Raw genomic sequence first — 288,358 nt, forward strand, 5'->3', positions numbered from 1 at the left:
CCACTGGAGCAATTTCTGCCATATTTTAGACCGGTCGGTGGCCGAGTTGACATTGCGTTTGGGTCCCACCCAGGCATAGTGTGTTCAATTCCTGGGCTGGCTAAGTCCCCCATCACAACACAAGCAACATTTTCAGCTGACTGTGGTGGTAGTAGGAGATTTTCAAATATTGCCAGGTTATTCTTAACCCGGGAATGTTTGTCTTTCTTTTCAAAAATTAGTTTATATTGTTTATGTTTTTATGTTTTCGGGGGATACCAGTACAATTGACCCAGTACTACAACTAAACGTCAGTTTTTTTTTTTAAGTTTCTGTGAATACAGCTCCCAAGTCTTGCTCAAGTGCATGTCCGTCCGTAACACTTAGTCAATGTACTTATTTGTTCGTTGTCCTCTCGTTCCTAATGTGAAGTTGCTATTTTAATTTTTAATTCATAAATGAGATCCCTGAGGCGTATGTGTGGTTAAACCATGTTTGATCGTGTGAGGAATGTGGAGATCAGCAAAGAGTGCAAGGCTGATGTAAGCGTAATGAGTAAGATTAAGAAAGGGACGCTTAGATGGTTTGGGCATGTAGAGCGAATGAGCGAAGATAGGAGTGTGTAAAGAGGATATATGATGCAAATGTGAATGGTAGCAGAAGTCGGGGAAGCCCGAGGAAGACATGGCACGATCAAGTGAATCAGATACTCGAGTCGGGTCATGTCAAGAGTCAGAATAATAGAAGAGTATTATGAGACGATGTATGAATGTGAATGAGGCAAGAAGTGTGTGCCAAGACCGAGTTGTTTGGCGGTCCGTCCTCTCTGTCTACCCCTGCGGGGAAACGGCGTGATCGTTAATTAGTTAGTTAGTTAAATATACACGTTGTTTGGGGGAAAGTTTTATCTCATTCATAAAAAAAAAACTTTTTTCCTTCTTTTTTATTGAGATTAAAGCAAACTATGATATAAACATAATTTTATTTTTTTATTTTATTACACTAAATAGTTACGGTTCGTGACTAGACTGATTTTCTTGATGCCAGATAGTGTATTACGTTAAACATAATTGAAATTTTGAAAAATTATTATTCAACTAATTAAAAAACTTCTTTTCCTCGTCGAAGTTATTAAAATTGGACAACTTTGGTTGAATTGGTTCAATTGGCCACATATAGAATTCATTTGGCCCACTGTAAAAAAAACTTCATATAAAATATAATCGAACAAATTGATTAAATATAATTGCATTTGTAACCACCTTGTAGCTGTTTTTTAGTTTATGATTTATTTATTTCAAAGAAAGATGCCGACTTCCGGTCATATTGTTGAATAATATTAAATATGAGATGTTTCTTTTAAGAGCATTTCATTTTATTTAGAGAACTTTAAAATATAAACATTTCCGGTAAGGGTTCCATGATAACTCAACACAGTGATAATTCAACAAACCTTTAAAAAGTGATATAAAGTCATTAGAAATGATGAATAAAAAATTTAAACCTAACCTAACCTAACCTACTTAACCCAGTTAATAATGTTTTTGTTTCATCACTTTCCATGACTTTATATAACTTTTTAAAGATGTGATGAATTATCATTTTGATGATTTATCCGGTCACCTCCGGTAAGATGTAACAATCGTTTGTACAGAATATTAAGATTTGAAGTTGAGTTGAGTTGTGCGATTATAAAGTTTAGGATTTTTTTTACGTAATAAAATGTGATAATCGATAAAAGATGGGTGGATTCATTGGTTATAATATAGATCATTTTGTATGTCTCTATATTCAAATTCGGAGATATGATTTTTTTATGTGACACCTCTCACAAGAGTGCCCCTGTCTTTACCTGTTAAATACATAGAAACTATGTCGCCACCCAGTTGGGCAGCGTTATGGGGCGGGTTAAGATAGGGTCTGTAGGAATGAATTTATTAATGCGGGTCTTAAAGAGGCCCGGATTATATTGAGGAAGAAAAACAGATGCCGATAGCTCGTTCCACATGCGAGCCGACTTACGATAAAACGAGTCGGAGAAACGACCCGTTCATATATGTATAGATAACATTAACTAAACTGTGAACGTGTATTCTGCTCATGTCCGTCGAGTATCAAGTACGTGCACGGTGCACCGGGGATCAATGCTGCTAGCTCCTTTTAACAGGCTCTAATAAAATATCTGTAGAATAGACACAGCATACGCACATTTCGTCATACATGATTTTACCGTACATATGCCTCAGGGATCTCATTTCTACAGTATTCAGTCTACTTTCAGCCTTCTTCTGCCAGTTCCATGCCTCACTTCCATATATTAGGGTAGGTACCAGCACTCCATTGTGGACTGCTAGCTTCGCTTCTTTGGACAGTTTTTTCTTAGCTCCAACCTCGTCCAATCATCCATTAATTACCCATTATAACCAAGAACCCGGCCACCCCTACTAAGTCACGAAGCGTAATCAGGAGAGATGGTAATAGATGCAAGTTCAATATTTCCCATATAACATTATGCCTTTTGCCGCCATTTTGGATTTTGATGGTCAAAAGGTATCCCTCAACCAGTCTCTTTCGATCCACGCAGTAGGTATTTTTTTAATGGATTTGATTTTTGCGAAAGTTTCGTTTCAATCTAAATACGCATACATTTCTTATAAACAATTCAAGCAACAAACAGTCGAATGAACACGTCATTTTGATTTGAAACGGTACCATCTCACAGTCATTTCATGCGATATCCGACTCTAGAGACTAATACTTTGAGTTCAATATCACAAAAGATTACGGAATCAGATAAAACCTTGTGATGAACAGTCCACCGATTGCTCTTGATTGGTTCATTTAGTAAAACCATATATAGGGACACAGATCAACTTTGTCCAATAACTTCTTACCTGGATCAACATACTACGGGAATAGATCAATATATATGAGATCAACATAAGTATGCCAATTTAGGTAGATCAACATAAATTATGCATCCGATTTCTATACAAATTTAGAAAATTTTATGAACAGTATATCAAATGGTTTTTCTGGCAAACTGGCAACATTGATAATTATTGTACCACTGTTGTCAATTCATTCAGATGTATTCCACAATAGCCAAGTTATATGGTGTTAAAGGTGGATCAACATAGTCTAACAACTTCTTACTGGATCAACATACTACGGGAAGAGGTCAATATATATATATATATATATATATATTTTTATCTATGACATCAGGATTTGGCTCCATCGCTTGTAAATAGGTCCCTGCCAGAAGTGCAGTGCTGCCATCACAAGACCGTTTTCGCTCGTGGCTAGTCGTGTTCGAAAGCTGGTGATCCGTTTTTTCATTAGTGCTCGGAATCCGGGAGCACGCCCTTCTACAAAAATCTCAGTAGCACTGCAGTACCAGCATAGCCCAAAAAGTATTCGGTTAGGAAATGTTGTGCTGTATTTCCATTCTTTTCGGAGATGCTTTGTTGAAGTTGGTCCACAGCTCCGATTATATAGGCTCGTGCAGTATGTGTTCAAAAGTTGCCTTTTTGCTTTTGGGCTACACTTGTTAAATCGTCGAGAAATCATATTTGCTCTGATGCACAGTGATCTTCTCTGTCGCTCAATATCCATATCATCATTGAGCTCCGCTGTTACAATGTGTCCTAAGTATTTGACCTCCGGTTTTTCACTTATATTATTTGATGCTGTGACTAAAATTTTCCTTATGTCTAGCCATACTGAGGTTTTTTTTACATTTGAAAACCGTAATGATTATTTGAACGTATTACATGCAAGGTTATGATTTTTTGCAAAATAATCACATATTTGGATCAGTGTTTTTAGTGCTCTAAGTAACGAAGCTAGAAAAACCATATCATCTGCGTCATTAATATTATTTACACATACTCCTTGAATATGGCAACGTATTTTTGTGTTAGAAATTGAAGATAACTGGAGACAGGCTTCCTCCTTGCCTTACGCCAATTTTCAAATAAAAAGGGTTAGAAACCTCACCAGTCCATTTCTCCAATTTTTCGTGCTGCGCGAGCCAAATTGAAAGAATCGCTATTATTTCTCTCGAAACTGCTCTTATCCTTAGTTTTTCCCAGAGTTTATTGTGACAAACACGATCATGATTATCTATTCCTCCATGGTATTCTATATCTGTACAGAGGTCTCGTCATTCGTAAGCTTTTTTACTTTCTTAATCTTAATAATGACAATGGAATGCAAGATATGACATTTATTGAACAGTCATTGAAAGTGTGCCGCTCACGTCATTTCCTGCACCTCTCAAAATGGTTTGTTGCCCTCACCGTAAGCTTCTTGTTTATGGTAAATGCATTAAACTTAGAGTTGACATAGTCTGCATTAGTTCTCTGCAGGGTGTAGAACCACAACTCCAAATACTAGGAGAGAAACTATCCCCGCAAGAAGTGGACCTTTTCCAGGTATCTATATTTAACAAGAAGTTCAGGCACTCCTGCGGAGGGGCTATAATTCGACCGAATTGGATAGCAACCGCTGCTTATTGCTTTTCAATGTGCGGAGAGTGACTCAAATGCTCAGTAAAATACGCAACTCAGAACAAACTGGATAAAGAACGTATCTCTCATATCAGAATATTCATCCCACATCCAAAATACAACGATGATCCATTGATGCTATATCAATGGATTCAATAGGCTCTAGCATGTATGATGCCGGGTTGTTGCAAGCTCCACTGATCTTGCACCAATTTGGGCAACCAATTCCAATCAGAGATGAAGACGTTCCGCTTTATAGAGTCATGCAAACTAACGAGTTTGGATGGAATAAAAATGCCACCTGCAAGAGAGATTTCAAAATTACGCAACCTTAGCGAGTGCAATGCTGATGCCCATATTTATTTGCATTTTGGAAGCAAAAGCAAATCCTTGCCACGGGGATTCAGGAGGTCCATCAACGGATAAAATTGGTAGGGGGGACCGATGAAAATATTTGAATGCGGGTTTATAAACACCGGTAAATTGTTTATCAGATGCGGTCGTGGATACATTTTTGCATTTTGATTCAATACGATTGCATTAGTGAAGAGATGCTTACATTTTACACAGTGTTTTTAATGTTGAAAGCGGGTAATCTTTTATACGTATAGTCACGTTTGAATTTAATTTATATTGTTTCAATAATGAAGTAAAAAAAATAATATTGGTCTTGGGTTCAAGCTAGGTTCGTGTTACAAAGTTACAAATTATGTATTATTGAATAGTACATCAGCGGCACCTTAGAGAGTGGAAGATAACATTGGTGGTATCAACCATCTGGAGCCAGTAGGTTTGTGGCATCCTCAATTGTGATATGTAGTGGCACTAAAGTCGTAGGGATGGGGAGGAGGTGGAAGAAAGGAAGGGAAGGGAGGTGATTTTTTGCAAAAACGGCGCTTTGTAAATAATCCAAATATCATTATTATTACTTGGCTATTCAGATCTGGTCACCAAATATGGCTAAAGCAATTTCAAACAATGTTTCGCTTCTGAATTCTGGTTTTTCACCAGCGTGTTACTGAGAGTATCTACCGCTCAATTCTACTCCAATTTTAATTTTGTTATTATCGTTTTCTTTGTTTTTTGTTAGAAAAAAAAGGTTGTTTTACTAGAATGTTTACCGAAATACTTACATTACGATACTAAACAGCTTAATTAGTTTGTTCACTTAATTTCAGAAGGAATTTACATCATTTTAAAGAAGGCTATCATTCACATTAAAAATGCCTTCCACGTAGCTAATGGATTGCTCGCCAAACGTTTAAATGAATTCTGTATTTATCTACATGAGTATTTAATTTATTTTATTCATTAGAAGATATTCATTTTTTTTTATTAAATTCATTGAAACAATAATAATAATTGCCATTAAATCGTCAATAAACACGTGCTACTTTGTTATGTGATAACGCATCGTGTATTGAATTTTTTTATTTAAAATTTTTAACCCCTCAAACATGAACGAGGTAAAAGTTAAAATTCAGTTTTCTTACAAATTTCCTAAAAAAAACGAACGTGTTTTTGAAATACCGAGTTCTCTAAATTTTTTTATAATTGGAGTAAAAAATAAAGTAAATATGTGGTAAGCGTTTTTGACATTTTTATTATTTCGAAATAGTAATGTTTATTTTGAATGCATACACCGGAAAAATATATTTATCTCGTTTCTAAAACCGTATTTGTTTTTTTGTAAAATTTAACAAAATATTTTGTGCATAGCGTATTTGAAATACAAAAAAAATATTGCAAACTGAACATATGTGATGATGTGTTGGATATCTAACTTACACTAACATTTTGAATCGAGCCGCTAACAATAACACCCCTTATTTAGATGTTGGTAAGGTTAAATTCCCGCTTAAAACCATCCGCCTGTTTTATTTTATGCAAAAAAAAAACATCGGCAAAAAGTTGACAAAAGTTTTATTTTGCCGACGTTCACCCCATAAAGGGTTAAAACGTGAAATACATTTTTTTGTGATAAAAAAAATTATATCGTTAACATGAAGATTGTAAAGTATGACCATACGAATTCACGCGGTTCCTAACTTGAATTTTGTAACTATGTATTCAATATGTTAATTCCAAAAGATACTACGAAAAGATATAATTCCAAAGTTGTTCTCCCGATTTAAAATTGACATACCGTACGGTAACACTATAAAAAACCAAACAAAAAAATATAACGTGAAATTATTTTGTTTCAGATAATGCGTCACTGTTGTGGGATTTTGCTGTTAGCTGAAGCAGCAGCATTAGTTTTGTGTGGGGTGTCCGCAATACTAGGAGGCAAACTAGCCCCGCAAAAAGTGAGCCTTTTCCAGGTGTCTTTATTTAACAAGAAGTTCAGGCACTCCTGCGGCGGGGCTATAATTCGACAAAACTGGATAGTTACCGCTGCTCATTGCCATTCAGTATGTCGCGAAGGGCTCAAATGTGCAGTGAGATACGCAACTGGAAACAGACTGGACCATGGACGTATTGCTCCTATCAGAATGTTTATCTCGCATCCAAAACATGATGACGCTCCATCGGCCAAAGATTCAAATTACGATGTTGCATTAGTTGAAGCTCCATTGATCTTCGACCAATTGGCGCAACCAATTCCAATCGGAGATGTAGACGTACCGCTTTATGGTGTCATGGAAACATACGGGTTTGGGTGGACAAAAAACCTTAAACACACCTGCACGAGAGATTTAAAAATTACGGAGCTTAACCGAGTGCAATGCCCGATGTCACTATCGCCTACATTTATTTGCACCCTGGGAGTAAATACGAATCCTTGCCACGGGGATTCAGGAGGTCCATTGACGTATAAAGGAAAATTGGTAGGGGTCACAGGATTTGGAGCTAAAATTCCATCTTGCCACGATCCGCAAGTGAGATCGCTTCAGAAAAAACCGATATTTTCTGAACGCTGTCATCCTGAAGTCATTGGTAACTTTGGCTATTTGTTTTATTTCAGAGATTGGATAAATAAGACTTTAAACACCCTGAAATATGATTTCGAGAATCTTCCTCAGCATCAAGAATGGGATGACGCGTACATGGACAGGGAATACGGTTTTAATAAATCGTCTCCAGTATATTGTTAATTATACTAAGCCGTGAAGCATTTCTTACGCCTTCTTAGGTCAAAGTTTCGGAGAACCTGACTACGTCAACCACCAAGGCAAATATACACTGTTCTATGGATAGTGCAAGGCTGTCTGAAACATCAAGCGGGTTTCGATGTTCTGTTGAACCCAAATCTTTTCTCTGTTTTTCTAATAAACAAATATTTAATATCATTAATATTGTTTGAATTTCATTCATATTGTTTCAATAGTGAATTTAAAAAAATGTAATATCAGCAGAGCATGAACGTACTCAAATGTAACCCTTGACAACTGATCTTAATCTTTTCGACTAACACTGCGAGTATTTATTGCTATATCTGTCTAACGAATACCTGATGCACGCTGATGATGCGGTGTTGATTTCTAACATAACTGAAAATATTGTGTCTAGGATGAACGAAAACTAATATTATGATGAATGATTTGAAGAATCATAAAGCAAGTCTAATGTTAAATGGCGTTAAAAAAAGGAAATACGAAAAAACCCGTCCTAAAATATATAAAGTATTTAATCATGAACAAAGCAGGTTGACGAATTTGTGTATTTGGGAGTTATATTTTCTAGAGATGGACAGTCTGGTAGATGTCAGGATATTCAAGAAGTTTAAATGCAGGAAATTCAGGATGAATGTGATTTCACTAAAAAATATCACAAGAAGGGAAGCTTACAGTCCACAATAGAGTGGTCATACCAACCCCGCAGGCAACAATTTTCTTCTAAAGATATTTAGGGTTATTTTCGACGGTGAAATAACATTTCATCAACATGTAAACAATACTTATGCAGCAGAACAAAAAAATTGATTTTTTTATGTGTATACCGAAGAGTATCTACCTATCGCTCCCAACCACCTGAAGCCAGTGAACTATGGCATCCCCAATAGTGGCATGTTTTGAGACTGAAGGCAGTGGGGAGAGTAAGGAGACAGGGAAGAAGAAGGTGGGTAAGGACCTGGTTATTCAGAACTGGTCTCTAAACAAGGCTAAAGCCATTTCATGTAACTTTTAGAATCTGAATAGAGTTCTTTCCCCAGGGCTATACTCAAAGTATATTCCACTCCTACATTTAAATTAAGAATTACAAAAATTTTCAGTAAATAAATAAAAATCAACAACAACTTCTAAAGTAATAAAAACAACTCAAATATTTAAACATGTCTTATCAAGCTTCAAGTATTTTTTTACCACCGCCAGTTTTGATCAAGGTCTGAAAGGGTTTTATGGACAACATTAATCTAGTCTCCTTGTAGTTGAAGCCAATTGCCATCAAATTGCCAATAAACACGTCCAAGATTGTTACGATAAAGCAGAGTCCACTGGGACAAAAAGGTTTGCAAAAAATGTTACAAAAATAATATGAAACCAATATTGGGGCGTGCTCATCTACATTTGTGTATGAATACAAGAATGTTTTTGTTTCCATCGGTCTCGGAAAGCAAATTGATTTGACTACATTCCAATGATTCATGTTTGCTCAAACATTTGTTTAAACTTTTTCAGGAGACTTTTCTTTACATTAGCACATTTAAATATTTCCATTTGGTATTTTCCATGAGCCTGAACTATTTGGTTGAGGGATTGTAAAATTTTTATCTTAAGTTTTATATTTGTCACTATCAATTTTTATACTCATATTAACGATACCGTGCGTGTATCTAAATAAAGTGTTCAAACCATTGGCTATATGAAATTTGCATAGTTTTTTTAGATTTACTTAACTCCTTTTAATTTCTACATCATAAGAATGAGTGCTACAACTACAAAGAATCTACTATGAGCTTTGAAGTATCTATAGGTCCCAATTGGTCGAGTGGTTTAAGACGCTTGTCCCGGTATGAAAAGAGATCTTTTGTCGGTTTCCTAGTTGTGGCCTTTATCTTTTTATTTTTTTGTGTCATGTTCTATTTTCATGATTGGTTTAGATTTATTAGTATTAACGTTTTTTAAATTATATTTCAACTATCTGCCTACAACCTATTTTGAGATACTTCGGACACGTTTCTCTCCAAACCGAGGACTCCAGTTCGGAGAAACTCATAGGCGCTGGCAAAGTGTTAAGTAGGATAAGCAAGAAGAGGTCGGTCACCAAAGCATTGGGGTGTCAAAATATCACTAGCGTTAGTTACGTCGGTTTATTTGGCTCTCACTGCAGCGCAGAACCGCGAGGAGTGAAGGAACCTCGTCGAACGAGAAAATTAGAGTAGTGAACCTACGAAGAAATAAAATAAAGCTTATACCAATGCATATGTAAGTAAACAGGATTAAAAATGGTTATTATAGGTATCATGAGCAGCCGAACAATATTACAAATTCAAAAGTGTTTATACATACATTCATGCATAGCTGAAAGTACATTAAAAAAGCAGTTCGTTTTATTAAAATTTATGATAAATACGAGAAAAAAACAGAACAAACAAATTCTAAATAAAAAAGTAAGAAACTAGTAGGAGGAAAGGTTATTAATGTTATTATTTTATTAAGTATTCGAGGAAACAAAAGTTTTGTTCAGACATAAGGCAGCTATATCACTAATTATTGTAATTTACAAAAAATAGACGAAAAAATGAAATAAAAAAGAGACCAACGCGAAAATGACACTATCAAACAATGAATTAATTAATTTCGGTTGTCTGTGTTATGAATATTATTTTATTCACTAGCGATTCAAATTCCTTTGAGATATTTAAAAATCGTAATCGAATCCATCATTATCATACAATATCTCATATTTTAAAAGGCAATTTGATCCCGAGATAAATATTTTACAAATAATTTCAGTTTCAAAACAATTAATTATAAAATCTTTTGATATGTCACGTGAAGTCCATGATACAAAATACACTGCTTATTACCCTATCTTTACACCCAAAGAGCCTATGAAGTTTGATAAATACCAATACGGGGAAAGAAAAAAAATAATAAAAAAGATAAATACCACTATACAACCCAAAGTTGGATATTAAATGAAAGATAAAATAAATAGAACTCCCGATTTAAAAGTTATAAAAAATATCAGGCTCCCTAAATAAAATGGAAATAGTAGACCAGAAATAAAGTGATTTATATTGGAGTGATTATACCGTCTTGCTTTACCTTATTTCTTTAGCCAACATTTCGGATACCTTTAGAGTGTCCATCATCAGGTCAAATGTGTTGATGTCCTGTTGATGGACACTGTAATGAAATCTGAAACGTAAAACTAAAGAGGGAGGTAGCGCAACACCGCAAAATAGCCCAAAAATAAATCGCTATAATACTTTAAGCCCTGAAAACCTTAAATCAGAACCATCAGACAACAGACCACACCCTAAACCCCTAAAAGTTTTACTTGACAAACCCGCCCAAGCCATTGGCATATTGAGATAAAAACAGCATAACTGAGTACCCTGGTATTAAAATTTATTCCGACTAAACTCCAGCCCAAAGAAACTATGTCGCAAACTTACGACTAACCCAAGACCAAAGAACCCAAGTCTTTGAAACAGGTCTCATAATTAAAAACAAAAACAATAAACCTATAATAGTAGGTACTAATCCAAAAAACTAAAACCTATTATGGGGTACTACCAAAATATTAGGGGCTGCCGCACCATACTTACTGAACTAAGATCATCGATTACAATCCATCCCTTCCACCTATACTTTCAGCCTGAAACTTGGTTGGACCCATCTATCGAGGAATTAGATTTCACTTCTCACAACACATAACGTTTCAATAGAAGTACCTCCACCAGCACCAAATCAAGAGTAGGGGGTGTAATAATATCTGTCACAGTATATAATTTCATCCAGATTAAAATGCAAACACAAAAATATAGAACAACTTTACGTATTACTCAAGACGAACCTAGGAAAATTATTCTTGTATGTGTTTACCTATATTCCACCCGGATCAATTACACAAATTTACCAAAACCACATTGAAGATGTAGAGGCCGTCAAACCCAAATATCCGGAAGCTAGAATGCTGCTAATCGGTGATTATAATATTCCAAATATAAACTGAATGTAATAATAATAATAATAATATTCCAAATATAAACTGAATGTAATAATAATAATAATAATATTCCAAATATAAACTGAATGTAATAACCAAAACCAACCTTTGTAATAACCAAACAGTCCTTTTAAATACAAATGCTCGTGAAATTATAAATATGTCAAATTTCCTCGGTCTTAACCAAATAAATAACGTATTTAATTCAAATCACCACCTGCTCGACCTCGCATTTAGTATAGATCCTTCAGTAAAATTAAGTAAATCAATAGACCTCCTTCTCCCCACAGTTTCCCACCATCCTTCAACAACTTTCTTAAAACTTACTGTAACACCGTTCCTGATTATTCATATCACTTTGAAAATGCAGATTTTCCACTGATAATAAAATACTTAGAAAATAAAATAAAGTGCAGACTGGTCTTTTTTAGACAATAACACAAATTTCAATCATAATCTAGAATGTTTTTCCTCCATCATCAACACGGCTATCAAAAAACCACGTACCGTCAACTCAAATAAAGGCATCTAAATTTCCTAAATGGTTTAATAATGACTTAAAACACTTTCAAAAAGAGCAACTCAATCTCTGACTACAAAATATTTCATAAATACAGAACTGACTGTAAAATACTCGCCAATAAATTATATCAAACATACAAACTTAATAAAGAAAAGTCTATTCCTTCAGATACCAAAAACTTTTTTAAACACATAAACTTACTAAGAAAAAACAAACCCAGTCTCCTACATACATGAATTTCGAGGGGAAAAGTAGAACTTTTTTTTTATTTTTTTTTTTTATTGTTGATACATTTTTTTTTACAATATTTCATATTTCAATTTAGTAATGTTGGCCTCACTGGGTTGTTTACCCGTGCTGAGGCCCCCATTTTATAATTTAAGAATTTATACATTTAAAAAAATAAAAGAAAAACAACATTAAAATAAAGATAAATTTAAAATAAAAAATAAAGATTAAAAATTAAAATATAATTATAACACTAAATGAAAAATATCAAAAGAGAATGTAAATCGGCATTTATAATGATATATGTGTTTGTGCGTGTTGCGTGTTTTTTTTATATTTTTTTTTGTGTTACGTGTATATGTTTTATTCTTTTATGTTATAGTATTTTGGTAATATTGTCTTTTTGTTCTTTAATCCATTTTTTATTTTGTGTTTGAATTTATTTTTATTTTCCTCAATTTTTGTTTCAAGTGGAAGACTGTTGAATGCTTTAATAGCGTGGTATTTATGGTGTCTTTGTCCAAAGGTAGTGTTTACCGTCGGAGTTTTTATGTTTTCTTTGTACGCTTGTCTGACCGGTCTATTAGTGATATACTACTGGTACTGACTAGATTTTTAATTTCTTTGCCAATTTTTTCAAAAGTGTATACAATACAGACATCCCAAATGATTAAATTCCACCCTTTCATCGAAATGTATCGATCCACATTTCCGCTTTAGATATTAATGTTCTTGAAGCTATACACAAAAAAAATCACTCGAAATAAAGAAAAAAGCTGATCCTGACAAAATAAATGAAGCTTTTCTAATTAATTGTGTATAAATTCTTGCCAAGCCACTATGTCAATTATTTAACCAATCACCATACTCTGGTTGCTTCCCTGATCTATAAAAAAAATGTTACCTAACACCTGTATTAAAAAAAGGAGATATCACCAATTATCGACTCATTAGCATGCTCTCAACTATCCCCATATTATTTGAAAAACTTATCCTTGATAAAATCTCCGTACGTATCAATAAAATCACTGTACAAAATCAACATGGCTTCATGCTGGGCAGATCCACTATATCAAATCTCTCTTTGTATGAACAATTGATAGATAGTTCGCTTGAAAATAAAACCCAAGTCGACTCAATATTTACAGACCTCGTAAAAGCTTTTGACAAAATTTTCCTCAATATAAGTTATTGATTAAAATGGATAAAGAGCTACTTAACTAATAGAATTCTACAAGTTTAAAACAACTCTAACTTATCACACAAATTCATGGCTACTAGTGGTGTACCCCAAGGGTCGCATTTAGGCCCAATACTTTTTTTAATTTTTAAAAACGATACTGTCACTATTTCCGATAATAATGTTGAAGTGTTGCTTTTTGCCGATAATTTAAAATTATTTAAAAATATAAAACAATAATTGACTGTATTCAAATTTAAACAAATTCCAAGATTGGTGCAAACTTTACAAACTCTATCTTAACATTAATAAATGCCACGTAATAAGATTTTCAGAATAACTCAACGTTTTTACTACCAATATAAAATTAATAATGTTCGCCTCACCTCTGTCAGTGATATTGGTGTGATTTTTTTATTCAAAATTTAACTTCCTTTCACACATAAATTCAGTTACCAACAAAGGATTGAAAATACTTGGTTTCATTTTTCGAAATGGCAGAGACCGTCGTAATATTTCAACATTAAAAATCTTATATTCTTCTTTAGTTCGTAGTCAAGTAGAATATAATTCTTCTATCTGGTCCCCTTAGTTCAAAATCCACTCTGACTCCTTTGAAAAAAATCAGCATAAATTTCTAAGATTCATTAACTATAAACTCAGTCTACCAATTGAAACAATAAACTACAATCACTTGATGAAATAACTAAACTTACTAAAATTCTCAGATAGTAGACTTGTTTCCGACTTGATTTTTATTTATAAAATTGTTAATTCTATTATAGATAGCCTTGATTTATTAAGTCTAATTACCTTTCATATACATATACGAACTAGTCAATCCAAACCTCTTTTTAATTGCAATAAAAATATCAGGACATTTAAATATGTGCCTATACCTAGATTGCATGCAGTTGGCAATGTTTTCTCAGAAGGATAGAATAAGAAGGCTATAAAAACATACTTCAAACGCAATAATCAATGTCAGGAATGACAATATTCTTACGCATGGCTTCTTGATATTGTTAGGTTCATGGATTTGAGGCCCACCAGCGAGGGGGGTGTAAAATGCCGGCGACTAGCTCTGTGGTCGGCAAGATGGACACCTCAACTTCAGGCGTGGGTCGTCAATGGGACTTATGTTTCTGAACCTACCTTACGCTGGATAGGGTTCACATCGCATCGCCTTCAGTTACCAAATGAAAGAAGTATTGTGATACAACGGGTAGCACATGGCGTCACAATATGAGACAGACAGTAATAGTATTAAACAACACAAAACATGGGTGATTAACATCTTAACATTATTCTATCTAAATTCTATCTGGGCTCCAGGGTATTAAAGCTAATATATGACACAGTAGGAAAAGAACAGGTTAATAACGACTCACGTGGATCTGGTTTATTCAAATAAGATGCCCCTCTTATTTGAATGGGCTGCCGCAAGGCGGGGGACCTCGGCACCGAGCGTTCGAGTCAGACTCGGGAACTTTCAGCACCACTATTGTCGTGGCCGAGCTCTAGGAGCGCTTGTTTTGTTCTGTCGCGGGTCACGGGTCATGCCGCGGCCTAGCTTTGTGCAGCGATCGAGCGCGACTGGCACCGTTTGCGGCACATGTTGGAACTAAAAACTAGTAGGGTTTTATCCGGCATTTTGGGAGTCAATAACTATTGCTTATTTGCGTTATGTAATAATATCTAACTGTGTTACCTAACAAATGTATTATTTTAGTAAAAAATATTATTTCTTATTCATAAGTATCATCGAATCGCTGACAGCCCTGAATTGTTAATGCCCTAAGTTGCGATGCCTACTCAGCTATTCAAAGTTCAATTAATTTTGTGGGTAACAATAAACTTACTATTTACTATTATCACAGTATATACTTCGACTTATGACAGGTCTTATACAAACCTAGTATAAAGTAGTTCAACTATTGTTACACTGGTATATATTTTTTTTGAACTATGCATTGTCTTACAACACTTATATTAATAACTATATCACTTGCATTTGCTTTGTTTACACATTAATTGTTTTTAATTTGTTACTATTATTATCCTGTTTATCACTGTACTCTTGTAACTCGATTATCACTGTATTGTAAAAGCCATTATATGGTGTTTGAATAAATAAATAAATAAGCATTAAAATGTTATTATTTTGTTTAAGAGGATGCGTCACTGTTGTAAGATCTTGCCGTTAGCAGCCCTTTCTGCAGTAGTTCTGTGTGGGGTGGTTGCCGTAGAACCACAGCTCAGAATACTCGGAGGTTAGCTAGCCCCGCCTTTTCCAGGTGTCTTTATTTAACAAGAAGTTAAAGCACTACTGCAGTGTGGTTATAATTATACCAAACTGGATAGCAACTGTTGCTAATTGCCTTTCAGTGTGTGGCGAGGGGCTAAAATGTGCACTGAGATATGCAACTGGAAACAGACTGGACCACCTACGTATCGCTCCTGTCAGAATGTTTATCCCGCATCCGAAACACGATGACGATCCATCGGGCACAGATTTCAATTATTATGGTGCTTTGGTTGAAGCTCCATTGATCTTGGACAAATTAACGCAACCGATTCCAATCGGAGATGTATACGTACCGCTTTATGAGGTCATATCTATTAGCGGTTTTGGATGGACCAAAACCGCAAATCATATCTGCACGAGAGATTTAACAATTACGGAGCCTTAGCGAGTACAATGCCCGATGTCACTAGCGGCCACATTTATTTGCACCCTGGAAGAAAATACGAATCCTTGCCACGGGGATTCTGGAGGTCTATTAAGGTATAAAAAAAATTGGTAGAGGTCACAGGATTTGGAGCAAAAGTTCCATCATATGCATGACCACAAATGAGATCTCTTCAGAAAAAAACGATAATTTCTCAGCGCTGTCATCCTGGCCATGTCAACTTTGGCCATGTGTTTTATTTCAGAGATTGGATAAATGAGACCATAAACAATTACACCCTGAAATATGATTTAGAGAATCTTCCTCAGCATCAAGAATGGGATGACGCATTTATGGACAGTTTGTACGGTTTTAATAAATGGTCACCAGTATATTGCTAAAAAATATACTTGCTATGCACTTATGGCTATTTAAAACATCGATCTTAGTTCGATTGTGAGTTGCACCCAATTTTCTTTAAATTTACTATAACTGTATTTTTAATTTAATTTAATTTTTGTTATTATATTGTTATTATTTTTATTTATTTATAGAATCATATTTCGATACCGAAGATAGAAAAAGTTCACGGAATTAGGGATTTGCCGGCCTGATGAAACACCGGGTCACTGGAGACAGGATGCGGCTAATGGCCTCCGCCAACACGTTGGTGACCGAAGCCTACCAGCACCAAGCGCCACTCCTGATTGAGCGCTGGGCCGAAACTCACTCAAGACCACGCCCTGCATAGTTGTACTTTGATGTTAATTTATTCTTTTTCATATAATTTTTCGTTTTTCACATATCCATTGTACAAAAACACGTACATCTATATTGGACGTGTGGGATTGCACTAACATCCCCACATCCTGGAATAAAATAATATAAGAATTTCAATCAATTATTTAAATTTATTGTTCGATTTTCATTAACGTTATTTTAATAATAAATTATTTTTTAACAATCAACAAGTAAACGTTTTTTTACTACTATAGATTTATTTTAAATTGTCTTACAAAACTGAAAAAAATAAAATGCAGTTTTTAGTGTCCCAGTGCCAACAGATCAATAACAGAAAAAATAAATTCACCTATATACACTACTTATCACTCTACCTACTTACGTCAGTGAAGTTAAACCAGTGGTTCTGAAACGGAGTTCAATTATTTATATAATAAAAAATAAAAATTATAATTATAATAATGGATGTCCAATCATATATCTCAAATGCAGAAAGGGTAGTCAACGCCTTAAACAAGGTGCTTCTTGACCCTGGAAATAAGTTCTACAAGGACCAAATCGCTAAAATTACGCCGATAGCATGCGAAATCTTAGCAGTAATTGGCAGCATGTCGACAGCGGTAGCTTTCAAAACTGGTGCCTTGGAAGGTGAACTGCGGGCATACAAAGATATTCAAAAAATTATTCCATCTTAAAACAACCTTAATATCTGTGAGGTCATCCACGAAATGAATGATATTACGGAGAGGTCGAAAAACATAATTTTGTGCAATGTAACTGAAAGTGCAAAGGTAACAGCTACTGACAAAATCTCGGATGACCAAACTGCAGTAACGGAAATAATTTCTAATATAGATATACCCACAATAAATAAAATTATAAAAGTTTACCGAATTGGTAAAAATAACAATAGCAAAAACTTGTTATTCTTGGAGACTACAAACTTCCAAATCTAAAATGGGAATCCAACAACAGCGGCTACATCACAAACAAAAGCGAAAATGACCAGGCACGAGTAATCTTGGACACTTTCAAAACTTTATATTAGAATCTTTTACGAAAAATAAACAAGTCGACTGCATATATACAGACTTTTCGAAAGTATCCCATAAACTACTAACCCGAAAACTATTTTCCCTAGGAGTAAGAGATAACATGCTTAAATGGTTTACTAGCTATTTATCAAATCGCAAACTATTTGTTAAAATAAAATTTTTGCCATCGAAAGCTTTCTGTTCGACCAGTGGCCTACCGCAAGGTAGGCACCTTGTAATGATCTACCCTTTCATCAAACTTTTCCTTCTCTTCTTTATTACACACCCCTTCAAGTGTGTACATCCTAGTTTGTCTACGTGACGTACGACCTTGAACGTACTCATTTCACGTGACGGTTCAGTATAAAAAGGCTTCACCGAACGTTGTGTTGGTTTTTTGTTTCTCGGTTTAGAAACCTAGTTATCTATGTATGTGTGGTATCCCTTGGTTCTTTTGAGATAGAGTGAGTTGAATCCATTACCGCTGTGTTTTAAAGCCATCTCATAAACCTGATTTTTCTGAGTCGCCTGCTCTTCAAACTAGCTACGTGAGTCTACCTGTCATAGGGTTATGTGAGTATAATAAAGTGTTAGATTTTGTATGTGTGATGAACATACGATAAATTTATGGTGTTAGTTGTCGGCGCCATCCATGTATATATTTTGGGAGGGGAAGGAGAGGAAGGAAATGAATTTTTTTCAAGTTAAGATTGGCTCCTCCTCTTTACCAAACAAAACCGATGGATGATAATTTGAGCAAGGCGATCGATATCTGCGTGTCTGGATATCACAACCGGCCGGGTCTCCCCTTGTTCCAAATCGGCAACCGTCACGCCAGAATAAAGAAAACCAGGTCTCATCACCAATTTCAGAATTGCCCCAACCTCCAACACCTCCAGGATAATCTACTTTACTGAGTGTAGAAGGGGGAAAACCATGACATCCCTTGTCACGAATCTAGTCGCGAAAATGTGACACGTAAGGTCCTAAGTTACGTGCCACCTCTAGAAAACGTTGTAACTCCCTCGTCGTCGGGGATTTACATCCCTTTCTAGGTCAATAACATAGATAACACACGACAATCTTGTCGACATTTAGCCTGCTTTTTAGCGATAGGTTGTGTGCCTACCCATTCAGCCAATTATCATGTGAGATATATGTAAGGTCTACTCGAAATGCCAAATTTAGGATGAGGACTGTCTGTATTTTAATATTTGGTTCCAGTATTTATTTTATGAGGTTACTAGCACCCTCGTGTATTAGGTATGGGTAACTTCTACTGAATACCTATCCTCTCAGGTAGGTATAAACGGATAATTGGTTTGATTTTTGCATTTAATTTAAAGAGGCTGCCTACCTCTCGAAAGGTACCTGTTGGGAAAAGTTGTTCGGTTGGTAGTTTTATTTCGGAGATTACCATCTCCCTCTTTTGCCTCTAGATTTGTTTTTGTGCATCCCAATTCGTAACTTAGAAAGTCAAACAAAAGATGAAAAGTATTAAATTAGAAAGTCAAATAACAGAAGAAAAGTTTTCATTTTGTTCCGTCTGGTTGCATCCGATCGCTTTCAATTCGGGAGGTCATACGCTAGCAAAACTTCCCCTTTGACTGACTGTACACCGCGCCTCTCGGCCTATATATGAAAAGGTCATTGGCCTGTCTCCCACTCACAGCTGATTGACAATGCGTCTAGCGTATTCCTTTTTATGGGAAGATTATTTGGGTTGCAGGCGTTGCAAACTCGGTTCCTGTATCTCGGTTGTATCCGTCTTTTAAAAGGGTCCTCTAAAATTTAATAAATAATATAAAAAAACTCACCCAGTTAGTCATCTCTCATTCTCAGCGTGAAGCTTACCTGGTTACACTATATAGCTAAATCACTTTAATTTTTGATCTCCTCCCTATCGGCTTCTTTCCTCATTTTAGCGAAATCCTTGCAATCTGTTCAATTTTTGTCCCCTCCCTACGCATATAAAAGGGTAATTAAATAATTCTGTAAATAAAATTGTACCTCCCTAATCTGTCAGGATTCGAACCCACAGTTAATAATTTATTTGATTCTCTGGTTTTCGGTCTCCGTGGATAGAATGCCATCTCGCCAAATCAATAACCTAGCCCGATTAAACACTTCCTGCCTTTATACGTTCACTCTGTTTTAAAAACGCAATCATTATTTTATCATTTCCATGTTTTTAAGACAAGTAACTTAGTTTGAACTACATATTTACGAAATCACGTTTAATCTAACACACTTTCACTTCACAAAAACACCGGATCAATAATATTTCTCTTTAATTCAATATTCCACAATATTCTCTAATACCATTTGAATTCAATAATTAACTGTAATTTCACATATCACTTCTGACTTGTATTGATTTCTCGGAGCTGTCAACGTACTCAAGTTCAAAGACCGACTGTCCGTATTTTATCCCTTTCTGTGGGAATGTGTTTACTCAAGGCCTATAATCTATCCCATGTTGCTAGTCTAGACAAAAAATTTTTAGAGCACGTTCGTTTATTATTTATCGTTTATTTATGTGGATATTCAAAACATCACAACCTTGGTCCGGTTTTGTTTCTCATTTTCATTAACGATATAACAAATTGCTTCAACGATGTCGAGGTATTGCTCTTTGCTGATGACATCAAACTATACAAAAAAAATAACTGATGTAAATCATAGCCAAATACTTAAATAAAATATTAATAAGTTTAAAGATTGGTGCGTACAATATAATCTGTTTTTAAATGTAGACAAATGCAAAACCTGGACTTTCTGCAGAAATAAATATCCTATTTTATTTGAATATTATAAGACTTTTGGTGGCTTAAAACACAGTTTATTGTTTAGGTTACACAGATTACAATAGCAAAATAGTCACAGTTTACAATTTACACGAATACACTTTGAAAATAACATTTATCGACTAGGCAAGGATTTATATAGGGTCCTTGCGGGATATTAATTGGGAACAACAAAATAGAATCGAGTCGCGGCACAACTGTTCGGGACTAGCCTAGGTTTGCTTGGGGCGGATTACTGTCTCTCAAGGGCTGCGCGCAGCACAGGTAGCCAAGAAGAGGAGCGCGCCTTTAGCGAGTCTAGTAGTCTTCAAGTCGGTTGCTTAGCAATGGTAGTAGATAGCTGTCCTCAGAGGGCCGTGCGGGGCACGGGTAGCCAGCTGAGGGAGGGTACTAGCCAAGGCGAGCAGACAGGAGAACTGTACTGTGCTTGGCAATGGTAGTAGATAGCTGCCCTCAGAGGGCCGTGCGGAGCACGGGTAGCCAGCTGAGGGAGGGTACTAGCCAAAGCGAGCAGACAGAAGAACTGTGCTGTGTAAGGGTGAGTTGCTGCTTTTAAGGGCTTCATTCTGTGTCAGCAGCGTAGGGGATGGTCGGCCGCGTGGGGGGAGGATGCGTAGAGAGCGTTCTGCGCATCTCGTCGCCTGCGTGCAGCAAGACAGGGACAATGCCATATGGGGAGAGAGAGATGGTGTATTGGCAGTAATATTCCGCGCGCTACATCCTCCCCCTCTGGATCGAGGAGCGTCTCGCTGAAGATCCAGATTTGTAGTAAGCGAGATTTCTTATTTATTCTTCTTAGGACGGCCCCGTTTGCGCAGGGGAATCACTGGAGCTGGTAGTGGTCTGACAAACCCTTGGTATGGAGTCAGCGCCGATGTATGGTAAGTGCCAAGCGAAACATCCGGGGCTGTCATGGCAGCTATTTCGTAGCTTGTTGGTCCATGTTTTTGTAGTACTAGGTATGGGCCATCTCGCCGTGGTCCTAATTTGGCACTAAACCCCCTTGCAGCCTTGCTAAGAGCGTGTGATTGGACAAGGACATGATCCCCGGGCTGGTACTGAGGATCCTCTCTTCTTTTATTATCCATGTATTCCTTTTGTTTATCTTGTTTGTGGTCATTGTGATTTCTGACCAGACGTAATGTGTCAGCAAGGTGTAGCAGGTGAGGTGTTATTTCCGGAATGAAGTTTTCTGATTGAATGATGCCTCTTAAGTCTCTACCCACATCATCGGCCGATCTAAGCTCACGTCCAAACGTTAGGTAGGAAGCGGAGTAACCGGTGCTTTGGCAGAAAGCGGTGTTCATGGCGAAACGTATCGAAGGCAGGCTTTCGGCCCAGGTTCTATGCTCTGTGCCTACCAAGATGGCCAGTTGTGGTTTTAGATCTCGGTTTTTTCTTTCGACAGGGTTTGCTTCTGGATGATATGATGGCGTGAAGGTGTGTTTGATGTCCAGGCAGTAAGTCAGCTGTTGCATCACTGCAGACACAAATTGTGTGCCGTTATCGCTGATAAGTCGGCGGGGAGTTCCATAACGCAGGCAAATTTCGTCAATCAGAATACGGGCGCAGGTTTCTGCAGTAGCTTCTTGAATAGGAAATAGCTCTACCCAGCGCGTGGCAACGTCTTCGATGATGAAAATCCAGTTTTTGCCGTCTTTGGATGTTGGGAGTGGTCCAAAAAGGTCAAAGGCTACTGTTTCAAATCGCTGGTTCATGACCGACGTCTGCAAAAGGCCAGCGGGTTTTAAATTTGATGGTTTGTACCTTTGGCACTCAATACAGTTTTTTATGTATTTTGTTATATAGGTTCGCATGTTCTTCCAGAAGTATCGCCTTGCGATCCTTCGAATCGTGCGTTCTACTCCATAATGTCCGGCAGTTGGGGCATCATGATAAGCCGCTAGTATTTTGTGTTGTTCTTGCTCGGGGACAACTAGTTGGGCATCTTCTTCTTCTATGTCTGGTGCGTAGCGATACAATACACCTTGTAGCATTAGGTATCCCTTAGTTGTCCAGTAACTAAGGTTCTCGTTCGGAGTCTGGTCTTCAAAACACTCAATGATTTTTTTTAAATCAGCATCTTTTAGTTGTTCTTCTCGGATGTCAACAGCGTTTCGTACGGGAACGTCGATGGTTACGGTGCAAAATGCACAAATGGATGGGAGCTCCTCAGGTAAAGGTGGGCGTGATAGTGTATCTGCCACGAGGTTTGTACGTCCTGGGGTATACTGGATATTCAAATTGTATGGTTGAAGCTGCAGAGCCCATCTCGCAAGGCGCCCTGTGGGAGATTTTAAGGACATTAACCACTTTAACGCTTGGTGGTCGGTGACAACCGTAACTTCTGTTCCTTCGATGTATCCTCTGAACTTTGTGACTGCCCATACCACTGCTAGGGCTTCTCTTTCTGTCGTGGAATAATTTCTTTCTGCGGGTAAGAGTAGGCGGCTTGCATACTCTACCGGATGCTCATCGAGGCCCTCCCCCTGGACCAGAACTGCTCCCAATGCGTAGTTACTTGCATCTGTTTTTATGGTAAATGCTTTAGTTCCGTCGGCTTGGCGTAAGATAGGGGCACTAGTAAGTAACCTTTTCAGGGTGTCGAAGGCGTTCTGCAGCGGGGGGTTCCATTCCCATCTGACATCTCTCTTTGTTAAGTCGCTTAGTGGTTTTGCAATCTTCGCAAACTCAGGTACAAATCGTCGATACCAGGAGCAGGTTTGAAGAAAGGTCTGTAGTTGCTTGACGTTCTTCGGTTCCTTCATTTGAGAAATGGCAGCAATTTTCTCCGGGTTGGTGCTGATCCCTCCTGGAGATATCAAATGTCCCAGGTAATTTATACTCGAGCAGCAGAAGTGACATTTATCTCGGTTGGCAGTGAGATTAAATTCACCTAGCTTATAGAACACCTGTCTCAAATCAGCAAGATGTGTTTCGAAGGAAGATGATAGAATAATTATGTCGTCTAGATATGCTAGGATGTTGATGTGGTCTAACTCGATCCTCAATCGGTTTATAAGGCGTTGGAAGGTTCCTGGGGCGTTTCGAAGACCGAATGGCATTTTCAGAAAGCGATATAAACCAAACGGTGTTACGAATGCCGTCTTATCGCGATCTTTCTCCAGCACTTTAATTTGCCAGTAGCCTGACCGAAGGTCTATGGTTGACATGTAGTTGGATTGCTTTGCCGAGTGTAGCAGGTCATCCATCCTCGGTAAGGGGTACGCGTCTGGTACTGTAATGGCGTTGAGCAATCGAAAATCGATGCATATTCGTCTACTTCCGTCTTTTTTGGGAACCATAACCACTGGTGCGGCCCAAGGGGAATCGGCTTCTTCTATAATGCCTTGCGCTAGCATATTGTCTACTTCTGAGCGTAGCTCCATTTGACGGGCTGGAGAGAGCCTGTAGGGTGCCACAGAAATATATGAGTGGTCGAGTGTCTCGATCCTATGCTCGATTTTCGTAGTGGATGAGAGGATCGCCGAGAAAATGGAGGCATTCTCATGCAGAAGAAGGTCTAGCTGGTCTCTCTCATCGTGTGTTATGTGGGTGGCTTCATCTGACCGGAGGCCCAGTACTTCGGCGTCCAGAGAGCAAATTTCCATCCAGGAGTCCGTCTTCTTTTTCGGAGAGTCGTCGAACAGCCTGTACGAATCTGTCATGACTTCCATAAGATCTCCCTCCTCCAGGGCGTCCTCGTGGAACAGCTCGTTAAGGGCTATCATTTTTGCCCAAAGATCAGCGCGGGGCGGTGTCCTTTTAAGGGGACTTAAAAGAGGCGGTGCGTAGATCTCATAGCCATGATCCTTTGGTGGTGAGGAGGGCGAAGGACATAAACGAAGAGGTTCATCTAGTTTAACCTCTCCTATCGCACAATTTTCTTGCAGTTGTATTAAAGTATCATCTTCCATGTTTAAGAGATAGTGTTTCTCAGGGCTGTCAGAAAATGCCCATGCACGTTGGGGAATATTTATTTCAATCCCCGCGTCTTCAATAAAGTCCACTCCCAAGAGGGTGCGATTTTCGTGGCACCCAGGGAGGACAATGAAACTAGAGGGTATTTTCCTTCCTCTGAGAGTCACGGTGGCGTTTATGATCTCCACCTCTTGACGTTTCGGAATTCCATCCGCTAGAACAATATCCATGGTCCTTTTAGATGGTTTAAATTTTTGGGTAATCAGGCGCCTGTGTAGCTCGGCCGATGCGACACTTAGCCTAGCCCCGGTGTCAATGTGAGCGGTTCCTATGTGTGACCCGACCTTAATTTGCAGAGTGGGCCTTGCTCTAGGGAGCCCTACTTCGCTTACTGAACAAAAGTCCGCTCTTGTGTAAGGCACGTTCACTTTTCCCCGGTTGCACTGCGGGCATTTGCTCCTAACAATACCAGGCTTGCCGCAACCATAACAGGCGAATTTGGCGTCGCTGGTCGTCTCCGGTGCACTTCTGCTCTGCCGTGGAATGGGTCTGGTAGGTGCCCCAACCTCTTGGCTCCGGCGGGTACGACACTCCTCAATAAGGTGGCCGAATCTGTGGCAGTGCGCGCAACGCAAACGGCCTTCGAACTTATTTTCCGCTGTACGTGCTGTGCCAGGTTTAGTAAGTTCGTGTAAGTTTTCTTCAATTAGTCTCGCTTTTACAAGCAGTTCAGCGAAAGAGCTAATTGATTCACGGGGAATTCTATCCCGAATGCGGATATTCAGCTGTCCGAATACAAGGTCGATCTGGACCTTTTCTAGGTGGATGGGCGGAGGCAATTCCGCAAGCAGCATCCGTTGTTTTGAGATAAAGACATCAGTTGATACGGAGGTGTCTTGTTTGAAACTAAATATTTCATTGTATACTTTGTACGCCGGTTTCTGAGGGGCGAAAGCATGTCTTAAGAGATTCATTGCATCTTCCCAAGTACGTACTTCCCCTTTTACTCCGAGCCACCAGGCAGCTGCATCTTTTGTTAATAGGAGAGGTAGTCCTACCAGTGCGCTCTCGTCTCCGATCTTTTCGGCACATTTGAATATGGTTGCCGCGGCTATGAAGCTCTCAACTGCGCTTCTTTCTCTCGTGCCATCGTACCGAGCCGTACAAGTGGTGAACATACCCGTACGCTGTGGCTCTGTTTGCGTTCGATTTATTGAATTCAGGAATTCTGCGAATTGCTCCTGAGTAAAGCTGATGATAGCGCCTTCCCCATTGGATTGCATCTTGAAGCGAGGGCTGCGGCGCGGACGCGAAATTTTCACTGATTTTAACACTTTTGCACAATGTATCTGGCCACTTAGTTGGGCGCCAGTTTATAAGACTTTTGGTGGCTTAAAACACAGTTTATTGTTTAGGTTACACAGATTACAATAGCAAAATAGTCACAGTTTACAATTTACACGAATACACTTTGAAAATAACATTTATCGACTAGGCAAGGATTTATATAGGGTCCTTGCGGGATATTAATTGGGAACAACAAAATAGAATCGAGTCGCGGCACAACTGTTCGGGACTAGCCTAGGTTTGCTTGGGGCGGATTACTGTCTCTCAAGGGCTGCGCGCAGCACAGGTAGCCAAGAAGAGGAGCGCGCCTTTAGCGAGTCTAGTAGTCTTCAAGTCGGTTGCTTAGCAATGGTAGTAGATAGCTGTCCTCAGAGGGCCGTGCGGGGCACGGGTAGCCAGCTGAGGGAGGGTACTAGCCAAGGCGAGCAGACAGGAGAACTGTACTGTGCTTGGCAATGGTAGTAGATAGCTGCCCTCAGAGGGCCGTGCGGAGCACGGGTAGCCAGCTGAGGGAGGGTACTAGCCAAAGCGAGCAGACAGAAGAACTGTGCTGTGTAAGGGTGAGTTGCTGCTTTTAAGGGCTTCATTCTGTGTCAGCAGCGTAGGGGATGGTCGGCCGCGTGGGGGGGGGATGCGTAGAGAGCGTTCTGCGCATCTCGTCGCCTGCGTGCAGCAAGACAGGGACAATGCCATATGGGGAGAGAGAGATGGTGTATTGGCAGTAATATTCCGCGCGCTACATCATTCCATTAACAATACAGCTCTAGAAAGAGTCACGGAAATGAGAGATCTCGGAATTAATTTGGATGAAAAACTATGTTTCGCCAATCATTTATTTATTTATTTATTGTTCGAAACATTTACAGAGTGTTAACAATTATTACATTTATATTATTTGAACGGTCGGTGGCCGAGTTGACATCGCGCTTGGGTCCCACTCAGGCATAGTGTGTTCAATTCCTCGGCTGGCTAAGTCCTCCATCACAACACAAGCAACATTTTCAGCGTACTGTGGTGGTAGTAGGAGATTTTCAAATATCGTCAGGTGATTCGTAACCCGGAAATATTTGTCTTTTTTTTTAAATTAAAAAAAAAATTTATTTGGGTGGGAATGTGCACAGATATTAACACCCCAATTAAAAATGTTCACAGCATGCGTAAACAAGGTTTGGTTGATATTAGGCGGAGATGCTAGTAGTGAAAGAAAAAAAACATATATAATAATAATTAAAAAGAAATATAAAACATGAATATTAAATATGAAATATAAAATATAGTAAATGTACAGAGAATGGATAAGTAAGAAAAGTAAAGAAAATAATAAAGCAATTATATCTCTTAACTGTTCTCCATATCATATCATGGTAGAAGATTGTTAATTGCGACGGCCGGCATAGTCCAGTGGTAACGCATTGGACTGCCATTCCGAAGGTCGCGGGTTCGAAACCGGCGCGTGCGCAAATAAATTTTATTTGATTAATTTGTGTTATTTCACAATTAATTAATTAAAATAATATATAGTATATTTGCGGCACGTTCCAGAGTGGAAGATACTACCAGTATCGCCCTGGTGTAAGACCACCATTCAGAATTGAAACGTTGCTCCAAATGGCTTTAGCCGTGTTTAGTGACTAGATCTGAATAGCCAGGTACTTCCCCACCTTCCTCTTTCCCTTCCCCACTTACCTTCAGCCTCACAACATCCCCCAATTGGGGATGCCATAGTCTCACTGGCTCCAGACGGGAGCAGTTGGGACTCTTGTGAGGTATTCACTATAAAAAAAATAAAAAAATTGTTTTTTAAAATATGCGAGACTGTTTGCGAATATATCTATAAGGTCGCATTCAACTGTATTGTACAGACGACACATTCTAGATAGTGGATTGAAATATTTTTTTTTTTTTTTTTTTTTTTTTTTAATTATTGTACGACAGACAGGTAAGTCCAATTATGGTACAATTTTATTAAAACTAACAATACATGTACATATATTTTTTAAAACATGGTATAGTGATATTAAACACATCTATATCCGCTGGTAGGGCATTTAGTAAGGTCATACCTCTTGTCATGCTATGTCGGGCAATGACATCTGTCCGACCCTGCGGTATACAGAATAGGTCGTGGCTACGATTTCGACAGTATTTATCAGGAACGAATAATCCACAGCATGACAGGAGATATGGGCAATCGATAAGGTTTTTTAGTAACTTTAATTCAAATACCATGAGTCCGGCATTACGCCTAGTCTCCAGGCTTTGGTAATTTGTCTCCTTTAGCAGTTCCACGTGATGCATGAATTTCGGATATATTCCGTATGATCGCATGTAAACATACCTTAGGAATTTTTTTTGAATTTGTTCAATCATATTTATGTATTTAAGTTGATAAGGTATCCAGACAGTACTGGCGTACTCCAGCTTGCTTCTGACCACTCCGTTGAACATGGAGGTCATTGCTTCTTTGTTATTGAATTGTTTGCAAGTTCTAATTACAAAACCAAGAGTTTTGGAGTTATTGTTATTAAATATTTCAATATGGAATATATTTTGGCTCCTTAAATTATGTCTATTAGGGACTTTAATATGAATATTACTCAGACAATTAGTGGTAAGAAGTTTATCATGAATAATTTTATATAAACATATTAAGTCCGCAAATTGTCTTCTTTTTTCCAATGTTGTAAATTTGAAGTTTAGTAGTGGTTCTTCATAAGATTTGAGTGAGGCATTTAATCCAAGTTTAAATGATAACAGTCTAAGGAATTTTTTTTGCACAAATTCAACACTTTTAGAATATTTTATATAATGTGGGTTCCAGATAACACTCCCATATTCCAATTTGCTTCTGACCAACGAGTTGTATAATTTATTATTATTACACGCCCTAATGGGCTTTTACACACCACAAAGTTTAATAGTAGAGTATCACAGTTATTATAGATTCTTCAAAATTAAAACAATAAAGGAAACATAATACAACGAAAAAAGAAAAAATATTAAATGTTACAACAAAAGCATATAATAAAATAAGATACATTAGTAAAAATGATAAGAAGTCTCACATAAATAGATATTCAAAATAAAAATAAAAATATATATATTGCGGAAATTATAGATGTCTATTTGTGTCTCGATCTATAGAAGAATTGAAATAAACAATATTTATATTGATTATTTTTAAGATGAAATATATCTCCCAGATCAGAGTATTTATTTCCGAGACTGTGAAGTCTTGGAATTGGGGAATTTTGATAAGACAGTGTCCTTGTGTTGTAAAAATAAAAGGGTAGTAAATTTCGGCAAGATCTTTTGGGTATGTGGATGCTGATTAATTGGAGTAACTCAGGACAGTCAATTTTGTAATGAAGTATTTTATGTAGTACTATTAAATCTGTGTTTATTCTTCTTTCAGAAAGTTTTAATAAGGACAATTTATCTAGTAAGTAGTTATAATCAATGTTTTTTACAGGAATATGCAATTTATAGTTTATATACTTCAAGAACTTATGTTGAATCTTTTCAATATTATCGGAATGAATATTGTAAAAGGGAGACCATAATGTAGAGTTATACTCTAGTTGGCATCTAACAAGGGTTTTTTACAACATGATAAATGTGCCTAAATTATTGAAGTCTTTTGAAATTCTCAAAACAAATCCAAGAGTCTTAAGAGCCTTATTGATAATGTTATTAATATGATACACAAAAGTTAGTTTGCTATCGAACAATATACCTAGGTCAATAATTTCACTGACGCAATTTAAGTTTTTATCATTTAATGTATATTGAAAAAATATTGGATTATTTATTCTGTAAAAATTAATGAACTGACATTTCTTTATGTTCAATGCAAGTTTGTTGATAGAGCACCATTCAAAAAGATTTCTCAAATTAGTTTGTAATATAATGCAATCATTTATGTTATTAATCTCTTTATAAAGTTTCAAATCATCAGCAAAAAGTAATACTTTTATGTTAGTAAATATATCAACAATGTCATTTATGAATATAATAAACAAAATGGGCCCTAAATGAGAGCCTTGTGGCACTCCACTTGTGGCTATAAATGTGTATGAATTTGTGCCATTTATTTTCACACTAAGACTTCTATTGGACAAATAACTAATAAACCAATTTAATAAACTACCATAAACTCCAAGTGTGGCTAGTTTATTAATTAATATTTTGTGACACACCTTAACAAAGGCCTTGCTAAAATCAGTGTATATTGAGTCAACCTGGCATCTGTTTGCTAAAGAATTGGATATGAAGTTTTCGTATATTAGTAAATTAGTTAAAGTAGATTTATTTGAACAAAAGCCATGTTGGTAGGAAGTTATAATTTTTTGTATGTTGGAAGTTACTTAGAGAGTACAATTTTTTCAAAAAGTTTGGGTATCGCTGATTGGATACATATCGGTCTATAATTTGTAATGTCCGTTTTGTCCCCTTTTTTAAAAATAGGGGTAAGAAAACTGTGTTTCCATGTATCAGGGAAACAACCTGTTTCTAGAGACTGATTAAAAATTAGGAAAAGAGGAACAGTTAGGCCGTTTAAACATTCCTTAATTAACACTGGTGGAATATTATCAGGTTCAGCATTTTTTCTAACATCTAACAGATTTACATGCTTTTTGATATCATTAATTTCTATGCGTATTTCAGATATATCCAGACTAAGATTTGATGAGAATTGGGGAATTTCGTTGCTAGGTATATCCTCTTCATATACAGACTTAACATAATCGGCGAATAAGTTTACAATGTTTTCATCATTACAACCAATTTTCCCATTGAAGTTCATACAAGGAGGAATACCCAAGTTATTATTTTTTTGAGAATTGGTGTAATTCCAAAAATGTTTTATGTTTACACGAATATCATTTTCAATTTTATCAATATAATTTTTATAGCACAATTTTGAGATATAATGTTATAATGGATTGGGGGTATTTAAATGGTTTCGATATTCTATGAATGAATCCAATCATTTTCATTGATTTACTTATAATATAATTTATGTGTAAATCAAACATAAACTTTGAATCAAGAGTGATTCCTAGATCTCTTATATTGGTGACTGCATTTAATCGTACATTATTAATGGAATATGCAAAATCCTTTAGTTTTCTGTTACGAGTAAAAGTAATAATATAACATTTTTCAATATTTAAAAACATATCGTTTTGAATGCACCAGCTATTTAGTGTGTAAAGGTCTTCTTGAAGCTTAACATGATCAGAATCAGTGGAAATTTTGCGGTAAATCTTGAGATTATCGGCAAATAGAACAAAATCACAGCGTAACATGAGGCCAAGATCGTTAATAAAAATTAAGAAAAGCATAGGTCCAAGATTGGACCCCTGGGGTACGCCTGATGTTACAATTATGGGAGGTGATTCGTACCCATTAATAAGTACTAATTGTGTTCTTTTTTCTAAGTAAGACTTAAGCCATCTAAAAAGATCACCGTGAATACCTATTCGAACAAGCTGCTGTAGTAGAATAGAATGGTTAACTTTATCAAACGCCTTTTGAAAATCTGTGTAAATGGCATCTACTTGAGTTCTTTCATTAAAAGCATTACAAAAATAATCACAAAAGTCAAGAAGATTTGAATTTGTAGATCTGTTGGGAACAAACCCATGTTGATAAATGCATAATTGGGGTTTAAAGTGTGAAAATACAGAAATATAAATTATAGATTCAAAGACTTTCGCAAAACAAGATAAAATGCTGATTGGTCGGTAATTTTTCACAAAAGATTTATCACCAGATTTATGTATTGGAATAATATGTGCATTTTTCCACAAGTCTGGGAAAGTTCCTGAAGATAATGATTCATTATATATTAAAAGAAGTGGGTTAATCAACGCGCTGGAACAACATCTTACAAACAAGGGAGGTATTTTATCAGGTCTTGGGCCTTTGGATGAATCGTTTTTTTCTAAACAAGATTTAATGGTTTCCTTGCTAACATTGATTTTTCCAAGATTAAATTGGTTGTTTTGTGAAACTTTTGGCATGGCAGTATATAACAAGGGATTAGATTAAGTATAAACGGATGCGAAATAATTAGAGAAAAGATTGGCAATGTGTTGTCCATTATCTGCAGATATAGAATCCAGGTGCATTAATTTAGGATTGCAATTGGTAGTACGCAACAATTTTGAGTATGCCCAGAAAGCTTTTACATTTACTTGTAAGCCTTGTTCAACAGAATTTATATACGATAAATAGCATTTTTTTTGCATTTTTTTTCATATCCACCAAATTGTAAACAAAGGCATGAAAACACCAGGCTTCGTATTAAGAACAACTAAAAACCTTAACTCCATACAAGCCATTAAGAGTTAGAAACATAATTGAAAATAACTCAGTAGTTTGGTCTCCCTCTTACGAAATTCACATTTATAACATTTATCGAATACAAAAAAAAAATCAACGTTTTATAAATTTTAAATTAAATATCCCACTAGAAGACCTACAGTATAATTACTCTACTCTAAAAATACATACATTGGAAGACAGGCGTAAAATAAACGACTTAAAATTTGACCGTTGCTAACTTCTGCAACTGATAAACTTACGAATACCTACAATAACAACACGACAAAATACACTTTTCCACTGCAACACACATAAGCACAATTACATTGCAAACTCCCCAATACAACGGTTTCACACTATAGGAAACCAAGACTTAGGTGATGTCGATTTATTTAATATTAACTTTGCGAATTTTGTGGATCACGTAAAAGATTTATTTCAACACTATTCCTAAACGGAAGTTGTATTTTTGTAAACTAATCAAATTGCTGTATTTTTTAAATTTATGTTATAGTTCTATTTATTTTTGTTTCTTGCATATATTATTTTTTAATAAATTTTTTATTTTTATTATTTCTTTCTCATGTTTCAAAATTGTCTGTCATCAAAAGTGTACCTACATGTATAAGCCCTAAGGGCGTTAAATAAATAAAATAAATAAATAAATTAGAAAATATTTAAAAAAAATATAAATTTGAAACAATATTAAAAATATTTAATTTTTCAATACTTTTACTAAATTGTTAACGAATTATTCTACATCACCTCTTGTTATAATATTTCTTAATCGAAAACATATTCAATCGATTTTCCAGTAGTTGAAATCAATTATTGCCATCCAATCGTCAATAAACACGTGCTACTTTGTTATATTATGATAAATTGCATTTTTTGTTTACTTTACCACAATTATAAATATTTGTGTTTAGTATTGTCAACGAGCCCGAGTGGTTCGGTTGGTGGAGGATAAAAAATTATCGTAAGTTTCTCATCATCAATTTATTTTTATCCATATTTTTAAGGACATCTGTCTGGTATGTGTGCATGTCCCAGTAATTACAAACCTACGGCATTTTCGATTTATAGTGTTAATTCTTAGATAACAACTGAAGTTTTTAACTCCTCCAACGTTTCAGGGTCATATAAGACCGGGCGTTCATATTTTATAAAAGTGTTTTTATCTTTTTTTCTTCAATTCTGAAAAAAATATTTTTGATGTTACTCGTAGAAGGAGAAATAATAATTCTTTCCATTGTGTCTCAAATATTAAATATCTGGATTACATTAATAAAATACTCACAATATCCAAAATAAATAATTCACATTTCGCGCCTCTATCGTAACAATCGGTTAAATTTGAAAAACTATTTCTTATTATTTATTAAATGAACGAGGCGAAAGTTAATATTCAGTTTTCTTACAAATTCCCTTAACAATACGAACGTGTTTTTAAAATATCGAGTTCTCTCAATTTTTCTATAATTGGAGTAAAAAATTAAGTAAATATGTGGTTAGCGTTTCTGACACATTTATTATTTAGAAATAGTAATGTTTATTTTGAAATAATGATAACATCGTCAAAAAGTGGCTATTCATTTTATTTTGCCGACGTTCATCCCATAAAGAGTTAAAACGTGAAATACGATTTTATATAATAAAAAAAATTATATCGTTAACATGAAGATTGTAAAGTATGACCATACGAATTCACGCAGTTCCTAACTTGAATTTTGTAACTATGTATTCAATATGTTAATTCCGAAATATACTACAAAAATATATAATTCCAAAGATGTTCTCCAGATTTAAAATTGTAATACCATACGCTAACACTATAAAAAATAACCAAAAAAAATATAAGGTGAAATTATTTTGTTTTAGAAAATGCAACACTGTTGTGGGATCTTGCTGTTAGCTGCAGCAGCAGTATTAGCTTTGTGTGGGGTGTCCGCCGAAGAACCACAACTCCGAATACTAGGAGGCAAACTAGCCCCGCAAAAAGTGGGCCTATTCCAGGTGTCTATATTTAATAAGAAGTTCAGGCACTCCTGCGGCGGGGCTATAATTCGACAAAACTGGATAGCGACCGCTGCTCATTGCTTCATGTTGTGCGGAGAGGGACTCGAATGTGCAGTGAAATACGCAACTCAGAACACACTGCATCAAGGACGTATCGCTCCTATCAGAATATTCATTGCACATCCAAAACACAAAGATGATCTATCGTTGGCAATAGGCTCTAACTATGATATTGGGTTGATCGAAGCTCCACTGATCTTGGACCAATTTGCGCAACCAATTCCAATCGGAGATGTGGACGTTCCGCTTTATGGTGTTATGGAAACAAGCGGGTTTGGATGGATCAAAAACCTTAATCACACCTGCACGAGAAATTTAAAAATTACGGAGCTTAAGCGAGTGCAATGCCCGATGTCACTGGCGCCCACATTTATTTGCACCCTGGGAGCAAATACGAATCCTTGCCACGGGGATTCAGGAGGACCATTGACATATAAAGGAAAATTGGTAGGGGTCACAGGATTTGGAGCTTCAGTTCCATCTTACGACGATCCACAAGTGAGATCGCTTCAGAAAAAACCGATCTTTTCTCAACGCTGTCATCCTGGAACTGTTGGTAACTTTGGATATGTGTATTATTTCAGAGATTGGATAAATGAGACCATAAATTAATATTCTTTGAAGTATGATTTAAAGAATCGTAGGCATCAAGAATGGGATGACGCGTACTTGGACAGGGAATACGGTTTTAATAGATCGTCTCCAGTATATTGTTAATTATATTAAACCGTGTAGCATTTTTTCCGCCTTCTCAGTTCAACGTTTCGGAGAACCCGACTACGTCAACCACCAGGGTAAATATACACTGTTCGATGGATACTGCAAGGATGTCTGAAATATCGACCAGGTTTCGATGTTTTGTTGAACCCAAATCTTTTATAAATTTTCTCTGTTTTTCTAATCCACAAATATGAAATTTCGATTAAATTGTTTGAATTTCATTCACATTGTTTCAATAATAAATTTAAAAAAAATAGTAATCTCTGGAAAGAATAAACGTACTCAAATGTAACCCTTGACAACTGATCTTAGTCTTTTCGACTAACACTGCGAGTATTTTATGATGTATCTGTCTAACGAATACCTGTTGCACGCTGATGATGCGGTGCTTATTTCTAACAGTACTGAAAATCTTTATGTGTCTAGGATGAACGAAACGTAATATTATGAAGAATGATTTGAAGATTAATATATAGTAAGTCTAAATAATTGTGTTTAAAAGAGAGAGTACGAAAACACGTTCTAATTTTTCTGTTCAATATTAAACACGTTATAAATATAAAGTGTTTAATATTGAACAGAGCAGGGTGATGAGTTTGTGTATTTGGGAGGTATATTTACGAGGGTGACCGGATAAATCATCACAATGACAATTCATCACATCTTTAAAAAGTTATATAAGTCATGGAAAGTAATGTAACAAAAACTTTCTTAACTGAGTTTAGTAGATTAGGTTAGGTTAAATATTTTTTTTCATCGTTTCTAATGACTTTATATCACTTTTTAAAAGTGTGTTGAATTGTCACTGTGTTGAATTGTCACTGTGTTGAGTTATCGTGGAACCGATGGCAGTGGGGAGAGTAAAGAGATGGGGAAGAGGAAGGTTGGAAAGTTGCTGGTAATTCAGATCTGGTCTCTAAACATGGCTAAACCCATTTCAAGTAACTTTTCGAATCTGAATGGTAGACTTTCCCCAGGGCTATAATCAAAGTATATTCCACTCCCACATTTAAATTAGGAATTAGAAAATTTTTCAGTAAATAAATGAAAATCAGCAATAACTTCTAAAGTAATAAAAACAACTCAAATATTTAAACATATCTTATCAAGTATTTTTTACCACTGCCAGTTTTGATCCAGGTCTGAAAGGGTTTTATCGACAGCATTAATCTACTCACTTGCAGTTGAAACCAATTGCCATCAAATTGCCAATAAACATGTGCAAGATTGTTATGATAAAGCCGAGTCTACTGCGAATAAAAGGTTTTCAATACATGCTACAAAAACAAAGATTCGGGCGTGTCCATCTTCATTTGTGTATGAAAACAGGAATGTTTTTGTTTCCATCGGTCTCGGAAAGCAAATTGGTTTGGCTACATTCCAATGATTCATGTTTGTTCAAACATTTGCTTAAACTTTTGAAAACATTTTTTTTCAGGAGACCCGGCTTCATGCAAATTGTAATGCAATTTTTGTTATTGTCTACTTTAGCATATATACAAATATTTTAATTTAGTATTGTCCACGAGCTTGAACTATTTGGTTGAGGGATTATAAAATTTTTATCGTAAGTTTTATATTTGTCTTCATCAATTTTTATACTCATATTAACGACACCTTCAGCGTATCTAAATAAAGTGTTCAAACCATTGGCTATATGAGATTTGCATAGCTTTTTTAGGTTTACTTAATTCGTTTTAATTTCTTCACCATGAGCATTTAAGTAGGCTAAAACGAATCCAATATAAACTTTGAACTATCTATAGGTCCCATTAGTCGAGTGGTTTAAGACGCCTGTCAGAGATTCTAGTTATCTTTTTAGCTGTGGCCGTTATCTTTTTATTTTTCTGTGTCTTGTTTTATTTTCATGATTGGTTTAGAATTATTAGTATTAACGTTTTTTCAATGATATTTCAACTATCTGCCTACAACCAATTTTGAGATACTTCGGACACGTTGCTCACCAAACCGAGGACTCCAGTTCGAATAAACTAATAGTCGCCGGCAGTAAATATAACACTGCCTACGACCCTATCTTTACACCCAAAAAGCGTATGGAGATAGATAAACACCAATACGGGGAAAGAAAAAAAATGATAGAAAAATATAAAAACCACTAAAAACCCAATGCTGAGATGCTTAAGCATTTTTATTCTAAATGAAATATTAAAAAAAATGATCTATCGATTTAGAAAGTTATAAAAAATATCAAGGTCCCTATATAAAATTGAAATAGCACAACAGAATAAAAGTGATTTATTTTGGAGTGATTATACCGTGTTGCGTTACCTTCTTTCTTTAGCCAACGTTTCGGAAAGCAATAGAGAGTCCATCATTAGGTTAGATGTGTTGATGTCCAGTTGATGGACACTGTAATGTAATCTGAAACAGAAAACTAAAGAAGGAAGTTTCACAGCACTGCAAATACCCGAAAAATAAATCACTATAATACCTGTATATACCTAATAGCCCTGAAAATCTGAAATCATAACTATCAGACCACACGATTAAAATGTAATTATTTTGTTTAAGATAATGCGTCACTGTTGTGAGATCTTGTCGTTAGCTGCCCTTTCTGCAGTAGTTCTGTGTGGGGTGGTCGCCGTAGAACCACAACTCAGAATACTCGGAGGTAAGCTAGCCTCTCAAGAAGTGGGCCTTTTCCAGGTGTCTATATTTAGCAAGAAGTTTAGGCACTACTGCGGCGGGGCTATTATTCGACCGAACTGGATAGCTACTGTTGCTCATTGCCTTTCAGTGTGTGGCGAGGGTCTAAAATGTGCAGTGAGATATGCAACTGGAAACAGACTGGACCAAGGACGTATCGCTCCTATCAGAATGTTTATCCCGCATCCAAAACACAATGAAGATCTATCTGCCACAGATTCCAATTATGATATTGCATTGGTTGAAGCTCCACTGATCTTGGACCAATTAGCGCAACCAATTCCAATCGGAGATGTAGAAGTACCGCTTTACGGGGTCATGTCTGTTAGCGGGTTTGGATGGACAAAAAACGCCAATCATACCTGCACGAGAGATTTAAAAATTACTGAGCTTAAGCGAGTACAATGCCCGATGTTACTAGCGCCCACATTTATTTGCACCCTGGGAACAAATACGAATCCTTGCCACGGAGATTCTGGAGGTCCTTTAACGTATAAAGGAAAATTAGTAGGGGTCACAGGATTTGGAGCTAAAGTTCCATCTTACGACGATCCACAAGTGAGATCTCTTCAGAGAAAACCGATTTTTTCTCAGCGTTGTCATCCTGGAGCTATTGGTAACTTTGGCCATGTGTTTTATTTCAGTGATTGGATAAATGAGACCATAAACAATTATACCCTGAAATATAATTTAGAGAATCTTCCCCAGCATCAAGAATGGGATGACGCATACATGGACAGGGAGTACGGTTTTAATAAATCGTCACCAGTATATTGCTAAAAATATACTTACTATGCACTTCTTCGTCTTTCTTTGGCCAAGTTTGTCTGTTTTAGTCCATTGCCAATGCAAATACATAGTTCGTGACTACAGCAGGGACTATTTAAAACATCGATTGTTGTTCGATTGTGTGTTGCTCCCAATTTTTTAAAATTTACTATAACTGTGTTTTTAAATATCATAAAATTTGAATTTAAATTAATTACTTAAATCTATTGTTTGCTTTTCATATATATATACATATATTTTCATATATATATACATATCCACAGTACAAAAAAAATGTAGATCTATATGGGACTTGTGGGATTGAACTAACATCCCCACATCCTGGAATAAAATAATATAAGAATTTCAATTAATTATGTAAATTTATTGTTTGATTTTCATTATTTAAATAATAAATTATTTTTGAAAAATCAACCCTTAAACGTTTTTTTACTACTATACATTTATTTTAAATTATCTTCCAAAACTAAAAAAAAAAACAATTTCTTGGTTTGACTGAGTGTTGACCTTTCTACCGAGAAACTGAATTTGACTGTTAACTCTACTAACCTCGCCAAATGTCGATCGGGTAGAACCAACACGTATTTCGTATAATATCCCTGTGTGTGTGTGTGCGTGATTGCCACCAACAGTTGATAGATTGGATTGTCATCGACAACTAGTTTATCTGCCGATCTATCTTAGTGGATTAATTTCCGTTTCCAAGAGTTGCATTAATTCATTAATTTATTCCCGAAAACAAAAGTGAAAGAAAGAAAAAAATTGCTTGTTTTTAAGCGTTTTACGTTGTTGTAAGAACATTTAATCATTCTTTTGTCTAAATATAAAATTAGAAATGAAACCATTTTCAATGTTTTTAACGATAATACAGCCCTCTGGAGTGAATTACGTATAAAGTAAATATTGAAGTTTTCCCACTTCTGTACTAAATGCATAATTATTATGTAAAATTTATGATGCCAAGTTTTCTTGTTGCGAAAAGTTACGGTACTTTCATGTGATGAACACTTAAGGCGACATAAGACTAATAACTAGGTTTTGCTCGACGCTCACCTTATAATACGACATAAGACTCTAATAACGGGGGGTTTGCTCGACGCTCACATTATAAAGCGACATAATACTAATAACGAGGTTTTGCTCGACGCTCACTTTTTAAGATGACATAAGACTCTAATAACGGGGGGTTTGCTCGACGCTCACATTATAAAGCGAAATAAGACTAATAACGAGGTTTTGCTCGACGCTCACTTTTTAAGACGACATAAGACTCTAATAACGGGGGGTTTGCTCGACACTCACAATATAAAGCGACATAAGACTAATAACGAGGTTTTGCTCGACGCTCACTTTTTGATACGATACAAGACTCTAATAAAGGTGGGTTTGCTTGACGCTCACATTATAAAGCGACATAAGACTAATAACGAGGTTTTGCTCCACGCTCACGTTATAAGACGATATAAGACTCTAATAACGGGGGGTTTGCTCAATGCTCACATTATAATGCGACATAAGACTAATAACGAGGTTTTGCTCGATATTAGTTTTAAGACGACATAAGACTCTAATAACGGGGGGTTTGCTCGACACTCACAATATAAAGCGACTTAAGACTAATAACGAGGTTTTGCTCGACGCTCACTTTTTTATACGATATAAGACTCTAATAAAGGTGGGTTTGCTCGACGCTCACATTATAAAGCGACATTAGACTAATAACGAGGTGTTGCTCGACGCTCACCTTATAATACGACATAAGACTCTAATAACGTGGAGTTTGCTCGACGCTTACATTATAAAGCGACATAAGACTAATAACGAGGTGTTGCTCGACGCTCACCTTATAATACGACATAAGACTCTAATAACGGGGGGTTTGCTCGATGCTCACATTATAATGCGACATAAGACTAATAACGAGGTTTTTCTCGACGCTCAAATTATAAAACTCTAATAACGGGGGGTTTGCTCGACGCTCACATTGCAAAACGACATAAGACTAATAACGAGGTTTTGCTCGACGCTCACCTTATACTCGTAAGACGACATAAGACTCTAATAACGGTGGGTTTGCTTGACGCTCATATTATAAAGCAACATAAGACTCTAATAAGGGGGGTTTGCTAGACGCTCATATTTTAATTATTTCTGTTGAAGGTATAACTAAAATCTCAAATGTTTTTAGAGGGATCCCTGTGGATGTAAGTCATTTATATTTAAGATTAGTACAAACAGGACCTTAATATTTTATGTAAAACGGCTTAGAAATTTTATATAACGTTTTATAAAACTATAAAATTAGCGGTAAGCTACAGATTTTACTTTTCTAGACGATAAATTAGTTACTCGCCGAAGCCTCCTTCTCGAAACATTTGAGATTTTGGTAATACGTTCATCAGAAGTAATGAAAATAAACCCCGCAGAAAGATTGATTTTCTAGGCCTGCCAGGGCAAACCCTACCGTAGGTCCTTCCATCAGGCCGGGCCGCGAACCTAATATTGTGTTTACACGACTTCATTACATATTTTGTTAAGATTGCCACTTTATGTTAGAGATTTGATAAAGCAAATTCAACCGCAGGTCTATCCATTTTACCAAGGACGCGCGTCTCATATTTTTGTGCACGGCTGCTTCACTTACGTCGTTAAGATTCTGGATTTATTTTAGGGTATTGTCTCGTCTTAACTTGCATTGTGTACAGGTGCACTTTGCTTGTGTGTGCGTGAAATTATTCCAATTGATAAATTAGTTACGGTGATAGTAACTTTGGTTATCATAATTGATAACACGTGCATTACTGAGTACATATAAACAAGTCTTTATTGTTGATTATGAGAATAACAACACTCTTTAGACCACTGCGTTGTTATAGTAATTTAATAAATCAAAACTCAGTTATCTGATTCAATTTTTTTTTTGAAAGATAAACAAACATTCCCGGATTCCGAATAACCTGAAAATATTTGAAATCTCCTACTACCACCACAGTAAGCTGAAATGTTGCTTGTGTTGTGATGGAGGACTTAGCCAGCCGAGGAATTGAACACACTACCCCCGAGTGGGACCCAAGCGTCAACTCGGCCACCAACCGGTCGTGAATTGATCGTGAAGCCGTCTTCCTCGGGCGTCCCCGACTTCTCACCATTCACTCCCACGTTATACATTCTCCTTAAGCCCCTTTTTTGTTCATCACGTACGCCTCATTTTATCGTACTTACGTATTTGATTCACTTGGTCGTGCCCTGTCTTCCTCTGGTGTCCCGACTTCTTCCGACCTCATTTAGTATCATTCTTTTACTCTTCTAAACACTCCTGACACAAATAAGAACAAATTATTAAATTTTCTGCGAAATCGGTCCTACAGCTTCTGTGTCTCTAGGGCACATACAAACGGACATTGGCTTTTATTTGGATATACATAATTTTTAAATATATTCAATTTCAATATAAACATATTATATTTGCCATTTGGTTGAGGTTAGACCACTGTGTCGGTTAACAATTTAACTCGAATAACAAATAATTTAATAGTCCAACCAGCATTTTCATTTCAATTTGAGAGGCGGGTTTGGGTACCGCCGGCCCGGTAACCATTTATTGGATCCACTATCACCACTACCATAGGCCATCCCAAGTGTTTCATTACGTTTTGTGACGCAGTGGGTGGGATATATTCATACATCCGTCACTCCTGACCTCTCCTGTTTGGGTTTTAAAAGTATTTATTTCAGGATTTTTCGGGTTGTTCATTAAAATAAAACAAAAATGAAGAGAAATTATGTTTATTGGAACAAATAATTTTTCAAGTGTGTGAAAGCGTGGCTTATAAACAGCGCATATTTACATACTAAACATAAATTAATATTGTACCTACACAAAATGATGGATTTCAATTAAAATATAATTTTCAAACACAATGAAGAACATGATTATTATACACGAAATGCATGGTAGGTAATATTAAAAGGTAAAAATGTAGCATATTTCCACGCATTTGCTGGCATACTTTTAGAATAAGAAATATACATAGTTTAGTTGATAACAATATTTTTGTGATTTCCATGATTTTAATCCAAAGATGACACTCTTCGTAGTATATTAGGTTACCCAAAGATGGCGTTTTATCTCGAGTATTGTAGAGACCGATGGTATAATGAGGGGGGATCTCAAGGTTGGGGAACATCAGATTATTCCAACCGCTTGCTAACTAAGAAATTAGAGCCCATTGTAAGTCTTCCAAATTAAAAGTCCAAGTGTTTCATTGAAGCCGGAGTTTTATTTAATCTGATAGTTTGTGAGAAAACCTCGGAGACAGAATAATTTTCAGATAAGATATTATCATAGAACAATGAAGAAGACTTCAAATACCTTCCATAAATTGTGTAATTGGATGGAAAACAATGTCGCCATTGACTTAAAACCCTTTGGTTATAGACTATTTAGCACGTTCTGCCTCCCTCACACTTGCCTGACATCGTTTCCCATTTGCTTTATATTCAATTCAAGAAGTTAACCACAGAAGAATTCCGACCATAATTTTATTAAAAAAAACGAATTGTTATTGTGTTTTTTATCAGTGTCACCTGAAAAAAATGAGGTGAGAGTATTGACAAGACATGAAAAAAATGAGGTGAGAGTATTGACGAGACATGAAAAAATGAGATTAAATTATTGACGAGACATGAAAAAAATGAGGTGATAGTATTGACGAGACATGAAAAAAATGTGGTGAGAGTATTGACGAGACATGAAAAAAATGAGGTGAGAGTATTGACGAGACATGAAAAAATGAGATTAAATTATTGACGAGACATGAATAAAATGAGTTGATAGTATTGACGTGACATGAAAATAATGAGGTGAATGAATTGTTTTTGTGTTTTTTTATTAATGTGATATGAAAAAAATGACGTGAGAGTATTGACGTGACATAAAAAAATGAGGTAAGGGGTATTGACGAGACATGAAAAAATTATATGAGAGTGTTGACAGTGATATTTATATTATATTTGTCTGATAAAATTTGTGTTTTTCGCTATCCGTAAGTTTAGTTCAGTGTTTGGATGAGCCAATTTTAATTTTTTTAATATTTGCAATAAAAATTTTAATATTTCAAAAACTATATACTTTTTTCTAATAATAAAATATGTAATCGTATTTTATCATATTTAAAAAATAATTTTTGTTTTAGAAAACATTGAAAATTATCTATTTGAATTTTAGTGCAACGCGGAAATACTCCGATCTTCTGTTAGAATATGCCAGAGGCCTAAGGAGTTAACTTGTATTTTTATGAAAACTGCTTTAAAGTTCAAAATCTCCTACTTACGAATCCATTTTCGGTTATGATTTTATTGTATATTGTGGCAAATTAAGTTATTCATAAAATTATAGAAAAAAAAAATTATATTAAAGCCTGAACATCAAAAAAATAAAATAAAAGTCACTTTTTGGCCATGTTTTTTTCCAGCATAAATCAAAACAGTGTTAAGCGGGAATTTAAACCTTATCGCCATCTACGTAAGGGGTGTTATTGATAGCGGCTCGATTTAAAATATTACACTACGTAGTGCATCGCCTTAATTTTAAATACCACCCACACACCATCCCAGAAGATCAAAGGGGCCGGAGGAAAAACTCAGGATATGTGAAATGAAGAAAAATATTTAAAAGCTACTATTGAAATTCATTCCGTTGAAACATGAATTTATTGGTAAGTGTAACATAAGTTAAAATCTACGCGTTCATTATGGCATTATTTTATTAAAATGCACTTTTTGCAAGTTGCTTTAAAATATGAATGCATAGTTTTGTTTATATATTAACTCAATTCCCTCAAGAAAGGCAAACAAATACAATATTGGATTGAATTGTGATTTTGCATTTTATGCCTTTGGAAAAATTGAGTTTTCATCAGAACAATCTATTTATTCATACATTTTCGTATGTGTTAATATTTTGAAGCATAACTTACAAAAAGGGAATTCTAATAAAATAATTACATTAACCAATTATTATAAGAAATAATTAGTCGCCTGAAATATCAATACAAATTGAAAACATCTCCCGAGTAAAAATAAATGCCGCCGACGGGAATTGAACCCGCGCTTTCTGATGTCCGGTCAAATGCTCTAGACCAGTGATACTCAACCTTTTTCTTCTGCGGGCCACATTCATATGTTTGTAAAGCTACGCGGGCCGCAACACTATACTGGTCAGTGTTGCCAACGGTGTGAGCTTGATTCCCCCTTTTACTATTCGAAATCCATGGGGGGGGGGGCTGTTAGAGAATTTCTGTAAAACATAATAATTCCCCAAAAACATCATATGTAATTCCCAACAACAATTTTTCGAAATCCATGGGGGGGGGGGGGGGTAGCTACGGAATTCCATTTTCGAAAATTTCCGGCCGCGAAAAATATTATATCATATTATATGCTTCGTTGGTAGTAACACTGGTAACCATTTAACTTTAGAACTGTCAAAATTTTATGTGTTGCCACGGGCAAAATTATTTGCGCGCATATTTGTCTGTCAATTTTTTGTTTTTTAGAGATAGATCTAGCGTGTGCAGTTATGGTGTGTAGTAGCAACACTCTTATAGAATATTATATTATATAGATAGTATATTATACTTATACTATCCTCTTCGAGTTTCAACGTCTGTACGTCAAAGTCGCAATTAATCTCAAATTAACGTGATATAGAATGCCAGATTTTGTAAATCATGTTCCTGATATTAAATGTATGGAGGGCCGCACAATATAGCTCGGCGGGCCGCATGCGGCCCGCGGGCCGCAGGTTGAGTGTCGTTGCGTCTAGACCACTGAGTCGGCTTATCTCCAGCACGCCAAATAATTAAATATGTACTAGTACTTCAATCAACAATTACTGCTTATTAAATTTTTTTCAGCTGTAAGCAACCACTTTTTTTTGTAGGAAAGGCTTTGTTAGTGCTGAATTTCCCACTAGATGGCGTTGAGACATATTATATCTACATTTTTTGGTGAAATATTTTGACTTGTCACATTACATTATCGCCATCTGTGAAGGCGTGCGTTACGTTTACCCTTAATATTATTTGAATCTGAAATCATTTTATATTACACAGTAATTATTTCAAATAGGTGTACATTCATACATATTTAAAATAATAACTTATAACTACATACATTAAATTGTTATTATTCAGATTTTTCTACAATAGTTTAATTCAAGGGTGCAGTTTAAAGCATTATTTCTTGTTGCATAAAACTACAAAGAGTATTTTTTAGAAACATTTATACAGAGTAGTTAATTATCGTTATTTAACAATATATAGGCTTACCGTAATAGTTTAAGATATCTATGATTGGTCTATAATAATGCAATGTAATTTTAACTTTATGTATTTTATTTTATTTGTAAAGTATTTTGCAATTATTCTTTTCATAACCTAGATATATTAATTAAAACTTCTTATATAAATAAACATAATGTTATAGACATAAAGCTATTTCAGGAAATGTGAAAGATTGCATTTGAAGGATTCTAAAATACACATATACAATTTTTGTTTCAAACAATATAAATATATACAACACATACCTACATAATACATTTACTTCATTGATCATTAAGGATATTTTTAGAGACATAAAGACTGTATTCAATTGAGGACATAAGCATGTATTTCTTTTAAAGACTGAATACATATATACATTTTGCTGAGGACATAAAAAATGCATTCCTTTAAGAATATTAAAAAAAAGTTATTTTGAGGTCATAGAAAGATTACGAAATTACTTTCAGGACAATAAAATTGTATTCTTTTAATAAATTAATATTGTAATCTAAGGCGGTCGTCCCATGGGAATGTCTTAAGGAATTGAGATAAATCGAGTCCTGTAAGACTCTAAGGCAGAAAATTAAAGTAAGGTAACGGTCTGGAGCGCTGTTCAAAGTCAGAATTATCTGCATAACTTTTTACAGCACTCCGTTTATGTCAATTTCTTACCGACTCATGGAAGGATGGAGGATCCTGCCAGGTAAGTATAAATAAAATATTATCTGCCTATACACATTCTATTCTTTACATAATTTAAATGATATATATCAACGTTTTAGCGAAGCATCACGTACGTTGGACAAATGGATTGAAAATATATATTTGTACTATTGATCGACCAACTGGTGATGCAACTTGTTAGAAAAAGTTGTTATTTTAGATAACATTTTAAGGTTAGTAATAATAAGTTTACAACACTAACAGGGTATTCTTTGAAGATATTAACGAGGGTTTTCCTTTGAGGACAAAAACACTATATTCATTTGGTAACAAGGTGCGGCTTTGACAAAAAATTGAAGGTTTTTCCTTTGAGGACTAAACGCAGTATTCATTTTGTAACATAAAAAAAATATTAATTTGGTAACAAGGTGTTCCTTTGAGATCAAATTAAAGGGTTTTCTTTTGATGACAAAAACACAGCATTAATTTGGTAATAAGGTGCTTCTTTGACATGAAATTGAAGGTTTTTCCTTTGAGGACAAAACGCAATATTCATTTGGTAACATAAATACAATATTCATTTGGTAACAAGGTGTTTCTTTGACAACAAATTAAAGGTTTTTCCTGTGAGTACAAAACACAGTATTTATTTGATAACATAAACACAGTATTCATTTAGTAACAAGGTATTAATTTGAGAATAAATGAAAGGTTTTTAAAAACACAACATTCATTCGGTAACATAAATTCAGTATTCATTTAGTAACAAGGTGTTCATTTGAGAATAGATCCGAGGGTTTTTCTTTGAGGAGAAAAACAAAGAATTCATTTTTGGTAAAATCAACAGGATGTTCCTTCGAGAACAAATAAAAGGTATTCCTTTGAGGATGTAAAAACTGCACCTATTCATCTCGGAACGTAAAGAAGGTATAAAAAAAAACAATTTTTTTACGACCTAAAAACTCTATTTTTTTGAGTATATAATAATTTATTACATATATTTCGAAAAAAACGAAAGAGAAAAATCGTTTGTTTTCTTTAATAAAAAACTTTTCTTTAGTGATATATTATATTTAATAGTAAACAAAAGTGCAATAAATGGCAATAGTAGAACGTCAATAACAAATGTTTAAAGATGTTTTTCACAAGGTAGAAAAATGATTATTTCTTACATAGGGAAAATTGGGTTTGATGTTTGAAGAAAAATATTTTATACTTATTTCGAATGTATCTTAGACTAGTCACAATGTACAGCAGTGAGGTGAAATATGCATTTATACATAGGTACACTTAACTTACAGCTTCTAAAAGTGATTTTAATTTAAAATTAATTACTTCGTGGATACATTGTACAATTAAAAAAAAAAACAAAAAAATACATTGTAAATCAGTTAATTTGCGATGGAGTAGTGAAAAAAAATTCTAAACACTCTGTCCAAATCATTTCGTTCTTATTTAATTGCAAACTGATTACACAACACTACGAATCACTTAAACCCAGGTTTACATTGGGACACGACACTTGAACCCCCCACAGTTGATCCTCTGACAGTTGGTCCCTCTGCCAGTTGATCCCTCTGACAATTGATCCCCGATTAAGTTTTTTCAATATTTATCGGCATTTATCATTATCCTAATGTTATAAATATATTATATTATATTTTAGATGTGTTGGGAGCAAATTTATAAGAAAATACTTTTTATTTTCCTAAAATATCAATTAAATTTTTTTATGTTGAAATTACATATTATTTCTTTTACAAGTTGCTATACGTAAATTATGTTTATTGTTGTTTTTAACATGTTAGTTTAATTTTAGATTAGGTTGGGTGGATGCTAGTACTAACGAATATAAATAATTAACTTCAAGACAAGAGGATTATTTTTAGAGGGATCAACTGAATGAGAGATCAAATGTTCGGGGGTTCAACTGTCCGAGGGATGAACAGTCAAGGGATCAACGGACGGGGTGATAACAAGCGCAGATAATAGTTTATTATTACTTAACAAAGGAACTGTCTTACTTCAACAGGTCGGCGTATTCATACAAACAAAAGAGCCCAAGTGATAGGTGAGGTATAACATTGGAAACTCTATATTCGACCCTAGAGACGTATGAAACGCACGAAAATGTCTACCAAATTCAAACAACATTTTTTGTATTTATTGTTATTAAGTTTATTTCATTCAAAAATATTATTATTCAATTTTCAATTATAAGAAAACACCTCCTAGATAAAAATCACTCACTCGATGATAATAATAAGCCAACTCCGTTACATATTTAAAATGAAGGCCGTAAACTCAATCTTTGAGAACAATTGGAAATAAATAAAAATAAAAATAAATTTAATAAATGAACAAAAATACAAGTTGGTAAAATAATATTGCATGAAAAGGAAACTCCTGAGTCATCCAAATTATTAATTAATTACTATTTATTAAATAATAAATATTCATTTATTAATCTTAACTTAACATCCCTTAGTCAAATTTAAGCAATGCAGTAATTGAGGAAAACTTTAAACCATTAATAATTTTTGATATTTCACTCGGAAATCAGTAATGGCATAGGTAATAAAAATAAAATCAATATGCTTTTAATCATAAGTCTGTATTTGCCCTCACCACCATTTGGTGATACCTTTAGAAGGCGAAATTGCTGTATAACGTAATAACAATATTACACAGCAGAACTTGGTCATAAATTAATAAAAATTATTTAAGTTGAACAATAATATTATTGAATATATAAAACAAAAAACTTAAAATTAAATATTAACAGATCAGTCAAATTATGGGACAAAAATTATGATGCATGTTTTAATTATAAGTTTTCATAGTTAGGTAAATAATATCCAGAACTTAATACAGTATTTGATAGTGCGGTTTGCTTAAAAGTTAGTTTACAACAAGTTTAGAATCTTGTCTACATATTTACAAATACTCTTTGATACATGATGAAGTGTTAATCAGTTCGGATGGAAATATAAAGAAATAGTGTTCTTTTTGATTCGAGTATGGATACAAAAAGTAAGAAATTCAATAAGCATATCGGATCATTGGTAATATATACAAGGGGAATGGGCCATGAACCATTATAAGAATGAAGTAGCGATAGGTCACAGCGAATAGCTTACAGTAGAATCAATTGAACGACGGCTCAATTGAATGACAGCTCAATTGAACGACGGCTCAATTAAACGAAGCCTCAATTGAACGAAGCCTCAATTGAACGAAGCCTCAATTGAACGAAGGCTCAATTGAACGACGGCTCAATTGAACGACGGCTCAATTGAATGACGACTCAATTGAACCATGGCTCATTGGCCCATGGCCCAGCGTAAGCGTATGAATGATTGTACGTTTCTTGGTACCGGCACGCACGCAGGAGAAAAATAAATTGCTAGGTAGTTAATAGTTGTAGGTACAAATGACCAAGTTCAACCGCCGTTTGCGACTCTGAAATGTAATAATTATTTGAATGGCGCTATAAAAGAGTAAACGTTTAATTGAGCCGTGGTACGGTTTGCCGGGAGTCATGCGAAAACGACTCAAATTAACGACTCGATATATTATGAATATGTTTCTCCTTTTTTCATTGGCTTCACCGCTTTGATAGACCTTACAGCTTGGACGTAGATCGAGAAATGAAATATCTCCCCTTGTTTTTAATATCTATGGGTTGGATGCACTAAGAACACCCGATACTTGAAGATTTAGTTACTTTCAAGTATTTTTGGTGTATCCTGTACATAATTGTTAAATGAACTTTTTCACAAATGCGTGATAAAATCATTTTATGAACAATCTCGTTAAACTGGTAAATAACTTTGGCTCATAAATTTGATCAAATCTTTCGTTAGAGATAATGTCACATAATATGAATGTGGCACAGTTTTACTAGAATGAGAGGGTTAGTCCAGGTTGTTTCATTTGTGAAATAGCTATGTAATAAACTCCCGGTTCAATATATAAGACTGTAAACTTTGACGGTTCCAAGTGTTTGATTCTTGAACGACCATAATATATGCTAAGGTTGGGTTGTTTGAGCCCCAATTTTAACGTCAAATTCTATTAGCGCCTTTCCGAATTTAAATGGTCCTCATTTACCCCTGATTCTCGGCCTTTTTTCGCTATTGATAAAATCAGCTCTCAAGCATTAGAACGTGACTGTTTTAAATTTGATCAAGCGTTGAAACGGACTCAATATCAGCGCTAATCAGAGATCGCCCAAATCTTGTAAAATTTAAATGGTTGCGAACGTTGAAACAACCAAACCTAAGGCTATGGTAACACTCGATCCTCAAAAACAAAGGATTTACTCACCGCTATAGCTGTAACATACATGAAACAATCGGGTCTTAGAAGTTCTAAAATAATTATGAATATTCAAGGCTTAACACAAACAAAATATTTTTTAATTTAAGTGTCTTCTAATATAGTTTATGTGGTGAAAAACACCAAGAAAGTGCTGCATATTGTAAATAACGCCTTTAAAATAGTGTCAAACAATTAAAGCTTTTTTTGTGAAACGATTAAGGTGTACATTTAAAACTAAGAATGTGATTAAAACATAGATGTAGGTGATCTAGTGATTTCTATTCTAGGACAGTGCCTACGCATCGTAACGGCTACAAATCCGTCTCGAGAAGTCCTGTGACTTTATTACGAGGAGCCCAACCAAATCCCTTTAATCTGTGTCGTAGCGGGTCCAAGTGTGACGTCGTTAAAGGCGAGGGTCTCGACGAAGGCTCTAATGGCGTCGGTCTTAAAGGAAGCCGTGATAACTGTGCCGATTTCAACGGGAAACGTGATAAATTAGAAGGAGATAAGATTGGAAACGCTCGGCCTATTGCCTTTTGAGCATGTATGTTTCCTTGATCAGTGATATTAGGTAGATTAAAAGGCGTGGAACCTTTTTGATATTGCAGAAATTGTGTCGGAGTGCTTAAAGCGTCGAAGTTTGTTGTTGGTTGCGTAGTTTCTTGTGGAGACGCCCTTAGCTGACCCGGTGGGCGTCGGTCTCACCGCTACTCTTTCGGTTGTCCTATCCCGTAGTCCTTTAAGGCTTGTATGATGTGATCCTCTTGCGATGCGTTGGGGTCTAATCCAGGATGGAGGTAGCGCTTCAAGAAATGGCAGGTTCCAGGGATGTCTTCAGGGAAAGAGTTGGGGAGACAAGAGCGATCTCGAGCCTCCATTTCGAAGCCTGGGGACTGGATTAACCACCTAAGGAAAATATGTTAAATGTTGTAACAAATGTAATAATCTTGTTGTTAACGAAGCACCTATCTTTCTAGTAAAATCTGCTGTGAAAAGGTTGAACGTTTTAGTTAATTCGTAACTACAGACTACGTCTGAAGAAAACACAAACTGGACAAATAATGCCCAGTTTAGACCGAGTTAAGTTTTGTCAAAGGCAATCAAAGTGTTTTAATAAGTTGTAACTGGTAAAAGTATTTCAAATTATACAAAACCAATAAACCATTTACAATATATAATAATGGTTGTTTATCAGTTGTGTAATTTTTTTTTATGAACCAAATGATTAGAATATCATTTAAATTTAAAAAGGAACTTTTAAAAATTACGTATGTAGTTTTTTGCTATTTTATTCACTTTTCCACAATTTTCTGTTCTGTTTGTCGTGGAAACATTTGTTAGGCATAATTATATGGAATAAGTCATATTATTATTACTTAAAAAAATGCAATTATTCACATTAACAGAGATAATATCATCAAAAACTTTGAAACCCACCTATCAAAAAGATATCAATACAACATCGAAATACCAAAATTCAATAAGCAACTAATTTAAAACAATTATATCTATTTAGGAATATAGTATTTCAACAACCTTCCGATTGAAATAAAGAAATTAAAAGATATCAACAAACTTAAAATCAAACTGAAGTTATACTTGTCAGAAATAATTAACTAAATAATTGCCTGTTTTTCCCTTTCTTTATATTTATTAACAGTCAATATTTATATCTACTTTTTCAGATGTTTCTGATTACTCTCTTAGTTGCTTAATATTTAGTATGTAACATAATCCTATGTATGTACATCACGTGTACAAGATTCAATTGTTTCTATTATACATACCTATTGCATAATGTTTTTCTATTTTCCTTATAATTAGTGTAACTCGCTCACCAAGAACAAGAAACAATTTCTTCTTTGGTGAGATTGCGATTATAAATATATTTTGTACCGATATGTAATTTATATAACACCACTGTACCCACTTATATCTATAATAAGTAACTGTCATTCTATTTGTGTTTGCACCGATTTGAAAATAAATTAATAAAAAATCATATTTTCGATCAATTGTAAATCATATATACAGGGAATCAACTTACTCGTATGTCGTAGGGCTAACGTTGATCTTTAGGGGTTCAGAGCCGGACTCGAACTTGTTGGCCAGGGTGCAATTGTGTCCAAAAAGGCAATATTTCAGCATCGTTTTTCCCACCACTCCAGCTAGAACTGTGCCGGTATGGAGGCCTATGCGCATCTGGGTAAAATTAATAATAAAACATCATTGTAATAATATTAACAACTCTCAGAGAAGGTATAATAATAGAATAAAACATTTTGCAACTGTTGCAACTGGAGCTCGAACACAGACTTAATTAATGAAGTCGGTCGTTTTTATCGATCTTATTTTACAAATAAGAATTTTTGACCCTACATATCATTATAAACTACTTTAAAACACATTTAAATCTTGAATTGTTTTTCCATATTTGTCCCAGTTGCGACCGTATTCCTTTAAATTGGTTATCCGGGGGTAAAGTGTGCTAACTTCAGGAGGCGATTCTACATGATTGTAGAAGTAAAAAAGATAAATAAATGACGTCACATGCCACGTCATTTTAAATGCACGTAACGTACCTTTATGGGGTCTCCTAAGTGGGTAAGATGGTCTGCGCACACTTCTACCATGCGCAGAGCCATCCAAGCAATCCTCTGCGCATGTGTATTGGTGGTGCCTTGGAGACCACTGGCCACGCAATACGCGTCTCCGATGGTTTCAACCTAAAACAATTCAAATCAAAATTATACCGAAATATTCTTAGAAATATCCTCATTGTGTTTTTCCTATGCGAAAACTATACATTTTGTTCTTGTTTTAAGTTTTTACTTCGTCCTGCGTAGGAATAATCTTTCATAAAAAGGCGGAAAGTTTTAACAAATTTACTGCTTTAAACAAAGAAGTGGTTCTGAAATGAAAATATATTATTTTTTAAATAAATTCTTGAGTAAAATCTCAAATTGTAATTTTAAATTATGGTAGACTAGCTGACATTTACTCGAAATTCCTGAGGATTATCCTTAGGGGATAGACATATACCATCGCGGACTTTTCTGTAGGCCTTTTAACCTTTCCTTATCTGTGGTGTGTATTTACTACACATTGCTTCTAAAAACTTTAATAACTCTATAAATATAATAAATTCAGGATTCAGATTTTAGGTATTCCTTCGTTATACATTTACGCACTGAATTAAAAAATAATATTTTACATAGTTTTCAAATTCAATTAAAAATCAGAGATTTTTGTTATAAATCGGGAACAAATACACCAATACAATCAACCGTGTGATACTAATACGCGAAGAGTGTGCGAGGAAATGACACGTTATTGATGTCCCGCTTTAATTCGCTATGCGGAAACATGAGACATCCACACGTTTGCAGTTGTATTTTGGTTTAGACCATCGATACCTACGACTTCATAGCTGTGTTTGTGCCAGCCGCCAGCCGCTAGCCAGTCGCCCGCGAACCATCGTTAGATGTGGACCCCTCGCACGTTTCTTTAGCATCTGCCTATGGTTTTTTTATGTTTTCAGCAATTTACAATTATTATCACTTTTGATATAAAATATAATAAACATAATCGATTAGCTATGAATATTCATATTTTTCCGATATTAAATCGCTTATTTTGAGATGTGTATTGACTACACAGCACAGGAACGCGTGGATTTTTTTAGCACAGTAAGGGAAAGGTTAAGATATACAATTTTATCGGACATTATTTTGATGGTTCAGCCATCATTAGAAATGTAAGCACCCGAAAATATTTTTTCCGACTTGATTACAAAACATCGATTTTTCTCTATTTTCTATTAATATAACGTGCACATATTGTATATTTAAAACTTTCGGGAGAATTTTCTAAATGATAGTAAAAACCATACCATAGTCCGTTGCTTAGTTTAGAAGAACTAAGCACACAAACAGACAGACGTGGAGAACGACTTGGTTTTATGCTATTAAGTGATAATTTTAGCAATTTTTTTGTAGAACAACGCTCCGGCAAAGCGAAGGTCCTGAGTTCAAGTCCTAGATGTAATTGTATCAATTTCTGATGCTTCTGTTTCAAATTTACGTCTAAAAAATTCGATAATATTATCTTAAATAATTAATTATTACATTTTGAGGTTTTACTCATAAAGATTTGCCAAAAATAAATAAAAATATTCATTCTAGATTTGCAGAAACGTCAATAAATGTCGCGTATTAAAATAAAAAATACGGTATTTTTATCCTAGACACTATCTAGATTGCATTTAGTTCGAGTGGAATCTTACGATCATAAATAAAGATAGCAGTCAATAAAGATGTGCGTTAAGAAAAATAAAATAATGCTGATTGTTCTTATTGGAAGTATTATGCAGGTAAAAAGACCGAAGAAAATAGGGTCCCATTAGCTCAGTTGGTAGAGAAACGCCCCGGCAAGGCGAAGGTCCTGGGTTCAAGTGCTAGATGCGACTGTATCTTTTACTGATTTTTCTGTTTTAAATTTTGGTCTAAAAAATCGATAATAAGGACTAGACATCATGACCTTTAGTTGCTTGGAAAACTTTCGAGCAAACGTCAGCGGTTTTCCTCACATAAAGGATCCTATTTCGAGTTCACATTCTGCTAGATTGCAATCCTTTCTCAACAGTTACTACTAATTAGTGTATCAGACGGGTGTCCTTTAAATTGACTGTAAATAGGAGCGCCGGGTTTTCAGTCGGCAAGCTGCTATATATTCAGAGCCTGGTTCGGTTGCAAGGAGATAGAAGGCTGTGGTCCAACAAAGGGCAAAGTCGAAAGTCAAAGGCGGTTATAGGGATTCAAATGAGAAGAAGTACAGGTGGAGCAAAGCAGTCTTGAGATTGATTTTCGCGAAATATTTATAAGACGGCGCCGGACCATGTGCAAATAAGAGTGCGCGCACCAGTGCCGCCCCTTGTTAACGAAGTGCATTTCTCAGTGCAGTCTCACTTGTTCTCTGTTAGTTTAATTGTCAATTCTTATCATCAAAACAATCTATCATTAAAACAATGAACGCAATATTGTTACGTCTACGTCTACTTATCTATAACTACAACAATAAAAGATTCTTAGACGTATTGTTATGATTAAATATTTGTTGTTCTAATATGATACAGGGTTTTCCAATAAGTGGTGTTATTTTGATATTCAATCGTTTAAAAATCAATTTTTTCGTTGCTTATGTGGCATGTAGCGCCGTCTTGTTGAAAGCAAACGTTGTCCAAATCAATACCATCCAATTCCGGCCATAAAAAATCATTAATCATCTTTCGATAGCGATCCATTCACCGTAACTGTTGCTCCAGCCTCATTTTCGAAAAAGTAAGGTCCAACGAATATTGAAATTGTATATTCAATTAATAAAAAACAAAAAAAAAAACAAAAATTAAAAACTTATAAAAATAAAAACTTTCTTCTACAACACATAAATACTTGTCACACCTATACATAATCACGTAAACACCTCAACACAGGTTCTCCTAGTGAGGTGTTCACGAAACATACAATATTACTCACATACAGTTTCACCTTCTGAAACCTACCTTACACACAACATATTATAGTTATAAGTTTGAAATATATCATGTACAAATATAAATAATTATGTGAACACTGTAAATATTATATAGAAATAAATGAAGAAAAAAAAATGACTCCGCCGGACCATAAACCGCACCAAACAGTTACACGTTGAGGATAAAGAGGCTTTTCAACAATAATTCTTGGGTTTTCCGAGCCCCAGATTCGACAATTTTGCTTGTTGACGAAGCTACCGAGGTAGAAATGGGCCTCATCACTCAAGATGATTTGCATTTGATTCACTCAAGTGAATTTTTATAATTTCAATGCGTTGTTGAAGCGTATATTGTTCCATTTTTATTAATGACGTAGTTTTTACTTGTCAACTGTCAAAAAATGACAGCTTCAAAAGTAACATCTACCGAAATAGCGAGCTATTCAAAATAACACCTTTTATTGGAAAACCCTGTATTAAAAAATATTCGCTTAAACTAAAAATCAAATCTTAAAGAAAATGGAAACATTTGTAGAAAAAATTAGTTCAATCGGTTTATATTTGATTATCGGTTTGTAGCGATCAAAATCGATTATAAACCGCGCTTCTCAACAATCACGATTTTGGAGATACAATAGTTTACGTAGAAAGAGTCAAATTGGACAATAAAATATTAATAAGTGTTGTGAAGTTGAGAAGTTATTAATTAAAGTGCCTCTTTTTGAGAATAAAAATATTCAAGTTCTTAAAAAGACAAATTAGTTGTCTGCAAAGAAACATTAATTAACGCCTGTAAAAGTAAACAAATTATGAATAATTGGTTTTGTTTCGTAGGTGAAATTATTATTCAAGGAAATTTATACATTTTGTTTGGAAAGTCTCATTAGTATAATGGCATTAATTTCCTCAAGTGTTTGTGACAAGGTCACGGAAATGTGAAGGTTTGTTTGACACGAAATTAACACGGTTATGAGAAGGATGTTTGGTAAATTGCTAGAAAACCAATTGGAGATAGATTAGTTGGTAGACATACCGAGCTAAATAACACCTGGAAAACACGAATCTTATTAGTACGTCGCGTCGTCTACAAATTAATTCTATTTCTAGTTGTTTATGTTTGTGTTATTTTTACCTTTACACGCAAGACACATTATAACTGGTATCCTATTATTATTTTTTATTTACATATTGGTACATTAGAGTAACTGAAATGGTGCCTATTTAAGAAATAATCTTCCTGAAAATTGTATTGTACCATTGAAAAAAAATGCGAATGAGATTGAGTACACCGTATTTTTATTAAAATATAATATCGTCTGTGCTAAGCACAATACGTTTTAAGACATTCGGCTATAGACAAGCCAATCAGTGGAAAGGGAACAAACCAGCTTCCACGGAGCTCAGCAAGCGGCGTGATCGTCTCAATTTCGGTGATCAATAAATGAATCTGACGGTAAAAAAAAATATATCCTCAAAAAAAAAACAAATTAATCGTAATTTTTTACGATGGAGCGGTGTCCGTTGTGGGACTTCTGCCCAGGATATGAATGTCCCGATAAAGTTTGCAGCGGTGTCCGTTGTGGGACTTTTCTGCCCAGGATATGAATGTCCCGCTAAGGTTTGCAGCGGTGTCCGTTATGGGACATTTCTGCCCAGGATATGAATGTTCTGCAAAGGTTTGCAGCGTTGTCCGTTGTGGGACTTTTCTGCACAGGATATGAATGTTCTGCGAAGTTTTGCAGCGGTGTCCGTTGTGGGACTTTTCTGCCCAGGATTTGAATGTTCTGCGAAGGTTTGCAGCGGTGTCCGTTGTGGGACTTTTCTGCCCAGGATATAAATGCTCTGCGAAGGTTTGCAGCGGTGTCCGTTGTGGGACTTTTCTGCCCAGGATATGAATGCTCTGCGAAGGTTTGCAACTGTGTCCGTTATGGAACTTTTCTGCCCAGGATATGAATGTTTGCAGCGGTGTCCGTTGTGGGATTTTTCTGCACAGGATATGAATGTTCTGTGAAAGTTTGCAGCGTTGTCCGTTGTGGGAATTTTCTGCCCAGGATATGAATGTTCTGTGAATGTTTGCAACGGTGTCCATTGTGGGTATTTTCTGCCTAGGATATGAATGTTTTGTGAATATTTTCAGCGGTGTCCGTTGTGGGACTTTTCTGCCCAGGATTTAATGTTCTGTGAATGTTTGCAGCGGTGTCCGTTGTGGGACTTTTCTGCCCAGGATATGAATGTTCTGTGAATGTTTGCAGCGGTGTCCGTTGTGGGACTTTTCTGCCCAGGATATGAATGTTCTGTGAATGTTTACAGCAGTGTCCGTTGTGGGAATTTTCTGCCCAGGATATGAATGTTCTGTGAATGTTTGCAGCGGTGTCCGTTGTGGGAATTTTCTGCCCAGGATATGAATGTTCAGTGAATGTTTGCAGCGGTGTCCGTTGTGGGAATTTTCTGCCCAGGATATGAATGTTCTATGAATTTTCGCAACGGCGTCCGTTGTGGGACTTTTCTGCCCAGGATATGAATGTTTTGTGAATATTTGCAGCGGTGTCCATTGTGGGACTTTTCTGCCCAGGATATAAATTTTCTGTGAATGTTTCCAGCGGTGTCCGTTGTGGGACTTTTCTGCCAAGGATATGAATGTTCTGTGAATGTTTGCAGCGGTGTCCGTTGTGGGATTTTTCTGCCCAGGATATGAATGTTCTGTGAATGTTTGCAGCGGTGTCCGTTGCGGGATTTTTCTGCCAAGGATATGAATGTTCTGCGAAGGTTTGCAGCGGTGTCCGTTGTGGGACTTTTCTGCCCAGGATATGAATGTTCTGCGAAGGTTTGCACCGGTGACCGTTGTGGGACTTTTCTGCCCAGGATATGAATGATCTGCGAAGGTTTACAGCGGTGTCCGTTATGGGAATTTTCTGCCCAGGATATAAATGTTCTCTGAATGTTTGCAACGGTGTCCGTTGTGGGACTTTTATGCCCAGGATATGAATGTTTTGTGAATGTTTGCAGCGGTGTCCATTGTGGGACTTTTCTGCCAAGGATATAAATGTTCTGTGAATGTTTGCAGCGGTGTCCGTTGTGGGACTTTTCTGCCCAGGATATGAATGTTCTGTGAATGTTTGCAGCGGTGTCCGTTGTCGGACTTTTCTGCCGAGGATATAAATGTTCTGTGAATGTTTGCAGCGGTGTCCGTTGTTGGACTTTTCTGCCCAGGATATGAATGTTCTGTGAATGTTTGCAGCGGTGTCCGTTGTGGGACTTTTCTGCCCAGGGTATAAATGTTCTGTGAATGTTTGCAGCGGTGTCCGTTGTGGGACTTTTCTGCCCAGGATATAAATGTTCTGTGAATGTTTGCAGCGGTGTCCGTTGTGGGACTTTTCTGCCCAGGATATGAATGTTCTGTGAATGTTTGCAGCGGTGTCCGTTGAGGGACTTTTCTGCCCAGGATATGAATGTTCTGTGAATGTTTGCAGCGGTGTCCGTTGTGGGACTTTTCTGCCCAGAAATGAATGTTCTGTGAATGTTTGCAACGGTGTCCATTGTGGGTATTTTCTGCCTAGGATATGAATGTTTTGTGAATATTTGCAGCGGTGTCCGTTTGAGGGAATTTTCTGCCCAGGATATGAATGTTCTGTGAATGTTTGCAAAGGTGTCCGTTGTGGAACTTTTCTGCCCAGGATATGAATGTTCTGTGAATGTTTGCAGCGGTGTCCGTTGTGGGACTTTTCTGCCCGGGATATGAATGTTCTGTGAAAGTTTGCAGCGGTGTCCGTTGTGGGAATTTTCTGCCCAGGATATTAATATTCTGTGAATGTTTGCAGCGGTGTCCGTTAGGGGACTTTTCTGCCCGGGATATGAATGTTCTGTGAAAGCTTGCAGCGGTGTCCGTTGTGGGAATTTTCTGCCCAGGATATTAATATTCTGTGAATGTTTGCAGCGGTGTCCGTTGTGGGACTTTTCTGCCCAGGATATGAATGTTCAGTGAATGTTAGCAGTGGTGTCCGTTGTGGGACTTTTCTGCCCAGAAATGAATGTTCTGTGAATGTTTGCAACGGTGTCCTTTGTGGGACTTTTCTGCCAAGGATATGAATGTTCTGTGAATGTTTGGAGTGGTGTCCGTTGTGGGACTTTTCTGCCCAGGATATGAATGTTCTGTGAATGTTTGCAGCGGTGTCCGTTGCGGGATTTTTCTGCCCAGGATATGAATGTTCTGTGAATGTCTGCAGCGGTGTCCGTTGTGGAACTTTTTTTGCCCCGGATATGAATGTTATGTGAATGTTTGCAGCGGTGTTCGTGGTGGGACTTTTCTGCCTAGGATATGAATGTTCAGTGAATGTTTGCAGCGGTGTCCATTGTGGGACTTTTCTGCCCAGAAATGAATGTTCTGTGAATGTTTGCAAAGGTGTCCGTTGTGGGACTTTTCTGCCCAGGTTATGAATGTTCTGTGAATGTTTGCAGCGGTGTCCGTTGTGGGACTTTTCTGCCCAGGATATGAATGTTCTGTGAATGTTTGCAGCGGTGTCCGTTGTGGGACTTTTCTGCCCAGGATATGAATGTTCTGTGAATGTTTGCAGCGGTGTCCGTTGTGGGACTTTTCTGCCCAGAAATGAATGTTCTGTAAATGTTTGCAGCGGTGTCCGTGGTGGGACTTTTCTGCCCAGGATATGAATGTTCAGTGAATGTTTGCAGCGGCGTCCATTGTGGGACTTTTCTGCCCAGAAATGAATGTTTTGTGAATGTTTGGGACTTTTCTGCCCAGGTTATGAATGTTCTGTGAATGTTTGCAGCGGTGTCCGTTGTGGGACTTTTCTGCCCAGGATATGAATGTTCAGTGAATGTTTGCAGTGGTGTCCGTTGTGGGACTTTTCTGCCCAGAAATGAATGTTCTGTGAATGTTTGCAACGGTGTCCTTTGTGGGACTTTTCTGCCAAGGATATGAATGTTCTGTGAATGTTTGGAGTGGTGTCCGTTGTGGGACTTTTCTGCCCAGGATATGAATGTTCTGTGAATGTTTGCAGCGGTGTCCGTTGCGGGATTTTTCTGCCCAGGATATGAATGTTCTGTGAATGTCTGCAGCGGTGTCCGTTGTGGGACTTTTTTTGCCCCGGATATGAATGTTATGTGAATGTTTGCAGCGGTGTCCGTGGTGGGACTTTTCTGCCCAGGATATGAATGTTGAGTGAATGTTTGCAGCGGTGTCCATTGTGGGACTTTTCTGCCCAGAAATGAATGTTCTGTGAATGTTTGCAAAGGTGTCCGTTGTGGGACTTTTCTGCCCAGGTTATGAATGTTCTGTGAATGTTTGCAGCGGTGTCCGTTGTGGGACTTTTCTGCCCAGGATATGAATGTTCTGTGAATGTTTGCAGTGGTGTCCTTTGTGGGACTTTTCTGCACGGGATATGAATGTTCTTCGAAGGTTTTCAGCCGTATCCGTTGTGGGACTTTTCTGCTCAGGATATGAATGTTCTGTGAATCTTTGTAGCGGTGTCTGTTGTAGGACTTTTCTGCCCAGGATATGAATGTTCTGTGAATGTTTGCAGCGGTGTCCATTGTGGGACTTTTTTTACCATGATATGAATGTTCTGTGAATGTTTGCAGCGGTGTCCGTTGCGGGATTTTTCTGCCCAGGATATGAATGTTCTGTGAATGTCTGCAGCGGTGTCCGTGGTGGGACTTTTCTGCCCAGGATATGAATGTTGAGTGAATGTTTGCAGCGGTGTCCATTGTGGGACTTTTCTGCCCAGAAATGAATGTTCTGTGAATGTTTGCAAAGGTGTCCGTTGTGGGACTTTTCTGCCCAGGTTATGAATGTTCTGTGAATGTTTGCAGCGGTGTCCGTTGTGGGACTTTTCTGCCCAGGATATGAATGTTCTGTGAATGTTTGCAGTGGTGTCCTTTGTGGGACTTTTCTGCACGGGATATGAATGTTCTTCGAAGGTTTTCAGCCGTATCCGTTGTGGGACTTTTCTGCTCAGGATATGAATGTTCTGTGAATCTTTGTAGCGGTGTCTGTTGTAGGACTTTTCTGCCCAGGATATGAATGTTCTGTGAATGTTTGCAGCGGTGTCCATTGTGGGACTTTTTTTACCATGATATGAATGTTCTGTGAATGTTTGGAGTGGTGTCCGTTGTGGGACTTTTCTGTCCAGGATATGAATGTTCTGTGAATGTTTGCAGCGGTGTCCGTTGCGGGATTTTTCTACCCAGGATATGAATGTTCTGTGAATGTTTGCAGCGGTGTCCGTTGTGGGACTTTTCTGCCCAGGATATGAATGTTCTGTGAATGTTTGCAGCGGTGTCCAATGTGGTACTTTTTTTACCATGATATGAATGTTCTGTGAATGTTTGGAGTGGTGTCCGTTGTGGGACTTTTCTGCCCAGGATATGAATGTTCTGTGAATGTTTGCAGCGGTGTCCGTTGCGGGATTTTTCTACCCAGGATATGAATGTTCTGTGAATGTTTGCAGCGGTGTCCGTTGTGGGACTTTTCTGCCCAGGATATGAATGTTCTGTGAATGTTTGCAGCGGTGTCCGTTGTGGGACTTTTCTGCCCAGGATATGAATGTTCTGTGAATGTTTGCAGCGGTGTCCGTTGTGGGACTTTTCTGCCCAGAAATGAATGTTCTGTAAATGTTTGCAGCGGTGTCCGTGGTGGGACTTTTCTGCCCAGGATATAAATGTTCAGTGAAAGTTTGCAGCCTAGTCCATTGTGGGACTTTTCTGCCCAGAAATGAATGTTCTGTGAATGTTTGCAAAGGTGTCCGTTGTGGGACTTTTCTGCCCAGGATATGAATGTTCTGTGAATGTTTGCAGCGGTGTCCGTTGTGGGACTTTTCTGCCCAGGATATAAATGTTCTGTGAATGTTTCCAGCGGTGTCCGTTGTGGAACTTTTCTGCCCAGGATATGAATGTTCTGTGAATGTTTGCAGCGGTGTCCGTTGTGGAACTTTTCTGCCCTGGATATGAATGTTCTGTGAATGTTTGCAGCGGTGTCCGTTGTGTGACTTTTCTGCCCAGGATATGAATGTTCTGTGAATGTTTGCAACGGTGTCCTTTGTGGGACTTTTCTGCCAAGGATATGAATGTTCTGTGAATGTTTGGAGTGGTGTCCGTTGTGGGACTTTTTTTGCCCCGGATATGAATGTTATGTGAATGTTTGCAGCGGTGTCCGTGGTGGGACTTTTCTGCCCAGGATATGAATTTTCAGTGAATGTTTGCAGCGGTGTCCATTGTGGGACTTTTCTGCCCAGAAATGAATGTTCTGTGAATGTTTGCAAAGGTGTCCGTTGTGGGACTTTTCTGCCCAGGTTATGAATGTTCTGTGAATGTTTGCAGCGGTGTCCGTTGTGGGACTTTTCTGCCCAGGATATGAATGTTCTGTGAATGTTTGCAGTGGTGTCCTTTGTGGGACTTTTCTGCACGGGATATGAATGTTCTGCGAAGGTTTTCAGCGGTATCCGTTGTGGGACTTTTCTGCTCAGGATATGAATGTTCTGTGAATCTTTGTAGCGGTGTCTGTTGTAGGACTTTTCTGCCCAGGATATGAATGTTCTGTGAATGTTTGCAGCGGTGTCCATTGTGGGACTTTTTTTAACATGATATGAATGTTCTGTGAATGTTTGTAGCGGTGTCCGTTGTGGGACTTTTCTGCCAAGGATATGAATGTTTTGTGAATGTTTGGAGTGGTGTCCGTTGTGGGACTTTTCTGCCCAGGATATGAATGTTCTGTGAATCTTTGTAGCGGTGCCTGTTATGGGACTTTTCTGCCCAGGATATGAATGTTCTGTGAATGTTTGCAACGGTGTCCGTTGTGGGACTTTTCTGCCCAGAAATGAATGTTCTGTGAATGTTTGCAGCGGTGTCCGTGGTGGGACTTTTCTGCCCAGGAATGAATGTTCTGTGAATGTTTGCAAAGGTGTCCGTTGTGGGACTTTTCTGCCCAGGATATGAATGTTTTGTGAATATTTGCAGCGGTGTCCGTTGTGGGACTTTTCTGCCCAGGATATAAATGTTCTGTGAATGTTTCCAGCGGTGTCCGTTGTGGAACTTTTCTGCCCAGGATATGAATGTTCTGTGAATGTTTGCAGCGGTGTCCGTTGTGTGACTTTTCTGCCCAGGATATGAATGTTCTGTGACTGTTTGCAGCGGTGTCCGTTGCGGGATTTTTCTGCCCATGATATGAATTTTCTGTGAATGTTTGCAGCGGTGTCCATTGTGGGACTTTTCTGCCAAGGATATAAATGTTCTGTGAATGTTTGCAGCGGTGTCCGTTGTGGGACTTTTCTGCCCAGGATATGAATGTTCTGTGAATGTTTGCAGCGGTGTCCGTTGTCGGACTTTTCTGCCGAGGATATAAATGTTCTGTGAATGTTTGCAGCGGTGTCCGTTGTTGGACTTTTCTGCCCAGGATATGAATGTTCTGTGAATGTTTGCAGCGGTGTCCGTTGTGGGACTTTTCTGCCCAGGGTATAAATGTTCTGTGAATGTTTGCAGCGGTGTCCGTTGTGGGACTTTTCTGCCCAGGATATGAATGTTCTGTGAATGTTTGCAGCGGTGTCCGTTGAGGGACTTTTCTGCCCAGGATATGAATGTTCTGTGAATGTTTGCAGCGGTGTCCGTTGTGGGACTTTTCTGCCCAGAAATGAATGTTCTGTGAATGTTTGCAACGGTGTCCATTTTGGGTATTTTCTGCCTAGGATATGAATGTTTTGTGAATATTTGCAGCGGTGTCCGTTTGAGGGAATTTTCTGCCCAGGATATGAATGTTCTGTGAATGTTTGCAAAGGTGTCCGTTGTGGAACTTTTCTGCCCAGGATATGAATGTTCTGTGAATGTTTGCAGCGGTGTCCGTTGTGGGACTTTTCTGCCCGGGATATGAATGTTCTGTGAAAGTTTGCAGCGGTGACCGTTGTGGGAATTTTCTGCCCAGGATATTAATATTCTGTGAATGTTTGCAGCGGTGTCCGTTGTGGGACTTTTCTGCCCGGGATATGAATGTTCTGTGAAAGCTTGCAGCGGTGTCCGTTGTGGGAATTTTCTGCCCAGGATATTAATATTCTGTGAATGTTTGCAGCGGTGTCCGTTGTGGGACTTTTCTGCCCAGGATATGAATGTTCAGTGAATGTTAGCAGTGGTGTCCGTTGTGGGACTTTTCTGCCCAGAAATGAATGTTCTGTGAATGTTTGCAACGGTGTCCTTTGTGGGACTTTTCTGCCAAGGATATGAATGTTCTGTGAATGTTTGGAGTGGTGTCCGTTGTGGGACTTTTCTGCCCAGGATATGAATGTTCTGTGAATGTTTGCAGCGGTGTCCGTTGCGGGATTTTTCTGCCCAGGATATGAATGTTCTGTGAATGTCTGCAGCGGTGTCCGTTGTGGAACTTTTTTTGCCCCGGATATGAATGTTATGTGAATGTTTGCAGCGGTGTTCGTGGTGGGACTTTTCTGCCCAGGATATGAATGTTCAGTGAATGTTTGCAGCGGTGTCCATTGTGGGACTTTTTTAACATGATATGAATGTTCTGTGAATGTTTGTAGCGGTGTCCGTTGTGGGACTTTTCTGCCAAGGATATGAATGTTCTGTGAATGTTTGGAGTGGTGTCCGTTGTGGGACTTTTCTGCCCAGGATATGAATGTTCTGTGAATCTTTGTAGCGGTGCCTGTTATGGGACTTTTCTGCCCAGGATATGAATGTTCTGTGAATGTTTGCAGCGGTGTCCGTTGTGGGACTTTTCTGCCCAGAAATGAATGTTCTGTGAATGTTTGCAGCGGTGTCCGTGGTGGGACTTTTCTGCCCAGGATATGAATGTTCAGGGAATGTTTGCAGCGGTGTCCATTGTGGGACTTTTCTGCCCAGAAATGAATGTTCTGTGAATGTTTGCAAAGTTGTCCGTTGTGGGACTTTTCTGCCCAGGATATGAATGTTTTGTGAATATTTTCCGCGGTGTCCGTTGTGGGACTTTTCTGCCCAGGATATAAATGTTCTGTGAATGTTTCCAGCGGTGTCCGTTGTGGAACTTTTCTGCCCAGGATATGAATGTTCTGTGAATGTTTGCAGCGGTGTCCGTTGTGTGACTTTTCTGCCCAGGATATGAATGTTCTGTGACTGTTTGCAGCGGTGTCCGTTGCGGGATTTTTCTGCCCATGATATGAATTTTCTGTGAATGTTTGCAGCGGTGTCCGTTGTGGGACTTTTTTTGCCCCGGATATGAATGTTCAGTGAATGTTTGCAGCGGTGTCTGTTGTGGGACTTTTCTGCCCAGAAATGAATGTTCTGTGAATGTTTGCAACGGTGTCCGTTGTGGGTATTTTCTGCCTAGTATATGAATATTATGTGAATATATGCAGCGGTGTCCGTTGTGGGACTTTTCTGCCCAGGATATAAATGTTCTGTGAATGTTTGCAGCGGTGTCCGTTGTGGGACTTTTCTGCCCAGGATATGAATGTTCTGTGAATGTTTGCAGCGGTGTCCGTTGTGGGACTTTTCTGCCCAGGATATGAATGTTCTGTGAATGTTTGCAGCGGTGTCCGTTGTCGGACTTTTCTGCCCAGGATATGAATGTTCTGTGAATTTTTGCAGCAATGTCCGTTGTTGGACTTTTCTGCCCAGGATATGAATGTTCTGTGAATGTTTGCAGCGGTGTCCGTTGTGGGACTTTTCTGCCCTGGGTATAAATGTTCTGTGAATGTTTGTAGCGGTGTCCGTTGTGGGACTTTTCTGCCCAGGATATGAATGTTCTGTGAATGTTTGCAGTGGTGTCCTTTGTGGGACTTTTCTGCACGGGATATGAATGTTCTGCGAAGGTTTTCAGCGGTATCCGTTGTGGGACTTTTCTGCTCAGGATATGAATGTTCTGTGAATCTTTGTAGCGGTGCCTGTTGTGGGACTTTTCTGCCCAGGATATGAATGTTCTGTGTATGTTTGCAGCGGTGTCCATTGTGGGACTTTTTTGACCATGATATGAATGTTCTGTGAATGTTTGTAGCGGTGTCCGTTGTGGGACTCTTCTGACCAGGATATGAATGTTCTGTGAATGTTTGCAGCGGTGTCCGTTGTGGGATTTTTTTGCCCAGGATATGAATGTTCGTTCTTAAACGAATCAACTGGTGTAGTGACGCTAAAATTCAGTAGCAAAATAATAAAACATTTATAAAACTATCTATAATGGTGTAAAGAAATGTAAAATTTTTTGTAACACGCCCGTTGGTCACACGGTCGTGGGTTTTAATCCCGGCGCGCTCAATTAAATTTTATTTAATTTTTATTTTTTAATTTCACGATTTAAACATTAAAACAATCTTAATATTTGCGCCTAGTTACAGAGTGAAAGATACATTCACTACTGGAGCGTTGCTTGAAATAGCTTTATGCATGTTTAGTGACCAGATTTGAATAGCCAGGTACTTCTTCATCTTCTTCCTTCCTATCTCCTTTTCCCCTCCACTATCTTCAGCCTCACAACATACCCCGATTGGGTCTCATTGACGCCAGACGGTCAGGAACAGTTGGGACTCTTTTGCGGTAAAACCATAATTTTTTTTAATATAATATAAGTAAAGTATTCACGTTTGTGTATCTATTTATATAAAGAAGTGTGTCTGTGGTTGGGTGGACGGCGTAGGAGCGTGGATTCTGATTCTGTTAATTTAAAGATTGATGAAATTTTGCACACTTGACATTCAAAACAAGAGAAAGGTAACAGTCTACGTGGGAATTTAAAAACCATCCCATCACTTTACCCACCTTTTAAAGCACAATTTCGATAGCCCTTGATGAAATTTTGCACACTTGACGTACAAAACAATAAGAAAATTATTGTCTACATCTGTTTGAAAAACTTTGTGTACAGCCGGGGCAACCTGTATTTGTTCCTGTAAAGTTCATTTACCTTATAAACATCGAGTTGTCCGCAAAACACGTCAAACACGCTGTACAAGTCCTCCAGCATGTTAATGACCATCATTGGCGTAGTTGTGGAACAGATTGAGGTGAATCCCACGATGTCACTGAACAGCATGGTCACCCTGTCATGTGTCTTGGCTTCGATTGTTTCACCTGTTAAAATATACAAATAAGAAATAAGTACATATACACTTTTAAAACGTTGATCATTAAAAAGTGTATTTTCGTCCTTAAATTTACAAACTGTACCTATTTTGTTACAATGTATATACGAAACCGAGAAGGCCTTCGTGGTCGAAGGATAAGGCTCTGGACTTGCAGACCAATGGGTTGATTTTTTAATATTCACAATTGAAATAATATAAGGTATATTTCCGGCACATTTCAGAGTGGAAGATACTCTAAGTATTGCCCTGGTGTAAGACCACCATTCAGAATTGAAACATTGCTTGGAATTGCTTTAGCCTTGTTGTGTGACCAGATCTGAATAGACATCTCCTTTCCCTCCCTACTACCTTCAGCCTCACAACATACCCTTATTGGGAATGCAATAGTCGTACTGGTTCTAAATGGTTATGAGAATTTGCGCTGTTGTTTATTTATTAGAAACAAACAGCTTTTATATAATATACAATGAAAGATACAAATATACAAGCTAACTGAAGTCAAGCCACAGAAGTTTCTTATTTTAAAGTGCATTAAAATTGAAGTTTTAGTATCTTAAAATTAATTTGGTGTTAAAGGAAGGGGAGAGGAAGAGGAAAATAGGAAGAGGATAGGAGATGCTGCCGATACATTCCACACTCTCATATTAATTATCGATCGTACGCATTACTTCATATCGACATTTCTTTAGGTTATTACCAAAAATGTCAATGCCGTAAAATTTTGTATTATATTGTGCACATATACGAGGAATTGGGGAATTTTTTCGAATGTTTGTTCTACACAAGGGTAGATAAAATAAATCAGATTGTCGGGTTGATCTAGACGGAATATGAAGATATATATATATATATTTTTTTTTTTACTTTATTTATTTTCATTTCTTTACACATATTATACATATTAATAGATAGTATAAAATAACATAATATATAATACCAAATAGTTTACAAAAGAAATGAAAACCCACTAAGGCACTGACTGCCTGAGTGTGGGTAATATAAAACGATTACTATATTTCAAGTACCTAAAGTATAATATACATTAGTAGAAAAAGTTTTTTTGTTTATAGTTATTATAAAAAGTAAAGAGAAAAACATTATGTACAATAATTTATAAAGTTTCAGCAAGTGAGTTGTAGAAAGGATAAATAAATTTATAGTAAAAGCGTTTCAATATCTGCGTCAATCAGCCATAATTTTACCTCTTTAATATATTCTATCTTTTTATTTATCATTTGAGTTTGTAGTGGTAGAAGGTTAAATGTACGAGGACCAATGAAACTGCTATGCGTCTGCATTAATTTAGTATTGGTTTGGGGGGTGTAAAATATATTATTTGTTCTTTTGCTCATTCTGTTTTCATTTATTTTGAAATTGTTTTTGTTTTTAAATAGATATTTCATAGTTTGTAATATAAATAATTTACGAATGTTAAATAATTTAGATTCCTTGTATAATAGGTCGGTCGAAAATGTTTTATTTTTGTTATATATGACTTTAATTATGTGCTTTTGAATTATTTGTAGAGGCTTAATAAATGTATCAGGTGCACCACCCCATCCTATTATGCCATAAGTGATTGCAGATTGCACCAGGGAGAAGTAGATCATTTTCAATTTTTCAGCGTTTAAAATTTCCTTGAGTCTATAAAATATGTAGGTTATATATCTTAGTTTTGAAGTGGTTTGATTAATATGAGATTTCCAATTAAGATTAATATCTATTGATACTCCTAAATATTTTATATTTTTGACATTAGCGAGTTCGTTGCACAGGAAGCACATTTCTTGATTGCAAGTTGTATTATGGATTCTAATTTTAAGGTTGTCTTTTGGTTTGTTTTTGATGTTTTTATAAAAAGGTAAGTAAAATGTTTTGCTGTAGTTTAAGACAAGTTTGTTGTATTTTAACCATTTTGAAACAAGTGAAATACATACAGTTGCATTCGAAAAAGTTTCTGTCCAATTATTACCATCCACTATTATTGCCGTGTCATCGGCGTAAGAAACAATTTTACCAGGGATTACAAAATTACATAAATCATTAATATAAATTAAGAATAAAATCGGGCCAAGAACAGTTCCCTGCGGAACTCCGTTTTTTATCTGTGTTTCTGAACTATAATTATTCCCAATTTTTGTTTTTTGTGTTCTGTCTTTAAGATAGTTTGATAGTAATTTTAGTGTGTGTTTTTTGAAGCCCAGTTGAGTTATTTTTTTAATGAGTAAATTATGATTAACGGTGTCGAAAACTTTTCTTAAATCTAGGAATATGGCAAGACATTTCTTTTTTTTATCGATAGATGTATAAATATTTTTTGTCAATTCATATATGGCATCCTCAGTGCTTAGATCTTTACGAAAGCCGTATTGGTTTTTCGATAGAATTTTATATTTTTCTAAGTGTTCAATGGCTCTAAATTTGATGCATTTTTCGAATATTTTTGATAGGTTTGAAACAAGGGATATTGGTCTGTAATTGTCTAATTTATGCGTATCCCCAGATTTATGAATAGGTATTATAGTGGAGATTTTAAACTGTTCTGGAAAATGACCATCTTTGAGGCATATATTAAAGATATGTTGTAATGGCGTTAATACATGTTGTTTTATTTTTTTTAATGTATCACATGATAGGCCATCATTTCCCTTAGAGTTGGATGGTTTTAGGTTATCAATATATTTTTCAATTTCATTAAATGTAATAGGAGAAAAATATTCTATTGAGTTAATTGAATCGTTATTAGAGTCTAATAGAGGAGATGTCTCCATATAATCATGATTAACATTAATGCCGGAAGATTGAAGTACCTCGTCTACTATATTTGTAAAGAAGTTATTAAAACATTCTGCAATGGTCGATTTGTTAGTTATTATTTCATTATTTATTTTAACCTCATTTACAATATTTGAAGACATAATTTTTTTGTTGGCAATTTCATTTATAATATTCCAAGTTTTTTTAGTATTATTTTTAGCATTTTCAATTTGTTCACAATAGTATTTCTTTTTGCAGTTTCGTATCAGTCTATTTAGTAAGTTTCGGTACATTAGATATTTTGTTTTCAGGTAAGGCATTGTTCTGAGATTATTATTTTGGCAATCCATTTGATATTTTATCATTTCTCTATATAATTTATCCCTTTGTTTAATTGATATAATTAATCCAACTGTAATCCAAGGTTTAATTTTTTTTTATATTTTCTGTTAGTGACAACTATTTTACTTTCACTTTTTAGAATATACTCTCTAAGAGTATTATAGAAATTCTCTAATGCTAAATGTGGATTTTCTATTGATATTACATTTTCCCAGTTTTCTGACTGAAGTAAAGAGTTTAGAGTTTTATAATCAATGTCTACTTTTTCTAGAGTTACAGAATTTTGGTTTAGAGGTGTATTTTTGAAATGGTGTCCATAAAAGGTCGGGTAATGATCTGTGATATTAGTTTCAAGAATTGAAGAGATAATATTGGTCGCCTTGTGCGACTTGACAAATATGTGGTCTAAACATGCAGAGTTACTTAAGGTTACTCTAGTTGGTGAGCTAATATATGACGTATATCCAGAGCTTGATAAACAATCTAGATACTCATTTTGACAATTTACATTTATATTGTTATCATTAATATTTATATTAATGTCACCTGTCAAAATGGAAAAAGTAAAATTGTTTCTGTCAAGATTTCTAACAAAAGATTTTAGTTCTTTTACAAATAAAAAATCATTTAATGATGGGGATCTGTATATGGCTAGTAAGTGATATTTATAGTTGTTTTGAAAAAAGGTTAATTTTACTGCATTGGCTGACTTAAATTCAATAAATTCAGTGGCAACATTTTTCAGAGTATTATGAAAGAAGACAGTGACTCCATCATGACCAGTATGCTTACAGGCAGAGGAAATTGTGGTATATTCTGATAAGTTATATGGAATAACATCTTTCATTTGTGTTTCAGTCAAAACAATTACGCTTGGAGAAAAATCTAGGTTATTAATAAGGATACAGAGCTCATCGAAGTGTTTCCTTAAACTTCTAATATTCATATTTAAAATAGAGAAATTAACATTTTCAAAAAGTAGATTTAGTTCATTTGGGTTTGTACATTTATAATTTTCATGTATATGGTTTTCTTCAGCCATGTTAAAGGTTGATTGGTGTTTGCTATGTGGTGTTATTATTATTTATTCGGAGGGGATGTCTTCTGTGCTGTTTATTTGTATGATGGGAGATTTTTCATTTTTTCTCATCCAAATTTTTCCGTTCTTTGCCCAAATAAATTTGTACCCAAGCCTTGAAGATTTAGCAAGGTAAAATAGATGTTTATTGTATTGGGTCAGTTGTTCGTTAATATGTATTGTGTTGTTTTCTTCAAAATTTATGTTTTTTGCACATAAAATACCATATTTCTTTTTATGTGTTATGATTACGTCTTTACTATCTTTGTTTTGTAGACAAACTACAATGGGAGGATTTTTGTTCGGGTTTTTATTTTTGCTTCTGAAAATATTTGCCACTTTAATAGTTTCTTTATCACATTTGAGTGTTTCCAATATATTATTAAATACTTTTGTGATATTTTCATTTTCCTTCAAAGGAACACCCTGTATTTCGACGTTATTTTGTTTTTCATTTTGCTCCATTTTATTAATATGTAGTTTTATTTCTTTATTTTCTGCTTGAAGTTGTTTAATCAATAATTCTTTGCTTTTGTTTTTTTCTTCATATTCGTCTAGTTTCTCACAACAAAATTCGACTAAATATTAAATTGGTAAGTTCTGGTGAGTCCAGACAATTATTTAAGATTTTAAATAATAAGATTTAATCAAAAATTAGACGTCGTGTTTGAAGATTGGAATTGTGAAATTTAATGGATTCGATATAATTTGAGAAGTGTAAGTTTAGTTTATAATTTATGTGTTTGAAAAATTTTTTTGAATTCATTCTATTCTTTAATAATAATAATAATAATATTGGACAATTTTTATAGCGCCGCTTTTGTGAGTTATCACCTCAGGGGCCATATGGGCTTAGTATAAAGGAGTCCAGATCGGTGTACAGTGTTCCAGGTGTGGGCGAATATATGAGGTGTAAAGGGAATATATAGTGTTTATGTTGTGGAAGGGTTTTGCTATGCGCATTATAAATCCCAGCATTTCATTGGCTTTGTTAATGATGTCATCAGTGGGTTGGATAAAGTTTAATTTAACATCCAGTGATACATCCATCTTGTGCGGTATTCATTTTTTTTTTAAATCTGATGATAACATTTTATATCAGAATAAATTACTATTCCTCCTAATTACTTAAAAACATTCAGTAACGTTCTAAAAGTAAAAAAAGGTAAATCTAAGAGAAAAAGAAGAGAAAAAGAGAAAAATCTAAACTGAGAGCCCATGTCAGAATTAATAAGAAGCAATACAGACTGAAATGACGAACTGAAAGATTAAGTCATAATTAATAATAAGCAATTCAGACTGAAATGACAAACTGAACGCCCACGTCAGAATTAATAACAAAGCAATACAGACTGTAATGACGAACTAAGAGCCCATGTCAGAATTAATAAGAAGCAATACAGATTGAAATGACGAACTGAAAGATTAAGTCATAATTTATAATAAGCAATTCAGACTGAAATGACGAACTGAACGCCCACGTCAGAATTAATAACAAAGCAATACAGACTGTAATGACGAACTGAGAGCCCAAGTCATAATTAATAATAAGCAATACAGACTGAAATGACGAACTGAAAACCCACGTCAGAATTTTTTTTCATAAGCTCTATTATCCAATATTATTTTTTATCAATTTTAAAACCTGCTATCAAACTTTTTTAGGCGAAGAATTCGATTTTTCTTGATTGTGGAGGTAAATTTGCCAATTTCATGCGTTTTAAAATTTAATTATTATGATATAATCTTACAGTTTATAAAAAGATAATATAAAAATTAACTTGATAGTATTTTTTAGTTTTTTGAACGAATATTTGTTCTAAAGATAATCTCTTGTTTTTAATTTTTGTTTAAGCCCAACAAAATGATTGTTTTTCATAAAACGTAGTGAAGCAGTACGTCTCAGTAAAAACGTAAGAATAACATATCGTGGCAACAGCAAATGTTTCTGTCCTCTGTCCGTGTGCCCAAATAAAATCGAATTTTTTCTTAAAAATTGGAAAAAAATTGAAATTCGTTCTTGAACAGGTGCATAATTTATTTTGCGTGTCTGAGATTATCGATCCTCGAATGTAAGTTGTTTACACTTTTCTTTCAAATCTCTTTGTAATTATAGGTACGCATACTTCTAAGAATTTTCTGATCAATGGACAAAACCTCTTTTTCTGAGAGCTAAAATCCCTTGTTATCTTTTACGCAATGATAATTAAAGAAGGGGTGATGGAATTGTGATGATATTAAAAAGCGTTATTTTAATTAACCAAACAGACAACACTTTTTGATTAAGCGGCATTTGTATGATAACTTCAAACACAAATTTTAATTGAAGTGCCTTACGGCACGCATCGGATATTTTGAGATAAGAATTTACTTACAATATAAACATAATACAACAACAACATCACTTGATGTTAGAATTTAGAACATGCAACATTTTTTAATTAACGTTTTAAGTGCATGCACTCAATTCGTTCATAGTTTATTAAATTTAGATATAATGTTTTCTTGAAATAAACACGAATAAGGATACGTAGTAAACTTGAAAAAATAAGAAGTTAGTTTGAAAGGGAAATATGTATCATAAAGGGAGATCATAACTAAGCGTAAATAGTGAAAATATTTAATAAAATATGACTCTTTTTTTGTTTTATTGGCATTTTTTTTATACCTACATAATTATACAAAATATAAGGTAGTAACAAAAAAAATCCAACAAACGCGAAGCCTGTGCGTGGGTATTATAAGTTATGTATTCAAAACAGTTGTGGTTACATTATCTATGGTTTAAATGAAAAAAGAAATATAAATAAAGAAAAATATATGAACAGTACATATAGTTAGTTTAGTATGATTTTACTGGAGTTTTTTCGTATTTAATAAAAAAACAATTGAAAAGATGTAAAAATAGAGCATTTTTTTTGACAAATACCTAAGTTACATTTAAAGATGTACTGTGATTTTTTGTATAGATTAGTGTGGATCCCCGTCGCAGTGGACGCGTTTTCATAAATTTAACATACATTTTTTAACTATCCCGCAGCCAAGTGGGGGAGTAGGTAGTACCCAAAATTACTATCCTCCTTATATTAGCTTAAATATTGACATATCATTTAAGTATTTTACGTATTTGTAAGCCCGTAAGACGCTGGGATCGTCGGAAGATCCACTTGGTTACAGACGTTTTGTTTTGCATCTTGGCCTGTCAAGAGTTAAATGAACTTAAAAACTTAAAGTGTTTAAGAAAATGTTATAAATCGGTAGAAATTCTAAAAGCGGCCTTAAATTAAAACGGTCATGACAAAGATACCAAAATAATATTGTTTTCAATAAAAATGAATAAATTAAAAAAATATGTATTTATTCGAACTTTTTCAGGGTTTTTAATTTAAGTTAAATTACCTGATAATTTTTGATTTCTTCCTACTTCCAATAAAATGTTCTTTATGCAATGACGTAGGATTAAGGTTCTTCTACCACAAGTATCTATATTCAAATATCCGATACTCGACGATGCAAGTATCTTGGTGACTATATTTGTACACAGGCAAATGTTGCCGATATTTTTTAAACTGGTCAGCGACGTCAGTCTTCCGCGACCAGCCAGGCAATGTTTTTCCTAATAATCCTACTTACGTCATCGAAACATTAAGGCGAAGCTTAGTGCCAAATTACTATTTTGATTAATCTTTATAACGAATTAGTATACATTATGAAAACCAAAAAAATATGCTTTACTTAAATTGAAGGTTTTCCTATCGCTTCCCTTGAGTAGAATAGAAATAAAAAATATAAATGCAAACTACTACCAAAAATATTTGTTCAATAGAAATGTATGAACGCGTAAAGGAAAAAATTTAAAAAATATATAGTTTTATAGCTAAGATTATCTGTGACAGTTTCACTTGATTAACTTTTTTGCTTTCTTATAAAATTATTTACAAATTAAGTAAAAACCAGTTTTTTGCTTGAAATCGAACGTTTCTAGACTCCATTTGTCAAGTTATTTTAATGCCTATTACCTACGATATAAGGTATACCAAGAATATACACATTTTTGGCTTGTAGCTTCCTCTTAAACATGTTTTCGACTTGTGTCAGACTTTTGTAAGAATGTGGGTGCTTGATATCAATGCCAATAATAAAGCAGCCAACAAAGACAGCTTCAGTCACTGTTTAGCTGTGAATGAGGTTATTTTTACGTTTCGAGAAATCAAAAATGATAAAAATAATAATAATAATAATAGGATAATTTTTAGAGCGCCGTTTTTGTGAAAAATCACCTCAAGGGCGCTGTACAATTTATTTCCTAGGATCTACATTTGTTATTTAGAAAAGATACCAAAACATACTTACCTGGCAAGTCACTTCCGAAAAACACACTTATATTAAAAAGTTTATGCTTATAAAAGATAGAACTGCACGCAGAGGACACTATATCAAAAAACACTGGTCGTCGCATGATCTTAAGTCTGCTATAGTTTTTATTTTAATTTAAATGTATTTTAACTGTCTTAAAAGCCTACAAATTGTTAGTTGTTATCATTTTTATTTATTTATTTTTAATTATTATTTTTATTTATTTTATTTTATTTTTAGTATTTTTTACATTTTGTTAATTTAAATTTAAATTGCCGTCAACTGTGAAAGTGGAGGTTTCTGAAATTATGGATACGACTGTCTGAAAAGGTGCGTTTTAAGTTTAGACCTAAATTCTGTCGAGTCTGCGATCATTCTCAAATCATGTGGCAGTCCATTCCAGGCTTTAGGTCCTGACACGGCAAAAGCACGCTCACCGAACTTAGTATCTGGTGTGCGCTTTGGTTCCTTCAACCTTCCGATAGCTGATGACGTTGCTGACCTAAGGGTTGACTGTCGGTAATTGGAATCTTCTGGAATACACAATTCTGATAAATAAGCCGGAGCCATTCCGTTAAGTGACTTAAATACCATCCAGCATACCTTGAACTGGATTCTTTCAGGAAATTTGAGCCAGTGCAGATTTTTGAGATGCTCTGAAATGTGGGAGTATTTAGATACTCCGGTGATAAACCTTGCCGCGGCGTTGAAAACGGATTGTAATTTGTTGATTTGACATTTAGGGAGACTTGCATATATTCCGTTGCAATAATCTAGACGTGAAACAACATAGGAATTGACTAGCAATTTAGTCGCCTCTGTTGGCAGGTTTCTCCGCACTGCTTTAATTTGCCTTAATTGAAAGAACCCCGTGCTTACAGTTCTGTTCACCTGAGTTTTAAGGGAAAAAATTAGCGTCCAGATTGACACCCAGTAATTTGATGCACGTTTTTGGAGTGATGTCACTTCCGGAAATGGTTATTGGGGAGTTTTCAATGTTATGCTGACGTCTGCTTGTAGCAGTCCACAGAAACTCAGTCTTTGTGGGATTCAGTTTCAATCTATTTGAGGTCATCCAGCGAGTAATTGCTTCTATACACTCAGTTATACGAATTTTTAGACTGTTTATTTCTTCTGGTAAGCAGTAAAAATAAACTTGCTGGTCATCAGCGTAGCAGTGAGATAGAAGGCCGAATGATTCTATTATTTTAGCGACATCATTTGTGAAGAGGATGAAGAGTAGTGGGCCCAGAACGGACCCTTGGGGTACTCCAGATGAAAGGGTTGCATAATTTTATTGGTTTTTTCCCACTTTTACGGCTTGTAAACGGTTGGCCAGGTACGATGTCAGCCAGGTCTTAACATCACAGTTTAAACCAAATGATTCATCTAATCGTTTAATTGATTCTCGATGATCTCGTTGATGAATGATGTCTCGTGATTTCAGTCGCGACGTGCACGGACTTTGCGTGATATGAGTACGCAATATGAGTTACGCATACTCGCGTATCCCTATGAAAGAAGGGCCTTAGCTATCAGAAGATTAATCACGAGATTCTTATGTGGGAAATCAATGCATTTTTTTCTACTCGACAACTTACCTCTCTAAACATATTGATATATTTTACGAAAAAAAGTAGTTACAACTATTATCAAGGATTAAAGTGACTGCTATACCTATGTACTACGCTGGCTCTTATTCAAGTTTTATATCGGTAGGATAATCATTTTTAACATAAAATAAGGTTAAGATTTTATTCCTTCTATCATAGTTTTTTCTTCGGAGAAAAATAAAAACTGGTATGTGTGCTCTTTTTCAAATTACTAAAATGGGTCTCAGTGAGGACGTAACTGAAAAGAAATTATGTTTTTTTATTCGAAGGCTTTGAGGGAAAGGCTTTCTTTTCCATTTGAATCACTTCGCTGAGCGTCCTCCGCCCTTATGTGCCAGCGAGGACGTCGTTATTCGTTTCTCGTAGAGGCCGTCGTTATTGTGTGTATTCTCTACGCTGCTACGGCGTTACGGCTGCTACGATGCTATGACATTATACCAAGAACATACACGCAAAACTGGAACGTGGATTGAAAGGTCGGTAAATAGGGTGAACGCAATATGTTTTTGGGAAAATTTTTTATCTCGTTATAAAAAAATCAAATAATCAACAACGGTTATTGTACGAAATTAACAGATAATATAAATCAAAAATATTATAAAAACTTTATTAAATCTTTTGCTTAAAGTATTTTTAAATAATCATACTTCAAATTTAGTTATAAAAAAAATTTCCACATAATATACAACACGCTATTCATACTAATAACACATTTTAAAAAGTATTCAATAAGTAAGAAGGCTGTGGATGATATTTTAAAGAAAAAGATAAAAGGCATGTAAATTAAATTGTAACAATAGGGAATTCTCGTGCATTTTGTAAATAATTTATTTCAATAAAGATAATTATTTTATTATGTGCCTCTTTTTTTCTTTTTTTTTAAATGCATTTTCAATTTTTTGTAGTTGTTTTAAGAATTGCGTGCTATTTCGGCTCTGAAAACGGTCATGAGCCATTTTGACCGCTACGTCACAAGTGCTACGTCACACCTTTGCCGCTGCCGCCGCCATCGGTTTGCAGGATCTACTCGGGCCGGTCAACAGTGACGTCATCGTTCGCCCTTGAACGCTTTATCAATCACCGGGCGTTTTAGCTGCATTGAAATATTTCGTTCGCGCCTGTTTTTAAAGTCATTATAACTTTAATAAATGATTTTTGAAAATTATAAAAACTATGTATTCTTGTGTTCTACATGTGAATAATTAATAATAAGTGATTTTTTGGTGTGAAGAGAATTCCCTATTGTAACTTTTTTTATACAGGTGAAAGACTTCTAGAAATTTTAATACTAAGAGTTAAAAAGCACCTAAGATGTTTGATTATTAATAATTATTTGAATTTTCTAATCACATTATTGAAACAAATAAATATTTTGATATTTATAAATAAAGTCGTGAAAAGTAATGAAACCAAAACATGATAAATTGGTTAAGCTGGGTTGGGTTGGGTTTTTAGGTTGGTTTTTCTTTAACGCTTTTAATGACTTTATTTCACTTTTTAAAGGTGTATTTAATAATCATTAGGTTGAGTGATCATGGAATCAAGTGCCTATACTTGAATGTCTATTCTTAAAATTTAATTAATAATTAATAAAGTCATGAAAAGTGATGAAACAAAAACTCATTAAAAATAGGTTACGTGAGTTGGGTTTTCAGGTTAGTTTTTCTTCAACGCTTTTAATGACTTTATATAATTTTTTAAAGGTGTATTGAATTATCATAGGGTTGAGTGATCCTGGAACCAAGTGCCTATAATTGATTGTCTTTTCCTACATTTTTAACTTTCATTATACCTAAGCAAACAAAAAAAACATCGGTTTCGACACATTTAGATTTTTTATATACCCTATCAATTAAGCAAGCAAATTTTTCGTCCTACAAAAAGTTTTAAAAATCGTTATCTACATTGTGATTTTCATACAAAAACTAATTGTATCACATTCAAAAACTGGATCGTTTTCCGATTATTAAATAATCAAAGTGTGAACACATCTACTATAACAGTGATTCTAAAAACAAAATCTTATTTGCGTGACAAGTGACATTTAAAGCCAAAGACATTAACCTAATGAAATATTGTTCTGGCTGTCACTGAAACCAGAGACAATATTTTGAATTTGAATTGAAGTGGGGGCATTTTTTAACCCAACTTTCCTGTAAACTGTGAACAAAATGTCTAATACCCAAACACGTAGCAATAAATCAAACCTTGATAAAGAGGACAAACAAACTATGGATAAAATTTTTGATTATATCGACAAAAAGTTTGATTCTTTAAAAAAGGATATAATTCAAAAAATTGAATGTCAGAATACGGAATCTATAAAAAGTATTGAGTACATAAGTGCTCAATATGACGAAATTATTAAAAAAATTGGATACAAATAATAACCAAAATAAATCAATCCAAAACGAACTTGAAAATATAAAAAAAGAGCAAGTGGGAAAAAACGCTACAATAAAAAAAAATGGAACTAAGACTAGATGAAATTGAATATACATCAAATCTGCACTACCTAGAAATTGCAGGAATTCCACAAAAAAATGGTGAACAACTGGAGGAAATTATAAAAAAAGTCGCATCTGCAGCTGGAGTTCAAATCAAACACGCTGATATAAACAATGTGACCAGAACTACAGACCGAAGACTTAATGCTCCGCCAAAAATTCTAGTAAAATTTACAGAAATTAAACTAAAAGAAATCCTTCTATCTAAAAAAAGAGAAATGGACCTTAATTTACTAAAGGATTTGACAAACGAAAAAGTGTACATAGGTGAAGTAATAAGTCCCTACAAAAAAGAGTTGCTTTGGAAAGCAAAGCAACTAGCCAATGAAAAAAATTATGAATTTGTTTGGATCAAAAATGGGAAAATAATGGTTCGTAAAGGTCATGATCAAAAAATTTTGTACGTAAATCATCTGGACGACCTCGATAAATTAATATAACAAATCACTTACTTGAACACACCAAACTGAAATACCTACTGAGAACATGGATAAGGAAACAATAACTACAAACAAACCAGATGAACTGCTAACTCTTAAAAACAATTTTAATATATTAAATAAAAATATACGAAGTATCAACAAAAACTTCGATGAACTTCAAATACTAATTAAGAATCTAAAAATGAATCTTGATATAATTATCCTCACTGAGTGCTGGATAAAGGATAAATATTCACCCTTACATATTAATAATTACACTTCATATGCAACCAATTTGAATTACACAAAAAATGATGGTGTGATAGTGTACATTAAAGATGACACTAAAACTGAAGTCAATGAAATAAAATTCCCAAATGCAAACTGTTTGAAAATCAAAGTGGGTGATGAAACCACTATATTAGCTCTGTATCGATCACCAGCTACAACTAATATTAATCAGTTTCTTGAAACGCTTTCTAATGAACTCAATCTTCTAAAAAACAAAAAAAATGTCTTCCTCATCGGAGATATAAATATTGACATACTAGAAAACGGTCATCCAAATAGAACTGATTATCTGCAAACACTGGCCGCCCACGGACTTGAAAGTTTGATAAATAAACCTACGCGTGTTACAAATGACAGCAAATCTTGCATCGACCACATATTCAGTAAGACTGTTAAACCAACCAACTCTATCATATTCACCTCTACTATAACCGACCACTATACAACAATTTTATCTATCACAAAAAAGAAAATACAAAGATCGCAGCCCTACCCAATTATCGTGCAGAAGACAGAAACCATATGGAATGAAGTAAAACAACAATTACTAAATACAAACTGGATAAACCTACTGGAGAACCTTGATACAAATAGTGCCTGGAGTAAATTCATTGAATATATAACTCATACCATCATGTCAAATACCAAATCAATAGAAAAAAAGATTTCACATAAAAATCAACATCTTAAACCATGGATAACCCAAAGCGTTATAAATTGCATTAGAAAAAGAGATGAACTACACAGGAAAGTAAGTTTAAATCCTTGTGATATTTTTATACAACGATATTATAAAAGATACAGAAATATTTGCAAAAATGTTGTACGCAATGTCAAAGAAAATTATTATAAGAAAAAAATAGACGAATGTAACAATGACCCACGCAAATTATGGAAGATCATTAATGAAATTACAAGTGCAAAATCATCCCATAACAAAAGCATAGATGAACTAACAATTGAAAATACCCAAATCTCTTTCGAAAAGCATCCGGACAAAATTCTCGAATACGTAAACGAATTTTTTACAAATATAGGGTCAAAATTGGCAAAGCAAATCAGACATCCAAAAACTAGCATTTTACCAGAAGAAAAGGAAAGTATGAACCAGGTAGATAAATTAAAGTTAACTAATGTAACCAATACTGAAATCAGAAACGCAACTGTATCCCTCAATGTTAATAAATCATCGGGAAATGATATAATCTCAAATAAAACAATAAAACAACTCCAAAATGAACTGACCTTCCCTTTGACATACTTGGTCAATCTGTCTATATCTACAAATGTATTCCCCTCATGCCTTAAAAAAGCAACAGTTATACCTATACATAAAAGTGGTAACGAAAAGGATATATATAACTACCGACCCATAAGTCTCTTAAGCTCCTTTTCAAAAATCTTTGTAACTGTAATGAAGAAGCAAATTGTTCATTTTCTTGAACAAAACAAATTATTATCACCATCCCAATATGGCTTTAGGGAAAATCTAAGCACCAATGATGCCATAGAAAATCTAACAAGCATAGCCATAAAAAAACATAGATGAAGGGAAAAAGTGTTTGGCTTTTTTCATAGATCTTCAAAAAGCTTTTGACACAATAGACCATAAAATATTACTAACTAAGCTAAAAAAAAATAGGAATGGCCGAAACAACAATGAACTTATTAGAGTCATATATAACAGGGCGAGAACAACAAGTACAAATTGGCAAACAAAAGAGCAAACTACTATCTTTAAACTATGGCGTCCCTCAAGGAAGTGTACTGGGACCGATCCTATTCATTATCTATATCAACGATTTAACTAACCTTACCATTAAAGGAAACATAATCAGTTTTGCTGATGATACTGTTTTATTATTTCAAGAAGAAAATTGGACGGATACATTTAATGAGGCTGAAAAGGGGCTTAGTGCACTTCAAAATTGGCTTAAAATCAACTCGCTTACCCTTAATATAAGCAAAACAAAATATATAACATTTTCAATAAACGCAAGGAGGCAACCAATAAAATCACTAGAACTAAAACTACACGAATGCCATGGAAATAATATACAATGTTACTGCCCTGAAAAAACACAAAACATAAAATATCTCGGAGTAATAATTGACGAAAATCTTAGATGGGACCTACACATCAAAGGTATTACGAAAAAACTCACAAGCTTTATATATTTCTTTAAAAATCTAAGAAACGTATTAAATAAAAAGGATATGAAAAAGGTCTACTACGCATTATGTCATTTTCGAATTGAATATGGAATCATAGGATGGGGATCTGCTACACATACGTACCTACACAACCTGAATACGATTCAAAAAGGAATCATAAAGACCATATTGAAAGTACCAATTAGAACGCCTTCAATTGAAATATTCAATTCCTTTGACGTACCAAATGTACAGCAAATATATGCCAAAAATATATTATTGAAACTCTTCAAAAATAACAAATCCTCTACTAGACTGTGTATGCATAACACTAGATCGAACAAAAATGATATAAAAAATATTCCAAGTTATAAAACCACATTCGGACAAAGAAACTATACATACTTTGCAACAAAACTCCATAACATCCTTCCCCAAGACATAAAACTAATAAAAAATCCTAATGAATACAAATCATTAATAAAAATATGGCTGAAAGAGGTCAATAAAAAAACCCTAATGAAAACACTAAAAACGATATAGAAGACACTAAAAACGACATAGAAGACACTAAAAACGACATAGAAGACAAATAAACCATATTTAAATAACTTTAGTCCGCCTCGGCACAGGACCCCCTAGTGAGGAGGACTAAGAAATACAATATTTTATACTTAATTTCACCATTATATTTTGTATGTAACAATTATTTTATATAGTCGCTAAAATAAAAAATAAAAAAAAGATATAGATAAGTGATATATATACAAAGTTATTTATTTTAATCAAATTAACATAATTGTTTTGAGTAATGCTGTTGAAAAAAGCCTTCTTTTTAACGGACGTGCTACTTTTTCTGTCGGAGAAAATAATTCCGGTCCACCGTTACAGCTTCACGGAATGTGACTCCAAGATCTCTAGAGGGGATAAAACACGTTAGTATGTTCATATACATTGAAGACACCAGTTAGAATAGTCTGAAAATGAGAGTCAGATTAATTAAATTCTTAGGAAGACTAGAAAACCATGACATTGGAAAGAGGATTTCCAGAGAGTAATTTTTATTTTATTACAATTCATTTTTACTGTATTGAACTTCTTGAAGCAGAATTAGTTCTTTCGTGACTAACAAAATTGAACTTCTTGAAGCACAATCAGTTTTTATGTGACTAATAACATTGAACTTCTTAGCGGCATCAGTTCTTATGTGACTAACAACATTGAACTTCTTGAAGCATAATCAGTTCTTATGTGACTAACAACATTGAACTTCTTGAAGCAGAATCAGTACTTATGTGACTAACAACATTGAACTTATAATTAAAAAATATTCTCAATCCATAAATATTGTTGTGTATTGATTCGTATTTTTTTCATATCTTTTTAGCGATTATATACAAAATATATTGGTGAATTCAATTATATTTTTTTATACATGAAATTTAAAACAAAACGATTACGCAACCAACAGATTTGGCTTGATTTCTGACGTCATCCCATCCTTGTTAGAGACGCCTTTGCAGAAAAATGCTGAGAGATTGACAACAATTATAGTGACGTCATTAACAATTATTGATAAACTAGTTAGATTAAATATATTCTCAAACCAATGGAATAAAAATAAAATATTTGAAAATTATTGTCAAAATTGGTAAAATCAAATATCTATGATATTTTAACATAAAAAATGGCCAAATAAAATTGAAAACTACTGAGAAGTTCAATAAAAGTATACAACAACGTCAAAAAGAGTCAAATCCAAGCTTCGTTATTACCGACAAAAGACAAATCCTCTGTAGCCAATCAGGACGCTTAAAAGATGTCGTCACATGGGTAAAGCATTTTTACCGTATTCCATGATAAATGTTGTCGTGGATATTAGTATGTAGCTTTGTTCCATAAGCGAAATAAACAATTGATGATATTGTAATTCTATAAACAAAAAATTAAAAAAAACTGTTATTTGAAGTCCTTCATTGAAAATGTTAATCAAAACCGCTTGCGTCAAGATTTGGGTAACAAAGGTTAATTTAAATGTACATTCAGGTACCGAATTGAATCAACTTAGAATAAAAGTCAAGATTTCTTCAAAAGCGTACATCTAGTTCATCTTGTACATAGATGTTCGTCCTCTGTGAATCAAATTGCCTTTCAATGCTTACATCAGTCTCATCATCGGGAATCTTCCGCATCAGCGACCTTTGAACCATAGAGCGTAGCATTGATGTAATATAAGCTTGCGACTTGCGACATCTTCAGATTTACTGCATCCAGTCTGTTGGAGATGTTATCCGTCTCTCTGGCAATCAAAGCTCGAAGCTGCGATAGCTCGAGTCTTCCGACCCAGTGCTTTTATTTCATTGAGTTTCCTTTAAAAAGCTACTCGCTGATCGAGAGGTGCTTTGGCTCGTAAATTTGCAAGAATGCAGATGTAGGATGAAATAAAATTGAAATCAAAATTAAATAATATCACACAGGAATTCCAACTGTCTTAAACAAATTGGGTGTATAAGATAAGTGCGGCGAAGGAGGTCAACGATATGTTTCTTTATCTCTTATTAGCAATTTGTTTTTTACTCCACTGCTCATCTCACAAGGAAATTCCTGTGTCGAGATGAGCAGCTTTACAATTATATTTAATCAAATAAGTACATCACATAACGCAAACACAGATGGATCATTTCGAATTCGGGCCTCCTAAGGTGATTCAAGACAGAAGCCACGACATGGGCCATCCAAAATCATATTTTTTGGATAGATCCAACGAACCTATAATTTTATATTTTCACCGAGTAACGGAGCAACGGAGCTTTATAAGAAAAACTCCTTTGTCTAAAGGATGTTCTGGTATTCACCGAATGATACGTTAAAGAAGAACCCAATCTAGTGTTGCCCACTTGTTGTGATCTTTTGGCAGTATCAATGTTGTTGAAAAATTTACAGAGATACAATACCCCAGCATACAACATTTGATGAAAGCATTTACTGAACCAGCGCATAGTATACAGTTTTTAATGTAACCATGTCCAATATATTTCTTAGAGTCTTGAAGATGTAGGCTAGCTTTCTTATTTTTTTTTAAATATAGTAACATGATTGTTCCATGTTATATTTCTATTAATTATTAAGCCAAGATATTTCATATTGTATTCTTTCCAAAGGTCGACAATTACACTCCTGCACACAAAAATATATTTTTGAGGAACAGTCCAAAGATGGCTGATTTACAGAGGAAATGCTGAAAGAGTATATTTTATTGTGGTCATGTTTGAGCTTAATAGGTTAAATCAGGCTAAATTTTGACTGCCTTTAATCCCGCCTCTTACTTATAGTTTATTTTTTAATATGTAATTATTAGTCCAAGCATTCACGTTTGTAAGTTATTAGTAGTCCGAGCATTCACCATTGTAAGTTTTTATTAGTCCGAACATTCACGTTTGTAAGTTTTTATTAGTTCGAGCATTCACGTTTATAAGTTTTTATTAGTTCGAGCATTCACGCTCGTAAGTTTTTATTAGTCCGAGTATTCACGTTTGTAAGTTTTTATTAGTCCGAACATTCACGTTTGTAAGTTTTTATTAGTCCGAGCATTCACGTTTGTAAGTTTTGGGCTGCATACACATTTTACATACTTAAATAAAATAAAATATCATCAGCCTTCCTAAAACGGCGGTGAAAATATTATCCAATTGATAAACGACCGTGTATGTGAAAACCTTACTAATATAAAAAAATAACATAATACAGTTCATGAAAAGATTTTATACATTGCTTATCCAATCTGAGAGGGATTTTTTATCTGTTGTATAAACTTACTAATAAGGAATAAAAATAATTGCTTACTGAATTTCGGAATTTTTCAGCGTAATTTAATTGTTCTATATATTTCTTCGTTTTGAAGATGTCGTAGAAACAAATACCAACTTAAAAACTAGAACATACACGAAAATAGTTGAAAAAAGCCAACAATATATAACTTAGTCAAAACCTCGAAAAATTTTCAGGTTTAAAAATAAAAAAAAAACTCGTCCTATTATTTAAGGAATTAAGGAAGAAATATATCACATGACTTTTTACCTAGTTCATACGATAAAAAAAATTTACTTGCTTTTAAATCCTATAAAACAACATGCAAAAAATATGAATTTTTTTACGCATTGCTTGCAAATTTTATACGTGTTTCATGTTACAAAAAAAAATGAATTTCTTATAAAATCAAGACTACAAAATGAAATTTTAATATTTAAACCCACTTTATGACATTAAACTAAAGTACATTTTACAATATGCAAATATTGTATAATTACTTGACAAAACTAACGAAAAATAACACAAATATAATAGTAAATTTACCATTTTATGAACAAATACCCGATTTATGAAGACATTGCAAGAAGAAATATAAATAGCTGTCATTATCGGTTTTGGCGGTAAAAGAATACCATAACGCACATGCTTGAATTCATTGATGCCAAAGAAAATTGTTGCCGGATTTGAAAAACAGAGTAATTTTTTTTTCTCATTAGTACCAACTCGAATCTAAGCTTTTACAGTCCATACAATGTGGAACAAAAACACTTTTAAAATATTATGTTTCAGAGTTGATGATACTCTCAGTATCGCCCTGTTGAAAAATTACCATTCATCTATAAAACGATCATCCCATAAGAATTGAAACGTGGCTTGAAATGGCTTTTGTCTGGTTTGTTTACCAGATCTGAATAGCCTGGTTTCTCTCCTTCATATCCTTCCCCTCTCCCAACTACCTAAAGCCTCACAACATAATCTGATCGGGGATACAATAGTCTCACTGGCTCTAAACTATTATGAGCAGTTGGGACTCAGATAAAATAATGAAAACTCGGTATATTCATTTGGGTGACCAGATAAATCATCAAAATGATAATTCATCATCTTTAAAAAGATATATAAAGTCATGGAAAGAGATGAAACAAAAACTTTATTAACTGGGTTAAGTAGGTTAGGTTAGGTTGGGTTTAAGTTTTTTTTTCATCGTTTCTAATGACTTTATATCACTTTTTAAAGGTGTGTTGAATTGTCACTGTGTTGAGTTATCATAGAACCCTTCATTTGACATCTTGAAAACATAATGGAATATGGTTAGTGAAAAAAAAATGAACAAGTTTTTTAATTCATTGTCAGTAATCTCTTTAGTTTTTCGTCAACGAGAGAATGGAGGTCGTCTCATTTCATTGCAACAATATTTCCTTTTATTTACAATTTATCAATTCACTATTGTTTTGTGATTTGTCTGGTTCGGTGCAAGTGCATTGACAAAATAATAATATTGTAAACGTAACATGTTTCAAAATGCAATTGATGCTTTTACCGCTTGAGATTGCAATTTTTATTTTATGCAGATGCCTTCAAATCTTTTTTATTTGAGAAGTTCTCCCCTTAACCACGCGACCGATTAGAGTCATATATGAACATTTACCATATTATTTAAATAATACCGTTCCTCAAAATATTAATAAGCTTTGTTGGGATTCTTTATCTGCTGTATAAACTTGAAAAAATAATAATTGCTCATTGAATTTCGGAATTTTTCAAAGTATTTTAATTGTTCTGTATTGATTTCTTCGCTTTGAAGATGTCGTAGAAACAAATACCATTTTAAAACTAGAACGTACATGAAATTAGTTGAAAAAAAGCTAACCAAAATATAACTTAGTCAAAACGTCGAAAAATTCACAGTTTACAAAATTTAAAAAACCCAGTTATGTTATTTAAGGATTTTGGAAACTGCTTAATGCGGTTTAAATCCAATTAATCCTCCTAGATCAGTATTTATCCCATAATTTTAGGATCCATGAATTTGGCACACTATGGCAAGCGATCGCTCAAAACGTTTTGCAAACTTGGCATACTATGCCAAAAATCATTATCTATTTACAAGTAAAACAAAGGAAATAATATGGAATATCTGGCTCAAAATATTATAATCTTAAACAATTTTTTTTTTAATGATAAACCAATGTTTATAAGACAAGGTTTCTATGCATAACACAAAGGATAAAAAATATTATAAGCATCAATCACTCGTCTGAAATATCCATACAAATTGAAAATATCTCCTGAGTAAAAATAAATGACGCCGACAGGAATTGAACCCGCACCTTCTGTCAGGTGCTTTGGATCACTGAGCTACGTCGGCTTATAATAAGCAGTAATTGTCGATTGAAGTACTTGTAAATATTGAATTATTTGGCAGGTTGGGAATATAAGATAATATTGGTAATTCTTAAAATTGAAATAAGAATTCGATACAGACGATCAAATATAGTAAAATTATATCTCGGTAGCTCAATTGGTAGTATTGGTCACGGTAAGACTAGAAGATCTGAGTTCAAGTCCCAGTTACAACTGTTATCTACTTAATTTTCTCTTTTTTTCTGTTTCATGTTTTATTGAGAGTTGTTAATATTACCTTGGTCATTGTTTATTTTAACTATAACTTAATGCATCCAATATAGTCAATTTAATAATGCTTCACTATTTATTTACGTAAAATAATTTGTAGTAAAATTCCGGACCCTCTGGGAAAAATGAATATATTATAATATTTTCATCCTGATAAATGTAATAATAAGAATCCTTATTTTATGATAAACTATCGACTGTGAGCTTATGCCCATATTTTACGTATAAAAATCAGTCAGAGAAATCCTTAAAGCGGCTTACGGTCCTTTGGAATCTTTTGGTATTATGCGGGTGTCCTTCGAGTCTTACATTATAATATTAAAATCTTTTTTCAGAAATGCCTCTGCGATCAAAACCCACAAATAATGGTTTATGAAATTCCATTTATTAACCCTATTGTGGGGAATCATAAAATGATAATACGTGCAGTGCCTTCGTAAGCACATTACTCTGTACCACCCTAAATATATTTGTATGTAATACTATACAGTGAGAAAAAAATTTTGATGTTTAATTTAGTTTAGTTAAGTTGGAATATTCTCAAATTTGCATAATATGTTAATGCAGTACAAGAGTCTTATAAAGTTCAGAGCTAGTTGAACTATGGCAATCCCAGTTTGAGTAGGTATGTTGTGAAGCTGAATATGAGTGGGAGAGGGGAGAGGAAGAAAGGCCGGGAAGTATCTGGCTATTCAGATATGATCACTAATACTGTTAAATCAACTATTTTTAGTCACTAATCATCTAAATGCATGTCGCTGCATGCAAAATTGGATCTTCTCCAAAATCAGTACTTCTAATAAAACTCTTATAATGTGATGTGATCTGCCAGGTAAGGATGTTTTCTGTGTTAGTTTGTAAATACTTTGAAAGAGCCTAAAAATTCACATTTGTACAGCGTTATTTAAGTGATTTTTCACAAAAAAAACTTTACCTAACGTAACCTAACTAAAATGATCTTATTTTTATCATCATATAAACCATTTTATTAAATGGTGATCTTTCTCCAGAGTAATTTGGGAGGTGGTATATAGGTGGTAAAAAAACCCTCCACAAGCGTTAATTATTTTTCTCAGAGCCTTATTTGTGAAAAGGGCGATACATAAGAATGTAAGTATCTAATGTTGTAATTTATTATATAAAGGTACTCTAAAACTACACACAGAAATCACCGAATTATTTTTCAGTGCCAATAACATCATTTGGAATGCTGTGCAAATGGTCTATTTTGAAAAGGAAAGGCAGGAGGTGCTCTAGTTGTTGGTGAGATCATAATGTAGGAATGAGAACATACAAAAGTGAGCCACTCATTCTATAGCCAACAACTTTATAACTATGATTTAAGATTTTCACGGCCAAAAGTATTTTTGTTATTTGTTTTTGGGGTGTTATGCCGTGTTGCGCTAACTCTTTCTTTAGCTAACGTTTCGGACAGCATTGCAGTGTCCATCATCAGGGCAGATGTGTTATTTATATAAATAGTCCGAAACGTTGGCTAAAGAAAGAGTTAGCGCAACACGACATAACACCCCAAAAACAAATAACAAAAAAAACTTTATAACTAGTTGTTAAAATAACGCGGCTGTTGTAGTCAACGTTATGCAAATGACAAAATGATAAAAACCTAGTTATTTAACTTAACAGCATTCCCATATAAGGAGAGGAGAGTAATTAATCGGAATTTTGAAAATGCGAAAACCGCATAAGAGTCTCAACTGTTCCCAACTATCTTGCGCCAGTGACACTATATCATTCCTGATTGGGGTATGTTGTGAGGCTGGAGGTAGTGGAGAGAGGAAAAAATGGGGAGGAGGATGGCAGAGAAGTACCCGGCTATTCAAAACTGGTCACCAAATACGGCCAAAGCTATTTCAAGAAACGTTTCAATTCTGAATGGTGGTCTTGCACCAAGGCGATACTTAGAGTATCTTCCACTCTGTAAGGTGACGCAAATAAACCTGTTATTATTTTAAATGATAAAATTGTGAGATAACTTTTGATATAATTTGTCATTCAAATAAAATGATTGATTGACTCCTTGACCACAGAGACCGTCAACCTACCTTTATTGCACCAATTCGGAAGTTTTTACTTGTCCTTTTCCCACCAAACTCAACAGTGGGAAAACTTGCAAGTCGCACAAGATAACCAGTTCTTACCTGTTTTATTATTTTTCGGTTCGGCTTAGGAAGTTTACTTTAAGCATCACCGCCTAAGAGCAATTTAAAATTTCACCCCCTCCCATCTAAGACTGTACTCTCCAAGTATTTACATCCCCATTTAATATATAAAATTATTGAATTGGATGATGATAATGCATTGATGTTTTAATTAATTGTTTAACATTTTAGAATGCCTTTATCTGCTTGGCTGGTTTTAAAGATGATGCGATTGAATCAGGGCTTTAATTATTTTTCGGTCCCAAGATTAAGCTCTGCCCAGTAAAGTGCAACACGAGCTCATCTTTTGCCAGCGAACTTTCAACCACCGAGTCACTGAACTGGGTAATATTCCGCAGTGAAGCCATTTTTGAGTTATAAATAATTTTCCAAAACGTTTCCGTTTATTATTATTTTCAGATGTTCCGAAGTCTATTTTGTTACGAGGTTTCAAAACAGAGTTGCAAAAGCATTTTCTATTTGAGATTAAAAGTAAGTTTGTTAATTTTTGACTTCTGCTACAATTTAAATTTCGAATTTTTAGTGCAAACTACTATTGATCCTTATTTAACAATGGTTAAAACATGATAAGGTATAACTGATAAAATCATTTAATAAATTGTTAATTCACTAAACTTTTATTATCTTATCGAAAATACTGACTGTCTGTGATTGTAACTCTGGTTCAAAGGAAGTCGGATTTGTTTTGAATTTAACTGTACCTATCTACAAGATGATATTTAAAGAGATTCTTATCGTAATTGTCATTTCCAAAATTGGACCTGACCTGTAAAAAAACTAGAGAAGCGATAAAGTACCCACCTACACCTAATAAAAAAAAATATTTAACCGATTTAATCTAATTAATCGTTCTATTTTAAGTAAAATATTGAATCTGTTTTTCTAAGACATAACATCAGACGTTGTACAGACTCCATCATTGAATTGCCTAAAGGTGCTGGTAAACAAGCAAGATAAATTGCCTATTGACAAACAATTATCTTGTCCGCCAATAGTCTTACCGGGAAAAGTGTTGAGGCAAATTATCTAAAGCACAAAAAACGATCTCCTGCGATAACTCCACCAAACTAATATAAACTTGGAAATATAATCGAAAAGTGTATTTTTAAGTAAATCGCAATTTTTTTCATAAATAATGATTAAATTAACGAAGACTTCCTCTTGTTTATCTTAGCAAGCCCTAGATTCAGAACGTGTGCGTTATATTATAAGATAGACCCCAAGGAGAAACCTTGTGGTATCCTAAAACTATGCTCCGTAAAAGCCAAGTTTTTTATAATTTTTGCGTCAAAACGTAAAGTATGAAGTACTTTGTAACCTCCTTGAAACAACCTCAATATTGTCGTATCAATGATCAGCTTCCGAGGTTCGAGTTTGTCCATTAAGAAGCGTTGATAAGGCAACTGCTGACTAAATCACGTATTGTTTGGACACGTGGCAAGCTGGCACTTTAGGCGTTTGGTTCAGTAAGTTAGGCTTAAATTACCGAGTCACGTAAATGATCAAGACAAGCAAATATCTATAGTAAGGTGCTAATGACCGTTCAGTGGGTGGGGATCCAATTTATTTTCAATCCAAAAAAGATCACATTTTTTTGAGGATACAATATTTGAATCACTGTTTGAATCAATATTGACTGAATTGAATTGACTGATTGAATACTATTTGAATCAATATTGTATCCTCAAAAAAATGTGATTTTTTTTGGATTGAAAATAAATTGGATCCCCACCCACTGAACGGTCATTAGCACCTTACTATAGAGATTTGCTTATCTTGATCATTTACGTGACTCGGTAATTTAAGCCTAACTTACTGAACCAAACGCCTAAAGTGGTTCAATATTTTTGAGGATACAATGTTTGGTAATGAATTTTGGTAGGTATCCCCCAGGGACCATCTTTTTAACACCGTTATTTTGAATTTTAAATATTTTAAAAAACAATCTTTGAAGCGTGCCATAAGAAAATACAACTTCATGTGGCTCGACATAACGAAAATTTACCTAAGTTTTTATCTATACTGTTAACAACTTAGGTAAATTACTAAAAAACACTAAAGATAGAAATTATATATTTAGCCACTCAGGCTTTTACCAATTATGTTGCGATGATTGTACATCGTTCTACGTAGGTAAGACAACTAGAAATATTAATATTAGAATCACGAAATACTTAAGATATTTAAATGACCATAATTTTCAAATTTTGCAAATTAGCTCGTTTCCACCGATCATACTTTTAATGAAGATACAGGGATTAAAATTCTTCACCGTCACAATAAAGTACAAGATTAGGCATCTTCGAAGCACTGGAATTCAGAAAGCCAATAAATAATAACTCGAGTTGGCTTAAATAATCAAATGAATTTTTCTTTTTGTTCTAATCTATACAGATTTCCAATAAATCGCTCTGTTCTTCCCAGAAATCCCTTAATTGCCCCATTCCCTTTGCTCACCTCATATCACCACATATATATATATATATATATATATATATACACACACACATATATATACATATATAATTATTTTTTTTATAAAACAGTATTTTATATCTTAGAAGTTCGTTTTAATTTTCTCCGGATGAAGGAAGGGTACTTCTGAAACCGGATGAGTGTAATTAAAAAATAAAGTTATATGTTTATTTTTTTACTTCAATTTTATTTGAAATAAATAAAATATGATAGGATTTTGGGCAATGGCTTGTATCGAAAAAATCTGACAACAATAATTAGAAATGCAAATCGTAACAAACATAACGATCTAATTTTATTAAAATGCCTACGTTCTGCGTAATCATTTCCATTGGTCGGAGTATGATACCAAATATAAATAACATTAGTAATTGGTCAATTTGTATGGTTATTTTTAATCATGTGGGGCGCTTTTTTAATAAGAAAATGTTGTGAGGAGAAATAATTGTGGAATTATAGGAAAAATATATGAATGACGTCTAGGGAATATAGACTAAAACGTGTTTAGAATTTGTTGAACTTGTGAAGCCCCTGGCCAGTAATTATATAATAATAATACTTGAAAAGAACCTTCACAGTACTTGAAAATCAACTTTGAAATTTGATGAATTGTCCAAATTCCGTGAAACGTTAACTTCTAGATTTGAATATAAAACTGAAGCTTTTAAATGTGTTTCTCTTTCCAACGCCGTTTAGTTCATATTTTTTACTAAGACTTTAAAGAAGATATGACGGTTTCTATGATAACATTAATGCGAGCTGTTCCGAAAAGCGAATAAATTGACTGTACTACCTGTCTGTTCCCAAAACCGAACAAATAAGCCCGATGAGTTAAGTAAAATCTAGAAATAAATACTTACATAGATTGTTAACAATGAAAATTAATTTACTAATGCTTGTTCGTTTTACACCCACTTTGGCACGTATCCGCTCAAACACAAGACACTAATTAAGATATCAGTTGCGAATATATTTGAATAATAATATGGATTTACAAATTCAAAATTAATTATTAATACATTAACCTAACGCAAGGTAAAATACCTTGCCTTATTCAGGCGTTTAAATTAGAGGTAAGGTAGATAATAATGTGAAATGTGGATAGTGATTTATGACAATCATCCTGCTCATCTAAATTTAGTTAAACAGTCTGCTAGCATATTTGAATATTAAATTAAACAAACGTACCTCAAAATTAATTCTGAAAATTTTAAACTAACGTCATATGTATCGCTCACATCATGTCAGAATAACATAAGATCGTGTATAATGACTCTGCTTCTCTGCCTACCCCTGTGGAGAAATTGTGTGATGGTTTGCGAACGGGCGGCGGGGATACCCTGTGAAAGAAACCGGGCGGGTGATGTGGATTTGATTTTCATACAAAACTACACTTTTATTCCGAGTTTGATAAAATATTTTGATATTCCATGAAGGTCACTGCATGAAATTTCGATAAAATCTGCGTAAAACCCGTGCAACGCGACCTCCTACATTTATATCGATTTATTTATAAAATACATGTTTTTATTTTAAATTTACAAGGCGTTGATATATTGAATCACAATCCTAGGCAACTGCCTGTTTCATTGTGACCAATGCATTATAATTATTTTGAATAAACAGCATAAAGTAAGGTTTGAGCCTTACTAATAAACGTGTTTCAAACCCTACGCATTAGGAATAGATGTAGTTTTTAATTAAGCTACAAGCTAAAAATGTGTATATTCTTGGTTTACCTTATATTGTACGTAATAAGCATTAAAATCTTTTGACAAACGGAGTCTAGAAACGTTCGATTTCAAGCACTGAATTGGTTTTTATTTATTTTGTAAATAATTTTATAAGAAAGCAAAAAATGTAATCAAGTGAAACTGTCACAGATAATCTTAGCTATAAAACTGTATTTTTACCGTTGTTTCCTTTACGCGTTCATACATTTGTATTGAAAAAAAAAAATTTAATAGTTTACATTTATATTATTCATTGAGTATTTTTTTTTATTTGTATCCTACTCAAGCAAAATGATAGGAAAACTTTTAATTTATCTAAAGCATATTTTCTGGTATTCATAATGTAGAAAAATTCGGTATAAAGGATTAATCAAAATAGTGATTTAGCATTAAGCTTCGCCTCAACGTTGTAATTTCTTCATAAAACCTCCTTTGTTCAAAACTAAAGGGGTGTATATATATAAATATATAGAAGATTGTCTAAGGGTATGTTTCATTTATTTGTTTTATACTACAGAAACAAATAGTAAATGAGTTCGAGTGATGAAACAATGAACAGAAATTAGATATTTTATGTTGGGTACCTATGATATGTTTCTTTGTAATGGGTCTCACCCGAGCGTCGCGTGTTCGATTCCTCGGCTGGCTAAGTCCTCCATCACAACACAAGCAACATTTTCGGCTTTATGTGGTGGTAGTAGGAGATTTTCAAACATTGTTGGGTTATTCGTAACCTGGGAATGTTTGTCTTTCTTTTAAAAAAAAAAAAAATGTATTGTAAGTGGTATGTTTATTCCTTAATTAACAGTGACGTGTGTAGTATATTTGTATATGTAATGTATGTGTGCATGAATATGGGTGTTTGTGTGTGTGTGTGCGCATTGAACAGTTTATATTATTGACATGATGCCAAGTTTGAATTTGGGCAGTGAATCCGAAAAAAATGTTTGAGTTTAGACAAATATCTTTAAGTGTATGAAGAGTTCGGTTATTCTTACACTTGACTTTCAAAACAAGAGAAAGGTGACAGTTTCCATGAGAGGTCGAATAACTACCCCCATCTCCTTTTTCCACCCCTCAGAAGAAGAGCAGAACAAAGTTCGGGAAACGCTGGGTACTTCAGCTAGTTAAGCAAATATTATATGGATACCAAATATACATGTAAGTTAATATATTATACAATATATACGACGTACAACGTATGTTGTACATAAACGTCAGGCTGTTTAGGGCAATGTATCCCAATTATCCATTTCTTCGTTAGCCTTTATTAATGAAAATTTGCCTAGTACCTGCAAACCATACAGCAAAAGTACCCCTAAAACCACAAGCATAATATTCAAAGGCTTCTAGTGCTTGGCGAATGAACCAACATATTAATTTCAGTGTTTCCCTTGATCAAGACAGAAATTTATTTATTATGGGTAATTAATCCAGGTTCTGCTACTATGGGTACCAATTAAGTAATGTTAGATGATTTTATTTGATAAGGCTTTCTAGCTGTTACTAATGATTGAAATAAAATTTCAGTATTTCATGGCTGAAGTTGCTTGTAATTGGTTGGAGATTGAATGTAGTACGTTTCATCAATCTCCAATTGGTTGTTTATTCTGTTACCAGTTTTCTCTTGCCTTTGCCGTTTTATAATATAAGATTTCATTTAAAACTTATACTAAATTATCGAAAAATGGTATTTAATGAATTTGTAGATTGTATGCAAGGCAATGGCGTGCATAGTGTTTTAATCAATTATCAAACTAATTAATTGATTTATTTATTTATTTATTTATTTATTGGATGATTTTTATAGCGCCGCTTTTGCGAAATATCACCTCAGGGGCGCTGTACAGTTAATGCAGATATTACAAAAAAAATATATAAATATTACAAATTGAAATTGAAATTAAGTTAAATAAAATGAAGTACAGAAACAGGTGACACGGAGATGGAGAATCTGCTGCAAGAATCCTATGTGGTGAGGAAACTGGACCAGCTGCTGCAGCGAGAGAGTCCACCGCGTCCACCAACAGTGCCAGCACGAGGTTCGTCATCCTTCCAGGTATGTGTCTGCTGCTAATAGAGCGCTGACACAATGTCCTCTCATGGATTCCAGACCTTGGCAGCACCGCTGTGACATTCGACGAAGGTAGAGGATGGAGACTCTGCAGCAAGAATCCTGGGTGGTGAGGTAAAAAAATATCCACAAAAGCGGTAAATTTTCACAACCAGTAATATCCATGATCTAGGAATAAGCCCGGCGTGCGTAAGTAAACGTTATTTGATTAAGTTGTTTTATTTCACAATTCACTTTTCAAAAATAATACATTGTATATTTTCGAAACCACCCAGAGTGGTAGATCCTATCAGTATCGCTCTTGTATAAGACCACAATTCAAAATTGAAACGTTGCTTGAAATGGCTTTAGCCGTGTTTGGTGAACCGATCAAAATAGCCAGTTACCCACCATTCTCTTCCTCATCTCCTTCCTCTCCCCACTACTTTCAGCCTGATTCGGGATGCCGTAGTCTCACTGGCTCCAGACGATTGTGAGCAGTTGGGACTCTTGTGCGGTTTAAATTTAAAAAAAATAATGATAATAATGGGCACCTAAGCTGCAAGCTGTGTTTTTCGACCGCACAATTGCGAAAAAAAAGCAAACATAATATGATTGTTATTTCATTACTAAAGTTATACGTGAATTAATAGAGGTACAAACAGATGGCACTGATTGCTACATTTTTAATTTGTGGCGAAATTGTCCTTTTTCGATACTAACACAAACTAGTATACAGTCAACATTTGAATATGAAATGTGCGGCATACTTAGTTCGTGCTTTTGACACGTTATAGTAGAGCGATGCTGCGATTCGTCTTTGGGCGTCCTTTTTATTTCTTCCATTTGTTTTTTTTTTCAAATATTAGCAATTTTTGAGGCCGCGTTTAGTTACTTATCAGGGGTGCTCGGGTTCACGGGGTGAGGAAGTCTTGGCGGTGGATGCATCTGCCCACCTACCGTGTGGCGGGCCGGATTTGGATATACTGATTGACGGAGATCTTGTTGCCTATGCAGCAGTCCTGGATTTGTCAATAGGCCTTATAGGCCGCGGCCTAGAGGCGGCAGAGTTCAGGGGGCGGCACTCGCTTGCTTTGGTAAGCCGTGTATGCGATTATAAACAAAAAAAGTCCCTGTGGATAGACAGAGTTTTATAACTATTAGGCGCTAATTCCTAGTACTTTAGTTAGATAGTTAGTTATATTGATGCTACTGCCTGGGCGGCAAGGGTGAAGGGGGGCGGGTAATGTGATGAACAGTCCGTACGAACACAAAATATACCGTATCACGCGCGCGCCGCACAGTGGCCAATTTTAATGATTTGGCGCGACATCGCTCTCGGCGTTCGACTATTTGGCACCATTGATGTTTTTTTAAGTATTAATAAGAAATACCACTTATTTTTTGTTAATTCTTATTAGTTGAAATTTTGATAATAATTTTAATGCTTTTATAAAAAAGGAGCGTGTAACTTGGGCGCTAAGTTTGTATTTTATGAAAATTAAGTACAATAATTTCTTAAAAATGCAATTACTGGAGTGGCTGGCTTAAGTTGGTGGTGATTTTTTTTCCGTGAACAAAAAAGACACAGCAATAATATCCTATCAAAATAAGCGTGAAGACTAGTGAAGATTTTTATTCTTCTCCATTAAAGGAAAAAAATGGAAAAAAAGCTAAACTTTGAACCAAGGCAACAGTTATAATTTATGAAAAAAAGTTTTTTTTCAGTTGCTTAAATAAAGCACGTATCTTAAAGAATATCTCAAGTGATTTTTAAAGGGACTTTTTTGTATAATAAGTTCACAAACAACCCGATTTCGAACGCCTTTAAACTCGCCTAGATACAGCAACATAGTTGCGCGCCCGAATATCAGTGTACCCCTGTTCTGCGACTAATTACATAATAATTGAGTTTCAAATGTTAATTTAAATTGACAATGAATAATTGGGAATAACTTTAATTTTATTCTAACGGTACGAAGAACTAAATATTACATACAGTTGATCTTTCTTTGACATATCGGAGTCAAATATAGGATTCTGAAAAAAATTGACGAAAATTAAGTACAATCATTTCTTAAAAATGCAATTACTAGTGTGGCTGGCTAAAATTGGTGGTGATTTTTTTTGTCCGTGTACAAAAAAGACACAGCAATAATATCCTATTAAAATTAGCGTGAAGACTTGTGAAGATTTTTATTCCTACTCCATTAAAGGCAAAACTTTGGTAAAAAAAATTGGAAAAAAAGGTAAACTTTGAACCAAGGCAACAGTTATAATTTATGAAAAAAATATATTTTTCAGTTATTTAAATAAAGCACGTATCTTAAAGAATATCTCGAGAATTTTTTTTAAATACTTTTTTTTAAAACAAGTACACAAACAACCTGATTTCGCACACCTTCTAACTCGCCTAGATACAGCAGCATAGTTGCGCGCCCGAATATCAGTGTATCCCTGTTCTGCGACTAATTACATAATAATTGAGTTTCAAATGTTAATTTAAATTGACAGTGAATAATTGGGAATAACTTTAATTTTATTCTAACGGTACGAAGAACTAAATATTACATACAGTTAATCTTTCTTTGACATATCGGAGTCAAATATAGGATTCTGAAAAAAATTGACGAAAATTAAGTACAATCATTTCTTAAAAATGCAATTGCTGGAGTGGCTGGCTAAAGTTGGTGGTGATTTTTTTTGTCCGTGTACAAAAAAGACACAGCAATAATATCCTATTAAAATTAGCGTGAAGACTTGTGAAGATTTTTATTCCTACTCCATTAAAGGCAAAACTTTGGTAAAAAAAATTGGAAAAAAAGGTAAACTTTGAACCAAGGCAACAGTTATAATTTATGAAAAAAAAAATTTTTTTCAGTTATTTAAATAAAGCACATATCTTAAAGAATATGTCAAGTAATTTTTAAAAATACTTTTTTTGTGAAACAAGTACACAAACAACCTGATTCCGCACGCCTTCAAACTCGCCTAGATACAGCAGCATAGTTGCGCGCCCGAACATCTCAGTTCTGTGCGTAATTACCGAGTAAGTAAGCTTCGGATGTTATTTTCAATGGTTTTTTTAATGTCAGTGATTAACTGAGAACACATTGGTAAAAAAAAATTCATTTCGGGAACATGCCGATCTGGGGTCAATGTCGCGCCAGCGCTCAAATTTAAGCCACTGTGCGCCGGGCCGGCCGGCAGTGCAAAGCGGCAGTCATATGATAATGCCTCGAACATGTCAGAAATTTATAATGGTTTACAAGCCAAAATTCAAGAACAAGCATCACTTGCCATGTTCGTCCCTTGTGCAGTTGTGCAGCTCATTCATTAAATTTGGTGGGAACCTCGGCCGCTGAGTCTTGTACAGAAGCCTGTCACTTCTTCATGCTGCTGGAAGAGGTATATACTTTCTTTGTGAAGTCAACCGATCGTTGGAAAAAAATGGCTAATGAAATAGGAAAACGAAAGACGCTCAAGAGAGTAAACCTCACACGTTGGTCAGCAAGAGCAGATGCCTGTCAAAGTGTAAGAGATTCCTGGGATGAAGTACTTACGGTTTTAAAAATGATTGAAAATGACGCTACACAGAAACCCATCCCACGAATTGAAGCAAAGGGAATTTGCCTTAAATTGGAAAAACTGGAAACGGCATTTATGATCGTATTTTGGAATGCTATTTTGGACAGATTAAATAAAGTGAGTGCTCGGATTCAGAACTCATCTCTTGATGTACTGACGGTATCTGATCTTTATGGATCTCTTCTTGAATTTACAATAGCAGAACGAGAAAACTTTGATTTTTTCGAAAAAATTGCAATTGAAATGAGCGCACTTAAGCAATATCAGGGCGACATTAAGAGTAAGAGGAAGCCTAAGAGAAAAAACTTCATAGACGAAGCATCAAATGAGGAAATTGAAACAACCTCCAGAGACTCTTTCAGAGTCAACACCTTTTTGGTAATTCTGGACAGACTGAGAGCTGAATTAGAGAGAAGACATGGTGCATATATAATCTTTAAAGAAAATTTTTCATTTTTAACAAGAATGAGTGATCTTTCAACACAAAGAGTCTCAGAAAAAGCTCAGTCTCTTGTGCAATATTACTGTAATGATTTAGAAGACGATTTAGTTCAGGAATGTGTACACTTTTGTAGTCACATTTCCTCTAATAAGACGGCAAAGAAACATGAATCGAAATCATTACTGAATTTTTTTAAGTTTTTGAGGAAACAATCTCTGTGTAATGTTTATCCAAACTTGAATATAGCTCTCCGCATTGCACTTGCACCCCGGCCACAAATTGTTCTGGAGAAAGGAGTTTTTCCTGTTTAAAGCGTGTGAAAAATTACCAAAGGTCTTCACTGTCGCAAGAAAAACTTAACTCTTTGGCTCTTCTGAGCATTGAAGCAGACTTAATGAATACTATAAGCTATAAAGATATTATAGATGATTTTGTCAATAAAAAAACCCGAAAAAAATTGTAATTCTTATTATTAAATTTTACTAATTAAATTAAATTGTACTAATTCGTTTGTTTATTTTATTTTTGAATACCTACTTCCTACATTTGAATATTTATTTTGAAAATTGTGTGTCACCTAATGGCAGCCTAAAAGTGAGTGAATATGTTTTTTTTAATTTTTTTTTATGATAGATATTATCGGTGGCAATTTCCAAGAAGGGGGTAGGGGGCGGCGCAAACGAAGTGGCCTATACCTCTGAAAAGTACAAATACGGCCCTGCTATGCAGTAGAACTCTCTAGACCTATCGCGGTGGGAGTGATGAATTCAAATGTACGTCACTCCTGGATTCATCGATCCCCAGATTCCTATACACCCTTCATACCTTTTTCCTTCCTAGTTTTTCCTTTCCTTCCTTTCATTCATTTCGTTCCTTTCATTAATAAAAATCTCCACACAGCATCCCCAAAGATGACATAGGCCCTGAGGGCAATTATTTTCCTCAGGACCTCGCGGTATGGTAAGAAGGGCTAATTTGCTTACATGAAATGCACGCCTCTGATGCAAGTTATGTTACATCTGCCATCAAATAATATCCCTTTAGATTATGCACCTTCACTATGCATATGGATAGCGAAGGGGAAAAAAGGGTTTTCGGATGTATAGTGAATTTCGAAATAGGTATTCATCATTTTTCCTTGTACTATCATTTAGAGTCACCTCCGAAGTTAACGCACTTTACCCCCGGACACATTGTTTATAAACGTGAACCAATATTAATTTAGATTAAAATTTTTGTGAAATGTGAAAAGTAATTTTTTAAGTAGATTTATTCTTACTTTGATATCTACCTATATCCCCCTACCACCCCACTTTTGGATCCTTTTGTCAACTGGAGAAGTGATAGTGCCAGTAATTAGTACAATTTAACTCCTCAGGAATTTTGACAGAAGGTCGGAGAGTGTCCGCTTTGTAATAAAATACAAATATCTGAACGTATCCAGAAACTAAAAACATTTTTGAACAGTAATACAATACGCTTGCAAATTTTTTTTTCAAAAATTAAGAATATAATTTGTCAAAATATATTAAAATTTTGAATACATAAAAAATGGCAGATCTTACGTTTTTTGTAACATAATTTTACTGATAACGAAAAGAAAAACACACCCATTTTTATGAGACAAATGTATTACAAGCATTATTGTCACCTCACATTTTTGTCGTTTCATATAAAAATAATTAATAAAAAAACTTGAAGTTCCGTATTTTTTTTCAAAATGCGTTCGGAACTTTTGGCTTCATAAAAGTGCACATTCAAATTTTTCTTTAGTTAATTTATAGATTTGAATTTGACAGTAAGGGAAACAAGAGGACTGCCATCACAAAGTGGGCCTATTTTAATAGTTTGGTGGCATCCTATCAGCTGTACCATTCTTTCTTTCCTTTCCTAAATATCCTTCTTCTGTCACTTGGCAACCAAAATAAAATTAACTTTGCGGCCTAGAATTCAGATTCCAAGAAGTGTGGAAAAAATATGATAATCTAGTTGTTAGGAGCTGTAAACAACAGAGTACAGATGCTGTGACAGATTAGCCGAATTCAAACAAAAATAAAGTTAATTTTTTTCACTTTTACTTGAACAAACACACACTACACCAATTTAAACATCTGCTTGATGATAGACATTGTAACGCTGTCCGAATCGTTGGCAAAGAAGGAGGAAGCGTCACATGGCATAATAACTCAAAAAATAAAACATGATAACTGCCCAGAAATTATGATTTGACAGTTTAGGATAATGTGATCTATGGTAATTAGGTTGAGTAGTTAATCAGTAGATGGCGGTAGACATTAAGCCTACGCCAGGGCCCGCCCGATGACGCTAGTGTATAGCAGGTACTAGCGATGGATATTATCGGAAAGGCAAGCATCTCCGCGATCAGAGATTTACCTACCATCGGGTAACGAACAGTTGTAGCTAGCGAGACAAGTTATTGTAACGTAAATAAACAGTATTATAATAAGAACCTTTTACTGACCATAAGAGTTCCTAACACCCGAATTCTGCTTAAGTAAAGGCAGATATAACAGATATTTAAATATGTAAGCATTAAAATGTTCGAGGTCAGCATTTTAGACTAAAGTAAAAATATTTTTATTTCTTATTTCAAGGTGCGTAGTTCCATTAGCCTTCAGTGATGTTTATGTACGCTTTTCCCTATGAATATATAATTCATACTTCCCGAGAGCTCCTAAGGGGTTCTTTCGCAATTTGTGAACCTTTCAGCAAAAAGATCGTGATTAGACGTAAATCTGCCGTATTATGCTAATACGTGGGTACTCGCTACTTGTCCACACTAATAGTTTTACAAAGTGTTACAAGGAGAGCATGTAACACGTTGCCAATATCAAGACAGCATACATTTATGTATTTACTAATAAATATCAATCCAGTCTAGGGATAAAGATTTTCGGGTATTCGGTTTTCAAATATTTTCAACTTGATATTTTCAAAAAATCGAATTATATTTTTGCAGAGATACAATTTTTATACTTTTAAGAATATTTTGAACGTTTAACCTTTACGAAATTCAAATTATTTCCGAAGTTATAGCAATAAGAAGTGAGCGCGGAAGAGTCAGTCCGAAACTCAGGTAATGATCGGTGGTATAGCCAACATGATTGCCTAACAGGAGATCAAAGAGGACAGGAAATTGAAAAAAGCTGCTCAAAAGGAATACCGCGGATTATAATATAAGGACACCGCGGCAATAATGGAAGACCTCATGTACGCTACAGGAATCGCAAAGGTAATTAAAAAATATATTAGTTTTAAGTCGCTGACGCCGTACTGCTTTTTCTTTAACGTTTTATTCGAAACAATTTTTTTCAAACTGGTGAACAAGATATTTCAAAATCTACTAAATCGATTTTATTAAAATTAACAATACAATTTTTTAATAATATTGTATAAAATTTAAGTTTTTGATTATATGCCACTTTCGTAAGTTATAAATTTTTTAAATCGAAATTTCGATTAATTTAATTTTAATTTTAAAGCAGCTGTCATTTCTACAAAAAAATGTTAAGTCATTTCATATGAAATGCCAACTTCTCGATTTGAAAATAAAACGTGGTGTTTTTCTTTCTAACACCGTTTAGATCACATTTCTAACAATGAGAGTGAGGAAGATACAACGATTTCTTTGAGACCATACGAGTTGTTTCCAAAACATTGTTTTTTTTTTATATTTCTGGCAATGTATTAAAATTTATTCCAAGATATTTATAGTTGAATTGCCTCATTGTTTTTGTTTTAACTTTTTGGAGTTTGGAAAAATTATGTTTGGCATTTTTCAATTTTTTTAATTATGTTTAAATGGTGTAGTTTTATTCATAATATTATCTTTATAAATATGTAATGTTGCATGGTAGTGGTATAATGCATTTAGTTTTCCAACTTTAAATTCTTTTAACAGAAGTTCTGATGATGACGGATATATCTTAAGTAGAATTAAGTTTAAAATAATTTTTGTGCTACGTAAAGCAGTTGTGTTTTTTATAAATAATCCCATACTATTATTGATTGAAATAAGGCAAAGTAAGTCATTCTAAGTAAATCTTTATTTGGGATACGTCTTAGACATCTAAAAAGACGGTTATTTTCCTCACTCTGTCTTTGAGTATATATAATTTTTTTTTCAGACGATCCTGACTGATACAATAAGTACACCATCAGCAAAGATTTTTAAAAGAGGGTTCTACTTGATGGTTTATATCTCCGATATTTTTTTAATTTTATTTATTCGTTATTTCTTAAATTATTCATTCACTACTTTGTATACTTGGAAAAATAAAAATTATTTTATACATTTAATCGGAACGACAAGGTGGTGTAACCTTTCATATCGTACCTCCAAATAATAATACTGAAACATATATACTTCTCAGTGCGGCTTTATGCTAATGAATATACAAATATTACAATATTCACCCCATATTTTTAGGTTTTTAAGTAAAAATTTTAAAAAAAATCATGTATGATTCATTCTAATTCATATAAATCACCTACGTAATTTTGGGTAGCTAACACTGAAGTTGTTGCTGTTATAATGAAACTCTAATATTTTATATTTATTTACGCCATTGAGGCTTTTAAATAAAATAAGTCTCAATTACTATTAGTGTTTTAAAATTTACAAAATAAAAATAAAGATAAAAATAGTTTTATACCGAGCCACATATGAATGGATTGATTAAATTAAATGTATCTTTATTGGAGCTATATCTAACAATAGAATATATAAAATAAGACATGAACAAAAATGAATCAAATTGATACTCTGTAATGTGTACATGAAAGGGAATGTGTGCAAGCGAGAGATAATACTGTTATGTAAAGATAGGAACACGTGACTCGTCCTCTCTGGTCGTAAGCTGTTCCCAAATACTCATCTATACAAACTTGTACAACATATAGAAATAATAAATAATTATGAACAATTCAAAAAGTTAATTAAGTCCCTAAAATTGGATAATGATATATTGTACCCCTAATTTTCTTACACTTACTCAATCTGTAAAAAATATATATTAATTTGATTGTCTTTAAAAAAAACTACTTTTCTAAATTTTTCTTGATATATTGTACCCTTAATTTCCTCACGCTTACTTAATCTGTAAAAAGATGAATTATTTTAATTATCTTTAAAAAAACAATTTTCTAATTTGTGTACCTATGTTAATATTATGTTTGTATTTATTTCAAAAGTTTTTGATTATTGTTAAATCATTAGAACTAAATGTAAAGACTCCTCCCATAAACACGAGCTCCTGGAGCTCAACTTATGGAGAAATAGAATAATAATGAACAAATTATTTATAAGTCTGCATATTGTTATCATTTATAATGTTAAATAATAAAAAAAAAAAAATAATAAAAAATAAAAAATGTATACATAGGTTACTTATCCACTTAAAATCAACATTAAATACAGCAAAAAAGGAGTAAAGAATTATTCTACTATATAAAAAACATTAGGAAAATTATGTTTTTAGAAATTTAAAATTTTAATTTTAATTGGGAATAAACGAAAAACTCAACGTAATAGAACATATTTCCAAGACTATGTGACATGTGTACTGTGGAATGAATTAAATAGTTTGTTTTCGATTAATTAAGACATCTAAAAAAAAACAACGAGTGGATAATAATAAAATCTACATATTTTTGTAAGTTTTATTTACACCTACAAATTTCCTATCTGCAATTCGAAATTTTCCGAACCGTTTAATGTTTGAGCGAAAATTTTCATGTTTTCAGTTTAGCGTAGGTATATTATGTATAGTGTTTTGTACAAAAAACCACATCTTGCCAAATAAAATCTAATAAAATTTAATTATTAAAGACAATATAAGCAATTTTTAAACGAAATTTTGAAACATAAACATCAGAAACAGATACGGTCGCATCAAGGACTTAACTCAGGACCCTCGCCTTGTCGGAGCGACGCTCTACCAACTGAGCTAATGAAACTAATGGGTTAGTGGTCATATGACCGAAGGAGATAGGGTCCCATTAGCTAGAATCTTTTTCTGATTTATCTTTATCAAATTTTTGTTTAAGAATCGCTAATATTGACTTAAATAATTAAATATTATAATTTGAGGCTTACGGCACTACGTTATTCCAAAAACTAAATATTTAATTTTTATTTATTTCGGTTTCAGTTTCAGTCGAATTTGAAAACGCTTTTTCTGTCGAACTTTACAAGACTAATGGACAAGCTTATTATATAAGTAACTGGAATATTTGATTGCCAATACAATATGCAAATTAGCAAAAGTTTGGATTTTATTTTACTGTTCATTAAGTACCTAGCAGTATTCCTGATAGCATCTTCCGATCTCCATATTTTTATAATTCTACCTCCGTCCCTTTTGCTTAAGGCTGGAGGACGTAATGATGTAATTCTTAGAATACTTGAGTCAACTTTTTAGTAGGATTATATGGTCGTTTCTCCCATTAGGGGCGCAGGACTCTGTCTGAATTGTAAACAGTCTTAAAGGCGGCAGCGGAAGCTATTTGGGAATTTCCTGTCGGGTCAAGGACTTCCTTTGAAGGAGGAGATGATAGATAAGGCTCTATGGCGTGATCGGATATAGATTCGTGTTAACTATCTGAATTGTATTGGACCATAGGTACGTCCTAGATGTTTTGAAGCGGGTAGATTTGAAACATCAATGGATTGAATGATCTGCTATTTTTAGTATTGTATAAAGCCAGCTAAAAAATCAATACCTAATACGGAAATATATTTAAGTAAAAATTAATAAATATTTTTTTCTCTTTCTGTTTAGTTTTGTAGAATTTTGCATCAGTTTGTGTCTACGAGAGCAGAAATGGCATTTGCAGCTTGAAAAAAAAATTTAGCCCAATATCCCAGCGCTCCTTCTCCCTTACACTCGCCTGATATCGTGGATCTCCATCCCATTTGAGTTTTGTAAAATCAATTTTGTATTGAAAGCGTTGTATTTGCCTACATTAGGCAAATATTTAGATACCAAAACTAATATTTAACAGTACTTTTGAGGCACGCAAACGCCTTAAAAGAAGAAAACTTTAAATAACTGAGTAATTTTTCTGTGTTCGTCAATCCTGAGCATAGCAAAGTTTTGTTTTGGCTCGACCACTTTGCATTTCGTCTGTATGTAAATTTATTTATGGGTTCCGTGTTCGTTAAATCCTTTTAAGATGGTAGCCGTTTTTGATTATACCTTTTTATTCCGCCAGGGGGCATAAGCGTTTCGACTGTTACGAGCTGTTAAGTCGAAGTAATCAACATTACGTGAAGACTACTGTTCACAGAACTACTAACAACAATACTAACAATAGGTTGTTGTAATTTTAATTCGCTTATAGGTGCCATTTAAGAAATGTATAATGCACACATTATTACTTAGGTGTAGATAGTGCAAACTTTGACAGTTAGTAGCATTTTTTTTGTTTGAGAGTCATAATTTTAATAATTATAAGTAATTAATTATTTTCTCAATATATCGAAAACATTCAACTTCTTATCTCAAACATTTATGCAATATATTATGTATATCTTAGCATAAAGCATTGGAATAGCGTAGATTTAATTAGTCAGTTTATGAATAATTTTAGGGATAGATAAAGAAAGATTCTTACCAAGCCACAGTCGTTTTGCGATATCTGGCGGGAAAATTAGGTGAAGCAGACTGACGTTCTTTTCTCTCTCCTTGTCTACCGCATGGTTCGCCTCCTCTATTGAGTTTTTCAATTTATCCATTCTTCTTCTTAATCCATCCTAAAGAAAAAAAAAATATTTTTAAATACGCAAATCACGCTTAAGACAAAGAAACAAAAAATTTACGACTAGTGAATGAAAAGTTTGAAATCTTTAGAACGTTGACGTCAGGTACGTAACGTGACGTCATGCTGTAAGATGTTGCGCTGTTACTACCACTAAATAAATGAAAAGGGCTCCAAAGCACTGGATTCATCAGTGATCTTTTCGCCATCAAGTAGAGCTAAGAGACAGGCCAAATAATGGGTCAATATTTTTCACTGTTAACATTTACCACAAAAGCTCCACTGCGGACTGTTGAATGACTTGATGGATTTGTAGTTTCAGTCAATTGATACATGGTTCGCTGCAAAATAAAATTCAGCCCATCTTTCCTTTAAATACCCTCCACATGACATCACCTTAGAAATTTTTATTTTAGCCTACTGCGAGATCAACTTAAAGGAAGAAATTGGAGAGTCCCCAAGTGAAACCCCTGAGGGAAACCTCAGAGCAATCGATATATATAATAATAAAAGATTAGCCCTCTCATACTTTCAATCTAAAAATAACACCACCTAAGAGTAATTTCACAGTAAAACTTCCCATCTAAGATTAGATATAAGTGCAAGTTTGCTACAATTTTTATTTATTTATATATAATTAACGCCTTTCGGCTTTTATATAATGATACTTATTGTATAAAAAACATTGTAAATAACATGGCAAATTAAGATCCATTTATGTAATACAATATTGGAAAGAAAAATAATGGTTAAAAAACTATATATATCTTAAGTAACTGACGATGAGGTTCACAGGTACAGGAAGAATTTTAAGAATATGACCACTGATACTAAATTACCGTTTTAAGTTTGTTATAGTAAATCGCACTTGAAGCGAAATGACAATAATCTGCAATATATAAATGCAACGTTATTATTATTATTATTTTTAAACAGTAAATATTTTTAGGTAGGTGTATAGTAAGTAACGTATATTTCATGTTGAAAAGTTCTAGATAAGAATTGTGTAAATAATAAACAGCTCTTATGAGGGTGTATAACATCACCTTAATACAACATAGAAAGTTAGAATATAGTAAATGTAAATATGAAATCCAAAAGTAATAATTTAAAACAAAGCACAAAGCTATCGCTTATATCCAATATTGTAATTTGTTAATTTTATCGGCCAATAGCGAGCCTGAAAGGCATCGCGTCACTAAATAAAGAGATGAACTTAACAATACAACTGGATCTAAACGTGCAAACAAAAACGTACGTGAAACCGGCCACGATAGTTCATTTTGTGGCAAAAGTGTTGTCGCAATTTGTTGCGGACTTAGTAGTTTTGCTAGAAATAAATGCAATATTTTGATCGATTGTTACTTTAATCGATATGTAGCCCCAAGGGAATATATATTGCTTTTTTATTTTCATATAGGTGGTTAAAATGTTAATTATACAGTTTGAGAGAGCCCTTACCTAAAGTATTGCTTACTGCCTAAAATAAATGTTTGAAAAATGATCTTTACAAAGCTAGTCCATTGAGTGTTGGGACAAACTTGCTGGAAGACAAATTTTCTCCGTGCAGACCAAAGAAAGGTAAAAAACAGTTCTTTTTCAAACAGTTCCGATCTTTCGACTGTGAGACAATGCATTTTCTTTTGATAAATGTTTTTAAACCAATATTTTTGCTTTCGGTGTTGATTTTAAGGTTAACACGCCCTGTTTGATACTACGTGGTTGATGTTCAGAGCCTTCTACGTTGAGTTGACGTATTAAAAAGTAACTTTGCTAGTTACCTAACAACGTAACTAAGCTGACTACTCCAATAATTAACCATCAAGAGAGTTTCATATTATGACCTCGGTGTGAGTTTACATAACTGGCCTATTACTGTGAACTATGTACATAATTATGAAATTTGTATTCAAGTTTCGTTGTGCTTAACATACAAAACGTTTTCGTTTTTCATTTGATAGACACTCGTCTCCTGTAATTAGAATTTGGTAAACGCTACACGAATAATTTCTAAGCAGCAATGAAAATGATTGCGTTTCGAATTAACTTTTTTTTAATATCTGTGAGTGCTTATTCAACGGGAATAATTTGTCTCAACTTGTGCTGGCGTGAATTTAGTTAATAAATAAACTCATTTTAAGGGTTTTGACAGTTAATACAAATGGTGTGTCATTCTAAGTGACAGTTGGTGTGGCACGTGACGAAAATATTGTCACGCCTTGATACAAATTATTTACGTTGGCCGAATTTATAATTTATTTTAAATGGAATATTTGGTGAACGTGCGGAAGGTTGAATCAAAATGTATGCTCTCGTAAATTTGCGGGAGAAATTTTGAATAATTTTTCATATTATATATTTAGAATTTTGTTGTTAGTTGTTCATAGAGGAAACGAAACGTAGATTTAAAATATAGCACATTTTGGATTCAAATGTCTCGATTCTAAGTTTTAACGTAAATTGAATAAGTCAAAAAAGTAATCTAAGCTGTATTTTTCATGCCAAAAAAAGATAATATAACTAAACCCTATTGTGAAAAGCTACTTACATGATTCTGATGCAACTCACTCTAAAAAATCACTATAAACGAAAGCATTTTGAAAAACAGGTAAAGCTGATTGCTACAATCATGAATGCCTTCAAATTAAGGGTTAGTAGCGAAATTACGTAACCACAATGATAAATATTAAAAAAAACGATTATTATTAATAGGCCTAAGCGACTTGTGAAAATTTTTGATAAAGCACGACTTATAACAGAGAAAAATTTCTCGACATCTCAGAAGTATCATTTAAAGTTAGTTTGTAATTTTTTTTCATATCTACAGCAAGTCAAAACAACAGAACCAGGTTTATTTTTTAAATTATTTTTTATTAAATGTAAACTTATATTTAAGTGACAAGGTTTTTACGTAAATCACAAAAAATAACAAATTATTTACAAGCAATAAATATTTGCCCGAAACACAAATATAAAAAATCTTCTGATAAAAAAAAGCCGCCGACGGGAATTGAACCCGCACTATCTGATTGCCGGTCAGATGCACTTGGAACAAATTTCTCGGATGATTTATTCAATTTATATTTGTATTGTAAATGCTGGCGTCCCACAGGGATCGGTTCTGTCTCCGACTTTGTTTTTGTTGCACATCAATGACCTTTTGACATGTGCACCGATTCATTGTTACGCGGATGACAGTACAGTTCATGATAGCTTTTTGTTTGACAAGCCCCCAAAGGGCACACAAACTCCAACGGCTCGGAGGGCTTTGAAGCAGAGAATGGACGGTTATCTCGAGAGTATTTCCTCCTGGGGTAAAAATAATCTCGTCGAATTTAATGTTTCAAAGACCCAATCCTGTCTGATTACGTCTAAAAGGGATCCAAATGATAATCTAGTCTCCTTCAACGGAAGCAATCTTCCGAACAGGCCTTCCATTGATATGCTTGGTGTAACTATAAGTGACCAGCTCAGGTACGGGGGCTCCATCGAAGCTAGAGTAAAGTTGGCCTCTCAGAAGCTGGGCGTACTGTACAGGGCCCGCAGATACTTTAATAGTACACAACTGCTCACCCTGTACAAATCGCAAGTGCGCCCTACTGTCGAATTTGGCAGCCATCTCTGGTCAGGAGCCCCAAAATACCTGAAAAAAACCCTTGACTCTGTGCAGAAACGGGCGGTCCGTTTGATAGATTCCCCAATCTTAACAAACGGACTGCAATCTTTAGAGCACAGGCGTCAGGTAGGTATGCTGTCCTTGTTCTATCGGTATTACAATGGAAGATGCTCTGAGGAACTAGCGTCATTGATCCCTTCGGCACCGGTGCGTAGTCGGGATACACGCCAAACGCGCGCCCAACATTTGTACACAGTTGACACTTGTCACATGAGAACGGGTCGCTTCTATGATTCGTTCTTAAGTTCAACAGCTCGGCTGTGGAACGAACTGCCGGCCTCTGTGTTTCCTCCCTCCTACAACATGGGACTCTTCAAGACCCATGTTCACTCCTTCCTCTCCACAAAAAGACCCTCCACACAGCATCCCCAAAGATGACATAGGCCCTGAGGGAAATTATTTTCTTCAGGGCCTCCTGTGTGGAGTAAATATAAAAAAAAAAAAAAAAAAAAAAATTCTGTCTAATATTTATTGCTTATAATAATTTGTATTTTTTATAATGTTTCGGAGCATGCTTTACGATATTTTCTTTCGAGGAAGTTTAATGTAATTACATTTTCAACCCGGCATCTGATTAGAGATTATCTTCGAGAACATACATATTTTTAGAGCTTTTTTAAAGTGTTCAAGGAAGAACGTTATATAAGTCGGAAGAAATTCGGAATGCAATCACATTTGATAGTTTCGCCTACTTTTAATTTATTAAATTCACAAAGCACAAAAAATAAGAACACATAATAAAAAGAATTTGACAGCGAACAAAACCAACAAGATGGCGTCGTTGTAGTACTGTAATCTGATGATGAATTCTTTACGTCTACAACTTTTAGTAATTGACCGGTCAGTGATTGAGTTCCCACTCAGGCGCCGTGAGTTCAATTCCTCGGATGTATAAGTCCTCCATCACAACAAAAACCTGAATTCCGCTCATTCTGATGATTGTAAGAGATTTTATAATATTGTAAGGTTATTTATTACCCGGGAATTTTAGTCTTCCTTTAAAATTTATTTACGCTCAAGTTGGCCTATGGTAGGTAGGTACTAAGCACGACATTGCGACCAACTGCTACAGCAAACTTTATACTGTTTCGTAGTTATGAATTCGCTGTTGTGTAATTAAGGTTAAGTGCGACGGAGCAAACGGGTCCCGTTGCACATGCACATATTGCACATGCTATTTTGTTGTTTTAACAATTTCACAATTGTCGCTATATCATTTGTGATAGAACTAAATACACCATAAAATCGTCGAAAAACTTGTTTAATTTAAAATATTACCATTCTGCATATTGTCTCACAAAAAACGTAATTTAAAAACGTTTCTTTATTTTTTTAAAGGAAATGTGTTTTAAATACTTTTTTTGTAATTTGTCGAATTTAACATGTTACGCAATTTTCGAAACTATTTTGTCGAAGTTCTAATCTTTCAATTTTTGTAACCAAACAATATATACAAAGCAGACATTTTATAGCACTCCTTGAAAAAAATGTTTTTTGTCCTTAATTATTTATTTCATTGTAATGTTACTTTTTCATAAAAAAATTGAAAATGAAATGGATTGAGACTTACCATTTTTTCTCCTGTCACCTGATCATGCCCATTTTATTTTTTATTATATTTTAATTTGAATAACGCACCAGGGTTCCAACTGCTCCCAAAATTCTAGAGCCAGTGAGACTATGGCATCCCATATGCTATGTTATGGGGCTGAAGATAGTGGGTACAGGAAAAAGGCGGCAAAGAGAAAGGTGGAGAAGTACCTGGCTATTTAGATCTGGTCACCAAAATGGTAAAGCCATTTCAAACAACGTTACAATTCCGAATGGTGGTCTTAAAATAGTCACTCAGAAATAATAAAGTTCAAACCTAAAAAGTCAATGCGTTTAAGGGATATCGTTGTATCTAGTAATAGAAAACCATGTTTAGTATCGATGGTGACAGACTTCCATTGGGATAGAAACGTTGCTTCAAATGGCTTTAACCATATTTGTTAACCAAATCTGAATAGCCCGGCACTTCATAATTTTTCTCTTCTCCGTATCCATCTCTTTTTCACTTTCTTCGGCTTCAAAACATACTCAGAATGAGGATCCCATCGATGCCCGGAGTAATTGTGTCTACGCGACAATCACATAAAGAAACATGATTTGCAGACTATCGAACATACTATACGATCAATGAACTCAAAATTGGAACTGATTGTGTGACGAATTCAGCCCGACAAAGGCAAGATAAAGTGTGTACCTACAAATAATATAACATTTTAACAGAAAAAAAAAAATTCGTCCAATTCTCAGTTCAATGAACGCTGAATAATTCTGCAGTCAGGTCAAATCTCAAAACTATTAATTTATTATAAATTTTAATTGTGATGATATCCTACAATAATAGTTGAAGAAGTTATTCATATATGGCACTGGTAACAGTAGTGCTGTCGATAATATTGAAATGGAGACGCAGATAAATATGATTAGAAGCCCACGTCGTGATCCAGAATCTTTCCTACCGACTGCAAAGAAAGCCAATCAAGATTATTGTATTTTAATCTGTAACTGTGTACCCACGCTCAATATGTTCAATATTTTTTGAGCATGATTTCAAGTCAACACGTTCGATCGAGCCAAACCGTCGAGCATGAATAATCGTACACGTCTGTACACAGCTATCACTAAATGAAAGTCCAAAGTGTTTAAATTTTTTTGACTTCCGAGTTAATTTTTAAAAGATATGAGACACAAAGTCACAGCGTTAATAAACAAAGCATAAATAAAAATTATGCTTATTGTAAAACTAGCTTTGTGGATCCTTTTTTATTTATCTTTTTTTATAGTTTAGGGTACCTACATCTAAGGATAAAACCGATTAGATTGAAAAAAAAGCTAACTAAGTTTATTAGTTATTTTTTGTGATTATATTACAGTGGATTTCACTGAATGCAACAGTTTTAAAAAAACTTTTTAATTATTTTATTATTATTATTTTTTTAAGGAATGACAAACAATCCCGGGTTACGAATAATCTGAACAACCTTAATTGATAAACGGACTACGTCATAATTAAGCGAGCTTAAAAAACAACCATAATACCGACCCTTAGATGAACTTACGCGCGGTAAGACCATATTTAATTATAAATGATATCCAACAATATCAATAAAGGGATATTTCAGACATTATTTAGAGTAACACAAAGATTCGGAATAACAGATGTTAAAGCTCGAAAACACCTTTGAATTTGCACCTAGTAAGAAAATTTCATTACACATGAAGATGTGATAATTTTCTGATAATCCCGAAGCAAAATAGCGTAGGTACCTAATCACACATCAAACTATTTATCCAAAAAGCTCTTGATAGACATATTAGGACTATAAAATTATCCTACTGTGGAGTTAACATCTATAAAACAAGATATTATTGCGTTAATGAAACGCAATGAACGATCATTATAAAACTGGTGGAGAGTTGGTTAAAACTTATAATTTATTTTTTGGTTCTCACCTGAGCTCTGGCCTGCTCACCCACCAGTATGACGTCCCTGGTGGCATCGTGCAGGGGAATGTCTGATATGAAGAGTCCCCTGCCCGTCAAACCTTCCAGACCGTCCAGGAAGGGGGAACCGATGAAGAGAAGGGAGTCTGACTCCGGGCAGTAGACCATCTGGCCCTTGAGCTCTAGACCCTGAATAAATTGAAAACCATGTAATACCTATCACCAAAACGTATGATGATTTAATTGAAAATTATCTGTCCATGTTTATTGATTTATTTATTTAACGCCCAGAGGGCTTTTTACATGTAAGTAGTACAATTTTAATGACAGATAATTTTGAAACATAAGAATGAAATAGTGAAAATAAAATTACATTAAAAAATACATGCTGTTTCTAGCGAAAATAAAAAAAAAAGACCCAGAACATAAATTTAAAAATACAGCGATTTGACTGGTTTACAAAAATACAACTTGTATTTTGGAAAAGTGTTGGAATAAATCTTTTACGTGTCCATAAAATTCGCAAAGTTAATATTAAATACATCAACATCATCCAAATATTGGTTTCTCAAAATGTCAAACCGTTGTATTGGGGAATTCGCAATGTAATTTCGCTTATGTGTGCTACAGTAGAAAAGTGTATTTTGTCCTGTTGTTATTGTAAGTATTCGTAAGTTTGTGAGTTGCAGAAGTTTGCAACAGTCGAATTTAGAGTTTAGAATTTAGAATAAAACATTTTAGTCTTTTATTTTACGCCTATCTTCCAATGTGTGCAGAAGCAAATTGAAGCTGTATTAAAAATGAATTGATGTCGTAAATACTAGCAATTTAGTTTCTATCAGAATTTGATGAAGTTTTAGCATTTCATTTTGCATTAGCAAAATATGTAGTTGTGGCAATTGATGTTGCTTTAGCGATTGGTACTTATCTATTGTAATAGCAATTACGGACGCTGTATTAGAAAAATATTGTTGTCGCAATTGAAGTAATGTAAGTAATTGAAGTTGTATTAGCAATTGATATTGTCTTTGTAATTGATTTGAATTTCCGGTTGAAGTTGTATAAACAAATTGTTGATGCTTAAATTGCAAATTATGTTGATGTCTTAATTGTTGTTTGTTTTAGCAAAACATGTTGTATTGACTATGGAAGTTGGTCTTGCGATTCATGGTGTATTAAAAATCGACCATGGTGCCGTTATTTATGATGCGTTAGCAATTTATGTCGTTTTGGTTAACGACGTCATATTAGCAAAGGATATTGATGTTGCTATTTGTTTTGTGGTTGTAACAATTATCCATGTTGTCTCATGTTGTTGTCGAAATAGCTGTTTTATTAGAGATTTTTGGTGTTGCTATCGACATTGAGCACTGAGCATGAGCTAGATAATATGAATTACAAATGAATGGATGTTGTATTAGTGTAGTATTATTTAATGATGTTATATTAATAAATTGTTTTTGTTGCAAATGGTCACAAAGTAGTTTTACCCCTGGTAAATCTAAAACCAAATTCTTTGTCGAGGTCAAAGGGTGGACGTGGTAATAGTTTTAATAATTTTGACCAATAAGATTTCAATACTCACATTGGCCGCACACTGCGCTTTTTCATTCGGGATCTTTACCACGAACACAAAGGGCGTGTTGGCCCTCTGTAAGATATCCCTGAAGGTCAGGGAAATCCCCCTGGGCCGCTGCAGGGTGAAGTAGGTGGGGAGGGTGGTTCCACAGAGGGGTAGAGCCGCCCCAAACAGCCGCATGAAGCCGGACCCTGAAAAAGTGACATGGTTACTATATGGCCATGTTTCTGGGTAATTGGCAAAAAACAAGCACGGTATTGGAGCCACTGAAGAGATAAAACGAAATGTGTGGTGTTGGCGTATTCGTGTGCTCGAAACATTCACAATTTACTTATTTCTGATAAAAGTACCCTTTTTTATCAATGAAAACAAACAATTTTTGAATCAAATCTTTCTTATTATCTTCTGGGTATATCATTATTTCTGTTTCTTACAAATAAAGATTTATAAGAAATAGAGATAATGATATTCCCACTGGGATCTACATTCTCTTAATCTGGGAATTTACATTTTAATATTTAGTAGTACGAATGATATGAACAAATTATAATAATAATATCATGTACGCAGTACGAGTAAGTAGTATTTTTTTTAAGAATTATAAATATGTTTTGTACTTTTTAAGTAGAGTTTTAGTAATTTTGGTTTCGTTTTCAGTCTATAGATATTTGATGTCAGTGTATTTTCTATTTCTGACCTCCCAATATTTAGTATCACGTTGTTTTCTTATTTGAGATTTAAATATTATAATGTTATTATTTTTCATTTGGTTATTTTTTCTATTTATATTTATACATGTAAATGAGTATTGTTTTAAAATGGAGTTGTTTAATTGACATGCTGTTCAGAGATTCATGAGATTCTGTCAGCGCTATTTCTTACAGAGACTTTCACCATAATTTTGATTATGGACTTATGGGTTTCAGTTAGTGGATTCAAAATATTGTCATTTGAACCGCCCGGGCCCTTTCCGATAATACTATATTTTAACAGTGATTGGTAGAGAGACATAATTAAGTTGTTTTAGAAAGTTTTTATTCTACTATTGGAATAACCTGATGAGTAAAACCTGAAATTTAATATTTAATTACTGTAGATAAAACAGGATGGGGTAAAAGTAATCCTCCGATGTTCTTTTACTGTAATTTTTTTTTATTATAAATTTTGGTATAACTTGTGAAATTTGTTTTTTTTTTTGGTAAACCGATACATGTCTTGTTGATTTGTATTCTGCGTTTGTTTGATTCACAAATATTAAAACTGAATTGACATTTGGCGTCATTTGTAAAAGTTATAGCGTTTTCCAAAAGGGTGATTACTTTTGCTCCACTCTGTAATAGCGATTCTCAAACGAAAATTTAAAACATAAAAATCAAAAAGATACGGTCTCATCTAGGACTTGAACTCAAGACCTTCACCTTGCCAGGCGCTGCTCTACCAACTGAGCTAACCCAAGCCTATTATCTTTGGCCATATTTTAACTGTATCACACTTTGAATAAGAACTGTCAACAATACATATTTTTTTTTATTGACCTGTCTTTGGTACAGAGAATAGAGAAGCCTCGGAATATTTAATTTGGCAAAGTACGTTTTTTCCTTCGTATTACACTTCTATGGAATATGTGTTCGGTGATTGGAGCACTAGAATATGGTTGGGTTTGTTTGATGGATGATGATAATGAGTTTCTGAGAAATAATATTTGTTTCGTGGCATTATTCATTTCGTTGAAATTTTGTAACACAATTAGTTTATAAGGGATTACGTAGGTACATTTTTTAATGAAATAATGACAACGTTATACGCATGACTGAACGCCATAATGTGGCTTATATTTTTCGATTTTCATTTATTTGCGTGAAGCAAAATGTGGATGACGGTAAATATCAGAAAGATTTCAAATATTGTTAAAGAAAGTTAATGTTGTAAAAAATTGTATTTAATTTTAAAAATGGTAGAAACGAAATAAGAATTTTCAAAATTTGTAACTATTGGTCGAAATTTTGTCTACTTGGATCTCGTCCATTTAGACATTTGGGCTATTGTTGTATTTTGTAAATATCCATTTTCATGGACCATTTGTGCGAATGCAACCATTTTGCAAGATTTTGAATTATGTGTTTGTCCATTCCAGCAAACCTTTATTCAATTGGAAATTCATTTTGTCTTTTTGGATAATAGCCCAGTTAAAAATGTATCCTTTTGGGTTTTGTCTGATCGGACGAATGGTCCATTTGGACTATGTCCAAACGGTCAAGTATATTTTCTGAAAACAGAAATTTAAGATATTTTGTCCAGTTCCACAAGAAATCGTCGACGTGGACATTCATTTTATCCATTTGAATGTTTATCCAACGAACCAGACAGCGATATTTTGTAATATTTTGAAAACAAATCTATTTTACAAAATTTTTGTAAAGGTATTCATTCATTTTGTCCAGATATTTAATCGTTTCGACTTAATTTTTGAACAGCACGATATTGAAGAATTTCGTAAATTTGGAAAAGCTTTGTTTAATTGGACAATCAGTTATTGGGAGGCTCTACCCGTGTTTGATGACCAGATTTGAATAGCCAGGTACTTCCCCAACTTCTTATGTCTGTATCCCCTCCTCTACCTTCAGCCACACAACATTGATTAGGGAAGCAATAGTCTCGCTGGCTACAGATGGTTGGGAACAACTGCAACTCTTGTGAGGTGTTCATATAAAAAGTTTTTTATTTATTTAAAATAAAAATAATTTTTCCCGGGTTACGATTAAAATATTTAAAAAAACTTTCACAAATTGGAGACTAATTTTATTCCGAGTAAAAAAAATCGTATTGACTGATTTGTCAGATTTCTGATTCCTGTTGGATTTAATTAAACATTTTCCTTGACAAGATATTTATGCATTTTGTTTTTCCTAGCTCACACGTATCGTTAGCTTATCTTTCATAATACGCCTCTGCAAGAGTGTTTTAGGTAGATTCAAAGTGCGGTAACAATACAAGTTTGTCAATACCTATCAAAACTTGCTCTGACCATATTTTCAATAATTTAGACACATTTCACTTAAAAGAACTCTATGTTGAACCCACAAAAGTAAGCCGCTTGATCTTATGACGAACTTACTTAACAAATCACTAGATCCTTCGATCAAAAATACATCCAACAAGCAAAAACGAAAACAACATTTGGACAGAGAATTTTCATTTACTACGGCATAAAACTTAACAACAAATTACCACTCTCCTACAAAAACTAACAGATGTCGATATAATCAAAGCAATCATACAACTATGGATCTGGGACAGAGGGAGACACGAAATTGATAGAATATAGCAACCAAACAATCATACAACTATGGATCTGGGACAGAGGGAGACACGAAATTGATAGAATATAGCAACCAAACAATCATACAACTATGGATCTGGGACAGAGGGAGACACGAAATTGATAGAATATAGCAACCAAACAATCATACAACTATGGATCTGGGACAGAGGGAGACACGAAATTGATAGAATATAGCAACCAAACAATCATACAACTATGGATCTGGGACAGAGGGAGACACGAAATTGATAGAATATAGCAACCAAACAATCATACAACTATGGATCTGGGACAGAGGGAGACACGAAATTGATAGAATATAGCAACCAAACAATCATACAACTATGGATCTGGGACAGAGGGAGACACGAAATTGATAGAATATAGCAACCAAACACAGACTGATTAAAGGGAGACAACCTGTGTAATATCGAAGTGGTACAAGTATAATTAAAACCATCTATTTAAGCTTTAGATTTACACTGTAAGCTGTAAACTTTTAAGAAATACAAAAAATTGTAGTACACATTCTAACTAGTTTAAAAGAATGTAAAATGTCTTCCCCAGCACGGGAAATCTCAGTGGGGAAAACAATATGAAATAAATTGTGTCATGTTATAAGTAAATTAAATGAATTCATAATTGAATTAATTTAATATGTGTGCAATAATCGTCGTCTTCTTTAGTTGTTGCATAATTGCTGAGGATCGTGACAGCCACAAGACTCCTCCACTAAATAGAGCCGCGAGCACGGATTTTCCAAACGCCTGTGATATTTGAACAGCTACAACGCATCGGTTATTCTCTTACTCCGTTTCTCGTGCGCATATGTCCATGTACGAGTATATTGAAATAAGAAAAAAATCAGCACCAAACGAATCTCATCTTGGTGATCTTTTTTATACCTCTGTCACTCCATTTTATATAAAATAATTGTAGACAAATTTCCTTTTTTCTCCTCAGTAGGGGATCCTGGAGGAACTAGGTTTTGAATTTTGAGGATCGACTTCTTTGGTACAACTTCATAGTTTGGGTAGAGTTTTTTCAGTAATATCCAAGATGATGTTTTTAAAATACAAGTCAGTTCTTCTTTTTCCGTTAATTCCTTAAGCTAAGATTTAATAAACTTAATGTAGTTATGTTTTCTTTTATTTTTTAAACTGTATGGGAGTTTGTTAAATAACTATACAGCTAAAACTATTTCGTTGTCTCAAAGTAGTATTATACTTCTCAGGGCCGGTAGATTGGTGAATTCTGCAATTCAATTCAATCTTAAAGTGCGCTAGGAATTATCACGAAAACGTCTGCAAACAAATTGTCATTGTAAATATAATATATCATTGTTATTGTGTAATTAACTTAGTGTAATTCCCATTGCACAGTGGACACTACTGCAAGTGAATATTGCAGTTCGCAGATTGCAGTTTCCCGGACAAAGCTTTTAATGCACGAATAACTCCCCCTCTCAAACGGAACGGTCACTACGTTTGGAATACGAAATGAAACGGATTCAAACCCAAACGTGTTTGCCAGAAATTTCCTCCCGGAGCTGCTGAATATTTATTTCCTGTTCGTGTGGCTAATTGATTTTTTGCAAATGGTATCACTTTACAATTCAAAACATGTATTTTTTTTAGAAAAATTGGATTGCGACAATTTACAAATATTTAGGTTGTATTGATGCGATTTTAATATCTCTCACATATGTTTCTGTATTCTCCCACCCAATCAGTTACCTGTCCCTGTCTGACAGTATAGATTACCTACATTAGTGACATTTCGTTGCTCTAGTTCGTTTTTGTCCAACAGACTATTTTTGGCGAAATTGAGTTAAGGCTGCAGTTTTTCTGAGAAAACATTTATTTATAAGATGCAAGTGAAAAAAAAAATAATGTGCTTTCAAGACGTAGTTTGTCTTTAGTCCACCAAAATTAAAAAAAAAAAACATTCCGAGCGTGTTTATCCAACACTCTGTCCTACATCCAAATTAAAAAAAGTGTTCTCTGTGTAATTTTAAACTATTAGAACAAATTTTAATTAAAAATAATAATTTCTATCACTGTATATCATTTTAGTAAGCTTAGAATGAGCTTATTTAGTGGTATATGCGATTATCGTAAAAAAAAACTTTGAAGCGCTATTTCTCCCGATTTACGTTTTAGTCTGTTGGACAAAAACGAACTAGAGCGACGATTTGTAAAAAAATATTTTTACATCGTCACTTTATTAACTCTTTACAGGCCAAGATGCCAAACAGATCGTCTGTAACCAAGTGGGTCTTCCGACGACCCCATGCATTTTTCTGTCTTATGGGCTTTTAAAATATAGAAATCCGAATTATTAATGGTAACTTAAATAATGTTTAACTTAAGTAATTTGCGCAGAAATACGTAAGATACAAAAATGATATGTCAAGTATTTAAGCTTATAAAAGGAGAAAAGTAATTTTGGGTATTACCTGCTCCCCCACTTGGCTGCGGAATAGTTAAGAAAACCAATGCAGTGTACTCGTTAAGTGACCCTCAGTATGTATAGTATCGAGTCTTAAAAAATAATAAAACTGAATATCGATTAGCAAGTGCTTCATAAGATCAGGGGTAATTCAGACTCACTTCCCAATTCTAAATGATTGATTACCAGCTATCCCAAGTCGTTTTGTCAATTTAAAATTTAAATATATTTATTACAGTCATAGAGCTACAATTAGAGGCGCTACTGCGTACTAAATTCTCGTCGAAACTTGTTCCACTATTAGAACATCATAAGCAGCGTGTAGCGTACACGGATTTGGTAGTTTAAGTAAGAGCATTGGGAGAGTTGGAGGTAAAAAAGCAGAACTTATTTTTTTGCTTCACATCTCATCTACATATTATAATGCATCAATGATTACAGTCCACCACAAACTGATTTAAAACAATTTGCGACCACATACAACTTTTCTGCATTATTATTATTTCATTTAAAATAATTAATCATTATTGTTTTTTGCAGATTTTTCATGTTGTGGGGTTAAAAATATTTAAAAAATTTAATATCATAACTTTATTTGCCTACACTTGTAATGATCTACCCTTTCTACTTCAAACCTTTTCTTCTCTTCTTTCTACGATAAATTTTCCTTAAGTCCCGTAGGTAACTTTTCCATAAGGCTTTGGTTATGTATATATCCGGGGTAGGAATGTCTTCCCTTCCGTCTTTCAAGCCTTTGTCCCTCTCCTTATTACACACCCCTTCAAGTGTGTACATCCTAGTTTGTCTACGTGACGTACGACCTTGAACGTACTCATTTCACGTGACGGTTCAGTATAAAAAAGTTTCACCGAACGTTGTGTTGGTTTTTTGTTTCTCGGTTTAGAAACCTAGTTATCTATGTATGTGTGGTATCCCTTGGTTTTTTTGAGATAGAGTGAGTTGAATCCATTACCGCTGTGTTTTAAAGCCATTTTATAAACCTTATCTTCTAAGTCGCCTGCTCCCCCCCCACTAGCTACGCGATTCTATCTATCGTAGGGTAATGTGAATATAATAAAGTGTTAGATTTTATATATGTGATATACATACGATAAATTTATGGTGTTAGTTGTCGGCGCCATCCATGTATATATTTTGGGAGGGGAAGGAGAGGAAAGGAAATGAATTTTTTTCAAGTTAAGATTGGCTCCTCCTCTTTACCAAACAAAACCGATGGATGATAATTTGAGCAAGGCGATCGATATTTGCGTGTCTGGATATCACAACCGGCCGGGTCTCCCCTTGTTCCAAATCGGCAACCGTCACGCCAGAATAAAGAAAACCAGGTCTCATCACCAATTTCAGAATTGCCCCAACCTCAAACACCTCCAGGAAATCTACTTTACTGAGTGTAGAAGGGGAAAGCCATGACTTCCCTTGTCACGAATCTAGTCGCGAAAATGTGACACGTAAGGTCCTAAGTTACGTGCCACCTCTAGAAAACGTTGTAACTCCCTCGTCGTCGGGGATTTACATCCCTTTCTAGGTCAATAACATAGATAACACACGACAATCTTGTCGACATTTAGCCTGCTTTTTAGCGATAGGTTGTGTGCCTACCCATTCAGCCAATTATCATGTGAGATATATGTAAGGTCTACTCGAGATGCCAAATTTAGGATGAGGACTGTCTGTATTTTAATATTTGGTTCTAGTAATTATTTTATGAGGTTACTAGCATCTTCGTGTATTAGGTATGGGTAACTTCTACTGAATACCTATCCTCTCAGGTAGGTATAAACGGATAATTGGTGTGATTTTTGCATTTAATTTAAAGAGACTGCCTACCTCTCGAAAGGTACCTGTTGAGAAAAGTTGTTCGGTTGGTAGTTTTATTTCGGAGATTACCACCTCCCTCTTTTGACTCTAGATTTGTTTTTGTGCATTCCAATTCGTAACTTAGAAAGTCAAACAATAGATGAAAAGTATTAAATTAGAAAGTCAAATAACAGAAGAAAAGTATTCATTTTGTTCTATCTGGTTGCATCCGATCGCTTTCTATTCGGGCGATCATACGCTAGCAAAACTTCCCCTTTGACTGACTGTACACCGCGCCTCTCGGCCTCATAGTGTTCGCTGTTTCAATTGTACGCCAGTGTTGTGGTAGGTACCCTGTAGATAAGTATTTTTATACTGCAAATTTATATTGGTTGGCCTAATTTGTAATAGGTATTTTATGTTTCGTCGGCGATTCAATACCTACCGCAGGGACAACGTCATGATTTGATTCGCAATGTTTTAAAAGAATAACAGATTGGGAGGTAGGTAAATTTTCGATATGACCCTCGGTCCAAGGCGTTCCCCTAAAACAAAAGTTATCGGCCTACATATGAAAGGTCGTTGACTCGTCTCTCGCTCACAGCTGATTGACAGTTCGCCTAGCACATCCCTTTTAATGATAACATTATTTGGGCGGCAGGTGTCGTAAACTTAGTTCCTGTACCTCGGTTGTATCCGTCTTTTAAAAGGGTCGTCTGAAATTTAATAAATAATATAAAAAAACTCACCCAGTTAGTCATCTCTCATTCTCAGCGTGAAGCTTACCTGGTTACACTATATAGCTAAATCACTTTAATTTTTGATCTCCCCCCTATCGGCTTCTTTCCTCATTTTAGCGAAATCCTTGCAATCTGTTCAATTTTGGTCCCCTCCCTACGCTTATAAAAGGGTAATTAAATAATTCTGTAAATACAATTGTACCTCCCTAATCTCTGTTGGGATTCGAACCCGAGTTTATGATTTGTTTGATCCTCTGGTTTTCGGTCTCCGTGGATAGATCTCGCCAAATCAATTCCTCCCTAGACCGATTAAAAACTTGCTGCTTTTATATACGTCCACTCTGATTTAAAACGCAATCATTATTATTATTTTTTTCATGTTTTAAGACAAGTAATTTAGTTTGAACTACACATTTACGAAATCACGTTTAATTTAACACATTTTATATTATAATCGCGATCGCCCAACCCTTAGCGCCCCTGGGGTTATTTTTCACAAAACGGCGCTCTACAAATTATCCAATTATTATTATTGTCATTATTATTAATTGTATTCTCACTGAGTCGAACCACTTTCACTTCACACAAACACCGGTTCAATAATCTTTCACTTTAATTCAAAACCAACAAAGCTTTCTAACACCATCTGAATTCACTAATTCACTGTAATCTCACACCACACTGGAGCTGTCACCGTATCCACGTTCAAGAACTGACTGCCCGTATTTTATCCCTTTCTGTGGGAATGTGTTTACTTAAGGCCTATAATCTATCCCATGTTGCTAGTCTAGACAAAAAAATTTTAGAGCACGTTCGTTTATTATTTATCGTTTATTTATGTGGATATTCAAAACATCACACACTTTAGCTGGTTATAAAATTATTGATGTTGGGTTACATTGCACGTGCGTGAAGCACACGAGATGAACACCCGATCACAGTTGACGTTGAATTCACGAGAACGGGCCGTTCCTTCTTATTCGAACATTTTGCTAAACACTATTATTTATTTATAGAGTGGAGACGGTTTAAATATGGCTCCGGTGAGCACTTAAGCCATAGGCCCATCGTGCTATCTCCCATTTTACCTCATTCCTTTAACAGTCACCCGGCTCCTTTTATAAAGTTCACCAGGGTTGTCATTGAATATGTAGCTATGTCTTTTGGTTCCACAATGTGTCTTCCCAGGTCTAATATTCCAGGTCTTGGTTCCCTTAAAGCCCCACATGAGAAGAGAGCCTCATCTCTTATCTCCATTCCCCTTTGGTTTCGTGAAGGCCCCACAAGGGAAGAGTTCATGAAGGTGGCCTCATCTCTCCTCTTTAAATATAGCTAAACACTAACTCGACTTGAATTATTTTCTAAATGCGCTTTTGTTAAACGTTAACCAACGCAACCGGGTGGCGACAAAGCTCCCCTGACCTTATACAGTACAGACAGAGGAGCTTTTGTGAGGTGTCACATAAAAATGGTTAAGATGCCTAATTATTGACTTGTTTTGGTGAAATTTATTCTAGGCTTGCAGTATTTGCTTGTGGGGTGACAATAATCTTAAAATAATCTTAAATTTTAGTACAGATTTTACGTGAACAGAGGTCCCATGGAACGTAGGTAAAATTTCCCTAAAATTAACGAACCCGACAGAGGTAGAAGCTTATATCCGTAAACTGAAGATTGACAAGGCTACAGGGCCGGATGGAATCCCGTCCAGTACTATCATTAGCATAGCGCCAATGATAAGTGAAGCTCTTTGTCATATATTTAATACCAGTATTTTGACTTCTACTTTCCCCCAGATATGGAAACTGACCCGAGTCAGTCCTATTTTCAAGGCTGGTGACAAGACAGACGTCAAAAACTACAGACCGGTAGCCGTATTATCAGTGCTACCAAAACTAATTGAAAAAATGATTTTGTGACTAATTAAGTCTTCAGATTATGCCATTCATTGGAGAAAATCAACACGGTTTCCTTCCAAAGAAATCAACAGTCACAAATCTGCTTACTTTCTCAAGATTGGTAGCCACCGGTTTAGATGCAACGCACCAAACAGATGTAGTTTACACCGACTTTGCCAAAGCATTTGACCGTGTTAACCATGATATCTTAATGAGGAAAATGTTTAAACTAGGCTTCGACCTACCAACACTAAACTTTTTCTCATCATATTTAAAATCCAGAAACCAATTTGTTTCGGTAAATAGACATAATTTGAAAAAATTCTCAGCGAAATCTGGAACTACTCAAGGGTCTAACCTCGGACCACTGTTGTTTCTAATACTAATAAATGACATCCAAAACTATGTTAAGAATAGTAAATGTCTACTGTTTGCAGATGACCTTAAAATTCTAATGGAAATAAGCTCCCAACAAGACTGTCTTAAAATGCAAGCTGATCTGGATGCACTATCTGAATGGTCGTTGATAAACAAATTAGATTTCAATACCAAAAAAATGTGTCATTATGTCTTAGACTCGTTCTCTAATGACTGTTCTATAAATGACCTAAAACAATTATTCAAGAGTCACTTACCCAAATGCTGATATGATGTAAAATTGTACTGTATGTAAAATTGTACTGTAACCGGAATGAATGTTCTGTTGTACAATAAAAAAAATAATAATAATGATTGTTCTGATGATAGTTCTGTTGCTAACCGATTGACATGATACGCTACCAGAAAAAAGGCTCTTCAAAATAATAATTATAAAATATTTTATTTATGAAGAAGAGGATAATACTATTAAATTTAAACGAAAGTTGAAACATGACAGGAAACAGAAAAAATAATAAGGTAACGGTCAAACCTGGCAATCGAACCCTACAATTCTGTCTTACCGGGACAACGCCTCTAACCACTTGGCCACTGCGACCTAATTATTATACGTGATTTTTGTCGATCTCACGTTTTAAATTCAGAACTAACAATATTATCTTGCAACTATTTTTTTTTCTGCGTGGTAGGACAAATAAGTACCTACCTATAGAAAAAAAAACTGTCTAATTATTCTATTAAAATATAAAAAAGTTTGACAAATTTAAACAAATATTTAGAAATTATTTAATTTTCGTATAATTCAGTGAAAAGGGGATTATTAAAGAAAAAATGTATAAACTGAAGTTCGTCAATCAATCCATCAATCACAAGGGGTAGCATTTCAGAAAATTAATATATTTATTACAGAATTTTTTGGTCTTAGTAACTGCGATGTTCATGCCAGCACTTTTAATGGTTATAATATTTAAACTAGATTAAAACCATCTTCTTTTAAAGATACCATTTTATATCTAACTGTTTTATTAAAGTTTCTTTATCCAAAGGAGAATGTAAATAAACAAAACTTTTAACTTTCGCTACAATAGAATGGGTAAAACAGGTGTGAGTCAACAGACCCCACGCTGATACTAAAGTAATAATACAAAAAAAAGACAAATTTAAATTCTGCAAAAAATTCCATTCCCTCCTTCTGAAAAATAGTCTAATCGTTGAATTTGTGAAAAGTTTAAAGCTATGTTGTCATCAAATAGGTTAAAAGTCAAAGTTAAAACTTTGAAAGCTTTCTCTGGAGACGTTTGCTTTGAAACTCAGAGGAACTTTGAACAAATAACTGCTCTCCTTGTCTTATCATTGTTATTGGAAAAAACACTCTACAAAGTTTTCAGAATCCAAATACTCGGCGGAATAGAGTTAGGAGTCATTTCAACTTCCAGTTTCAAGTCTCTTTTCAATTAAATTAAACAAATACAATATTTCAATCACTTAATTTATTACGATTGTTTACAAGTTTTGGAATATCTCTTTCTTGGTCTTGACGAAAGTAAAACTAAAAACAAATACAGAAAGGAAAATTAAATATGAGTCTTATTAATTAAAATAATTAAAGTCAGAAAGGACATAAGACTAAAGTTATTTAAAAGGTAAGAACTTCCATTCCTAATGGAACTTTATATTTTTTAAGATAATTATAAGACACGCAGAAAAACATTGTTAAGGCGAAGCTTAATGCCAAATCACTATTTTGATTAATATTTATAACGAATTTGTGTACATTATGAATACCAAAAAATATGCTTTAGATAAATTGAAGGTTTTCCTATCGTTTCGCTTGAGTAGAATACAAATAAAACATAAATTATTTAATGAAAAATATAAATGTTAACTACTACAAAATAATTTTTTTCAATAGAAATGTATGAACGCATAACGGAAAAAACGTTCAAAAATACAATATTAAAGCTAAGATTATCAGTTTCACTTGATAAACTTTTTTTATTTCTCATAAAATTATTTACAAAATAAATAAAATCCAGTTTTTTGCTTGAAATCAAACGTTTTCAGACTGCATATGTCAAGCGATTTTAATGCCTATTACCTACACTATAAGGCATACCAAGAATATACACATTTTTGGCTTGTAGTTTCGTCTTAATGTTGATATTCATTTTGCCTTATTACTGGTGTTAATAAAGCAACTAGGCTTAAAATGTGACTACTACTGCCCTCTATGATGTAAATCTTTAGTTATTAAGTTTGAAACTTGACTGAAACCAGCTGTCATATTTCACAGGTTGTATGATAAAGCAGTTTTTCTATTGTTTATATGATAAGGTAGGGTACTGCTTCAGGGCTCGACTGTAAACACATGTCCTATCAGTTCTTGTTATTGTATTGGTTTGATTTCTATTTTATAAATACAATAAGCGCCCGGTTCCTTGAGTGATTAAAAAAGTGCAAGTCATCAAGTAAATTGTTTCCATTGTAAATACACGTAACGAATATTTTTTAACCGGTGTGTGTTTTTCTTTACAGAAGACACCTGAAATCTTAACAACGGGCCAAACGGTGACTATGACATGTACCTTTAGCAATCAGCAACAGAAGCTATCAGTTTTGTTTAGGAGTGGGTACGGTAACGAAAGTTGCTGACTGGGACCATAATATGTGATGACTTGAGGACATCCTTGAAGGGCATCGATGATTTTTTTTATGAATACCGCACAAGAGTCCCAACTGCTCCCAACCATCTGAAGCCAGTGAGACAATGGGATCCCCAATTGGGGTATGTTGTGAGGCTGAAAGTAGTGGTTAGTGGAAGGAGATGGGGGAGAGGAAGGTGGTTAAGCACCTGGCTATTCAAATCTGGTCGCCAAACACGGCTAAAGCTATTTCAAGCAAGTTGTAACAACGTAACAAGCAATTCTGAATGGTGGTCTTACACCAGGGCTCTCACTTCTGAGAGTGTCTTCCACTCTGGAATAAATTGTAAAATAACACAAATAATATTTATTAATGATTTGAACCAGCCACCTTCGGCTTGTTGTTTACGTCAAACCTGTGGGTAGATTACACTGCATCCCAATGGCGTAAGCTAAAAGTCAGCTACAATAATGCACAGCACCTACTATTCCGCCTACCGATAAACTGCAGTCCAAGGAAATGTTCCTGAAGGGACGAGTGCACTCTTTCAGAGCACTTTTCCAGAATTCAAACAAGAATGTGTACAAAAATTGCGGAGGAATAAAACCTATTCAACTGTAACTTCAAATTTTATTTTTTCTTATTTACATTTAAAATTTTTTTTTTTTTCACGCTTGATATATTATTTTAATATACTTTGTAGGATTGTATTTATCGCCAATTTAAATAGGTTGTTGGCTGAATAATTCTGTGGTTCTCCAATCCGCAGAATCCAAAGTTGCGTGATTACTCTCGGTGTTTAAAAATGATAATTTGAATAATTTCAATTTAGTTTTGGCAGTTTAGCGGGTATAAATAATAAAAAAAAAATAATAATATTTTTAACAAAACTCACGTTACAATATTTTTATGAACAAAACAGATCGCGTACGTTAGAGGAGATTTAGGGCTAAACTGGAGGCTAGACCACTGGAGAGAGAATGAAATATTTGTTGTGTGAGGTATCGCGCGCAGGTTCACAGTGATACCAGTCACATATAATTGTGGGTAAAAGTAATGTTGTTATTATTTTCGGGAGATGCAAACTCCCTATAATTTACCCTACAATACAAAACGCCAACTCACAAACATTAAATTTCACCGGCTTATGGTCTTATATTCTTTTAGAATCCATACTCCTTTTTTTCTTTCATATTTTATTCTTCTTTAATTCATACTTATTATTTTATTACTTGCAGTATTTCTTTTTGATTTTTCTAAATTATGTAGGTACTTCTAATATTTTTTAAATTCTGTACTCCTTATTTTTTTATTTTCTATATTTGTTTTTTTTTTTAAATTATCTTGTATATTATGCTTAAAATATATTTATACATATATATATGAATGAACTATATTTTTAAATAAAAAAAATTGTGAGACAACAAGAATTCATCACTTAAAATTTGAACTTGCGCAAGCCAGAATTTGAACCCGCGACCTTTGGAGTGCTAGTAGAGAGCCTTACTCCTCAACCATGCAGAATAAAATAAAAAATATCACAGCAAAAATTTTTTGAAAGATCAAACAATGTTAATTCCAGCCAAAATTTTTTCGCTTTAAACTTTAAACAAATAATAACATTAAATTGGTTAACTTTTTAATGTGCTTGAATATTTCACATAATATTTGGCATATTTACCCATCCTGAAAACTTTTCCTTCTTCACGATGCCGCAAAAAATAATAAAATGTAAAATCAACTAGACCTCAAAAGGACACAGAAAAATGCTTTGAAGTTTTTTGACGCCTCACGAATTCCCAAAAAACGGAGTTAAAAAGTTTCTACGTGCGAAAGAGGATTATTTGAATACCATTTATTGAATCTGGTTTCACGAGAATAGGGAAATATTGAAAGCAGAAGGGTTTTCGAAAGGTGTTTTTTGAGATTATTATTCTCGTATATATACTCCGTTTTACTCATAATAGATGAAAAATGAGGGGGTAAAAGCGGGTTAGTAGGAAACGTTACCAATAATCACGTGAATGCGTACTTCGTATACCAGCCTTAATACGACGGTATTTGAGGTTGACAGATTTTTAAACCGTCCAATTCCAAGGTCTATAAATATGTTAAGATCTTATTAGGATGGAGATCGCGGACTTTGTTAACAATCTGGTTGATTTGAGAAATATCGATTGGTCAAGCAATGAAAATGAAAAATAGCAGTAATACCCATTTGCAGCACCATCCTACGAATACTTTAAATCGAAATATCGATTTAAAAAATCAAATACGGAACACATAATCGAAGCAATTCAAAACAGACCAGGTCAATGACATCGCAAATGTCATTTGTAGAAAAGTGAAGTTAGCAACTAAACGCGAAATGTGAAAATTACCGTGTTTTTTAGGATCGGAACAAAGTGGTGTCAGTCTTAAAAAATCAAGCATGAATTTTACTATGAGTAAAGATTTTAACCCGAGCAGTATACCGCCCTTTTTACCATATACCTGTACCAACGCTTTAGCGGCGTATTAGGGAATCATTATAAAAAAGACTGATTGTAAATAAAAAAAATTTACACAAAGTATATTATGAAATTTTTTACCCCCACTAATATGTAATAAATACAAACTAATTAACTAACCATCACTCCGTCTCCCCGCAGGGGTTGGCAGAGAGGACGGACAGCCAAAACACTCGGCCTTGGAACACACTCTTTGCCTCATTTATATTCATACATCGAATCGAACATAATCTATTATTCTGACTCTTGACATGGCCCGACTCAAGTATCTGATTCACTTGATCGTGCCATTTCTTCCTCCGGCGTCCCAGACTTATTTTACTATTCACATATGCGTAATATATTTTTTCTATACTTTCTTTCTTCGTAGCGTACTTTTACACACATATGCCTAAGGGATCTCATTTCAACAGCATTCAGTTTACAATATGTAATACAAAATGTATAAATATTTTATGTTACAACGTTTTAAATTTTTTTAAATTTTTGTCAGCAAAACTTTTAACATTATTGTCATTAAAATTTTTAATTTTAATTTTTATAAAAATATAAAAGTGTCTCAACTGCTTTTAACTATCTGAGCCAGTGAGCCCATGGCATCCTTATCTTAAACTCATCTTAAACTCTGTAACGTGCTATCAATATATTTTATATGATTTTAACTGAATACATTGTTCAAAAACACACCTTAACCGTTTTAAATTTAAAAGAACCCGCGAGCTCCAAATTGCTAGTCGAGAGCCTTACCCCTCAACTACGGAGGCCTACATACTTGTGATATTATTCCAATTAGATAATTATTTTACTATAGAGTGTGTTTACACTATGCGGAAAGAAACTGCCATAATACGACAAAACTCATCTGAACATAAGTGTTAAAAAATAAATATAAACGATAACTCTGCAAAACAACTTACTTGAAGACTTCTTTACTTTGTACGAATTTTTTGCTTTGTTGTTAAGTCACTGTTAACCTATGAGTATTTCTACCTGTAAAAAAATGTATGGTACGGACACGTGTCAAATTTCCTGAGCCAATTTAGGGCCCCAGGTGTCGCCTAGTGGACTTAACTAGTTCCGCTGCAGAAAGCGTGAAGAGACAATTCGTCGCAGTAATTTGTATCGAGCTGAAATCATGTATCACTAGTCTTTCAGCAGCCAGCTGTGTATCAAATAGACAAATTGACTAAATCAAGTCCCGGAAAGACAAGGTTCCTGGGTTTGAGTCCTAGATGTGACCGTATCCTTTTCTGATTTTTCTGTTTCATATTTTCGTTTAGAAATCGCTAATATTGTCTTCAATAATTAAATATTACAATTTGAGGTTTTACTCAATAAAGTTATTCCGAAAAATGAAGAATCTTATTCCATTCACGGAGCACCAGTATTTTATAATAATATCCCACAGAACCATCCGTCGTCTCTCAGGATGCTGTGTGGAGGTTTTTTTGAGGAAAGAAGGTATGAGAATGACTAGAAATCTGGGGTCAGTGTGTTATTCAGTAATATAAGTATGAATCCATCCCTCCCCCTGCGGTGCAAGTTATTGGGTCGAGGGTCCAGTTGAAGAGGTCTCTCAAACGGGATCTCCTCTTACGGCTCACCACGCAATTGGAGTAAAGTAGTGTACTAGGTTTAAATGGAGTTTTATCGGTTAAGAAGGTAGGAATACAGTGATTGTTCATACGACGCATGTATACTTATTTGTAAATTGTTTTCTATAACAACACGCATTTGAATATTATGGACGTGGGCGCTTGACCGTTCTTGTCCGTTGCATCAATTGGTCAACCTTCCCATAAGTCGTCAGATTACGGAAAAAATCAAAAGGAAATGCATTGATAATCACATTATTGGCTTGTTCCATTACCGGCCAACCTTTTACTCCAGCTAATGTGATAAATTGTCGGTCAATTAACAAACAAACAAAAAACTGTGTTTAAAAATATTTTACAAATTAAACCGACAACAAATAAGAAGTAGGTATACTTTATATTTATATTGTCTTTATATTATATAAAATCATTGTTTATGTACCTGGACATTTTCTTCTAAGCAAGGTGTAATAAATTTTTACAACTGATAATTAATCGTTAATATAGGGTACATTGTTGTTGTTCATTTGCATTTAATACACGTTTATTTGTAAAGGAATAAATAAGCGAATCATAAATAACCAGACTTTAAAACTACAAAAATGTGCAAATGAATTTAGTTTCGTTCTCAGTAAAATATAAACATGATTTATGGCTCGTTACGATGACGAATTTTACGGGATGAAAATATTAAATCTCATGTCTTTGTAAAAACTTTGCAAAGATGCTTAAAGAAAATTTATTTTCACAAGGATAACCTTAAACGTGATTTATTTATTTAGACGGAAAAAGAGACAAAAAGGTGCTTGAAAATTTAACATTCTGGTTTTAAAAAAAATTGCAATTTTCCAAATATGTAAGATTCTAAATCAAATAATAATAATATAAACTAAGTGTATTTGAAATTTTTTTGCAGTATCTGAATGTATGCATCCCGCAGGGTAAAAATTTCTCTGCTGATAGATAAATATAAAAAAAGAACACGAGAAGAAGAAAAAATTGAAACATTTGTGTATGTGCGAGAAACAAAGTGTACAAAATACCACGAAAGATTTCTGTCTTCCTAACCATTGTAAACACAGTGGAATAATTTAATTTACATACAAATTTTGCAGCGAAAACAGTTTTATAATTATTATAACGAACCTCGTTTGTTGTACTCTAAAGAAGCCTACATTTTTAATACGATTCCCACTGTCTCAACGTCGAAAACAATTTTTACTCTTTGAGCTTAATTAGGTACGGAGCTTAGACTCCTCGTGAAAAAAAGATTGGTTAAAACTTGAGAAACTCAAACCTGGAAAGGCTTTCAAGGTGCTAATTAAAACTCATTGGTCTTTTCTCTAGTGGCCTCGAAAAGTACTTAAGGTAGGAAATATTTCCTGTGCAGTAATTTGCAATTAGTATCCTCCTGGCATATTATCAGTCTTCTAAAAATAAGTTTTTCTCGAATTTACTTGAGACACCTAACATTTTATTTATTAGTTAGACTCATGCAACATTTTGGTTGTTTACAGGTGAACAAATGTAATAATCAGTAATTGTTGATTGAGGTACTAGTACATATTGAATCATTTGGCGGGTTGGAAATAAGCCGACATAGCTCAGTGGATACAGAGCACCTGACCGGACATCAGAAGGCACGGGTTCAATTCCTGTTGGCGGCATTTATTTTTAATCGGGAGATATTTTCAATTTGTATTAGTATTTCGGATGACTAATTATTGCTCATAATTATTTGTAATGCAACATTCACTAATTCAACTCTCTACTAGATTTTTTCTTACGGCAGAAGCCACAGAAGGAATATATAGATGTTGAATTTTTCTGCTTTTATGTTTTCATTGAATTCTTGTTTCCCAGTATTTGAAAATTACACTACAACAACTGTATAGTATTATGTCATATTCACAAATTTAAAAAATAAAGGCAATTTAATAATCTGCATCTGTGTTGGGCGTGCGTAGAATTCTACTTGTGATGCATACGAATTTGTGATGTATCGCAATTGTAATCTGCATCTGAGTCATTTCCCACTAGCAATATGAGATCGTCAGCATAGAATATACACGAGCTATGCACTATATGATCCTGAGCGATATCTATCAAAATAAGGAATAATACGGGACCGAGAACTGTTCCTTGTGGAACTCCTGACATGTCGATGCTTACGCGATTCTATGTTTTAGGTGTCGACCGCGAATCATCAATATCTCCCATCTTCATAAATGTAAATTTCCATGGGGAAGAAAAACCAATTACCTACTTATACAGCACCGGTTGCAACACGCTTCCCTCACAAAATCAACAGTCAAACTGAGATTAGGAGTTATCCCTAATTTTTTCTATGGTATTATAAAGGTAGATTTTTCAACAAACAATAAAAAAATTAGGCAGTTATTTGTATATTTATTGCAAGTGAATGATAATGCAATAGAAAAAATATGGTATTAACTTACCAAGTTGTACTATCTCCATCTTCCTGTCGATAACAAAGTGCCAGGGGAATGCTTTACAAAAACTGCCTACTCCCATCTTCAAATCAGCAGCTTCCGTTGACAGTTCTCCCGGTTCTCTGAACCCTCCACTTCCGGGAATAGTCTGGTTCTCTTCATCATTATCATCATCATCAGATTGTTCAGATTCTGTGGTGATGATGGTGGGTGGGGGGCGGCCTTTGGATGTGGCGGGGGCAGCGTGGGGAATGGCAGTGATTTCATATCTGCAAAATAAATAACAATACCTAATGATATTTTTCAGATATTTTATTACAAAAAATAAAATAAATTATATTATAACGTAACGACCGTGCTACCTATATATAGTATGAAAGAGATGGCATAAGCGAGAGGACAAATTACTATATACTGTGAACGTATGTCCACGTCCATTCGTCCAATCTCTATGCTTCATCATTATTTGTCAGTCGAGATAACACATTGTGTACAGTTATTTGACTATTATTTCGCCCTACCAATTATCACAGGTATTAACGTAAGAACAAATACATTTATCAGTAACATGTAGGAATAAAAATACCTTTAGGTGGTTTGACATAAAATATGAATGATATAATCTGGTATGCTAGTGACCAAGAAATTTGGACTTTATTTCTGTGATAAAAAATATCACACTTGAACCACAAGATAAAAAGGAGTAATTTTGTTTTAACGCAAGCATTTACGAACATTTTTGACAGAAGAAATAAATCAGGCGCTTGTATCACATAATTTGAATCAGTATTTTTTGTAATGGTATCACTCAATTGCCAGGGCTACTACCAGGGAGCAACTTGACAAATGTAAATCATCTCTCATAGCGAGGTTAAGGACCGACTGATATTTGGGGCTTATGAAAAAAAGACGAGTGAAGAAAGTAGGAAGAATGTTGCAAAAATGCATTTAAAATGGAAAATGCATTGAGAAAAGCATTTAAAATGCAAAATGCAAAATGGTTTTTAGAAAAGCATTTAAAATTCAAAATGGAAAATACCCATTTTGCATTTTGCATTTCCATTTGAAATGGATTTATTTGAAATAAAGCACATCTCTGCTAGCCACATACATCATATTCCATTAGAGGCTCTGAAAGACAGATCTGACCGGGCGTCCATACATTATAAAAGTACTTTTTATCTTTTTTTCCATAATGCGTAGATTTTTGGAAAGATAAATAATTATTCTTCTCAGTTAGTCTCAAATATTTATACATGATTGATTACATGGATAAAAAAAGTTTATGATTAAAAATTGGCGAGATTCTTTCATTGATAGTTGAGCGTTAAAAAAACCATTTATAGTTTTTTTATTGTATAAAATGCATAAAAAGTGAAGCAGTTTTCTTACTAATAACAAATACAAAAAGAATGTGTTTCATTAAAATCAAATTCTCATGTTGAATCAAAACCATGGACGTTTCGATTCAAAATGTCCAGGTAAGTTTTTTGGTTAATATTTTCATGATTGATTTAAAAAATATTTTTTCTAAATATTTTTTTTAATTCAAATACAACATTTCAAAGATTTTTAATTTAGTTTAGTTATATGATATTCCTTTTCACGGCAGCTTTAAAAATAAGCAATATTTAGCACATTTTATATACCTCGAGAGCATCCTGAAATTCCATGAAATTTCTCTATGTTGTTGGGACTTGTTAACCTGAAGGGTGAAGTTGTGTTTAGAACCTTCGTTCTAGCCCTAAACCTACCTCTTCAACCATAGAATATATATTATTAAGTATTCAGTAGATTCATTTCAAAATTATTATTTCCAATTAATTATGTGCAAAATTTCTATTGCTCCATTATTCTGCACAATTCTAATGGTTAGTAGACCGGAATATCAGAACATTCCAAGAAAATCCACCAAGACGAAAAATGCCCGCTTTTATCGCCGCGTTCTTCAGATTTAAGGTCGAGTGCCCTATTATCTGTGGAATTCTTTACCGGTAGCTATCGGTGGAACTAAAAATAGATCGTTTGTACAAAAGGAAACTCAATTTTCTGGGACATTGAACAATTGAGAGTGCAATGCAATAAATAATTTCTTTTGGATGCAATAAAAAGTTATTTCCATGTTATTTAATTGAGCAAATGATGTCCAAGATATTTGTGGCAGAGTAGGTATCAGTTTCCGTTCATAGTTGGATGAAGTACTTATTACATCTAGTACCTATTGAAAATATAAATAACCTTTTTGATTTCATTACCTTTACCGTCCATCATTAGAAAGAAAAACCAGACTGAAAGGTATCCTAAAGCTAGAACCAATAAATAGCGCCGCAGAGCTTATCATTCTGCAATCGAGAGATATTTATATATTTGGCCTTTAGATGTTGACCATTTTTTCATACTCTACAGACAAGTGAACATTTTAAAAAACTGTGTACGAAGTTCTATGTCGTCAGCAGAGGAAACATCCGTAGGTGTATTTATACGTTGTATAGGTAGGTATATAATATTATAATCTAACCATTAGACCTATACGAATATAGAAATAATCTTTTAAAGTGCTTGGCTACTTGCTGTATTTATATCTCTCAACTTAAGTGTCTTATAGTATTGTATTGCTGTATCTGTGAAACTGTATTACTCCGATGTTGATGTGATAAGTCTCTCACCTCAAATGTCTCAAACATTGCTATATCCGTGGAACTCCATTACTACGACGTTGATGTAGCATAAGTTTCACACCTTTGGAACTCTAGGACTACGATTTAATCTAATATAAGTCTCTAACTTAAAATATTTTGAATATTGCTATATTTGTGGAAGTCCATGACTTCCTGACGATATTTATGTAGGATAAGTCTCTCGAAATATGCTATAACTGTGGAACTCTATGACTATGGTGTTGATGTTTCGTATGCCTTCTGCATAAAGTGATTTGTAACATTTCTGTATATGTAGTAAAATGGAATTGGATGACGTCTCTCACCACAGCATGACTACATCTGGAGATCTTAATACCTTTCTATAGTTTTCTAGTATCTATGGAATGAGTACGGTGATGAGGAAACTTGTATCTCTCACCTAAAGTGTCTCGGGTCATTGCTGTATCTGTGGAACTCAATAACGGCGGTGGTGTTGTAATAGATCTGCGCAATGGCCTTGAGGCTGCCCACAAGCAAGAAGGCCACAGGTTCCCGCTCAGTGGTGAAGTGTAGTTCTAGCTGGCCATGGCGCGTGGGACTGCACACAAAGGCCGCCTCGTGGTCCTGACCGGGGTTCTGTGATGGGTCGTCCTGAGAACAATGTGATAAGATTGGTTAGCGAGTTGAAGTCTAATAATATCTTGGAGGATTTTAAAGCAGAAAATGGATTAAATTTGTTCATTATTGAGGTAATTTTTACTAAGCTTTGGGAATGATGTTTGGAGGGTCTTTTTGAGGAGAGGTGAGAGTAAACATGGAGTCTTGAAGAGACCCACGTCATTGGTAAGAGAAAATACGTAACCGAGCCGTTGAACTCAAAAACGAGTCGTGCAAACGACCCTTTTTCACGTAAAAAATATCAAATGTGTACAAATGTTGGGCGTGTTTAGTAACTAGTTTCCAGTTGCAAAGGGATCTATGATGCTAATTTCTTGGAGCATCTTCCATCAAAATACCAATAAAATAAGGAAAGCATCCCCATCTAACGCCTGTTCTATCGTATATATAGATATTGCAATCCGTTTCTCGAGATAAGAAATCCATCAAAGGGACCGCCCGTTTCTGCACAGTCAAGGGTTTTTTGCTCAGATTAGAAGGGTCAGGTAGTTTAGGGCTTCAGACTTGAGGTGGCTGCCAAATTCAACAATAAATAAGCCGTTGCGCTTTTTCTGTCTTTAGTCTATGTTTTGGATGTCCTTGTAGGATGCACCAACAAGGCAAACTTGTGTGGAATTGAAAACACGTAAACTTTTTAGTACAATCTAATAACAGACGAAATATTGCCAACAGAAAATAAGTGCATCACGGCAAGCCAAAAATCAATCATTGTTATTCTTTTGGAAGTGAAAAACTTAAATTAATGGTTAGCCTGAAAGAGTTTCCTATCAGAGTAAAGATAACCATTTGTATTTTAATTTTGCAAAGATCCAATCATGTCGAATCACCATAAGAGCCTCAAACGATCCTTTTCTTACTCAATTTACCGTTACACTTTGCTCAGAAACTTGGGCTAAATCAAAAATAGAATTTTGTTTGCCTCTCAGAAGTTGGGAGAACTTTAGTAATGATATTGTAATGGTACACAACTGCAAACATTGTTCAATTTACAAACCACAAGTGCACTCTTTTAGTTGAGTTTGGTAACCATCTCTGGACCTCGATTCTCGACGAAGTCATTCCACTCGAACAACGAATGGTTCGACCCACTCGTTTTTTGAGTAGAATGACTTTTGACGTTTGGCGTATGTAAGTATGTACCTTCGACGAAGCTCAAGAGTAAGAATGTCGACCAATACATGTACTTTCGACGGCGATCGCAAGCGGCCTGGATTGGAGAATCGTTACCCTGATCTGAAACAAGCAATTCGTTCGAAAGAATCACTCATACAATTCCCTACCTAAATCTCAAATACAATTACCTACAATCATTAGAAAAATGATGTCGAAAGGTGTATGTCTATGTATGTAAACTTTCGGAACTTCTGAGATGTTTAATTAGTAATGCTTTATACTTCACTAGAGGCATATTTAAAACATCAGCTAACATAGCACGAGGGTAACCAGTGATGTGTAATCTATTTATGTACCTACTAGGGAACCTTTATCTAATGGTATGAACATGAAAGTGAATCAACATTAATTTATCAGGGCTATCCAACTGATAATTAACAAATTGTATAAAAACCTAAGATTAATATTTTCATTTTGTTACTTAACTTCAACATTATCAATGAATGTAACAAAAAAATCATAATCTATTGATTCTAAAAGGATTCCGAGTCCAAAATTAAAACAAATCAAAAATTTGTGTGTCCTTCTTCCTAAAACATCAATTCGAGACGTCAGTTTAATACTAACATTATATTAAAAAACTCCTTACAAAATGACAAAAGGTGACAAAGCCTACAAAGTTAATTAAAAAATGTTATTCACATTTAAGACCAGATTTATAAATGAGAAAAAATTTGGCCAGCGAAAAATTTTAGCTCCACTATGATGAAGTTTGCAACAAAACTTCCACTTGAAAAGTTATATTAAATAATAGAACACCACTCAAAAACCTAGCAGAGTTATCATCTCTCAAAATAAATTCAGGTTGTTCTACAAAAAGCCAGTAATTTTCAAGTATCACAATTATTTTTCATTGCAGTATACGAGAGTCGCCTAGTTGAGAGTCTTGCGGGATGAAGTCTTACTTTTTTTAACATTTTTTTAATGGTAGATTTTTACCATTTAAATCATAAAAAATTGCAATTTTTCGCCATACATCAACATATACAGCGGAATATGAGAAAAAAAAATTTTTTGGAGTTAGTTCATAGAAATATATAGTGCTGCTTTGTATTTTTAATATTGAAACCTCAGAAGTCCCATCTGCCAGAGACACCAGGATTATTATATCCATTATAGACGAAATGTAACATTATTCTGAAATACATACACAGCCAACAATCAGACACACTCACTGACTTATAGGATGCATGATCTGAGCAAAAAATTTGGGGGTACTATTGAGATACTTACTTAGTCCATTTATAGAATTCAGAGTAATATATACCAAATGGTCGGTGGCCGAGTTGACATCGCGTTTGGGTCCCACCCAGGCGTAGTGTGTTCAATTCCTAGGCTGGCTAAGTCCTCCATCACAACACAAGCAACATTTTCAGCTTACTGTAGAAGATTTTCAAATATTGTCAGGTTATATATATTATATATATATATAGTGGTATGGTAGCGTTGGTAATGCAGTTTTAGTGATTTGTCGTAAATATAGTATTGTTTTAGTTTCTACATTATTTTATGTTACTGTTACATGTTTTACTAACATTGTTTCCTATTCGGTTATAAGTTTTTTCATGCTTTAAAACTGCACTTTTTGTACAATATTCGATAAATCACTAGGTCTATTCTGTTCGTAAAATCAATGTAAAAGCCAGGCTGGGCTTAAAACCAAATAAAATAAAATAGTGGGGAATTTGTTGTGCGGGTGAAGGAAATAGGCAAGGGAAAGAGATGGGGAAACCAAAGGTAGGGAAGTACCGACCTGTATATTTAGAGATGGTCACCAAGAACAGCAAAAGCCATTCGTTTTTTATCTTAATGGTGATTTTTTACTAGAGCGACAGTGAGAGTATCTTCCACTCTGAAAGTTATTTTATTGGAATTACATAATTTATAATTACTTCAAGTCAATGAAGAAACAATATTGCAAAACAAGAGCAGCCAAAAAAACCCTCGTCTCTTAGAACTTTTAATTGACAGAAGTTGAAGTTTATGGAATCCATAAGTTCTCAAAGCTTTAAGCCCCTTGAATTCAAATAATTGAATTGTATTTTAGTTATTTTAATTATGACAACTTAATACAATCAATGTCTTTGAAATTTTTGGATATTGTCGAGATAAAGCCTGACATTTGCCTGCCTTTATAAAAACTTCTCGAAAGAGAAATTAGATTAAGATCTGACGTTTTTCCTTTGAGGATCAAAAAATAGATTGGTTGCTGTAAGGCTTCCTAAAAATTTGACTCAAGTTGGAGTAGGAAGTAAAAAACATATTTTCACAACAAATATCTTTAAATTAGTAAAAAAATCTAAAAAAATTACATGCAAATTCCAATTAAAGACAAAGTTTAAATTTAATTAATTATTGAAGACAGTATTAGCGATTCCTAAACTAAACTTTGAAACAGAAAAAGATACCTTCACATCTAAGACTCGAACCCAAGACCTTTGCCTTGCCGGGACACAACTCTACCAACTGAGCTAAAGGGACCCTTTCTCCTCCTATCATATTTAACTGTTTCAGTAAAAAGTAAGTTTTCATAAATACTACTAACATTGTCTCACCGCACATTTTTACTGGCAGCTATTATTGTATATATTCGCAGAACTCAACTCGAACTAAATGCAATCTAGACAGTGTCTTAGATAAATATATCTTATTTTTATAGTGATTTGTTTTTGGGGTATTATGCCGTGTTGCGCTACCTCCTTCTTTAGCCAACGTTTCGGACAGCATTGCAGTGTATATATCATAATTTCAACATTTTATAAAAAAAATTACATTTTCTGCCCTGATGATAGACACTGCAATGCTGTACGAAACGTTGGCTAAAGAAGGAGGTAGCGCAACACGGCATAATACCCCAAAAACAAATCACTACAATACTTTTGGCCGTGAAAATCTAAAATCATACCTATCTTATTTTTATTTTTATGTGCGACATCTATCGACTTTATCTGCAGGTCTCGGATCAGTATTTTATTTTTTGGAAAAACTTAACGAGTCGAACCTCAAATTGTAATATTTAATTATTGAAGACAATACAAGCAATTCCTAAACGAATATTTGAAACAGAAAAATCAGAAAAATATACGGTCACATCTAGGATTCGAACCCAGGACCCTTGCCTTAAATTTTTATTTTAATATGCGACATCTATTGACTCTTTTTGCAAGTCTAGGATGAATATTTAATTTTTTCGAATAACTTACAATTTGAAGTTTTACTCATTAAGTTATTCCAAAAAATAAAGTTTAAAGTGTTTGATGCTTTAGTTTTTTTTTATCCTAATGATGTTGAGTAGATTTCATTGAAAACACTGTTCACAAAAGCCTATATTATGTGTTTGAGCTTTTGTGGCATAACTTCATTCCGTGAAGCTCATTTTAGTTCAAAGCACTATTTGAAATTCAAGCACCGAAGCGAACCATTTTAATCATTCGTATTATGGCGCTGACATCGGCATTGTATGCTTTTCTTCAGCATACACTTTAGCACCACTTTGGGATCCCATTACCGCTGATTCAAATCCACTGGAATTCCTGTCTCTCTTGTCGATCTAATCTAAAATGGTTATGACTTATAACAATGGACTGCTTTCTTTGAACTAAGAACTCTGGGAGAATGTTAACCATTTCGCTCAAACTCTTTCGAGAAAATCAAGACAATAGATACACATGTGACTCTTAGTATTAAGAATGAGAGAATGGTGAGACAATAGATATAATTCTACAGTTTTAGATTAATGGCATTGATACCTGTCCGCATGGGTTAATTAATTCAGACAGATTGTATTATTATTGCGCAGACTACGCCATGGCTTCCATCGCTGCCATGCATGCCTGGATGTAATCCCCCCTGATGACATTACAAGAGACGAAAGATGTTTAATATCCTCCATAAACGAATATTGAATATTTAAAAAAAAATGTTTTCACTCTTCCTCTGTTTTTTTAGGTTTATGAAACTAACTAACTAACCATCATGCCGTTTCCTCACAGGGGTAGGCAGAGAGGACGGATCGCCAAACAACTTGGTATCGGCACACACTCCTTGCCTCATTCTCATCCATACATCGTTTCATACGTACTCTTCTATTATTCTGACTCTTGACTTGGCCCGACTCAAGTATCTGATTCACTTGATCGTGCCATGTCTTCCTCGGGCTTTCCCGACTTCTGCTCCCATTCACATTTGCGTCATATATTTTTTATATATCTTGATAAAAATACTGTAAATTCTTCTACTTCAGTTAAAAACGGGATTGCAGACTCTAAACAATTGAATTGATAGGTTTCCTGATAAACTTTTAGTAAAATTCTAATATTTTTTCACGATTTTGGAAAACGTTTTCATAAAAATTGTAACATTTTCGCATTTTGTCATAATATATTATAAAGCAGGTGCATGAACACGTGTTCCGATATTATTACGAATTTACTAAAATTTTATAAGAAAACGGTCTGCAATCCCGTTTTTAACCTTACTAGCAATAATTTTAAGAGGTTCTCAATAAATTGTCAATTCTCATTTTCTCCGTGTACTACGAATTACGGTATTAATTGTATTGCATTATCGCTGCATACCTTTAGTAATAAATAACGATTATTAATGTCCCCTTATATGTTCTAGCTAATTCCCCCATCATTGCACAAGCAACTTAGAAGTAAAAAAAATTCACATATTGTTAGAGAATGTTTGTCTCTTTGTTTAAAAACTAGAATGTTGTGAACCGGGATGTTTTAAAAAAAATCTTTTTTAAAACATCATTTTAATTTTAATCACGTATATTCTCTATGAATTCTACATCTCTAATCCGAAAGTATCTGATTATTTACTGGGCGATGATGGAGGTCTCAGCTTGCAGAGGATAAAACTCACAGTCAAGGGTATGAACCAGACGCTTTGAACCACTCGTCTACATACCATTAGTTTTTCACAATTTAGCTAAAGGCCAGAATTTGAATAATTCATTAAATTTCGAAGGTTTTTTTCAAGTTCCGTGAAAGTTCTTTTCTACTTCTGTTATTATGAGTCAGTTATGTCACAGCACTAAAATAATAACAGAACTTGAATATAACTTTCACAGAACTTGTAAATGACCTTTGAAATTTGATGAATAATTGTAAATTCTGTGAAACAAATGGCCCTTACCATTACGTTTTTTCTGGGTTATGCAGAGAGGATAGACAGCATTCTTACATTCTTCAAATTGTAGTTTTATTTTAGATTTTTATCAGTTTTAAATAACAAAACTATTGAATTTACAGCTCTGTTTTTGATTTATATCAGGCTTAAACACAAATATTATCAATTTTTTCATATCTGTCTTTGATTTATATCAGTTTTACTTATCAACATTAGAAAAAATATACAGTTTATCTTTGATTTATATCAGTTTTACACATCAAAATTTTTAAATTTTCAGCTCTATCTTTAATTGATATCAGATTAACATCCCTTTTATCTTTGATTTATATCACTTTAACATATCGAGATTATTGATTTTTTAGCTCTGTCTTTGATTTATATCAGATTTTCATCTCGTCTATCTATGATTTATATCACTTTAACATATCAAAATTATTTATTTTTTAGCTCTGCCTTTGATTTATATCAGATTTCCATCTCTTCTTTCTTTGATTTATATCACTTTTACATATCTAAATTATTTTATTTTTATCTCTCTATTTGATTTATGTTAGTTTTACATATCAAAATTATTTAAACACTTCTCAATAAAATATTTGTACACCGTAAAATATATATATATCCATCGTAAATTTTTTATGAAGATAGGTAAATTTCCTTTAGAACAAAATAATGTGCTGTTCTGTTTATTTCCCCATTTTACTGTGCTACTTATAGTATTGGACACAAATTGCCTTTGTGAACAGAGAAACCAAAAATACACAAAGAAAATATTCCATGGCAAAGGAAGGAAAAAATTTTCATGGGGCTTTTTGCATATTTATGTGAGCTAGTCGGATGATTCTGTGCTATGGGCTAAGAACCTATTTTCCTACAATATTCTCTAGCAGCAATATTTCTCCAAATGTAACGCTTGTACGAAAGAACGAAACTTCGATATATATTTGGACAAGGTCAATCAGCCCGCAATTAACAAAGTTTATGCACTATGATATTAAATTTGGTAAGGCTGAGTATTGAATCTCTTGGGTAGCACTGACATTTATTTCGTATATTAACTGGTATAAAGTCATCCGTTATGAGAGAAATGCTCATTTATTTATTTATTAATTTTGACGCACTGGTGTGCTTTAACATGATACACATTTTACATGATTTATTGCATAATACAGTGCCAACAGAAGTTTTTTTTTTAAAACAATATATTAATCAAGTATGTCCGTACATGCACACAGTCATTAATGTGTGTGTTGTGTTTAAAAAGTGACATAAAGTCGTAAACATGATGAAATAAAAAAAAAATTAATAGGTTACGTAGGTTAGGTTTGAATGCTAGTTTTTCATCGCTTTTAATGACTTTTATCACTTTTTAAACGTGTGTTGAGTTATGGTGAAACCGTGGATAACGTAGGATTTAAAAAATCTAAAATAGTAGCCCTGCAACGCTGTCAAATGATGTCTAGTTACCTGATTGTACAGGACATCATGAACACTGTCTAGTGTTGCGAGGAAGTCCTGAAGATCTCCTCCCAGACACCTCAAGGCCCTCTCTAGTCTTCCTGAGCAGCAACGGGCCACCAGCTCTGACCCTAGCATCTCCAGGAACTGGGGGGCGTCCAAAGCTATAAAAAAGAAGACTGTCAATAAAACAGCTGCAGAGAAGCATGTGTAGATGTTCTGCAGTAATGAAGAAGAGGACGTTCTGGAAAGGAAAAGATATTATAGGTGGGAAAGTTAATTTTGGGGTCAGTGTGTCCAGGAGTGACACATGTATGAATTCCTCCAACTGCGGTGCAAGGCTTTAGGTGGAGAGAGTCCGGCTGAAGAGGTCAAAGGGTGGCAGATGCATCCGCCAACAACATCACGCCATGAGCCTGGGCACCCCTGCCAAATGAAACACAAAGCAAACCACTTATGGTAACCTATGGCGTTGGTTACACAATGAATGGTTCCGGGAGCGGCGGTACCCATACAGCCTCCAAAAATGAAAAAGGGGCAAAAAGCAAATCACGCTCTTTTTGGATGAATAATTTAGTGATCTTTGTTTATTAGCCCTCAAATTAGTACGAAAAACGCAATACAACGATGATTATATATAATTAACCTTGCTGATGAACGGTTTTTGTTTTATAAATGTTTGCTATCATAGAGAAATAATCTATCCAATCCCCTCATTAGAGTTTGGAGTTAACTATACAGCATAAAAACATATTATTTTTATATAGTGATGCATGGATGCCGGGATGCCGGGATGCCAGGATGCAGGGATTCAGGTATGCAGGGATGCAGGGATGCAGGTATGCAGGGATTTAGGAATGTAGGGATATAGGGATGTAGGAATGTAGGGATGTAGGGACGCAGGGATGTATGGATGTAGGGATGAAGGGTTGTAGGGATTTAGGGATGTAGGTATTTAGGGATGTAGGGATTTAGGGATGAAGGTATTTAGGAATGTAGGGATGTGGAGATATAGGGATGTAGGCATGTAGGGATCTAGGGACGTAGAGATGTAGTGATGTAGGGATGAAGGGTTGTAGGGATTTAGGGATGTAGGTATTCAGGGACGTAGGGATTTAAAGATGAAGGTATTTAGGAATGTAGGGATGTGGGGATATGGGGATGAAGGCATGTAGGGATGTAGGGACGTAAAGATGTAGTGATGAAGCGATGAAGGGTTGTAGGGACTTAGGGATGTAGGTATTTAGGGATGTAGGGATTTAGAGATGAAGGTATTTAGGAATGTAGGGATGTAGGGACGTAGAGATGAAGTTATGTAGGGATGAAGGGTTGTAGGGATTTAGGGATGTAGGTATTTAGGGATTTAGGGATTTAGGGATGTAGGCTTGTAGGGATGAAGGGATGTAGGGATGAAGGGTTGTAGGGATTTAGGGATGTAGGTATTTAGGGATTTAGGGATGTAGGGATGAAGGAATGTAGGGATTTAGGGATGTAGGGATGTAGGGATTTAGGGATGTAGGCATGTAGGGATGAAGGGATGTAGGGATGAAGGGTTGTAGGGATTTAGGGATGTAGGTATTTAGGGATGTAGGGATTTAGGGATTAAGGTATTTAGGAATGTAGGGATGTGGGGATATAGGGATGTAGGCATGTAGGGATGTAGGGACGTAGAGATGTAGTGATGTAGGGATGAAGGGTTGTAGGGATTTAGGGATGTAGGTATTTAGAGATTTAGGGATGTAGGGATGAAAGGATGTAGGGATTTAGGGATTTAGGGATATGGGGATGTAGATGTGTAGGGAAGCTCTTTTGTTATGGAGGGTGAAGTTTACAGATTGAAGATTTTCATAATTTGCATAATAATAGTTCGCAAATTATACAATTTCAATTTAATTAATGTTTTACGTTACAAATAATAAGTTAATAATTAATTAAACACGTATATAATATTTTATATGGGTATATTGTGTGCCCGGAACATTTGTATTACTACTTGAAAGGTTAAAATAAAAATGCAAATAATATTAAAATATTTTAAATTCTAGATCTCTTTGTCAGTAGTCGAGGAGCTTACCGCTCAGACATATAGATCATCATTTAATATTTCGAGAGATAAGCTATTATAAAAGATTCCTTATATCTGCTCGAATGAACGGAAACTCCGATTTCTTTAAATTATTCTTCGTGGAAATATCAAAGGTCGCCTTTGAATAAAGGTATTGTTTGAAAAAGTTTAACGCGAGAAAAATACTGCTCAAAGAAGATTTATTAACCTCAAAATATTTGTTCCGGTCTGACGAATTCTAAGTCTTTAGTTGGTCTAGATAAGGACTTAAAAGGTCGGCAAATATTTTAAAGGGAGATGAAAGACAATGGGTTCTTAGAAACAAGATTTTTTTGTACGATATCAGCATTTTTTGTTTGAAATTTGCATTGAAAGTATCTAAATACATTCAAGACATTTAAAACTTACATATATACACACTGCACACTGCAGAGTCTATCAAGGTAGTATTTTCACTGGAATGAAAATGTATCCAGCCCCGCTATAGGGGTTAAGGATGGACGTTTACTGGCCATCAAAATTGATTGAAATTGGTAATTTTAAATGTTTTAAACTTGATCGGGAGGTTTGTTTCTAACCGTTAAGGCCCAGCATACCGTCTTTCGGATTGTGAATGGGTAACGCCCACCTCTATTAGTTTTCACAAGTTCGTATAGGGTTATCATAGCCAATACAAAACGAACTTACTCGGTTTTTAATATACGAGTACCATTTTTTATTCAAAAGCCCCTTTCACACGTTTTCAGAAATTTGATTTTCAAGTGGATATTTCAGTAAAAATTAATTCCTTCGATTAAAAACTCCAGGTAATATTAAAGTATTAGCATTGGGATAGCGGCAGATAATATTTATCGAAACTTCACATAAAAAATTATTTTCGTTGGAAAAAAACTTCAATCGTGAAGTAAAATATACTAATCGAAAGATTGGAGCTAGCATTTTGGAGAGACCGTTTTTGTGGTACTCTTTCAGGATAACGAACGGTAGAAAATCCCATGTTATGTAGTGAAATTTACACCAAAGCAGGCCATTCCGTATCATGGAGTATGCTAGATACCGAAAGTTTGCAAGTAAAACTTTCGTGTACAATTATAAAATGTATTTATTTGGAGTAAAAAACGTATAATAACAATATAAAAGAATATTTATTTTATGTAATTAATAATTTTAATATATTTATAAATATAAGCGGAATATGTATAACGTGCTTGCACGACCTCGGTAGCAAAAAGTTATGTTCCAGATCGCAACTTGTGTGACTTTTGGAGATTTAATATTTTTTTTTTTATTTGTTTCCTATTTTTGAAAAACAATATTATTTAACCGATAAAATGCTATATACACGCAAAATAAATTATTCAAATATTTGAAATAAAATATTATTTACGTTAAGTCAGGTAATTTTAGGTGCCGAAAGCAGAAGCATAGGTCTATTAAGTTAGCTGTTCGGCCGGCAAATGACGATTGTTTGAAAGGGACTAGTTAATCCTAATGTTATAGAGAGCGCGCTAATATTGAAAACGATTGGAATGAACTTACGTGAGCAACTGCTGTGAAATTATTTAATTAAACACGACATATTTAAAATAGAAATCAAATCTCTCGACAATGTCTCGAGAAGCATTTAAAGAATGTGAATTGTGAATTATAATATGACACTGTGAATTTTTATTCACACCCTAATATGTTAAATAACAGAAAAACCTGTTATTTTAATTATTGAGAGAATTTCAGGAATTTATTTTTTTAGAACAAATGTTAAACAAACGTTATTATTCGGTAGAAAATCGGATTGCCGGGTCTTAAATGTTTGCTTAATTTTTTTTTGTGAAACCGTATAATAGTCTCAACTGCCCCTAACCGTCTGGATTAAGTGAGACTATGGCATCCTCGATTGGAGTATGATGTAAGGCTGAATGTATTGGGGAGGGGAAAGAGATGGGGAAGTACTTGGCGACACAACATGATCAAAGTCATTTCAAGCAACGTTTTAGTTCTGAATGGTGGTCTTACACCAGGGTGATACTGAGAGTATCTTTCACTTTTGAACGTGCGGCAAGTATATTAGTTTAAATGAGTAAATTGTGAAATATCACAAATGAATCAAATAAAATTTACTTGCGCGCGCCGGGATTCGAACCCGCGACCTCTGGCTTGCTAGTCGAGAGCTTCCCCCCGTGACAACGGAGGACCGAATGTTTGCTACATGGAGAAAACTGTAAAAAACTGTAATTTATTTTTTTTCATATGAAGCGGTTACTTTGTGATGTGACATTATAATTTAAAATTAAACTGTAATATATTGTTAATTAATTAAAATCTATTCAAATTATTTGCTTTCCTGTTAAAAACGGGACTGGAAGCCTACAACGAATTAATTGACGAATTTCATAAAAAACAATCAGTATAGCATGAATGTGTTATGAGGAAGTCGGAACACTTGTTCTTAAGAATAATGATATTATCGCATCTCGTCCTGAACATATTCGGAATGAGTAATATTTTATTTGGAAATGGTCATGCATTCACATTTTTAACAGTATCTCAATTTTCTCGAGTATAAAGCACCTCACTAGGCATAGCCTGTTCCGACTTACTTACATTTTAATTTTTTTGAGGCAAAATGTAGTTATGTTTTGTTATTTGCCTACACCCCTATTTCAATTAAAAATAATTATAAAAGCAACATTGAAAAGTTCTGGCTATTAGCACGATATATCGATATAACTCTATTATATCGATATAACTCTATATAACTCTATAACTCTATATAACTCTATATATATAACTCTATATATATAGCACGATATATCGATATAACTCTATATCAATACGATATTCACAAATTCCGTAATTTATGGTCAGTTAGCTATATTTCATTAGAAACAAAGTTTCTAATGAAATTGGTTTTTAACATAGATAGTGTCTCAGATAAACATATCCGATTTTTATCATCTTAAACATTTTTTTTTAAATATACATTTACAAAATATACATTTACAAATATACACGTCTTTGTTATTATATACTTACATACGTACGAATATAATAACAAAGACATCCCACATATATAATGCTGGTGTGTGAAGATATTTAAAAATCATTTTAAAAATTTCTTAATTTAAAAAAAATGTAAGTTCAATGGAAGAATGTTCATGGGTTTCAGTAAGGCATTTTATGGATGGTAAGTACGTTTTTGTTACCTACGAATCGATTAGTATTAAACAGCAGCTAAGCATATATTTAAAAATTATTTCTCGAAACAACTCAAATAAGTTTTTTTCAATATCATAAATTGAGGCCTGTGATATGAGCATATTTTATGCCAGATTTTTTTTTATTCATTCGGATTTTAGTTGTCGATAAAATTTTGCGGTATCAACAACTTTAGGTTACAAGAGAAATTCGTGACTCGATACATTTATTGTTGAATAATATAGTATTCAGCCACATTCAATCAAGTGTGAAAAAGCACTCACGAGTATTTTTCAAGCCCATGAGAGTCGTTTAAAGGGTCTTCTTTGTTGCCATGGCTAGTGCTTACCAACGACTCAGATTGCTGGACTCTGACGGAGAGTAGTAAAAAGGTGTTTGATAGGAGGAAGGTAATGTAAGAAAGGTAAAACATGTTTTGTGGTAGAGAAGTTACAACTACCAGCTAAACCAATCGTCTGAAGAGCAATCTATACCAAGATTTATAAGACTTCTCTACTGGGCAGGGCACGTAGCTAGGATAGTGGACCACTAAACAGGTTTCTTTATAATATAAGTTCGCCGGGCTAAGAAGTGTTGGGAGACCTAAAACATTTAGATGTCTGAACTGTGAGAGGGCAAATATCACTTTTTTTGCAAAGTGAATGGGAGGCTTGCAGGAGACTAGTAAAATTAAAAAAAACGTACCCGACTTTTTTTATTAAATGATTCATTACTTTATTTAAAGCGAAGTCATTGACATTTTTTATTGTTTTTTGTACATTTTGTCACTGGTCAATCAGCCCAATAACCGCTCAACCCTAACTCTCCAATACTTACTGATTTCGTAAGTTTTTTGAAGAAAAAATATCACCGGAGACCAACATGCCATCTATTTGTTTTACTCCAAATAAGGTTAGGAATTACTAGTTAAAGTAAGTCATTTACTTGTGAACACCCTGTACTTATATGTAATAAAATAAATTAGTAAAGGTTATAACTTATAGTTTTTAAATAATTATAACAATGTAATAATAATAAGTGTTTTATCATCTTCCTTTTTTGTAACAAGTAGGGATAACGATATCCTCATTGGGATCTCCCGTGCTGAGAATTTTATCAACATATTATTAAAACTGAGTAGTACGGATAATATGAAGTAATTTCAAATATATTAAGTTGTGTTTTTTCTGAAATAAGTATAAATGTATTTCTTGGTGTTTTTTGTTAAGTTTCAGTTTCAGTCTGTGTTCAGTCAATATTTGAACTTTTTTTTTTTTTATTATTTTTTTTTTTTATTTTTTTTTTATTTTTTATATATACAATAATATTATTATTGGGTTTATAAAAACAGTTTATTTTTAAACAAGTTCTGCTGTGTAATTATTATTACGCGTGACAGCTGTTTCGCCCTCTGAAGGCATTATCAAACTGTGGGTAGCCCACTTACAGACGATACATTTATATTATTTCTAGGTAGGTATTTTAATTTCATTTACTGATTTCTTAATTGATTTCTAAGTAAAATATTAAAAATTATTAATGGTTATTACCCCAGCAAAGTTTCCCCAATTAGTGTAATGTTTAAATTTGACTGAATGTCTTTATGTTAGTTATTCCCAAACGATGACTCATAGGGTTATTTTAATAGCATAATTAAGTACTTCATAGTGCACTCATATTTGCATTAGGTTTGAAGATATCTAGTAGGGGTGAACGAATTATATTTGTTTGTTCATTAATTAGAATAGCTTTCGGATTATTAGAGTTTTTGTTAATTTCTAACTGCTCTAAAAGATTCAGTTTACGGCCTTTATTTTGTACGTGTAACGGAGTTGGTTTATTATTATCATTAAGTGAGTGATTTTCATCTAGGAGATGTTTGGCGAATTGAGATTGTATTTTATTATTATTTTTAAAAGATCTTATATGTTCTTTAAACCTAGTGTTAAAGGACCGGCCCGTTTGTCCAACATAAACAGCGTTGCATTCGTCACACTGGAGTTTATAAATGCCACTATTTTGTAATTTGAGTACCTTACTTTTTGAGTTTTTAAGAGATGATCCTAAGTTGTTATTTGTGCGGAAGGCAATATCTAAACCACACTTTTTGAGGACTTTGGCAATTTTATTAGATGTCTGTCCGATGAATTCTAAACACCCGAATTTATTATTCGTCTTATTATTGAAGAAGCTAGGCTAGAAGAAGTGCAATGGTGATGAATCCAAGGGCTCCTGCATTATACGGACAACCTAAAATTCACAAGGATAATATCCCCATACGTCCCGTTGTTTCTTTTATAAACGCCCCAACGACAATACTTGCCAAAAAACTTAACTTTCTTTTTAAACAACATACTAAATTCTACCCAAAACATAGCGTTAAAAATTCTCTCGAACTTGTAAATAAAATAAAAAACATTAATCTACCGCACAATTGCCAGTTCATATCTCTAGACGTGGTCAGTCTCTTTAGCAATATCCCTATTCAAGAATGCCTTAAAATCATTGAAGATATTTTAGACGAATCTAATATAAACCCAGTTACTAAAAAAGACTTATTCGATCTATTTAAAATTTGTGTTGAAACTAACTACTTTGAGTTTAATGATAAATTCTATCAAAAAAACGACGGATTACCAATGGGATCGCCCCTCAGTCCACTTCTTGCAGAAATATTCATGGATTACATTGAAAAACAAATTTTAAATTCAATCTTTAGCAAACACATAATATACTATGTTCGTTATGTTGACGACATTTTGGTCTGTTGGAAAGGTACCAACAGACAATTAGATCTTTTTGTCACATTTGCTAACTCCATCAACCGTAAAATCTGCTTTACGGTTGAAAGAGAGTGTAATAATAAAATTAATTTTTTAGACCTAACTATCGGTAGAGAAAATAATAAACATACGTTTGAAATTTTCCGTAAGCCTACGTTTACAGATACGACCATTAATTATAAATCTTTACACCCATGGTCACATAAATTATCTGCCTACCACTCAATGGTACATAGGCTTACTAATATCCCACTCGACAAGAAAGCATACGAGAAGGAAAAAAAAATACAATCCTAACTATTGCTAAAAATAATGGCTTCAAGGGTAGAGACATTGAAAAAATAATTAATAATAACAAACACAAAAATAACCTTAAATTAATTTACCCAACGACTAATAATAAGACGAATAATAAATTCGGGTGTTTAGAATTCATCGGACAGACATCTAATAAAATTGCCAAAGTCCTCAAAAAGTGTGGTTTAGATATTGCCTTCCGCACAAATAACAACTTAGGATCATCTCTTAAAAACTCAAAAAGTAAGGTACTCAAATTACAAAATAGTGGCATTTATAAACTCCAGTGTGACGAATGCAACGCTGTTTATGTTGGACAAACGGGCCGGTCCTTTAACACTAGGTTTAAAGAACATATAAGATCTTTTAAAAATAATAATAAAATACAATCTCAATTCGCCAAACATCTCCTAGATGAAAATCACTCACTTAATGATAATAATAAACCAACTCCGTTACACGTACAAAATAAAGGCCGTAAACTGAATCTTTTAGAGCAGTTAGAAATTAACAAAAACTCTAATAATCCGAAAGCTATTCTAATTAATGAACAAACAAATATAATTCGTTCACCCCTACTAGATATCTTCAAACCTAATGCAAATATGAGTGCACTATGAAGTACTTAATTATGCTATTAAAATAACCCTATGAGTCATCGTTTGGGAATAACTAACATAAAGACATTCAGTCAAATTTAAACATTACACTAATTGGGGAAACTTTGCTGGGGTAATAACCATTAATAATTTTTAATATTTTACTTAGAAATCAATTAAGAAATCAGTAAATGAAATTAAAATACCTACCTAGAAATAATATAAATGTATCGTCTGTAAGTGGGCTACCCACAGTTTGATAATGCCTTCAGAGGGCGAAACAGCTGTCACGCGTAATAATAATTACACAGCAGAACTTGTTTAAAAATAAACTGTTTTTATAAACCCAATAATAATATTATTGTATATATAAAAAATAAAAAAATAAAATGGAGTTCTACAAATTAAACTTAATAACAATAAATAAATAATATTTGAACTATTTCTGGTCTCTTTATGTTTTGTATTCAGCTTTTTATACAGGTTGTATCGGCACGTACCCGACAAACTTTAACCAGCTATTCCTTAGCACATTTGGAGTAAAAAATGTTATGGGCACTTTGCTGTCCGGTAACATTTATTTAAAATAAAAATAATATTATTCATATTTTCACCACACGTCACCAATGTTTTATCCTTTGTCAAAGTTTGAAAACCCGTCTGGCAGTATTTTGTTCGAGTTTCGTTGAATAATGTACGTACGTACCTACGTTGGCGCGCTTTTACAATCACAACGAAATGGCACGGCACCATTCGTCTCATTTTTAACTATTATTATTTAGTGTGTACGAAAGAGCGAGGACACTTTTTGACACACTTGCTAATAACAGATGTTGAACACGAGAAACAATGCAAATAATAGTGACGGAGTGTGGATTTTTTTATTTATTTTTTGTTTTTAATGGAAAAAAATGTTACCGGACTGCAAAACGCCCATAACATTTTTACTCCAAATGTGCTGAGGAATAGCTGGTTAAAGTTTGTCGGGTACTTGCCGATACATCCTGTATAGCGCATTCAGTGTCATTTTACTTCAAGTGCGCTTTACTATAACAAACTTAAAAACGGTCATTTAGTATTAGTAGTCACGTGCTTAAAATTATTCCTACGGTATGCCTTATCCAATACATTTATAATATTATTACACTAAATATATTGTTTATACAAAGTGATGACAAAACTTAGAATAACAATAACAGCAGGACAGGACAAAATAAGAATATTAAAACTAAAACATAATATAAAACAGGAAGCAGTTTCTGCTCAGAAATGAGAATCTTCTTAGCAGGAATTTTAAATAGGTACAATAAGGAGGCAACCAAAACCAAACAATAACCGGAAGTTTTAGAATATGGCTTATCATAAAATATTGAAAAGAAGTTAAGATTTATGAATACTAAGATTTTTTAAATAATTTTGTTTTAAAGCCCGTTTAAATTCAGCCAAATTCTGGAGATTAGTAAGAGCTGAGGGAAGACTATTCCAGATGAGCGGGCCTGTTACGGGAAAAGAGCGATCATAGTAAACGGCTCGATTTGACCTAGAAAATTCGATTAGACGATTGCGATCTGCTGACCTTTGAGTAAGCTGTCTATTGTTTAAGTTTTGTCGGACACATAGTTTTGATTAATCCCTAAATAGTATAAAACAAAGTCGCTATCCGCGTTTGTCCGTTTGTTCGGTAAGTTATACACCTAAACTATACAACGGGATTTGATAGGGTTTAGTTATTTATTTAGAGAATTTCTTTCGGAAGGTTTTTACATATACAATAATTAGCTGAAGTGTACCCGGAGTTGCTGGGAGTTATACTTAGGAAATATAGGAGACATATACTAAATTATTTTGATTTATATCTGAAGGTTTAGCCAGCGTTAGCAATGTAAACGCCAGAAAAAATATATTTTTACGACTTTACTACAAAACATCGATTTTTCTATGCTTTACATAAATATTTTGGGATCTGGTGAGGAGGCACGGAATGAAAGATGTTGTGAAGGTCACAGTGTTTATTGATGAGTCAGGTAGCCGTGATGAGAGTGGACGTAGGATAGATGTAGTATTCTCCGGATGCAGGCGGTGATGGCAGGTCAAGCGCGGGTCTGTGAGTCGACGCCGAGCGCTGGTGACCGGACTAGTTGTCTGTCAGGCACTGGCGATTTTGGCAATCAGTACTCCAGTGCTGACGGGAAGGCCGAAGGTGCGGTGGACCTTGTAGGCGGTTGAGCGGGAGATGGTAGACCAGTGAGGATGCTGCATGTCCTCGTGGTGGTCATGGTGGGTGGATGAAGCGCTGGTCAGAGACGCTGGAACCAGGGCGCTGTAATGATATTCCGATGGAGTCCATGAGCAGAGCCGGGAAGAATGTCCTTCGCGCAAGTGAAGTGCGCAGATTATCACTCGTTGAGCACCTTGTTAACTGATGGCGGATTGATGACTGACTGACTAACTAGATTCTTCATGCTGTCGCTTTTAAAAGGTGAAGAAGCTTCTGGAACAATTTGGTTGCTATGTAGAATTTTCCAAACAAATAAATAAAATAACATCCAAGAAGCTTGTTTGGAACAATCGAGACTTGTAGAATTCCGTTCGAATGAAGTAGTGGCGTACCAATACAAATATAATATGCATGTGATATATATGTTAACCTTCCGGAACAAATTTTCTAAATGATAGTGAAAATCGTATCAAAATCCGTTGCGTAGTTTATTTATTTAATATCAACGGTATAAATATACCATAAACAATGATAACATGTCACAGTTAAAATCGCAGAAATATTTTAAAAAAAGAATTACAAATATATGTGGCATTTGATTGTGAAATGACATTAGAGAGTAAGTAAGTAAGTAAACAAGAGATACAAGTACATAAGTTTCTATAGTGCAAATAAGGTAGAGTTAGATTAAATTAATATTGATTGAAAAGATTTGATAGCATAGCCCTCTTGTACCTACCTTGGTTTAGTTTAGAAGAACTAAGCGTACAAACAGACAGACGCGGATATCGAATTTATTTTATACTATTTAAAGATAACACGTCAGCTAATTGAGATATAAATGTTAAAATATTTTTTGTGAGTTTTTAATGAGAGTGGGATTCTGCTGTAGAGTTTAGTACTAAAGTATAGGAAGGTTTTTTCCCAAATTTTGTATTTGTTCTTGCTTGTTGGATATGTTTATGACCCCGAAGTCTAGTATTTGTTGTTATTTCTTGTGTCTTGTATTTATTAATGAAAAGAAATATTGTTTTAGAATAGAGTTATTATTTTTAAAAGATGTTAAATTTACGAGAGAAAGGTGCTTATTTACACATACATGTGTCCATAATCTGTACTGTGCATATTAACTTATAAACGGACGATTGCATACGACTTTCCATATTTTGTCGTAACCTCAATATTTACAACTTATTGCTTATTAAAAATGCCCCGGAGTGAACAGAAACGTGCGTAGTTTTATACAAATATGATGAAGGGATAGCATTTTTAGTGGCAGTCAATGGCTAGAAAATAATCCAGATTGCTTTTATACCCACGTTGAATTGAAGAGCTACAAATACTTCATTTGCAATAAATAACTCAACGGAAACATCTTATAATATTCAAAAGACTATTCAAATCATATTCATTTCTCTTCTGATAAGATTCAGGATCGTTGCCAAAAGACGAGCTCTTTGAATTCTTTTCTAAATATCTTAAATTCATGCGAAATTCTCATTTCCTTATTGATAGGCCCTCGATCATTTTCAATAAACCACCCTTTGAAAAATAAACCAAACTCGGGGAAGTAAACCTCCATTGGGTTATTCCTCATTTTATCTGGGTCCATCCCGAATACCGTGGTCGAAATAATAAATATTTGAATGGACTCGAACGATCGGCAGACTACTTGTTATTTGAATAGATTCGGAAAAGGAATTTAACCTATTAAAAAATTGACGGAACCGAATTATATCCAGCCGATAAAACATCTGACGAGGTCTAAAATAAAAGCCTTTAAAATTATCTGAAAGCAGCTAGAAGAATTTGTCCTTGAATATAAATTTCGTGAGTTTTTTAGAGAAAAAATAACAAAATTTTGAGAACACAATGTTCCTGAAAACGTATTTACTTGATCGTTTAGGGTATGTATTTTGCAATGTCAGGCAAGAACTGCGATTATGACGATTAATATAATAAAATAAGTAACATAACATAAAATTAATACTTTCATCGGCCATACAGAAAACACATGGACGAAAAAATCACTAAAATTTTAAACACGATAAACAATAATATTATTTTCGGTAAATTGTTTTCGAAATCTTTTGTTGGTGTGGAAACAATTACAACATTTGAAAGCTGAAAAAATTATTCTTACTTCTTTACTTTATTTAAATTGGACTGGCTATTTTCAGCAGAACGCATTTATGCCTAAATACATCGAGAAAAATAAGTATGGTTGAGTTAATATAATTTTGTTAAATGATCTATGTTAAAAACTCTCTGTAAAATTAGAATATATATATATAATAGTTTTTTTTATAATCTAAAACTATAATTTTAAAACAAAGGCGTAATTGCGTTTCTCTGTAAAAACAAAAGATTTATTAACAATACGTATTTACAACTCTTAACCATCACATTATCTGTTAACAAAAGATTCACTCACCTGTAAAAACAAAAGAAACAACATTTAAAGCCCCTATTTCAGGTTTCTTAATAATGTGAGATATTATATTCAGGTGTATTCGGTGTATTTAATGAAATAATGATGACCCTTTTACTTTTATATCTCGCTTTAATTCCCTAATGTCAAAGCTGTCAGCAGTGACATCTAGTGGGCCACCAACTAACTTGTCGGTAACGCGGCAAATTCAAACTTAAGGAAAGCACTCCTATGTGGTTTTCTTTACATATATAAGCCCGTTTTGACACAGCTGAACTATCCCTAATAAACATAAAGACGAAAAAATATTCGTGTTTTACCGACAGTTTGTTAGGAAACCTGTAAATTCATTCGTTAAAAGCCTAAAGTTGTGTTTTTAACAGGTATACGAACGATATAACCAGGTTGTGCAATTTGCATAAAAACGGAAAGAAGCCAGTCCGTAAAGTAATTAGTTAATGATAAATTTAGTATGGAATCACCTTAAAGATTTAATACAATATAGATCTATGGTAACATTACAATAATAACATTCAATGGTGAGTTTGGATATGTAGATACAAACAATCCCCCTTATCAAAAACGTGATTATTTCTTTGAATGTGGTTGGTTTAGACTGGCTGCTCTCTGCAGAACTAAGCTCAAATAATACTAAGTATGGCTTTGCCAGAAATTTCAAAGAATTTTTATTTTTCATGCATATTTTTAATGGACCATTTTTAAATATGTATCAAATACAAAAATAGCAAGCAGAACATCAAATCTAATCAAACAAACTGCCTAACGCTGCTTCGACCTATTTTATTTATTTATTGTCTGACTGATACCTGTTAAAATTATGCACATACCTGAAGTGACAAAAATATAAAAGTGTGACATGTGCGGATTTGACCTTACCTCTTGCAAACCAGCAAAACATTTCTATTGGTTAATGCCTTCAATGTTGTATCCAGCAGTTTTTTAGAATCTAGTAAAATAGGACTTTAATTTTCAATTTGAATAGGACTTTCATAGTAATTGGATATTAACTTTGAAATTTGATAAATTGTTAATAATTTTTGAAACAACCTGTCCTTAAATGATATTTGTCTTTAAAAAAATAAACACGTCAAGCCTTGCAGGAGTTGCAGTTTATGTCCACAAAATTTGCCATGTGCAAGGTTTTGCTTCTATGTATAAACAAACAAAAATGTATTGCCTTATATTTAAGATATTGAAAAAGCAATAAAAGTGTGAATTAGAGCAAATAATTCTATGTAATCTCTTACAATTTTAAGTTGAGTTGCTTACATAGCTCAGAAAAAAAATAAATAAAAACGTCCATACAAATTAAATAAATTGTGAAAGTGACAATTCCGGTCAAAGAGTTCCAACGTTTATTGGATCGGAAATGGTGTTTGATCTTGTACAAAGGCTTCGAGTAAAGCCTTTCCTAGAGCTTTGATGGAAAAGTGGAAAGTAGGTAACAGTTTTTCAATTCAAAAGTTCCTATTTTGTTGTTGTTTTATTTTAGTTTATTAGGGAAACACGCAAATATTACACAATATTTTATACTGTAGTTGGTTTGTAGTTTGGTTGACAGTAATGTATGGTGGAAGTCGGGCACGCCCCAGTAAGGCATGGCATGATCAAGTGAAACAAAAACTTATGAAAATTAAACTTATCAATTCCTAAAAATAATTTAAAAATATTAAGGTACACTAGAATTAACAACTTCAAAACTTTATTACAAACCATTAATAACCCCGAGCAACGCCAAGTTAAAGTCAGCTAGTACATAATAAAATAACGTGATAAATGCAAAATCTTACAAAATATAGGAAGAAAAAGTAAATTGAAATGAGAAAAAATATTTTAAGATCTTTTCCACAGCAGCGATAGAGGGTTCGTAATTTACATTTTTATTTACTTTTCCTTAGATGCCACCGATTCTTTTTCTGATTTTCCTTTCTCACATCTTTCGTTTGAGAGTCGCTAATAGTGTCTTCAATGAATAATTATTACATTTTGAGGTTTTACTCATTTAGTTATAAATAAAATATTCATCAGATAGATGTCGCACATTAACATAAAAATGTGAATATTTATACAAGACAATTTATGAAGGCTGACAGAGATATTGAAAAAAGGGTAAATGCAGATAATTCCGTTAATGGAGGACTGAACGCCGTTGGCGCTAACAAAAATTTGTCCAAAGAAGCGAAGTTAGCAGTCCACAACGGAGTGCTGGTACCTACCTTGATGTATGGAAGTGAGGCATGGAACTGGCAAAGAAAGGATTAAAGTAGATTAAATGCTGTTGAAATGAGATCCCTGAGGCGTATGTGTGGTAAAACCATGTTTGATCGTGTGAGGAATGTGGAGATCCGCAAAGAGTGCAAGGCTGATGTAAGCGTAATGAGTAAGATTAAGAAAGGGACGCTTAGATGGTTTGGGCATGTAGAGCGAATGAGCGAAGATAGGAGTGTAAGGAGGATATATGATGCAAATGCGAATGGTAGCAGAATTCGGTGACGCCCGAGGAAGACATGGCACGATCAAGTGAATCAGATACTCGAGTCGGGCCATGTCAAGAGTCAGAATAATAGAAGAGTATGTATGAGACGATGTATGAATGTGAATGAGGCAAGAAGTGTGTGCCAAGACCGAGTTGTTTGGCGGTCCGTCCTCTCTGCCTACCCCTGCGGGGAAACGTGATGTGATGGTTAGTTAGTTAGTTAAAATTGCGTTAAAAAATATAGATAATGTTGGTAGCGCTTAGTCGAAGTATGATACAGTTTAATATGACCGAAGTGGATAGGGTCTTATTAGCTCAGTGGTGGAGGAAAGCCCCTGGAGGGCCGAAGTCCTGTGTTCATTTCCTAGATGCGACCAATTCATTTACTGATTTTCGTGTTGCACATTTTTCGTTTGAGTCGTTGATAATGTCTTCAATATATATTTTTTTCTAATATGCATTTAGTAAATTGACCTGAGGAGAAATATCAGCGTATAAAATGATTTTGATTGCATTTTGTTAACGTCCTTCTGAAAAATAAATATCAGTTAGTTAGTTGGTTAATGTACTTTAGTTACTCAGTTTAATGCACAGAATTAGGATCTGCTTAAATTTTAGTCGTGAATGTAACACCTGTTCTGGTTACTACGTGATTATAATAGATTGTTTTAATATTTTCAGGGGGTAGTGGTTTAATTTAATTTCCTTTAGAAAGTACAGTGAACAATAAATACGTTTTTTTAACTTTCTGGATATCCTAATCTCTGCCTTTAGTCGACAATAATTAATTTGTATGCGATACAGTAATTGTAAACGTGCACACGTATTAACCCCAATGAACGTATGTCTTAATGCATGAAAGAGACCGCATGATTAGGCCGAGTAGTGTAAATGGGTAGGTCTTCTTTTGTTTCATGTATTTTTTACGAGTAGCTTCTTACGAATGTAGGTCTTCTTTTGTTTCTTATATTTTCACTCTTTTCTTTCTGCATTTTATTAATGTATTTTTTTGAGTAGCTTCCTTAGAAGTAACATGTACCAGTAGGTACATGTTCTATTTTTTCATGTATTTTTAGGAGTAGCTTCCTTCTAAGTAATATGTATCAGTAGGTACATGTTATTTTGTTTCTGTATTTTTACGAGTATCTTCCTTCTAGGTACCAGTAGGTACATGTTCTTTTGCTTCATGTACTTTTACGAGTGGCTTCCTTCTAGGTAACATGTACCAGTAGGTATATGTTATTTTGCTTCATGTATTTTTAAGAGTAGTTTTCTTAATACTAATAATAATATTTGGCTGATTTGCATAGCGCCATTTTTGTGCCAAATCACAAAAGGGCGCTAATTAAAGTGGTCGACAATAAATATGTAAATAGTGTACCTACCAACCCTCCAGTATTATTATTGTAAAGCGACTCATCATTATTGTACGAGATAATCCACTGATCTCTATCAGAATACTGAAAGCATTATACAAAGAGGAACCAGTCCATTACAAAGTAATACAGTCAAGTCACCACGAATTTGTGTAGTTGATAGATCACTAAATTAATAAATGGCCCTTTAGTGACAGCATGATCAATCTTGTTAGGTACAGACTATTCCCAGATATTTGGTACATGCATGGGCTTGATTAAAAAATATATGTTAAAAATATATAAAATTTTAAAACTGGTTGGAGTTTTGAAACTAGAAATAAACGAAATAATGTAAAAAATTCTATATTATCCTATGTTTATGCTAAAAATGTTTCTAATATAAAGAAAAAGTAGACCACACAACACAAAATTTATTTAAACTGAAAGTATGTCCATTCCAAAAATCTATAAAAATAAAATTGTAAATGTTCGTTTGTTCAAAATCTTAAATCTCCGAATGTTGTTCAGGGATTGCTTTGAAATTTTGACACAGCGTGACATTATATAGAAGTCACATGTGATTATGAACGCGCATTTTTAAAACAGCACCATCTGTTGGACGTTAAAGTAACACGTGCCATTGTTTCTATATCTGCACAGACAGATTGAGCCACAGCAACGCAGGTCGGGGTACTGATAGTTACTCATAAATACGGCCAACGAACATTCGCTTATCTTGAACCTTCTGAATTTAATAAGATGCCAATGGACCTTTGGGGATCTGGTAAGGAGACAATGAAAGAAGCAAAGCTTGTTGTGTGTGTCACAGCCTTTATTGCGAGTCAGTGGTATTGCGCAGTTGCGAGACGACTGGGACCGATGAGGATGATAACACCAGGTGTAGACGGCGGAGCGGTCGAGGCGCGGGTCAGTGAGTCGACGCCGCGTTGATGGAGACCAGACTCGTGGATGTGTTCAGCACTGGTGAAGACGTGGAGTCTTCCGGGTGTGATACACCTGGTTGGCAGTTGTGCAGGAGATGCAGGGTGCCGACGATACCGCGGGGCCAAGGCGCAGACTGGCGAAGTGGTCGCAGGGTCTAGACGCGTGAGGTCAGCGCTGGCCAGGAACGATGGCCGGGCCAGGACGCTGAGGTGATCCCGAGGAGTCCATAATCAATTGTATACCGTGCAGAGCCGGCTGTAGGCGAGTAGGTCCTATAGCGGTGTGGTGAGGAAAAAGCGGGAAGCAACGCGCGGGAAACGGCGGTCGGTGTCAGCCGCTTCAGTACGCAGCAAGCAATCGCAGCGTTCGCTAGTTAGTCACTCGTAAAACTGCGAATTAATGACTGGCTAAGTACTTCTCAGCGCGCCTCATTATATAGCCGCCCGGGTGCATTCAAGAATATTTCATAACTGTAGGTAGGAACGCCGAACACTCGCATTGCGCCTAGAGTGTTCCCGTTACAATGCATTTTATATTGGCGAGCGTTCTAGAAAATTCTCGTAGCATCGCTACAGACCTTAATAGTGAATATAGTATCCATTGATTGTAGGCATGCAATTATATAAATATGCCTATGCCTAGCGTGTTGTGTGTATGTTGACTGTGTTATATCTATCTGCCTATGTATTTTATGTCTTTGTATTGTGGTCATTGGAAATGTTTTTCTTCCTTATCAATTTGTGTTACTAGTGTGTGTATGTTGACTGTGTCTTTTTTCTTATTATATATTTTTTCTGTTAACATCACAGACATAGGAATTAATAGACGAGAAGATAAAGGCGAGGGGTAAAATCAACTGTTGAAGAACGAAGGGAGTGAAGATGACTGTGATTCGTCAATAAATCAATCTGACAGTAAATAGGCATCTCGCATTATAATATCACCATTTACTTCTTAAAAGTAAAATCTGCTTTGAATGAATAGACATTTTTACATGGGAGCGCAAATTACTCGCCACGTTATGAACAAATTTGCGAAGTCCAAATTCGGCAAAGAAAGGCAGCTTCTATATTCAGAGTCGTAGTTAGTTTCAGAGTATTTAGTTAAGACACTTTTATAAATGTTCATAATTTACTTCCCAGCAACCAACCAGCTTTGTGTTTCGCGTCCAGACGTTTCTCGATGTATAGTAACAACTGATTCATATTATACGATGTGAATATGCTTAAAATAAAATAAAATAATGCTTATATATGGAATGTAATACGACAATTGGGTTTATTCTCTTTTTTCGCATCTATTTTTACCAGTTTTCATAGTACAAGTAAACATTTTGCCGTGTTATTTCGTAAAATGAACCGATGATGCCTCGACCATAGTTCGCACAAGAATGATGACGTCACGTTTTCAAATATCACTTGAGGCCGTACGCGAGCCCAGCCGGCTCAATGGAATCGGTATGGGGAGTGGGGATAATACGCTTTTAATCACTTAGGGCAGGTCTACTAATATTCATATGTCTATGGTTAACATTAATAATTTTTTGTTTTTTTTTTTCATCTTTTCTCAGACCGGCTCTGAACCAAACACGCCTTGCGCTAATAAAAACCTCAAGGGCGCTGTATTAGGTATCATCAGTGCCTCGGCTCGTTGGCGCCTTGGCAAGTCGGCGCCCGGAGCCAATTTCTCCAATTTCATCAAGTAAGGAACAGGGTACGTGGGGTGAGTAGGAATCTGGGAGTCAGTGAGTCCAGTACTCCCACTACGGTGCAAAGCGATGGGTCGAGAGAGACCAAATGGAGAGGTAAAGGGTCTCCCTCAACCAGCACCACCCTGCTAAGTCAGCACACGTTGCGAACTACTTGGGGAGATTTACGGCAGAGGTATCAGTTATCCAATGGGTGGTTCCTGGGTTAAATATTCATGACTTCGAATACCGAATATTGAACTCAGATATAAAATAAATAAACAAATCGAAAATGTACGATATCCTACTAAAAGGCGAAATACCGCCTTAGTAAAATAAGGTAGCTAGGTTGAAGTCATATATTATATTCGCATTCAACACTCACTCATATCAAAGTCAAATCTAAGATTACGCCTTTCAAGAACGGAGTAAACAACTTGGCAGCTTTATCCAGCTACACGTACCTACACATAGGCCTGCACAATCTGACTTTTACTAGTTTTTATCGCGTAACAGAACACTAAAACATATGTATAGGTAGTGGTTATTTACAAAAATAACATCTAAAAACACAAATGGATTGTATCCACAACTCCTCCTTTACCTTAAAAGCTTTTTTCAATCTTATAAGACCAAAAGCAGTCTAATCCTTTTGGGATCACTGACAAAATACATACAAACTTACGCAACTTAGATCCTGCGGAAATTATTGGGGTGGTTCTACAGGATGTAAACAACTCGCACGTATTATTTTTATTGTTCTCTGAAAACATCGTTCCAACTCGATCTCTGGAGAGCTATGATGTGGGTAGGGTAAGGCTTTTGTTTACATGCGAGACTAAGTAAAACTAAGTAAAGGTGCTTGGAAAGTATTGGAAATTCAATCATAACGAGACGTCTTTTAGTACAACTAATATAACCAGTGGAGTCCGGTGGTCAAAAAATGTCAGAAAATAAATTAAATATTAGGTACATACATATACATATACATATACGTATAAATAAGTTTTGTTGAACGTTGCGTGAAAAGGAGCAGATGTTAAATTGGAGACACATTATGGACAAAAATACCATACAAACGCGTTCCCGTTTAACATACCATTAAACAAACCATCACTTCAAGTATGGCGGTAAAAGTCTTTTAAATAAAATTTGCAAAACATTTATTGTACCTACGCTTACGAATGTTCACAGAATACGCAAACATTCTAGTAAAATTCTGTGGCGATATTCAAAACGAACTACAATGAATAAAGGTACAAATCGCTATGCATTTTTTACGCACGCGTAAGATTATTTTACCGTTATAATAATAATAATAATATTTTATTCCAGAATGTGGGGAGGTTAGTGCAATACCACACGTCCCATATAGATATACATTTTTTTTTGTAATAGATTTAATAAATTAACAAATAAGGACGACTATGCAGGGTATGGTCTTGAGTGCACTCGGTGCTGGTAGGCTGCGGTCACCAACGTATTGGCGGAGGCCATTAGCCGCATCCTGGCTCCAGTGACCCGGTGTCTCATCAGGCCGGCAAATCCATTCAGTCCTAGTTCCGTGAACATTGTCGACGCGCTGCTGTATCTTCGGTATTCAAATATAATTCTACAGGCGTCATTATATTGAATTCGGAGTCGTTCCATCGAGCAACTTCGGTAGAGACACCATGACACGTATACAGGGCAATACAAAAGGCGTTGAACAGTATTTTTTGACGGCATTGCTACATCTGCAAAATCTGCGGGCAATTATATTAGACACTATGCTTAGGCTTCTCCTTTGTCGTTTGATATCGCCATCGTCCGATAGGACTTCATAATTTGTATTTATTTTTGCCTCGTTAAGGTATACGGGGAGCATCTTACTTGTATCTTGACTTTTTCCGTGGTGGAACGCAATCAATTCTGTCTTCTTCTGTTAGTCTCTACGAAGCTTTACTTTAATAGCACATTACAGGGACTGCAGCTACTTTAATAGCACACAACTGATGATCCTTTACAAATTAAAAGTTCGCACCACTGATGAAGATGGTAGCCATCTCTGTTCTGAAGCCCCGAAATACTTGAAAATGACTATGACTTTACGCAGAAATGGCTGGTACATTTGATATATTCTCTTATTATAACAGCCGGATTGCAATCTTTAAAGTTCAGACATACGGGAATGTTGTCCTTATTCTACTGAAATTTAAGTGGAAGATGCTCCGTTGAACTAGCATCATTGATCCCAGGTGCATAGTCAGAAAAGACGCCAAACCCACGCCCAATATTTGTACATAGTTGAAATTTGTCACATTAGAACTGGTTGTTTGCACTACTCATTCTTGATTTCAACAGCTTGGCTGTAGAACAATTTGCCGGCCTTTATGTTTCCTCCCTCCTACAACATGGATATCTTCAAGACCCGTATTGAGAAGGCTCGTAGCTTGTAGCACTTCATTAAGAATGTTGGGAGTTATTCTACGCACCGAAAATAATTTTAAAAATGCCCCTGTTTTCATAAGTCTAAAAAACCTCTTAAATAATGTCACCTAAAATTATACATTGTATTAATACCTATTTTCATAGTTAATTACGAGTAGCATTTTGACTAATATTTGATACCTCAGAACAGGCTATCTGGCTAGATAGAGACTAATATCGATCATATCATCAGTACCTACATACATTGGTTGACGTTCTTATTTTTAAGTCATTACACTCGATTGGAATGACTTAGTCGTGAATCAAAGCCCTGACAAAACGTAATAACACTTGTACACATTTAATTAAAAAAATATATTATAAGCTTCAGATTGATTTGTGAAAAGTTTGATGACATGGAGATTCCCTTCAAAATCCAAAAAATTGATCCAAGTATTAATTGTTGAAAAAAAATCCTTAAATTTTTATCAAATATTTGTAACAGCTTGCTAAAAGACTTTGACTGTCACAGAGACAAGTGAAGTAGTAATGCAAATAAAATATGATGTTCCATTTTGCTTATCTTTGAATACTCCCAAAAGCAGGCGCACACTATAATCCATTTCCATGTATCTAAGTCATTTCTGTGTGAAGGATTTGGGAAACGTGGAAAGTGAAGAGGCTTTAAGGCTTAAAGCCTGAATTTTTTAGTTATATGAAAGCCGGATTAAAGGATAGAGGAAGCACATTATGTGCGATTGAATAATATTATGAAGAGGCGCTTCTTGTTGAATATAATAATGTATTTAAATGTTATTACGCTTCTAAATATTGCATGTGATACAAAGATATTGGTGATACAAAGATATTTTTGATACAAAGATATTGGTGATACAAAAATACCGAGGTTTGCTAATATAAACACACGGAGAAAATATGTATTGCAGATTTATTATGAATCTCTTCAAATTATTACTAATCCGGTTTAAAAAGGGATTGCAGGCCTTACGAATGAATTATCAGAAATGCGAAAATATTCGGATTTTCAAGAACACGTGTTACAACTTCTTGATAATATATTTATAATTTACCAAAAGTTTATCAGGAAACCAGTAATTTTATTCACAAAGACTGCAATCTCGTTCTTAACCAGAATAACGAATGATTTGAAAATATATTTAATAATTTAACAATACTCAATTTTCTCCGTGCATTGTCAGAGAATGTACAGATATTACAGGAAAGACTCCCTAGGATTCTTGCTGCAGAGTCTCCATCTTCTATCTTCGTGTCACCTGTTCCTGTACAACATCGCTTGTTCATGTACTTCATTTTATTTAACTTAATTTCACTTATTTTTGTAATATTTATATTTTTGTAATACCTGGATCAACTGTAAAGCGCCCCGGAGGTGATATCTCACAAAAGCGGCGCTATATAAATTGTCCAATAAATAAATAAATAAAAATACTGAATTGTAGCCATTGGGACAAATGCGTCAGATTCCCACCAAGGGATCATGTCGTGGGTTCAACCTTTGCTAGCTGAGTCCTCCAGCATTGCTCGAGAAACATTATTTTTTGCTTATAATTATGGTATATTAAAAAAAATAATAATTTAATACGAATCAAATTTAATAATATAATTTTTAAGTTCTGCAAGTATTTTTTGGTTTTTGTTATTGTTACAGCTGTTACATAATATGAAATCTATTGTCACAATTATTTTATTGGTTTAACCAGTAATAAATCATTTTTAATCGGGATGGAGTAAAATAGAATAATATTAATAAGTCGCCTAAAACCACGGATAAAATAGAATCATATTAATAAGTTGTCTAAGTTGGCTAAAACCACATTTTGAAAATGGCATTCTACGAATTAATCACAATAAAAAATATATACTAATTACGGTAGTAGGAGATGTTCAAATATGTTCAGATAATTCTTAACTTATAATAATTATTATTTAATAACTTTTTTTTCTCAATTTTGTGACTGCTCCCAACCGTCTGGAGCCAGTGAGACTATGGCATTTCCAACTGGTGTATGTTTCGAATCTGAAGGTAATGGAGAGGGGAAGTAGATGGGAAGAGGAACCTTGGGAAATAGATACAAGCTATTTGTATTTACTGGAAACATAAAGAGTGTTGCTTACTTACCACATTTTATCTTGAGTTTGTGAGATAAAAGCAAGTCTAGATATATTGTAATGCCATTGCACATTGGTATTCACCAAGAAAGCACCTGGGTATCAAATTTTCCTAACCACATGTCGCTATAAATTTAAAAGTAATTCAATTTTCTTTTGAACGAAGTTTTTGACACAAAATAAAATTTGATTATTCATCTACGAGTTACAAGAAAGGATTTAGATTTTTGTCGCCAAAAAACATTTGGTGAAAAATAAATATATATTTTGAGAAAATCATAATTTTTTGTGTTGGTATCGTGTTCAGAAAAGCAGCTTAGACACCATAATATAACACATAGCATATATGGGGATAAGAAGTTAATTTTCTTACGCAACCAGAGATTCGCAGGCAATTTTAATAATAAGTAGCAGATTTTAATTTCAAGGACCTAATAGTGATATTACAATGCAAGTAGCCTGTGTACTATCAGATTCATTTATCTCCATCCAAGTTGGTTTTTCCCCCTTTCCCTGATTGGATCGTCCATTAAGGCGATGCCATGCGTAGTAATGCAAAATCATGTGTTTTTGGTTTGAAATTTTGGTCGCCTAGAAATGTTTCAGATGCTTTTATTAAATACTGCGAGTAGAATACATCTTGGTCTTTGAAATAATCGAGTATTTTTTAGATAAATTTTTTTATAAGCCCAGAAAAAAATAATGCATAAAACCTATGAAAACGGCTTTAAAGTTCAAAATCTCCTTCTCACGAACCTGTGTTTGGTGATAATTTTATTGTATAATGTGGCAAATTAAGTTATTTATAAAATGATCGGAAAAAATTTAAATATTTATGCCTGAACATCCACAAAATAAAATAAAAGGCACCTTTTGGCCAAGTTTTTTTCATGCATAAATCAAAACAGGCGGATGGTGTTAAGCGGGAATTTAAACCTTATTGCCAACTATGTAAGGGTTGTTATTGATAGCGGCTCAATTTAAAATATTACACGACGTAGTGCATCGCCTTAACTTGAACCTCTATGATATAATACGATTTATTAATCCAAATTGGCTCACCATTCTCCCACGTCGTGCAATTACTTTTGTTTACCGATATATATATCGGTAAACAAAATATGTATTGATGTATTCTGTCAATGAGTGTCGGGAATGATAAAGTTCCTACGTATCGTAATACTATTTAGGCGGAATACTAATTTTGTGAATAAATATTCCGGTTAGCTACAGGGGTAGAACGCACCCCCGTATTTAGGAAGATAGGGATATATGGGCGGGTGAATTCGAGAGGCTAGTAGCATAGTAATGAAGGGAGTGTATACTTACATTCATTAGCTAACACTGTTTCGTAGATATCTTCTAGGTAGGCGTAGTTGCTACACGTACTGACGTCGTTTGGTAATTTGTCTCTGAAAAAGAAGTAAAAATATTTATATTAATTATTGCCACCAAACCAATTTTGTACAGATTCATCAGAAACCACTTTTTAAGAACTAACATCCCGCACGCACGCTATAAATGCACACCAGTATGTTTTCATATATGTTTGGAAACGTTTCCGATACTTCTAGGAAATTCATTCAGGACATTATGCTGGTAAAGTTCAAGCTGGTAAAGCGCTTAGAGGTAAGTAACTTATAATCCTTTTATAACTTTTAATAGAATACTTATGTAAGTTTTTAGTTTCAATGGCTATATACTTGAAAATTCGCAGTTATTTAAACTACATAAAAAATACAAATCTTTTTTTTTTCAGAATATTTTAATTTTTTAATGTAATATCCATCAATTCAATAATTGAAGAAGAAGATGATACGCAAAAATCAAAACGAAACATGAAACAGAACAAGATACAGAAAAATAAATAAAAATATATCGAACCTAGGATCTCCTGTCCCGTAGTACAAGTGATCCTGGGTTCGATTCTGATTCATGTTTGTTTAGATTTATTAGTATTATCTTCTTCTTAAGTTTTTAACGTATGTTCTGAAAAATGTGTCGATAGTTTCGGAATATATGTATTTTCTAATAAGGTGGTTTTAACTACAGTAGATAGTCCAAATAAAAATATCCCATTTCCTATGAAATTTTAAAATGAGTATACAAAAATGCTGTCTCAACGTTAGAAGAGGCATTTAAAACGTTGTTCGAGTGGATAAACTTAAAAAAATATAACGCGCAAGTAAATGGTAGAATAAATAAGGCACGAGGACATACGTAATCAAAATGCCGACTAAGCCTAGTTAGAGGCAAACCACCATCTAATTGCGTGGCAATTCATTTTGGGTATAGATATATATTTTTTTTATTGGCAATTTTTTTGATACATATAGGTAGGTACATATATAAATATACAAAACACATGACAGTAACAAAAAAATCCCACAAAGGCGAAGCCTGTGCGTAGGCATTATAAGTTATGTATTCAAAACAGTTACATTATCTATGGCTTAAATGAAAAAAGATATATGAATAAAGAAAATATAAATATATAATAGTACATATAGTTTGATTAATACGATTTTACTGAAGTTTTTGCGTATTTAATAAAAAACAGTTTAGAGGAAGTAAACTTTTTTTTAAATGTAGATGGTAATGGCATATTTTAAGGTATCATATTCGTAGTATAAATTATAGAAAAAAAATCTCTCACTTCCAGATACTTTTTTACCCAGCTTTTGACATTTATTTTATACGAATTTAGGTTTTGGCACATCTTGGTGGAACACGGCAAGGAATTAAACAATATTGGGCCAATATAATTAATGTGTCTTTGGGCTAGCCTAGTTTTACAGTGAGGCACTGTGTTCACGCATATGTTTGGCTAGATCGATTAGGATTTTTACAGAAATTATAAGGACGAGTGTATATAAAGTTAAGACATTGGACACAGTAGATCCGCCTTAGTTCCATAATGTCAGTTTCCTGAAACAATTGATCGTTTGGATATGTCTTGGTCTTCTGGTGCATTATCTTAATGATAGACTTGATAATTTCTAGAGGTTTCACATGGTTATTGTATATCCTCACCAGGCGATTATTCCATAGAAAATGGATGAAAGTACCAATGCATCATAAACAAGCCTCATGGTTCTTATGTTAACGATATTGCTCATGCGTTTGAATTTGTAAATTAGTTGCCTCAGTTTAGTGACTGTTTTTTTTACGTGATAAGTCCATTTGAGTTGACAGTCAATAGTTACACCTAGGTATTTGATACAATTTCCTAATTTTAAATCTTTGCAGATGGTATGTTATCTCTCTTAATAACTTCAACATCAAACTCATGCTTCTCTGTGACGAGCAAAACATTGCATAAACCTGCATTTTATTCAACATCTTATATCTAGAGTTTTGTGTAGACGAGACGTCTCAGTACATTTCACTAAGCGATGAAAATAATATGTGCCGGAGAATGTGAGTACTAATATCCCCTGTTGCCTTATGGACCAGCCGTTAAAGCGCTCGCTACGTAGGAACTGGTAATGGGTTCAACTCTGCGAACATTCAAATTTATATTGCGGAATGCTCCGGGTTTTAAATTCTTAATTCTCATTCCTTGCGAGAGCTGTTAAACTGTTTTGTAAGGCAAATAATAAAATAAATAGGTTTCACAACATTTAAACAGAGCCGGATCTACAATTTTTTAAGTGGAAATGGCGTCAAACTCTAAATCAATAGAAAATTGATCAATAACGGTATAATATACTTAAAAACAGATTAAGCTATCAAATAATTAAAATCACAATACATATAATCAAAACATAAGGATACGAGCTGAAGACGAGAAGGAACTCGAGTGAAAAATATTTTGGCTTAAGGCGATGCCATACGTAGTAATGCAAAATCATGTGTTTTTGGTTTGGAAATTTGGTCGCCTAGAAATGTTTCAGATGCTTTAATTAAATACTACGAGTAGAATACATCTTGGCCTTTGAAATAATCGAGCATTTTTTAGATAAGTCTTTTTATAAGCCCAGAAAAATATAATGTATAAGGCCTATGAAAACTGCTTTAAAGTTCAAAATCTCCTACTTACAAACCCATTTTCGGTTATGATTTTATTGTATAATGTGGAAAATTAAGTTATTTATAAAATGCCTATTTATGCCTGAACATCCACAAAATAAAATAAAAGGCACTTTTTGGCCATGTTTTTTTCTTGCATAAATCAAAACAGGCGGATGGTGTTAAGAGGAAATTAAAAATTTATCGCCATCTACGTGGGGTTGTTATTGATAGTGGCTCAATTTAAAATATTACACGACGTAGTGCATCGCCTTAAAAAATATATATGCATATCGCATTGATCAACAAACGCTGATTCTGAATACAAAAGTTTTATTGTATATAATTACTAGTTGTAACCCGCCACGCGTTTCTATGGCTCAGTCAGTCTGGGCAGATAGAGAAACAATAGCGTGAGTTACTTTTACGTTACCTTACCTTTTACGGTACCTGTCACAGGAGACATCCATATAATATAGGTATATAAAAACACATGTGTATTCGAATGCAAAGTTGTGTCAATATTTCAAAGCAATTGATGAAGAACTTCCGGAGATTTAAGATTTGAACAAACCAACATTTACATTTCTATTTTCATAGATACGTAAATTTAATAAATCGTCATTTAAATGCCCTGTGATTGGTCATTATTGGTTAACTTGCTTTACCTCACGGGTCGAGAATAAGAATGCGGACAATTTTATGCCAAATTGCGCTGCAACTTGCACACGGGTCACTAATGCGGCTTGCAAATTGTTTTAAAAGAATTCATGTTTTTTTTTCGTATCGACCCGAGTAGGATTGACATTACTATATAACCGAGGTACAAATGACGTCACGCGTACCCCGTCAGATTTCGAACGTTTTGGATGGCTATAACTATTAAATATATATTATTTAAATACGAAATTGACATTTGTAAAAAATACTGTTATTTAAGTAAGAAATTGAACGTTTATATTAAAAAAATGACCGTGATTTCTTATTATTTTCTTTATAACATTTACGCAATAGTGTAAAGAGCTTTTAAACACTACACATGATAAAATAAAACACAATTAATTAAAATTATTTTATGTAAAACCAAATATGAATATGTTATTATTATTGAGGTTAAGTGATGATTATTCATTTTGATAGGTAGGGAATTTAACCGCCAAATAAACTATCTCTACTTGCAGAAAATAACTTAAATAAGGCTAACTCTATATGCATTGATGAATAAAAAAATCAGATACAATCAACCAGTCTCTTCAAGATCTAGAAAATCCTCACCCCGTGAACACGAGCACCCCTGCGTGACCAAAACGTAACCGAACCACTTGTGGTGACCATCTGGCTGAGATGTTGGTAAATAAATTAATTGTTCCCGGGGCGGCGGTACCCACATCCTCCTCCCGAATCGTATCGTTCGTTACGCATTTTTTAGATATCATTAATAAATACATTCATATTATAAAATTAAATTAAAGCGCAAAATTTTGATCTGCATTTAAAGCAGATCCGGCACTGCGTTCAAGTTACACTCAGACCAATATCGCCCATAAAATTCTTTAAGAGTAAGGTAAAATGTTTCGTGTGTAAAATGTGTTCAGGGCATCGATTTTGTAATTGGCGTGAATGCTTTTCAAGTTAATCGTCTGACGATATATTTGAAAACATGAACACAAATTTGAGTAATGAAAAAAATAACGAACACAATTTCTTCAGCACTGTTTGTAATAGCAATGTATTTATTGTTTGAAACATTTACAGAGTGTTAACAAGAATTACATTAATGAAGTTGCCATTGGGATATGGATATATATTAACACTCCAATTTAAAATGTTCTCAGAATGTGTAATGTGAACACTTAAATCAAGGTTAAGTTGTTACTAGGTGGAGATGCTAGTGGTAAATTATCACAAATAATAATAAGCAAAATAAAATATAAATAGAGAAAGAGAAGAAAGAAAGATACCAACAATGAAATGAAATAAGACTAGCACGGCCCAAATATATTTAAACGTCTAGATCGGGAGTTCACCGCATTGAACGGTTCAACGTCAACTTAATGTCAGTAGAAACTTAATTTTTTGAATTTGAAAGCCTACACAAATTGGAGGTTGTGATGTCTGTATGAATGTGTGTAAGTGCAAGCGAGATAGCATGCTTGCGAGATGCTATAAAAGGCGATGCATACTAGTATTGTTAAAAGCTTTATGCATCGACTTTTGTTAAAAGCAGCTCCCAAATAAATACCAGTACATAGATCACCTAAGAGTATTATTATTCTACGACCTTCACCCACCATAATACTCCATACATCACATAGGTTTTAAAGGTTTTTGAATTAATAACAATAGCCAACCGGGTTTCGCTTGTCCCAAGCTTCATCAGGACTAAATATCAACTAAAGCAAATTAGATACAGGCACATATAAATATAGGTAAATGAAAACAATGAGTGAAAGAGATACAAAACAGATAGAAAGAGATGCAAATAGAAAATGTGGAGACAAATTATTAAGGATGATGAGGAGGGTGGGGGGGAAGGAAATAACAGTTTCAGCGGCGGAATAAATTTAATATGGGACTATCAGATAAATTAATTTGGTTATTTATTATATTTAAATTATTATTAACTGCTTTTTTATTTCAAGGGCTTCTAAGTTGTTTAATCTAATTCCAGATCCATTTTTATGCAATATTTTAGTTCCCGAGATTTTATCGAATGAATGATTAGATTCTATTAAATGATTCGCGAATTCTGAAAAGGCATTATTGTTTAAACATCGTAAATGTTCTTTTACTCTTAAGTTGACATTCCGGGCCGTTTTTCCGATATAAAAAGCAGAACAATCATTACAATTAAGTTTATATATGCCCGAGTGGCTTAGTTTGTCGTCTTTATCTTTAGTATTAATTAAGTATTTACCTAAATTATTATTAGTGTAAAAAGCGGGTTTTATTTCAGATGGGAATTTTTTAACGCTTAAAGAAGAAAAGTTATTTGTATACAGAACTCTACGCCATTGGAATGTTTTATCTCTATATTAGCTAATGATTTATCTCGTCTTTTTACACTAATAATAATTTAGGTAAATACTTAATTAATACTACCAAAAGGCTTTCGATAGTGTCCCGCACTCGTGGCTGATCAAAGTATTAAAAATATATAAAATTAACCCCATTATTATTAGCTTTTTGAAAAACATTATGTCCTTTTGGAATACCAATTTACTTATCAATTTAAAAGGTAAGAAAATAGTAATACCGGGCATTTCAATTAAAAGAGGGATTTTTCAAGGAGACTCATTGAGTCCTCTTTGGTTTTGCTTAGCATTGAATCCTCTATCTAAAATGTTAATTAAAAGCAAGTTTGGAATAAAAGTTAAGGGTAATACAAGGGAGAGTAGTACAATTTCGCATTTATTATTTATGGATGATATAAAATTATTTTCGAATTCTGAACAAAATTTAGAGAAAATGATCGAGGTAGTTAAAAACTTTTCAGATGATATCAAAATGACATTTGGTTTAGATAAATGTAGAACGATCCATATAGAGAAAGGCAAAATTGTAGATGGGGACGAGAGTATATTTAGAAATTTCCAAATTACTAGTATGAAAAGGGATGAGGTTTATAAGTATTTAGGATACCCACAATCAAATAGATTAGACCATAGTAGTATTAAAAATGATATTAGGATTAAATTTCAAACTAGGATAAGGAAAATTTTAAAATGCAATCTATCTGCTAAAAATTTAGTAAAAGCAATAAATACTTGGGCAATACCTCTATTAACGTACTCATTTGGCATAATTAAATGGTCTAATACAGATTTAGATAACTTAGAAAGATTAATTAGAACTACGCTAACAAAGTTTAATTGCCATCATCCAAATTCAGCTATAGAACGAGTTAATTTACCTAGAAATTTAGGAGGTAGAGGTATAGTCAAAATAACTTTTTTGAAACATAATCAGGTAGAAATGCTAAGAACTTTTTTCCATAGGAAAGCTCATAGCTCAGAAATGCACAAAATAATTTGCAAGGCAGATAGAAATATTACACCTTTAAATTTATACGGTGAGAATGCCAACATTTTTATAAATCCCAACCAGGAATTATTAGATTCCTGGTCAAATAAAATTTTACACGCAAAACACTTCAATTATCTCAACCAAACGTATGTTGACAAAATTAAGTCAAACAAATGGTTGAGTATTGGAGAGTTGAGCGCAGAAATAGAAGGATTTATGCTTGCAATTCAGGATAGAGTCATTAATACTAAAAATTATAGAAAGCATATAATCAAAGATACAAATCAAATTGATGATTTGTGTAGAAAATGTTTGGCTTTTCCAGAAACTATAGAACATATTATATCGGGATGTTCTATATTAGCACCGTCCGAGTATACATTTAGGCACAATCAAGTTTTAAAAATAATTCACCAAAATTTGGTAATTAAACATAACTTGATTGACTGCCGTAATGTAGTACCATATTATGAATACGAACCAAATTCATTTTTAGAAAACGAATTTTATAAAATATATTATGATAAAACTATACTAACAGACCGAGCGATTAGTCATAATAGACCCGATATAGTTTTACATGACAAAATTAAAAAAATAACTTATATCATTGATGTTGCTATTCCAAATTCCTGTAATATTCAAAAATCTGTTAGTGAAAAAATAAGAAAATACACAGATTTGGGAAATGAAATAAAAAGAATTTGGCATTCTCAGACTATAAAAATATTACCATTCGTTATTTCGGCTACTGGCATTATACCTAGCTCTCTAATTAAAAATTTAGGCGTATTAGATCTATCAAAAAATTTATATATAAAGATGCAAAAGTCGGTCATTTTGAATACATGTAGGATAACAAAAGATTTTTTAAATATTTATGTTGAGGGATCAGTAGGATTTATAGGCCCTGTTAGAAGTTCTACCGAGCCGAACCCTCTGATATGAAAATATCTGGAGACGGTGAATTTTTTTTTCCCATTTGATATCTGGTGATTTGACGTGTTGTTGTTCTTGTATTGTTTTGTATTTATTTTACTTATATAATGCACTTACATAGTGTTGATTGACTAGCTGATCATTTGTGGAAAAGTGAGTGGAAGGGTTAAGTTTTTCCTTTGGGGAAGACTTAACCCGGACAACTAAATCGGAAGTTTTTAAAAAAAAAAAGATAAAGACGACAAACTAAGCCACTCGGGCATATATAAACTTAATTGTAATGATTGTTCTGCTTTTTATATCGGAAAAACGGCCCGGAATGTCAACTTAAGAGTAAAAGAACATTTACGATGTTTAAACAATAATGCCTTTTCAGAATTCGCGAATCATTTAATAGAATCTAATCATTCATTCGATAAAATCTCGGGAACTAAAATATTGCATAAAAATGGATCTGGAATTAGATTAAACAACTTAGAAGCCCTTGAAATAAAAAAAGCAGTTAATAATAATTTAAATATAATAAATAACCAAATTAATTTATCTGATAGTCCCATATTAAATTTATTCCGCCGCTGAAACTGTTATTTCCTTCCCCCCCACCCTCCTCATCATCCTTAATAATTTGTCTCCACATTTTCTATTTGCATCTCTTTCTATCTGTTTTGTATCTCTTTCACTCATTGTTTTCATTTACCTATATTTATATGTGCCTGTATCTAATTTGCTTTAGTTGATATTTAGTCCTGATGAAGCTTGGGACAAGCGAAACCCGGTTGGCTATTGTTATTAATTCAAAAATAAAGTGGTGTCTTACTAAGTGTATGTTTTTTTCATTCAATATGTCACACCCCAAAGTATTTGCTTCCTTCGAAAATATTTAAAGGTTTTAATTTTTATTTTTGGTATCTTCCTTTTAAATATGAAATTTTGATTCTTAAAAAGAGGGAGATTTATATTTTCGATGGTTTTTGACGAACATTTTTTCTAATGACAGCTGTTAAACGTTACTTATCTTAAACCTTAATTTTGTACGTGCGTTAGTTTTCTTGGTTTAAATATTATACCATTTTGTGATTTTTACATTCTTGTCTCTTAAATACAATTTTTTACAACAAAGTGCATACCAGTCAGGACGTAAAGTCTGGAATGAACTGTAATTCGATTTATGAATAATCAATGCAAAGACTCGTCAGAATTTAGAGCTTAACTTAAATCTCACCTTTTCTGACATATTTATAAAGTCACAAAGCTTCACCTTCACATTCCGCGACTAAGCGTGTAAAAAATGTAAACAGCTAAGAATTTCTAAGCTTTTTAAGTTCATATGAAGAAAAATCAAATACAATAGAGTCCCAACTTAATTCCCAAGTTCCAGTCATTTTAAGTAAATATTAACTCTACTTTTGTTGTCGTAGAGGGTAAAATAGCAAGATTTTAAATATCCAATGACCATTGTTTTTAACACAGTTTCCTCTGCGCGTTAAGTCGTATCTTCTCCAAGCTGAAACTTTATAATGAAAGTGTGTTTAAATAAAGTGACCCGACGTGTTTTATATCCGATTGTAAATAATAAAATTAGATAGAGCCTAGGAAATCCCAAAACCGGTGCTATATAAATTATCCAATTATTATTATAAACGTATCGGCAATGTCCTTATAGGAAGACTACAAAACAAATTTTCATACCAATAACATTGAGAAAAATTTCAGCTCCGAGTAAGCCTGGATTATAAATGAGTTTTCTTGCTGTACCGAGGAGTGAATGTCGTGCTGCGCTTACCAAAATTTTTCTATAAAAATGATGCATTATTCTTCACAGCTGCCATTCTGGGAATATTATTCTTAACTTATTTTCAGATCTTGTCGTCAAATACCTTAGGATTCATAATTTATTTAGAAATATTCTCGGCTGACATTAAATTTTCAAATAAATTCGCTGATCCTTTCAGATTATAATTTTAAGTATATTTATATAAAAATTTCAGAAAAGGAGATATATTTTTTTAAATTTATATTTTGCTTTTCGATTGTTTTTTTTGTAAAACCTAAAAATTCCACATTACTCTATACTAAAAAAATCACACACTAATTATAAAGATAATTGTCATGATAGATTTTTCGTTTTGTGAAAATATAATTTTAAAAATTTACAAGTTTTTACAAATCCTTCGCAAATTTGCTAGTCGTGACGGTCAATGACTTTGGTAAATGTCTATGTTAAACTTTCAGATGCAAATACAAAGTGTGGTGTTGCTACTTTCAAATACTGCTTAAATCATATATCGCACCGTAATAGTGTATTTCTTTTCCGTCTCAGTCTCCATTTTCCGTTTCAGTTTGTGCCGTAAAGGAGACAAAAAACTACTACACTGCTATCGATGCACTGTTTATTAAAAGGCACAAAAATATCCGAGGCGTTAAGCTTTATGCTTGGAGAGAAAAGGCTGTGCGAAATTACGCTAGCGAAAAAATGGTCGGATAATTCTTTGTTTAACGAAAAATATGTGTATTATTATCTTAAGGTAATGTAATAAAGTTATTTTTTTATTTTTTATATATACAATAATATTATTATTGGGTTTATAAAAACAGTTTATTTTTAAACAAGTTCTGCTGTGTAATTATTATTACGCGTGACAGCTGTTTCGCCCTCTGAAGGCATTATCAAACTGTCCGAAAGAGTGCGAAACAGAGGGCGAAACAGCTGTCACGCGTAATAATAATTACACAGCAGAACTTGTTTAAAAATAAACTGTTTTTATAAACCCAATAATAATATTATTGTATATATAAAAAATAAAAAAATAAAATGGAGTTCTACAAATTAAACTTAATAACAATAAATAATAAAGTTATATTAAGATAATGGTAATGTAACATGTTACAATGGGTAGAAAAAGACTTTCAGGTACCATTTTATTTATGTCTATAGTTGGTTAATAAGATAATTGTGTCTTTTTGATAGATGGATTATTGTTAGGAAAATTTAGTTTGGATAGGAATATTATCAAATATTTGGAGAAGGATTTGATATTAGTTGAAGATTAGAACCGAATATGTTCTGGTAATGATAATATAAAATATTAAGTGAAATTGAGTACAATGAAGAGATTAGGTGGATAAATAATACATTGACTGATTCACAATCATATACTATAATTCTATCAAGAGCACACAGCATACGAGGAATACTTAAGCAAAAAATGTGTATATTCTTAATGTGCCTTGTATCACCACGAGTATAAGTAATATGCATAAAAATCGCTTGGCAAACGTGGTCAAATAATAATAATCGAAAAAATCATGTATTCGTAATAAAATCATCGTATACCATCCCTGTGAACCTACACCTCTCACATATGTTATTTGTATAAACCATAATTAAAGGAATAATTGTACCAGTCTGAAGATGGCTATAAAAGGCTGAAATTGTAATGGAAAAAAGGTTGAAACTGTTTCATTATCATTATTGTTTGTCTTAGGTTCAAATTTAACACTTTCTTAAACAATTATGAGAAGGGGTGAGTTTTTTTGTTGTTGTTGTAAGTAATCTTGTTAATTGATTTGGTGTAGTAAACGTTTGACATTCGACCTTCTACTTTTTCAATTGTGCCATTTTGAAATCATCTCTTATATTTTACTTCCAATTTAAACTGTATTAACTGTCGATTCCGTAAAAATTTCCAATCTTCGAAACCTTTTGTGCTTGGCATTCAGAGAGATGATATCAGAATGCAGTTCGGATGAACAGAAATTGCAGAGAGAGGTACATATTATTTTTCCGATCGAAAGCTACACATGTACATAAATACACATGAATTTCTACAGTAACTATATTTGTTCTACAACGATAATCAAAAATATTATTAACGGAAACGGAATAGGCTTAACTTTTTCAAGCGTATATAATAATATACTATTATATTTCACTAGCATTCTACAGAAATTATTGTGTTTAATATTTATTATTACTTTACTTTATTAACGCCATTTTAAGGGCTTTTACATATAAATAGTAATAATTATAATTATTAAAGTACATATTTATCATACATAACTAAACTGTCTCAGTAACAATCTTTTGAATATGTTAAGTGATAGATTAAAGATGTCCACTGACTCGGTATAATTATTTCCCTCCATAGGTATTCTGGGCAATGAGGAATACATATGGTAGTTAATACAAGAATTTCTGTCCGAAATTCCGGTATTATGTAATGGAATCCGAAAGCTTATCAATTCAAGCAATTCTGAACTAGCAAATGCATCATTAAGATTTTTTTATTGAAATTTCAAGTCAGCAAAAATATTGAAACAGTATTATGATTTTTCCAAATTCCAGTTCCTACTCAAATTGCCTTTCCCTTTTTTATTGTTCCTTTCCTAAAGGTCTTACCTTATAAGAAAGACTATTTGAAAATAGAAGACCGACTAAAGTGTAATTTTGTTTAATGTTTGAATTTTGGTTATCGTTGAAACTGTATGTTACTTTCGCTTCGAGTAACAATTTTTCTGATAAAAAGGCCGTTAAATGTGCAAATTATCATCCCCAGGCTGAATATATTAAACAGTTTCGTGTGGTGATTGCAAAATAGTTAGTATTGTGGAAATCTCTAACATTAACGTTGCTTATAAGATGTACATTTATGAACTACACTGCTAACGGAATCTTCCAGAAACCATCAGAACAAACATCATTCACAAGGTAAACGAATATTTTTCCTCACTCCTAATATTCCTTTTGAGGAATACACACGATAGTTTGATCTTTTCTTTTCGTTAAAATATAGTCCATTCCAAGTACCAAATCGTCAGTACGAAACACATTGCCTTCAATAAATTTGTCTGTCACGAGTATTTCATATCAATTTCATAATATTTATATAATGTACCTACGTGTATTTGACTGACCGTAGCGTACAGTTTTTACTCGACTGTTTTACATTTCCACTTTTTGTAATTTTTTTGTGCGGGTGTTTTCTGTTTCACTGTGCTGGCCGTTTTCCGTTTTAGTGATTAAAATTGGAAATCTTTGTGTTTATTCGGACTTAATTATTCCCATTATTTCAAATTACCTGAAGAAAATTGGAAAAAATTGTCATTGGGATTGTGATTTTTTTATACAAATTGTATAATTCCTTATTTGAAATAAAAAAAAAGAAATGTTACATTATGAGTAACTAACATTTACAAATCATGTGACTTCCGCGGAAATTTTGGTTTTGATTTATTAATTAATTAATTAAGAGAAACATTAGAAACAAATTTTATTTGATGCGAAGTCTACAAACTACTTATACGACATATTAATGTATGATTATAATACTAATTTAATGGCTGAATTACTAACAGTACATATGAATCGTCAACTTGTAAACCCGCTCTTGAAATTTAACATTAAAAACGTCAGCGGTTCCTTTTTCAAATAACAGAGGGCGCCACTTCCGTTTACAATAATCCTAATCTGTACAGTCATTATGACAATAATCAGATTATGTTATGCATAAAAAAGCATATTCAAATTTTTTTTCATGACATCTACCGAATTCCAAAAAAACTCCAGAGTGGGTTTTGCAAGTCGACGACTGAATTTGGTATGCTTTTTTGTCCAAATTAATTTAAGCTAGTTCACAATTTCTTTCAAACGTTTATGTTTTTAAATAGTAATAACTTACGTGCATAAAAAAAGTAAAGTGATTAGATTTAAAGCAAATTTTTAATATTTGATATTATCAGGATTTATAGCTGATTCCCATTTGGTATCATTTTGTCGACCGGCATAATGTATTCAATTAAATGCCTCCCTTTGAATCCTTCTCAAGTTCAATGTAACTCGTAAGTTACATATATTTATTCCTTTTACATGTGTGTTTTAAACATTTCGTATAAATTCTCAGCTTAATCAAATTTAATATAATATAATATATAATACATTTGACATTCAGTTGGACAACTCGGCAGGTATTCCAGAAAATTAATTTACTACAAGGCACAGTTCAGTAAATGCCAGTGAACATAACATATTCAATATACTGTATCTTGTTAATTGTATTTATTTGACCTCCATAAAGTGAATAAATATTATTTTTTCGATTCTCTTGTTAACTATTTGGCGTCACTCAATTTCAGCGTTAAATTTGGAGCATTAAAAAATATGGAACAAACAATACCTTGTAATTACGGGACCGGTAAATTGATATTTCAAAGCTTCATAGCTACTGAAGAAAACAGCGTGAAGAGCAGAAAAAAATTGCGTTGACATTTCACACAGTAAATGGTGTGTAATTTTGATGACGCCAGAGCTTACCGATTTTATGTTTTAGCGGCTTTAGACATACTGATTTACTAGCTGGAGTTCCCAACGTTGTATTTGCATTACAAAGAGTTTTTCAAGATCAAACTTTAACCATAACCTTCTTCTTGTTTTGAAGGTCGAGATTGCAAAATTTCATCAATCTCGGAATGAAACTGTAGATTTGTTTAAAAATAAATAAACGCCTGGCGCCGGTGTCGGCCCGTCCGCCACAGACAATCTACTTCATATTTCTAAATCATTTACAAAATGGAAATACTGGATGGGGTTCTGGCTCAAACGACCACATGAAGCAGCTCGTAAAAAAGACAAGAAGTAGTAAAAAAAAATTTCCTGAAAGTACCCATGGGAACTCCATCAAAAGATTTTTTTTTAAATATTTATGTTTTCAGTATTATAAAACTTTACTAAAAAAAGTGCTCTACTCAAATTTAAAGGAAACAATGCGTTACCTTCTCACCAACACCTACACAACAAGGACGAAAACCTCAAATGCACTGAACGATTGAACATCCCTAATTTAAATACGTCTTTTGGCCATAAAAACCATAGTTTCCATGTCACAAACCTATATGATACCCTTCCAAATGAAATTAAAAACATCATGGAAATAAAAATAGTTATAAAACGATATTAAAATATGGCGAACTAAATATGAAGATGAGGAAATCATTAAAATTATGAAGTAACATCAACACAACTTACAGACAGCAAACATGAAGTTGATGGAATCATTGAAATTATTAAGTCACATCAACACAACTTACAGACAAAAAATATGAAGTTGATGGAATCATTAAAATTATTAAGTCACATCAACACAACTTACAGACAACAAACATGAAGTTGATGAAATCATTGAAATTATTAAGTCACATCAACACAACTTACAGACAACAAACATGAAGTTGATGGAATCATTGAAATTATTAAGTCACATCAACACAACTTACAGACAACAAATATGAAGTTGATGGAATCATTAAAATTATTAAGTCACATCAACACAACTTACAGACAACAAACATGAAGTTGATGGAATCATTGAAATTATTAAGTCACATCAACACAACTTACAGACAACAAATATGAAGATTTAAAAAAATATTTTTAATTTGGAATCAACACACCTAATTATTACAAAATCATGATGTATGTCCTTCCCATGACAGGAATACCTAGTGAGAACGACTGTGAATAAACTGCTTTACTTTGTATTCGAAAAATATTTTCTAAAAAAAAAATAAAAGTTACTTGGACCAGAAAGACTACTAGAATATTACTCTGACAAAAATATATTAATTACACTCAGTAGCATTGGTGACATCGATATTAAGCAAATAAGAAACATTTGAACTTATAATATCCTCGATTTGACTGCTGAAAGTTTTTGAAACTTGTATTTCTTTTTCAAATTTTTAAATTAATCTTTTGACGGAAAACTTTTCCCGATATTTTCAACGATACGAGCATATTTTAAATAATTAAGGTTTCGTATATGGCGAGCTGCTTTGAAGATGGTGGGACAAAGGAATTTTTATTAAAATTCTGCTGAATAAATTTTGTCCTACTTAACGCACACTAGGAAGGCGAACGATTCATGATGTCACATCCGAAGTAAGCAATATAGGTCTTGTAATCGATGATAGCCATTGATTGAGACATCAATAGGTAGGTTTTGGGATGAGATAAATTAGGTTTTTATATCTGTTGGATGTTTTTATGCCCAAGAGAAGAATAATTTTTGTAGTAACTAGTATCAGACAGAAGTCTAATCGTTTAGCCCCGTTACTGTAAGTAAGCCCTTGTAGATATTAAAATATTTCGATAAAATATTTTTATGTATCACGAAAGTGACACGGACACTACGTATATTTTTATAGTGATTTGTTTTTGGGGTATTATACCGTGTTGTATCTCTTTCTTTAGCCAACGTTTCGGACAGCATTGCAGTGTCCAACATCAGTGCAGATGTGTAATCTAAGGTTGTGGTGAAATGTGTGTTTCTGTATGAAGATGCGATACTGTGTTGCCAGCTCCAACCCTCTAAAAGCTGACATTAACGTATAATTTAAAAGTAGTTTTCTAAGTTTATTTCTGGTGTAGCCGTCAATTACCGGATACCAAGAACTATTGAGCTTAGCTCCATCGTCTCTATTAATATTAACGGGATTTTTGTGTATTTCGATTGCCTCCGTAATCAGCCATTCTCTATGAGATTTGGGTCTACCCAGGAACAAATCCAAAGTAATGCCCAGTTTCAATTAAATGCTCGGCAATTGCCGATTTGTCAGGGTGACCGAGTTTACAAGCTCCGCAGTGTTCAGATATCTTTTTGGAGATTGTCCGTTCTGTCTGACCTACATAAACCTTGTCACATCCGGAACAGCTGAGTTTGTAAACTCCATCTTTTTCCAGAGGAAACTTAGTTTTTGCAGGCTTTAGTAAGACCTGTATTTTAGTTGTGGTTCCGAAGACACTTTTGATGCTTTTTTCCTTAGCATCCTAGCAATTCTGTCTGTCACATTGTGAACATGAAGTAAGAAAACGTTTACGTTAAGTATATTTTGCTTAAAAGTCTCATAAATTTTAATTTTTTGGTCAGAAAAACTTATCGCAAATTTACTTAATAAATGAAAAAATCTTATTTATTTTTATGCGGCTTTTTTTATGTACACCTGACAAGAGCACCCTGACAGTGAAGTGTAAAGGCAGGGAGACTATGTCACCATCCGTTTGGGCAGCGTTACGAGGCTTGTTAAGGCAGGAACTGTACGAATCTTGAAGATACAAGGATCATATATGAAGTCAACATCAACTATCAAACGGGTGTTCTGTTCGTGTACGGCGAGTTTCATGCACGTGCACAGGTGGACCGGGGATCAGCTGCCAGCTCCTTAGAGCAGGATTAAAATACCTTTTGAACAGACTCAGCAAGCTCACATTTCTTTCTTTCTTTCTTTTAACAATGGCTTGTCAATAAGTCGGATCGCCCTCGTTCGCACTGAATCAAGAAGATTTATTTAGTATTGTGGGGCTCCGGCGCAAAGGTGGCTCCCAAATTCAATTGTTGGGCATATTTTAAATTTATAAACGACCGCTTTTAGAATCTGCTAGTCATATACAAGACTTCTTGAGTAGGGTAGCAGATTGCTTAACAGCAATTGGTAGTGCCGGCTGGTTGAAATTGTATTCCATTTTCGTAGCGAAAGGGCAAACCTAGTGTAATTTACAGCTGAATGGCTTAGCTAAGCCAGGCTTAGCCGCCAACGATATTGCGGTAATCTGTCGACACTTTTTCAGGCTAATGTCCCATGAAATTTCTCTCCACTGTCGCCGACTGCGAAAATTGGATAAAAAAAATTAGACGGGGAGTCGATTTATTAAGACTCCTGTGGCGACAGAACGTAGGCTATATGGACACGACTAAACCACTGGCAATTTGCTGTAATTAGATCATTCCCATCTGATTCAATTGCCACTAAAGGCTTTGATAATAAATACACAGATTATTTTGAATTAACGAAGAGGTTTAAATTTAACGAGAAAGTCAGATAACGGTTCGTTACTTTGGCTTAAACGAAATCTCCCAATTATCGGTTTCAGGTTAGTTACATAAGGTACTTTCCATTTTAAGCAATTTGTAATTTGACTCTTTTACTTGACTTTTAATTTTCTATTAAGGCTCCGTAGTAAGCGTTCAAAAAGAAAAAGAAGATGGTTTGAAAAGGGGATTTGTAAATATGAATGTTAGAGGGAACACGTTAATATTAAAAAAAACGACAGTAAATATGCGCAAATTGTGCAAAGTATTTACTAAAACACGATTCGTTTAAAATAGAACAAAAATCTCTCGATAAATGCTTTAGTAGCTCTCAAAGATTATTATCCGTATAGACAATTTTTCGCTGTTCGGAGCTGCTTATATGGTCTCATGTAAATGGTCGTGTCTCCTTAACTGTGATATTGAGAAATATGAACGTAATGGTGTTAGAAAAAGAAAACACAACAATTTACATTAAAATCTAGAAATTATCAACAGAATATACCCTTCAGTACTTTTATCACATTTTTTCAGCTTGCAATGTTTTCTGTGTACTTCAAATGCGCTATATACATCTTAATTTTTAATTTTCCATAAAAAAATACCGTTTTAGAAACTAAATAAAATTATCTTTCCAGTGTATGCATTTAAACTAAACATTGCCATTTCTAAATAATAAAATTTTAATATCAAACGTGAAAATTTTTGTCAAAAACGTGAACTCCATTGTAACTTAATTTTTTGCTCCAGTCATAGAAAAATTGAGAGAAATCGATATTTCGAAAACATATTCGTTTTGTTTGGAGAATTTGTTAGTAAACTGTACCTTCACTTTTATCTCGTTCATATAATAAAAAATATAAAAATTACAGTTAAGACGATTGTTACGATAGCGGCGCGAATTATGAATTATTCATTTTGGCTATTTTTAGGATGTTAATAATGGATTCCAGTATAAATATTTGACGCAAACTAAAAATATTAATTATTTTTCTTTCTAACATAAAAAACTATGTGTTTCCGTATGATAAATTTTTTTTTTTTTTTTATAAATTATTGACGCGTGGTCATATATGACCCTCAAACGCTGGAGGGGTTAAACTGTGTCATCTTTGTAACCAAAGATTCCTTCCGACCGCAATTTGAGAAAATTTATAACGTGCATTTTTGATTAACTGTTTTTTATATAAAACGAAAAAAAAGAGGTGAAGAAAATGTTTTTAGCTTAGTCTAATAAATGTGTGGTTTTTTCATTACCAGTAATTTTAGTTCTGTGTTGTAATGGTTCCATCCTTCTACATTTATACCTACATTGAAATAATGGTTATTTCTCCTGTCTGATCTGCAAAATGTTGTAGCATCCTGGTCATTGCCCTTCGATTTTCCTAAGCTGTTGGTGGCGCCCTTAGAGGACTACCTTAAGAAGAAACCCTAGCTTTCGACCCCCGTATGGAACATACGGCAGAAGATCTTAAGATTTAATTCGCAATAATGCCCCTTTTTCAGCGTTGTGTATTTTTTGGTTTTGAAATTCATATGAGATATGAACGGGCTATTAATGCATATATTTGTGGTAATCCTGGTTCGTTTAAATTAGAGTGAATGATCCCTTTACTATTGAAATTTTTAAAACTTTCTTACAAGACCGCGTGTTTAGCCTACTCCTGTCACCTGCAGTACGCCCAACTCTTATACAGTGGTAATCGCTTGTAAACCTTTCCTTTTAAGCTCTTTCCTACCTTTAATAAATCCGAGGACATGAAATAGTTTCGTTATTGCATAAATTAGTATAGTATGGTGTTGACATGCATAGTGCGACGGTTTTCGTCATCTCAGCTCCGGGGTCGCCTTCATTCTGTTTTACATATTTTAATTTTGTTATTCGACACTTAATCTTTTATAGGGAAGGGATGAGAGGGGGGGGGGGAAGAGGAAGGGTAAACTATGTGATCGAAATGTTTTTTTTTTGCAAATTACGTTGGCTCCTCCGCTGACCAAATACGAGAACGGTGGATGGTGATCAGAAATCAAACGCTGACTCCGACGTGGCTAGACTATACCCCACAGCTGGCGACACATTTCATAAAGGTACCCTGACCTGTCGGATCCATTCACGTCCAAGAGAAAGCGAATTAAGTCATCACGCCACTTCCGAAATCGCTCCAACGCCCATTCCTCCGGACGAGCTACTTTACTGAGTCTAGATGGGGAAGGTAATTGCATCCCATATCATGATACTAACGCGATAAGTGTGTCGTGTAGGTTTTGCCTGATGAAGCTCAAACTCCCACGTGCCGTCAGACCTACAGTTCACCTCAAAGAAGCTGCTGTAATTCCGCCAAGGGAGCGTTCCAGTTGGCTTACATCAGCCTCTCGGTCGACATTTTTTTTTTTTTTTTTTTTTTTTTTACAGTATTACCGCACAAGAGTCCCAACTGCTCCCGTCTGGAGCCAGTGAGACTATGGCATCCCCAATTGGGGTATGTTGTGAGGCTGAGGGTATTGGGGAGGGGAGGGAGATGGGGAAGAGGAAGGTGGGGAAGTACCTGGCTATTCAGATCTGGTCACCAAACACGGCTAAAGCCATTTCAAGCAACGTTTCAATTCTGAATGGTGGTCTTACACCAGGGCGATACTGGTAGTATCTTCCACTCTGGAACGTGCCGCAAATATACTATATATTATTTTAATTAATTAATTGTGAAATAACACAAATCAATCAAATAAAATTTATTTGCGCACGCCGGGTTCGAACCCGCGACCTTCGGATCTGTAGTCAAAAGCGTATACCACTAGACCACGCCGGCCGTCAAATCACGCAGCACTATCACATTGGATAATGTGATAGTGCTGCGGACTTATCCCCACGTCATCTCACGCCGCCGCCCTCCACGTGGATTTTCACAGACGTCCAAAGTGCCTTCATCCTAAACGCCCCAACTGCAGGCCGTGTTCTCGTTCATTACCAGTTGGCTTCATAATTTTCATTCCACTTTCGCGCCCTTGACTCTACACGGCCCCGTTAGAGGGAGTAGTTCTCCAGCGCTTCGTTGGCCTGATTCGTCCACGTTGGCAACCCCTCTCACGTGATAGCGTGAGAAAAAAATCCTTCTGTCTAGTCCGTATTTGTGTGATACGGATTTGCAGCGACGCTATCAGACATTACCCAACTATGAAGTTTACTCGAGGGGTAAATTTGGGAATGGGGTAAGGCTTGAGGGTAATTATATTGATATTGTCGGGGAATCCTGAAAGTTGACATGTTGGTTTTATGTACATATTAAAGTGGATTAGTAGTAACTGTCAGTCGGCAAATATCAGCTTCACGCGTTCCAAGTCCATCTGGGAATTTGGTTGAATTGAATTGGAAATAAAAACACTTACCCAGTCCCTATCCGCTAAATAACAACATCCGGGTTGGGTTTTACACAACCGTTGCCATTTTGGGCGGGGTGTTTGCGAATATCACTAGATTTACCCTAAGCTTATACATAATATCTTTACCTCCACCTTTTTTTTTTTTTTTTTTTTTTTTTTTATATTTACTCCACACAGGAGGCCCTGAAGAAAATAATTTCCCTCAGGGCCTATGTCATCTTTGGGGATGCTGTGTGGAGGGTCTTTTTGTGGAGAGGAAGGAGTGAACATGGGTCTTGAAGAGTCCCATGTTGTAGGAGGGAGGAAACACAGAGGCCGGCAGTTCGTTCCACAGCCGAGCTGTTGAACTTAACACATTGTTTGCGGGAGACGCTTAAAAGCGTCTTTTGCGTACTGTTGGTAGAGAGCGGGAGACGCTTAAAAGCGTTTTTCGTATTTGTACACTATTGGTAAAGCGCGGGAGACGCCAAAATGCGTTGTAGGCACACTTAGAGTAACAATATATTACGAGTAACGTATGATGTTGGTTACTCTGTGAAGTAAAAATTATGCGTCAGCTCTCGTGACACGTGTACTAGGTACCTGGCAATTCGTGGAATTGGGTCGGGTAGCCGGCCGACTGTGGTCATAAAACATGCACTTGAAATAAAATAACTGTAAGATAAATGTTTCGTTTTTTTTTAAATCTTTATATTTCTTCAGTTTTAAAGCGATATTGTTTCGTTCAAGACGTTCTCAATTTTCTTTTCTGTCTACATTCCGCTTTCAAAATTTCGTACAAAGTATTTGTGTGCTGTGCTTGAAAATTTATTTGTTACATAATAAAGGGATATTTTTTCATAAAAAATACCCTATAAAATGGACTACGGTAATGATAATCGATTACAGTAAATATAAGAAAGGCATTGACCTAGCAGACCAATATCTTTCGTATTATTCTATTTTACGAAAAACTACCAAATGGACAAAAAGGCTAGCGATGTATATAATAAATTGTGCATTATTCAACTCATTTGTTGTGTACAACTCCGTAAAAGAAAGGAAAATAAAATATAAACAATTTTTTAAGGAAATCGCAGAGCACTGGGTGGCCGATCAGATTTCGTCAGATAATAGTCAAGACCCGGAACCAACACCATCAACATCTGGTATCCGAAAAAAATCTTCAAAATCTGATCCTCCAGGAAGACTATCGATGGATATGCGAAAACATATATTGGAAAAGATTGAAGGCCCTGGTAAAAATAAGAATCTGCGAAAGCGATGTCGTGTGTGCGCGGTACACAAAATACTTAGCGAAACCCGGTACATGTGTAAAGTCTATGATGTACCTTTACATGAAGGGAATTGTTTCCAACGATTTCATACTTTCAAACAATATTAGTGTTTAGTGGTGTGTATTTAAAAATATATATATGCTATGTTGAATGTGCATAAAATGACTAAATAGACAATACGACAAAAGTGCAGTTTTTTTTAAATTTAAACTTATATATCGTAATTGTTTCTTCAAAAATATAAAAATTTGTGACCAGATCATAATAAAAAAATTTGAATAAGGTAAAATACTGAAAATTTTATTTAAATGTGATCAATAGTTCAGAAGTTATAGCTATTTTACATGAAACGGAATTTTGCGCGCGAACATGATAAAAATTGCCCGCTTTACGGCGTAGATTGATTAAAAAACCCCCCGCAAACATTGTGTTAAGAACGAATCATAGAAGCGACCCGTTCTCATGTGACAAGTGTCAACTGTGTACAAATGTTGGGCGCGCGTTTGGCGTGTATCCCGACTACGCACCGGTGCCGAAGGGATCAATGACGCTAGTTCCTCAGAGCATCTTCCATTGTAATACCGATAGAACAAGGACAGCATACCTACCTGACGCCTGTGCTCTAAAGATTGCAGTCCGTTTGTTAAGATTGGGGAATCTATCAAACGGACCGCCCGTTTCTGCACAGAGTCAAGGGTTTTTTTCAGGTATTTTGGGGCTCCAGACCAGAGATGGCTGCCAAATTCGACAGTAGGGCGCACTTGCGATTTGTACAGAGTGAGCAGTTGTGTACTATTAAAGTATCTGCGGGCCCTGTACAGTACGCCCAGCTTCTGAGAGGCCAACTTTACTCTAGCTTCGATGGAGCCCCCGTACCTGAGCTGGTCACTTATAGTTACACCAAGCATATCAATGGAAGGCCTGTTCGGAAGATTGCTTCCGTTGAAGGAGACTAGATTATCATTTGGATCTCTTTTAGACGTAATCAGACAGGATTGGGTCTTTGAAACATTAAATTCGACGAGATTATTTTTACCCCAGGAGGAAATACTCTCGAGATAACCGTCCATTCTCTGCTTCAAAGCCCTCCGAGCCGTTGGAGTTTGTGTGCCCTTTGGGGGCTTGTCAAACAAAAAGCTATCATGAACTGTACTGTCATCCGCGTAACAATGAATCGGTGCACATGTCAAAAGGTCATTGATGTGCAACAAAAACAAAGTCGGAGACAGAACCGATCCCTGTGGGACGCCAGCATTTATGGAGTGCGAGGAAGAGGTGAAACCGTCAGCAACCGCCTGAATCGACCTATCCCTTAAAAAGTCAGCAATCCACGTACACAGGGATGCGGGAAGTCCGTAAGAATGCAATTTGTTGACAAGTCCTCGGTGCCAGACCCGGTCAAAGGCCTTGGATATGTCTAGTGCGACCGTTTGGGTCTCACCGTGACGTTCCAGGCACCGCCCCCAAACATGCGTCACATACGCGAGAAGATCACCGCACGAGCGGTTCCGCCGGAATCCGTATTGACGGTCGTTGATAATTTTGTTCTTCTCGAGGTATGTGAGCAGTTTGTCGTTGATCACACGTTCCATCACTTTGGACAGAACTGATGTGATCGCTATGGGGCGGTAGTTGGCCGGGTTGGAGCGGTCACCTTTCTTGGGAATAGGGTGAATTACCGCTTTTTTCCAACCAGAGGGCACAGTGCCACACTTCAGGGACATTTTGAAGAGCTTTATCAAAACTGGAACTATTTCCGCAGCACACCTCTGCAATACCAGGGCAGGTATTCCATCAGGTCCACTAGCTTTGTTAACATCGAGCCCCCGTATGACGTGGAGTATATCCCGATGCCGGATCCTCAGCTTTTTCATATAGAAGCCGCAGTGAGGAACCGACGGCGGAACAGCACCCCCGTCGTCGAGGGTCGAGTTTTCCGCAAACATTTTCCCTAAAAGGTTTGCCTTTTCGGTGGCGGTGTTTGCTAGTGAGCCGTCAGGTTTGGTAAGAAGTGGCAAACTGGGTTTGCAAAAATTTCGACCTATTGAGCCCGCAAGCGACCAGAATGCTCTGCTGCCACCTGATACATCCTCAACCTTATTTTCCTAATTTTTTATTGTGTTACCCTCTCTACCGGCCGTAACGAATGTGCTTCGATATCTCCTCCCTAACCTGGTAGTTATTGAAAAATTTCGTTGTAACACGGCTTCGATCGAGCCCAAAGCGCGGTAGCAAGATACTTAGGTATATAGATTTCAGTTATAATTTGACTTTAATCCGAGGCTCCATTGAAGCCCCCAATTAAAAGTTTTATCACTTTCGTTTAATTTTTTTCGAGAAGAACATTTTTGGTTTATTATCTTTTGACTACAATCTTTTGTTTATGATCCGTGACTTTATTTGAATCCATAACAATCGCGCTCAACTTTATTCGAGAAGAAATTTTAACGTTTATTAATTTTAATACAATTCGTTTATAATCCGTGACTTTATTTGAATCCATAACAATCGCGTTCAACTTTATTCGAGAAGGAATTTTAACTTTTATTAATTTTTAATACAATTCGTTTATAATCCGTGACTTTATTTGAATCCATAACAATCGCGTTCAACTTTATTCGAGAAGGAATTTTAACGTTTATTAATTTTAATTACAATTCATTTATAATCCGTGACTTTATTTGAATCCATAACAATCGCGTTCAACTTTATTCGAGAAGGAATTTTAACGTTTATTAATTTTAATTACAATTCATTTATAATCCGTGACTTTATTTGAATCCATAACAATCGCGTTCAACTTTATTCGAGAAGGAATTTTAACGTTTATTTATTTTTAATTACAATTCATTTATAATCCGTGACTTTATTTGAATCCATAACAATCGCGTTCAACTTTATTCGAGAAGGAATTTTTTGCGTTTATTAATTTTTACAACTCGTTTATAATCCGTGACTTTATTTAAAACATAAAATCGCGTTCAACCTTTCAACCTGAATTTTGTTATAACGTCAAGGACACTGAGTCTAATTTCTTCAAACACTGAATTTAACTGTATGTTTTTGACCAGAAAATCTCTAATTCCAGGATAATGACCAAAGTGATGATTTCTCCTAGCGTGGCGCGTATACTCCCTTAAAAGGTCCTCGGCGACTTGTGACGAACTATCCCGATTTGTGCCCGCGCATGATGTTTTATAGCAGTAATTAACTACGCTTGTCATTGCGATCCAACCTTTATTGAAGCGTTACGGTCTTATCTTCCTTGCCCAATATCCCCTGTGTGACTTAAAACTTATCAGACCTACCCTTCTGCGTTTCTCAGAAAAAATGGGCATCTGCTGTCTCACAACACAGGCCCGTACTGGTGAAATTCTGAAGTTTGCCCCTTCCTGCAGGTGCCTTATAATCCGTCAAAATTGACCTGTTTTTCTAATTTAAATTTTTCGCGTTCCTATTTGGTCCGTGATGTGTGTTCTGATGACCTTTCCTTTAGTGCGCTAAGACGTCCTCTTACGCGTAACTAATCAAAATTTTCCTCTTAACTTCCCGTTTTCGTGGATATATCCTACAGCCTACCTTCAATCTTCTTTCTTCCGTGTGAAAATAGAACTCGCAACTCGCCTTTTGTCGAATTGAATGCTGTACACGTCCGTTCCTCCCTTTACCTCCCGAATCGATCACTTCTGACCACCATTCCCCTTCCTCCGTATGATAAGTCCCTTGCGTAAGGTCGCCTCTTACATTGCACATTTATTCACCTTCCCCTTTCGTAGTTTAGTATAATAATCACACTTTTCACTGATTATTCCAAGTTCCTAAGGCCTTTTCGGTACTTGTTCTAGTTGAAATGTCCCAGTACACATCATGTCGCTCACCCTTTGCCTTTCGTCCGAGATCGCATCGGTTTGATAACCTGTTTATTTCTTTGGCCAGTTTCATTTTAAGAACTATTACTGAATTTTCACGATTCCTCCCTGCAATTATGGGTGTTGGCCTTAATGATTCAGTCACACGCCTATCTTCTCTCTTCGTCCCTCAACTCGTTTCACATCAATCAGAGGTCTCAAGTCCCCTTCATAACAAACCCGTATGTACTCGGTCATAATTCCTCTGCCAAACGTTTATACATTAATTTTAATGTATTTTCGTCTTCCATAAGCCACGTATAAAATTAAGTACTTTCGATAATGGTTATTACCGACTAAATAACGCAGAACCATGTTCGAAAATTTCCCAAAATCAACACTCTCAAGTGTCTGAAATTGGCAACCCTCTTACTTCTTTTAACCTCGAGTAACAGGCCTGTTGCCACCAAATCTCGCTCCGTCCGAGTGAAGCTTGTGATGAAAGGCTTTAAATCACAGTGAAAAAAAACAGATAAACCATAGCTGCAAAAAAATATGCAAATTATTTATGAAAACGGACATGCTAACACATCTGGCGGAGAAAGAATTGATCCAGCTTGCTTGCAGTAGACACCTGTAATAGTTGAAATTAAATCAAGGTTCCGGGATTTAAGCAGAGAGGTCGTAAAATCGTCTAGGACGACTGGTACTTCCCCTTTCAAGGCCTATAAATAAATATTGAATTTTGTCAACCAATAGATCTGAACAAAGAGCTATAAAATTTTGAGTAACCAATCAGTGAACGGAGAGGCGTACACCAAATACAGACAAAGGAATAAACTTTGGATCGGGCAATAAAAAAGATAATTAACGACATTTCGATTCTCACAGAAATTAGAGGTGAACGCACTTTAGGGTCAACATCGACTTTCAAGGTGACAAACTCCTGGGAATATTTACAATAACTGAGACGTTTATGGGGTATCGAACCATTGAAATCGGGTGCTTGGAAGTTTTACAAGTTGTAAAGCGCACACACAAAAATGCAATGAAAAAAATTATAAACGTGATAGTATAAAAAAGGACGGGAAAAGCGAAGGAAAATCACTGGCAGAATTTTCAACTGTAGTACAATTATTTATGATAGAAGGAGGGTGTCATGTTCGATAAAAATCGTACTAAAGAGAGGTGAGAGTTTTGGAAACAATGGAAATTAATCGTTATCAATTTAAGATGAAACGGACATATTGGTAAATCAATCTTGAATGAAAATCTCGCAAAAAAAATAGACATTTTAGAAAAGTGCGGCGACCGAATGGAAGGATAATACAGAGATTTTAGCTGCTACGAAGGTCCTAGGGACGTGAAAATCGAGTATCAGAAGAATACAGTAAAACTAAACATATAGCGATAGATTAGATTCAGGAAAAGTAGACATTTTCATGATTATTAGGTTAGATATATATTAGAGTTACCCAATATTACGGAGGGATCGAAACAAGATAAAAGGTTGGCGGTCTCATGTATATTTTGAAGGATAAACAATCAAAATCCGAACATGATTTTTATTTACGTTAAGGTAATAAACGATTAGAAAAGCGATTAACTTTAACGTGGACCTTATGAAGTATTAAGATTAAGCAAAAGAGATTAAAATTAATAGGTTTGAAATTAAATTAAATTTACGAGTCTAGTACCAAAATTTTAAACGTAAACAGGTGTCCAGACATATAATTTATGTGAAATCTTGTAAGTGAGGGATGGAGGATGGGGCGGAGATTGGATCAGGCAATAAAAGTGACAGATATCCCAGAGTCAAATTAGGTATATCTCCCATAGAAGTGTGGAAAACTATATATTAATTAATAATAGATGAAGTATGAAATTTTCCTGGAGACCACACACATCGGGAAAAGTGGAGAAAAGATAAAAGGAAGGGTAAAGAACGGAGATAAAGAATAATCCAAGTGGAGAAAAGCGATACAATTCGAATTTATCCGTGAAATTAATAAATACGACTTGGAAAATGAGTAATTATAAGAGTTATGAGAAATGACATAAGAATCAAGAAGAAATTGTGCAAGAAAACGTCGCGGATAAAAATAAAATTCAAAGATAAAGGAAAAACTCAAATCTGCGACAGGGAGATAGAAAGTACGGGTGGAAATGGAAAAGCTCACATAAGTAACAATAAAATTAAGTAGAATTTAAACAAATCGAAATTCAAAAATGCGTAGTAAAGATTTCGACATGGATTTAAACAATTTTCGCACGAGATGCATAAAATTGAGATCTGTATATATGTTATTGAGGACGGACCTATCGCGGATTGAGAAAAAAAAGGAACGCAAAATCATGAGATTTTAACTACATTTTTGTATGAACAGAGGACAAAGGGAGCTTGGGCGATTAACGCAGACTTACCCGATTCGGACCCTATCGATTTAGATTTGTGAGATGGAAACTGACCACCGCCTTGAGCCGGAAAGCAGAACATCTTATGGAAGCACAATCGATATTGATGGAAGGGGTGTTTGGATTTACGAGTTGATAGGAGATAGAATTAAGCATCAAGAGAAATTCAGATACGTCTTTTGGAACCTGAGAGGGGTATAAAAGATGGAACACATCAGTCAGGAGACAGTCGCGCCGAGGATTCGAAAAGTTGTTACGTGGCAGTACTACGTCTTTGGTAGGATTAACAGTGAAAAATCTTTAAGTGTTAAATTTTAAATAAGCCCTGGACTTAGGAAAATTTTGTGAAAAATACAAGTGCTAGAGTCAGTGAAATTTAATAAGTCAGTTAAATTAAATCAAACAGTGAAAATAAATACAGTTTAAACTCAGTGCTTTAAAAGTAAAGTGAGAAGTGCTAAAAAGTGAATTGTGAATTAATTAAAAATTTAAAAATAATTATTTCATTCAAAGTGAAAACATTCAAATTAAATTTAAGAGTTTGTTATCGTTAATCTAAAGTGAACGTGATCGCGTATTGATATTTAAAAATAGATTATAATTTAACGTCAATTTGGTTAAAAAATAATAATAATAGTAATAAATACTTCATCTTAGGTTAAAAGAAACACAAAAACAAAAAAAAAGGATTCGATAATAATAAACGTTTAAATCTTTATTCTAAAATTAACAGTTAGAAAAAATTTAATTTATTAATAGTCGAGTAAATTAAAAGTTTGCACAATTTGGAATAAATTTTCTTATCAATTATATAAAAAGAAATTTAGAATTAATAAATTGTTCAATTAAAATCCATCGTGCGTATAGCGACAGTGTTAAAAGTGTTTGTCGTTTTAACCGGAATTTTAATCATCAGTCTATCATTTCGAAAAAGAATTTGAAACAGCTATCATTCAAAAGCCTAAACTAGAAAGGTGTTATTAAATCAACGGGTTTTCTGGATTAGGATTTCGTTCGGAAGAAAAATTAAATATCAGCTAATTTATACGATTCAAGCGAGAATAAAATATTAAATAGGAATAAATAGTCGAAAAGATTTATTTTGAAATTAGTTGAAAAATACAATTAATTAGGTAGGATTTCTTCATCAAGGTTGTTGTGTACTACCCGACCGGAAATACCTTGACGTGGGTGAGTTTTCCTTTTATAAATAATTTTCAGGTCCCAGGAGACACAGAAGGGCTGTGAAGTGGAAGTATATCAATTGAATATTAAATTAAAACAACAAAACAAAGAATTACACATTAATATATGTATATTGTATATTTGTATATATATTTATCTATATAAAAGTAAAGTAAAATATTGTATATAAAGAATATATATATGAGTAATGTAATTATATATATTTTTTTTATTTATTAATCGAAGCATCGAAATGGTAGCGATTTTAATACCTACCCGAGGACATATCTATATTATTGAAAAAAAAATGTATTTATTAATATTCAAGACTATGTAGAATCATATATTTTATATTTATTTATTAATATATGTACTCTTATTTAACATATTTTGACAATAGAGATATGTGTACTTATATATGTATATTTATTCTTCAATTAAACCTAGTAAATTTACTAAATTCGGGAAATGAAATAAATAGTTTAACTTCAATAAAGGATTTAAAAATATTTTAATTAATAGTGCACAATAAAAGTAAAGAGGCACAAATGACTTCTAAGGAATTTTAAAATAAACAAATCTCACATTTAGGTTAGTGTGTCAGGAGATGTTTATATTATTTGTTTACAAATAAAGAGCTCACTGGAGAATTGGGTCAACCGCATAGTTTGGAAACGACCTTGGCCATAATTAGTTAGTCACAAAGGATTTTATTAATAACCCAAAACAGCTGGAAGATGCGTGTTCTCAAATACTTATCAATCACAAACGACAATTGAAAAATCACGGGTTAGCCAGATTTATATCAAAAAATTACATGAAACATTTGAATATCATTGATTAGATAGTCGCATAGATTTTTATTAGTTACTTGAAACAGCTGGAAGATGCGTGTTTACAAATACTTATCATTCACAATCAACAATTGGAAAATCACGGGTTAGTAGGAAGATTTATATCGAATAATTATACGAAACATTTGAATATTATTGATTGGGTGCTCATACAAAACCCCATCAGTTGCCTGAGATATTTGAGGGTCGAGTACTCTCTAATGTGGCAATCAACCACTTGAAACAATTGGAAAATCACGGGATAGGATGAACAAAAATTAATGTTGAACCCTGGAGGTAAAATTTAAAACAAATACAGTTCATCAATAGGAGGCAGTGGTCGCTCCTATAACAAGACCATTAACCAAATCAAATAGAGATGGCGATTCTCTTAAATAAAAACGTCAAAACCAAACAAACAAAAGCCTGGAGTTCGATAGCTCTCCAAAACAAACTATCAAATATGACCTTATTCTACTAGTATTTATTAGTATCACCTTATTAGTACGTATATATTCGGTTACCAGACCTAGAGCTTCGCAGAGTTCTTGGCGCGAGATCCGAGCTCGGGATGCGAGGTAGATAGCCTCGTATTGCGAGTTATAAACCTTTCCCAAACTCTATGTATACATATATTTATTCGTATGTACTGTTTACTGGAGAATGCGGACCTGCATACAGCTTGCATTTTAGGTCTTATAGACCACTCTCGCATTTTCTTTTAAACGTGGAATGAGGATTCACGACCCGTAAGTCCACACCAACCGTGAGTATATGATTGTATATAGGACGAAACCGGTTTGCCCTAAGTAAATTGTAGTCCAAGGAGGGGTCGGAATTTGGGGGTATCGGGACTCGAGGGGAAACTTGAAGGCAGTACATGATGACGTGGAAGGCTCTTCGGGACGCGATAACTTAGGTATCAATCAAAGAGCCGTGTCAAAGGATTGTGCGAATTTCTTGTTGACTCAAGATCATCTCGTTTACTTGCAGGAGGATTTGGAGCCAAATTATGCCAGCAAATGGGCTATTCCGAGTTCGTCAAATATGCAATTAACTAATTACATTAACCTACTAAATCAATCTTTACATGTACCTTATAGCAGCAGAATCATAAAGGAGTGGCGCCAAACTGACACAAGAGTTTACCAAAATCAAATTTACTAACAATTAACCATTTGAGTTATATTTAATTACTTGTCCAAATAAACATGTATAATATCTTTTATCAGCGTTTAACTACGACTTTGTTAGGGTGCAGGGAATCAGAATAATTACAATAGGAAAGTTAGCTCATCCAGAGAATTCATTTAAGTCTAGGTTTGCAATGGAAAGACCAATTAAATTGTGAAACTCAACACCTCGATCAGAACCAAGGGGGTTACAACAAAAATGAAGGTAATTAAAATCCTATATCATAAATCAAAAAAAATTACACAACGTTTGATGGAATTTAATTACAATATAAATACGGAAATATTTGCGTTCAAGTTCGTAAATAACGTATTAATTAGTTAAGTACATATGTCTATAAAGATATATAGTACAAGAGAGCTTTTAGTAGCTTTCTGTAGATATCAAAGAAAAGGGTCCAATTTTTATGGAGGCTTATGTGTTGTAGGGGAGGAATTTTCCATCCCTGCGAACACATATACAAAGCCTTAGAGAAAAATTAAATATCGGTCATAGCCAAGAGAGAAGAAAATTTTATATTGTTTTAAAAAAATAAAAGAAAATGGTGAAAAGGCGAAAACATTACAACTGCATAGCCGTGATCAGGAGGTTCAGGTTTTATAAGTCTTTGAGAGAAAAAAAACAAAGTTATTGGTCAACCTATTGCAAAAACGGAGAAAATAATAATAATAAATAGGACGAAATTAATTAAGGAGTTAACAAAAAAAAAAAAATTTATCAGAAAAGTGCGACATTACATAAATATACAGTAAAATTTAAAAATAATAATAGATTAACGTAAACAAACAATAATCCAAAAAGAAAGTGTTAACGAATAAATCTTATAATACAAAAAGTGTCCTTATAAATAAAAATGTGTTAATTCAAATGACCGTGAACTTTAGAGTCAATAAAAATACCTTTCATACGATAATATAAACAATAAGAAATGATATGTAGGTTAATGATGTCATTCACTCGAGAGGAATGCGTTCCGTAAACAAAAACATTGTTTATGTTTTGGGTTCACCGAACGAATTGGAATGTTGATATGAAGCAAGTTTAATAAACAGACAAACCCGAAAAACATCGAACTTATTGGGACAACAAAGAACATCTAAAAATTGATAAGATAAACATCGAGATTTTAAAAGTCGGAAACATCGTTGAATAATACGTATCACTCCGAGGAACAAAAAATTAAATAACAAACGTCGAGATTAAATAAACAATGACACAAAACGAGATAGCTGGAACAAATATAACATAAACATTGCGTTCGGATATCGTGGAGTATTGACGTAAACAATTATTTTTTATCTTATATCTGAAAATACAGACCAGCGGCGGTCTGTGGTAATTTAACGAATTATTCACAAAGTCAGGAAAAGAAATTATTATTTTTATCGCTAGACATTCGACAGAATTATTAGAAGGATAGAAAGGTTTAGAGAAATTAAATTGATTAATGTTTTACAACACCCAATGTACCTTACTAGATATCATTGGTTTTGCAAAAATAATAATTACGAAAAATATAAAATTGATTAATATCAATTGATTAACAAAAAAAAAAATTTTTTTTTTTGATTAACATCAATATCATTATAAAACAAAAGAAAAACAATTATTTTGAGATGTTGGGTTGTAATCTATTATGATCATGTTGTAACATAATAAATAGCGGAAATATTACACCCATATCATGTGATAGATAGATCTATAATAACAATAATCAAAATAGAAAAGTGTAATTGTATTACATCATAGTTAATCATTAGGACCACGTGTTAGATTCAAATGGTCGCGCTACGTGCCGCCAATGTAGATACTTGTTGTCAGGATCACAAATCTCGATAATCGACAGAGACATTAATGAGGGTGAAACATTTGATGTTTTGTGAGGTAAGATTAATCTTACATAATATAATTTACCATATAAACGGGTAAGTTGAAATAACGTAAGATTTACTCATGATAATTTTGTTGACATTCGGATCAGGTTGTTGACTATTAAGACATATTTTAAGACACGGAGAACCCAGTCAATGGATTCGATAAAGAATTCAAGTATAGGCCAAACAAATAAACGTTGTTTTGAAAAGACAAAGTGTTAGTTGAGAATTCGAGTTTCAACTTCAAAGAAAAAAAAAACAATTCAGAGTTGGCTCGAGATTTTTAATGTCGTTGACGAATGTTTATGATGGGATATATATATATGTGTATATATATACCTATTGAAAAGAAATTCATGTTAGGCATTGAAAAAAAAAAAAAAAATCATAATAGATTTTGCAAATTTTGCAAATTGAATATAGATTTGAACTTAAACAAAAATCAATATGGCGGAGAAAAGAAAAATCGATGACGCGAAGGTAAGCACCGAAACAGTTCCTATAGTTGATGAACTAAGAGAGATATTCAAACGATCGCGAAAAAGTTCGTTACAAGTCGAGAATTTGAAGGCACCTGAAAATATGGGTCAGTCAGAGGGGGAGGCTAGAACATATTCGTATATCAAACAAGACGAGGGTATACAAGAGAGTGATGTGAAAATCATAAACGAACTTGAAATTTTACAGGAACAGCCAGGTGACAAAACACAGAAAAAATCTAGAAAAACAAAAAAAAAAAACAAAAAAAATAAGAAAAACGAGAAAATTGAAAAAAAAAAAATAGAATAAGAAAGGCAACATATATATAAATAATTAAGGAAGTTAAAATAGGAATATTAAGGTTGTCGCTAAGTAAGAAAAAAATATAGATACATAAGCCGGTAACACTCGGAAGAGCTAAGAAAATGGTGGGAAAACGTGGAATGGGGAGGCAAACAGAAGCTTTAGTGACGGCAATCGAGGAAAATGCTACAGCTGGGACGTCAGCAGTGAACATCGGAGATATTACTACAATAATTCAAGCAGCTTTAGCACCGCTTGTTGATTAAATGCAGGAACTTGAGAAACAATTAGGAAGACCAACAACAGTGGCGGTGACAAGAGAGGATAGTGCGCCGAAAAACGTTCTCCAAGTAGTGGAAATGCTACCGCAGCAAGAACGACCTTCATTTTCCGGTGGAAATCAAAACCCCATAAGTTTCTTAGAAGATATAAAAGAATACACTAGAAAAGTGAAACGTACAGATCCATTAATTGTCGTGCGGGAGAATTTGAAAGGGGAAGCAAAAACGTGGGCCAAACTATACAACAAGCGATGGGAAACAATGTTGGATTTCGAAAGAGATTTTTTAGCTACCTATTGGGGAGATATAAAGAAGAATGAGGTTCGCCGTCGTCTTGCAGAAGGGGTATATGATGCCAAGAGAGATATATCCATGCTCACTCATTTCGCGAATTATTGGGATTTAGCGAAAGCATTAAAAATCACAGAAGCACCGTTAAGCGTAGTTGACGAAATTATGAGACATTACCCTAAAGAAGTTCAATCGCTATGGTTTTCAGGGCAGTCAGGAGATGAGATTGTCGCTGCTGAGTTTCTTCGAAAACTAGATACAATGGTTTGCACACCGGAAGAACGGAATACAAAGAAAAGGAGTGGGGAGGAGTTCGCCAAGAAGGACAAATACCGTGACCGTTACCACGCTATAAAGAAGAGAATTCACGCAATAGAGAGTGTGGAAGGAGGCGCTAGCTGCAGCAAGTGTGCCGAAACTACGACATCTTCAAAAGGAGGTTCTACAATAACTACAAGCGGCAAGGAGCTAGTCATCGCGAACAATTCGGGAAACGGCCGAGGGTTGATTCATTAGCCCTCATGAATACGACTCACACAGGGAGAGGGACGCCGGCACCAAAACACAACACTGCATTGAAGATTATGATGAAATGGGGGTGGAATCCAATGAAAGGACTGGGAAAAAATGAACAAGGTATGATTGCCCCAATAAAAGCAGAAAGGAATGTGAGAAGACGAAAGGATGGAGCGGAAGAAACGAGAACGGAAGCGGAAATAGATGTGGAAGTATGTGTCAATTCTTTACAACAAATAACGGATGAATGGAATCAATTGAAAGTGAACGAAGAGAAAACAAGCAGGGAAATTAGGGAGTTCAACAACATTTTCGAAGACAGAGATTATGAGGAAGTAGAAAAGGGTAGCACTTTACCGTTATTACCGGAAGCCAAAGCACAGATAGATAACACGGAAGTTCACTGTTTAATAGATACCGGAAGTCAAATCACGTGCGTTTCTCAAGAGTTTTATGAAAATTATTTAAATGATCAAACAATTTATCCTATTATGCCTGTAACGACTATACAGATTAAAGTAGCGATAGGACACAAAAGTCAGAGAATATCTAGGTTGGTTCTAGTACCGTTGCGATTTGGAGATGTTATAATAAATACGCCGTGTTTAATAATACCAAAGTTAATTAGGCCAATTATATTGGGTATCAACTGGTTAGACGAATATACAGCTGAATTTAAATGTGGAGAAAACAGAAAGTTAAAAATAAAAACAGGAAATGGGAAGAAGGAAATAGAGTTAGTAAATTCAACCGTAATTCATAGGAAACCTAAACAGGAGGTTAGAAATCAAAATTTCACAAGTGGAAAAATAATTAGTATTGAAGTAAACCCTGAAATAAATAATACGGCGTGCCTCGAGCGTAGAATAACGACCTTTGTGTCTGAGTTAAATTTAGATTCAAAAGGAAAAGAAGGGTTAGAAAAGATTTTAATTAAACATAAGAATGTATTTATAGACAAACCGGGTCTAACTACTTTGTACACTCACGAAATAAGAATGACGGACGAGACGCTTTTCGTTAAGCGATCCTACCCAGTACCTTTTGCTTACAGGGATAAAATTGATGAAAAAATTAGAGAATTGGAGTCATTAGAAATCATCAGTAGAGAGGCCACGCAGTTTTCTAGTCCTCTAACATTTACCTTGAAAAAAGATGGGACAGTTAGGATACTCTTAGATGCTAGATTCTTAAACACCAGAATGCAGGCGGAAGTAGAAAAACCACCATTAACTTCAGAAATTATACAGCGTTTTCATGGTGTAAAATTCATAACCACAATAGATCTAAATTCAGCTTACTTTCAAATACCTATCAGTCCAGAAAGTCGCAAGTATACTGGGTTTGTATACAATGAAAAATCTTACGTATACAAGGTATTACCGCAGGGGTTAAAAACATCAGTAGGGAGTTTTTCAAGAGGAATGGACAAAATTCTAGGACCAGGGGTGAGGGAATTCTGCGCTAATTACTTAGATGATTTAATAATATATACGTGTGGTAGTCAAGAAGATCATTTTGAACATGTAAACGCAGTGCTTGAGAGGTTAAAGGAAGCAAATATGACTTGTAAACTCGAAAAATGTCAATTTTTATTCACAGAAGTACGTATGTTAGGACATATTATAACGCATTTGGGAGTTCAAATGGATCCGGAAAAGATTGACGCCATAAAAAATTTTCCGGTACCTAAGAAAATAAAACAAGTTAGAGCCTTTCTTGGACTTTGTAATTATTACCGTAGATTCGCGAATAAATATGGGGAAACAACACGGGTTTTGTGCGATTTACTTCAGAAAAATAGAACCTGGCGATGGGGTGACTCAGAACAGCGCGCATTCGAGAGGGTGAAAACATTATTTTTAGAGACAGTTATATTACATCATCATGACCCAAATAGTACTTATTATTTACAGACAGATAGTTCGGGGTTCGCCATAGGAGGAGAATTATATCAGTTGGATGAGGAAGGGAATCACCACGTTATTGGATTTATTAGCAAAGCTTTAAGAGGACCGGAGTTGAAATGGACCACGTCAGAGCAAGAGTTATGGGCGATAATATATGCTTTACATAAATTTGAGACATATTTAAGAGGAGTACACTTAATAATTAGAACGGATCATCAAGCATTGACATTTTTAAAGAGCTGGAAGATGTACAGTGGCCGCCTAACACGGTGGATTTTGTATTTAAATCAATTTAACTTCACTGTAGAGTTCGTCAAAGGGAAGGAAAATATAGGGCCTGATATTTTATCTCGTTATTCTTGTGATGCAAGAAATGTACAGGAGGAGAAAAACACGTGCCCAGAGATAGCAGCTTTTGCAGTGAAAGGTAGACAACAGATTCGAAAACACTTAGAAAATATAACTGAACTACAAAAACAAGACACATTTTTGGGAGAAATTTCCGGATATTTGCGCAAGGGAAAATTTGGGCCGCCGACAAAAGATGTTAATAGGTATTTGAAAAATTACAAAAAAATAGGCAAGAATTTATATTACACAACAGGACTAAACAAAACGGTGTTAGCAGTACCACAAGAGTTGACTGAAGAACTAATAAAAATGATACATTTAGAAATTGGACACGGAGGAGTTTTTAAAACAGGGACAGCTTTGGGAGATAGGTATTATTGGCCAGGCATGCACCGAGATATAAAACGCATAGTGAGAGGGTGTCACCTATGTCAGCTGGCGAAGCGCGAAATTCGACCAACTGTAGGGCCGAGTAAATCCATAATTACCAAAGAAGTAGGACAATTAGCTATGGCAGATTTATACGGACCTTTACCGAGAGGAATAGGGGGGGTTAAATTCATTTTCGTGATCCAAGATTCATTCAGTAGATTTGTAAAATTATATAAATTGAGGATAGCAAGTACTAAGACCGTGTTAAATTGTGTAGAGGATTTTAATAAAACAATACAAATAGATGCTTTGTTAACTGACAACGGATCTCAATTTACATCGAAGAAATGGGAAAACAACTTAAATAGGATGGGCATACGAATCGTACATACTTCAATACGAAATCCCGGACCGAACATAACAGAGCGCGTGAATAAAGAACTAGGTAGAATTTTCCGTATTTATTGTCACGAAAAACATACCAAGTGGGCGGCTTTCCTTAAAGAAATAGAACAAACCTACAATAATTCGATACACTGTTCAACAGGATTCTCACCTAATGAAATAGCTTTTGGGAAATCACCAACTTATAGTTTAGACAGGTATACTCAAGGCTGCGGAAAATCTACGAAAACAATAAATGAAATAAGATTAGCAGCACGGAAAAATTTAGAGAAAAGCGCTGCAAATCGACAGAAATACTATAATCTCAACAAAAGATTAATAACTTATGAGGTTGGGACTCTGGTCAAGTTGAATTTAAGGAGGGAGGGAGAAAGAAAAAATTACTGAAATATTAGACTATCAGTTTGTTTGCGAGGGGCGGGTCGTCCTTAAGTCTTTAAGGTTGAGTGAACAAATTTCTTAATAAGCGACAATCATATTCTAATTTACTAATAGAGTAAGAGAAATTTTTTTTCGATAATATTGATTTTCTAGTTAAGAAAAAAAATTGTGTGTTAGTGTGTAGGAAAATTTTGTTAGATAAGTAAGAACACAGAAGGAAAGCGTATGGGAGTTATATACCAACAAAAGGAACAAAAAAAAAAATACATATATTATAAATTGGATAGGGTACGTTTTATAAAACAAGATTTTAAATTGACAATGCATAGAGTTAGAATTTTTTTTTGGAAACTTGAAATAAGGTTATCTATAGATTTAGAGTAGACATTAGGTAAAGATAAAAAGGGAACATTAGAAATGACGATATCGATAGGTTAAATTTTCAAAAAAAAAAAAATTAGGATGGACAACACCTAGGCTAGGACAACTTGTTTGAATGATCTATGAAAAGACAATAAGAAATTACACAAAAAGATTTTTTTTAGCGAATAAGAGAAAAAAAAAACAAAATGCTGGAAAAAATTAAATGAAACATGTATACCACTGATTGTCGGATTGGGTGAGGTCGTGCAAAGATATACATTTCACAAAAATATAATACTTACAAAACCAAAACAAACAATTATTTGCACACCAAGAGACCACCCGCCCTTCAGTTGGTCAATAGACCGCGAGATTGCAAACAATCTTTACCTGAATCATTGTAAGGGAGGTCTTAGTCCAACCAGGTTGTGGACCACCTAAACACGCGAGTCGAGGGGCGTGTTTTTCCCAGAAAAAAAAAAGAGATTAATTTTGAGTTTATCAAAATTAGAGAAAATTCCATAAAATAAAATCTACGCGAAAAGAAAATAGAAAACACAATGTGATTCAAAGTCAAGGTTGTTAACAATCCAAACAGAATGGAAAGAGAGATAGGGAATAGAGGAATGAGGGGGGGGAGAAAGGAAATAACAGGATGGAAAGAGAGATAGGGAATAGCAGAATGAGGGGGGGGGAGAAAGGAAATAACAGAATGGAAAGAGAGATAGGGAATAGCAGAATGAGGGGGGGGAGAAAGGGAATAACAGAATGGAAAGAGAGATAAGGAATAACAGAATGAGGGGGGGGGAGAAAGGAAATAACAGAATGGAGAGAGAGATAGGGAATGATAGAGTGAGGTAGAGAAAGGAAATAACAGGAAGTGATGTAGGAAAAGGAATAACAGAACGAGGGGGGGAGAAAAGCTAGACTACATTTTGAACACAATTTCGATGTCTAAAGTAGTATACAACGTTAGCCACAGCAAATTGAGTTCAGAGGGGGGAACTGTGATGAAAGGCTTTAAATCACAGTGAAAAAAAACAGATAAACCATAGCTGCAAAAAAATATGCAAATTATTTATGAAAACGGACATGCTAACGACATCTGGCGGAGAAAGAATTGATCCAGCTTGCTTGCAGTAGACACCTGTAATAGTTGAAATTAAATCAAGGTTCCGGGATTTAAGCAGAGAGGTCGTAAAATCGTCTAGGACGACTGGTACTTCCCCTTTCAAGGCCTATAAATAAATATTGAATTTTGTCAACCAATAGATCTGAACAAAGAGCTATAAAATTTTGAGTAACCAATCAGTGAACGGAGAGGCGTACACCAAATACAGACAAAGGAATAAACTTTGGATCGGGCAATAAAAAAGATAATTAACGACATTTCGATTCTCACAGAAATTAGAGGTGAACGCACTTTAGGGTCAACATCGACTTTCAAGGTGACAAACTCCTGGGAATATTTACAATAACTGAGACGTTTATGGGGTATCGAACCATTGAAATCGGGTGCTTGGAAGTTTTACAAGTTGTAAAGCGCACACACAAAAATGCAATGAAAAAAATTATAAACGTGATAGTATAAAAAAGGACGGGAAAAGCGAAGGAAAATCACTGGCAGAATTTTCAACTGTAGTACAATTATTTATGATAGAAGGAGGGTGTCATGTTCGATAAAAATCGTACTAAAGAGAGGTGAGAGTTTTGGAAACAATGGAAATTAATCGTTATCAATTTAAGATGAAACGGACATATTGGTAAATCAATCTTGAATGAAAATCTCGCAAAAAAAATAGACATTTTAGAAAAGTGCGGCGACCGAATGGAAGGATAATACAGAGATTTTAGCTGCTACGAAGGTCCTAGGGACGTGAAAATCGAGTATCAGAAGAAGACAGTAAAACTAAACATATAGCGATAGATTAGATTCAGGAAAAGTAGACATTTTCATGATTATTAGGTTAGATATATATTAGAGTTACCCAATATTACGGAGGGATCGAAACAAGATAAAAGGTTGGCGGTCTCATGTATATTTTGAAGGATAAACAATCAAAATCCGAACATGATTTTTATTTACGTTAAGGTAATAAACGATTAGAAAAGCGATTAACTTTAACGTGGACCTTATGAAGTATTTAGATTAAGCAAAAGAGATTAAAATTAATAGGTTTGAAATTAAATTAAATTTACGAGTCTAGTACCAAAATTTTAAACGTAAACAGGTGTCCAGACATATAATTTATGTGAAATCTTGTAAGTGAGGGATGGAGGATGGGGCGGAGATTGGATCAGGCAATAAAAGTGACAGATATCCCAGAGTCAAATTAGGTATATCTCCCATAGAAGTGTGGAAAACTATATATTAATTAATAATAGATGAAGTATGAAATTTTCCTGGAGACCACACACATCGGGAAAAGTGGAGAAAAGATAAAAGGAAGGGTAAAGAACGGAGATAAAGAATAATCCAAGTGGAGAAAAGCGATACAATTCGAATTTATCCGTGAAATTAATAAATACGACTTGGAAAATGAGTAATTATAAGAGTTATGAGAAATGACATAAGAATCAAGAAGAAATTGTGCAAGAAAACGTCGCGGATAAAAATAAAATTCAAAGATAAAGGAAAAACTCAAATCTGCGACAGGGAGATAGAAAGTACGGGTGGAAATGGAAAAGCTCACATAAGTAACAATAAAATTAAGTAGAATTTAAACAAATCGAAATTCAAAAATGCGTAGTAAAGATTTCGACATGGATTTAAACAATTTTCGCACGAGATGCATAAAATTGAGATCTGTATATATGTTATTGAGGACGGACCTATCGCGGATTGAGAAAAAAGAGGAACGCAAAATCATGAGATTTTAACTACATTTTTGTATGAACAGAGGACAAAGGGAGCTTGGGCGATTAACGCAGACTTACCCGATTCGGACCCTATCGATTTAGATTTGTGAGATGGAAACTGACCACCGCCTTGAGCCGGAAGGCAGAACATCTTATGGAAGCACAATCGATATTGATGGAAGGGGTGTTTGGATTTACGAGTTGATAGGAGATAGAATTAAGCATCAAGAGAAATTCAGATACGTCTTTTGGAACCTGAGAGGGGTATAAAAGATGGAACACATCAGTCAGGAGACAGTCGCGCCGAGGATTCGAAAAGTTGTTACGTGGCAGTACTACGTCTTTGGTAGGATTAACAGTGAAAAATCTTTAAGTGTTAAATTTTAAATAAGCCCTGGACTTAGGAAAATTTTGTGAAAAATACAAGTGCTAGAGTCAGTGAAATTTAATAAGTCAGTTAAATTAAATCAAACAGTGAAAATAAATACAGTTTAAACTCAGTGCTTTAAAAGTAAAGTGAGAAGTGCTAAAAAGTGAATTGTGAATTAATTAAAAATTTAAAAATAATTATTTCATTCAAAGTGAAAACATTCAAATTAAATTTAAGAGTTTGTTATCGTTAATCTAAAGTGAACGTGATCGCGTATTGATATTTAAAAATAGATTATAATTTAACGTCAATTTGGTTAAAAAATAATAATAATAGTAATAAATACTTCATCTTAGGTTAAAAGAAACACAAAAACAAAAAAAAAGGATTCGATAATAATAAACGTTTAAATCTTTATTCTAAAATTAACAGTTAGAAAAAATTTAATTTATTAATAGTCGAGTAAATTAAAAGTTTGCACAATTTGGAATAAATTTTCTTATCAATTATATAAAAAGAAATTTAGAATTAATAAATTGTTCAATTAAAATCCATCGTGCGTATAGCGACAGTGTTAAAAGTGTTTGTCGTTTTAACCGGAATTTTAATCATCAGTCTATCATTTCGAAAAAGAATTTGAAACAGCTATCATTCAAAAGCCTAAACTAGAAAGGTGTTATTAAATCAACGGGTTTTCTGGATTAGGATTTCGTTCGGAAGAAAAATTAAATATCAGCTAATTTATACGATTCAAGCGAGAATAAAATATTAAATAGGAATAAATAGTCGAAAAGATTTATTTTGAAATTAGTTGAAAAATACAATTAATTAGGTAGGATTTCTTCATCAAGGTTGTTGTGTACTACCCGACCGGAAATACCTTGACGTGGGTGAGTTTTCCTTTTATAAATAATTTTCAGGTCCCAGGAGACACAGAAGGGCTGTGAAGTGGAAGTATATCAATTGAATATTAAATTAAAACAACAAAACAAAGAATTACACATTAATATATGTATATTGTATATTTGTATATATATTTATCTATATAAAAGTAAAGTAAAATATTGTATATAAAGAATATATATATGAGTAATGTAATTATATATATTTTTTTTATTTATTAATCGAAGCATCGAAATGGTAGCGATTTTAATACCTACCCGAGGACATATCTATATTATTGAAAAAAAAATGTATTTATTAATATTCAAGACTATGTAGAATCATATATTTTATATTTATTTATTAATATATGTACTCTTATTTAACATATTTTGACAATAGAGATATGTGTACTTATATATGTATATTTATTCTTCAATTAAACCTAGTAAATTTACTAAATTCGGGAAATGAAATAAATAGTTTAACTTCAATAAAGGATTTAAAAATATTTTAATTAATAGTGCACAATAAAAGTAAAGAGGCACAAATGACTTCTAAGGAATTTTAAAATAAACAAATCTCACATTTAGGTTAGTGTGTCAGGAGATGTTTATATTATTTGTTTACAAATAAAGAGCTCACTGGAGAATTGGGTCAACCGCATAGTTTGGAAACGACCTTGGCCATAATTAGTTAGTCACAAAGGATTTTATTAATTACCCGAAACAGCTGGAAGATGCGTGTTCTCAAATACTTATCAATCACAAACGACAATTGAAAAATCACGGGTTAGCCAGATTTATATCAAAAAATTACATGAAACATTTGAATATCATTGATTAGATAGTCGCATAGATTTTTATTAGTTACTTGAAACAGCTGGAAGATGCGTGTTTACAAATACTTATCATTCACAATCAACAATTGGAAAATCACGGGTTAGTAGGAAGATTTATATCGAATAATTATACGAAACATTTGAATATTATTGATTGGGTGCTCATACAAAACCCCATCAGTTGCCTGAGATATTTGAGGGTCGAGTACTCTCTAATGTGGCAATCAACCACTTGAAACAATTGGAAAATCACGGGATAGGATGAACAAAAATTAATGTTGAACCCTGGAGGTAAAATTTAAAACAAATACAGTTCATCAATAGGAGGCAGTGGTCGCTCCTATAACAAGACCATTAACCAAATCAAATAGAGATGGCGATTCTCTTAAATAAAAACGTCAAAACCAAACAAACAAAAGCCTGGAGTTCGATAGCTCTCCAAAACAAACTATCAAATATGACCTTATTCTACTAGTATTTATTAGTATCACCTTATTAGTACGTATATATTCGGTTACCAGACCTAGAGCTTCGCAGAGTTCTTGGCGCGAGATCCGAGCTCGGGATGCGAGGTAGATAGCCTCGTATTGCGAGTTATAAACCTTTCCCAAACTCTATGTATACATATATTTATTCGTATGTACTGTTTACTGGAGAATGCGGACCTGCATACAGCTTGCATTTTAGGTCTTATAGACCACTCTCGCATTTTCTTTTAAACGTGGAATGAGGATTCACGACCCGTAAGTTCACACCAACCGTGAGTATATGATTGTATATAGGACGAAACCGGTTTGCCCTAAGTAAATTGTAGTCCAAGGAGGGGTCGGAATTTGGGGGTATCGGGACTCGAGGGGAAACTTGAAGGCAGTACATGATGACGTGGAAGGCTCTTCGGGACGCGATAACTTAGGTATCAATCAAAGAGCCGTGTCAAAGGATTGTGCGAATTTCTTGTTGACTCAAGATCATCTCGTTTACTTGCAGGAGGATTTGGAGCCAAATTATGCCAGCAAATGGGCTATTCCGAGTTCGTCAAATATGCAATTAACTAATTACATTAACCTACTAAATCAATCTTTACATGTACCTTATAGCAGCAGAATCATAAAGGAGTGGCGCCAAACTGACACAAGAGTTTACCAAAATCAAATTTACTAACAATTAACCATTTGAGTTATATTTAATTACTTGTCCAAATAAACATGTATAATATCTTTTATCAGCGTTTAACTACGACTTTGTTAGGGTGCAGGGAATCAGAATAATTACAATAGGAAAGTTAGCTCATCCAGAGAATTCATTTAAGTCTAGGTTTGCAATGGAAAGACCAATTAAATTGTGAAACTCAACACCTCGATCAGAACCAAGGGGGTTACAACAAAAATGAAGGTAATTAAAATCCTATATCATAAATCAAAAAAAATTACACAACGTTTGATGGAATTTAATTACAATATAAATACGGAAATATTTGCGTTCAAGTTCGTAAATAACGTATTAATTAGTTAACTACATATGTCTATAAAGATATATAGTACAAGAGAGCTTTTAGTAGCTTTCTGTAGATATCAAAGAAAAGGGTCCAATTTTTATGGAGGCTTATGTGTTGTAGGGGAGGAATTTTCCATCCCTGCGAACACATATACAAAGCCTTAGAGAAAAATTAAATATCGGTCATAGCCAAGAGAGAAGAAAATTTTATATTGTTTTAAAAAAATAAAAGAAAATGGTGAAAAGGCGAAAACATTACAACTGCATAGCCGTGATCAGGAGGTTCAGGTTTTATAAGTCTTTGAGAGAAAAAAAAACAAAGTTATTGGTCAACCTATTGCAAAAACGGAGAAAATAATAATAATAAATAGGACGAAATTAATTAAGGAGTTAACAAAAAAAAAAAAATTTATCAGAAAAGTGCGACATTACATAAATATACAGTAAAATTTAAAAATAATAATAGATTAACGTAAACAAACAATAATCCAAAAAGAAAGTGTTAACGAATAAATCTTATAATACAAAAAGTGTCCTTATAAATAAAAATGTGTTAATTCAAATGACCGTGAACTTTAGAGTCAATAAAAATACCTTTCATACGATAATATAAACAATAAGAAATGATATGTAGGTTAATGATGTCATTCACTCGAGAGGAATGCGTTCCGTAAACAAAAACATTGTTTATGTTTTGGGTTCACCGAACGAATTGGAATGTTGATATGAAGCAAGTTTAATAAACAGACAAACCCGAAAAACATCGAACTTATTGGGACAACAAAGAACATCTAAAAATTGATAAGATAAACATCGAGATTTTAAAAGTCGGAAACATCGTTGAATAATACGTATCACTCCGAGGAACAAAAAATTAAATAACAAACGTCGAGATTAAATAAACAATGACACAAAACGAGATAGCTGGAACAAATATAACATAAACATTGCGTTCGGATATCGTGGAGTATTGACGTAAACAATTATTTTTTATCTTATATCTGAAAATACAGACCAGCGGCGGTCTGTGGTAATTTAACGAATTATTCACAAAGTCAGGAAAAGAAATTATTATTTTTATCGCTAGACATTCGACAGAATTATTAGAAGGATAGAAAGGTTTAGAGAAATTAAATTGATTAATGTTTTACAACACCCAATGTACCTTACTAGATATCATTGGTTTTGCAAAAATAATAATTACGAAAAATATAAAATTGATTAATATCAATTGATTAACAAAAAAAAAAATTTTTTTTTTTGATTAACATCAATATCATTATAAAACAAAAGAAAAACAATTATTTTGAGATGTTGGGTTGTAATCTATTATGATCATGTTGTAACATAATAAATAGCGGAAATATTACACCCATATCATGTGATAGATAGATCTATAATAACAATAATCAAAATAGAAAAGTGTAATTGTATTACATCATAGTTAATCATTAGGACCACGTGTTAGATTCAAATGGTCGCGCTACGTGCCGCCAATGTAGATACTTGTTGTCAGGATCACAAATCTCGATAATCGACAGAGACATTAATGAGGGTGAAACATTTGATGTTTTGTGAGGTAAGATTAATCTTACATAATATAATTTACCATATAAACGGGTAAGTTGAAATAACGTAAGATTTACTCATGATAATTTTGTTGACATTCGGATCAGGTTGTTGACTATTAAGACATATTTTAAGACACGGAGAACCCAGTCAATGGATTCGATAAAGAATTCAAGTATAGGCCAAACAAATAAACGTTGTTTTGAAAAGACAAAGTGTTAGTTGAGAATTCGAGTTTCAACTTCAAAGAAAAAAAAAACAATTCAGAGTTGGCTCGAGATTTTTAATATCGTTGACGAATGTTTATGATGGGATATATATATATGTGTATATATATACCTATTGAAAAGAAATTCATGTTAGGCATTGAAAAAAAAAAAAAAAAATCATAATAGATTTTGCAAATTTTGCAAATTGAATATAGATTTGAACTTAAACAAAAATCAATATGGCGGAGAAAAGAAAAATCGATGACGCGAAGGTAAGCACCGAAACAGTTCCTATAGTTGATGAACTAAGAGAGATATTCAAACGATCGCGAAAAAGTTCGTTACAAGTCGAGAATTTGAAGGCACCTGAAAATATGGGTCAGTCAGAGGGGGAGGCTAGAACATATTCGTATATCAAACAAGACGAGGGTATACAAGAGAGTGATGTGAAAATCATAAACGAACTTGAAATTTTACAGGAACAGCCAGGTGACAAAACACAGAAAAAATCTAGAAAAACAAAAAAAAAAAACAAAAAAAATAAGAAAAACGAGAAAATTGAAAAAAAAAAAATAGAATAAGAAAGGCAACATATATATAAATAATTAAGGAAGTTAAAATAGGAATATTAAGGTTGTCGCTAAGTAAGAAAAAAATATAGATACATAAGCCGGTAACACTCGGAAGAGCTAAGAAAATGGTGGGAAAACGTGGAATGGGGAGGCAAACAGAAGCTTTAGTGACGGCAATCGAGGAAAATGCTACAGCTGGGACGTCAGCAGTGAACATCGGAGATATTACTACAATAATTCAAGCAGCTTTAGCACCGCTTGTTGATTAAATGCAGGAACTTGAGAAACAATTAGGAAGACCAACAACAGTGGCGGTGACAAGAGAGGATAGTGCGCCGAAAAACGTTCTCCAAGTAGTGGAAATGCTACCGCAGCAAGAACGACCTTCATTTTCCGGTGGAAATCAAAACCCCATAAGTTTCTTAGAAGATATAAAAGAATACACTAGAAAAGTGAAACGTACAGATCCATTAATTGTCGTGCGGGAGAATTTGAAAGGGGAAGCAAAAACGTGGGCCAAACTATACAACAAGCGATGGGAAACAATGTTGGATTTCGAAAGAGATTTTTTAGCTACCTATTGGGGAGATATAAAGAAGAATGAGGTTCGCCGTCGTCTTGCAGAAGGGGTATATGATGCCAAGAGAGATATATCCATGCTCACTCATTTCGCGAATTATTGGGATTTAGCGAAAGCATTAAAAATCACAGAAGCACCGTTAAGCGTAGTTGACGAAATTATGAGACATTACCCTAAAGAAGTTCAATCGCTATGGTTTTCAGGGCAGTCAGGAGATGAGATTGTCGCTGCTGAGTTTCTTCGAAAACTAGATACAATGGTTTGCACACCGGAAGAACGGAATACAAAGAAAAGGAGTGGGGAGGAGTTCGCCAAGAAGGACAAATACCGTGACCGTTACCACGCTATAAAGAAGAGAATTCACGCAATAGAGAGTGTGGAAGGAGGCGCTAGCTGCAGCAAGTGTGCCGAAACTACGACATCTTCAAAAGGAGGTTCTACAATAACTACAAGCGGCAAGGAGCTAGTCATCGCGAACAATTCGGGAAACGGCCGAGGGTTGATTCATTAGCCCTCATGAATACGACTCACACAGGGAGAGGGACGCCGGCACCAAAACACAACACTGCATTGAAGATTATGATGAAATGGGGGTGGAATCCAATGAAAGGACTGGGAAAAAATGAACAAGGTATGATTGCCCCAATAAAAGCAGAAAGGAATGTGAGAAGACGAAAGAATGGAGCGGAAGAAACGAGAACGGAAGCGGAAATAGATGTGGAAGTATGTGTCAATTCTTTACAACAAATAACGGATGAATGGAATCAATTGAAAGTGAACGAAGAGAAAACAAGCAGGGAAATTAGGGAGTTCAACAACATTTTCGAAGACAGAGATTATGAGGAAGTAGAAAAGGGTAGCACTTTACCGTTATTACCGGAAGCCAAAGCACAGATAGATAACACGGAAGTTCACTGTTTAATAGATACCGGAAGTCAAATCACGTGCGTTTCTCAAGAGTTTTATGAAAATTATTTAAATGATCAAACAATTTATCCTATTATGCCTGTAACGACTATACAGATTAAAGTAGCGATAGGACACAAAAGTCAGAGAATATCTAGGTTGGTTCTAGTACCGTTGCGATTTGGAGATGTTATAATAAATACGCCGTGTTTAATAATACCAAAGTTAATTAGGCCAATTATATTGGGTATCAACTGGTTAGACGAATATACAGCTGAATTTAAATGTGGAGAAAACAGAAAGTTAAAAATAAAAACAGGAAATGGGAAGAAGGAAATAGAGTTAGTAAATTCAACCGTAATTCATAGGAAACCTAAACAGGAGGTTAGAAATCAAAATTTCACAAGTGGAAAAATAATTAGTATTGAAGTAAACCCTGAAATAAATAATACGGCGTGCCTCGAGCGTAGAATAACGACCTTTGTGTCTGAGTTAAATTTAGATTCAAAAGGAAAAGAAGGGTTAGAAAAGATTTTAATTAAACATAAGAATGTATTTATAGACAAACCGGGTCTAACTACTTTGTACACTCACGAAATAAGAATGACGGACGAGACGCCTTTCGTTAAGCGATCCTACCCAGTACCTTTTGCTTACAGGGATAAAATTGATGAAAAAATTAGAGAATTGGAGTCATTAGAAATCATCAGTAGAGAGGCCACGCAGTTTTCTAGTCCTCTAACATTTACCTTGAAAAAAGATGGGACAGTTAGGATACTCTTAGATGCTAGATTCTTAAACACCAGAATGCAGGCGGAAGTAGAAAAACCACCATTAACTTCAGAAATTATACAGCGTTTTCATGGTGTAAAATTCATAACCACAATAGATCTAAATTCAGCTTACTTTCAAATACCTATCAGTCCAGAAAGTCGCAAGTATACTGGGTTTGTATACAATGAAAAATCTTACGTATACAAGGTATTACCGCAGGGGTTAAAAACATCAGTAGGGAGTTTTTCAAGAGGAATGGACAAAATTCTAGGACCAGGGGTGAGGGAATTCTGCGCTAATTACTTAGATGATTTAATAATATATACGTGTGGTAGTCAAGAAGATCATTTTGAACATGTAAACGCAGTGCTTGAGAGGTTAAAGGAAGCAAATATGACTTGTAAACTCGAAAAATGTCAATTTTTATTCACAGAAGTACGTATGTTAGGACATATTATAACGCATTTGGGAGTTCAAATGGATCCGGAAAAGATTGACGCCATAAAAAATTTTCCGGTACCCAAGAAAATAAAACAAGTTAGAGCCTTTCTTGGACTTTGTAATTATTACCGTAGATTCGCGAATAAATATGGGGAAACAACACGGGTTTTGTGCGATTTACTTCAGAAAAATAGAACCTGGCGATGGGGTGACTCAGAACAGCGCGCATTCGAGAGGGTGAAAACATTATTTTTAGAGACAGTTATATTACATCATCATGACCCAAATAGTACTTATTATTTACAGACAGATAGTTCGGGGTTCGCCATAGGAGGAGAATTATATCAGTTGGATGAGGAAGGGAATCACCACGTTATTGGATTTATTAGCAAAGCTTTAAGAGGACCGGAGTTGAAATGGACCACGTCAGAGCAAGAGTTATGGGCGATAATATATGCTTTACATAAATTTGAGACATATTTAAGAGGAGTACACTTAATAATTAGAACGGATCATCAAGCATTGACATTTTTAAAGAGCTGGAAGATGTACAGTGGCCGCCTAACACGGTGGATTTTGTATTTAAATCAATTTAACTTCACTGTAGAGTTCGTCAAAGGGAAGGAAAATATAGGGCCTGATATTTTATCTCGTTATTCTTGTGATGCAAGAAATGTACAGGAGGAGAAAAACACGTGCCCAGAGATAGCAGCTTTTGCAGTGAAAGGTAGACAACAGATTCGAAAACACTTAGAAAATATAACTGAACTACAAAAACAAGACACATTTTTGGGAGAAATTTCCGGATATTTGCGCAAGGGAAAATTTGGGCCGCCGACAAAAGATGTTAATAGGTATTTGAAAAATTACAAAAAAATAGGCAAGAATTTATATTACACAACAGGACTAAACAAAACGGTGTTAGCAGTACCACAAGAGTTGACTGAAGAACTAATAAAAATGATACATTTAGAAATTGGACACGGAGGAGTTTTTAAAACAGGGACAGCTTTGGGAGATAGGTATTATTGGCCAGGCATGCACCGAGATATAAAACGCATAGTGAGAGGGTGTCACCTATGTCAGCTGGCGAAGCGCGAAATTCGACCAACTGTAGGGCCGAGTAAATCCATAATTACCAAAGAAGTAGGACAATTAGCTATGGCAGATTTATACGGACCTTTACCGAGAGGAATAGGGGGGGTTAAATTCATTTTCGTGATCCAAGATTCATTCAGTAGATTTGTAAAATTATATAAATTGAGGATAGCAAGTACTAAGACCGTGTTAAATTGTGTAGAGGATTTTAATAAAACAATACAAATAGATGCTTTGTTAACTGACAACGGATCTCAATTTACATCGAAGAAATGGGAAAACAACTTAAATAGGATGGGCATACGAATCGTACATACTTCAATACGAAATCCCGGACCGAACATAACAGAGCGCGTGAATAAAGAACTAGGTAGAATTTTCCGTATTTATTGTCACGAAAAACATACCAAGTGGGCGGCTTTCCTTAAAGAAATAGAACAAACCTACAATAATTCGATACACTGTTCAACAGGATTCTCACCTAATGAAATAGCTTTTGGGAAATCACCAACTTATAGTTTAGACAGGTATACTCAAGGCTGCGGAAAATCTACGAAAACAATAAATGAAATAAGATTAGCAGCACGGAAAAATTTAGAGAAAAGCGCTGCAAATCGACAGAAATACTATAATCTCAACAAAAGATTAATAACTTATGAGGTTGGGACTCTGGTCAAGTTGAATTTAAGGAGGGAGGGAGAAAGAAAAAATTACTGAAATATTAGACTATCAGTTTGTTTGCGAGGGGCGGGTCGTCCTTAAGTCTTTAAGGTTGAGTGAACAAATTTCTTAATAAGCGACAATCATATTCTAATTTACTAATAGAGTAAGAGAAAATTTTTTTCGATAATATTGATTTTCTAGTTAAGAAAAAAAATTGTGTGTTAGTGTGTAGGAAAATTTTGTTAGATAAGTAAGAACACAGAAGGAAAGCGTATGGGAGTTATATACCCACAAAAGGAACAAAAAAAAAATACATATATTATAAATAGGATAGGGTACGTTTTATAAAACAAGATTTTAAATTGACAATGCATAGAGTTAGAATTTTTTTTTGGAAACTTGAAATAAGGTTATCTATAGATTTAGAGTAGACATTAGGTAAAGATAAAAAGGGAACATTAGAAATGACGATATCGATAGGTTAAATTTTCAAAAAAAAAAAAATTAGGATGGACAACACCTAGGCTAGGACAACTTGTTTGAATGATCTATGAAAAGACAATAAGAAATTACACAAAAAGATTTTTTTTAGCGAATAAGAGAAAAAAAAAACAAAATGCTGGAAAAAATTAAATGAAACATGTATACCACTGATTGTCGGATTGGGTGAGGTCGTGCAAAGATATACATTTCACAAAAATATAATACTTACAAAACCAAAACAAACAATTATTTGCACACCAAGAGACCACCCGCCCTTCAGTTGGTCAATAGACCGCGAGATTGCAAACAATCTTTACCTGAATCATTGTAAGGGAGGTCTTAGTCCAACCAGGTTGTGGACCACCTAAACACGCGAGTCGAGGGGCGTGTTTTTCCCAGAAAAAAAAAAGAGATTAATTTTGAGTTTATCAAAATTAGAGAAAATTCCATAAAATAAAATCTACGCGAAAAGAAAATAGAAAACACAATGTGATTCAAAGTCAAGGTTGTTAACAATCCAAACAGAATGGAAAGAGAGATAGGGAATAGAGGAATGAGGGGGGGGAGAAAGGAAATAACAGGATGGAAAGAGAGATAGGGAATAGCAGAATGAGGGGGGGGGAGAAAGGAAATAACAGAATGGAAAGAGAGATAGGGAATAGCAGAATGAGGGGGGGGAGAAAGGAAATAACAGAATGGAAAGAGAGATAAGGAATAACAGAATGAGGGGGGGGGAGAAAGGAAATAACAGAATGGAGAGAGAGATAGGGAATGATAGAGTGAGGTAGAGAAAGGAAATAACAGGAAGTGATGTAGGAAAAGGAATAACAGAACGAGGGGGGGAGAAAAGCTAGACTACATTTTGAACACAATTTCGATGTCTAAAGTAGTATACAACGTTAGCCACAGCAAATTGAGTTCAGAGGGGGGAACTGTGATGAAAGGCTTTAAATCACAGTGAAAAAAAACAGATAAACCATAGCTGCAAAAAAATATGCAAATTATTTATGAAAACGGACATGCTAACGACATCTGGCGGAGAAAGAATTGATCCAGCTTGCTTGCAGTAGACACCTGTAATAGTTGAAATTAAATCAAGGTTCCGGGATTTAAGCAGAGAGGTCGTAAAATCGTCTAGGACGACTGGTACTTCCCCTTTCAAGGCCTATAAATAAATATTGAATTTTGTCAACCAATAGATCTGAACAAAGAGCTATAAAATTTTGAGTAACCAATCAGTGAACGGAGAGGCGTACACCAAATACAGACAAAGGAATAAACTTTGGATCGGGCAATAAAAAAGATAATTAACGACATTTCGATTCTCACAGAAATTAGAGGTGAACGCACTTTAGGGTCAACATCGACTTTCAAGGTGACAAACTCCTGGGAATATTTACAATAACTGAGACGTTTATGGGGTATCGAACCATTGAAATCGGGTGCTTGGAAGTTTTACAAGTTGTAAAGCGCACACACAAAAATGCAATGAAAAAAATTATAAACGTGATAGTATAAAAAAGGACGGGAAAAGCGAAGGAAAATCACTGGCAGAATTTTCAACTGTAGTACAATTATTTATGATAGAAGGAGGGTGTCATGTTCGATAAAAATCGTACTAAAGAGAGGTGAGAGTTTTGGAAACAATGGAAATTAATCGTTATCAATTTAAGATGAAACGGACATATTGGTAAATCAATCTTGAATGAAAATCTCGCAAAAAAAATAGACATTTTAGAAAAGTGCGGCGACCGAATGGAAGGATAATACAGAGATTTTAGCTGCTACGAAGGTCCTAGGGACGTGAAAATCGAGTATCAGAAGAAGACAGTAAAACTAAACATATAGCGATAGATTAGATTCAGGAAAAGTAGACATTTTCATGATTATTAGGTTAGATATATATTAGAGTTACCCAATATTACGGAGGGATCGAAACAAGATAAAAGGTTGGCGGTCTCATGTATATTTTGAAGGATAAACAATCAAAATCCGAACATGATTTTTATTTACGTTAAGGTAATAAACGATTAGAAAAGCGATTAACTTTAACGTGGACCTTATGAAGTATTTAGATTAAGCAAAAGAGATTAAAATTAATAGGTTTGAAATTAAATTAAATTTACGAGTCTAGTACCAAAATTTTAAACGTAAACAGGTGTCCAGACATATAATTTATGTGAAATCTTGTAAGTGAGGGATGGAGGATGGGGCGGAGATTGGATCAGGCAATAAAAGTGACAGATATCCCAGAGTCAAATTAGGTATATCTCCCATAGAAGTGTGGAAAACTATATATTAATTAATAATAGATGAAGTATGAAATTTTCCTGGAGACCACACACATCGGGAAAAGTGGAGAAAAGATAAAAGGAAGGGTAAAGAACGGAGATAAAGAATAATCCAAGTGGAGAAAAGCGATACAATTCGAATTTATCCGTGAAATTAATAAATACGACTTGGAAAATGAGTAATTATAAGAGTTATGAGAAATGACATAAGAATCAAGAAGAAATTGTGCAAGAAAACGTCGCGGATAAAAATAAAATTCAAAGATAAAGGAAAAACTCAAATCTGCGACAGGGAGATAGAAAGTACGGGTGGAAATGGAAAAGCTCACATAAGTAACAATAAAATTAAGTAGAATTTAAACAAATCGAAATTCAAAAATGCGTAGTAAAGATTTCGACATGGATTTAAACAATTTTCGCACGAGATGCATAAAATTGAGATCTGTATATATGTTATTGAGGACGGACCTATCGCGGATTGAGAAAAAAAAGGAACGCAAAATCATGAGATTTTAACTACATTTTTGTATGAACAGAGGACAAAGGGAGCTTGGGCGATTAACGCAGACTTACCCGATTCGGACCCTATCGATTTAGATTTGTGAGATGGAAACTGACCACCGCCTTGAGCCGGAAAGCAGAACATCTTATGGAAGCACAATCGATATTGATGGAAGGGGTGTTTGGATTTACGAGTTGATAGGAGATAGAATTAAGCATCAAGAGAAATTCAGATACGTCTTTTGGAACCTGAGAGGGGTATAAAAGATGGAACACATCAGTCAGGAGACAGTCGCGCCGAGGATTCGAAAAGTTGTTACGTGGCAGTACTACGTCTTTGGTAGGATTAACAGTGAAAAATCTTTAAGTGTTAAATTTTAAATAAGCCCTGGACTTAGGAAAATTTTGTGAAAAATACAAGTGCTAGAGTCAGTGAAATTTAATAAGTCAGTTAAATTAAATCAAAAAGTGAAAATAAATACAGTTTAAACTCAGTGCTTTAAAAGTAAAGTGAGAAGTGCTAAAAAGTGAATTGTGAATTAATTAAAAATTTAAAAATAATTATTTCATTCAAAGTGAAAACATTCAAATTAAATTTAAGAGTTTGTTATCGTTAATCTAAAGTGAACGTGATCGCGTATTGATATTTAAAAATAGATTATAATTTAACGTCAATTTGGTTAAAAAATAATAATAATAGTAATAAATACTTCATCTTAGGTTAAAAGAAACACAAAAACAAAAAAAAAGGATTCGATAATAATAAACGTTTAAATCTTTATTCTAAAATTAACAGTTAGAAAAAATTTAATTTATTAATAGTCGAGTAAATTAAAAGTTTGCACAATTTGGAATAAATTTTCTTATCAATTATATAAAAAGAAATTTAGAATTAATAAATTGTTCAATTAAAATCCATCGTGCGTATAGCGACAGTGTTAAAAGTGTTTGTCGTTTTAACCGGAATTTTAATCATCAGTCTATCATTTCGAAAAAGAATTTGAAACAGCTATCATTCAAAAGCCTAAACTAGAAAGGTGTTATTAAATCAACGGGTTTTCTGGATTAGGATTTCGTTCGGAAGAAAAATTAAATATCAGCTAATTTATACGATTCAAGCGAGAATAAAATATTAAATAGGAATAAATAGTCGAAAAGATTTATTTTGAAATTAGTTGAAAAATACAATTAATTAGGTAGGATTTCTTCATCAAGGTTGTTGTGTACTACCCGACCGGAAATACCTTGACGTGGGTGAGTTTTCCTTTTATAAATAATTTTCAGGTCCCAGGAGACACAGAAGGGCTGTGAAGTGGAAGTATATCAATTGAATATTAAATTAAAACAACAAAACAAAGAATTACACATTAATATATGTATATTGTATATTTGTATATATATTTATCTATATAAAAGTAAAGTAAAATATTGTATATAAAGAATATATATATGAGTAATGTAATTATATATATTTTTTTTATTTATTAATCGAAGCATCGAAATGGTAGCGATTTTAATACCTACCCGAGGACATATCTATATTATTGAAAAAAAAAATGTATTTATTAATATTCAAGACTATGTAGAATCATATATTTTATATTTATTTATTAATATATGTACTCTTATTTAACATATTTTGACAATAGAGATATGTGTACTTATATATGTATATTTATTCTTCAATTAAACCTAGTAAATTTACTAAATTCGGGAAATGAAATAAATAGTTTAACTTCAATAAAGGATTTAAAAATATTTTAATTAATAGTGCACAATAAAAGTAAAGAGGCACAAATGACTTCTAAGGAATTTTAAAATAAACAAATCTCACATTTAGGTTAGTGTGTCAGGAGATGTTTATATTATTTGTTTACAAATAAAGAGCTCACTGGAGAATTGGGTCAACCGCATAGTTTGGAAACGACCTTGGCCATAATTAGTTAGTCACAAAGGATTTTATTAATAACCCAAAACAGCTGGAAGATGCGTGTTCTCAAATACTTATCAATCACAAACGACAATTGAAAAATCACGGGTTAGCCAGATTTATATCAAAAAATTACATGAAACATTTGAATATCATTGATTAGATAGTCGCATAGATTTTTATTAGTTACTTGAAACAGCTGGAAGATGCGTGTTTACAAATACTTATCATTCACAATCAACAATTGGAAAATCACGGGTTAGTAGGAAGATTTATATCGAATAATTATACGAAACATTTGAATATTATTGATTGGGTGCTCATACAAAACCCCATCAGTTGCCTGAGATATTTGAGGGTCGAGTACTCTCTAATGTGGCAATCAACCACTTGAAACAATTGGAAAATCACGGGATAGGATGAACAAAAATTAATGTTGAACCCTGGAGGTAAAATTTAAAACAAATACAGTTCATCAATAGGAGGCAGTGGTCGCTCCTATAACAAGACCATTAACCAAATCAAATAGAGATGGCGATTCTCTTAAATAAAAACGTCAAAACCAAACAAACAAAAGCCTGGAGTTCGATAGCTCTCCAAAACAAACTATCAAATATGACCTTATTCTACTAGTATTTATTAGTATCACCTTATTAGTACGTATATATTCGGTTACCAGACCTAGAGCTTCGCAGAGTTCTTGGCGCGAGATCCGAGCTCGGGATGCGAGGTAGATAGCCTCGTATTGCGAGTTTTAAACCTTTCCCAAACTCTATGTATACATATATTTATTCGTATGTACTGTTTACTGGAGAATGCGGACCTGCATACAGCTTGCATTTTAGGTCTTATAGACCACTCTCGCATTTTCTTTTAAACGTGGAATGAGGATTCACGACCCGTAAGTCCACACCAACCGTGAGTATATGATTGTATATAGGACGAAACCGTTTCGCCCTAAGTAAATTGTAGTCCAAGGAGGGGTCGGAATTTGGGGGTATCGGGACTCGAGGGGAAACTTGAAGGCAGTACATGATGACGTGGAAGGCTCTTCGGGACGCGATAACTTAGGTATCAATCAAAGAGCCGTGTCAAAGGATTGTGCGAATTTCTTGTTGACTCAAGATCATCTCGTTTACTTGCAGGAGGATTTGGAGCCAAATTATGCCAGCAAATGGGCTATTCCGAGTTCGTCAAATATGCAATTAACTAATTACATTAACCTACTAAATCAATCTTAACATGTACCTTATAGCAGCAGAATCATAAAGGAGTGGCGCCAAACTGACACAAGAGTTTACCAAAATCAAATTTACTAACAATTAACCATTTGAGTTATATTTAATTACTTGTCCAAATAAACATGTATAATATCTTTTATCAGCGTTTAACTACGACTTTGTTAGGGTGCAGGGAATCAGAATAATTACAATAGGAAAGTTAGCTCATCCAGAGAATTCATTTAAGTCTAGGTTTGCAATAGAAAGACCAATTAAATTGTGAAACTCAACACCTCGATCAGAACCAAGGGGGTTACCACAAAAATGAAGGTAATTAAAATCCTATATCATAAATCAAAAAAAATTACACAACGTTTGATGGAATTTAATTACAATATAAATACGGAAATATTTGCGTTCAAGTTCGTAAATAACGTATTAATTAGTTAAGTACATATGTCTATAAAGATATATAGTACAAGAGAGCTTTAAGTAGCTTTCTGTAGATATCAAAGAAAAGGGTCCAATTTTCATGGAGGCTTATGTGTTGTAGGGGAGGAATTTTCCATCCCTGCGAACACATATACAAAGCCTTAGAGAAAAATTAAATATCGGTCATAGCCAAGAGAGAAGAAAATTTTATATTGTTTTAAACAAATAAAAGAAAATGGTGAAAAGGCGAAAACATTACAAGCTATGCGTTCAAAAAAAGGTTGTGAACCCCTAGAATGTCAAGTGATTTAACCTTGATCCTAGCCCCGTTCGTTCACCTATTCATTTTGTGGGAATATTTCCAAGGTCGATGCTATATAAATCAAAACCTAAACACGACCCCTATCTGTAATTCCCTTTGTCCTGTCAGAAAGTCACGCCTACCCCTTTCGTCGCAACCCTAAAGGAAACTCCCCCACCTTTGTATGCAGTTCCCTGTAATTCATATGCGACTGTGCCGACAGATAGCGCTACTATGACGGATTATATCATCTACCTCGGGAGAGACCTTGATTCATCACAGTGTTCATATTTATTTATTTATTTACGCCCTAATGGGCTTTTACAAAAGAAGTTAACAAGTAATACAGTTGTGTTACATAGTTTACAATAAATTATGATTTTTGATTAAATTAAGGTAAATTCAAATTAATAGTGTGGATTACGGAAAGCTAAATATGTATTAAGAAACATATACATATAAAAACAAAAGTGTATTCACTACAGAATTGTGAATTCATACATCTCAGTAAAATGATTAAAAAGATTTCGTTTTATAACTAATACGGAATCTTTAAGCATGTCTACAATATTCCCAAATTTATTGCCAAAATGATGTAATCTATTTATAGGTGTATGAGCTTCATAGTTGGTTTTAAAATTGTCACAGAAAAATGTAGCACTTTGCCTCGTATTTCTAATCGGTACGTAAAATTTTATTTTGGCGAGAATTTCAGGGTTGTCAATGGAATTATTAATAATTTTATTTAAAAGTACAAGGTCAGAGATGATCCGCCTATCTGATAGCGTTATTAAGTTAAGTTGTTTCATCAAAAGAAAATAGTTAATAGTTTGAATTGAAATATTCAGTTTAAAGTTAATAAATCTTAGAAATTTGTGCTGTACCCTTTCAATATTGTCAGAGTGCGTTTTATACAATGATGACCAAATAGGCGAATTATACTCTACCTGGCTTCTTACTAAAGAAGTGTTATATGAAAATATAAGGTTGTTAAACCTTTTTAAGTTAGCGCATTAAATTTAAAAATTACAACAACATATTTTTATTTCTAATAATAAAGCGTTTTTTAAAAAAATATAGTTTAGTTTTCGGATGGGTTCAGAATTATTCCCTCTATTTGGATTTTATTGCAAAGCGGAAATACTCCGACTTTCTGAGAAAATATGCCAAAGGCCTTAAGGGCAAAAAATATTTTTTAATGTGGCCATAAATATCATAAACGTACATTTTTGTGAGGTAATAGTACTTTTAGTCTGTTTTAAATAGTCGCAAAAAAGTGGAATGGAGAGATTTATTGCATTAATTACACAGAAATTGGTGACTAAATTTTCAACCCTATCGATTCAATTTGCTGCACTCTTCAGCGTCAAATGTACCAACTATTCCTAATATATAAAACCAACCGGTTTCGGTTCATCCTGAACCTTCATCGGGGGTTATATAAAAACATATTAAATCAATAACAGAGTTACAGTGTACTTATAGGTAAGATAGAAGAGGGAGAGAGAACATAAACTTTCTTATAACATAGTATGCTGGGGATCATGTCTAAAGTCCAATGTTGAACCACTAAATATTACTCAAAAATTGATCCTTAAAGTAATGTACAAAAAAAATTCTGTTATCCATCCAACCTACTTTACAAGGAATGTAATGTTATCTGTATAAAACAACTATATATCACTCAAATACTTTGTCGATTTTTTATCAATATTAAATTTGCTGAAAGAACACAACAAATGCGGACAACTAGAATTAGCTCTACATTGAACTTTGTGGCTGTACATACTAAAACTTCTTTTGGTCAAAGAAATTATTTATATCAGTCACCACTTATGTTTAATATTCTTCCAAATCATATTAAGTCTACCAATTCCTTAGTTAAATTAAAAAATTTAATTAAAATTTTTGTATTGACAGACAATTGTCTTAATATTTATTCATCCTTGTCCTTTCTTAAATAATAAGATTTTTTATATAAGTCCCATTTACTAAAAACTGAATGTCACCCTATCTGTCTTTATTATCTACTTTGCTTCTTCTTTTGAATAATGATTAATGATTAGTTATGGTTCAAATATTGTTACAATATACTGTCAAATTACTCATCCGGTAACACATCTAATATTTATTTTTTTCTTTAATTTTGAAATATTTTGTGTTTGTATGTAGAATTAATTTATGTTTGTAATTACTCTTATGTTTTCTTCACTATAAAGTAAATTGTTAACATCGATACAGGCTCAGTCCTAGTGAGGTTGATTTTTATGTGAAAAAAAAGTGTTTTATGTATAGTGAGATGCAATAAATAAATTAACTTAGGCGTGGAGGGGGGCGAAGGGGAGGTAGGGATGAAAGTTGGGTGGGGGGGGGAATGTTTGTAATGGGGGCAATTTGAAAAGTATAATTGTTTATTGAGTAAATTTATTTTTTGGGATTTTTATATAGATTAATATTTGATATACTTGAATTATTATACAGTTTTATGCAGCTCGTTCCATTGTAGAAAATACTCTCAGTTTCGCCCTGGTGAGAAACAAGGTTCAGAATTGAAACGTCGCTTAAAATAGCTTTAGCCTTCTTTTGTAACCAGATCTGAATAGCCAGGTACATTCTCTCCTTCCTCGTTGAGAGCAGTTGGTACGCTTGAATGATATTCACATAATACAAAAATTACTAAAAAAGAACTAAATCGTTAAAAAATGGCAACTCAATTTTAAGTTACTTTAAATGATATTGTAAAACTATTTTTGTCTGAGAATTTTTTTTATTCTATATTTAAATGTACTTGTACCATAAATAAATTGTCTTAATCCAAACATAAATTAAATTAGCCTTTGTTTCGCAGCGACAGCTTAGCTGCAGACTAACAAGACTGGTTATGTTGCTATATCGGGGGTAGTTCGCTATATCAGGGGCTGTCAGGCGGAGGGCTACCTCGTTAGCACAAATCCCGCTGCCAAACAGACATCCCCCGGCACAATCTGCAACCCGGATTACCCGAGTTGTGTACTGACTGTCACATGTCATACACCAAGTTCTACAATAATATCGTATGGGTTCTAAGCGTTGAAGGAATACATCAGGGAGTTAACTTGTATGTGGCGCTTAGGTCACTAGTGTACGGGACGTGTTTGCCTGCACAAGAAAAGACTGTAAATAATAAGCACCGGCACAAATCAGTCCTCAACCTGGGTAATGATTTAAGTAAAACACCGTGAGGTGTTTTATGACCTATTTATAATGTCTCGAACCGGCGTTTGTGTGACGTCAGCTTGCAAAAACATGTCTACGTTTTTCCAAAGGCAGGTATTTTTACTGCCAATAATAATTTCGCCCAGCGACTGTTTTGTCAATATTTTGATTTCGTTTTAGAAAATAGGGTTATCGAACTGTTTCAGATAAGATCCAGTCTTTTTGCTGCCTGGTAACAAGATTTTTAGATTTTTCAACTGGCAAATATTTTGAATTGGAAAAGGGGTCATCAAACTTGCAGGTGTTCACTTTAGTCGCAATCAAAATTAAATGCAATAAAATCATGTTTTCATGTTCGATACAACTAGTTACTACAAATAAGTCAATAATATCAAATTACTAATGACTACCCTAGTCTTAAAGGGCTATAATGCATCCTACTCACACTTTTCTTATTAGAAGCCTGCTCCTTAATATGTCACATACCGATGGACGAATCACATTCAGGAAGACAAATTCTAATCACCCCTATATGCTGGTACAAGAACACATAAAACCCAATATAAAATTGACTTTTTTCCCCTAAACACGCTCATTGACGAACATTAATTTTTATTATTAGCTCATCAGCTGTAGGCAGACTGATTTAACCTAAGCGCAAGCCAAATACTAAGTGTGGTGATCGCGCTTTCGGAGTATCTGTTCCGAAGTCTTGGAATAAACTCCCTCCGGAACAAAGATCCATAACAAGTCCAACAGAATTCAGGTCTAAACTAAAAACTTGCATTTTTAAGCTGTCATACCCTTAAATTAAATATACCATTCCTGAGAGAAAGTCCAGTTATATTTAATTTTCCAATTATGTCCTAAATTCTGTTTCTAAATTTCGCTAATAAACAATTAGATAATATTCATTAAGTATTAATCTCAAGTGACTTACCAGGTGAGTATTGTACTGTATATTATCTCCATAAATAGTTAGTAATAACATAGATCACTGTATTATAAATTTGTACAGCGCCCTTGAGGTGATTTTGCACAAAAACGGTGCTATACAAGTCATCCAATTATTATTATTATTAAAATGAATACCAGTTGGTAATGGCATTTCCTTGTAAGCAATAATTAGTCGCCTGAAACAAATTAAATTCTTACACAAATAAATTTGGTTGTTTAGAAGTGAAAAAATATAAGAAGCCCTAATTTTTATTGAAGTACTAGTACATATTGAATTTTTTGGCATGTTGGAAATAAGCCGACGTAGCTCAGTGGTCCAGAGCAACTGATCGGACGTCAGAAGGTGTGGGTTCAATTCCCGTCGGTGGTATTTATTTTTACTCGGGAGATATTTTCAATTTGTATTGATATTTCAGGCAACTAATTATTGCTTATAATAATTTGTTATCCTTTGTGCTATGCATAAAAAACCTTGTCTTATAAACATCAGTTTGTCATTAAAAAAACTTGTAAGTTAAGTACGTACTCGTAGATGTTAATCTCTCCATGTGTAATTCCGTCCGTGTATAATATTGGAACGTGAATTTCACGCGTGCATAATTTCGACACCACACCGTTAACCGCAAACAGCCTACAGTAAATTATTATATAATATTTATGTTTTACTAGCTGGGGTGTACCTGGCGTTGCCTGGGGGCTAAAAGATTAAAAAAATCACCTTCAGGATATAATAAAATATTACTTGCAGTGCTTTGTTTCATTATTTAACTGGCAGGTCACTTCAGATAAACACACTTTTATTAGGTCATTAATGTTATCTTAGAAAGGTTTCAACTTTGCATGCAGAGGACACTATATTAAATCTGTAGCAGCCGCGTCACCGCTGCTAGCATCATCATATCAACAATCAGACTACAATGCATTACGAAACATCAATTGAAATATCGACCTGTGATACCGCAATACTGCTGATAATACGAATTTGAAGGAATGCTGGGTGATGCAAACATTCATACAATGAACCGAGTCAGCGATCCTGCAGGTTCGATGTACAGACGCTGCTCCAACCCATGGAAGATGAGAACAAAGGAATCAGCACCTATATAAGCGGAGGAGGACCTAAGTACATTATCATTCCATTGAACAAGTCTGATTCATCATAACGTTATTCTGCGCCTTGGCCCCGCGGAATCTTCGCCGGCCAGCATCTCCCGCTCATCTGCCGACCAGGTCCATCGCATATTCGGCTACCTGGTTCACCCTGAAGTACCCGGAAGACCCCACGTCTTCATCAGTGCTGAACGCATCCACGAGTTCGGTCACCACGATGTCGACTCATTGACTCCGCTTCGACCACTCCAATGCAGTCATCGCCGCGTACACCTGGCATTATCATCATCATCGTCCGTAGTCAACTGCGCAACTCTACTGACTCAAAATAAACGCTGTAACAAAAGATCATCTTTCATTGTTTCACTACCAAGATCCCATAAATCCATTAAAGACCTTCCTGATAAATGTAGTTTTATACAATTGATATACAACAATTATGTATGGATGCTTGGATGTATAAAATGTATAACACGTTCAATAATAATAGGAGTACTCGTATGTGGTGACGTCAATGGTTTCTGTTTGTTGGCAGATTTTACTGCCAGGAAATGAGCATATGCTTTGTAATAATTATATTTATGAATTTACAAAAATTTAATGAAATCGGATTTTCGAACCTATATTTCTTTAAAAAAAAAATAAATTTTGAAACATTTGAATTCAAACCTGAAAACAACACGGAAACATAACTTTGTACATTCCTTTGACAATCTTGAAAATCAAGGCTTGAAAATTAGTATTACAATATATATATTTATATGCATAACCCATAACTAATTTTCAAGAATTGTGAAAGTTTTATTGAAATTTTGTTACAATACAAGTTCTATTAAATATCCGGCCGATGGTGATATAATAACAGAACTTGAATAGAACTTTAAAATGTGATGAATTGTTCAAATTTCAACGTTAAAGTCCAATTCAAGTTCTGTTATCATCAGTATGTATCAGTACAGTAAAACAACTGGCCCGTGATGAAATAGTAACAGAACTTAAATAGAATTTCCACAGAACTCAAATTTGATCGTTGAAATATGATGAATTAGTGACATATGTGAAGTAATCCGTCCTTTTTTCATTAATGTTAGTTGATAAATTCCATACCAGAAAGCACAGTATTATTAATATTCTACTTCTGTGAATGTTCTATTCAAGTTCTGTTATTAATCAAGAACTTTGAGACAACCGTCCCATAATAAAACAATAACAGAACTTAACATTTTAAATTTTAACTTTAAAATTTGATGAATTGTTCAAATCTACGAAACAAGTTCGTTCAAAAGTTGAAGATCTCTATTTCAGAAAACAGAATGTTATACTCGGACCTACTTAGTAGATTGACATTGAATTATATTCCAGTAATATAATATGTATTAACTGAAAATTTAATAGGCTAACTCCTTACATACGATATGTGTATGTTTATAACTTCTTAGTAAAGAATCTGGTTTAATATCGATTTTACCGCAATGCAACACTCGATCCAATGACAAAGGGAAATAGTTTTTCATTAGCATTATAGTATTAAGTAACGAGCAGGCTATTAAATAATCATAATAATATGTCATTTTTTTCTTGGTATTTCTCTGTTTTTCCATATTGTATTTCTAGATCAATGACATTTTCCATATAATAGGATACAATAGATTGACTATGAAAACGCAAAAAGAAATGTTCCAACTTGGCAACATTTTACCGGAAATGTTTTTTGCCTCTTTAACGAGAGGTTTTGTAATTATTCTATTATGCCATTTTCTTATTGGGAATGATTTATTACAATATTTTTTCCGAGGACAATTTTGGCCATGGCAACAAATATGTCCTTTGAAATAGTACTCTTTTAAAAAGACACCAGAAGCTTAATTCCTTTGCATTAAAGTAAGGATATTTAAAAGAAACTCTCTTGTCACACAGCTATAAATATGTATTTTTTAATTTTCAATTTATATGTGTAAAGTAAATACATCGGTGATAAAAAAATCTAAAATAATGTAATATTTCAAAGGCTTTGTGAAATATTACATCAAGGACGTCTAATGAAAATAACTTACCATGGGAACCATTTTTCAAAATTTAAAATCGTCTTTTATTATTCTTAGTTTTAACTTACTAACTAACTAACCATCACACTGTTTCCCCGCAGGGGTAGGCAGAGAGGACAGACCACTAAACAAGTCGGTCTTTATTATTTTTTAATTTTATTTATTTAAGGAGAAAACACAGATACAAACCGTAATTAAAAGATAATTTTGTAAAACAATAACTTGAGAATTCGCCTGTATCCTAACTATTTCTCACAGATTGACTTGGTAGATAACAATTTTAAATATTTTTTTACATGTAAATAAGGAAAAAGTATGAAAGAAAATTATTTTGTATATAGATAATGCTCAGTTTCAAATAAAAGTGTACAAATATTTTTTATACAAGTTTAAAGATAAATCGTAAAAAAGTACTTAAAGAATGAAGTGTACGTGAATGAAGTAAGTACACTTTTTGTTTTTTATAAAATAGCAGACTTCAGTTTCCTACCAAAAGTACTATATTTATCGAAAAATATGTCGGAATCTTTCAGGTTTTGGTTTTTATTATACAATTCGCACATTCTTCTGATTGGATTCCAGACACCAGCATTTGTGCGCGTCCGGCTAATCTCGTCGTTCTGGGTGGTATTTTAAAGTTTATTAGATTGAGTAAGCCAGGACAGTCGATAAAGTTGTTACAGATTTTGTACAAGGTCATTAGGTCAAGGTAAGTTCGCCGGTTAGTAAGAGTGGAGACGTTATATTTCAAGAGGATATTTGTGTATCCCCGTTTAGGTGGGATCATTCTGTGGTTGAGGTAACGCAGAAATTTCTTCTGGATACTTTCAATATTTTCTTTATAGATATCGTAAAGTGGAGTTTTTGGTCTTGGCACACACTTATTGGTCGTAGCACACACTTCTGGCCTCATTCACATTCATACATCGCCTCATACATACTCTTCTATTATTCCGACTCTTGACATGGCGCGACTCAAGTATCTGATTCACTTGATCGTACCACGTCTTCCTCGGGCGTCCCCGACTTCTGCTACCATTCGCATTTGCATCAGTTAAGCGCATTTGAAGTGAAATAACACTAAACTGCGCTATATAAATGCCATGTTATTATTATTTATTATTATATATCCTCCTTTCACTCCTATCTTCGCTCATTCGCTCTACATGCCCAAACCATCTAAGCGTCCTTTTCTTAATCTTACTCATTACGCTTACATCAGCCTTGCACTCTTTGCGGATCTCCACATTCCTTACAAGATCAAACATGGTTTTACCATACGTACGCCTCAGGGATCTCATTTCAACAGCATTAAATCTACTTTCATCCTTTTTTGGTATTAAAATGGGCTTCATGGAATAGAGAATATACACATGTCGTGGACTGTGAAAATGTTTAATTTCTGATAAACTACAATCTGGCTCTGAAATAAGTTTCTTTTGAAATAACTTAATTATTTATTTAAAGCGAGAATCTTTTTGCAGCGGTAACCCCCGAGCCTCATTCAGTCTTGGATTATGTCACAGTTCCTGTAAAGCATTACTTATTCTAACCTAGTTTATATTTCCTCTCGGCAAAGCAAATTTGGAAGTAACGCACGAGATATTTTCACGTTTTTGGCGCGTTTGACTGCCAAGAAAATTCTCGTAAGCCAACACATTTCTTTCTTATCATATCGCAGAAGCTGCGGATATTTTATCTCACAAACGCTTTAAATCACCTTGGCGGGGAGTACCTACGTATAAGTTCACGCAAAAGTGAGGGCAAACAGGAGAGGAAAAATGGTGGAGTGAGTAAAAAGAGTGGAAAATACTTACAAACATCTGTATTTCTCCGAGGAGAAGTTCTCTTGACATTCTTTGGATTTCAAAGACATGAGCGCCGTGTGCAAGGATTCGTTCTGTAACAAAAAATATAATAAAAAGTCAAACCTTGCATTGCGGGAACAGTAAATAAATATTCTGAAAGGGTATTGCTGGGATAAAAACTCTCAGAAAAAAACTGGATGATTTCTTTGTTAAATAAAATATATTTTATTTTATAGACCGTGTGATATACACGGTGTCCGGAAACTCGTAGTACAAGCGGGGAACTGGAGAATCTACACCACATGGGGAACCCAAAAAAACATAAAGTTTTTTTTTTGAGCATTTTCAAAAAAAAAAAAAAAAAACTAAAAAAAAATATTTTTCGGCTATTTTAGGGTTAAAGTTTTTTCTGGTGTTTAGGGTTGAATAACAGATGTTTTAACCCTGCAGAGCAGAAATATTTTATGATTACACCGGGTTAAATGAAGGGTGATTTCAAAATAATGCTTCAAATCCGAGTTTCTTCATTTGTTTTACTTTCAAATAGTTTTAATTAGTTGGGTACTTTGATCTTCAGTAATAATTTATAAGAATTTGATTAAAAAAAAAAAAAAAAAAAAAAAAAAAAATCAACTTCAAACTCGATTTACTCGATAACGAAAGCTCAAATAAAAAAAAATTATACTACAAAATCGACTCCAAATGTGATGTAGATTCACCAGTTTCCCGCTTGTACTACGAGTTTCCGGACACCCTGTATATAGGGCTTGGAAAATGGTTTACTTGTTCTTATCAAAAATTCAAGAAATTTGTAACAAGATGAAGCCAACTCCACTCTAACATTGTCTGAAAAGTTATATTTGCGATTAAATGTGATGAGGTGTGACTCGAGGTCCCTTGTGGATTTCACTTAAGACAATATTTCATCATTCAGCTTATAATCGAATTTACTTTGGTTTTCTGCACGTGTATACGTCAAAGTGTGACATTTTATCATCAAAGATAAGTTTATTCTCATCGGCCCAAGCGTCAAGTTATAATTTAATACAATCTTGAATGTCACGTATCATCGTCAGCAATTTGATATTGTCATTGAAAAGCCAGCAATAGTTCCTTGGATGCATTCTTGAATATCATCAATCAATATCAAGTATAGTAGAGATCCCAAGTGTGATCCCTGGGGTATTCCTGAAAATGCAAGGAAGTCCCTCATGCGGGACTCGTATATCTACAGACACAACATAATTATATAAGTCAGTATTATTGTCGGTGACCACCATTTGGTATATGTATCTATTTACTAACGGACCAAGTTCAATTACAACACATTACGTATTAAACAAAGCGAATAAAAAGATAAATGTTACAATACAGTGTTAAAAAAATACAGCTACGAAAAAAATAGTGCACAAAAACAATAAAAATAATGTCTTCTCAAGACAGAAATAAGGTTTTGATGGAGTTCACATCATCAGCCACATCAGTTCAAAATATAAATAGCGTAATGACAGACAAAATGCATTAAAAAAATACATCAAAAAATTTAAGGTCCTGACTCCTGACTTGAGTTGACAAGTCTTACCACTGTGGACTTGTGGTGAATGGTATCCATAATTTGTGGAGTGTTGATTGAGGAAAAGAATATCATTATTTAAGAAAGGGAAGAGATATTGCAAGGATTGAGTTGCAACAAAGAATGTGAGTTAGCCCTAACCTCCAACCCTATACTCGTAGAATTGCAATATACCCTTCTAAACAAAATAATATTTAAAAAAAAATAACAACAATTTAGTAAGATAATATCCAGTACGACGACAAAAGCTGTTTTTTCAGTTGCATAGCGAAATTTACTTCCCAAAGATATTACCTAATGCGAATCTTATTGTTTGATAACGAAAAACAATGTAAAACCATTCGGTAGGAATATTATTATACAGAATATTTGGTTTCCATTATAAAAACCATACAAATCATACATTATGTTGTTGTTGCTTTAACAGAGGAGAAAAACTATTTTGAGGGTTCCTCTCACTTTAAAGCTGTAAAGCATGCGGTTTCCAGACCACAGCCTGTTTGTCTTCAACATTATTGACACTTAGCTACACGCGGTGCAACCGATCAAAAGAACCGCAGTTTAGCCACAAAATAAATACACCCGCAGTGTAATCAGCACAAATCTTAACCAATGTTTTTGGTGCTTACTTGGAGTAAAAAATGTCAGCGAAATTTTGCTCTCATCTATTTTTATTATTATAATTAATTCGCCAACTGTTTTAGTTAATGTTTTTAGGCGAAAAAATGTCACCGGAGACCGAAAAATGGAACCTCTTTTAATAGAATGTCTAATAAAACTGCAATTTTCCAGAGTAAAATTTCGCAAACGGAATTAGGTTTCATTTATTGAATTGGCAATTGAGAAAATTGAAGAAGGTCAGGAAGATTGGGTTAGTACGTGCAAAGTAGCGAATTTTAAAAATATACATTCGAGCAACTTTCCATCCTTCGTCCATCTGTGTACATAAAAAAACGAATGTTTGTCTCGAATGCATTCACCGTTCATTCGATTTAGATGAAAATTTTAAAATTTGTTCTTATAAGTGCCAGGGGTGTTTAAAGAGTGGTTTCAATGGTATAAATATGGTAATACTAACTTATTGAAAGAAATAATTATACTAAGTCAGTGGACATCTTTAATTTGTCACTTAACAAATGCAAAAGATTGTTACTGAGGCAGTTTAGTTATGAATAATTAAAACGTACTGTGTTAATACGTTATATTTTATTTTTTCTATGTAAAAGCCTCTAAAATGGGTGATAATAAAGTAATAAAGAAGTCGGGGACGTCCAAGTAAGACTTATCTTTCTGCCGGAATGAGATAGGTAGTTGAATTAAATTTTCGGGGCTTTTACACATGAATATAAAGTAATATACATTATATCATTATTTAATTATTATTTTAATTATTATTTATTATTTATTATTTATTATTTATTATTTATTATTTATAATTTATAATTTATTATTTATAATTTATAATTTATAATTTATAATTTATTATTTATTATTTATTATTTATTATTTATTATTTATTATTTATTATTTATTATTTATTATTTATTATTTATTATTTATTATTTGTTATTTGTTATTTATTATTTATTATTTATTATTTATTATTTATTATTTATTATTTATTATTTATTATTTATTATTTATTATTTATTATTTATTATTTATTATTTATTATTTATTATTTATTATTTATTATTTATTATTTATTATTTATTATTTATTATTTATTATTTATTATTTATTATTTATTATTTATTATTTATTATTTATTATTTATTATTTATTATTTATTATTTATTATTTATTATTTATTATTTATTATTTATTATTTATTATTTATTATTTATTATTTATTATTTATTATTTATTATTTATTATTTATTATTTATTATTTATTATTTATTATTTATTATTTATTATTTATTATTTATTATTTATTATTTATTATTTATTATTTATTATTTATTATTTATTATTTTTTATTTATTATTTATTATTTATTATTTATTATTTATTATTTATATTTTAGTGTTGTAGTTCAACATAGCTGCTGGAATACCCATTTTAAAATTTATAAAGCGTAAGAATTAGTGTTGTTACACAAATGAAAGAATATCTTTGTTTTAAACCACTTTCTTACATCTATATACGTCGACCGGTTTCGGTTGAACTCAACCTTCATCAGGACAGTACAAATATAAACTTTCAGTTTGACAGTACAAATATAAACTTTCAGTTTATATTTATTATTTACCCTGATGAAGGTTGAGTTCAACTGAAACCGGTCGACGTATGTAAATGTAATAAAGTGGTTTAAAACAAAGATATTCTTTCATTTGTGTAATAATTAATGTCAAGCCACAAAGTGTTTGCTTCCTTCGATAAATTAGTTTTGTATTATTTCAACAACTTGTTCATGTATATTATAATGTGAGTTCCAGACAGGTGAATTGTACTCAAGTTGACTTCTTACATAAGCAAAATATAACAATTTAATACACTTTCTGGTTATGTAGGGAATGGTAGAAAAAGTCGGGGACTTCCGAGGAATGCTTAACGCATTATTTCTGCACTGGAATGAGATATGGAGTCGAGTTAAAGTCAGCATAATGTGATTTTATAACAGTAACAATGTGGATTTCATGCAACTACTTTAAGGTGATGCACTACGTCGTGTAATATTTTAAATTGAGCCGCTATCAATAACAACCCTTACATAGATGGCGATAAGGTTTAAATTCCCGCTTATCACCATCCGCCTGTTTTGATTTATGCAAGAAAAAAACATGGCCAAAAAGTGCCTTTTATTTTATTTTGTGGATGTTCAGGCATAAATATTTAAATTTTTTTTCGATCATTTTATAAATAACTTAATTTACCACACTATACAATAAAATCATAACCGAAAATAGGTTCGTAAGTAGGAGATTTTGAACTTTAAAGCAGTTTTCATAGGCCTTTACATTATTTTTTTCTGGGCTTATAAAAATACTTACCTAAAAAATACTAGATTATTTCAAAGGTCGAGATATATTTTAACTCGGAGTATTTAATTGAAGCATCTGAAACATTTTTAGGCGACCAAATTTTCAAACCAAAAACACATGATTTTGCATTACTACGTATGGCATCGCCTTAACTGAAAGGTATAAAAATCTATCGGTATGCAAGGAGGTTCTGCCCCGGATTTTGATGGAATAACAGTTAATATTTTAAAAAATATTAAAAATCAAATTTCTAAACCGTTAAAACACATAATAAATGTAAGTTTCCAAAGCAGAGTGTTTCCATCAATCTACAAACAAACTACCATTACTCCAATATTCAAATCTTGTAACTCAGAAGAAGTTAGCAATTACCGACCCATATCAGTAATCTCGAACATAGCGAAAATTTTTGAAAAGATAGTTAAAAAAGGGAAAACCAATTTGTAAAATGTAATAAATTAATTAATGAAAATCAGTTCGGTTTTATGGAAGGTAGAAGCACTCAGGATGCAATTGCAAAATTAACTAGTCTTGTTCATAATTCATAAGATAAATCATTAAAATGCATTGGAATTTTCATAGATCTTAAAAAAGCTTTTGATAGCATATCACACGACAAACTTATAAGTAAATTAAGAAACATTGGATTAAGTGGTACAGCTATAGAATGGATAAAAAGCTACCTTTTCAAACGCCCTCAAGTCGTAAAAATCAACGATGTACTTAGTCAACAAAAAACAAGTCACTTCGGCATACCTCAAGGTACAGTCCTGGGACCATTACTGTTTATCATTTATGTAAATGACATATTCAATCAAAGATTAAATGGAAAAATAATATATTATGCTGATGACACTGTCATAATAATTGAAGGTACTGATTGGAATAATGTTAATAACTTAGCAAATACTGATATTAATATACTGAAAAATTGGTTCGATAAAAACCTCCTCTCATTAAATACTGAAAAAACAAAATGTATCCCATTCTCCATCAACAAATTTAAATCAATACCAGAATTAAAAATTATAATACATCAACTTAAATGTAACAGAACTAATTGCAATCAAGAATGTTCTATACTTAGTCTAACTTCTGAAATTAAATATCTTGGTATATATATAGATCAACATTTTAAATGGAAAAAACTAATTTGTGAACTTGTCAAAAGAATTAGAAAATGTATTTATATATTTATAAGACTAAGAAATATTCTTAGACTAGAAAACCTAAAAAGAGTGTACTATGCAATTGTACAATCTATATTACAATATGGTATTATTGGCTGGGGAGGAACTTATAACAATATATTAAATCCACTTAAAATAGTTCAAAGATTGATAATTAAAGTAATATTGAAAAAACCATCCAAATTTTCTACTGAGATTCTGTTTTCAACATTCAATGTACCCACAATAGACAATATATATAAAAATATTCAATTCTACAAATTTATAATGAAATACAGTTAAATAACTTACAATTCAATTCATCAGCAAGATATCAAAAAACTATCAAAATCCCAAAACTTAATACAAAGCACACACAAAATACCTATCTCTATCTAGGTATAACATATTTTAACATCCTTCCATTATATCTAAAAAATATTGAAGATATTCAGGAATTTAAAATAAAATTAAAAAATTACCTAAAACTACTATAAAAGTCCATATCTTACTCTTATTATTATTTCCTTCAAATCTTGAAACTGTATTATTGATAAATCTTGCCTATTTCTTACTTATCCCTTTGGTTTTGCAAATATATTATTTACTTACTTACATGATTTCATATAATTGAGCTAGGATTTACTCACCAAACACAAGAGCCTCGTCTCTTTATCGTGAGGAAAAGCTATTATTATTTACCTTCATAACACTGTATAATATGTAAAATTGTATATTTATTGTAAAAAACATACAAATATTAAATAAAAAAAAAATAAAAATCTCTAATGCCCGCAGATAACATGGATCACATAATTATTTGTTTTAAAATGAGATAAAATTATGAATGAAGAAAGATTTGTAAGGAGAATGTATGACCTGGAAGTGAACGGTTAAAGAAGTTGAGGACATCTGTGGAAGGCATGGCACGATCAAGTGAAAAAAATACTTATTACAAAACATTAATATTATTTTCACTTTAAAAATACACCCATTTGTCAGGTAAACAACTAAAATTTACAACATCAAAACTTTACCCCAAACCATTCATAAGTCCCCGAGCAACGCCGGGTAACGTCAACTAATGCCATTATATTATTTGCTTACCCACTTTTGTTCACCCTACCCAAGAGAAACTGTAGATCTTTCGTACTTAGTCCACATGCAAGGTTAAGCGTTTATGAAATAGAGAGATATTTATTTATTCCCTGAAAAAGGCGCTATTCAGCTGCGATTCTGCCCTAAGCGGGAGAAAGGTGCACGCCATTGTGTGCACAATGCACCGTTAGCATAATAGCGAGAATCGCTTTCCGCCAGCAAACTATCACGCGCCAGTTATCCTACTAATGGCCTAACCCACATTTTTCTCTTCCCGGAAAACGGAGGCGAAATGAAAACGCCGGAAATGAGCGTGGAATAAATTTAAATAGTACTTATTTTTGCTGAAATTCATACATATTTATGTAAGTGTTAAGAAATAGGTGTTTATGTATCGCAGATTAACAAAATAAGCAGTAACAAATGTCAAATATGATGTTTACGTAAGTAATTACTCCAATATCAGCGTGGACTGTTGTATTCATCGAACGATAGGAGATGTTGATGTTGTTAATTGAAAATCAATCTGAAATAGAAAATTAGTTGAGTAAGGTATTATTTTTCATAATCAAGACAGTGTTTTCAGCGGTTTGTTTGTAATAATTTCATGAATTCATTGACTACTACAGCAAAACAAATATTATTTTTAAAATAGTATCTTCGCGTATAGCATCATGTTGATTGAAAAGTGGGGAACTTTATGAAAAACCAACTCGTAAATTAGCCCGCCTAAAACATTTGTCGTTTTGAAAGGTCTCGGTCTCCTGATGACGTAGAAGCGTAGATATACCACTCACGCAGCATATAAAGTTAAGTACTTTGCTCTAATAAAATCATAGACAATACGTGTAATATTGCTGATATCTAGGCTTCTGGCCTATATACGGTCATTGAAGTGACCCACCGCTGTCCCACCCCGGTATAGGTGACTTATGGTCACCCCTTCGGAGTTCTCGCAAGAATCTAATTTTTTTTAATAAACGGCTCTACAATATATAAAAGAGAAGTTAGACCTTCAATGTCCCCGCATACAGTGTTAGGAAGCGGTATGCAAGCGCTTACAGATAAGTAACTACAGTAGGTGTTATGATCAAATAATACTTCTGAACTAAGAACAAATAACTAATAAGGCATAGAAAAAAAACAGGACATTATTTCAAAACATGGAATTTGCAATCATTTGACGGGACTAGAAAAGAAAGAAGAGAGCATAAATTACAGATATGTTAGCAACCTAAAAAATAAAAAAAGGAGAAGAGAAGTATATAATAGTAGAAAACAAAGAAAGTATCGTGTGGTCGCTGAATTCAGAAGAGCTGCAAGCATAAAGAGAAAACAAAAGGAAGGTGGTTCAAAGCCTCGCAACTGGCTGTCCTGAGGATGGATTGGTGGTGGTTGGGAAGACAAATGCAGGTCTAAATACCGCGCCCCTAAGCCAACCTCGTGGTGGTGCCCAGAAGAGAGTAAATGGGATGATAGGGATTAACCCTAAAGACCCTAGGGGAGAAAAGCGTCAGGAGGTCGGAGGCAGGGCGGAAGGTGCTCAGGTCTACACAGACTTCCCTCTGACCCACAACCACCCTCAGAGGTGGCACAGATGTCTGGCAGAGTCCCAAAATTATTGGAGCTTCAGTGAGCGTATGCGGGGACTAGGTCCGTGATCCAACCCCTTATGGGGACAAACAAAAAGAAATCAAAAAAAATATAAACAACACAAAATAAACAAACAACGGAGTTCAGTTCAAGCCTGAAATACATTAATGAAATTAAAAGGAAAGACTAAAGTCAAAAACACGTATGTGGTTATTATAAGAATAATAAATTAATAATCATAGTAAACAATATGAAGTCAGTAGGATTACGGTCAAACAAACTAGTTCAGTTTACTAAATGCATATTGGAAAATCCCCCTGCTGTGTGATAGATATCTAATGCTACCTATACATAAACGATCCGAACTGCCGAACTGAACCTTAAGTTATCGGAAAGAAACTAAGAAACCGCAAATGGCGCGAAACGCCGCTTGGAGTTTCTTCATTCCTTTCCCGCATGTTTTTTTACTGGCAATTTTTTTGATACAAACAGGTACATATATAAATAATACAAAACATAAGGCAGTAACAAAAAATCCCACAAAGGCGAAGCCTGTGCGTGGGCATTATAAGGTATGTATTCAAAACGGTGACCGGATAACTCATCAAAATGAAAAGTTATAAGTCATGGAAAGTGATGAAAAAAAACTTTATTAACTGGGTTAAGCAGGTTAGGTTAGGTATAAAAAGATTTTTTTTTATCGTTTCTAATGATTTTATATTACTTTTTAAAAGTGTGTTGAATTGTCATTGTGTTGATTTATCATGAAACTTATCATGAAAAAAGAAATGGAACTTCTCATGAAATTATCCTCAGTTATTTTCATTTAGGTGGTTTTTTTTATTTTTTTCTGTATGTAACATGAATTTAACATGGAAACTTTACTGGTTAATGCGACATGTAAAATTTTATTATTTATATAAAATTCTAAAACTAGTGTCACATAATTTTAGAACTTATCATTTACACGACAAAAGTGACAAAACCAATTTTTTGAACCACTGTTGCCTTGTTTAGACCACTGGGTTTCTATGATCCAAAAAAAGCATTTTTGAAGCATGTCTAATCATGGCAGCTTCTAAAAATATAATTTTAGTAAATATCAAGGTTTAAAAAAATTATAATACAAAACATTATGCCGTAATCAAATTTATGAAACAAACCTAACGATAACAACTTGAATTAAATACTTTTTAGCTCAATCTTCGGTTATTGGTTTCAGGTATTTTTCCTTTTTGACAAGAATCAAAATCTACATTAATAGCACCTTTGAAAAAAATTTCCTATAAAAACGGGGCCCGAAAGTCAATATATTTTTATTATTGTGAAGTAAAGAAATACAATTAACATATAAAACATTGAAACACTACGAATTGCAACAATGACACTAAATTCGTAGGTAGCCTAAAATTAAATTCGACCAAATTTGAATTTATAAATAATTTATTTAAAATCTCCTCTGTTATAATTTTCGGTTACTGACCTCTTATAATGCTTACAGGTAATTATGATGTGTGTGTTAAAATAGAAAAATGGAAAAAAGCATCTTATCTAATATTAAAACTAGAAAGAAATTTTGAAATTGGATGTAGAAACAAACAAAACACTTTTTATGAATTTCAGTTCTTGCGCACTATTTGTGATCCCAGGCATTGCATATTTATTAAACGAGAACATTATATATTTTTAAGGGAACACTGGAAAAATAACTGCAAGTTCAATTAGTTTCCGCTCCTCTTTTGCATTTTGGTTTAACCCGTCGAGTCTTCATTTTAGTGTTACCATCGGTACTCCAAACATTTTTTTAAGTTTCTTGAATTGTTTGTTATATGCATTGAGAATTTTTTTACATGAAGCATTCAGACAGACTTCGTTATAAAACTTGCAATGTCAGTTGCTTGCTGATTTCTTTCTTCTTGTGATAGTGCTCTCTTTTCCATCGTAAAAATCAAAAATATTGAATACGCGAAAAAATCGTTGCCACATTAGGCCGGTTCAATAGTGGAGCCCGTGTGACGGTCCATTCATCGCAGCTTGGCGTTCTTTCAAAAAATAATGTTTACTAAAAAAATAAATTACTTTTCGAAAACATTTTGCAATAAATGACAACAATAATAAACGCATAATTCTTACAAAATAATGAATAGTTACAAGTAACATCCAAAGCGTAAATTTGTATCTTTATATAGAAGTGGCGCGAAGACACTGAGAATAAAGAATATACCTAGTTGGGATGGGGTATTGCTTGCTTTTCGGTGTGACCTTGGATTTAAAAAAAGGTTAATTTCTGAAGTAATGGAGTGGTCCAATCATTGCGTACTAAAAATAGTAGTAAATGTTACATTTCACTTTGAATGATACTCCATCCCAAGTACACTTTATTTTTATAGCTTAATCTATAAATTATAATTTACTCGTATTTTATTTAATTAAGTCATTTGTTTAGGAATGCTATCATAAAACGACTCCCACAGTGGTCTTAAAATAAAATAGAAAATCTATATTTAAATGAACATCAATCAATCAGAGTAATAAGTCTTTGACGAATAAGGTATTGTCAGACTCATTAGTCAAGACTCATTTCTAAAATAAATGTCGACAGGAGTTCCACAGGGATCAATTATGGGGCCTACCCTGTATATTGTTTATGTATTATGTTGCATCGTGAATAAGTTATTTTCCATGCAGCATCCAACCATCAAGCCTCAAATTAATACAAACAAAAATAGCTAAAAATTAGCACATAAAATTTCCATCTCACATCTTCGACTAAATAAATTTTCACTAATACAATGGATTTGTTTAGTGTAAAATATGGGAAATTTCGTATGCACAACTCTATCGTTAAATAAGAGAGAGAAAACTATCTTAAAATGTTGTAATATGGCAATGAAATAACATTCAGTTGGTAACACTACATGTACAGGAAGTAAGTGTCAAAAGTATAAGTCTCTGTAATGGCTGTAATGTGTGTGCTCTGCTACAATAAAAGTTATTTTGGTTAAAAGATCACCATCTATTATTTATCAAGACTACAAAAACATCACAAATTAAGTACTGGCATTTAAAAACTGAATGAAATCTACGAACTTATCGAATCTCGCAATAACTTATAAACTCTGTGGCGTAACTTTCCAATGTTTAAATTAGTTACCCTTGAACCGTTCGTTACGTAAACCGAGCAAACTTTACGCTTCCGCTCAACTTTGAAATAACGATGAAAATAATGGAAAAAAACGTAATGTTTATGGAAGTCACTTTTAATTGGACAAACGACTGACGTTGAGCAGATACTTATAGTTAAGTAAGGCCAACTTGAAAATTGTATGTTAAATGTTGTTCCTTTGATTGTTTTACGTAAGCTATGTTCTTAATGATTTGTGATTGTTTTCATATTGAGCGAAGCATAATATTAACAAGCATTTTCAAGATATATTTTTGGGGATCTGGTGAGGAGGCACGGTATGAAAGATGTTGTTGTGAAGGTCAGAGTGTTTATTTGTGAGTCAGGTAGCAGCGATGATATGACGTTGGACAGATGTAGTATTCTCCGGGTGCAGGCGGTGATGGCAGGTCAAGCGCGGGTCTGTGAGTCGACGCCGGGCGCTGGTGACCGGACTCGTTGAATGTCAGGCACTGGCGATCTTGGAAATCAGTACTCCAGTGCTGACGGGAAGGCCAAAGGTGCGGTGGAACTTGTAGGCGGTTGAGCGGGAGTTGAGCAGACCAGTGAGGATGCTGCGTGTCCTCGTGGTGGTCATGGAGCGTGGATGAAGCGCTGGTCAGAGACGCTGGAACCAGGGCGCTGTAATCCATGAAGCGTTGGCCAGGGACGGCGATCTGGGCCAAAGCGCTATGATGATAACCCGATGGAGTCCATGAGCAGAGCCGGGAAGAATGTCCTTCGCGCAAGTGAGGTGCGCGTATTATCACTCGTTGAGCACCTTGTTAACTGATGGCGGATTGATGACTGACTGACTAACTAGATTCTTCATGCTGTCGCTTTTAAAAGGTGAAGAAGCTTCTGGAACAATTTGGTTGCTATGTAGAATTTTTGAAGCTTAAATCCGCGGAGTTACTTGGGTTTCACACATAGTTTTTCGAAATCTGATGTAGACAGTGACCTTGCTCTTATTTTATTTTTTTATATGATTTTTCTCTCATTTTACACCCGTAGGTCTTTAACATGAGTTTATGTGGTGTAATTTTTACATGGCGAATAATTTAGAACATGAGAAAGAACATATAAAAATAAAATTACATAGACAAAAAATACAAACATGAAACAAAAATTGATCAGTTAGGATCAGATAGATCAGATTACAAAGACACAACCAACGGTTCAAGAATATGGTTGAAATATATTTTTAATGATATGGTCTACAAAATTCACCAAGATAATATTAAACATGTAAATTTTGTAAATATCACCTAAGAATATCTTTCACATATTGTGAAATATCTGTATCGGAGAATTGGCAATGTAGTTGCGCTTATGCATACTGCGGTAGAAGAAAGTATTGTGTCGTGTTGTTCTTGTGGAAATGTCGAAGTTTATAGCTTGCAAGAGTTTGGAACAGTCTAATTTAGAGTTTAGTATTTAACAGGAACGGATAAATTATATATTCCAGCGAAGGTTAAGTATTTAGAAGGTTAAGTGTATTAAATTTTATCAGTCTTGGAGAAAAACTGTAAATTTGTATACAAATTAAATCCATGCCACACACACACACAACCTTCACAAAAATAGATGAACTCGATCTTCTCGTAGAAAATAAAGATATTTAATAAAACTCTCTGCGAGGAGACTTAATTCGATTTCGACTGGTATTAGGGGCATATTAAACAAACATTCATTATTTACTTTACCAATTGCCTTTCCTACCAACGAGGACCACTCGATCCAAAATTATTATTTTGAATTATTTTATTTATTATTGACAGTTTGTATTTTTCAGTTTTTACACGTGTACTGTTGCCAAAATAAAACCAATTATGGGTTTCTTCCTTTTGACTGTACCTCTAATAGGACAACATAATGAAAAAATTAAACTTTTGAGAAGATTACTTTTTTTTAAATAAAATATATTATTGCTAATAAAAAAAAATTGAAATTTTTTGACGAAAAAACTAAATATTGCTCGTGAAATATAGTAAAAAAATATATTTTATGGAGCTTATTCGGGTGTAATTGAAGGTAATATTAAGAAAAGATATTGGATTATAATAAATTTAAGACAAGAAGTTATCTTAGATAAATTCACAGCCCTCAATAGGCCATGAGAAAACATTTTCCTTCAGGGTCTATGTCATCTTCAGGGATGCTGTGTTGTGTTTTAATATAGTGACAATATTAATATATTATCAGGAATGTGTATTTTAGATTCTTCTAGAGTATGCGTACAGAGGTGGCTGAAGATTTATTTAACTGCACAAATAAAAGGAGGTTGCAATATGATGTTTTTTCAATACAAAAATAATGTATCCAAATCAACCATCCCAGATGAGTACTTGTTTACTCAGTACTTATTTTAGCCCTCTGACCTAAATATGTCGACTATATACTAAAATGGAGTGTGCTGAAGTAGACATTTTCGTCGATAATTTATATGGATTCAGAAAAAATGTTCTGTTTCTGCCATGTACATACGTGATAGTTATTGACGGTAAGATATTATTAAAATATAGAAATAAGAAAGAATAAAAAAGAAGATATAAGTAAACAAGACAAAATATTATTATTTTTTTTATAGTGAATACCTCACAAGAGACCCAACTGCTCCCGTCTGGAGCTAGTGAGACTATGGCATCTCCAATTGGGGGATGTTGTGAGGCTGAAGGTAAGTGGGGAAGGGAAAGAGGAAGGTGGGGAAGTACCTGGCTATTCAGATCTAGTCACTAAACACGGCTAAAGCCATTTGGAGCAACGTTTCAATTCTGAATGGTGGTCTTACACCAGGGCGATACTGGTAGTATCTTCCACTCTGGAACGTGCCGCAAATATACTGTATATTATTTTAATTAATTAATTGTGAAATAACACAAATTAATCAAATAAAATTTATTTGCGCACGCCGGGTTCGAACCCGCGACCTTCGGAATGGCAGTCCAATGCGTTACCACTGGACTATGCCGGCCGTCGAATAATACAAATCTGTGAAAGAAATGAAGAAGAAAAAAACCATAAACAAAAACCTGTTATGCAGTGAGGTCGTTTATATATGCCCACCTAAAATGTGTGATTAGTACAGATTTAGGGGAAGGGAGGGCAAGATGGAAGGAGCGGACAAGATGGAAACTATCTACCTATCGCCAACCACGCGACAAAGTGCCCGTGTCTCTACGCACACAGATATAAGTGGCCATGTTGTATTTATGTACGGTGATTCGGTTCGGCTCGCGCCACCAAGCGACTTACACGCGTGTTTTGTATTTTCGCGACGAATTCTTACAAAATCAGTGGACTTTAAAAGTGTGATTACGCATAGAAAGTAAGTAATACTACCATTTTGTTTTTATAAACACTAACTATAAGGAATAGATTTATGAATCGATATTTAAAGAGGAAAAAAATTAAAGGATTTTCTAAGAAATTGATATTATTATTGGAAGTTAGCTTGTGGGCAAGATGGAAAATTGCATTTTAGGGCAAGATGGAATAGTTTCCATTTTGCCCGCGTGCAATTATTTTGATTTCTGTTTTAATTTTTTTCAACTAATTGAGAATGATTCTCTTTATAGATGGTGTTCAAGTATATTACAAAGAGAAAGATAGGATCTTGAACTGAAGAAACAATGCAGATAGTGATGGACGAAGCTGTAACTACTACAATACGCGCAGCTTACAGCTACAAATATTTATTGAGAAAACAAGACCAACAGCAGATAGACTTGTTTAATTAATTCCAGATAATCATGTTACTCATCAAAATCTAGAAGCTTTAAATTTAGCTCGAGAAAAATATATATTCATGCTCAGTATTCCCCCCCACTAAGCCACAAGCTGCAACCATTGGACGTCTCTTGGAAGTGGCTTTTGAGCAAGCCCTGACACTTTTCAAAAGAATCATCCTGGAAGAAGATAAAATCAGTTTGATATAGCTAGGCTAGTATGCATCGCCTATGAACAAAAGTGCTACTGTGCAAAATGCCACTAGTGGGTTCAGAAAGGCTGGCATCTTCCCATATATAGACATGTGTTTACAGATTTAGACTTTGCATCGGCCACTTTTTATGAAAACGCTCCAGTAATTGAAGGCGAACAAAATTTCATTGTGACTGATGAGGGAGACTAAAATGCCGACACAAATGATTATTCGTCAATAAACGTCAATATTGTAGACAATATTACCAATGAAACATCTACTGTCCATGATGGTTATGAAAAAAAACAGGATGAAGAAGTGCAACTTAATTTTGATAATACACAGAATACGATGTGAGAAGACAGTATATTTAAAACAAGTTTAGGTGTTATTGATAAGAGTTTGGAACAACCATCCACCTCGTACTAAATTTCTCCAATTAAAATACTTCCATCACCAAAAGTTACTCCTACAATAAAGAAGCGAAAATTGAGATGTAAAAAATCAGAAATCCTAACTAGTTCTTCATTCCAAGAAACTATTGAAAAAAATAAGGAGCTGAAAGCGAAACCAAAATAAGTCCTTAATCCGGTCATCAATGGCAAGGAAAACAAAGGAAAGGGCAAAGGAAAGGGTAAAAGAAAGGGGAAAAAGACAGAAAAAGATGAGAACATACTACAACATCCGGAGCAGTCAACACAAGACGATGTGTTGTGTGTATTATGTGGAGAAGCATATGTGGAACCGCACACAGAGGACTTGGTACAGTTTCCACAGTGTTGTGGTTGGGCACATGAACTATGTTCAGACATAGAAAACGGTTGTCTTTTATGTGTCAACTGTAAAATGTAAGGATATCCTATTCATTCCATCTTGCCCTTATAAGCTTTCCATCCTGCCCTCAGGGTTAGGGCAAGATGGAATATTTTCTGTTTTTGTTTTATGGGTCGTAACAGATTTTACACTCAATTTTAATTATTTTTAATAACTCAATTTTATAAGCATGTAAGATCTCTCTGAAGACTTATTAAAATAAATTATTGATATTATGTTGTTATATTTTTTTTTACATCTTAACGTTAAGCCTTCCATCTTGCCCTCCCTTCCCCTATACTTCAATAGAGACATTTTAAAACATCAGCTAAAATTGCGTAGTAGTTACCAATAGTGAGTAATATATTTATAACAAAATTGTAACCTGAACCCGTAGTATAGTTTAGTATGTATATCTCTTCATAAATTGAAATAATGTCCCAGAACACAATTAAAGGGTGCAAAGCCAGAACGCTTAAAAATTACGTGATACGTATTTTTTAAAAGTTCTTATATATTTTATACAGGGTGTCCGGGGGTAAAGTGTGCAAACTTCGGGGGATGATTCTATATGATAGAACAAGTGAAAAAGTAAAATATTTTTTTAGAAATTCCAGGGTTTTATGGTAGTTTTAAAGTTAAGAAGTGAAATTTTTTGTATGGGAAAATAAATATTCTTCTATGGAAAAATATTTTTGTATGGGAAAACAAAAGTAAAAAATTACAACTCCGACACTCTGTATGTAAATGGTACAATAATCTCATCTTCAATAAATGCAAAAGTTGCAAAACATTAGTACGAACGCGCTAATTTAAGAACTACGGAAATGGCGTAATCCACAAAAAAAACATCAAACAAAAAACCTCTTAAATAAAGTCATTAAAAGCAAGGATTTTTCTAAAGTCGTTAATGTTTCAAAACTTTTGACGTCGAAATTCGTAAAATTTTTTTTGAAATCCTATAACAACTTGTTGAATATTATGGATATACCTACGTCACATTCAATGGTCCAAAGGCTGAATGTATTTTAATACTTTGGTATTATCCCTTTGTTAGCTTGCATTTCGTTTTGTGTACATGACCCACCATTGTATGTAATAAGCACAGGGTTCAAAGATATGATGTTTAACAATTATTTTCTGCGAAAGCTTTGTTGAAATGTAATGAATTTCCACAACACAGCTGGAAGCTGGAACTGGTGGAACTTTTTAAACCCATGGATTTATACAATAATTTTATGCTCCGCATTTCATTTACGTAATCAGTTTTGTTCAGTACAAACTTTTACCATTGCTCTTTGAGGTACACTATGTATTTTATGTTGATCATAATAATGTTACAATGTTTTCCTCTAGAAGATTAAGTAGCTACTATTGTCATATTTTTTCTCACAGGTCTTATGAAAACTAAGAAGACAGAATATACAAAAACCACTCTATAGAACTACTATAAAGTTTTCTTTGCATTAAATTGTTTTTCAGTTTTATTAATTTTGATAGATCAGACAAATTGTCATCTGATCAAGCTATAATTCAGTAAATAAATTTAAAAAATCAAATTTATTTCACCATCTGGGAATACTACTACTAGGTAAAATATTGAACGACGCAACACAAATATTTTATTTTAATTATATTAAAGACATAGATAAATATATAATAACTTTCAGAATTTCAAAATTGTAACATTAAAACCCTGTTTAAATGTAACAATTTCTGGACTGAGCATTTCCAACACTCGCTTGTACCTACTAGATTTCATAAGTTAGTAATGAGTACGCAGATGTAGCGGATATGTTTAACTGCATAGAAGCTAGGTACAAAAAGGCTATACTATCATTTCTTCTAAATTATTATTAATTAAACCTAAGTCTACTCATATTTGTTTATAATATTTTGGATGTGCTTGTATCTCCTTCTGGAGCTTGTATTAATTTTATACTGTGTGTCGTTATTTTATGATCAAAAGCCACAGTTAATTGTTATTTTTTTAAATTATTAATAGTGTTGGATTATGTTTGTATTTTATGACATGTACTTATTGTGTATGGTATATTTATACCGTTGATATTAAAAAATAAAATAAAATACTTTGTTAATGGAATTATAGACAGCCCCGATATACTGACCTTAATCACCTTCATTATACCAGCTAGAACTACTCGTTCGAAAATTCTTTTGAATTGCACCAACAATATAAGTATTGAATCATTTAAATACTCGCTTGTATCTAGACTGAATTCAGTTGGAAATACTTAAGCAGAAATAGTAGATGTGTTCAACTGTACAACAACAAGTGTCAAACAATTACAATAAGGCTATAATAAAAACACACCCCAATAATAGTATTTAAGGTAAAATAATACAATTCTTATGAATTGGGTTTTTATATAATTTTACTTCATGATTACTATTCCACTATACTATTTTGTTTAGCACAGTTTGAAAAGTATATGTGTACATGTCATAATCGTTTCTATATGAATCTGTTAAAGATAAAAGTTAAAGGTAAAACTGCTGCAAAATATAACTACTAACCTTATAAAACCGCGATAAAAAATAAAATATTTTTCTGGAAAACCTCTTCTTCTCGCTACTCGAGAAAAATCTCGAGTAGCGAGCTCTAACGCCATGAAATTTGCCCCATCTTACATATAGATCTTATCGAATACTTTCATAATTTTCTAACCTTATAAATAATAATAATAAATGAAAATATTTGGATGACTTGTATAGCGCCGTTTTTGTGCAAAATTACCTCAAGGCGCCATATTTATTAACTTGAGTAGACCCTTAATTATTCATTTACCTATCTAAAACGTGGCAAGGATAAATTTTTTTTCTATATTGCCTTTTCATAATAACCTATCTGTAATGTAGACATTAAAATTAACAGACTTGCCCGAACATGTAATATGGGTATCATTTCGACGAGCTGGAGGCAAAGCACGTGACAATATTTTTTTTTACCACCGAAGAGCGCACATTCAAATAGCCTAACTACGCGCATAAACATAAATTTCCCTAAAGTAACGCAAAGGCTTGCAGCGTTGACAATTGTGGCACTGGCGCAGGATCCGATTGTTCGTAATTCCTTAACAAATTTTATTTTCGAAGACCGAAAGGTGATATTACAATGCAAGTTGCCTGTGTACTGTGAGATTCATTTTTTGACAAATCACCGAAAGCGGGTCGGACAAGTCGCCTCCCGCGCTCCTAGCACTTGTTTTGTTCCCTTTTCCCTGATTGGGTCTATTAATTTGAATGTCTATCATCTATTTATATAAATAAAAAAGTATTTGTGACGGGTGGCGTGAATTTAATTTGCGTACAAATCTTTAGATTAATTTTGAGACTGATGAAATTTTGCACATTTGACCTTCAAAACAAGGTCACTATCTACATGAAATTATGAAATACTCTGTATAATGCCCGGGTAACGCAGGGGAAAAAATTGAAGCTCCGTGTTAAATTGAGCAAAGCCGATAATGAAAGTAGGTTCTTGTTTATTCATAATTTATGGATTCCCGAAACAATCTTAAGAAAATATACTTCTAGAATAACACCCTTTCCTTGTAAATAAAATTGTATACAGATATTATTATGCTGAGTTTATTATGACTATGCAAATGAAGAAAAATTAAAATTCAGACCCGCTTCCTTAGAAATGAAAAAAAACGATTGAATTCAAATAAACACAAAATTATTTGACACATATAAAAATAAAGGGTTACTGCCCCGTTTTTCGCTGTTCTGAAATATTATTTTAAAGCTCCAAAAGTTGCAAGTGTCACTTTGTTGTTATATTTTAGTAGACATTATTTATTTATGCCCGTTGGGCTGGCTTTACATTTATTTATAAGTGATAATTGCGAGTTTCGTTAAGTTTTTATGAGTTACTCAAGAGTGCGTTTATATATATATATATTATATTTATATATATATATATATATATATATATATATATATATATATATATATATTCATATATTCATCCAACGCGTTTTATTTATTTATTCAACTATTTGAATATATTAATTATATGCCAAAATGGGCTTTTGCAAACATATACATAATAATTCGTTAGAACAGTAATCAAAAGTTAAATTTTCTTTTAAAATTATATAGAACCCATGCAGAAGAAAAGTATCATGTTAACTTTAATTGTAATCATCTCTGAGATATACTATTATATCCTTCTTGTAACTGTATTTTGTGCCGTTGAACACATATACAATTTCTGCGAAAGTGTTGCTAATTGCATGCAACCTAGGTACAAGCGAGTATATTTTATATGATTGTTGCAATTAAGAAGAATTTTCTATCGAGTAATTCTAGTTGATATGTTGAAGGTGATAAGATTAAATAAATTAGTGCTGTCTATGTTATTTTTAAAGTAGCAGTAGTTTTTTTGGTAGTTTAACATATGTAAGTGCTCACAGCGACCGATATATCTGTAAATTTATTTGCTGTAAGATGAATTCCTATAAACAATTTGCTGATGTAAAATTTATGCAATTTTGTCAATAAAGTCGAAAAGCTCTAAATAGCGTGTTGGAATAAAAGTTGGTATGAGAGAAACAATTTTCCATGCGATTTTGTTCCGTAAACGGCAGATTTTAATGAAGGATCAATGCTTCAAGATCTTTAATACTATCCGAGTGACAGCAACCGACTTTGAATTCAAATTGTCTAGAAACATATATATTGAGAATAGAAAGGATCTGACCGCTAATTAAAAAGAAAGTCGCTTGTTTCAAAAGGATTTTTACCACTTGAAAAGTAAATGATGATATCTCTTCGGTTTTCGGTTTGAGAACATGTTATTTCCGTTTACATCGTTTTTGAAGAGCTTAATTGGGTTTTAAATTGTTTTCGGGGGATAATATCACAGTTATCCACGTTCCCTAATCATATTTTAGTTAAAATAATGGACATGCTATTTTGTTGAAAAAAATCCGACGAAAAGTCGTTTTTTATTTTTTGGCATCTCGCATCAGCGCATTTAGGTACCATTTCTTACGGTAAGCATCTCAACTTATCAAACTGATTTCATAAGCTGTGAAAATGCTGTAATTTCGCGCGGACGAGATTAGACCCGTCAAAAATGCCATAAATTACAATTAGTGACTTGCAGTGTCGTTTACATTGGTAATTTTTCCGTAAGTCACTTACTAACAGTTAAAAACTTTCGCCCCGCATGACTTCCGTAACTTGCTATAAATTAAGCAAATGGAGAGCTGTAAATACAGAAAGTGACTTAACAATGCCGTTTATATTGGTAATTTAGCCGTAAGTCACTTACGTATGTAAAGGCAGCCTTAAAAAAGCCTTTACACTTACATTGAGATAATTTATATAATAAACTTATAAACAGTACAATATACTCATAATCATTGCACAAGAAATAAATAAATAACACTTGATAGGTACATCTTAGGAAATTATATAAAATAATGAATGCAATTTGATACCTTCGGCCATAGAACCACTATCATTTACACATCCAGAATTAAACGTTTCACCAACAAATCTGCACAAATAGATGAAAAAGAAACTGCAAAGTATATTCCAATATTGATGAACTAAATAAACCAACAACGTAATCAAAATTTTGAATCCGTCTCGCAGGAGAAATTATAATATTGAGACGCTGAAGTAGAATTGTGTAGGTACAAGTCCTGCCAGGAATACGAAAACAAATTAATTATGGCGATTCTGGGGAAACTTTGTATGAGTAATTAATGAAGTCACTCTTATAGCAACCACAGCTTTATATTTATTTATAATTTTATCATTGTTTTGTGAAACGCTTTTACAAATTTATATTACTGAGTATTAATTTTTCAAATGATTTTTTCCCCTGTTGAAATAGTAAATTTAATAAATAAAGTTATTCTTAGTAAATATTTGATATTAGTATAACAAACAGAAGTGACCGATTTTCAGATTTTAAAATTAAATATTAACATGCCATGAAAAAAAAGGAAGCCGAAGGTCGCGGGTTCACATCGCAGCGTGCGCAAGTAAATTTTATTTGATTACATTTATAATTTATTCATTTAAGGCGGAGTTTATTACTAAATCACTACTTTGATTAATCTTTATGACAAATTGGTGTACATTATGAATACCAAAAAATTTGTTTTAAGTAAATTGAAGATTTTCCTATCGTTTTGCTTAAGTAGAAAACAAATAAAAAATAAATTGCTTGGTAAAAAATATAAATGTAAACTACAAAAATAAATATTTTTTCAATAGAATTGTATGAAAGCATACAGGAAAACACTTTAAAAAATACAGTATTATGGCTAAGATTATCTGTGACAGTTTAATTTGATTAATTTTTTTGCTTTTAAAATTATTTACAAAATAAATAAAAACCAGTTTTGTGCTTGAAATCGAACGTTTCTAGACTCCGTTTGTCAAGCAATTTTAATGCGTATTACTTGACAATATAAGGTTTACCAAGAGTATACACATTTTTGGCTTGTAGCTTACTTTTAAAATAATTTTTAGTATACTTGCGGCCCGTCCCAGAGTGGAAGATACTCTCAGTATTGCCCTGGTGTAAGACCACCATTCAGGATTGAAACATTGCTTGAAATGACTTTAGCCATGTTTAGTGACCAGATCTGAATATCCAGGTACTGCCACACCTTCCTCTTCCCCTCCCCACTGCCGAAGCCTTTCAACATACCCCAATTGGGAATGCCATACTCTCACTGACTCCAGACGGTTGGGAGCAGCTGGGAGATGCGACCTTACGCTTCTTTTGAAGGTTACGTGTGCAAAATTTCATCAACCTCGAAATAAAACTGCAGATTTATATAATTATCAAATCCAAAACACCTGCCCGATATTCGCCGAAGACCGTTCATATATTTTATATAAAGCGAAGATAGATAGATATGTCATATAAAAATAAACAAAAGCCCACCTGGAGGAGGCCCACCACTTCCCCGCCCTATTTTAGGTAATGATGGTACCCCTTCAGAGCTCTCGCAAGGACGCAAATTTTTTTGATAAAATGAGTCTACATTTAAAATTTCAAAACAAGACCTCCAAAATGTCCATGCATACAATGTTATTCGCAGTATGCAAGTGTGCAATTTAGTAACTTGTAAGTAATATCTACTCTATTTGGTTAGTTTAACAGGTCATATGTACAAGGTATCAACAATAAAAGCCCACCTAGTAAAAACTATAACATTGTTCCAAACGGTTAAAAACGCCTCGCAAACACTTCTCAAATTACACTAAGTAAAAATAAAGTAGACAGCCAACACGTAATTCTTTATGAGACTGACACAAGAAGAAAGCTCGGTACACATTTTGAATTGAGTCTCACGCGGCGGGTTGTGATAAGGGTTGATTCTCGCACCTCCCCTAGACGAAGGTATTCTTTCACACCCTCGCGAGTAGTTGCTATCCTGGTAGTTCAATTTGAGAATACTACCTGTAAACAATATTCACTTTCTGGGATTGGGGTAAAGTGGATATAAATTAAACTGTTGGCTTTTATTTTATTTTATGTGACATTTCAGAAGAGCGCCTCTATCTGTACATTGTAAGGGCATTATGTTTTGAGGCGGGTTTAGGCAGAGCCTGTATTAATGCAGGTCTTGAAGAAGCTTTTTTCACATATAAAAGAGTCGAAGAAGCGACCTGTTCTCATGAAGCCAACATCAACTGTGATTGAGTGTTCACCTTGTGTACGTCGAGTTTCACCCACGTACACCGGTGCACTGGGGATCAATGCTGCTACCCTTAGAGTAGGCTTCATTAAAATACCTGTTTCGTGACTCTGAATTGTTTTAACGCTTTTTCCGCTCCAAGGAATAAAGAGGCTAGGATTCAAATTTTACTGGTTTGAATCTGCTCAGTGTGGCTTTGAGTTAAATCGACCCGCCCCTGCCGTAGCGAAAACGTCAGCTAATGACAGTTGATGAAAACTCCGTACCGAGAAAACAACCGATGTGTCAATTCGAATTTTAGCCGGAGTTATAATAAGTTCAATTTTATTCGAGTGCCTGTTAATTCCTCCATCATACGAGCGCTGCTAAAAGAATCATATCATCGAACATCACAACCAACTCTTCCGTAAGTCACAGTTGCGAATACCTACCTTTTGGTTTAGCGATCGGAGGGTTAATTTACATACCTGCCTAGATTATAACTATTATAATCTAACCCATGTGTCGATAGTTTACGCAATTATCGCACAATACCAGTTGAACATACTCGGCATGCCCACATTGCGTCTGTGCATTAGAGATGTCAATCGGTCTGTTTACAATGTATTGTCAATCATAAGGACCGCTTTCCTTTGCACAAAATCAAGCAGATGTATTAAAATTACGTATTGTGGGGATCCAGTAAAGGGTTGGCACCCAAATTCAATTGTTGGGCGTACTTGAGGTTTGTATGGGGTTAGCAGCTGGTTACAACTGAAGAATCTGCCAGCCCTACGCAACACGCCCAGTTTCTTAGAAGCCAGATAAACTCGGGATTTTATAGAGCCCCGATACTTGAGTCAATCTAATATACTTACTCCAAGCATTTCAATTGAGCCATTGCTTTATTTGTAATTGACATTTGACGGAAATTTGATTATTGTTTATAATATTGGCGCATGGCAATGATTCTCTAGATTTGTTTACGATTGATTGGCAACGTTAAATATTATGAAACAATGACTTAAGGCGATGCACCTCGGCATGTAACATTCGAAATCGAAGGAAATCATGCATTCCTATGCTAAAAATCACCAAAACGCATCTTTATTTTTATTTCATGAATATATTAAACAATATTACTTTTTTATTTTAATATCAAAGCCGACGGTTTCAAAACACCCGTTCTTTTGTGTCCCATAACCATTAATTTTATCACCTTTCCCCACTCTTGTCTTAGTCACGCCTCTTCCCCCACTTCAACACTAAAATAATAAGTATGCACTTTGCCCTGAGTAAGGAACGGTTGTTCCGAAACCGCTAGGCTTTGATATTAAAAAAATCTAATAGTTAGTCTTTTAATCTAAGTACTATTGTTTCGTATTTGTAAAAAGCATTGTCATTGTTGCTTGTCATAATTAACAATAAAAAACACATTTGTTTATTCATTACACTACAGTTATTATTTAGGGATTTTCTGATTTCAAATACTTCTAAATTATCAAACTAATCTTTCGATTAGTCCGATTCTAGATATATTTCCAGTTAAGTGCTCTGTTCTTTTTGGAAATCCCCTAATTACCCCTTCCACTTTGTCCACCGCTCCTTCAAACACCTTAAGTTTTTTTGTAAAAATATGTCAGTTTTTATCGTATATTTTTTAATATTCTCCTGATGAAGGAATAGTTCTTCTGAAAACGGTAGAATTTAAATAAAATGAAAGTGGTCAAAAACAAATATATGTGTTTTTCATTGTAATATTGTTTCAGTCATAAAGTTATGACTTTATTAAATACTTTATTATTTTATGAAGTTCAGGCAAACGTTACAATATTTTTAGATTATAATGAAAAGTTTTTTTTTTTTATTGTTATTAAGTTTAATTTGTAGAACTCCATTTTAATTTTTTTTTTTTTTTATGTATTCAATAATATTGTTATTGGGTTTATAAAAACAGTTTATTTTTAAACAAGTTCTGCTGTGTAATTATTATTACGCATGACAGCTGTTTCGCCCTCTGAAGGCATTATCAAACTGTCAAACTATCAGTTTGATAATGCCTTCAGAGGGCGAAACAGCTGTCACGCGTAATAATAATTACACAGCAGAACTTGTTTAAAAATAAACTGTTTTTATAAACCCAATAACAATATTATTGAATATATAAAAAATAAAAAAAAATAATGAAAAGTACTTAATTTTCCACATTATATAATAAAACCTCATGAAAAAACGGTTTTTTGTAGGATATTTTTCACTTCAAAGCATTACACTAAGACATTGCTAAAAATAGTTATAAGAATACAGGGCACAGGAAAGGAGACAAAAAGAAATAAGAAAAAACACAACACGACAAGAATTAGTTTTTATACAAGAACTAATTTTCTTTTTTTATGTTTTTATTCTTTAAAAGCCTTGCTTTGAATTGCTTGTATATGCTAATTGTTTTTATACATATATGGAGTTATAGAATGCGTAGGCAATATGGTTAAGAGATTTTATCTGATATTTTGTAATGTGTGTTAGAGGAATTACTAGGATTCTTGTGGTTGTCTTGATTGTAAAGTAGCTTGATGTTAGTATGGGTTGATGGTCGGGTAGTTTGTAGGGTGGTGCTCGTGATTTCATGTTTGTCAAGGACTGCGATTGGAAGGATAAAGGAAATTGAATAGATGACCTTGACACATGTATCACATGGAAGACCAAGAACATTTCTAAGAGCTCGGTTTTGGACCACCTGCAGGACAGCTATCAGTTTCTCTGCGGTAAAGCCCCAGATACAGCAGAGATAGGATAATGTACCATGACATAATACACCGAAGTTAGTAAATGAATGAATAGTACTTTTAGTTGTTCTATTCACTTTGGTGAGAAGGAACTTAAAAGCTAATAAATTTAATATATTCTCTAGTTCAATAAAATGAAATAATATTCAGACGAAAAAGACCTTCGCACTTTTATTGCGTTGTATATTTCAACGTCTTCTGAATAAGCGGCTTACGATTTCTAGAAAATACAGAAGTTTAATATACAGAGGGAAAGGATATCTCTGCTCAGCTATATTTTCTTATGAACCTTTTATTTAGGTTTGGGGATATCAGGAAATTGCCTGGAGGCTCATATAAATTTATTTGACTTTATTAAAATAATACTTGTATCTCTGATATTACATTAACGTAGGCAGGAATTTTATTCATACTAATATAATATTTCGATGGCGGTGCTTTTTATAAATATATTGTTAATGTTAGTGATACTTGAATAATTTTAATAGCAATTTTCATCAGAAATATTCATAAAGATCTTAACAAGAGGCCATTGACGTCAGAAGAGATCATGTCTATGCAAGAGGCAGACATAAGTTTTAACCCTTCAGTACTTTTGTTTAGTTTGCAACGTTTTCTGTGAATTTCAAATGCACCATATAAATCTTATTTTTTTTCCATAAAAAATACTGTTTTAGAAATTAGATAGAATTATCTTTATGTTGTTTGCATTTAAAAAAATATTACTTATTTCAAAATAATAAAATTTTAATTTTAAAATTTTAAAAATTATGTCAAAAACGCTAACCACGTTTTTACTCCAATCATAGAAAAATTGAAAGAACTCGATGAAATGACCAATCATGGTCAGACGTAACATCCCAGTTGTCACATGTAGAATTTGCTCAAATGAACCATCATGGTCGGATGTTACATCCCAGTTGTCACATTTGATTAAATGTACCATCATGGTCTAACGATACATCCCAGTTGTCACATATAGAATTTGCTTAAATGACACATCATGATCGGACGTTACATCCCAGTTGTCACATTTAGCGTTTGGTTAATTTAAAGTGCTTTTCACTACATGTAATAGTCGAATACATTCGTTGCTTTTTTATATATCTAATTATGTTTTCTTTTTAGATTCCTGAAATAAATATAAATAAAACTATAGGAAATTGTGTTCTTTCTGAAGATGTGATGATATTAAAGTTTTCTTGACAAAATAAAGCAAAAAAGAAACCCAAAACCCTATCACCTCGGAATAAGGAGAACATGGCAAAGCTACAAAAGGAGGAGATGCATTCACTTCGTAATCCATGTGATGAAAACATATACAGATATTTGTGCATTAAAAAAATGTATCAAGAAAGAAGAATTGAAATAAATTATCAATATATTTCGACGATGAATTGGAGTGCGCAGGACTCATTTTATTGGAATTTTGTAACCGCAATATGATTAATCAAATTGGAGAAGTGGCAAGAAAAATGATCACATTTTTTGGTTGATACGGTTGGTGAGCGACAACTTGTGTGCAAGATATATTTTTTAACAATTTTAGGAATTCATGACTCTGTGATTAACAGACTTGTCAATAAAATGGAAATAGTGACAAAAGAGGATCCCATCCAACGGTTAACAAAGTTGAATAGAAGAGCGATACACACTCATGTTGAGTCGTTCAATCCGACAATCTTGCATTACAGAAGGGAGCACGCACCAAATATTCGATATCTGCCCAGCGATTTAATATAACGACTAATATTTGATGACTTTATTGATAAATTTTTCACGGATATCCTATGAATTGTACAGAACTGTTGTGAGTGATATGAATATAAAATTCGCTAAATTGGGGGATGAAGAATGCGAATTATGTGAAAAATTCAGATTGTATAATGCTGAACATGTAGTTAATCCTTGTTTAGATACGTGTGAGGTGTGTGCCGGCAATGCAATACGTGTAAAAAGTGCCAAGTTAGCGAGAGAGTCTTACCAAAATAACGATAAAACTAAATTTGTTGACAACAGGGTTTGTGTGTCAGTCGATTTACAAAAATATATTATGTATTTCGGATAGACTATTTCAAAATTGGTTTATTCTCTCAACGAATAATAGCTTTTCACAAAAGCTTTGTTTCTGTTGGGAAAAATCTGAAACCGTATGCTGTAATTTGGCACAACGGAATCTCCGGAAAGAACAAGAAGGACTTAATAAGTGCATTTCATGTTACAAATTAGCGATTTTGCAGAAGCTGTCAAAAATGCAGATTCCGGAAAGGTTGTGGTAAAATTAATGTAACCTTCCGATTTTTTTAAATTGTAAATGCAATTTTTCCAATTATAAGTCTAATAATAAAATATTCAACGATTTGCGACCATATTTAGCCAATATGGTACAGATGATGTATGATGCGAATGCAAATGGTAGCAGAAGTCGGGGACGCCCGAGGAAGACATGGCACGACCAAGTGAATCAGATACTTGAGTCGAACCATGTCAAGAGTCAGAATAATAGAAGAGTAGGATGAGACGATGTGTGAATGTGAATGAGGCAAGAAGTGTGTGCCAAGACTGAGTTGTTTGGCGGTCCGTCCTCTCTGCCTACTTCCGCGCGGATATGGCGTAATGGTTAGTTGGTCAGTTAGTTAGTACAGATTAATGCTCATCATGGAAGTAAAACATTAAAATATTTTACGTCATTTTAGGAAGGTTGCGTTGAAAAAGAGATGGTTAGGAAAAATGGTTAGCAATATCCCAATTCTTCATCCAATTGCCACTTCACAACCGTGCGGATTCCGAAGGCAAAGAATTAATCAATTTCGTCCAAGTTGGGACTTGAGCTTTCATTTTGGCAAAACATAAATGTTTATTCAGATTTAGCTTTTTATTATTGCATTCCTACTTATTGTTTTCATGTATTATTACAATATCTTAGTTAATATTGATTTTAAAAAACCACAACCCTGTTTCCTTCGTTGAATTAATACAGCAAATCACCATTTATACTTATTAACCTACGCGGTGAAGATTCTCTATTACGAATCCAAAGGTAGCGGTTTCGAAATTCGAATAAATTTTGTACTGATAGATACTTTCCAAACTTTCTCATTACCATCTCTTCCCCCTACCTTTTCGCCTCACGACACACCTCAATTGGGGAACCCATAGTCTCACTGGCTCAGATCATTTGGGACTCTTGTAATATTCAAATGAAAAATACAAACAAAACAATTAATTCCCATAAAACTGTTCAACATCAAGAGAAAATTTAAAGCACAGGTAGATTTAAAAAAAATATAATATATTAAAATTGCGTTAATACTTTAAAAAATCACTTGCAACTCCACAAACAAACAAACTTGATGATTATAAAACAGAACCAATTATAAACAAATAAATCGTATTACCACAAGCACGTTCTTACCACAAGCAAATCAAAACATTCACCATAGTTATATAAAAACACCGTGAAACATTACCCTGCTATTTTACTTACTCAGGCGCTTCGAAAAATTCACCATTGGTAAGTAAAAACAGAAAACGCAATTTTTCAACAGTTATTAAACAAATTTACAATATATATTTTTAATTATAATATAGAATAAGTATCTTCAAGATTTTTGGCAAAATATCAGTATTTTAAGCCAATTCTAAATATGCTAAAAAGTTAGTATTTAAAAAAAAAATGATAAGCTAATGTTTACAAGACAACGTTTTTTATTCATAGCACAAAGGATAACAAATTATTATAAGCAATAATTAGTCACTTGAAATATTCGTACAAATTGAAAATATCTCCCAAGTAAAAATAAATGCCGCTGACGGGAATTGAACTCGCGCTTTCTCAGGTCCAGTCAGGTGCTCTGAGACCACTGAGCTACGTCGGCGTATTTGCAACACGCCAGTGGGTAATTTATTTTTTTTTAATTTTTCTAACAAAGCCTTTCCTACAAAATAAATTTGGTTGTTTACAAGTGAAAAAAAAATAAAAAGCAGTAATTGATGATTGAAGTACTACTACATATTATTAATAAGCCAACGTAGCTCAGAAGGTGCGCGTTCAATTCTCGTCGGCGGCATTTATTTTTACTCGGGAGATATTTTCAATTTGTATGGATATTTCAAGTAATTACTTATTGCTTATAATAATTTGTTATCCTTTGTGCTAAAAAGTTAAACCAAACTAAAAGTTACTAAAGTTTCCGACCGCAATTTAAAATGATATATTTAATTGTTTTATATGAATTGTCAAAAAAGTGAGATGACGTTAACGTTTGTTATACATTTGTCTAGTGAAATAATGATGTTTTTATGTACTTTTCATTATCATTACTTTAATTTAGTTATTTGAAAATTTTCTTTATAATTTCTTTTCTTTTTCTTTCATTTTCTTTATTTTCTTTTTTCGCTTAGATGGTTTGGGCATGTAGAGCGAATGAGCGAAGATAGGAGTGTAAGGAGGATATATGATGCAAATGCGAATGGTAGCAGAAGTCGGGGACGCCCGAGGAAGACATGGCACGATCAAGTGAATCAGATACTAGAGTCGGGCCATGTCAAGAGTCAGAATAATAGAAGAGTATGTATGAGACGATGTATGAATGTGAATGAGGCAAGAAGTGTGTGCCAAGACCGAGTTGTTTGGCGGTCCGTCCTCTCTGCCTACCCCTGCGGGGAAACGGCGTGATGGTTAGTTAGTTAGTTAGTTCTTTATATTTGCATTAAAATTTTAATATTTCAAAAAATGTACGTTTATTTCTAATAATAAAATTTAAAAGCGTTATTTCATCACCCTTTAAATACAATTTTCAGTTTTCGGATACGTTAAAAAAATATTCTATTGATTTAGATTTTATTGCAAAGCGCTAATTTTCCGACCATCTGACAGCTAATGTCCGAGGTCCGAGGTGTAGTTAAAATCACTTATAATACTAAGTTCAGCAAACAGAAGAAAAATGATCGAGCCTTATATTTTATTCGCCAAAAAAAGAAAGAAACATAGCTGGTTTCCTTTTATTACTTTTGTTTTGCATGTTTACAATAAAACAGCAAACATGTAATTCTCGATACGAAAGTAGGCAAAGTACATAAACTATAGAGTAGATTATTGGCGCAAACATCAATATGTTTTCTAGGAACAATGTTCGGAAAGATCAACAGAAAAGACAAACTTGGTCTGCCAACAAAGGGGACTCTGTTTTAATAGAGTTTATCGGAAATTGAAGTTAGTTCTCTGTCATATATTCAGCGTGTTAAATTGATTTATCGCTTATTGAATTATTTAACCCAAAACCATGTTATTTATATGTTCATACATGTTGTCCAGTGGAGCGCCGTCCATAAAGGCTGAAAATTTCAGCACACCATCCGACGAATGAACCACAAAAGAAGATAATATCACTAAAAACCATATTATATTTAATAAATTATTATAAGCAATTATCTATATGTAAAATGTTAAAAGACATAGACTAATCACACACTATATATATCTTCCATTATTCTAATTATTGCTCATACACAATTGAAACATACACAACAGCTCAAGTTCGACTCGCTACATAATATTGTAGCGATTAAACATCACAAATTAATACATTAATGAGATATATTATAGACAAAGACAAATCACACACTTACTTTCACATATTTTTTGGTTCCTTAGAACGGGCAATTTGCCTAGTTAGGAACCAATAATTTCGACCTGATAAGGTACAATAATCTATAATCACTAAAAATATTTTAATTATATCTTGTATCATATTGTACTGTGTGTAAATCTAAAGGAATAAATAAACTAAATAAATAAAATAAATATGAGCAGTAAAAATATCAGTACAAATTAAAAATAAAATAAAATAGTAGATTGAAGTACTAGTACATATTGAATTATTTGGCGGGTTGGAAATAAGCCGACGTGGCTCGGTGGTACAATTCCCGTCGGCGGCATTTATTTTTAATCGGGAGATATTTTTAATTTGTATTGATATTACTGGCGACTCATTATTACTTCTAATAATTTATTATCCTTTGTGCTATGCACAAAAACCTTGTCTTATAAACATTAGTTTATCATTAAAAAATATCATGTTTAAATTGGTTTTCTTGACAAGCAATAATCGCACCTCGGATAAACCTCATTGGTTACGATATTGCCACTGCATAAAGTATGATCAATTTGTTTTCATGGGTCACCTCAAGTGGTTTATCAGGGTTCATCGGGTGAGGTGTGTTCACAATGCAACTTGCACCATCTGCATGGCGTGACAGATCGGGAGAGGCTGGTTTGGGAAGGTCCTTTGGAATCTTCAACTAGACTTTCGACCTACCGCCTTACGCCGCAGCGGGAGGGATATATTTATACGTCACTCCAGGACACACGTACCCCGAGATTCCTATCCACCCTTCATACCTTTTTCCTTGCCAGATCTTCATCTCCTTAAAAATACTTTCCACACAGCATCCTCAAAGACGACATAGGCCCTGAGGGAAATTATTTTCCTCACGTCTTCTTTTTTTTTATATATTAACTCCACACAGGAGGCCCTGAATAAAACAATTTCCCTCAGGGCCTATGTCATCTTTGGGGATGCTGTGTGGAGGGTCTTTTTGTGGAGAGGAAGGAGTGAACATGGGTCTTGAAGAGTCCCATGTTGTAGGAGGGAGGAAACACAGAGGCCGGCAGTTCGTTCCACAGCCGAGCTGTTGAACTTAAGAACGAATCGTAGAAGCGATCCGTTCTCATGTGACAAATGTCAACCGTGTACAAATGTTGGGTGCGCGTTTGGCGTGTATCCCGACTACGCACCGGTGCAGAAGGGATCAATGACGCTAGTTCCTCAGAGCATCTTCCATTGTAATACCGATAGAACAAGGACAGCATACCTACCTGACGCCTGTGCTCTAAAGATTGCAGTCCGTTTGTTAAGATTGGGGAATCTATCAAACGGACCGCCCGTTTTTGCACAGAGTCAAGGTAAATATAAGGTAAATAATAAATAACGTAAATAATAAATAAATCCTGTATAAGGTAAATGTAAAAAAAATAGATAAAGAATAGAATGAACTTGTATGCTCATTTATTCAGTCGGCTAAAAAAAAGGTAATCTTTTAAATATTCAGTGCACAATTTTTATAAACTACACACATCCTACTGTTAAATGTTCAAAAAAATTCGAGAAATTATACAGACAAAATATGTCAGAAAACAAAAGAACAATGATTACAATGGTAAATTAGGAATCTACTATTGTCGCTCTATTGAAAAATAAAATCAACTGATAAAGAGGAATCTACTATTATCGTTCTATTGATAAATTCAAGCCGATGAGACATCTATTTACAATATTAGCCCCCAATATTACAGAGCAAATCTTCATATCATATATTATTTTGTTCAGACCTTTAAAATTAAACAACTACCGTTACGCATAGAGAAATGCACGCCAATGCGTCGTGTTCCTTATGCTCAATATTATATGAATTACAACATCAAAGTTTTTACATATTTGTAATATGCATTTACTTTGTGGCTCGTCATAATTTAAAATAAAAGATATATATATATACGATAAATTAATTTGGTTATTCAATATATTATCGTTTAGTTCCATCCTAGATATATTTCCAGTAAACCGCTCTGTTATTGCCGGAATTCCCGCAATTACCCGTCCCCTTTTGTTAACCTTCCACTAAATTATATTTTTTGTGTACATATCTGTCAATATTTTGTATCATAGGTTAGTTTTAATATTCTCATGACGAAGGAAGAGTGCTTCCGAAACCGATAGAGTGCAATTAAAATTAAAGTGGTCTAAAACAAATTTACATCTTTGATTGTCAAAGTTTTTAATATTATTTGTGGTCGCATTTTTTTTGCGATCGATGAAATAATTATTTTTGTTGCATCATAAAATTCTTTCCACCATTTCAATTTTTATGGACGGATTGGCCACTGGAGTCAATCCAATTTAAAAAACGTTTTATTCACACGAATAAATAGTAAAATTCAATTTCACAGAAGGCAAATTGATTGGAAGGGACTTAAATGGCCAGAAAAAAATTCTACCAGTGAAAAGTAATTTCGTCAGGATACAAAGTTCACAAAACGATACACATCCGCATGTGATTTAAATCGATTTGATTGAAGCTCGAACACTGTTAAAACACTTCACTACTTTAAAAGTTCATACAGTCATCGAATTATAATGAACTAGAGTGACCAATGATTCTTTTCTCTTTGGAACCTACCATCTTACAAAATTAAAATTAAGTTATATCTTTTTTTTTATCATAATATTTCCAAGATGTGCAGTATGCAACACTGGATGGGTTGTTTCAGTGAATTTGAACAATTCATCAAATTTCAAAGTGGATATTCTTGTTTTGTGAAAGTTCTCTTCATGTTCTGCTATTATATCATTATTGGCAAGTTGTTTCACAAAACTAAAATAATAACAAAACATTAATAGAACCTTCACAGAACAAGAAAATCAACTTTGAAATTTGATGAATTTTTCAATTTCTGTTTCATAGAATTTGAACAATTTATCAAATTTCAACGTTCTTTTTCGAGTTTTGTGAATGTCCTATACAAGTTCTGTTATTCTTTCATTATATGCGAGTTATTGACATAACAGAACTTGAAACGAACTTTCACAGAACTTGAAAATCAACATTGAAATTTGAACCAGTCTTTAATTTTGTACCCGTCTCCATCTTATTTTCCTATAAACTTTATCTCCTCCTTGCTATTGTAGTACTATATCATGCATTTTTAATGTTAAAACTTATTGCTTTTACACCTGTTAACTTATATAATACATTTATTTTTATGAAGCTTGATTTGTAGAACTCCATTTTCATTTCTGGTTATTCTTTAATATATTCAATTTATAAATAAAACAGTTTATTTACAAACAAGTTCTGCAGTCTAATTATTACTCCGCGTGACAGCTGTTTCACCTTCTGAAGGCATTATACATCTGAAGATGTGGTCATTCATTTACGACCGTCGGGCTTTTATATTGAATAATTTTAAATTAAATACTTAACATAGTAGTCAAATTAACATAATAATAATATTTTTATAGCATCGAAAGAATATAAGATATATTATTTCGATATCAGTATGTTGTTTGCAAGTGGCTTCACCACTATTTGGTAATGCTTTCAGAGGGCAAAACAGTTGTCACTGTATTTAAATAAACTGTATTTTGTAATTTGAAAAATCATAGTATTAAGTATGTGAAAAAGAAAAACAAAAATTATTTGTCTTTATTGAAAAAGAAGATAATGCGAATAAATCAAAACGAAATATGAAACAGAACAAGACACAGAAAAATAAAAAGATAATATATTTAAATAAAATACTTTGTTTAAAACAATTTAATTTTTTATTGATTTTCACATCTACCGGTTTCGCTTCAAAAAAGCTTAGTCAGGATGTTAATTAAAAACTAAGACAGAGAATGGGCTTATATATAGGAGGACAGAGGGAGACAGAATATAATATAAAAAGTAAGAGTATATAATAGACAGAGACAAAATACATGAAAGAGAAGACCAAATTTCTACTTGATATGTGTGAGTGAGAAAGCAATATATGGGTGTGATAATGAAAAAACACTATAGTTTACATAATAACAAATTACAGAAAACAATAATTTTACAAGAATTAAACATATAACAATAAATTTAAAGGGCATGAGAAACACAATGTACCTATATATGATATTATGGAGTGGAATGGATTGTGGGAAACAGATTAAATATGAATTATATATATTTAAAAAAAAAAAATAATAATATAAAACAGATAATGGTTTCAACTAGGAATCGAACCCATGATCTCTGTCTATAATGTGAGTAATATGTTGGAATTTTCTTATCTCTGGGACAACGTCTTTAACTTATTTACACTGTCTCTGTTGTGGTTTTTCTCATTGCACACAATTCATCACGCGTATATTTTTTACTTCCATCAGTAATCCTCGCGGGAAAAGTGCCACTGTAAATCATATTCGTACGTCGCAAAAACTTTTTATTCGTGCAGTTTTTCTGTCAGACTTGCGTTTACCGAAATGAAAAATCGAGCTAGCCGCAGCGGAATAATGCCTGAAACGGTGTAGACTCTAGACACATTAGACTATTCTCTGATTCCAGCATCCATCAGTCTTTTGATTTTATGATAAATTACAGTATTCAGTATTTTCGCTCTAGAAAATTTCACGTTACAAATGTGATCATATAATAGAATAATGAAGAATACGATAATAGACATATTAAAGATACCGCACAGCTAAAGTGACTAACCTCAACGTTATCTGCCTTAGGACTTCGTAGTTAGCGTTAAAAAATAAGAAGTTTTAAAGGGAGCCATTATGTAATTACTAATGTTAGAGAGAGCGCGATGAATTAAAAAAAAACGATTATAAAAATAGACGTTAGCAAAAAAAATTTAACCATTCAGGCATCGGAAGAACATTACTAGCTACAAACATCATATTTTTTATTTTATTTTTTTATTATAGAAGCAAACTGTACATGATTTACAGAGATGAAACAATATAATAAAGGAATAAGATACTTCATGTTGAGTACCTATGATATGTTTCCTTGTAATGTCTGCTAAGTGGTATGTTTATTCCTTAATTACCAGGTGACGTGTGTAGTATACAAATGTGTGTGTAATGTATGCGTGAGTGTTTTTGTGTATATATATATAAGTGCATTGAACATTTTAAATTATTGACATGATGCCACGTTTGAATTTGGGCAGTGAATCCGAAAAAATGTCAATGTTAGAGCTTAGACAAATATTATTTAGAGTGTGAGAAGAAGAGGTCGGTTAATTGGCGAATTATATGCTGCATTCCATTATAGCCATTCCATAATATTCCATTATAGCCTCTGAAGGACACATCTGACCGGGGAATCAAAACATTATAAAAGCATTTTTTTATATTTAAATGATACGTGATATGTTCTTCATTGGAAAGATAAATAATAATTCTTCACAGTTTGTTGTCAAAATGTGCTGATAAGTTTTTTTTCAACATTTTCATGTTTGATATCAATGATTTATTGTTTAAAAAGATCAATGATTTTTCAAATACGAGTATTTCTAATATAATTTTATCTATTTATTTTTCGGAATAACTTTATTGAGTAAAACCTCAAATTGTAATATTTAAATATTAAAGACAATATAAGTGATTTCAAAACGAAAATCTGAAACAGAAAAATCAGAAAAGGATACGGTCACATCTAGGTCCAAGAAAATTCACCATGTCGTTGGGACTTGTTGATAAAAATATTTAAAAACCTGAAGGATTAACATGGAATAAAGCATGACTTATTTAAAATAAAGCAAAAATGTCTCGAAAAATGATTGAAGTAGCATTTAATCAAACTTTGTGTTTTTTTTATAAGTGTAACATGTTAATTAAAAGAACCATATGTATTTATAATACTTTTCAGAGCATACTATCGAGGGAATTTCATACGATTACTTTTTAAGCTCGGCAAATGTAGATTTTGAATAAACATGTGTATAAGAGTTTAGAACTTAAAGCGTTCATAGGAATTATAATTTGGTAGAAATTTGTAACGCCCTCCGAAATGCTTGCTAAATAAAGAATACATTTCTGACAGCGTGACAGTGTTCATTATCGAAACTAAAGAAGGAGTAGTTTACTAGTATAAATTACTTAATTGGTAAGACTAAAGAACGAGAGGTATTTGCTGAAAAAATTCAGCGTGCCAAGAATCCAAGTAAAAAAAGCCACCAACAGGAACACAGATATGTGCAGATCCTGGAACGCACCTATGATGCGGAAAAACCTATGGTTTATTTCATACAAGATAAATACCGTATCTAACGGTGCATAAACGGGCGTGAGAGCCACAATTTTATTTTTGGGTGCGCAGCGGCGAGGCAATTTTTTTCATCTTTCTTTGTTTTTTTCTGTTTCATTGTGTGATTGAACTTTTAAAGAGGGTTTTAATTAAAATGGTTTCGCATTATAAGATGAATCTTATCTTTTCATGTTATACGCCATTTTGGCAAAAAAAATCCCGTTACAAATAGGTAACACGAACTGATGTGTTTTCTCATATAAGCAGCTAATACTTATGGATTTATTAAGATAATATTATTTATAATATAATATTTTTATTGCCTATCTCTCCACACCAACTTTTGAAATGACGTCACGACATGTATTCATTCGATGAAGACAAAAAGGTCCTTGTAGAAATTCTTTTACTTTTTTAAATCGCTTCGCAAGTGATTTAGACCACGAACCGCCACTAATCCTTTCTACCTACTTCTGCGAAAAGGCGTGACTGGTTACATTGAATGTTTATTCTAATCTAATGAACCTATCAGTTAAAAATGCAAACAGTTTTGTGATTATTCCACATCTCAATGTCCTATTAAAATTGTATTTTCCCTTTTTTCTCTCCTTTACTAAAAGTTTTAGCTGAGAAGAATGGAAAAAAGAAGACCCACTCCAGTGATATACAACTGTTATGAACAAACAAATGTCATGTCTTTTATTATTCTTGCATCTTATCTCATTGCTCGGATCATTAACTTAGTGAAAATGCCATCAAACAGTTCAATTTGCATCCTTAAATTCAATGTTGTTGTGTTGTGAAAGTAAACATAGTCGTGCTGTGAAAATATAATACTGATGGTAATTGTATGAAGTGTTCAGCTATAAACTGTTGTTCTATGGAATTTGCAAGAAACTAACAAGACTCAAAACCAATATCATCATAAACTAGGATTTCCTTTAAATTTCTTCTCGTATTTCTAGTGATAATAAGACGATCGATTGACCTTATTTCTTCATTTGTATACAGTTCCTTTTAAAGGCCACTCGGGCATCAAACACATGCCATCAATCTTGCGATTTCAAAACCAGTTTTTTTCGTTAATTTTTTTTCAATTTAAAGATATACGGATTTGCAATCGCTGTATCAAACAAATATTTTTGAGGTTAAACATAATTTAAAAGCAACTAGTTACTAGCTAGTACGCTATCATTAAAACTACATTTTTGGAAAAGAGCATGTGTTAGCAAGAGCAATTTGCCAGCGCCATGGTTAAAAATATGATGTAAACGGTTAAGAATGAGAAAATATCACGCTTTATGCATTTAAATTTAGAAGTTAACCTCAAAAGAATTAAAATGTACATATATATGAAACCGAATGTTCCGACCGAAATTTGAGAAAAATATATGAGAATCTGTACAAACCAATACATACGCAACAACTGTCATTGTAGCTCTCGTGGAATATAAACTGTAATCTGTTTATTGCGGTGTAATACAGTAATTACTGTGCTGTTAAAATAAAATAAAAGTGCCAAGTTACCCGTGTGAATGTTAGAAATGAATTCTGTTGTAAACACACGCGTAATTTTGTTCTAATAATTTTGACAACTTTAACATTGACATTAGTGTTTGGTAGTGTGTGTGACAAGTGACAACTACCATAGACAAAGTACCTGGGCAAGGTGCAGTGAGAAACGTATTTATATGTGAGGTGCAGTCGGGAATTAAAAGTGATGCTATAATTACAGCTATTGCTCCCATGACAACCAATCAGAATACCGCCACTACGCCATGACAACCAATCAGAATACCGCCACTACGCGCTCTACCAGGGCAAATGTGACGCAAGATGCAAATGAAAAAAATCTATCTGACAGTATTCAAAAAATGTTCAGAAAGGAGTTTGATTTAATGAAAACCTGTTTTGAAAATAAATTAGAAGAGCAATCCAAAATCTATGAGAACAAAATGGATGAATTATTAGAAAAGAACTTGATTATCCTGAAACAGATGAAATTTTTTTCTGAAAAATATGATGAACTAAATACAAAATGTGAGAAAATGATAAGTGAAAATAAATGTCTCTCCGAAAACATAAAAAATAAAAGCGACGACCTGAAAAATGACCTCAAAAAAATAACTTTAAATGAATCTTATGCTGAGAAAGTAAAAAAACATGAGCCTGTGGTAATGATTAAACCGAAAAATAAACAAGAAAATGTCAAAACTACAATGGAAATTAAAAAAAATATTGATCCCATAAACTGCGGTGTGACGGGTGTAAGAAACGCAAAAGATGGTGGAATAATAGTTGAATGTAAAAATGCGTCGAATATAGACAAGATGTGTGAGGAGGTAAAGGGAAAATTAGGAGACAAATACGATATTAAAAAAATTACAGCGAAGAAACCAAGTATCAAAATTGTTGGAATAACACAGAAGCAAGACAGAGAGGAAATCGAAACAAAAATAAAATCACAAAATGAAGACATATTCGAAAAAAGTTCAAATATTGAAGTAACTTACATAAAAGAGTTTAAAAATAAAAGAGACCAGATAAATTATACAGTATATGCGGAAGTCGACGGAAACACTTACATGAGAATAATAAAGGCCGAAAAGATATATATAGGGTGGGACAGATGCCGGGTGTACAATAACATATATATAATGAGATGCTTTAAGTGCAATGGATATAACCACAAGGCACTAGAATGCAAAAATCAAAAATCATGCTCTAAATGTGCAAAACAACATGACATAAAAGAATGCACAGATGATGGGGATATTCAGTGCATAAACTGCATAATAACAAATAAAAGATTGGGACTCAAACTTAATACAAATCATTCAGCTACAAGTAAGGAATGCCCAGTATATAAAAGAAAAGTTGAAATAGAAAGGAAAAAAATCGATTTTTTAGGCTGAAGGAACAGATCTTATACCTAAACATACAAAGCTTTATATCACACCACGAAGAGCACCAAATATTATTGGAGGAGAGAAAGCCACAAATGGTTATGTTAAGTAAAACTAAAAGTTCAGAAAAACTAAAAAAACACATCAGAATTAAAAAAATTTCGTGCCATACACATCCAAGTACATCTAAAGGAAAAACCCTACTCTCTTTTATGTACCTAAATGTCAGAAGCCTGAGAGGTAAACTAGATGACATCAAATGCTTACTGAAATCCACTAACTCGAACTTCAACATCATCCTCTTGTGTGAGACTTGGCTTAAAGAAGCGGACCTGAAGTACTTTAACTTAGAAGGATACAAACACGAAGCATCCTGCCGGCCGCAGGGAGCTGGACTTGGTGGCGGACTCTCTATTTTTCTACAAAATTCTTTAGAATACAATGTGATTGATAACACGTGCGACTCTGATAACAACTTTCTATGGATTCATGTAAGCAAGCTCAATCTTAAAATAGGATTAGTATATAAAAAACCAAATACTGTTTTCAAAGACTTCTTAGAGACACTTTCCTCTCAGCTAGAAACATATAAAAGAGGTATTATATTTGGAGACTTTAACATAAATCTGCTTGATCCAACTAATACACACACTCGTAAATACACAAATACAATTAGTTTAAATAATTATATCATTTTGAACAAAATAAACAAAAAACACGCAACACGCATCACAGAAAATACAAACACAATCATTGATCATATACTCACCGACATAAAACTAGAATACTCATTAACGAACTGTGATAATTCAATATCCGACCACAATATTTTACTCCTTGATGTAATTCACACATATACTAAAAACACATCTATAAAGTCGTCCCGAAAATATACACATATTGATTTTGATAATCTAAAGAATGATATCATCCAAAATCCCTTTCATCTTAACATGAATGACGACTCGGTATTAAACTATGACAATCTTGTAAACTACCTCACAAATAAAATTAATTATAATAGCATCACTAAAATTAACACAAAAAACATAAATAACCCAGACTGGATAACCAAAGACCTTATAAAATTAATCAACAAAAGAAACAGATTACACCTGAAACTAAAAAAACAACCAAACAACACGTTATTGAAAACAGAATTCCTAGTAGTAAGAAATAATATTACTAAGAAAAAAAGAAATTTAAAACAAAAACACTACGGTGATCTTTTTAAAAAATGCGAAAATAACAGTAAAAAAACCTGGAAGTTAATAAACAACATCATACAGAACCAATCGAATACTTTGAATACTTTTTGTAATAAATTAATCATTAACAACGAAACAGTCACAAACAACGTAGAGATATGCGACCACTTTAACAATTTCTTTTGTAACATTGGCTCCTCCTTAGCTAATAATATACACAACAAAATGACACACAATCTAGCCAATGAAATAACATTAGTGCATGATAGCATGGAATCACTATATCTTCAACCTACTACGGAATTAGAAATAAGTAAAATAATAAAATCCTTAAAACTAAATGCAAGCGCTGGTTATGATACACTCAAATGTAAAACAGTTCTAAGTCTCTCCACAGAATTGGTTCCTATTTTATCAAAGTTAATTAATCAGTGTCTTAAAGAGGGAACTTTTCCAGATAGTTGCAAAATTGCTAAGGTAATACCAATTCACAAAGGTGGGTCCAAAACGGATACCTCAAATT

The 288,358-nt window shown here is 34.0% G+C and overlaps 2 protein-coding genes and 1 pseudogene across 2 annotated transcripts; 1 reads left to right on the top strand and 2 right to left on the bottom strand.

The window, feature by feature from the left end:
* Window positions 1-37,735: 37,735 nt before the first annotated feature.
* LOC149409133 (trypsin-like) lies at window positions 37,736-45,579 on the top strand. Its single transcript, XM_089650113.1, has 2 exons — window positions 37,736-38,425; window positions 45,574-45,579. The coding sequence occupies exons 1-2, from the start codon at window positions 37,736-37,738 to the stop codon at window positions 45,577-45,579; spliced, it is 696 nt and encodes a 231-aa protein (XP_089506239.1).
* Window positions 45,580-51,298: 5,719 nt separating this feature from the next.
* On the bottom strand, window positions 51,299-177,004 carry LOC149409134 (head-specific guanylate cyclase-like). The gene is made up of 12 exons (XM_089650114.1): window positions 176,952-177,004; window positions 176,397-176,479; window positions 150,442-150,596; window positions 142,421-142,632; window positions 139,349-139,611; window positions 119,547-119,725; window positions 117,965-118,144; window positions 110,644-110,782; window positions 68,390-68,556; window positions 53,556-53,699; window positions 53,021-53,175; window positions 51,299-51,879 (listed from the first exon to the last, which is right to left on the bottom strand). Exons 1-12 carry the CDS (start codon window positions 177,002-177,004, stop codon window positions 51,681-51,683), a joined length of 1,929 nt encoding a protein of 642 aa, XP_089506240.1. The 3' UTR covers window positions 51,299-51,680.
* Window positions 177,005-277,903: 100,899 nt separating this feature from the next.
* Window positions 277,904-278,032, bottom strand: LOC149409135 (U4 spliceosomal RNA; annotated as a pseudogene).
* Window positions 278,033-288,358: the final 10,326 nt, after the last annotated feature.

This window comes from Hesperophylax consimilis, unplaced genomic scaffold (genome assembly GCF_061612785.1).
Source record: "Hesperophylax consimilis isolate HC1 unplaced genomic scaffold, BYU_Hcon_1.0 scaffold_35, whole genome shotgun sequence".
Classification (NCBI taxonomy): Eukaryota; Metazoa; Arthropoda; class Insecta; order Trichoptera; family Limnephilidae; genus Hesperophylax; species Hesperophylax consimilis.

Bases quoted from the DNA above. Each gene is read 5' to 3' on its own strand.
- LOC149409134 (XM_089650114.1), bottom strand. From the start codon at position 177,004: ATGAATCAGAATCGAACCCAGGATCACTTGTACTACGGGACAGGAGAT. The intron at 68,557-110,643 runs GTAAGAATCTTT...ATATTTTAACAG, and splicing joins CGCAAAACGACTGTGGCTTG to GTGAAACAATCGAAGCCAAG. The intron at 51,880-53,020 runs GTAAGTTGATTC...TATTTTCCTTAG, and splicing joins GTTAGCCCTACGACATACGA to GTGGTTAATCCAGTCCCCAG.
- LOC149409133 (XM_089650113.1), top strand. From the start codon at position 37,736: ATGCGTCACTGTTGTGAGATCTTGTCGTTAGCTGCCCTTTCTGCAGTA.